Below are 228,923 nucleotides of genomic sequence, written 5' to 3'. Positions count from 1 at the left end.
ATGGACCCATCCACACTGATGCCCTGATTATGGATAATTTACCCCTACTGTGGCAGCATGGGACTCTACCCACGCTCCCATTCTCTCTCTTTCTTTCTCTCTTTCCTTCTCTTACGTCTTGTCTGATATCAAAGAGAGATGGAAAGAAAGGTTGTCACCGATTCTTTCGATTCCGCTACCATGCCAGTCGTTTCTAGGGTAATGCGGAAACTCATAAAGCCACTGTTGAACTGAATATCTGCAGTCTAATATTCCTTGACAGACCCATGAGGTTTTTCTCTATCCTTCCACCCTTATGACTCGGAATAGCGAATAACCGTAAATGACGATAGTCAAATCTCTCTGGTTTACTAGATGGCACAGGCCCTTTTCTTTCGCCTTTTCTGCATCTAATATATAGCATCCAGAGTACGTCTATAAATTACATTGTGTGTGTAATATATAATCTAGCCTAAGTGTGTAAGAAATGGCCTGCAGATCAAGCACAGAATGTAGCGCTTCACATTAAATCATTTATGGAGTCTGCATTCAAACAGGCCGTGTGGAGGAAACCGGCTCCAAGTGCATACATCATTTAGCGAAGCTTCGCGCACACGGTGTAGCGACATCTCCTTTATATGTGCGTTTGAACACATCTTGAACTCAATTCAAATATAACGTATAGTATTTTGCCGGGAAAGGCCAATGAGTACGCCCACGTCGTCTTGTGTGTTACTCGCACGGGAACGATCCGCCCACAGTGACACATGCTGCCGTTAGTGTGTGGTCGAATGCAAGGACACAGATTTCTGCCATATGGACTGTGAGGCTTAAGCTACAACTGGGTTAAAGATGATTCTTGATGTCCTGGAAGAAATGACTGACAAAACAATACCACTCGTATGACGAAAAGACCAGTTTAAACCGGAATTAATTCCCAATGCTGGACATCAGGACACCAGCATCAAAAATGCCAGCAGTGATGGTCTCTTTCTTTTCTCTCCCTTCAGCATTCCCTTTATCTTTTTATCTCTCCCCCGAGCGCTCCCAGCGTCATTCAATAAAATTTGTCAGTCCTGCATTCTCCCAGATGCAATAAGTCTTTGATACTGCAACCATTCCTTTCCATTAGAGTGAATTTCTCTTTATCAATACTGCATTTAAATGCTGCAATCAATAAACAAATTATTCACCGAGTGTGGCATCTCTTCCCTGCTGTCTCACGCCGAATAGTTCATTAGTCCATGCCAATGCACTCTGTGGTGTGGAAATATTCATACACGCACGCACACACAGTATTGACTAAACATGAGGCCAAAAGCGCACTGCTAGTTTTGACGTTAGTGCTGTATGCAATAATTGCGAACATAGTTAAAAAGTATTTCATCACTCTACAACTCAATACTATCAGTGTTCACAAAGCAGCATGTGGCGGGCATGCAAGAGTGATGACAGGATCTCTCTTATTTAAATACCGTTGTAAGATTTGACTGTACCAGCCATGTCAACAAGTTGATTTATGTATGTAATTAGTGTGTGTGTATATATATATATATATATATATATATATATATATATATACATATATGTATGTGCATATTTACTAAATAATAATTAGTTGAAACAGTTTGACATTTTTACAGTGTATATTACATTATATTATAATATAATATTTTATAAATATTGTGTGTTTATAATTATATAATAATGGAATTTTATGTTCTTTCTTTTGTCAGGAAATTTTGAAAAAGTCACGATTTGCATGGTTATTTATTAATGTAGATTTTACATTTCAGATCATTTGATCTTGGACAAGTTTGATGAGAAATGTTTGAATGAATTTTGAAGTCTTGCAGACTTTGGTATCCTGGCACATCTGAGTGCAGCTTGAGATGCGGTTGAGCTCTCTAGAGGAGACATGTGATATTACCCGGGTCTTTTTACCCAGCAGAAGAATCTGAGAGGCAGAAGACCTCTGAAAATCTCCATTTGCTCTCCATTTAATCTCACAGCTGTTTAAACAAACGAGAAGTTAAATTGATCCCATTTGTGAGATTTCTTTCCTACAGAAAGCTGCTTCTTCACATATTGTAGGTAGATTTGGTCTGGATACAGAACAGTTATTATATGAAATGGAAACTATATCCATATCCTGGCAGTACAAAATGTCCTCAATATGCTAAACGGCTGAAATGCTCACCATGCTGTAAAATAGAGTGACAGTATGGTACAGTTATGTATTCCCAGGTGATGCTGCTCACTTGCCTGCACAGATTTTACATACCCAACAGCTCAGCAGAACCCGGGAAGAGCATGACTCAGAGAAGCGCTCATACTGCCAAATGAGGATGAAAGAGACACTGGTTTAATCCACCCAGTAGATATAAGGAGGGGTTGAGAAAGAGAGAGAGAGGTAAGTCCTCACAAACTGTGTCCTATTCTCCCTTGAAAAGCTGCAGGGTAATTCACTCTTCTGAATAGTGAACTGTCCACTCAAATAACTCAAGACTCATAGTGATGTACCGAGATCCTCTCTCTGGAGGATTAGGGGCAATATGATGTGCATTTTTATGTGAAGGTGGATTTGTGCGTTTGTGCGTGTGTGTGTAGGTGCGTTGCTCTGTGTTTAAACGTGTGTGCATAGCAGATCTGGTCTTAGTCTTGAGGCGAGCCGAGTGTGACCCACTTTCCCTCTGAGCTTCTCTGCTAGAGATGCACTCAGGCAGGCAGGCAGGCACACACTCACACACTCACACACACACGCTAAACGCCAACATCAGAAGACAGAGAGGAGGGGAGATAGAGAGAGGGAAGGAGCAGGGAGATGATGATACATAGCCGCTGCTGCACTCTTCAATTCAAAAATCAATCCCTGTTCCAAACCCGCCCCTCCAGCACTTTGTCATGTGCAAAAACACTGCGCCCATTTTGCTGGGGGATTTTCATCCAACAAGTAAGCACAGCTGCACCCCTGTGTGTGTACTTGTCTGTGGGTGTGCATACATTGCATATGCATACGCAGGGAGTTGTCAACCTCGGCTATGTGCCAGTGTGCGAATCCTTCATATAAAATGGCCTATACGTTAATAGTTCATCTAATATTAATGAGTCCCAAGTGTAATTGTATCACTGGGAAGACCTGCATGGAGATTACCCATCGAACTTTAACCGCAGAGCACTGTGAGCTGCTAATGTGTATTTATTATCAGGTCAGCACTCATAATGTTGCACGCTATTAATGTGTGTTTCACAAATGCACTTAACAACAGCACTGTTAAGATGATGGTATACAAGGGTAATAAAACATCTAATTTCATCAAATTTAAAGTGGCTGTGAAATCAAAACAGACAATTCTTTTTTTTTATGGAATATTGCAGTATTCATTATAAATGATTTATCCATGCACATGATTATTATTATTTTTTTAATTCATGTGCACTTGTAATTGTTAATCAAAAACATTAACATTAGTGGTAACACTTTACTCTAAGGTCTCATTTCCTAACATCAGTTATACCATGGGGCTGTTGAATGCTGGATTCTGATTGGTTGATGAACATTCTAAGGTGTGCAATTATTTAGTAAAAGCATAGCTACAAAATGAAGTAGTTGGTCTCTCAACTGCATTATAGTTCCACATTACTTTGCCAAATTATGTTATTTTAAAGATCCTTACAGTGTATAAAGGCAAATAAACCGAAACCCACAAAAGACTCTGATCAAGCAAACACATGATTAACAATTCAGGAATTACAATTTACGTGTTATTCCAATTAAATTTCCTTTTATTATTGTTATTTTCATTTCTAATTAGCAAGGTGGTAACATCGCTGTTTTTGAATCAGTTAAACTTACAGTTTCGCTATTAGTAGATACGCTGTTGCCGAACACTGGCTGAGAGATGCAAAGAAGCAGTTAATTCTCAAACGCTTCATCTCTCCTTCTCTCTGTCTCTCTCTCCCAATAACTGCATTAGTCTGCATATCAATGGCTCAAGCCTCCATATAGCTCTAAAATGACGTTTTGTAATTAGCACCGGAGAATTGGGATGAGATGGGAAAGAAATTAGTTCTACACACAAGAGTGTTTGAAGGACAAAATTCTGACAAATGTATTGTTTTAAAACATCTGAACAGCGTCTTGAGGTGTTGTGTCCATTGTATAAGAGGAATAATTGAATTCCATTACTCTCAGAAAAAAAAAAAAAAATACAGAGAAAATACACATTTTAAGATATTTTGGATGAAAACAGGGAGGACTGCGTACACTGTTCTGTGTAAGCCGCACCACACGGATACATTTTCTACATGTATTTACGCTTTGATTTGAAAGAAAACAGCGTGTCCGTGTGGTGCGGCTGATACAGAACAGCATATGCAGTTTGCATCCAGCAGATACTCTCCAAAATGGCACTACGAGGACGCAAAGGAGACACAGAGGAGATGAATTGTTGAATAAAGTCTTTATTTTTGTTTTCGTTGCGTACAAAAAGTATTCTCGTCGCTTCATAACATTCAGATTGAACCACTGATGGCAGATGGACTATTTTGACAATGTCTTTCATACTTTTCTGGGCCTTGACAGTGTTATTTACTTGGCAGTCAATGGGACAGACACAAGCCTCCCGATTTTCATTCAAAATATCTTAAATTGTGTTCCGAAGACGAACAAAGCTTGTCTTTGAAACGACATGGAGGTAAGTGATTAATGATCAAATTTTCATTTTGGGGTGCAGTAACCCTTTAAGGTTAGTAATATGTACTCTTAAAGTACTAATACTGTTAAGGTACTAATATGTACTGTTTAGGGTTAAATAAGGTGCAAATATGTACTATTTAGATATTGTACTTTAGGGTATTGCCCCATTGACTTTTTTTTCTGACAGCAATTGAATTATTTAAGAAAAATGCACACTGTCGTCAGTTATTTCTAACTTTATGCATTAGCTAACATGAACTGACAATGTGCAATATATTTTTATAGCATTTATTAACCTTTGTTCATGTTAGTTAATAAAAATACAATTGTTTTTTTGTTCATGTTCACAGTGCATTAACTAATGTTAAAAGATACAACTTTTGATTGTTAGTTCATGTCAACTAATGTTGTTAACTATAATGCTAACAAATGAAACCTTGTAAAATGTTATTAACCTCTGTCATCCACTTTCTGGAATTGTAAAAATGGACCATGAAATTGGTACATATGACTTGTGCACTATATTCCAAGTTTTCTGAAGCCATACAAAACCATTGTGAAAGGAAGGTAATGGAATTTCAGTAAATATTCACTGAAAAAAATCTCTAATTTTATTTACACGTTATTATTGAAAATAGCAACATGAACATTCTAACTAACATCATCTTTTGTGTTCTTTACAGGTAAATGATGACAGAAATCAAATTTTTGGGTGGACTGTCCCTTTAATTTATGTCAACAACTGTCTCATCCTGTGGTGTAGGTATGATATCAGAACCTAGAAGACTAATTTGCAGTTGGTTCCTTTTCTCGTGGGGTTTTATAAAGGTTTTTTTTATTTATAAGTAAAACAAAGCCTTTGGTAAACATAACTTGATGATACTTTGATGTTTTATTCCACAAAGTAAACTGCACACACCCATACTGAAAATTCCAATTTTGAAGCATTTTTTTTTTTGCAAAAACACTCTGAAAAGTTTCTAATAAGTAACTAGATAAGACCGTTTGGGGTGTGAGTGTGTGTTGTAGAACAAAACATCAAAGTATTGTCAAGTGTATATATATATATATATATATATATATATATATAACTTCTGAGCAATAAAATGTTCCTCTATGCCTTTACAAGAGAACCCTCTTCAATATATATATATATATATATATATATATATATGAAGAGTCCAGATGCAAAAGCCTCTAAATGCCATCTAAAATGTTCTTCTAAAATGAGCATTTTTATCAGGCTGCTATGTTTAGGTTCAGTAATTTTTCTCTAATAGCAATGTATAGGTGCTTTTCTATGCAATTAAAGTGAAATAACTAAACATAAATATAGGAGCCTGATAAAATGCTAATTTTAGAAGAAAATTTCAGACGGCAATTAGAGGCTTTTGCATCTGAACTCTTCATATATATATATATATATATATAGTCAGTCCTGCAGATTTGGAACAGTTGAGTAAATGAGTAAATCTTGAGTAAATCTTTCTTTTTTTAAGTTAACTTATTGAGCAGGTATCATCTAATGTTTTTTGTATTTTGCAGACACTGTCACATTTTGTTATATCGTGTTAGAACAGCACTGTCAGTGGCAGTGGTTCAATATTGTCCATGTATTTGCAGTATTTCTAATTCTGACAGTATAGAACCACACGTACAAGCTACAAGTGTAAAAGACTTTAAACCAGTGATTCTTTGAATGAAACATCAGTGAAATCCAGAAAGTGACAAAGTGTTTTGGCACTGCGATATACAGTAGATGATTATACATTATTGAAAATTACTACTTGTAAATATGGGTTGGTTAAAAAAGAACCACATGAAACCTATCATTTAAAGTGGCAGTGGTAAGTGTTATCAGTTTTCCATGTGAATGTATTTTGGTTTGCATATGAAAAGCAATTCTGAAAGTTATGAGTCTAGCTTCAACAGTATCATCTCATAAAGTATTTGGACACTGAAGCCACACTTAAAAATGCATGAATGTCATTGCATTAAGTGAAATATGAAACCAAGTGGCATTTATTCAAAAGAATGATTGCAGAAGCACACTTTTCAAGCAAAACATTTCACGAAATGGAATTGTAAATTTATATTTATGTTTGAAGATTTCACTAGGTTTGTTATGTTGCTATCTACAGCAAGTGGCATTCATATATTTTTCAAGTGTGGCTTAAGTATCAAAATACCATTACTTTCTGTACTTCTCAAGAAAGACAAGGTAGTCAAAATCCCACTAAAGAAAATAATTAGCCTGGCACGATCAACTCTTTTTATGTACTCGTCTTGTGATTAGCTTTCAGATGCAGGTCTTAGCGAGTGCCACCTTAACGTAAACACAGCTAATTGGCGGAAAGGCAGATGTGCGCTTGTGAATAAAAAAAAAGTCAGAAATGAGCAACTCATTGTGCGGCGTCAACTCATGTCAGTGAATATAGAGAGAGAACAGGAAGCAGTCTCTAAGCTCTTTTTGGAGCGCATTAGCAGTACTTGATGAGTGGTAAAATGCTGCATTTGTCATTGTGACACACTCCTGGCCCCCACAGAGACAGACTGCAGTTAAAACTCAGCCCTGATAGATTACAGAGACGACTACATTCATAACCCAGCTGTGTACCTCTATGCTGAGACATCGCACATGTTCGTCCTGCCTGCGGATGTTCAGGTGTTTATTGATGGATGCCTTTGGATCTGCATGGAAATGGCCTGTTATTGCTTTGTTTGCTTATTTATTGTGTCTGTCCTTTTGACAGCAATCCATCTTGGTCGTACACCAGGGTCACTGTGTGTGTGTGTGTGTGTGTGTGTGTGGCAAGGGAGGAGAAAGAGAAATCGCGTGTCTTTCAAAGTGTAGTTCATCTTGTCACCAAGGAACAGATTTATCATAATGATGTGTCACTGTACACAAAGCATCGTAACAAAAGCATAATGTCTGTAATGCAGGTCAAACTAAACAAAAGGCTATGCATACACACACAAACATGGCCTTTAATGCATTTGGCTAAGCAAAGACCATCAATAACAGTGATCTCAGCTTCTATTGCAGTCATAAACAAGCTCTTTATTCCTCTCTCTGTCTGTCTGTCTCTCTCTCTCTCGGTAGTATCAATATGCCTAATGAAGAAGATTACAGGACATGCATACTAGATGTCCCAAATGATCTACTGAAATTTCCATTTCCATAAGAAACCCCAAAGCGGTGAAAAATACTCAGTGCCGACATGTGCAGATATTGTTTACCAATATGTGAAGCCTGTGTTGTGATTCTGTGAGTAGTAATACATGCAGCTTAGCTCTAGTTCAAGTCATTTTTATATTGCAGTGTTCTGCCCTGATTATGGAAGTCACTGCGCTTCAGTAATAAGGGATCATATATTCATGTTCTGTGCATTTAATACGCATTTAATAAAAACGTCTACCCTGACTGTGCTTAGATGTTGCTCTTTCATATCTCAGGAGATTTAATGGAGTTCTGTTTTATTTAAGCATCAACTCGGTCTCAGATCGTTCTTCTTTTCTATTTGTCCTTTGGAATGGAGAAAAAATGATATAGCTGTTGGTACAAGAATATAGAGTAATTCAATGAATAATACTGTAAATATTGAATTATTATTATTGAACCATTACAATTATTGAATAATAATTCAAAAGTGTTGTTTAAACAATTAATAAATACTTTTAGATAATTTGTAAATAGTTGATCATTATTAGTTATTAATAATTATTAATGTATAATTTAGTCTAGCTTTAAAAATAGAAAATAAATGGAAATAATGTGATGCAACTCACCATTTGATCATGCATGCATTAGGATTTTTAAAATGAGAAGAAACCCTTATATTTTTTGTTGAGGTCAAAGGTCGTGCAGAAATAGGTTAGGCAGATGTCAGCATGAACACGTTGCTTAACATCCACTCATCCTTGAAAACCACAACCAAAACTCTGACCCAGACAAAATTAATAGAGTTTCACTTGCAGCATGGATAAATGAGGCTTGTGCTGACCACAATTTGTTTTGTGCTATGATTTATTGGCTGCCAAAAGCATGAAAACAATGAAATTCAAGAGAAATTTAGAAAGCAAAACTGACAATTTTCTAGTTCGACCTATGTCTTGTCTATGTAGTTGATGATAATAATAATTATATTATAATTCATTTGAATGTTTACGTTTAAAGTAATCATGGTCATTTAAATGCTACTTCTATTTATTATCATTTATATTAGTAATATTAATAACATTCATTTCAATGTTTGATTTTAGGGCTAATTTGGATCATTTTTCATACCGAGTTGGGTTGTCACTTAATGTCCAATGGAAAATCTGCATCCCAAAGCAAAAGGAGTTGAGAGCCTGGAGTCTTTCCCTCAGGGGGAAAATCCGAGAAGCAGGAGACTTAAGCAAACGTCTCCATTCACTCTCCCATTAATTTCATTGCTGTCTAGCAGAAACGCCTGAGATCTCATTTGTGACTTTCTTTCCTATGGGATCTAACGTCCGCATGAGGGGATTTTTGCTTAAGTGCTGTGCTGAATCTGTCCCGTGGAACGAGATGAGGTTTGCCTGCGAACATCTTGGGATGTCAGTGCCTATCTGGACTGAGCACTTCTTGAGGTCATAAAATGTTGACGTTGAATGTGTATTTTCGTCCGCTGCCATCATCCCACATTCAGGGCATCCATTTTTAGAACAAAAGCCATGATTTCATATCCCAAAATAACAGCGACTGTACACAGGAGGAAGCTGTCTTCTGCATACACATCACAAAGTCGCTCAACCAAAGAAATGCAGGTTACAACAAACTGCTTCATCATTATCGCTCGGTCTCTTTTTCACTTTCTTGTTGTTTCGCTCTCTTTCTGTCTCCTCACTCTCTCCATCCATCCCTCCCTCCCTTTTTCTCTGTCAAGGAGTGGGCTTTGATTAAAATATATCTCTTTTTGTCCGTGAAACCTGACTCGGTACGCTCGCACTGTACCAGCTCACATCATTATGCGACGAGCACCAAACAAAATCTGCTCCTCTTTGTCTTATTCTCGTCTGTGACTCATTCATTACCATGTGAAAGATCAAACTCGAGAACTATAGCTCTCACAAAAGAGAAGCATGCTAAAGCGAGTTTTCCAAGCCAGATTTAAACAAACAAACAAACAAGCAAACAAGCAAGCGAACGAGCAAACAAACCACCCTGCGCCGCAACGCATCACGTCCTCGTTTAACTCTACGGCGTCTTTGATTCGCGCTGCAGGGTCCTCGCAAGTTGCCTTATGAAACCGAGTAGCTTATCTAGAGCATCTTGAGAAAAAGCTGGAGGAAATATTGTTATTATTTCATTTATTTTTTTCAAAAACGAGTTGAGCCAATATACCCAGGCAGGCCTAGTCCTCTCCAGATGGATTCCAGGCAGCCTCATCTTCTTCATCCATTATTGATGAGTGGGGCAAAGAGAAATAGGTCAGAAGAGAATGAACTACATTCTCTTTGTTCACTCGGCTTGTTACATAAATGATTGAGATTTATTGCTTCCACTGTCATATTTAGTCACTGGCCTCTGATCGCCTTACAAGACTGCCCTCGGATGATTGTTTGCAATATTAATATGTACACTGCCCTGCTTAGCCTTGTTCCCAGGTGTAAATAAGTCATTATTTTCATGTACATGATAGGCAGAAGTGGAGGAAAATATAGATGCTGACTTAAGTGTGAACTCAATACAATACCAGTTGGCCTCCAGTTGATGGCAAAGATGGATGGATTATGCCCCAGGCCAATAGGGCCAGTGTTTTGGGACCTGTGACGGTCAGAGTGCTCCCACCTGAAATAAGGCACTCTGAATGTAAAATTGATATAGACCAATGAAAAGCACTGGAATATATGCCAAAGACGTGATTTAAATGAACAAGTGGGTAAGTAAGTTACTGAGGTTTTGGAGCTGTACATTGGTCTACATTAGTGTTGCTGCTGAAATTAGATGAGGGGTACAACTGTAATTGCACCTTAAGTTCTCAGAATTGCTACTTCTTTGTATTTGGACGATGCATCTCCCAGTTTCGATATTCATTAATTTTTTATTTTACTGCAGGCTAAATATTTCTGTTTTGAAACTTTGAAACTGGCAATGAATATAATGTCAACAAATTATCATCTAACTATAAATGCAGTATGTGTTCTCCACAGACCACAGAAGTATGAACTGAGTACCAGGGTTGTGCATATCTATCTATCTATCTATCTATCTATCGATAGATAGAGAGACAGACAGACATAGAGAACAGGGGTCGTCTTATACTGTAAAAAGCCCTGCGTGCCTTATCCGTCAGATCTTTGATTGCAGTATTGAGCTGTCCAGAGGCTGAGATCGTCAGACCCAAATAATTATAACAGGTGACGTGATTAAGAATTGTTCCACCGATTGTGAACTCATATTTTTTGTCAGCAAGACGAGGCTTTTTCTGAAAGATCATGATTTTTGACTTCTCCATGTTTATCGGTAAGGCCCAATCTCTCTATCTATCTATCTATCTATCTATCTATCTATCTATCTATCTATCTATCTATCTATCTATCTATCTATCTATCTATCTATCTATCTATCTATCTACCTATCTATCTATCTATCTATCTATCTATCTATCTATCTATCTATCTATCTATCTATCTATCTATCTGTCTGTCTGTCTGTCTGTCTGTCTGTCTCTTTCTATCTCTCTCTCTGTGTCTGTCTGTCTCTCTCTCTCTCTCTGTCTCTCTCTCTCTCTCTCTCTCTCTATCTATCATCTGTCTGTCTATTGTTCTATCTATCTATCTATCTATCTATCTATCTATCTATCTATCTATCTATCTATCTATCTATCTATCTATCTATCTATCTATCTATCAATCATCTGTCTGTCTGTCTATTGTTCTGTCATTCTATCTATCTATCTATCTATCTATCTATCTATCTATCTATCTATCTATCTATCTATCTATCTATCTATCTATCTATCTATCTATCATCTGTCTGTCTGTCTATTGTTCTATCTATCTATCTATCTATCTATCTATCTATCTATCTATCTATCTATCTATCTATCTATCTATCTATCTATCTATCTATCTATCTATCTATCTATCTATCTATCTATCTATCTATCTGTCTGTCTGTCTCTTTCTCTCTCTCTCTCTGTCTGTCTGTCTGTCTCTCTCTCTCTCTCTCTCTCTCTCTATCTATCATCTGTCTGTCTATTGTTCTATCTATCTATCTATCTATCTATCTATCTATCTATCTATCTATCTATCTATCTATCTATCTATCTATCTATCTATCTATCTATCTATCTATCTATATCAATCATCTGTCTGTCTGTCTATTGTTCTGTCATTCTATCTATCTATCTATCTATCTATCTATCTATCTATCTATCTATCTATCTATCTATCTATCTATCTATCTATCTATCTATCTATCTATCTATCTATCTATCTATCTATCTATTTATCTATCTATCTATCTATCTATCTATCTATCTATCATCTATCTATCTATCTATCTGTCTGTCTATCTATCATCTATCTGTCTATTGTTCTGTCATTCTATCTATCTATCTATCTATCTATCTATCTATCTATCTATCTATCTATCTATCTATCTATCTATCTATCTATCTATCTGTCTGTCTGTCTGTCTGTCTGTCTGTCTGTCTGTCTGTCTGTCTCTCTCTATCTATCTATCTGTCTGTCTATTGTTCTATCTTTCTATCTATCTATCTGTCTATCTATCTATCTATCTATCTATCTATCTATCTATCTATCTATCTATCTATCTATCTATCTATATCAATCATCTGTCTGTCTGTCTATTGTTCTATCTATCTATCTATCTATCTATCTATCTATCTATCTCTATCTATCTATCTATCTATCTATCTATCTATCTATCTATCTATCTATCTATCTATCTATCTATCTATCTATATCAATCATCTGTCTGTCTGTCTATTGTTCTGTCATTCTATCTATCTATCCATCTATCTATCTATCTATCTATCTATCTATCTATCTATCTATCTATCTATCTATCTATCTATCTATCTATCTATCTATCTATCTATCTATCTATCTATCTATCTATCTATCTATCTATCTATCGTCTGTCTGTTGTTCTGTCATTCTATCCATTGATCCATCCATCATTCCATCTTTCCATCTATCCATCCTACAAACCTTCAAACTTGCAACTTTTAAACAAGATGTCGTCTATCCAACATTCAAAGTTTGTCCTTACAGTTATAAATTTTAATACTACTACCTTACATTCAAATTGTAATTCTGCATCCTGTTTTTTTAACTAAATCAAATTCAAATTCAGGAATTGTATTGGTCAGACCTACAAATAATCAAACTCACCAACCATCTAAACCATCTTTGCCCATCTAACAGGCAACTTCAATCACCTAACCATCTGAAACCAGATAAAAATCAGTTTTTATTTGGATTTTTCAGTATGTCACAGACATAAAGGGCTGGACTGTGCTATCAGAGACCATAGAAAGATATCTCTTCAACGCCGGTCAACAAGACAGCGCACTACAGGTCAACAAAAGAGTGTCAGTGTGTGTAATTGTTTGGAGAGCTTCTACATGACTGTGTGTTTGCACATCTATGCCCTGAACCTTTTAGATATCATGCCAATTTTAGTATGTTATTGTCAGTATGAGAAATGGGTTATTGTTCTGTATTCTGGAACAAAGTGCAATAATTCATTACAATGCTAATTCTGCTGATGACCTTTCTGCGGGTACGCTTGCCCATTTACACACGAACACACACGCATTAATCTTCCTCCCTAAATTAACCTTTATTAGAACAGTGTTGGTGTTCAGAGGGCTAAGACATCAATAAATTAATTAGAATAAATGTAATTAGGAGTTGGTGATTATGATTAAAGGTTTGTTAGAAAAGTCTGTCAGAGTGTTTGGTTTTGCACATTGTGTCGTGAAGCATGCCTAGAGAATGCTCGCAGCTAGAGAGAAACTAAATGATGACTTGATTTCCTATGAAAACCACTATCACAATGCCATCTGAACCCTAGGCATTTGCTCTTAGGCTAAAAACAAAACTTGTCAAACTAAATTTGAAAAACGGCTGCAGAGTCATTGTTTATAAGCACCTGATCTGCACTGTGACAGCTACAGAAAACATAGAGCATGCACTGTTAAAAAACAGAGAAAATGAGCCTTGACTTGCAGATTGAGATACACACTATTAATATAACTTTTTAAATAGTGTTTATTGAAAAATAATATGGATTCTTCCTCCAAGAATTGTTTATTTGTGTATGACTATTTTTGTAGCCAGTAATGATATGTGCAAAGGTATGAGTAGAATTGTGTGATTTGAGTAGTTGTGGCAGAAATGTCACAGAAAGTGATATAATCCCTCAGATAAGTTGTGGCAGAAGCACCTGCAGCAAATTCTTCCATTTTGCTGAATCTGTTATCAATCATATTTCATATCTAATATATCTTATATTGTGACAATACCGAACTGATTATTAAAAAACCCACCAATTATTTAAAATGCTCTCTAGCAGAACGTTTATATTTTGTGCATTATTTACTTTGATTTTGATTTGATTTGGTAAGCAACAGCCATAATTGCCCAGCTTTTTCATTATTAATTCAGTTTTTAAGTTTTTGACATAAATGGACAGTATGCAGAATTATTCATATCGTTAACATAAAAATCATTTCCATAAATAATGCTCTTTAGTAAAAGAGTTAATTTGTACCATTTGACACATGCATTCTCACTGCACTCTACATGCATTAACCTGAATCTGTTCAGCCCTTATGCACCTGAGCAGCTTTAATCAGGGCAAAGGTCAAAGCATATGGTCAGGGGTCAAACTCAGGATCACTGAAGTCAGGAGTGTTAACCCATGAGGTTTATTCTGACAGGCATTCTCCTGCTATTTCTGCCCCAGTGATTCATGGGCCATTTAATGCAATCTGTCACACTCCAGCATCATCCTGAACTCTACACTAGCTGACACTTCAGAGACAGCTCTGATAAATGGGGCTGTAGTCTCTAAGGAGGCCATTTTGGATTCGAGTCATGGCTAATCTCAAAGCAAACATTGCAATAATTATGTCTAAATGATCTCAGTTTAGCTGCCATGTCATGTATAGATTTGCTTGTTTTATCAAGTGACAGTTTGTCCACCAACTTCAGTGATATCTTATTAAATGAAATTTAATTTTTTTTTAACTAAGTAAACATATAAAAAGAAAGAAAACCCTGTGATTTCTTTAATAGTTCTACACAATTGTAAAATAATATAAATAGTGGTACACCAAGCATAAACAACAACAAATAGCATCTTGTTTTCACAGCAGTGGGTGGAGTTTGTGAAAATAGCATTTGTTAACAAGCTTGGTCTTTTTCACTCAGTGTAAATAGAAACTGCCTATCATGGGTTCTTGAATGGTTCTTCTTTGTAGAACCTTTCAGCAAATCACCCTCTTGAGCTGTCTGAATGGTCCTTTGGAGATTAAAAAAAAAAAAAAAGAAGCTCTTGTGCTATTCTTTAGATCAATGTATTAGTTTCATATGTTTTCTTTTAAAGTTGTGTAATCAAAATGAAAGTCATTATCATTTAATATATAATATTTGATTAGTCGTTTGGGGCATCTGGAAGGAGATTTAAGATTTTAATTAACGCTGCTTAAAATCAAACAGAGCTGATTCTTATTGTGTAAACAGAGAGTGAATGAAAACAATTATAGTAATAAAAATAATTGACTCATAAGCAAATAAAAAGCAGCTAATAAGCATCTGATCGCTTGCTTAACGCACACTATGAGTTTGTAGAGCTCTGTTCGTTCGTGTGCCTGACATTTTAATCCTCTTTGAGCCTAAGAGAGCTGTAGTCATGCAACTAATGTCTGCTGGATCACAGTCTTGGGTTTCAAACGCTTAGCAAAGAAAGGGGACTACATTCATGATATGTATATCCCAGAAGGCATCACTTTAATGAGGTCTCCGCCCCTTTTTCAGGGTCGCAGCCTACGTACTTCAAATATACGTCGATATTCATTTTAGTATAAGCTTATACGGGATGTTCTCAGGGATTTGAATGAAATGGCTGTTTCTGGAGCTAATGTATATGCAAGTGAGCTGCACTGTCCCAACCCTGCAGTGATGAGAGGGGAAAGAGGTGAGAGGACAGGCACATATCCTGGGATGTAGCGCCGATGTGTTCAGACTCGCCGGGGCTTTGGTGCATTATATGAAAAGCCAGAGTTAATTTAATTTCTATATTAATCTCACTCAAAGAAAAGTCACCTGCTCTCATATCACCTGTATAAAGATGTTCAAAGGCAAGAGGTCCAGGAGGACACCCACTCATTTCTACGAGAAAAAGGAAGAGCATGCCCTTCAGCTGAGTTATTTTAGAATCATCCACCTGGACTTTCTTCGAGGAACAGGAGAGGACAGATGAGAGAGATCGGGCCTCCCAGTGCAGTTTCTGGGACAGTTCCCCTGACCACAGACGGCTGAGAAAAGAATGACATGCGTGAAGGAAGAATGAAGGCAGAGGTAAAGGAAAAGCGGCAGGATGGAAGAGCAGTCAGCCATGGTGTCTCGTGGGGCTGAATCTTTTGGAGAGGATTTGCGAGTGTGGTTTTTGTAAGGACAGAGATTATTGAGATGAAGTTAGATGCCCTTTTCAACATGCCACCCACCGTAATCCTGCAGCGTGCAGCGATAGCACAGTCGCCGCTGACTTTGTAAGGACGCTGTGACACTATCAGAATTCCGCAGACACAATGACATCGCCACCCGTTCGCAGGCTGCATGACATCATCAAAACCCTCCCAGGCATGATGTCATCACTGGCAGTTACACCGCTGACCAAAAACTATATATGGGACTATGAGAAATATTATATAATTCAACATTACTGTATTAAATAAGAATGTGGTTATGCCTATTTTCGGAAAATACAGTGAATTAAACATGAAATGGAGCCCATTTCATTTGATTGTATTCTCTTTTTTTCTTTGGAACTTAATAGAAGCAAACCAAATTATAGGTTAAAGTGATTCAGTGTCAACAAAGGTTTTAACAACACACATAAATGATATAGTGACAGATACTTGGCAGGCAAAACATCCATAGAACGGCGGCATATAACACAATTTACGTCTGTTTTAAGCCATGAAAAGAAAAACAAAACAAAGATATGTGAACAAACTGCAAGTTTGGGCACCATGATCCATATACACAACTCAGGCTTAATGTACTAAGCAAGTCAAATTTTTCAGTAGTTCCATATCCTATTGGTGATGCATACCCTAGTAAAAAAGTAATATATTTAAAATACATTTATTTCATATAGTTCAGATCTATTAACATTTTTACTGACATATTGCTCGAGACTTACTGATATAAAAATTATAATTAAACTGTATTTGGAGGGCAGAGTGTTACATGAAGCTTGTCAGAGAAATTGTAATGTAATTGAGCCTGATATAGAAAATTTCATTAATCACTAATAAGTGTATAAGTAAGCTTACCAACAAAACAAAGGTTTCTGAACAATATTTTGACATGCCCTTTCAAATAAAAAAAAGTTTAATTTATAAAAGAAACTTTGATTTTTGTGAAAAAGATCATTTTAGGTAGAAATGGCTGGATAAGCTAAAATGGGCCACAATTTTCAGCTAAAATGGGCTGCATACACACACACACACACACACACACACACACTTTTAGACAGAAATTGAGGGTGAAAATAGGTTTATAGGCCTAGATGTGTATCCATACAAAATCTTAACAGTCTTTTAAAAAAAATTGCATTGCAGACAGTATGGCAGGAGGACAAGCAAAGAAAGGAAACAGAGAGACGAGAAGAGAACGGAAAATAAAGGAAGATGTCAGTAAAATGGGCTGCATATTATTACACACACACACTTTTACACAGAAATTGAGGGTGAAAATAGGTTTATAGGCCTACTGTAGATATGTATCTATACAAAATCTTAACAGTCTTAAAAAAAATACAAGTATACACACATACATGCACACAAAAGACACCAATGCACAGAAACACACACCTATCAGTTCATTTTTAATTGCATTGTTTAATTAAATATTCATTCCAACTTTCTATTTAATGAAATACATTTATGGTGTTGCTATGGCACACTAAAGACAATAGTGTCAATTTACTGTTAAAAATAAAATGATTTGAGCTGAAATTACCTGTGTTGCTCTCTTTTTATATTGGCCCATTTTACCTGAATGTTGTGCCGTGGCTCAAGAAGGTAATATTAAGAAGGTAATATTATGCTGATACTCTAACTCTCATAATTTTAAAACTTTTATACTTTTTCATATTTAAAAAATATAAATATATTTAAGAGACCCATGCTAATTTATAAGAATATCATTAGATCTCATGCATAGCTTATTTGATGGTATTATAAGTCATTTACCAAAACGTGGCCCATTTTAGCAGACTTCACCCTATATCTTATTTGGACTTCAGCACTACTTTTGCACAATTAAAGTGCAGTAAGCACAAAATTAAATGTTCCAATTTAGCAGACTTTAAGTAGGCTATTAGGCCTACCTGTTTAGTACCAAAAGTACAATTGCAGCATTTTTTTTTATTAAGTACATAAATATGTACATGCATTTGTAGAATACTTAGCATGAAATAAATGTATTTCAAATACATTTGATTTATTTTTCACTAGGGTAGCCTACTACAGGCAATCAGATACATGTAGTATGACGGCAAAGTGTTAAATTGCACATAAGTGTTTTCTATATTTGGTTTTCTATATGAAAACACTTAACATGAAACTTTGTGCTTTGCGTTTGTATTTTGTGTACACGTGCTTGCCAAATAATTTCAAATCTCTATTTAACGGTTGACGCACAAAACCGCTCACCAGAGTGTCTATTGGACGGACTAACCTCGAAGCTTTTCAGGATATCTCCGAATGTTTTGGAGGCACATGGGTAAAGGAAATAAATAAACTTTGACTCACAGTTAGTCACAGTTCAAAAGTTTGGAAAATAACATTGTTTGGAAATATTAATTTATTAGTGCGTTTCCCGCAGCGGCGTCCTCGCACACCGCCGCACGGTTGACTCACCGGCGACAGCTTCACGGAATCGCGCCCGCCCCTCAGCGGAAATGAACTACGTTACGGGTGAGTGTTTTCAAACGGCTTTCTGTGCTTAATAACTTTGCTATACTTTTTAACTTCTTCTGCTATTTGTTTGTCTGCTCATGGAAAAAGGTCTGTTCATCTGTTAAAAGCTTATTTTTATTTACTGACTTAAAGTCGACTTGTAGGCCTTTTGCCATATGTGGTGTTGATATTTGTATGATAAATAGTTTATAGTTGATTATCTATTTTGGATAATTGTAATTTAGTTTTTATTTATTGAGTTTATTTTAGCTAGCGTTGCACAACCAGCACCTTAGACACTTTTCTGTCAGATGAGTGGGAGTAGGCTAAACATTGTTTAGCATTACATTATTATTACATTGAAAACCTGATATAGGCCTAAATATAGCAATAGCCTACCCACACACTTTTTCATGTAAAAGTAATGCAACTATGATTTATGAGCTTCTTTTTTTAAATAAAAATTATAACATAATAATGAAACATAGATGAATTACTTTTTACAAGGAGTAACACAATACTGTAACCCATTACTTTCTAACAGTGGTCTCCATTGATAAAATGAAATCTCACAGATGCAGTGACATCTCAGGGTTTCCATGGTGACGCTGTCACAGCCACATCATTAACTGCCCACTTTCACAACGACAGTAACAACCCTCTGTTATGACCTCACTGTAGCTCAACAGGCACAAAATCAGCATCTTTTGATGGTTGGATAACCAAAACACTATCATAAAATCATCCCATCGGACAGGATGACATGGTGTCCTTTTTTATCTTTTAAATAAGCAAGTGACTTCAAACGCATGAAGTGTTATGCATTTCAAATGGAATATGCTATCGTGAACTTACATCAGTGAAGTACATCACCTCTTATCTTGCATGCTGCAGTGTGGCGCAGTTCTAAAGTGTATATAGTTGTGCAAATCTTGATATATGCATGCTTTCCAGTATTTCTTCCTTATTAAGATAGCTTACATGTTTGTGAATTGGATATTGCAGTGGGTCTGTAAAGGATCTGTCATTTTAACATTTCACAAAGTCAATATTCTAGTATTCACACTGTGAAACAGAAACTGAGCCCATTCCATCACTGTGAATCTGACAGCTGCTGTTCAGCTGACGGACCCCACTTGTAACTGGGTTATTCACTGGACTTCATAAATGTGATGAATGCATTTTGATCTATTATTTAGTTTGCTGTAACATGAGCATTATTTGAATGTTAAATGGGCACCATCTCACTCTCTGATTGGGGTTATCAAAGCTTCTGGAACAATCTGTGGAAATGAGTTTGAGAGCAACAGCTGATTTGTCACACCTCTTCCCATGTCCCCCCTCAGTAAATCACGCCAATTAAACCCTCATGTGTCAATTATTGTGTTTATCTGGAGTTGGTTGCTGATGAATTATGGGTATATTTGTGTGAAAGTAACCTCAGCTGATGCATAGTAATAGACAGAGTAACAAAAAATGCACTTCTGCATAAAACAGATTCTCCCTAATACATTGTTAATGGTTTTATCTGAATATTCCCTTTCTATCCATAAAGATCTCATTGAAATTTGGATTAAAAATGTATGCAAGTTAAGTGTTTTCAAGTCTGCAGTAAACTAGTCCAGCAGCCAACGAGTGCCTTCACACTTCACATTGTTAGAAGAAAGATTAAATGCATACTTTGATTTTCTGAGCAAGTTAATTGAAGTTATGATAAAATATTTTGCGTGTAGGCCTGTTAACTTTTTAAACTCTGTAGAATCCAAAGGGAGAAGTAGCTCCTCTAGCTAAACAGATGCTGGATTGTTAATATTCAAGCAATGGAAAGAGTAACTGTTCGGCACTTTGTAGAAGTACAAGCTATGTTTAAAAATTTACCAAATATTCAAAATGCAGCAGGTTCTTTTGTAAGTCGCACGGTTTCGTGCTTACAGTGAGCACTGTTTTTTTTTTTCTCAGTACTTTTTTGGAAAATGCCACTCTGACAGAATGTTCCAACTAACCAGGTTTATTTATTTATTTATTTGTTTTAAATATATTTCCCATCATGAATGTAAATGTCACGTTAAAGTAAATTTGGCTAGTCATATAACAGCATTCCTCTCATTAAGCTGACCTTTGTCATCAGGTTCTGTATTAAACTCCGTATGATTCTCTACAGATTCGACCATTCTAGCAGAAAATTAAATTAACATAAAATCAATTAATACATTAATTAGTCTGGTTTAATCACATCATTCCAAGTCTACTTGGAGACTAATTATTTATTTCATAATTAATGGAGGGTGATTAATTGTGAGGTTTAGAATGAGTATACGCCTTATGTCAGTCCAGCACAAAAGGTTTAGATAAATGCAGAGCAGGTGCTGCTGTTTTACATTTTATTATTGAGTTGTCACCTTTAGATCTGTGCTAATGTAGTATGAATTGAGAATAGTCTATATATATACCATGTGATCAGGAAACAAAGAAGTTGTTATGTGACTTACACAACACTGCCATGCAGGTGATAGCTTTTTTTAATGGTACACTTATTACAGGAACAATCCCACTGGAATAACCTGAAGTTATCAAGGACACAGTGGTGATGGTTCAGTGGAAAGAAATAACTGTTTAATTTCTTTGATATCTCCATCATTTCTCCTACACGACAATGGGTTTAAATGGAGAGCAAATAGATTCTCAGATTTCTCTCTTGCGAAAAAGACCCCGTAATCTCATATGTGTCTTTTCTGGAGTCAGAAGAGATCAAAATAATGACTCGATTTGTGCTCAGATTTGCCAAGATATCAAAGTCTGCAATCAAAAGTCAGAGATTTTCATGCAAATACAAACATTTTTCATCAAATTCTTCAAAGAAAAAATATCTGAGCTATGCTGTAAAAATTAAAAGACACTTGATACTTGAGGTTCCTCGGATCACATGGTCTTTTAATATTCACAGTGTGAGTACCCTTACATTTACATTTATTCGTTAGCAGAGGCTTTTATCCAAAGCGAATTACAAATGAGGAATACAACATAAGTGAGGCAGTGACATAAGAAGTGCTGCAATATGAAGTTCCAGCAAAGTATAACAGAGATGACACTGAGAAAAGTATAAGTTTAAGAGGTTTTTTTACACTAAGTGCATTAACAGGATTCAGTCAAATGCTTACTGAACAGATGTGTCTCTTCTCAAGGTGCCTCAAATATTCTACAGTATACTCAAGAAAATCCAATATAGGGACACGGGCTCCCATCAAAAAAGTGTTCCCAATGTTTTGATATATATTTTTTAATCCTGTTATGGACTTATAAATTGTCTATACCTGCAGCACGGAGTCGTTCATAAGTCACACAAAATAAATATCTGCTCTATTGCTGAAAATAATTAGAAGTTTTGATTTCTGAAGTGGATTAGAAGTGCACCTCATCAGGCACTCTTTTTGTTTTCTGTCTTAAAGTATCCCGTTGCGATTTCTATTTGAGAAACTGCTACAAACATCAAAAAGAGTGATAAAATTGTGAATCTGGCATTCTTAACAGCTGATAGAAAAAACATGACATGACTCATGCCCCAGTAAAAAGGGTCTTGTGACACCGCTGGTCTACGAGCATTTCCCTTATGATGTTGTACTGCTGTTAATAGTCATTAGGGTTTCGAGTTTTTGCAGGAGCTTCTGGCTTATGTTTTGTTAGTAATGGTGCAATCCTTCAATTTTTATGGTAACGCTAGTCCCACTAATTTTATAGCTATGTGCTCTTTGTCAACATGTTTCATTTTGTGTCCTTTTTATTTCCCCAAAGGACCTTTAGAAGAAACATCTCAGTTTCATTAAAGTTTTGTTGAAATAGAAATAGTGATGGACCTTTTCTTCTGTATTGTGAAGTACATCCGAGTGAAATGTTTTATTGATAAAGAATAAAAGTGGGAATTGGTGGTTAATCGGATGGAGTCAGGTCTGAATGCGAGCTTTTAGGAGGCTTATAATGAAGAAAGTCACCAGAAGATCCAGTTATGACATTTTGATTAAAACATTTTTAATTTCATGTTGATTTTAAATGTCACAAATGTAACACAAAAAGAGCTTCACTAAATATCCTGAGCTGAGGGTTTTCACACTGCAGCCTGAAGACCTGCAGAGAGTTTCAAGAGGGTGCTAGAGGGTCTGTGGAAAAAGAGAGAGAATTGATTTATATTTATTTGTTTGTATTTACACAATGTATTTTTTAGCCCATATGTGATTAACAAAGTGATTTCTGAAATAAATGAACCAAATTTGATATTAATACTGCTTAATTTTTATTTCTCAGTTTGAAAATCAAGAGATTAATCGTTTTTTATAATCTAATTACAAGCTCTAGTTTAAGCTAAATGTGTCCTAACATTCCAATGCACAATGTTATATAATTTGCCGCGATACACTGTGGGACAAATGTCCTGTTCTCTGGGCTCATATCACTTCTACATCCTAACGAGACTCCCATCAGATGGCTTCTAGCAGTCAGACACCTGCTAGCTGAGTGTGTGTGTGTGTTCAGGGTGAACTTCCTCCTAATTAGCTGTCATTTGCTCTGTGCCCATATCAGGGGGTCATGTTATCATTGGGGCTGATGTATTCTCTGTAAAACCACACCACTCCTCCAAAGGGTACGTTTGAGGGGGTGGAGGGAGGTGACGTGAACTTGGAGAGTTAATGAGGAATCAGACATAATTTAAATGCAGATGCGTGTCATTAATCTTGGTGTCCTCCCTCACTCTTACGGCGTTTTATTCACTCGCTCTCCGAGTCTTCTGGAATGGAGCTAGTCTGATGTAATTTGGGGATAAAAGAATATTACACAATACATGATGCGTTTACGATGCCTCTCTGACCACCGGGGATCTCTGCTGAAACGCAGCGTGTGTAACCTTACCGCTACTTCCTGTTTAGCTCCTGTGCAAACTTTTCGTCAGTTCTGTTTCTCGTCCAAGCTTGCGAACTTCTCTGAGCCCACCTACACAAGCCTGTATGGCTCACAGATGAGAGTCGAGATAAATGTGCAGTCAGTTGGGCTCACATCCCAGAATAGACCGGTAACTACGGCGACTGTACGTTGGAGCGAGTGTACAGGAGTTAATGTAACCACCCCTCCTGCGCTCCACTCTCTCTTTCATGCTCTCTCAGAGTAATTGCGCGTAATTGGCAGTCCGCTGAGACGGCCCTTCCACTGCGTGTCCGTCCCTTGTCTTTCTTTGATTGTGAAGTGGATTGCTCAGGTTGTGTCACTGATAAGGCATGTGTTTAATCGATGTTGAGAGGTAGCCGTGGTGATGACATGACCCTCTCGACGGCGTACCGTAATTATGCCCACCCCCGGCATGCGGCGCTTGATCGCAAACAATGTTTGATTTTTTTTCCCCCACCTCTTAATTATTTTTTAATTAGCAGCCTCTACACAAGAGAGAGTTGGAAATGCTAAGCACCGGAGATCATTCCGTAGTTAATTACCACACACACACACACACACCCACATGATATGGATTTTCCACGTATTGTGTTAAATATCAATATGATATGCATTACTTTGCATATGTCATCTTGTTTGTCAGTTGCAATAACACAAGCGTTCCCTTATCGGAGTGAATCGACGCACATATTTTCGGTCTTTAATCAGGCATTTGAAAATCAGAGAGCAAGAAATGAAAGGAATAACAGAGAGGCTTGTCTGCAGAAGATTGTATCTTATGATTCTAGATCTCCATAATCACACTCTTTATGAGGCACTGGTTGGGTGATTGTTATAGTGTCTGTCCTTCTGTAGGTGTTTGTGTGGTGATTAAGATCACCATGACAACAACGAGCAGCTGGGCCAGTGCTCAGAGCCTGCAACACATTACCTGTTTCATATTGAAACTCATTTCAAGAGAAATAGATGTGCAATTATTCTGATTTTCTGAGTTACCTAATAGCAAACAACGGGTGTATACCATGTATGATGTAAGAGCAAACATCATTAAATATCATGATTGTTAATATATCAATAATGCATTTGTCATTTGTAGCACAGTTTTATTTATTATTTCTTTTTTGTTCACAGTTTTTTTTTTTTTTTTTCTAATCCAGACTAATTGGAAAAGGGTGCCTGGGTTAACATTTCTGCAAAATGATATTACATTGCTTCTGAAATGTCTGATGAGTGGTGTTAAAAGTATGTTATCCAAAACAGATGAACGTGAATCTGACAAAATTTTATTATGTTGGTTGTTGTATGTGTTGCAGCAGTTTGTAACTGAAATATCCGTTGAGTGGCTCTCTCTGATGCGTTTGAAAATAATGTATCACCTACACTAAACTTTTCCCTATACTTAACTGACAGTGTTTAACTGAATTGTTTTTCACTCCTTATTGCACTTAATACATTTATTTAACATCATGCACGTCCCAAATTCGTGATTGCAGGCTGTCTGAAAGAGGCGCTTTCTGAGTGTGTGTGTGTGTGTGTGTGTGTCAGTCAGTGCAAGCACTGCATTGAGTTCTTTTGCTACTTGCACTTCATAACTCTATCAAGTGCGTCCCATTCGTTTTCTCATTCATGCATGTTTCCTTATCACTCAAAGGTGTATGTAACTTTTAGGCAGTACTATGTTACGCAGATACTGCGGAAATACACGATATGTGACCCTGGACCACAAAACCAGTCTTAAGTCGCTGGGGTATATTTGTAGCGATAGCCAAAAATACATTGTATGGGTCAAAATTATCCATTTTTCTTTTATGCCAAAAATCATAAGGATATTAAGTAAAGATCAAGTTCCATGAAGATATTTTGTAAATTTCTTACCGTAAATGTATCAAAACTTAATTTTTGATTAGTAATATGCATTGCTTGGAGCTTCATTTGGACAACTTTAAAGGCGATTTTCTCAATATTTAGATTTTTTTGCACCCTCAGATTTCAGATTTTCAAATAGTTGTATCTCGGCCAAATATTGTCCTACCCTAACAAACCACACATCAATGGAAAGATTATTTATTCAGCTTTCAGATGATGTATAAATCTCAATTTCGCAAAAATTGACACTTAAGACTGGTTTTGTCATCCAGGGTCACATATAGCAAAATCTCTAACAATAGATACTTATTCTGCGGTAACGATATATACCACCCAGCCCTATTTTATCTATTTTAAAGGCACAATATGTACGTTTTCACCGCTAGAGGTCGCATTTTCAAAACAATAACAAAGGTTAACGGATGAGGTAATTAATTATTTTTTTATTACCTGTACCTTCTTCCACAGTTATTTAAACAGCAAATAAATTATACAGAGAAAGCAAGCAAAGAACATTTACATTGTCAAAGAACATTATGACTGACTTCGGTCTAGCGCAAGTTTAAGCACTCCCCTTATAATCAGTAAAGCCGTCTATACATGGATTTATGAATGAATCTCTTACATCATATGTACATCTGCACTTTATTGTTCATGATAAGAGAATTCGCGTAAGAGCAGAATTCAGAGTCAGTGAAGGTGTGCAGTGAAGAAAAAAACTCATCTGAACACCTCTGATTGGCCATTGCATTCATAAGCTCAACAGACTCGTACGTGATTGTTATAATGCGCTACACTGTAAAATCGCGTTAAAAAAAATCATGGCGCAACATTGAGCAGATATAATTTAATGGTCAACACTTTTCATTTTCATTTTATTCGCGATAGCTGTAATGGATTTAATTTAACTGTACTGTAGCATTTGTGTCCATGTGTTGCCATAGTTTCTACAAGCAGAAACTGGGGATATGCTGATATTACGTCATTGATAGGCAACAATGACCAGGGACGAGTCATTATTTAATGGCTGCACCCGAAAACTGAAAAAATGCTGCCTTCGGAGGAAACATTCCAAGGTAGGCAGGCATCAAGTATGGAGTGAAAACAGTATCAAAACCTCCTACAAATGCACACGAGAGATCCACATGCGCGCACACGAATCCACAATGCACGCGAGAGATCAACATGCGCGTACACAAATCCACAAATGCACGCGCAGGAGATCCATACACACGGCGATCCACAAACACACACACACGAATCCACACATGCGCGCGAGAGATCCATACACACACACACGAATCCACACATGCGCGCGAGAGATCCATACACACACACGAATCCACACATGCGCGCGAGAGATCCATACATACGGCGATCCACACACACGAATCCACACATGCGCGTGAGAGATCCATACACACACACGAATCCACACATGCGCGCGAGAGATCCATACATATGGCGATCCACACACACGAATCCACGAATGCGCCGCGAGAGATCCATACACACAGCGATCCACACACGCGCGCGAGATCCATCCATACACACACACACACACGAATCCATACATGTGCGCCAGAGATCCATAGACACAGCAATCCACACATGCGCGCGAGAGATCCATTCACACACATACGAATCCACACATGCGCGCGAGAGATCCATACACACACACATACACACACGAATCCACACATGCACGCGAGAGATCCATACACACAGCAATCCACTGTGAGCATATATCAGCGTGATAACAACTACCTTGTATTTGTTGTGTATACTGTGAGCAAAGAAGCAATGCACATATTGCCTTTGTCTGGATTGCCCTGTGTGGATTTTGCGTACATTTGTGGATTCATGTGCGTGTGTGTGTGTGTGTGTGGGTGGATCGCTGTGTGTATGGATCTCTTGCGCGCATGTGTGGATTCGTGTGTGTGTGTGTGTGTGTATGGATCTCTCGCACGCATGTGTGGATTCGTATGTGTGTGTATGGATCTCTCGCGTGCGTGTGTGTGGATCGCTGTGTGTATGGATTTCTCGCACTCATGTGTGGATTTGTGTGTGTGTGTGTGTATGGATCTCTCGCGCGCATGTGTGGATTCGTATGTGTACGTATGTGGATCTCTCGTGCGCGTGTGTGTGGATCGCTGTGTGTATGGATCTCTGGCGCGCATGTGTGGATTCGTGTGTGTGTATGGATCGCTGTGTGTATGGATCTCTGGCGTGCATTTGTGGATTCGTGTGCACGCGTGTGGATCTCTCGTGTGCATTTGTAGGAGGTTTTGATACTGTTTTCACTCCATAATCAAGGCACGTCCGAATCCAAAGTTAGCTTCACTTCCTGTCTCATGAGATACCTTCATCTGATCGATTTTTGAAGGCAGCAAGATGTATCCTTCGCTGCCTTTGATATCCATTCCATGACGGTTGAGCTAAAAAATAAAGATGGCGTCTGAAAGTTGCATTTGGTGGTTAGTTTGTGTGTAAATGTATATTTCTGATTAACTTTTTGCACTTTTGATGTTATTTTTAGCGAGAAATTAGTATTACATTAATTAAATATTTTTTTTTAATTATCACCAAAACTCATTCTATTTTGTTGTAGATTATTAAACCGTTACGCTGTCTCAGAAGCCTGTCTGAAATCAGTTTCGTGAGGTGCCTTTTTGCGAAAACGCTGCCTGAAAAGTCATTGCCTCATAAGGCAGCGAAGCAGCAAGTCAGCTGCCTAAGTTTTTGGATGCAGCCCATATTGGTATTTCTATGGATTTACAAATCCTTGGGAACTTTTGGGATAAAGTAAGTACACAACTGCATGAAATATATCACAATATGCAAGTAGTTTTTGGATATTTTATTACGAAAATCTTGCATATTGTGCCTTTAACTATGGTAAAATAGTTTTGATGTCATAATGTATTGTGCAAGGAACCACACAAAAAACATTAATGACTTTAATGTCTTTATTAATCAGTCATCTGCTTTTGTAATCATAATCTGTCTGAACAGGAATAGAATTGTAAATGTTTTACTGCCACTAAATTTCAGCTGGAAATTGCAGAAAATTGTTTTGCAGAACTGTCGCCACAGGCAAGTTTTTCCAGTGAGCCTGCAGTAGTTTTTTTTTTTCTCAGATATGTTCAGAATGGTATTACCACACTTTTTAAACTATATTGCAGAACGCAGTACATATACTGCACACTAGGCACATTTTCTGTATACATGGTATACTCAGATGCCAAAATATTGTACCTCACATTGCTGCGTGCTCGACCTTCCTTCTCCATGACAAATCAACCCTGATTTTTTTGACACTTTTCATTCCAAACAGAATAAATAGGAGTGGGGAAAAAATGTCCAAACAAGCAATGAATGCTGGAGGAATAAAAGAAACCAAGATGAACTGGAGCTCTCAGACTGAGGACAAAGCCTGAATAACAGCACAGATTCAAATTTTGAGTTGACTGAATTAAAAAAAAAGAAGCATGTTTTAAAGTATTTTTAACAGTGTAATGTTAAAAAATTACAAATAAAATTGGCACTAATATTATTATAGCTAATATTTTTTGCTGAATGAAATATGCCACATATATCTATTGTTTATCCGTATAAATTGAAGCATCTTGTTTTTTCGGGGGTTCCGCTTAGGCAGTGTAAATCTCGGTTTGGTCCCATTGTAACTCACCTCCTCTCCACATGGAGGGATGTTGAAAGACGTTCACAACTAGTTACAATATGGCATAGGCATTCGCCTATTTTCCACAATAATAATCTTTTGTCAGGCAGTACTCCATTTCGTTGTCCGCAATAGACTCATAATAAAGTAAACACTCTGGGAGATATCTATGATGATAGTGGTTTAAAATCCTTCCAGAATCTCAAAACTCAATATAATCTGCCAGGCACCTCCTTCTTTATGTATTTGTGCATTAGATCGACCCTACGGGTGTATGGGGTGCCTTGGATCTCTCAACTGCCTGTTCACCCTTTACAAACTAATCCTTCCTTCTGAGGAATCTCCTCCTCTGCTTCAGTCATCTATCTCTTTCTTCTTGAGCATTCATACAAACCTTTATCTATTACAACTGTTTGGGCTAAGGATCTTAATGAGGATGTGCAAGTTTTATTTTCGGATCAGGTATGGGGTATGTTTAAATTGTCTTCTAAAACCCTAATCAACAAACGATTCATTGGAAATTGCTGCATAGGGTTTACTTGACTCCAATGAAACGTTTTTATGAATCTGTCGTCTTCTCCTAAGTGTAATCTCTGCTCCCAAGGAGTTTTAAGCACGTTTTTCATTTTTTTGGGAGTGCCTCTCTCTCTGGCACCTTTTTGGACCCTATCATATTTGTTGGGTACTGAGATATGTTTGACTCCACGGCATTTTTTCATGAATGACTCAAGGACTTTATCTTGTCCGTCCAACAAAGAAGTTTACTGTTAGCTGCTCTCACAGCAGCAAAACAATTGCTGGTCAACCATTGGAATCCTCCTCACACAATGGACTGACGAACCTGGACTGTGTATTTGTTGGACATCATCTCGATGGAACTCTCAACTTCTCGTATACATGGATCTAATGTGAAAACTGTAAATTCATGGTATTCAGCTTTTAATGTTGTCATCTTTTCTTTTTTTTTTTTAATCTTTGTAAAAATGATTTTATTGTTATTTATCTATTCATATTAATTAATTTATTTTTATTTGTTTATTTATTTATTTATTTTAAGTCTACCAGAGGGTGGGATGGGTTCTAAATTTGTAAAGCTGCTTTTTGTTTTATACTAATGTTCCCTGAAGAAAATTCAATTAACCAGTTGTTAACAAAAAAATATGCCACATAGCAACGACATGTGACAACAGTGTCGCATATTAATGTCTGAAATATTTATGCCAGCATAATGCACAGTACGTATTATAAGTATGCAAGTATTTCATTTTGAACATAGGCTTTATTTGCTAGATTTAAGTCTGCGATCTGCGGTGTTTGTGCAGTTATCTTCCTGTTGTTTTCCTCTTCAGGATCTGTTTTTCTTTGGAGCAGCTGTTGAATTCATTGTTTTAGCATTCACATATTCAAGTACATGAGCCAGGCCATATGGTGGCAAATCACTGAGCCAGGACTGGAGAGATAGATAAAGATAGAGAAAAGCACACAAAAAATTCTTTACTTGCCCTCTCGCTTTCTTTTTCGTCTTATCATTAGCACTGCTATTAGTCATACTGTTGTTACGGTTGTTTAAAGTGAAGGTTGATTGCTTTCGAAGCGTATTTATGCCCCACAGTGCCGAGAGTGTAGGCAGGATTGAGTGTGTGCGGACAGGCACATTTTTCACCTGTTCACCTCCTCTTATCCAGGCTGCTGTTCAAGGTCTCGGGTCCTTACAATGGCCCAGACACAAATGCAGCCACCCAAAGAGTGAAATGACACGGCAATTTCAACATCCATCTCGCTGCATATATTGACTATGCACAAGAGAAGTGCTCCCACTAGAAAGCTATTTGTGCGCTTTGAAATCCAGAAAGGCTAACAATGGCCTTATTTGTACTGCAAAAAGTCTGTTTGAGGGATGATATAGGCAGCTGTGAACCCTTAGTTCCGTCAAAAAAATAGAAACATGAATCGATAGGTGTGTGTTTATCTGTTTACATGTATTTGTGTGTGTTTATACTGATTTTATTTGTGTTAAATAACAATACACTTCCATCTTTGATAGCAGCAAGAGTGGCATACTTTGACAAAAGAGTAACTATAGCAACCTTCCTCCTTTGCTTTATTGACAGAGTGACGGTTTTAATGTTTCTGAATGAAATGTGGCCAATGAACTTTCTGAATAAGTCTGGATGCCAGTTATGAGCCAAATCTGGGCTCGGGGAAGGAGTTATGCAGCCGTAACCAAGGGCATGGATCAGAGGGGTCATCTATCTCCGGTACCTGTTTTCCGAGGCAGACGGGCCCTTGCCTCCAGTGTGTTTATTATAGCCTGTATATTATCAGACACTGTGGATTCCACCGGTAGTCCCTGAAAAACTTTATGAGTTCCCTTTATAGAATACATAGAGAAATTCATTGCATAGCATTGTCTAAACCTCAGAGCCAAAAAAAGCAATCCAACAGTGTTTAACTGCTACCAGCAGTAATATAACTGTTAATATAGTAACATTAAGTTAACTAGTTTTAATAAAGACAAAGAGTTTAATTAATATGATTAAATTGATTATTTAATTAATTAAGTAATTGTTTATTCTAAATCATTAAAAAATTTAAGGTAGGGCCAGTACAAAGTTATTCTTAGATGAAACTGGAAGCCTGTAAAACCTGTATTATGGAATTATAACACATGCTAATTTGTTTTTCAGGTCCCTAGAAAGCCTTTTTTTGAGGAACATGAAATTACCACTTTTTACAACTGGGTTTCATTTGTGAAAGTTATGATATCATTATATTTGACAAGCATATTTGCAATAATCTGACTAGATTTCCCCACATGTGGTTTGGCTGTTTAATACAAGAAAAGCTCTACAGGAAGAGGTCTGTTCAGCCAAATGTATGAGAGTTATATAGTTTTGGACTGTATGAGAATTGAAAAAATGAAATGATAAAATCTAACTAGCGTCTGCCTATTTTTATTAAGTGGTTGAAAGCAGGACCCCATTAGGAGTCTCTATGGTTTGTCTCTCCCCCTCCCTCTCTCCTCTCTTTCTGTGTGAAGTGCTTATTATAAATGTTCCATATGTTCTACATTAGAGCTAAGCTCAAGTGTAGTGTAGATAGATGCTAATATAATCAACTAGCCCCACTTACAAATACACTCCCTCAGGACTACAACCAGCCCCCGCCCCCCACACATTATATATATATTATCTCCTGCCTAGTCGTTAATCAGATATTCTACAAACTGTTTTAGCTGGTTTGAGAGGCACTTTGCTGTGTTTAGACAATATTGCATCAGGATTTCAATCGGTCAGAATGGTCATAATGAAAATACAGCTCTTGTGAAACTGGTGTAACTTGCAGATCATTTTTTGTTTAGTTTATTTAATAGCTTATTTAATATAAAAAATAAAAAAAATTTGTGAGGGTTGGGGTTATACTCTAAACTTACAATTTTCTCATAATAATATCCAAAGGAGTTATTTACACAAGGCCTTCTGCCAATCTCCTCTTCAGATGTCGCTGTATGCCGTAGCATTGAGATTCATCCTCGCTAGAGTTGCTGCTTAGCTGTTAATAGTTAATTAGCAGCAACTGTCCACATACATTTGGCCATTTGTGTTTGGTTTCCCTCTGTATATTTCTTGTCAGCAGTACTTGTGTAGGTATAAATGCCGTGTGTCATCGGGGCAGGTAGTATTATGGATTGTTGAGTGATTGATTCCACTCTTTTCCTGAGAGATTTCTTGTAATGCTGATTTTAAAATAGCTCACCTTTCCATATTGGCTTTTTATGCCGATTCTGAGGATGCAACAGTCGAGTGTTACACTTATCTTCCCCCGACTGAAACGCATAATGTATCGTTTTTATGGATTGCTATGACAGCGCTCGTAAGAGAGCAACGACAGAGTCGGCATTCATTAGTACCTTGAGGATGTGACAATCGAAATTAGATCCCTGTGATGCACCGGTCCATATTTCATCTCAAACCTGGAGGCCTTTCGCTGCTTACATCCCGCGTTAGGTAACCCATGCTTCATGCAAAATGCCGCTGTCAGAGTGTTCTAGCTTGGATTAATGTGATATTCTGCACATTCGATTTGTGCTTCTGCTGTTTTCTTGGCTTTTTCCCAGGCTTTTACCTCACCCTTTCCCTGCTCTCCGTTCTGGGTCAGCGAGTGTGTGTCAGTGTGAAAGGACGGCTTGTTCATTTGGTGTCACCCTGCTGTTAACCAGATACAGTTACTGAGGTTAAACCTCGTCATCTACCACTGCCACGATCTAACTGAGCCAAGCCTGTGGTTTGTGCACAGGAGTGCTGTTAAACTAAAGGACATGCCAAAAGCGGCACACACAAGCGCACACACTGGGCATCGATGGTAAAGACTCATCTGGAAGAAAAACAGACTGTGAGTGTAGCCAAGCGAGTCTGCACCAGCTGATCAGTGTGTGTTTGTGTGTGTGTGTACTTGGAGAAAAAGCAAAGAAACATAGTCAATTTACTCATCAAGCCAAAATGTCGAAACTTCAAATCCTTTGTCCACTAATGTGACTCAAATCAATAAACTACCCGTGATGTCGATAGGCCGAGTGCTCCTTCTGAAACTCATCCCACAGCTTGCAGCTTCATTTCTAAATGCACAGCTTTAAGCGGCCAATATTAAGACACCCGGCATGCATTTTTCTACACAGTAGTAGTTATACATACATACGGCTGTCTAAACACCATCTGCGATGTTCAGAGAAGTCGTAAATGCTGCAGAAATCCAAAACAAATCTATACATTTCTTAGATTTCATTTTTCTTGCATTGATTCACTATCAAAAATATAGACGGCCAATGTTTAAACATTCACAAACTTATTTCCAAACTATGAATTTTGAACTATGACGATTACATAGCCTACTTGCATTAAAAGTCATCAGTCTTGTCTGTACTATTAATTTGACTTTTGAAGACAGATTAGTTCTCCACATTTACCATTATTTAGCTTGTCATTTCTTTCTTGTCATTCGCTTTCTTCTATGGGACACAAAAGCAGATGTTTGGCAGAATGATCTTTTCTATACAATGAAAGTAAATAGGGACTAAAACTTCAATAATGGAAAAATGGGCTTGTCAATTGAATTTCATTTATTCCAATTATTGAGCCATGCTAATTACAATTAGTCACATTATATCAATATTTGTTTAGAGCAGCCCCAAGAAGAAGATGATTCAAGCACATTGTTGAGGCAGATGAGTGAAGTTAATATATAGTTTTATTTTCTCATAACTTCACAGCAGTCCACATTGCAATCAAGTTGTCAGTCTGAGGTAGATTTAGAGACTATTCGCACAGAAAGTATTATGTCTGTGCTATTTCTTAAATTTTGGTCTGTGTATACATGCAGATTTTGTATACACAGAGTTTTGGTCGTTGTGTTGCATCTTATGGTTTTCAGCATCTCATGCCGTGTTTTTAAGTTGCATTGTCAAGTTCAATTTTAAAAAGCGTGTTTCAAGACCCTTGTGTTTAGTACCATTCCGTTCTGCTCCAGCTGTTTTTTTTAACAGAAAAATGTATGCGGCTTCTCTGTTTCTGTGCCATCTGATAGTTTGGTGAGACTTGCAAAAATATGCTGATATTATAACATACAGCTTGGATTGCTCTGATGGTAGGAAAAATTCATTAAGGAATTTATGTAAGGGGACATGATAATTGTGTTCATTTGAGATTTATTTATAATTAATGATTAAATGCACTTTTTTAAATCAGTTTGTACATTTTAATTGTATTTTTTATAGTTCATCATGCTAAACTAACAGAAAGATTAATTGTGTAAATTTTTGAATGCATTGAGAAATGGTATAATTGGTTAAATGTTTTTTACAATTAACGATTGTGTTAATTTTTTTAAAACATTTTTATCCTTTTTTTTTTTTTTTTTTTTAGTAGTTAACCATACTAAGTGAACTGTTCCTTTAAAAGGCTCTTCTTTGACACACACATAATTACATTAACACTGTGCCGTTCTATCCCTGGCACACTGAAAGTTCTGGAATCCAACGGACACTCAACTCAAGTTTGGCAAGAGCTGAGGGGTTTTATATAGACTCACATTAATCTTGTGGCCTTCAGAAAAAAAAAGCCTTATTAACCCACATAACCAGAATAAGATAATTACCTTTGTTACTCCTCTTCTGTGTTTAATTCTCGGCGGGGGTTGTGATGTGTGTGTGTGTGTGTGCATGTGTATAGGAGGGATACTATAATCTATGAATTATTAATACATTATTATCTCTTAATTAAGACTTATCATTTTTCTGACATTTTAATATTGCAGATGCCTAGGAACTGTTGTTTTTTTTTCCTTCTTTTTTAAGCCCGCGGGGTGTCATGTCAGCAAAAACATAATATAGTCACAATATGGGCGAGAAACCGTTCAACTGCAAGCTGCACATGAGGAATACAAAGATGTGTTAAAGGAAATCCCAAAATATGAACCTCTGTATATTAAGCTTGCTGTTCAAAACAGGGTTGAAGAGAACAGTCTCCTTCACTACAAATAAAGGAAATGCAAAGTAGGATGCGCTGAGACTCAGCCAATCAATGCAGATTACAGCAGTGAAGGGATGGACTCAAACGATGACATGTATTCCACTTCGAGAGCCACGTGCGAACACGTAATACACATCAAAGTGACTTTGATCACTGCAAACACAAACACACTGTTGCAGGTAAACAGGGCAGAGAAGGAGAATAGCTCTTTAGAATGGAATACTAACATAGGCTGTTGCTTACTGCATATTTTACAGTATATGATGTAAACTGACCACTGTTTTGTGTGAAACTGTATGCAATATGCAATGAGAAACGTCTCAAATGGCAGTATGCAACTTGCTATGTTCACCCAAAACTGAAAATTTGCTAAACTCACCCTCAGGCCATCCAATATGTAGATGAGTTTGTTCCTTCATCAGAACAAATTGTTTTTAAGAAGAAGTTTAGCGTTACATCACTTGCTCACCAATGGATCCTTTGTAACAGTTTAAAGTTAATAATGTCTTGATGAATTTGTTAATTACAAACTTGCAGCTTTTTGCTTCCAAAGATGTTAATTGACGGAGTGATTGAAGTTGTATGGATTATCATGTGGATTATTATGTTTTTATCAACTGTTTGACTTCTTCTTCTGACGGCACCCATTCACTGCAGAGGATCCATTGGTGAGCAAGTGATGTAATTTCTCCAAATCTGTTCGGATGAAGAAACAAACTCATACTTGGATGGCCTGAGGGTGAGTACATTTTTGCAAATTTTCATTTTTGGGAGAACTACTCCTTTAATTTAGCAAGTGCAGTCTATTTATCTCAGAAATAAATGTGGTTATTTAAATCCAGGTTTGAGTAAAAAATGTCACATAATTGTAGCAGCTCAAAATATGTTTCTTAGGAACTGAGTGCCTGAGAGCAAAGATGGCAGGTTGCAGGTTGTGTATTTCAGAGGCTGAATACTCCAGCTGAGCATCTGCTATTGAGATGAATGGGAATGCTATCGTGCTCTCCAGGTATTTAGACCTCCTTGGGTGTAACTTATGTGTTGAGCATCAGGGTCGAAATCACATTTAAATGTCAAATTTCATTATGGTGTTCACTGTATCTTATCCCCATGGACAAACATGAGCACAATTGCATTAAAGTGATTGGCACCAGTCAAACATTATCAAATCAAAACATGCAAATCTGTCACTGGTGTTGTATCCTTTCAAAAGATACTAACATGTACCATTTAGGCACTAATATGTACATTTAAGGTGCTAATATGCACCCCTTAGGGGTCTTTTGAAAGGGTACCAGCCCAGCGTCAGCTTTTGTATCTTTTTTCCTGAGAGTGTATTTTAGTGCTGAAATCTGCTACTATGCTGTACCTTCAGTCGATTTTCAGTCACATTATGTGTTTGGATATAGTTATAGCATTTGAAATAGTAACAAAAACCACACAATTCTTCCTCTGTTGTGAGTTTCAGCACAGACCATAAAAAATGCCACTTAAAATAAAATAAACATAAAATAAACATTATTACTGAAATAAAATAAAATATAAAAAGCATTTTACATATTTAATTTACATATTTCAGCTACTTGCTGCAGCAACGTTTTTTTTTTTAGTTTAGTTTAGATTAAATTGTGGAAATAAAATAGCATAAAAATAATAATAATAAAAAAATAATTAAATAAATGAATAAACTAAAAGTAGTATATAAAAATTAATAAATACTATATGTAGACAAAACAAAAACTAAAAAATTACAAACAACAAAATTATTAAAACTAAGTATAATTAAAGTGAAAACAGAAAATATAAAAATATTATAGTATAGATGTATATCAATGACACTAAAATAATACACGTTCAACAACATTAGGTTGTGCACCTATCAGCTTAAAGGTCATTTGAACTAATAAGGCTAATATTTTTATTGAAGTCATAAAATCATCTTCTATGCAGTTACAGGATTTACATATAGTAATAGTGTTTTATCTTAATTTATAATGTTTTGTTTTAATTTTATTCTTATGTCTATCCCAGCATATGAATCTTTTATCTCGGCTTATTATGCAGAAACAAATATAAGTATCCAATTCCTATGATTTCCCTAAATGGCATAAGTTTGTGGGAGGGACTATCTGTTTGCTGACCAATGACAGATGACTGTTTTGAAACCTGTTTGAAAACAATCATTATTTATGCAATTCCAGTTGGTTGTACAGTGGCACAGGAATGTTGCTATTCAATTTTGTTTTCCTATAGATTTTTGTTATTTTTGTCTTGTATTTTTTTTTCTTTCTTTAAAAAATCTTCCACTGCAAAACATTGAAGATATTGCAGACATGTTCTCATTTATGCTATTTGAACCTGTTCTGCATTGTGTCTGTCCTTACCTCTTCACTTCCTGCATTTATTCAACTACAAACCTGATGAAATGACAAAAGACCTTTTAAGAGTCCTGAAAAAATCACCTACTGTATGAAAAATGAATACTCTCTGTTGGGGGAAGGCTTAAAATAGCTTCTAAAACCTCTTGTGACATTTTCCTTTCCGTTCTAATTTCCGTTAAAATTATATTAGACCCAGACACTATGACAGACAGATGGAAACACAAAGAGGCAGACAGATAAACAGATCAGCGGACTAACTACAAGGCCATGGAAAGAGACCTTTTTGTTGTTTATTCTAACGTATGCTACAGTGTATGTTTTTAACATAATTTAGAGAGTCATTTAATCACAGGGAGGTTGTTTAAACATCCACTAAAATGATTTTGAAACTGCTGGTTAAAAGTAATTGTAAAATCCTTCAAAAAATTCAGAGAAAATATCTAGCACTATGTTTGCAGATTAAAATATTTTTATACAGTATGTAAAAATCAGGTTTAAAATACTTTTTCAGGCTACTGTATTGGATTTTGTAACAACACTGTAAAAAATGACCGTGAATTTAATGGTAAAAGACTGTAAAAATGCTACAGTAAAAACCTGTTAAATGGTTAACGGTAAGTTCCCCTACTACAGGTGCATCTCAATAAATTAGAATGTCGTGGAAAAGTTCATTTATTTCAGTAATTCAACTCAGATTGTGAAACTCGTGTATTAAATAAATTCAATGCACTGAAGTAGTTTAAGTCTTTGGTTCTTTTAATTGTGATGATTTTGACAAAAACAAATCTCAACAAATTAGAATATGGTGACATGCCAATCAGCTAATCAACTCAAAACACCTGCAAAGATTTCCTGAGCCTTCAAAATGGTCTCTCAGTTTGGGTCACTAGGCTACACAATCATGTGGAAGACTGCTGATCTGACAGTTGTCCAGAAGACAATCATTGACACCCTTCACAAGGAGGGTAAGCCACAAACATTCATTGCCAAAGAAGCTGTTAATAAGAAGCTGTAAGGAATAATAAGAAGCTGGAAGGAAAAAGTGTGGAAGAAAAAGATGCACAACTAACCCGAGAGAACCGCAGCCTTATGAGGATTGTCAAGCAAAATCAATTCAAGAATTTGGGTGAACTTCACAAGGAATGGACTGAGGCTGGGGTCAAGGCATCAAGAGCCACCACACACAGACGTGTCAAGGAATTTGGCTACAGTTGTCGTATTCCTCTTATTAATCCACTCCTGAACCACAGACAACGTCAGAGGCGTCTTACCTGGGCTAAGGAGAAGAAGAACTGGACTGTTGCCCAGTGGTCCAAAGTCCTCTTTTCAGATGAGAGCAAGTTTTGTATTTCATTTGGAAACCAAGGTCCTAGAGTCTGGAGGAAGGGTGGAGAAGCTCATAGCCCAAGTAGCTTGAAGTCCAGTGTTAAGTTTCCACAGTCTGTGATGATTTGGCGTGCAATGTCATCTGCTGGTGTTGGTACATTGTGTTTTTTGAAAACCAAAGTCACTGCACCCGTTTACCAAGAAATTTTGGAGCACTTCATGTTTCCTTCTGCTGACCAGCTTTTTGAAGATGTTGATTTAATTTTCCAGCAGGATTTGGCACCTGCCCACACTGCCAAAAGCACCAAAAGTTGGTTAAATGACCATGGTGTTGGTGTGCTTGACTGGCCAGCAAACTCACCAGACCTGAACCCTATAGAGAATCTATGGGGTATTGTCAAGAGGAAAATGAGAAACAAGAGACCAAAAAATGCAGATGAGCTGAAGGCCACTGTCAAAGAAACAACCTGTCCTCCAACCAATACGCCCGTATAGGTCGTTTGAACAAATCCCTGAAATACGACCCATCAGAGCGTATACTACAATTGCGCCCCTATCGGCAACAAGACATTTTCATATTAATGTTTTGTACTCTTTTATCTGCATTATAGTTTAGGGGTAGGGTTAGGTGTGGTCATTCATACGAATTAGCCACCTAGTAAAATATGTACGAATACTGTGAGATCGGTGTAAAAAGTCCACACATTTAAATAAACACGCATTTTGATTGGTAATGACAGTCATACGTCATTTCATGACGACAGATGCAACACGAGACTGTCATTATTTTTACGCGCACTAGAGGGCGCTTAACTTTAAAACGTAAATATAGGTCGTAATAAGGGCTTGCATAAACCTATAGGGTCGTTTTTTGTTGGAGGACAGCCTCCAAAGAAACCTGGGCTTCCATACCACCTCAGCAGTGCCACAAACTGATCACCTCCATGCCACGCCGAATTGAGGCAGTAATTAAAGCAAAAGGAGCCCCTACCAAGTATTGAGTACATATACAGTAAATTAACATACTTTCCAGAAGGCCAACAATTCACTAAAAATATTTTTTTTTTATTGGTCTTATGAAGAATTCTAATTTGTTGAGATGTGAGCCAAAATCATCACAATTAAAAGAACCAAAGACTTAAATTACTTCAGTCTGTGTGCATTGAATTTATTTAATACACGAGTTTCACAATTTGAGTTGAATTACTGAAATAAATGAACTTTTCCACGACATTCTAATTTATTGAGATGCACCTGTACAGTGAAAAACTGCATTGGACATTACATGTAATTGTACGGTAGTATACCGTTTTTGGAAGTAGAAAAAGAATGTATTTAGTGAATAACAGTAAATTGACATTCCCAGAATTCCCTGCGTTACATTTCAAATTTGATGTTTTTTTTGTTTGTTTTTGTTTTTTTAAATAGCTATGTTTCTTCTTAGTTTTTTTCTGATCAGTTTTGTACATTAGGGCTGTATGTTGCATCTAATGTTGTTAAATTAATGTTTATTGCATCATTTCAGTTTCATGTGTGTTACCATGATGGTGTTTAGTGTTTGTGTGAATGACACTGTTCACCTTTTATATATGTTAATTAGGTGTGTAATGATACACGTATTCGCATTGAACCGTTCGGTACACATTATAAACCGAACATTTCGTTGCACTAATCCTATTACATTTGGAAAATAAAAGAGCTTAAAATGTTTGAAATATAATGTACTGCTACGCTCAACAAGACAGCCCAAACGACGTAATAGGCAACTGTACTGTATGCATACAGTGCTGTATGCCCCGCAATAACCTCCCCATGCTGGGGTGCGTCGAAAGACGATGATCTTGTATCGACGATAGCTAGAGATATTGTCAAAAACATAAATTATTGGCACTATTAAGAGGTATATGCCTGTTACATTCTTATTTTTATTAGGCCTATTATTAAGTTACTTTTATTAAATTATTAAATTAAAATTACAATTAATTTGCCCCGCAGTAATTACCACATAACTGACGTGCTGCGAGGATAACAAAAGATTAGGCTATTTACTATTAGGCTATTAGGGGGGAATTATTGAAACCTTTTGCATTTGTGTTTCATGGTCGACCAGACTCAAAGCGAAACGGTGTAAGTTTCCAGTCTCTGGATCCAGGTTTTCGAGTGCAGTGTGTGGAGAGAGATTACTGTAGATGTGCAGTTCAGAATCGGCCTTACAAGAGATTGAGCTGTATGACATCAGCGGAGTGGGCAGCAGATACTGGAAGTTATAAAAACACGTGGACAGTAACTGCAGGAGAGAACACTCTCCCTTGGGCAGGAGGAATATACAGAGCGAAATGTGTGTGGTTTTATGGATGAGAGAGGGAGAGAGAGGTAAAGAAACAGGCAAAACCAGAGAAAGAGTGTGTGTTTGTGTGTGTTTGTGTTCTGAGTGGGCTTTTCTTCTGCTGTGAACCTCCTCATTGTTATGCAACTCACAGAGCGAGAGACTCACCCTGGACAGGACAGCAAAGTGTTTTGGAAAAGACTCTCTCCCTCTCTCTCTCCCACTCACACACACACACACACGCACATACATACACACCAGTGCACACACCTGGGTCTCAAGGCTGTCTCTTTTCAGAACGCGTGGATAAAATGCACACACATACGCACACTCTCTATAAGTTTAAAGAAATAGTTCACCTAAAAATTATTTTGTCGTCATTCACTCACCTTCCTGTTGTTCCAAACCTGACTTTCATTCTTCTTGGAACATAAAAATAATTGTTCCATAATGTCCTGGTTTGCTGGTTAAAATGCAATGATGTGATTTGAGTCAGTTGTAAATAAATGATGATTTATTTAATGTAGATTTATTGTTATAATGTACCATTTTCTACTCTACTTTTTCTCTTTTTTTGACAGCTTGTGCCATACATGTATATGGTCATTGTTAATATGTAAAAACAAAACAAAACAAACAAATATATATATTATTATATATATATTATTAAAAATAATATATATATATATATATATATATATATATATATATATATACACACACACACACACATACTTTTATGTATCTTTTATCAATTGATTTTATATATCTTTTTATCAACCGAAGTTTTCAGAAGTCATGCAATAACTTTTCAGACTGAAATTGAATTTGTTATTCACCGAACAGCTTTCCTTCTGCAGTAGCTGTCAAATCTCATTTGCATTCACGTGCATTCAGATATGACCAGTGGCTATGTTTACATGTACACCAATGTAATCAGAGAGCAAAAAAAAAAAAAAAAAGAGTACATGTCTACATCTTCAATGCCATTTACCCCTACCCAAAACACAAAATGTTCATTTAAAAATGTAAAAAAATAGTAGGTCTGTTTGTTGCAGCTATTTATTATTTGCCTGCTTCAGTTGCAGAATCCTTTGTATTTGGAAGGGATTCTTTTATTTAGTGTTTTTTTACCCTACATATATCCCATGTCTTCATTTTTAGTGTTTTCTTACCATCGGTAAAACACATGTCCATGTCACATAAAGCTGTAAAAATAAACTTTTTATTGTTGTCCCCAAAAGAGTGGCTTCTCATAGCTGTCACTGAAATTCACAGGGCTTCAGGCAACATTTTTATTAGTGGACCCCTTTTCCTTAGGCCAGATGAGTAGGCTATACCATAAAGGACCCAAGTGGGGCCCCCTGATCACATGGCCTTGGACAGCATTCTCAGTTGCTGGCGGCCATGTGGTTTTTTCTATTCTGCTATGATTTCAAACCTGTTCATGAGTGAAAAACTGCAACACTAGTACATGGTGGAATAAATGCAATTAAAGCATAAACATGCTTGTGTACTGCACATTTTACTGTGATTATGGTTACTCTAATTATAAGCATAATCACATTAGCATAATTACAGTATTCCCTTTCCATGAGGTCCAGCTTAACCACAGTATTGCTTTAAAGGAATACTAAATGAAAATGTGCTCAGCCTCAGGCCATCCGAGATGTAGATGAGTTTGTTTCTTTAGAAGAACAGATTTGGAGAAATGCAGCATTACCTCACTTGCTGACCGATCTGCAGTGAATGGGTGCCATCAAATTGAGAGTCCAAACAGCTAATCCACTTTAAAGCACACAAGTCCAGTCCATCAGTTAATATCTTGTGAAGCTGCGTGTTTGTAATTAAACTGCCATTAACTTGAAATGTCGCTTCTGGCCAAAATATGAGTCAATAATTCATGATAACATTTTCTCCAGTGAAAAAGTCCATGTTTTCCTTTCACATCAAAATCCTCTGACATATTTGTTTTGGACTGTTTTTTCTTGTAAACTGTGCTTGATCCATATATGTTTCACTCCTCAAGAAAGCAATATTAGGGATAGACCACTCATATTTAGCTGGAAGCAAGGTTTTGAGTTTAAAATGTCTCAATGATAGATTTATTACAGACACTCAGCTTTTCACTCCACAAGATGTTAATCGATGGACTGGAGACTTGATGATTACTTGGATGGCCTTGAATTTTCATTTTGGGTGAAATATTCCTTTAATGACATTTAGAAGGTGTAAGATTTTCAGTGAATTACAGAATAAATCTTCTTAGCACAAAACTGTAATTTCACTTCAGTTGCTTTTTGGCGCCTGAAATCGACTGGTCACATATAGTCACATGCTTTAATTGTATGAGGGGGAAAAAAAGCAATAACCATTCTGCCTTTTGCAGAAGAAAGAAAGTAAAGTTCTGGAGCGACGTGAGGGTGAGTAAATGATGACAGAATGTTTATTTTTGGGGGGTGAGCTATTCCTTTAACTGAAGATGTGCCTAAATACATGCAGCCCACCACAGTATTTACGCGCGCGCGCACGCAGGCTTGGCTTTTGGGGCGGACTTTAGGACCACGGAGAGTTCTCCCACAGCAGCGAGCGCACACAGCCCGTCTTGAAGAGGAAACCCCCACAGGAGCTCTAGCTGCCGGATACCTGAGACATCTCAAATCATCCCTCTGACCGACGAGCGCACGGCGCGCCACGGAATGCGCAGGAGCGACCGACTGTCCGCTGGACGAGGGCGCACGGTCAAGCCATGGGTCCTTCTTCAGCAGCTTTGAGTTCTTAATGCATTATGATGTCCTAAAGTCATAGAGACCCCTGGAAATCCTTTGAATTCTCCTTAAGGCAGCGTCTGTATTGGAATAAACTATCAGCTGATCAATTTTTCTGTTCGGATGGATGATTTGGACAGATTCCTCATTCATCGTGATGCGCGTTCATTCCGTTTCCAAGTGTCTTATTGACTGACCGCGGATCAATTTTTGGACGTGGGCTGACGGTAAGCTCGCGCTCTGTTTTAGTTACCCATGCGAAGTTTGAAGTGTGTGTTTTTGGAGAGGTTTCATGGTGATGCGGGGGCGGCGAGTTGATTTGCTTCGGCTCGTGAAGATGCCTATGTACTCTAACCTTTACACAATATCGAAATCGTGTAAATGTGTAGTTTGATGCTTAAATAATGACAACTCATTTTCATCAAGGCAGAATTGCAGCGTGAGACCTGTCAACAACATGTCCGGATCAAATTTCACCTAAATTTAATAAAATAAATAGGCAATTATGTTTTGTGAAAGAAGACAATGAGCCAGATATTTTGTATCAGTAAGATCTGATTGTTTTGTGACATTATTTTCATGACTATTTCACGACTATTCAAACCCCCTTAATATTATTAATGCGAAAACATTATTATATATTGCTATAGATGTAGGCTAATTATATAAAAGTAAAGTGTGGTCTTTTGCTGTCCTACTTATATGCTACATATTTTTCAAAATCAAGGTGTCTGGGCAGGATGTTTCTCATTAGGCTACTGTATTACAGTAATGCGACTCCAATAAGAATCTTCATTGATATTTATGAGAATTTTAAACAAACTAATAAGTAAAACATTCGATATGAGGGCGAACATATGCTTCACTGACATAAAAAAAAATAATGGCACGATATAGAAACGTCTTAATGGTTCTACAAGTACGCAAATATCTATAGTTTTTTTTTTTTTCAATTCATGGTACAATATAACACGTACATTTGTTCTTCGGATTTACCCACACCTAAAAGCAGCATTTCAGGTGGGAATCAGTTAAGATCTCAGTGAGAGCCGCGGACTTTGCATACGCGCAAAAACAAGACAAGGTCTTAATCGTGGTGTTTTTATTACTGACAAAACGAAGGATTTAACATTTTATTCCAGTTGTGCGATCTATTGGCAAACCACTGTTATATATAATCTCGTTTTGGTTTTGTTTGACTCCAAATAAATTTAGAAAACGCGACGTGATGTGAGGCAGCGTTTGAGATGGCTTGTTTAAAGGCGGTGTTTGCGGGAGTATTGCACCCTCCTGCGATGGTACGGACAGAACACACGCACACACACACACACACTCACTCTCTCTCACACACACACTGCAGTGGCGTCTGATCACAGTCTGCAAGAGAGTGAGCGAGAGAGAGTGCGCAGGAGAAACTGTGCCGACACCGGCTGGTACACATTAGACCTCTCGTGGGCTTTTCACACTTGAAATTGTAAACCCAGGGTCATTTTTATTCCAGGGTTAACTGAATCCCTCCTGGGTTATCTTGTTCACTGTTTCCCACTGCCTGTTCACTGCCTTGGGTTAGTCATTAGTCTCAGGTTACGAAATTTCACTCTTCACATTTTGTGAACAGCGGGTTATCGTTCTTATTTGCATATTTATGAGGTCAGTAACATTGATTGGACAAATACTGCACGCGTCCTGTCATGTATGGACTTTTCGGACCAGTGTTGTAAAAAAACCGGTCTCTTCCTCACTTTTGTGCAGTCACTGCACAACCTTTTAAATATTTTCAACATTTTTCCCCTCAGACGCTAAAATTAAGTGTGTGCAAGTTTATGTTTCATTAATATTTCATGAGGAAGGCGATTGCTTAGTTTATGATTGGTTGACTTATGTTATTAAACAATTTACCGGAGCATTTTAATATCGCATTATTGGGCTTTCCATGCTTGAAATTGTGAACCCAGGGTCATTCCTAATATTGGCTAAACGTTAAACTGGGTTATTTCACTGTACGTTTTTAAACGATGAGTCGACGTAGTTATTTGCATATTTATGAGGTTAGTAGCATTGATTGGACAACTACAGTGCGTGTAGTGTAAATGTCGCCATGCAGATCCATTCTGGTTGTTTAAAGCCTTATAAAGCATACAGCAAAACAATACTTAAATACTTTCTTATGATCACCGGTTAATACATTTGTGTTGCGGTTCTATATTTCCCCCTCAGTTTCCCCTCTGGAGACTAAACATAGCATGAAAGTTTATGCAACATACAAAGCTCATGAATATTTAATGAGGTAAGATCTGTTCTTTTTATAATTGGTTCTCTGTTGCTAAACAACTCACTGTAATATTTCAGCACAACATCATTTCTCACTGCATACCAGTTCATTAAATGTTAGCACTGCAAAGCCTAAAGCAGGGCTTCATAACCCAGGGTTAAAAGCCTTACTAACACTATTTCGAAATAAGTGTGAAAGTTGCTTAACCCAGGGTTAAAATTGGCCTTAACCCAGTTAAGCGTAGCGTGAAAAGCCTTTTGGCTAGCCTAGTGTTGCTGTTACAATCCAAGGCTCATGTGAGAACACACCCAAGGCATGAGGATTACGCTCGTCATGGATGCAGATTCATAAATTCACATTGCCCTCTTTTACCTCGTGCCACCTGCAAAAATTCTCATCCGAACGCATAGACTTCCTCCATTTGATGCATTATCAGTATAAACAAGCCAATCTCCTAATGCTAATGATTACTTTAGCTTATTCCCTCAAATGTGTGCCTAGAATACACAGATGAAACGTTGGCGAAAATTGTCTCTGACAGCGCCATTGACTCCTCTTAAAGGGACTGTCACTCAGGTTTGAATGTGGTATGGGGCACAGCCTGGGTTTATTGTGTCGTTGTGTGTGCAGTTATAAAGAATGCATCGAGTCCCATGGTGGGGCTCCTATTGCCTAAGGTGAGTTTGAAGATGGACCCACACACACTTCCCTACTTAAGTTTCCAAAGAGATCTGGCTATAGCGCATGCCATTACCGGCAGCGTTTGGATGGCCTATTAATAAACAAGGCATGTTCTGTCATGGGCTTTACTGAATGGCCAGGGGCATCGGTTAGCCACTTGTCGATAAAATCTGTGAAGTAGAATCTGCACAAGAACCAATACATGTTAAAATGCACTTTGATGTGATGTGGCTATTTGACTGTGAGTGGTGCTGAAAGAACAGCTCCTTTTTTCAATGAACTACAACACATCTGTCAGAACCTTCTCTAGCTTGATATATCAGCAGGTCAACTCCCGTATCACTAAAATGACAAAACCGCTATGACTGATGCCCCTGATCTGTGGGAAGCTAAAAGTCACGTCTCTGGAATTCTGATAAAAGCATGCAAGTGTAATTTAAGGCCTGCGTCGCAGAATCCACATTCAAATTGGACTCCGTATTGCAGTGGAGTTCTGAGTCTGTTGCGCTTTTGAATTTGAGTGGAATTTGTGCATGTCGCAGAGTCAGTTGTTGCTGTTAAATGGCTCAAAATCTTGGATGGGGTTAACTGTGGAAGTTTCCTGAGTGTTTACATGTATGAAATATAGTTGTATTGTTTTCCGGGCGAATAAAACACACTCATGAGACCCCTCCCGGTTTCTTAGGGACCACTTTACTGGGCACAATATCAATAAGAAGCTTGTCGCTATCTGTGTGTATGTGTGTGTTTGTGTGCATAATGAGGAGAGTGTGCTGTGGGAAAGCCCTCATTATAAAACAGTTTGAGCTCTCAGGCCATTAAAGTCAAGTACAGCGAGTCAGGAAGCGAGAAGAGGATGCTCAGGTGGATTGCTAGATGATTGAAACAATAAGCTCATTCTCTATTGTCTTGTGCCAACGTTTGATGGCTACTATTGGAATCCGTTGGGTTGAGGGCTCTTGTCAGCTCCTGGTGATGGTTGTGACCTGCGGTCCAAGCTGATTGACTGGGTCTCGAAAGAATAGTGATCGATTAGTAATAAGAGAAGATAATTCATTGATTTGGGTTGGTGAGAAGTTGTTGGTCTTTTGGGGAAGTCCACCGTGGTTTCCTGACCTTGATGGTGCGTTTTATGTTTGGAGTGCACCTGTGGTGAGGTGAAGCGTCACGCAACAGAGATCTAGCATCCCATATTTTCATAACACGTAGGGAATTTCAGTTTGAAGGACGTACAAACAACACATGCACGCAAATAAATAAATGCAATGAGTTAATTTATTCGTATATTTGTGTGGGTAGAATATGCAAGTCGAGTTGCATTGATGCATGCACGTAAACTCATTTACTGTTGGTTTTCCTGTTGCTGATGAAGTCTGACATGCAATCTTTCCTTGTTTTTTTTTCTCTAGCTCTCTCCTTCTCTATTACTGTCACTTTCTCTCTCCCTTAAGACTGTCAAACTGTCAGAATCCTCACTGATTCTCACCGAATAGTACTGAAACCTGCAGTGTGTGAATCTGTATGAGTGTGTGTTTGTGTAGACCCAATTTAGTCTCGTATATAACAGGGCGTTTGCAGTGCAACTAGAGTTTTCCGTTTTTATAGTTTTAGTCTTCCTAGACTGATTTTACTCATAACACTGCTCTGAATGTTTCTGAAACACCAAAGTTCGGTCATTTATTCATTATTGATTTCAGGCAGATGGTAAAATTCAACACCTGATCTCTGTTCATGGCCTCAAAGTTTCTTGATTTTATTCATTTGGCTTATAGTGGCCGCAGTTTGAGAGAAGCCTCATTTTGATTCTCTTTCACCGTTTAACCTTGGAGTATAAGCTCATGACAAACGCAATGGATTCTTGGGCAGACAACCTTTGATGGAATTGGGAATCTGCTTCAATTTTCAGCCCTCTCCTTGTAAATGAGATGGTGCAGTCATTTACATTAGCGAAACTACGTCAGGAACCTAGACATCGGTTAGAAAAGTAGTCCCATAATGACAATCACAGTAATTCTGAAAGCATTGGTCAGGATGAAGATTTGAAGTGAGCTAGAATACTAATTTCCCAGAGGAAAACACAGGGAAAAAGACAGATTTAAACACACTGTACAGTGGGGTTCTCAGTCAGACCACTAGCGAAAATTCAATGCAGTACTTTTCACTTCAAATTATAGTAGAATAGCATTTTGAGGGGAAAATTTAATTGGAAAATTAATGACATGCAGAATGTCTCAGTATTTGGTTTGTTCTCCTTTAATGACAGCAGCACTTGAGCTGACATGAACTCCACAAGAAAAAAAGCTGATGATCAGCATGATTCGAGAATATTCCAAAGAACATCTTGTGCTTAAATGCAAGAACATTTTTACCTTTTGTACACAGATATTCACATTCACATTTGCTCAGTGGTGACCTAGACCTCTTAAATATTTATCATTCATTTTTTGTTTAAAAAAGATTTCCGATGTGGTCTCAGACTACACAGTATATAATCATTTTTTAATGAATCAATTACAGTCTTTAAATAGCCTAGTGATAGCTATAATTGCAGTGATTTTTGAACTTTTGAAGGAAGCAATTGTTTCACATGACAAACTAAACGCATTAGCTCAACCACAGTGTTCATTAAAATTAGCCAAAGAATATGAACATGTCAGACCTTTTGGCTGTGAGATTCCAGTATGTCCTTCTGGAGCTGAAATTATTGCTGTACTTTGATACCTACTTCAAAACACGGGCAGAGGGTATTGCTAGGATTTAACTGGAAGTTAGGGGTGTTAAAAATTAGGGGTGTAACGATTTATCGATATGGATCGATGCATCGTTACAATGTCTGACGATACGATGCATCAATGCCACGCGTAAAATATCTATATCTATAGTATAATTAATTAGGCACCTTTATTTTGGTACTGTCCACATTTTCACATAATGTCCGTCTGTGCATTACCACCAACGCGTGCATTCTCGTTCAAACTCACGTATCAGGACTCGATATAAGGACTCTCCGAAGGCACAAGGCGAGCATAAAAAACGCTCGGGATTGTTTGCGGAACAGTCGAGCGCTGTGTGGGAAGTTTTCTGCGCACGCACACAGACAGCTGCGTCTACACCTAGTAAACACAGTCGCATGTATATCAGTAGCCTGTATTAAATCCGTGCTTTCGTTCTTAAAGTGAAAGAAAACGCTTTCAAAGAAAAATACAAGTGCTCACTGCTCCTGACTAAATAACCATTGTAACATCAAAAATGATTAATCTATATTTAATTTATACTGTGAAGACTATGCAGTCTTACATTTCTGTAGCATACCTGAAAATGTATTTTAGACTGAGCAGAAAAACCTGAAAAGCACTGTTTATTGAACTTATTTATTTTCTGCTATTGCTGCTTGTAATTTGGTTATCTGTAGAAATTAGCACTGAGCCCATAGCAGCCAGAATTGTTTTTCCAATTGTTTATTTTCCTTATTATAAAAATAAAAAAAAATGTATAGGCCTATTTTTTTGTTGTGAAATGTCCCAATTGAGGTACAAGATGTGAAAATTTCTGATAAATGGTTGCATTTGTGAGTTAATAAAAATGTAGATGGTTGTTTAAAATAGGTATATAATATCATAATATCGAAAAATCGATCGATACACTCCTGTATCGAATCGAATCGTAATGGTATCGTAGAATTTTTTGAGGTATCGCAAATATCGTATCGCTGGGTATGAGAATCGATATCGTATCGTGACGAACCATCCGATTTACACGCCTATTAAAAATGTAACATGCTGTTATAGGTTTTTTTGGAATTAGGTTGGTTGGGACACTGGAGTATTGCAGTATTTGCTGAGTAATGGTATTGATAATGCTGTGTACTGCTAGACATTATTGGACTTTTTGTCTTTGTGAGGTTTTTCCCTTAATGATACCCTAAATGTTCACAGAAGTTATTGAGTCTTCTTTTCTCTCTTCAATTTCATTGTATTCACATGAGGTAAATTCAAATGAGGCTTTATGACCATAAAATGTTACTATTCAGAAGCAGTTTTTTATAACTCTTCAAACTTAATGGAGTTTTCAGTTATTTTTCATTTAATCTTAAATTTCATCTTAGATGTTTCTTAAAATGTGTTAGGGAAAATAAGACCCAGACTAATAAGACAATTGTTCACATATACAATAATAATACAGAGCTATAGTATTAATATGAATGACAAGGCTCGGATAATTTGGCAAGAATTAAATGAGAAAATTTGAGTTCATATTGAAATCTCTGACATTTCATTGCAGTAACTAAGCAAATCGTGCTGTTTGAGAAGCCGTTGAGAGCCTCTTCTGAAACTCAAGAGGGAATACTTGTGAGATTACTGGGGTCTTTTCAGCAGACAAGTCTGAGAGACTGAAACAGCTCAGCCAACAATAGTATTCTCAATTGTATATTAACTCAAACAGTAAACTAGAATGTATTGATTGAAAAATGATAATTAACATACAAATTGCTATGGCCCCACGACTCACTTCTTAAGCAATTGTGCTCGACAGAAAATTTCAGTTACAAAAAAGTCAACTTGTCTCAGCCTTTTTTATGTATGTGCACCAGTGATTAGAAACGGTCTTAGAAGGAATTAAAATGTAAACAAATCTATGAAACATCAGTCATAGTTTTTGCAAATGTATCAAAAGTAGACCTATACATAATTGAATACGCAAATAAAATGTTAGGTCACAACAGCATCTGTTTCTGAATAAATTCATAGCTCAGTCTACTCTACTAGAATGGTAACATTCTTTTATATCATTCTAATCAAGACCGTGGATCGCTGGAGTCAGAATGTAAAAATACTATTCAGGAATTAAAAACATTATGCTGGCTTGTACACATTGTATATTTGTTCTATCATCATCTATGCAGTTAACTAGTATAAATTCATACATATCTGTAATTTTTCGTGCATTGGAGGATAGTTTGGTTTTGCATAAATAGCTCATTTGACTAATTTATCCATTCATGATGTGCCAGTGGCAGGTTTCTCACTCATGAAAAACCAGAGAATTATAAAATGGTGGTTTCCAGGCTTGTAAAAGTCATGGAAGTCAATTAAATCTCAAAAGTCATTGAAGGTTCTATAGTGAGCATAAAAATCATTCTATAAATATCATTATCCCCTTCTGTGAGAGTAGCGGCCTTCAAATCTCACAGACGAGAATACGTCGAATCAGCAATGTTTTTCAAGCTTCAAAAACAACTGCAGTAGTCAGTAGGAGTGGGAGCCCTGCAGATATATACACCTTTCATCATATAAAGTCATGTCAGACGTAATTTCAATTGAAAACCTTAAGTTTCCTGCACATAGCTCTTTTCTTCTCTCCCATTATCTTTGCTAGCCCTTTGACCACCTATTATCTTGTCTTTTTTTTGACTCCTGACTGAGAATGAGTGTGTCTGGTGAGGGGATTAGTGGTGCTGTGTCTGGAGGTGGTGTAGGAGAGCAGTAATACTCAATAATTAATCACCATCAGCAGCGCAGAGCATGGAAGAGTACTCAGGGGTCCCTTGTTAGCTGGGGCCGATCAGTGAAGTGTGAACAGTCTGCAAGCCTCTTAAACCACATACACACCTGATCAATATTCTGAATTTCAATTCATGCTAAGGGCATGGAAAGACCGTTACATGAGTGTTCTCTGACTTTTTCATGGCTGTGATGTATGGTGAGGGTAGAGCACCTGTAGTCAAGGTTACATGTGCACTAACAAGTCAGTGTCATAAAAAAATCTTTCAGGAGTCCATATTTGAGTCTATATTTATTGTTTCTCATTTCCTGCTTTCGCACTCAGTCACGCACACACACTCTTTATGCCCCTGAGCGTGTTCGACTTCTACTCTGATATTTGGCTGGCACGAGAAAGCTGGAACTGCCACAATAAATAATGGAGTCCACAAAGACTGGCGTGGTCTTTATCTTTTCCCCCCTCGTTCTTTTACAAATACAAGCCCACACCTACAATAACACAAACACACACACATGCACACACGTCTATTTGGCTCTCTTGTGAACCGTCATATATGTACTGTCTGAATATAGATGTGGCTCAGGTTGTCCTTGAGTAATTCGTTCTGCTGTCTCGTAAGTGTGTGTGTGTGTGTGTGTGTGTGTGTGGGTTTTTAACAGTGTGTGTATCTCTGTTCATAACGCAGCACTCTTCCTCCAGGGGCACTGTTATATTTACCGCATGGTAAATGTGTTGACAGTCAGGCCTGGAGATGTGGAGAGTTTAAATTGGATTAAATCATAAAATCACCACATCAATCATTCACAGCTGGGCCCGCCGCCACACGCCTGTCCGTGTGCATGTGTGTGAGCGACCGTACATGTGTATGTGGATATTAGCTGCAATGAGAAATGAGGAAGACCTTCTGTGTATGCCTCTAACTGGACGGTGATTGAATTGCCAATTGTGAGTGGGGAAAAAAAGCAGCGCTCATTTGGACTGATTTGATCTTAAAAGTGTTCAGTCTGGCAGATGATTAGGTGACTGTGTGATTTAACAGGTGAGTGAATGATTGGGGATGATTAGTGTTATTTGCTAAGTCAAGCATCTCTAGCATCACTTTTAAAAAAGCGTTAACCCTAAGGCTTGAAATATGGCACATAACTCATCCCACATTGTTTGTTTGTACTACCTTGAATCATGCGGCTAGTTGAGGAGAGGCGTGTTTGTTACTTTTCTAAGCAACCGAACTTGAGAATATATGTATATGCAAAACAGCAAATTACATAAAATTTAACAAATAGAATTCTATATTTTATATAATGCATTATATATGTATAATTTACCTTTTTTTTCTTTTTTTTCTCTTATTTGCTCTTTTTTTTGTGCTAAAATGGGATGAAAAATCTTGTTGAAGCTATATATCTAGATTAAGGGATAGTGTTCTGAGTTACCGCATAGCAACACCCTGGCAACCACCCACTACAGTCTAGTATCATTGCAGCAAGTTTTGCATGGGAAGGCACTACTTAATAATCAACAATATCTCATGGCAGTTCTTAACTGTTTTACATTTTGCTGAACTGTTTGCAAATTCATATGAATTTGTATGATCTTGTTACTATGTTTTCGTACGATCTGCTTACTGAATCTGATTCAATATTACTTGCCATGTGCAGTAATGTTGAATATTGAGGATGCAACAAATCGTGATGCATCGTGATATCGAATTTAATCGGATCATTGACATGATCATTGTAATCACATCGAATTGAGAAACCTGTCAAGATTCACACCCCTACTAAAAATGTTCATTTTCAGATGATTCACATTGTACAATTTCATCCGAAATCAACATACTAACATTTTTCTGTGAAATCTGGTTGGCCATAATTAATTTTATGTAGTAATTTAAAGGAGTAGCTTGTTATTTATGTACTCTTATGACATAGCAAGCTTGTAAGACTTTAGTTGTTTCTTGCACTGGTTGCTGTTCCCTTTCGATACTTCACTCGTACTGCGTCGCTGGACGCTAATGAGGAAAACTCCTTTTTCTCAGAGGACTGAAGACTTTTTCAATCTCGCAGTGTAACTGCATGGCCATTGATTCGTGCAGTGTATTAAAAACAAACCAATGGCTTGGCAGCGGTGCGGGGCCATCTGGCTATATAAGCGGGCATTTCACCATAGGATCTCATATCAATTCTCCTTCAGCGACGACGATCTCCCTTCGCTGACACTCGGAACTGAAGACGCTCGCTGTGGAAACGCCTCGCTGCGGATACGCCTCGCTGCGGATAGAAACTACCTTTTCTTTTGCGACCTCTCGCTGCTTCCGCTTGCTCTCGAGCTCGCTTCAGTGATCTCCGCAGATACCAGCTCATCCCCTGCTGCCATCCAGTGAGCCTAAAAGCAAATTTCTCTAAAAGAGCAGCAGCTAAAAGAGCAGGATTGCCCTGCATGATGGTGGCAGCCACTCAGAGTGCGTTTCCTGCCTGGGTAAATCCCACGCAGATGCCGCTCTGAGCGAGATGGATTGTTCACACTGCGTGAACATGAGTCTCGCCACTCTGCGCGCTCGGTCGCTTTCTTTTTAGAGACGGAATCCTCCACTCGCGCCCTCCCGTTTTCTTCCTCTCAGGAACCTGCCTCGCACCCGCCAAGCAGAGTGATTTCTCCCATTCTCTTTGAGCGCGAAGACCAGCGTCCCTCTGCTGATGCGAGTGACATGGTCTCGTTCGGTGCCGTCGAGGACAAGCTATTAGATGACAGCATGTCTCTAATAGCATCAGACACAGAGGATATTTCGGGCTCTACTGCTGACCCTGCCCCCTCTCCGTCTGCTGAGCCCAGCGACTCCAAGCCAGGGATGGATGCCGAACTTTTCCGCATCCTCTCTAAGGCAGTCGAAGAGCTGGGATTGGAGTGGTCCATGCCGGAGGAGCCCACTTGTAGCCGTCTGGATGAATGGTTCCTGCCAGGGTGCCGTCAGGCCCCTCGTCAGCGAGCCTCTCCGTTTTTTCAGGAGGTCCACGATGAGCTTACGAAGTCGTGGCACGCTCCCTACTCGGCCCACCTTCGCTCTAACTCTTCTTCTGCTCTCTCCTCAGTGGACGGCGCTGAAGAAAAGGGTTACGAGAGGATGCCTCCTCTCGACGAAGCAGTGGCTGCAGACCTCTGCCCGCCCACTGCCATTGGATGGAAGGCTAAGGTCGCTCACCCCTCCAAGCCATGCAGAATGACCTCTGCCCTCGCTGGACGAGCGTACTCCTCCGCCTCCACCTCATCTCTGCACTCCATGGCCGTGCTACAGGTCTTCCAGGCTAAACTCCTCCAGGCTATGGATGAGTCAGGACCCGATGCCTCAGCTTTTAAGGAGCTGCGCAGCACTACAGACCTGGCTCTAAGGGCCACCAAGGCCACGGCACTGGCTATAGGGAGGTCAATGGTCAGTGGCTGGAGCGCCACTTATGGCTAAACCTCACAGAGATTAAGGAGGCTGACAAGGTCCCCAACCTTCACTGGATCTCAGAGCTGTCTCAGCTGCTTATAGCAGCCCCATGGCCAATTCCCCTGAGGCGGGATCTCCTCTTTCAGGTGAACAAAACTATTTGGCACCCTCAGCCCGAACTGTGGGCTCTACATGTGTGGGCTCTCGACGGGAATCGGTCGATCTCCCCGAGAATGTCCTAAATACGATCTCACAGGCTAGAGCTTCGTCCATGAGACGAAGTACACTGCCTGGTGTACAACCCGTGGCGAGGACCCCGTATCATGTGACATATCGTTGATATTGTCCTACTTGCAGGAGCTGTTGGATAAGGGCCGTTCCCCCTCCATGCTGAAGATGTATGTGGCAGTTATACCAGCTTCTCACGCACCTATAGCCGGACAGTCGGTGGGCCGAAACAACCTAGTTGTTCGTTCCCTGAGAGGATCCAGGAGGCTACATCCGCCCCGACCTCTCACGGTCCCTACATGGGATCTGCCCACGGTCCTGAGAGCCCTCAAGGGCTCCCCCTTTGAGCCACTTCAGTCTGCAACCTTAAAAGCGCTTTCGCTGAAGACCGTGCTGCTACTAGCACTAGCATTGGTTAAGCGAGTGGGCGACTTGCAGGCTCTTTTGATAAACCCTGCATGTCTTGACTTTGGACCTAACAACTCCAAGGTCATCCTAAAGCCAAGACAAGGGTATGTCCCTAAGGTGCTCTACACCCAGTTTAGAGCTGAGGTTATTACTCTCTCTGCGCTCCCTCCTTCTGAGGAGGACCAGGAGTTTAACCTTCTCTGCCCAGTCAGGGCACTGAGAATTTACATCGAGCTTTCTGCCCCTTTCAGGCAGTCGGAACAACTCTTCGTTTTCTTTGGTGGGCGCACCAAGGGGTCTCAGGTCACAAAACAGAGTATCTCTCGATGGTTGGTAGACGCTATCGCACTAGCCTACTCCTCCCTGGGTCTTCAGAGCCCTGTGGGAGTGAGAGCCCATTCCACTCAAGGCGTTGCCTCTTCTTGGGCGTGGTCTAGGGGTGTGTACATAGCAGACATCTGTGCGGCGGCCGGCTGGGCCTCGCCGTCCACCTTTGCCAGGTTCTATAGCTTGGATGTTCCGGCCTTACAGGCCCAGATTTTATCTGCTTAAACGCCTATCTAGGTGGTCTGACTCTCAGGCTTTGCCTGTTTCTTCAAGAACGCTCTTGGCCCTAATAATAGTGCTGAGGCTGTACATTAGACCCTTGGAACGATTATCCAAAGCTGGGCTGACCTCTATGAGTTCATCCCTCTTGCTTCCCGCAGGGCTCACCCTGCATATAATTGGTCCCTCTGAGTCCTTATCGCTCAAGGCCAGTTTATATCAGTCGTTCTTTCATGGCACGGCGGGATTGAATTGGTTCCCCATTACGAGTGAAGTATCAAAAGGGAACGCACTCGGTTACTTACGTAACCTCGGTTCCCTGAGATATGGGAACGAGTACTGCGTACATTGCCGTGCCATGACGCTGCACGACTCAGTGTTGTCGTTTCAATCGAATTTACCTGAGATCCTATGGCGAAATGCCCGCTTATATAGCCAGATTGCCCCGCCCATTCTGGCGGGCTCTGGCGGGCTTCACCGCCATAGGCTCGTGCAGCACTGCTGCCGAGCCATTGGTTTGTTTTTAATACACTGCACGAAACAATGGCCGTGCAGTTACACTGCGTGATTGAAAAAGTCTTCCGTCCTCTGAGACAAAGGAGTTTTCCCCACTAGCGTCTAGCGACGCAGTACGCATATCTCAGGGAACTGAGGTTACGTAAGTAACTGAATACGTTTTCAATGCAATTATAATGAATGTGGCCTGGAACTTTTATTTATTTATTTATTTTTTTAAGTTTGTGTGAGGAACAGATTGAAGTAATTTTACACTGATAATTTTACCCTCCATGTTATTTGTTGTGATTCATTGAGAGAGCTGAACTGACCATATCAGTCAGATTTGTGAACGAATCATTCACATTTTGTGAACTGGATTAACAATTCATTGAAGAGATCTGACTTGGAAAATGATCAATTCACAATTTAGACATTGCTGCTTCCTGGATGAAAATATCAGAGGGCGGATATCAAGATTTTCAGTTAATAATTGCCTAAATGGGTCTGTTCCAGAACAGTCCTATAAAATGTACCTTTTATGTTTCACAGAGGAAAGAAAGTTGGTTGGGTTTGAAACAGCATGAGGATGAGTAAATGTTGACAGAATTTTCATTTTTGGGTGAACTATCCCTTTAATTAAAGCCGTAATAAGTGATCTCATACGCATTAACTGGTGGCTGTGAAAATGTGAAATCTTTATATTCTACCTTTTCTCATTTTTTTTCTCTCTGTCTCTCTCTCCTCTCTCATAACCCTGAGATTATGTGTGGGAGAGGGATGATAAGCCCTTTAAAGAGATCACAGGAGCACTCTCTCTCTTTCGCCCCTTTGCCTTTTTAACGCACACACACACGGACACACAAACACTCCCACACACACACAAAATAAAGTCTATTAACCTCTCAAATGCTACTGTTCCTGATGGGATTTAGGCCTTCCAGTGTCTGAATTTGGCATGCAGTTCATCATCAGTAGAATGTTATTGTAAGATAATTACGGATGAAGAGGAAGGGTTTGCACACACTTATTAAGTTTACATTAATTATTTGAAAAAAGATGGGAAGCGGGGAATATAGGTGTTATTTGATTAGATATAACAAGTCTTGGAGGGAATTCCAAGAATACCGTATAGCTCCAGGGCGTAATTTAGAGGTCTGCGTTAAAGTGACAGAAGCAGTGCATCATGGGGGAGTCATGTGACAGGACTGTGAAATGAATTATGAACCTGAAATGATGTTAAGGTGCTTTATCAGCTGGAGACTTCAAATAAAACCGTAAACAGAGGTGATTATGGGTGGTTGACGTATATGTAGTACTTGTGTTTTGAGAAATATATTTTTCACACTGTATTTAGAGATATTTATATTAACTGCAAAAAGTTAAACATTTGTTAAAAATGGTGAAAAACAGTTACAGCAATTAAAATTTACCCTTTGCCTTTACTTTAATGTATTATTTACCTAAAATCTTGAAAAATGTTCATGTTCCTTGTTAACCATCCATATATATTTGCCTTTGAATCCAGTTACCAAACTCTGTTCCTCTTTATTAATGAATATTTCAGTCAAATTTGGGTTCAATAGACTTCAGAGGCTTGCGCATATAGCATTCAGATATCTAGTTGGCCTCTCTGATCGCTCTCATCATTTGTTCTTACACTTTAAAGGGAGATGATGCACTTAATCATTACTGCATATCTTTTTTTCTGACCTCTTTGTTAACGAGTTTGTTAATTAATTCTCTTAAAATGTTACACACCCAGAGTTCTTTAATAATCGTGGGTGTCCTACATTACTCAAACATTTAAGAAACACCCATTCAAGGAGTGAGGACAAAGAAATCAGTGTGTGCTTATTCTGCAATGGAAATGGGTTGGATTCCCTCTGAAAACAGGCTTCTATAACCTCTCAGATGGGAGAATTGTGTGGACGTTGTGCACAGACAGCAAACGGAGATTAAAATAGATTTCAAATATGAATACAGAACGCAGGTGATTGAGTGGCTTCGTGGGAAGGCAGAGAAATCAGATAAAATATGAAGAAGTCATACTTTAATATGATTTGACCAAGAAAGAAATGCTTAAAGATTATATCTCTCTTAGCTTTGTATCACACATATACATATATATGGAGAAAGTAAGAAAGCAAAAATGTCTGAATTCCAGAGAAATTAAATTTTGCAGACTTTACACATTATTGCTGTATCTTTGTACATAGAGTAAGTATAAGGAGAGCAGAAAGTTATTATAAATACATATGTTTGGGGGCCATTTGCCATTTCTATTATGAAAAATTATGTATTGCTCTGATTAGTATATTCAGATATGATTTAATTATTCATAGATACATTCATGAAATATTTTTAATTTTTATTTTACAATGCAGTTGTATTATATTAGTGAAGATTATGATGATGATTATTATTATTATTGTTATTGATATTATTACTATATAATCCCCATCAGAGCTCCTCAGACATGATGTGAAGAATCTGAGGCAACGGAGTTTCAGTTGACTAGAAAATAATCAAAATTAAATTAACTTGGATACTGTTCAAATTATATGGCCTTAATGTGGTGATTTTTCCCCCCATGGTATAAAAAATTGTCAAATATCAAGTTAGACATTTTAGTTTCGTAACAAGTCGTTATGAACAACTACAGTAGATTTGTATGTTTCTGCTTCTTGAAGGTTTATACTACCTCTAAATACAAAAATGGAATTTGTATCATTTTCATAACAAATGTCAGAACTAGGCAAAATGGTAAATAATTAGTAGTGTCATTTGTCAATATAAACATCTTGTCATGTGTGTGTTCCTGTTTGCCCTTATTTGGTTTTTCCTGTTTCCTGTCCTCGTTTAGTTTTATTTGATTCCAGGTGTGTCCCTTTAGTCCCCTCGTTATGTTTATTATAAAAGCCTTGGTTTTCCCCATGTCTGAGGTGTGGTATTGTTTGTCTTTCCCTTGTGCTCCATGTTTCCCTGTGATTGTGCGGCATTAAAAGAAGGTTTGATTGTGCTCCTTGACTCCTGCATTCTCCTTGCGCCAGCGTAGCTTGTGACACATCTTTTGAATGTTTACTGAATGCGAGTTGTTAAGGTGTTCTGGGTAATTTTAGTGTGTTGAAATCATATTTACCTATTCAATCATATTATTAAAGGTTGCTTTGTTGCAACTAAGGTATTCTAAGCAACGTTTACTCTTGAGTGTTGCTATGTGGCCAGCATGACCAACTAGATTTGTACATTTCTGAATAAATTGTGAGTGGGTGGTTTTTGATTGTTTTTTTAATATGTTGCTATGTGGTTGCTAAGGTATACTGAGGGGCGTTTTAAAGCAACAAGCCTCAAGAATCCATGGTTTACAGTGATTTTTATAACAGCTAAGGGATGTTGTTATACCTGGCAAGGTCTCATAAAATAAACGCAAAGCAACAAAAATGTATTAATTTATTGGTAACAAATAACCATTTTTCCACCAAGTTCTTCAGCAGTGTCTAGCAGCAACACACAGACACAGCAACGAAGTAATACTGATGTAATGACACAAGTGTTTGTTTATAGAGTATTTTACAATGTCTGTGAATGCGGCTCAGCCAATCATAATCAAGAATCGGAATTATCCATTTTACATACTATATTAAAAATCATATTTAAAGATTGGTAATCGGATGTTAATGTATACTGAGTGTTTTTAGCATGTTGCTTTGGTGTTCTGGGTGGTTGCTTACTAGCCCACATCAAAATAGCCGAGTAAATCTCTATAGAATTCTAAGTCTATGGGGTTTTTCCAGTCTGTGGGGTATTATCACTCAAATACTGTTCAGTCATTTAAAAAAATATACTGTAAACCAGTAGGGGACTGCAATAATAATGATGTTTTCGAATAGATTTCTCAAACACGCTCTTCTATTGTTCCAGTAAAGTAGTCCTGCCCCAAATTCACGCCATTGGTTGAGTCAGAAGTTAAAATGTCGGGCCGCTCAAACAAATAGAGCAGTGTTTGACAGAGTCACCGTGTTTACCCACTTCACGAAGTCAGCCTACTGGGTTTTAACATCGACAAAATTACACACTTCACCTTTAAATCTTGTGTTTGGCGGAAAAGCAAATGCAGGTCTGGACGTGGGAAGCTTGTGCTTGTATGTTGCCAGTATGACATGTGAGGTTTCTCTCTGTGTCTCCGTCAGGCTGGAGAGGAAGATGACAGCTCTCAACCCAGTGCTGTTCCTGCTCTGCGGTGTCTCTGTGTCTCTGACTCTGAAGGTGGTGTCAAAGAGAGGCTCAGGTATGTCCAATTTCTGTCTCTCTCTCTCTCTCTCTTTCTCATTACTCACAGAGGGCTTGCTCTTCACATTAAAGTGTAACATCAAATATTATTTCATGGCGTAATGAAAGCTGCTATGCTAAACCGCTCTCACCGGCCATGTGACTGTACATATTAAAGCTTAATTTAATGCAGCATTGATTGTGAAGGTCATTCTTGTGTGCTGAGACAGTGAGTGTGTATGTGTGCTTTCCTTTACGCACAAGTAGGCAAGTACATAATCACCAAACTGCACACACACACAAATGGGAACACGTGTAAATACACACATACATTTTGCAACAGAGAACAGGTTGGGAAGAGAGCAGTGCCAGCCCATCTGTCAGAGGTGATACTCTAATGTGTGTGAGGGAGGGTGTGTGTGTGTGGGGGTGTGGGTGTTTAAGGGAGCGAGAAAATGTGTGTGTGTATGGCTGACTGGGAAAAAGAGCATAGAATGTGAGCCAAGACCACCATGTACTCCAGATAATTAGGTGCAGAGAGGTGTTATGAGTTAAGCTGTAGTTTGATGTTCCTCAGGCCCAAAATTTGTATTTCCTGATACTTCCGTTTTCTCCTGTAGCATAATGACAACACAAAAAAAGAGTTACTCAATTACTGAAACTCAAGGCGTTCACTGAAAATGATCTAAAAATATGAACCCTATTTCAGCGTTGGCTGAAGAAACAGTTATTATGTACAGTCTGATGGAAACTGGTGGGAGTCTTTTGAGGACAACTTCAGTATCTTGCCTTAAAGTCAGCATGAAATGGCATTCGCAACCCATTATACTTCCATAAGTAGCCATATTTCCGATTGAAACAGGATATTCAAGTGGGAAAAAAAATTTAGAATAGGAGTTGATTTTTATCTGTAAGCACTTGATTGGATTGTGAAAAGTGGTCATTATGTACCAGAATAGAGCCAGATCTGCATGGGTGTTTGCTAAAACAGTTCTTAAATTGCTATTTGGTTTTCGGTTATCCAATTCAATCCAAAATCAAGCAACAAGGAAAGTCAATTCATAGATGAAATGATGATGAAAATGATGATGATTTTTTTGGAATGACATTCTTTTTCTTTTCTTTTTGACCCATTAGAATGCCATAACTTGATCTTCTTCACTGGTGTGTGGACTTCCAATCATTTAGTCCACTTAAACCTCTATCCATTTTTGCAATCGACTGCAAGCTTACATTCAGATCTGCTATTTTAAGAAACTAGCACTAGTTTATGTTGCACTGGTTGTCTTAGACTAAAATTGGCCCATAGTGGCATAAATAAGTTTTGATTCCATTGTTGAAATGTGCTATTCACAGCCAGCCACCATTGATATATTGCATGTACAAAGGTTATCTGATAAGAAAAGGGTTGCCAAGATAATGATATCTGGTTGGTCATGTGCCCTCAACTTATAGTGACCACCATATGTAGAATAAAACAGCTTTTATAAGGCAAATGATATCTCATGTTAGTGTCCATGATTTTAAACTGCTCACTAAAGAAGTAATATTCTTTTCTGCTGGGGTAAAACTGTTAATGTTAAGAATGTGCAATGTTAAGAAAGTAAATAGAGTCCATTTTGATTTCATGGTGACTTTAAAAAGCATGTTTCAAAGCACAGACATTTTATGAGAACGCACTTCAATGCAGCCTTGAAAAGACACTTGAAATCCACATGTTTGAGATCACTTAAAGCACAGCCTTACAGAGACTTTTGACCATGGGGGTGTTGAAGGCACACTACTTTAAAGGTTTTTTGAAGGCACTCTAAAATTACAGTGGTGCAGGACTGTCACCGACCGCTGTGTGATGAAAGCATGCCGGATGTAATGTCTAGTACAAAGATGTACTCAGATTTGTACATGCTGGCTTTCCTCTTATAGGAATGTCTGAGGACAATGTCTGTTGCTTGCTGTTGATTACCAAATATAATATTTTTGATGCACGAATGGGAATTTAGTTTACAGTAATACACTGACTATAGCAACCATTGCAGAGGGTTTTCTCCTTAAAAGTGCAGTGTATCAAAGACAGTCTCAAAATGTGGTTTAAAATCACCCCTGTTCCCTACACTGTAAAACAAATTCAGTAAAATTTACGGTAAAAAATACGGAAACAACATTTTAGGTTTTAACTTAAATTTACAGTTAAATACCGTAATTTCATTAACTGATATACTAATATATTAACTGATTTTGTACCTTTGAAATACACTGATAACCACCAAATGCAGGTGGTGATGAGAAAGTCACATGATGAACCAAAGCCCATCACAAGCAGCTTTTAAATAATAAAATATATAGAATGTGCACAGTGTCATTCACACAAACACTAAACACCATCATGGTGAGACTCATTAAACTGAAATATGCAATAAACATTAATTTAACAACATTAGATGTAACATACAAACCTAATAAACATAACTGAGAAGAAAAAACTGAGAAGCAATATAGTTATTTTAAAGAAAAAACATCAAATTCAAACTAAATTTGAAATGCAACGCAGGGAATTCTGGGAATGTCAATTTACGTTTTTTTTCCCTGTAAATTTTACAGGAACTTACCGTCAACCATTTAACAGGTTTTTACTGTAGCATTTTCACAGTTTCTTTACCGTTAAAATCACGGCCATTTTTTACAGTGTACCGTCACGAACATGTAACCAATCTTGTCAACTTGCAGGCTGGAGCTTTTCATATAATTTCCTGTCTGGGATGGCAAACGGGAACATGATTTGTGTAACTTTAGCAACACATTATTAGCTGTTTGATAAGGTAGTCAAGCCAAAGGCTAATGATATCAATTTTCTTTACGTGTTGTAGAGAGCTATACATAAAATGCATTACCATTCTTATACTTGCAGATGACCCTGTATGATTTGCTCTTCATTTTCTTTGGAATAAGTTTCTGGTTCTAACATATATAGCTGAATGAAGCTAATATTGCCACTTGTCATTGTTTACCATTTACTACTTCAGTTAACCAAGTGAAATAAAAAATTTAAGAAATTACTTTTACATTTAAACATTTAAATATGTCATTTTGATTATCAAAGATGAGTTTTAAGGGATAAAATTACTGACTTTAAAATAAACATGTTTACTTTTGCTTGGTATCATACAATGCAGCCTTCTCAACTTGACCTTCCATGCCAGATTCACACATTTTTTTACTCAACGGTTTGTTAAAAGTGTTAATTAATCCACTCGCTGAAGTTGACATGCAACGTAATAATGTCATGTGACACTGTTGCATACAGCATTCTGTTGCAGATACTTAAAAAGATCAGTGTGCAGTATACAGTACATACTATGCAGTATGCAATACACTAGTTTTCCATTCCAAGTAACTGTTAGGAACTGCACTCACAGAAGTTTCATCACTTATGCATGACCAGAAGTTCGTCCATCCGGAAAAGTAGTCCCACCTCCACGGGACGATTCAGACAATTTCACAACTCAGGTAACACAGAATTCTTATAACAGCTTAAGGAAAAACACAAGCTTTATATTTTCCAAATTCTTATATGTGGCAATTGACACGTTGTTCTCCAAGACCGAAAGTAGTCTGTAATATCCCTTTAATGAAATGGGGTAGTGTGTTGAAACCAGCAAGAGAGTTTTATTGGACAGTTCGTATACTCTGCACTGTTCAGCTCAGTGACGCTTCTGACTGTATTGCGGCAGAATCAAAGATTCAAAGACACTATTAAATGTTAGACACATCAACATCACTCTCTATGCTGAAAATGAAATAATAACTCTTTCCCTTTCCATCTGATCATCTCAGCAGAGGCCCAAGGCATGGCCCAGACATCAGTATGTGTGCGTGAATATGACTTTTCGGTATTCATGACTTTGAGCGACACAAACACACATCTCATCAGCTCAGCATGCATTCCTCTTGATGTGTTTTAAAGGACTTCACAGCTGTAATTGAACAAGGACACGTTCTGATTGGTTATGAAATATCAAGCTCTAATTGTCTTTTGTATTATGGATTATGAAGATGCTGAAATTTGAATGCAGATTCATGAAAAGAGATTTGAGAAATGAGAGGAAAAATGTCATCCTTAGAGACGAAGAGGGACGGTTCTTTTCTAAAGAAATGATTTAAGTTGATTTGAAGCTGATTCATTGGTGCATTTTACAAGATTTTTGCTGATGATATTCGTATTAGGCTTGTAAAAAAAAACATTTGGTGATTTCAAGGAAGGGCAAGACCTCATAAAACAAAAATAGCTTGCAAATGGACTAGTCAAGGTAGACACCATGTTTAATTTGACGTGAACGAAACCAAGGCTGCAAGGAGCAGACATGCAGTTAATTTAATGGATTGTACAGTCTTAGGTGAAGTCAAATTTTCACAATCCAACCCATAAGCCAATATTTTTTGGATTTTTTTTGTACTCCAGAATTTTTTGATAAGCCATATTTCATTGACTAACAGCAATTGCACAGACTGTAAATGTATCCCTTACAGCCTCTTTTTGATTTAAGTCAAATAAATATAGCATCTGTCTTGACTAGATCCCTTCTCACCAATGACTTATTATTTGTTATCTTTGAAATTCAAGAAAATTAAATGATTTGTTCAAGTCCTCCTGGGAAGTTTTTTTTTTTTTTTTTTATGTGTTGGGATGTCATCATTACAACATTAGGTGCCTTCAAATCAGTTTGGCTGGAGCAAGATGCTGATGTACTTTTTATACTTTTTTTAAAAAAAAATGTGTGATGGTGCTGTAAACAGAATTATCTTGCATTACATTACATTGTAAATATTATTGTATTTTGTACGTGCAATTTAGCTAATTTTATAATATTTATAGATATATTTGATATATTCTGTCAAGAATAAAAATAATGATTTCAAACATTTCAGCAAATTTACTGTCAACTACAGCTGTATCCATTGCATCCACCATGTTTTCGTAAACTCAGAATCTCAAGGCTCAAAGAAAATCCACGATTTCCCACTTGCAATTACAACATTGTGGTGGCAATGCATATGCATTCAACTTGTTACACAGTCTTTCCAACATGACTTGAATGCAACCAAAAGATTATTTTCATGATTTTGATGCATCTTTTATGTTGCACTTTTTATACTGACACCTAGTGGTGTGGATGGAACATAACGCAAACTGCAAATGTTGTCAGGTATTAATGTGAGTGTGTAAATCAGCCTTCAAAATCAGCCTTCATTCATTTATTCAGCAATGAAAAATGTCCAGTATTATGGAGATTACCTAGATGAAGTTAGTAGAATTCAGCTGGTCATGTGATCTCATTATGACAAGCCCCCATGAGGCGACCCGTTTCATGTAGAATAAAACTGCTTTTATTAAGCTACTGATATTACTTGATATGCAAGAAATATATGTCAAAAGCACTTTTTCTTTACATATGAGGGAATCTTAATGAGGGAAACTTGTGTGTGAGCTAGAGATGTTTGTATCTGAATATCCAATGATGGAAATCTGTGTTTATACAGTGAATGTGAAAATTTGACTTTGTAAATGACAGAAACTCCAATTAAAACAAGCCAACACAACTCCGACACGCACAAACACACACACACACACGCTCAAAGTGTCAGTTCATCCTGTCTCATTAAGCACACTATAGTTCCCTCGCTCTCTCTCAATCTATGTCTGTTTTTTTAAATGCTAATGATGGATTAGCCCGTGCTCTGGCCTCAGGATTTTCTCTCTTTATTCCCATGTTTGTTTCAGTTCTCCCTCTCAGGTCTTTCTCTTTTCTCTCGCTGTCATGTTACCGTGACCCGCGGACCCTCTCTCTTTATGCGAGCCAATGAAAGGCCTCCAACGACAGAAAAGACTTCAATCCCTCTTTTCTCCATTTTAGTCGACTAAAGGAATTTTTCCATTATTCCTCTCAGCGCTGTGAGAAAATCGCTCTCTCCCATTGGTTAACAGGCCACCTGCTCGCCCGGCGAACCTGCTCGACCTCCGTCACCATGGCGAGTCAGAGGCGGAGGTGAGCGGATGAGAGGTATGGGAAAAGATCAGGGACGAATAGTCGCACTATTGTCCGACAGAGACCTGCTTGAGGTTGGCGGAAACTCGAAAAGGTCAGCGCGCGGTCGAGGAAAGGTCAAAACGAGGGGCGGGGAGGAAGACGCTCGTTCGGCACAGCGTGTCGTCATGGAAATGTCCTCAATCTGCTCGATGCGTTCTGACTAAGACAAATTAGAGGCGAACAAAGCGATTTTTGCGATCGCTGATCCGAGAGACTCCATGGGAACAGTAAATAAGAGCAGCAGTGCATTGTGGGAGATTAAAATCACTTGTTTGGCCCAAAACACATCAGCTTAGAAATATGGGGTACATAATGAGTTTATATGAATATACCTACTCAAAACAGCTATAACCATAAAGCACGGAGAAGCAAAGGAGCCCCGTTCCACCTCTTCCTCTCGCTCTCTCTCTTTCTATCTCTACAGAGAGCAGTAGGAAATGGAAATGCACACTTTATGGGTCTGGGTGATTGGATTTGCATGGCGTCAAGCCAGCGCAAACACACACACGCAAACACACACACACACTAAGACACAAAGTGTCTGAGAGAGCAGTGGTAACTCAAAGTCAACATGACAGTTTTACTGGGGTGCAGTTGCTCTCAGTGTCTAAAGCAAACAGCCATTTACTGTTGCACTAAATACCGACTAGCATTTGCCCTCAATATCAGAGAGAGAAATTACCGGCTCAAATTCAAGCAGGGAATGGAAAATTAGAAACCAGCGTTCGAGTTTCCTCTTAAAAGAATGGCCGTTAATGCGTGGGTGCGTCGAAAGAGCCAATCGAGATTGTCAAAATGAATTTTCGATTCCTCCGAGCATGATTATATACCGTATCTCTCAATTACAAATAACTGCTTCATCTTTGAAACTCTCGTTCTCTCGTTTAATGGAAAATAGGACTTGCAGTCCGCTTAGTTTTTCCGTCCAGACTCTTGTATTTATTCCTGAATGCAGTGAATTGATCATAATTATGGCTGAAAAGCCAGTTTTAGTCTCTCGTGTTCAGAAGTGCTTGCTTTGTTTAAACTGCAACACTTCAAATTGGCTTTAGATGCATTTCAGGTTTCTTTTCATTGTGAGTAAAAGCTTCTGGAAAGCGTCTCGAGTCTGTCGCTAGCCCACCTGTGGCAGGATGACAGCGTGTGGCATACTTCTGCTTATTGCGTTTGATCAGAGGCCTTTGCCAAGACTTATTAAGATGTTCCAGTTTAAGTAAGTGCAAGATATACTCTATATCCTTAAATGGCTCTTTGTTAACGCAGAACATTTGAATTAAATGAGATACAATGGTTAATTTAATATTACTGTAATTGACTCTAGTGGTCGGGCATTCCACGGTAATATCACAGAGGAGGACTGCCTTCTGGTTGAAAGAGAGCGAGAGAGACGGGAGGAGAGAGTAAGAGTGACAAAGACAGAGAGTGAATGTTAGGAGACCTCGAGGGATGAGGTGACCTACAATTAGTGACAGTAACATGATAACTCAAGGCCAACAGCAGTCCATTAGCATATTTCATAATTGATTACAGAATATCTTCGGAGGACGAATATTTATTCAGACCTAGTTAGGGCCAATTTAAGGGTGAATTAATGAGGAAACGAGGCTTAAAACGAGACCTGTGCTTTCTCTTTCTTCCCTTTTCCGTTAGATGTTGAATTATGCAATTATGTAAATTCAAGGTTGATGGCTGCAGAGGAAAACAAATTCCATAACAAATATTCATCCCATGTGACCATGATGGAGATCTGTTCAGTCCAGTTCCATGATTGTTCTTGTTCTTAACTGTTATGGAAAAAAAAAAAAACTTGTCATGTGTCTTGTATGTCCATCTCTCTACATTTTCGAATTCTTGTTAGCCTGTGATTCTGACATTTCAAATAGATTTGTGCAAATTCTGTTCTATAAAAGAATAGATCTCAGAAGAACTCAGAAGCTGTTGTTGTTTTGTGGAACACAAGGAATTCTGCAGAATGCCCATACTCTTGTAGACAGTTACCAGGGGGAGCAATAAACATTTTTTTGTATTTTCCTCACACATAACATAAAAATGTTCTTCATGTGGTAACATCTGATTTCATTTTATATAATCAAAGTAAAAAAAAAAAAAGAATTATTTATTTAAATAAAATTATGTAACCTTTAAATTAACCTAAATATTATGTTTCACCAACAAAACTAAATGTAAGGTTTAGATCAGGTGGAACAGTACATAGGACTATCACATTTACTTCAGAAGATGTGAAATATAGCTTCATTGTGCTTTTTTCTCGTTTTAGAATTTCTTGAATTTTCTAGAATTTTACTTGGAAAGCAGCAGCATGAATATCCTAAACGTCTCTATGTGCTGTTGCAATGAAGAAAACAATCAATCAGGTTTGGAACAACATGATGGTGACAGAATTATTCTTTTTACATGAAAATATGCGTTTAAGAATTCACTGAAAAAAATGATACTACATTTTTTTTAAGGTAAGTGGTTGCAAACAATTTATTTTAGCTACATTTAAATAAAAAAAATATTGAAAGTTAGTCAAATACATTTTTTTATTTAAATGTAGCTAAAATAAATTGATTGCAACCATCACTTACCTTAAAAAGATTTAGTAAATTCGATTAATCATTTTTTTCAGTGCATTTTGTTGTATTCTTTTTTTCTTTTTTCTACATGTAGCCATTTTATTCTAGGGAGCGAAACGCCAATATGATGTGTTAATCATGACCTCGCTGCTTGGAAATGTGTCTGTAGTTATGGAAACTCTGTAGTGAAGCATTTTAACAAGGTTCTTATCTAAGCAACAGAAGCCCACTTAAACTAATTCTCCACCTCCATCCACCCAACCACACACACACACACACACACACACAGAGCTCCCTTGAAGATGAGTGATTCCCTCAAACTTAAGAAACAAGAACACAGAGAGAAGATTGCATGATTATCAAGGAAGATTATCTCTCTTTATTTACTCCTATATTTAATTTTTAAAGCATTTAATTAAAAAAAAAATCAATTAGTAATAGCAATAATAGTAACAAAACTCTCCATTCATTTTGTGAGCATCTCTATAGTATTCTGGTATCTAGATATGACTCAGCACCCTCCTTCATTGTAAATCTGTGGGATTTTTTTTTCCATGTTTATTTATAATCATGAAGTTTAGTTGCTTAGAAAATATAATCTGCACAATTTCTGCTGCGCAAATGGTTCAGGATGAGTTACGTACCAAAGTTTAATACTTTGTTTAGTAGTAACAAAGTTAAATCGTTTAGAACGGAGGCATAGTGCCCTAAGTTATATTAATAGTGATTCGGGCTTTAGACATTGAAAGCTATTCAGCATGATCAGTAACGGCAACATCAACATGTTTTTTTTCTTCACATTTGTTGTCCTCTTCCCTCTTTAATCCTTCCTCACAGGTAAAGGCAGTCATGTATTGTTGTGACCAGGGAATACCACTGTCATTTGGTTCTATATGCGCTTTCATTTGTGTGTGTTCATTGTATTTCCCATGAGGACTGTAGAGGGGAGAGAAGGAGAGGGAGTTGTTTGATCTTTAACAGGATTATTCATCCTCTTTCCCTTTTATTTATTTAATATCCTTCCTTTATGCGGAGAGCATCTGGGCAGCATTTAAAACATTAAACCACACACATCTCACTAGAGGACCATTTTGTATGTTGTGTGTTTGTGGTGTGTGTGGAGGCGGAATTCCTTGACCTGATAGTCCTGTAGCATGATCGATACTGCGTTGAATTACACACGAGTCTGCAAGGCACACATTTGCAAATCCTCCTCTTCCTTTAAAATCTCTCGCTCGCCTTTGGACACACATAAACGTATATGCACAGGTCAGCCCTATAACTGCAGTTTGAATTGACAGCGGTACAAGATGTTTGCACTGTACATACTGTACGTCATCATGATTTAATTAATTTAAATGTCAGCAGTTCATTTTCTTTGTTAAAAGGCAAAGGAAATCTTACAGATTCAATAGAAGTTAAGCGCTATTGACAGAATCTGTGAGATGCAGTTGGATACCACAGGAATTAATTTAGACTCGTATCTTGGTCCTCAAAACCAAAAAAAAAAAAACTGCAGTAATGCAGTTCTATGAAGAAAGAGATTTTAAAAGGTTTTACAATCCAATTGTGAATGTTGAAGTGGTTTTATTATTTTTTTCCATACGATAATGTTTGTTGTTACTGTATTTTCAGACCAAACATATAATATTAATATGAAGCAATATTAATTTGAATATATCTTTATATGTGTGTTTATAATTATTAGTGTGCATTCATAATTGTTAAAATATAAAAATATGTTTAATATGAATCATATAATTAATAGTACCTAAATTAATTTATAATTATATCTGTGTGTATATGTATGTAAATCTAAGTATATGCAGATTGATTCACATGAAAGTGACTCATATCAGAAGTGTTTTTGTTTTGTTTTTATATTTCTGTACAATGTTGTTTGTTAATTTTTGCATTAAAATAGTTCCTGTATTGACAAATCTCTGAGAGTTTAGCATGGTAATATATATGGCAATATTAATGTGTTTGGACTTGGCAGAATAGATAATTAATAATTCATATACTGTACATTTATATAGCGCTTTTCTGGGTGCTCAAAGCGCTTCTTTGCTACGCTGATCTACGCTGCTGCTGCGACAGAGCAAGTACTGAGACTTGCTACTTCCAATATATTCACAGACATGCTGCTGTGAGCATGGAGGAAATACTGCTCCTGCACATATAACATTTGTGAAATAACCCCCATATATAACATACATGAAATCACTCTATAGCAGATCTATACAGGTGGAGCTGGGGAAGGTGGAGGGTTTCTGAATCGCGCTGCAACAGGGGTTATGCGCAACAGACTTCTGTATTCTGCTAACCAGGTCTCGTTGCTTCAGGTTCACGCATTTTTATTTTTATTTTTAAAAATGTATTTTTATTCTTTTCACTAACATTTATATATATATAAGTCGAATAAAATGTCAACAATAAAAACAGATAGCTAATTTAACTGATTACCTTAAAAGTCCATTGATATCGCCATTATTTAATACTGCTATTAATACATTCTCCGACAAGCAGAAGCGATGAGATCTGTTTTCCGGGTTTGGTCAGGTGACGTTCGACATATACCCTACTGCTACAGCAAGCACTAGCTGAGTATTTGAATGTTGAACAGCAAGCTCATTGGCTGTTGATGCAAAAGAAACCAATCAGCTGAGCCATGTGAACCTATCGGCATGCGCCATCTAGAGTTTCATGACTGAAGTTTGCATTTTAAATCCGTCTTTTTACCCTGTTTTAGAGTATGAATTTGTGGTTATAAGCTGCTTATAAAAGGCCTTTGGGTGGATTTTTCTATATACTGTATATGCAAACAGTCTCTTTATTGTATCGTCAGATGTATGTTAATATGTTTAACGTTTAATTACCGTGCTGTTCTTTACCGCTTTTTTAATGTTTTCTTCTGGTGTAGTGCTTTGCATCGTAGACTTCCATTGTTGTATGGTTGCACATGTTGTAATGCCCTATGTGTGAAAACCTCTATATTTGCCAATGTGTAAGCATTCAAGGGTCTTGTGCAGAGCGAGGTGATTGTTGTTGGTGTGTATGCATTGAGAGGTTATGCATAGAGAGGTTATTGTTGGTGTGTGTGTCGAGGCGTTGGATCATGGTGGATTAGCAGTAATCTTGGCCAGTGACACTCCCCGGTGGTCGGATCACTAAGCACGCAGCCTCTCAGTCTTTCTGCTCAACACATCTCACACAGAAAGAAGCCAAACAACCTTTTTGCGGCAGCTACAAGCTTTAAACTCATTGAGGTTTGGGTGATTGACTCACATTTGCGTGCACACAGACATGGGATTGCTCAAGACAGTTGGCGTCTTAAACTGTCAAGTGATCATTAGTACCTTACTTAGGGGACACACACAAACAAATAAAAACCTCTTAGAGTAAGCACACAGTGAGGGAACACTAATCTCTTTGTATTCAGTTTCATTTTAATAAACCAAGCATTTTAATGTGAAAATTCCTCATCAGAAATGGCTCATTTTTACTAATGACCCTTCAGAGGAACAAAACCTCAACTGGACTAAAAATCTAATATCTGTCTCAAGGCCAGAGCCGTGATTCAACCTCCCTAAAATGTTTTCACGGTTTCAAAGCAACACTTTACTTTTACTGCCATTAAAGACTGCATGAAATGGTTTAAGAAACACAATTTTCTTTCTTGTTTTGACATATTTCCTGTTGAAACGGCTAGCTGGGGCAGAACAAATCGAAAGGCTTATGCTTTTTCAAATAGCCAACTGCTTTTAAGTAGTACATCACAGCCTGGCAAAACCATGATTTACTACTTGCTATAGCTAGTTGGTGACAGGTGGTATTAGAGAAAGGAGACATCAATCTAGAGGGAATTTTATTGTACAAACAATTGGAAATGCTCCTGCAAGCAATATCCTTTGGTCATTAAAATTATTATGACTAAATTTTATTGTAAAAATAATAGTATTAATAATAATAATATATGTCAAAAATGTGTAATACTTAGGCTTTAAGTCTCTTAGGTTTACCAAGGCAGCATTTATTTGATCGAAAATATGCAGTAAAAAAAAAAAAAAAACTAAATATATACACTGCCGTTCAAAGGTTTGTGATCAGATTTCTATTTTGAATAAATGCTGTTCTTTTTTACTTTTTTTTTTTTTTTTTTAATCAAAGAATCCTGAAAAAGGGTTCCAAAAAATTAAAAATATTAAGCAGCAACTGTTTTCAACAATAAAAATAAATCGGCATATTAGAATGATGTCTGAAGGATCATGTGACACTGAAGAATGGAGTTATGGCTGATGAAAATTCAGCTTTGCATCACAGGAATAAATATTTTAAAGTATATTAAAATAGAAAACCATTGTGTGTGTGTGTGTGTGTGTGTGTGTATGTATTACAGATGATTCCCCCATATGATAGTGGCCCAGATCCGAATTAAACATGTAATCTTCAGATTTTTGTTTACACTGTCATTGAAAAAAACAAAACACAGATCTGTGTCACATGCGAAAGGAGAAATCATATTTGGGCCACATTCAGCTGCAATGTGAACGCAGCCCTGTCACACGGAGCTTGAGAGAGATGAAAGGGCACCGCTACAGAGACCTGAGATAGGATTGTGTGCGTGTGCGTGGAGGGATTCAGATGTAATTTGCATGAAATGCATCCAAAATCTTAATGATTTGCAAGCTGGTTGTTTTATCTTACACAATGGGAAGGAAGGGGAATGCAGAGAGAGAAAGAGAGGGAGTGTTCAATCAACTTCTCGTTCGTTTTCTCAAGCTCCTGTTTTTCCCTGACTATTTTAGTGCAGTAGGTTGTGCAGGATTGAGAACATGTGAATGTTTTATAGGCTTACATAAGGGACCTCACCCCAGAGACAACCGACCTCGTTATCGTTCATTTAGCAGTGAAAAACAAGATAGATAGATGGGGTGGGGGTAGATGAGAGGATGAAAAGAGAATGGGGAATGCAGAGGGAGAGGGGAGAGAAAAGCATGTACATGCAGAGGAACCGAGCATGATGGGATACATTTGTGAAGTGAATGTAGGAGAAAGAGGCATTGGGGGAAAGAAGCAGGCTTCAGGTGTGCAAGTGATCCGAGCGTTCCAAGAGAGAGAAAGGGTGGAAGGGAGAAAATAATGCAGTTGATTCCAGTTTGATTCCATTTCGTTTCTTTTATCTGTTACCCAGAGTGCCTCAGGGAAGCTTGGCTTGTTAGCATCGCTCGGGCAAAGAAATACAGGGTTCTTAGCTGGAGATACAGATGAAACATCTCTCTTTCTCCTTCTTTCTCTTGCTTTCCCCCTTTTGCTTGCATAAAAAGGTCAGAGTTTCCTATAGCGGTGGGGAGCCATTTAAAGCGCACCTGATATTAAAGTGGAAGCTTGTCTCTATATATCTGGAACACACACTGGAAATCTGGAAATCATTGCGTAACGTGCAGCCGACCAAAGCTAACTGTGTGTTTGCATGTGTGCATTTGAGAGCCACAGGCCTGTAGTATATAGGCACATACCTCCTAGTTTATTGGGTCAGTGCGTTCAGGTTTAATATGACCATGTAATTGCCTCATCTCTTTTTCACTGTGTTATTAGCGTGATGCGACTCAAAGACCCTTTAAGATTTAAACCTCTTGTTCTGTTTGGAGTCTCAGAGACCTCACGATCATGAAAAATATACTATAATAATATTTTAATGGCTTGAAAAAAAACACTTTAATTCAACATGAAACGAAGATGGAGCCTGTTTACTTTTTAAATGCAAGTTCCTGGTCTTATTGTGAACAATTCATCAGTGCACGGTATTTCAAAGGGGGAAAAAAGTGTTATTTGTGTTTTGTAATTTTTCCTAATATTTTCTTCTCACTTTACTTATGCTGCATGTATTAATGAGTATTGTTAACCAAAAGTCAGATACTTATTTTAGCAAATTTGTATTCGGTCTGGTTACATTCCGGTAACCAGAAGCTTGCTTTTTTGCTTTTTTATTTAGTTAAAATAGCTGAAGCCATTACTCTTGTTACTCTATGATCCTTCAGAAATCATTCTAATATGCTGATTTTGTGTGTGCTCAAGAAACATTTTTATCATTCGAAATGTTGAAAACAGTTGTGTTACCTAATATTTTTGTGGAAATGTGATATATTTTTTTTAATATATAGAAATAGAAATAGAAAGTTCAAAAGAATAGCATTTATTTGAAAAACTTAAGCAACATTATAAATGTCACATTTGATCAATTCAAGTTTCATATGCTGGACTATGATGATTAGTTTCTAGATTGGTGTACACACTGTAATTGTTGTATTGTTTAGTGTACAAAACAGTATATAAAATGCATGCATTTTTGCCTGATTAGATTACAAACTGTACCAATTCAATTGCAGTTGTTTCTGCAGGGAACTGACCGTAAACCCAAACAGTGTTACAAAACTGGATAGGCACTTTTCTAAACTGCATGTATGCATTGTGGTAAAACAGAGAGATGAAGCCTTAGTAATATGTTTCTGTTGGGATTTGATTAAGATCTGATGAACTGATTTAATTAATTTCAAGTAAAAATAAGATGTTAATATTAAAATTGCTTTTACACAAACATCATTCAAATCTCTTTGACCACAAACATAAAAAGGTAAAGCTGATCTCAATAGGACATGAAAATAAAATGAAACAGTTGGACTTCAGCACCATGGACAGTGGCAGAACTGGGACTAATGGAGAGCAGGGTATGATGACACCTGAAGAGGTTAACAGGGTTTAGTAGAGTCATTTCACACTGTACAGTTACAGCATACTGATGCAAGACAGATGTAAGACAAAACAGAAAGAAAACAGTGAGAGATGGAGAAAGAAGGAGAGTGGAGTGGGAGAGAAGGGTGATGTAATTGTCATATTAAATGTAATTGATTTGGCAGAATGCGCATGTCATCAAATAATTTTTTTTTATTCGCTCTGGTATTCCTTTAAAAGATTCAGCAAACTGCCATCTATTGCCTCAGCATTTTCATAAGTGACGAGCGCCTGGGTTCGGCATGAAGGAAAACGTCTTGAGGGGTGCATATTGTACATGAGCTGTATGTCACTAAGCATTTCCGCACAGTTTATGCTGTTTATTTTCATACCTTTTAGCATCGACGGAAAGCGAAATAATGAGTGGATGTTCTGTCCTCCGCATCGGGGAGAAAATGTTCTGTAATGGGTTTCACTTAATTTGAACACAATTGGGAAGTTATTACAGAGACGGATTTAGCCATTTGTGAATTTGGTCAAGGGCAATGCAGTCAACCAGGAACACAGAGGACTGTGCTCAATGACAAGAGCTTTGCTTTTCTGGAATAGAATCGTAATTTATGGGATGTAAGGCTGTTTAATATGCCTTTGTGTTTTTAATGCTCTCACAACAAGTAAAAGGAGTGTGTTTTGAAGAGCCTGTGATGTACGTAATCACACAAAGCTTTTGTTGCATGATTCTCATGAAAACTGAAAAATATCGTGGTCATATTTTTCCCCAACATCAAAACTAAAACAAAATTAAGTGCATAAAATTAAGCCTATTTTACAGACTATTAATATTGTTTGCATTGTGAGAGTATTTTTATATTATATATATTTTTATAGTACTGAATTTATTTGGCTTATTAAAAAAATTATTACGGAATTTTCATTTTTGGATGAAGTATCCCTTTAATAGTCATAGAAATAGGCTTTATTTTCTTAAACTTTTTTTTATTTTTTGGTTAAAAATGATCTAAAATCAATTTTTTGAGAATTTTTTAATCCAGTACAAAACCAGCCAGTGTTCAAAACTATCTCCTTACTTTACAATGATAAGCTTATAATAATGTTTTCTAATTTGAGTGGTACGGGTAGGTTTTCACGGGAAATTCAAGCATACCACCGTATCATTACGTCACGTCTGTAAACATAAAGAAGACATAGAAGAACAGATAGCCTATGTGGGATTACACAAGTTTTGTATTTTAAAGAGAACCATTTCTAAGGAAGAATAATTTGCTTTTTGGGTTAAAATAATTTCTTTATATGAAATTCGAATGGTGTGAGAAGAGATTAGACTGTACAGAAATTTAGAACACTAATACACACTGCATACATATAGTCACGCAATGTTGATGTTGTTAACATCAACAATTTGAGAACAAAGTATAACAATAATAATAATTTGCACAGTTTGATGTGATATGAGCTAACTTTGCGATCGTTGGATTTAATCACCATTGGTAGCGCGATTTATTGTAATGCTTTTTTCCTCAGTTGGTCAGAACAAAAGTGGCAGTCTTGTTACTTGTTCAGATGACAATATCCAGTGAAAATTCTTATTTGGGTCATACTTCCAAGATGAAGGCTAGAATCTTTGATTCCGAAGTACAATATCCACACCAGTGAGGTGACTGACAGCCACACATCAAAACATTAGATTCATCCGTGCTGAGGAGCCATGCCGGTGCACAACCCACAAATAATTGTAATTGCGGGTTTCAAACAGAGATGGCGACAAAGAGTCGAAACTTACGGACTACAGCTTTAAAGGGATAGTTCACCCAAAAATGAAAATTTTAAATTGATCTGTTTACCCCAAGGGCATCCAAGATGTAGGTGACTTTGTTTCTTCAGTAGCACACAAACGAAGATTTTTAACTCAAACCGTTGCAGTCTGTCAATCATACACTGTCAGTCAATGGTACCCACGGCTTTGAGAGAGAAAAAAAACATACACAGACAAAACCAAATTAAACCCTGCGGCTCGTGACGATACATTGAGGTCTTTAGACACGAAACGATCGGTCTGTGCAAGAAACTGAACAGTATTTATATTGTTTTTTACCTCAGATCCGCCACCCGGTCCAACTGTCCTGAGTTCGTTCACACAACAGCTGGCGCGTGACGCGTCTTCTTCTTCTTCTTGCTTTACAGCAGATCGCAGACTTATAAGTGCATTACCGCCACCTATTTCTCAAATGGACCATTGACACTCTTATCTACAATCTCATTTAGGAGTGTTTGTGTCTGAGTCTGCGATCCGTAAAGAAAGATGAAGAAGAAGATGAGTTACGCACTGGCTGTGCAACGATTTGAGTTCAAAATCTTCGTTTGCGTTCTACTGAAGAAACAAAGTCACCTACATCTTGTATGCCCTTGGGGTAAGCAGATAAACATCAAATTTTCATTTTTGGTGAACTATCCCTTTAATGAAAGTGTTTTATTTTGGCTATTTTAATTTATGGTGAAATATGACCTACAAAACACTGGTAAAAATTATGTGTTGGATTTACTTAAAATATACATTTTGGCATCACACTTTTTAAATATATCCAACTTGATGCTATTTTATGTAAAACTAACAAAAACACATAAATATATGAGTTCACTCAAAATATATAACACCAATAAAATCTACAAAGTAATTGCAAGTTGTGTTAATTTAACATTTAGGCTCAATTACATTAAAAAGGTAAATAATTGAGCTGAACCAACATAAAAATTTTATTTATTTTAGATTATGAGCTACTGAATAAAACTGGTCTACCTACTGCCCTAGAACATTCAAAAACATTCCAATCCATGTACAAAATAAAGCATTTTACTTTGGATTTTTTTACTGCATTTCAACAACAGGATTTCAGACAATTAGTACAAAAATAAAGCTTTTTTGACATTGCAGTACTACTCTGAAACAAACAAACAAACCAACAAAAACGACAAAAACAGTCTGAAATCATGAATACAGTACTGTTGAAAAAATGTGACAAAAGGAAGTTCTAGTTCCTAAAGGTTCATCTGTGGTTCCAGTTCCTCAAGGTCACCATGACTATCCGTAAAGAAAAGCATAGCAAATGTGTATTTACTTACTTGGAATGTTTCAGATTTACAGTGACTAAAATATAATGCATTTAAATAACACAACATGAGACATAATGAGTTACACCAATAAAAGCTATTTTTAAGGATCTGGTCTGGTGAGGTAACTGTACTTTTAAGGCAAGGTACGCTTCTGTTTTACAATTTGGTGATTCCCCTGCATGGTTTTTATTGTTGAATTATTAATTAATCTCAAAACAAATATACTGCTTGAAATATTTAGTACTCATATACTCAATATATAAAAATATACAATATGTAAAACATGTATTGCTGCTGAACTGCTTTTTATTTTTGGCTTTGTACTTGGAAAGAAAATCACACAGAGTCACATCAGTCATCACTGTTCGAGGTCACCAGTACCTCAGTATCTCAAATGATGTAAGAAACATAAATATAATGCTGGTTTTGTTGGGGGCACTTTGCACAATCACATTATGTAAAATATGGGGCCTATTTAGGTTTTCGTTTTTTTTATATCTTGGTTATAAAGGCTACAGTAGATTATTTGACTGTCCTATCAGATTTTAATAGCTCTATATTCTTCATCTCCAGAGTTTCAAAAAGCAATTAACTGCTTTTATTACAAGCTCATGCCATCTCCTGTGTACACACACACATGCGCACAGCGATTTCCCCCAACACACACACTTACTTGCATATGCAAACATTATAAAACACAGCAGTTAATTACAACAATGGAACATAATTAGTTAGTGTATAATTAGCTGCACGGGTTAACTTCTCTATAGCAACCAAGCTTTAAAACGAACTCTGACTCATATTGACTTAACATCGCAATAATTATGAGATTTTTTGACAAAAAAAAATGTGCCTTTTAACAGCTCAAAATTTATCTTTTGTCACAGTGGCATGTGTGCCTGTTTGTATCTAAAGCTTTATCTGCAAAAATTAATGAGTTTTTTTTAACCTACAGGGTCTGATGTGTGTTTATGGATTCAATAATTGAAAAATAATGTAACTAAAAGAGATACTGCACCTGAAAAAGACAGTTCTGTCATTATCTTTTTTTATTTTAAGTTTATTTAATGTTTTATAGGATGGCCAAATGGTCGATTAATAAAGACACTTTGCAAATTTCTAAAGATGTAAGACTAATATCTCTGTCCTCCTGTCTTTCTGCAGTGGACGGCTGCACTGATTGGTCCGTGGACTATCTGAAGTACCGGGTGTTACACGGAGAGCCGGTGAGGATAAAGTGTGCTCTGTTTTACGGTTATATCAGAGCCAACTACACCCAGGCACAGAGCATTGGACTTAGTCTGATGTGGTACCGAAGTTCTGGGTTGGGACATGGCGACTTCGAGGAACCCATCTCCTTTGATGGGGTACGCATGAGCAAAGAGGAAGACGCCATCTGGTTTCGGCCTGCCGAGCTGCAGGACGCCGGTCTGTACTCCTGCGTTCTGAGGTGAGAGAGATGGACACGTGCACATGTGTATGTGTGAACACTCATATGCTTAGATATGCAAATCCACAAGGAGGCACACACTCTGCCTTTCGGACATTAGCCGGATCGGAGAACATGCTTAAGTTCTTCCTTTGATGTTTTTTGATTGTCTTTCAAAGCCTTCAAGAAAAGCGCCATGCTGAGAAAATTAGCGTGTGTGTATTAGTGTCTGTATGTGTTGTGTGTGTGTGTGTGTGTGTGTGTGTGTGTGTGTGTGTGTGTGAGAGAGGGTGGTGTGTCTGTATCCAAAGCTTCTCAGGGACAGAAAAACTGGAAGTGAAATAAGTGAGCGACGGCAGAGGACAGTGAGACGTTCTGTCATCCATCAATCAAACACTGACACTCCAGCACTCTCCCATAATGCCGCAGGCCACTGTCACACATATTAAACAGTCAGGCAATTCTCCAGGGTCCTCATTTGCTCAGGTTCCGACCGACTTGAGGTCAAAGCACATAATCTACTCATCATACTCACTTTTGCATCACAGAATGTCACACTTATTGTATATGCATGTGTGCTTGTGTGTGTGTACTGAAAACAGACAGACAGAAACAGGAAAAGAGTGAATTTTAAATACTGTGCTTCCTTAATTTCAAGCATTCCTGTAGGACATATAAAATATTTCAGAGTATAGTAATTATTTTTTACCTGCTAGAAAACACTTAAAGGAATCCTATGCTTCCAATGTGAAGGTGCTTTTAAAAGGCACCTTATTTCTAAGGCAGCATCAAATGTATTCTTTCCAAAGAAAACAATCCCAACAGAATGCATCAGAGAAAATAATCATCCAAGCTGGCAAACGAGTCGCAAGACGTTTTAAAGGGATAGTTCTTCTAAACTTGTGTGATTTTCTTTCTTCTGCGGAACACAAAAGAAGAAATTGTGAAAAATATTGGACTCAAACAACACTGGAGTCCAATTTATGAAAATATTGTCTTTTATGTTCCACGGAAGAAAAAAAGGTCATAGAGTTGAGTTAATGACATAATTGTCATTTTTGAGTAAGCTATAACTTTAAATTAAATAATATTGCCAATTTTTGAATCATTCATCAGCAAAAAAAAATAAAAAAAATAAAAAATTGAAAGTGAGTCCAACAGATATTGTTCTTTTGTGTTGTTATTGTTATAATGTTGACTTGATTTAGCTCAAAATTTTAACTTTTTCACATCAGTGTAATATGATGAAGTTCTGAGGATTTATATGTTTTTTGCAAAAGCAATAAGATTTAGTCAGTATGCTCAATTCATTTTGAATGGCCGGCAGTGGAGTAAACAACCATTTTTGTCAGCATGTTGTTGAGATTACAGCATTTATCAGCAGTGGATAAAAGCCTAAATTAACTAGCCAAACACTGATCCCCTGGAACCAATTAATGACTGCTAGTTGTAAAATCAGTCGCTTATGAGATTCCAGTTCAGTTAGGATGCTGCCTAAGAAGGAAGCTGTCTATGTAGCCAGCTCACTAGGTTTAAAACGGAGCTGCAGAGTTTTGTTTATTAAGAACCCAGTTAGCAACAGGAAATAGGATTTGTTGTTGTTGTTCTGTTTCCTCTGAGACTGGCTTTGAGCTGATTAAACCATAAACAATAGTTTTCAGCAACACACCGACAGGAGAGAGAAGATATTTTAGTATTCTTTTTAGGTTTATAGGGTGATAAAACGAGACTGTGCTGACATATGCGGGTGTCTGAAAATAGTGAGAGTGTAAAAATAGTCTTTGCTATACAGTTAATAGGGCAGAGAGAAAGAGAGCTTATAGTTTTTTTCGCTAAATTTGTTTATGCATTTTACAAGAGACAAGTGCTTTGCAGGTTGCCGCCCCAAGCACTCTGTAACCACGGTAACCCGGTAGGAGGTGTGAGGTCATTACACCGAAAAGGTCAAATTTCAACAAATCTTATCAGCAGCTATTAAAGTCAAAGCCCTTGGACAATGTAAACACTAATGCACTTTTAATGGAGACACACTCATCAATGTAGAGAAGTGTGTGTTGACATGCAATGCTTCTGAGTTACAGAGCGTGTGAATATGCGTTTTGCAGTTGTATAATTTTCTTTGACTCACTATAATGCAAACAAAAAACAGGATCATATCATGAGAAATCTCGTTTTTTTTTTTTAAGTAAATAAATAAAAAAATGCTCGTGATAATTTGAAAACATACTGTACTGAACTGCAAAAACATTTCATTCCATACTTTCACATCTTTCATAGACATCTTAAAGGCACAGCAGCAAAAAAAAACAAACATCCAATTTAATTAAGGGTCATAGAGAGTGTAGGATACTAAATTTTACATGTTTTTCTGCTGAAAAACATTCACTTACGTTATAAGTGGACCTCGGGGAAAATGGAAAGTGATAAAAAATGTATGAAATGACCCTTTAAAACCTTTGAGAGAACATCTCATTCTGTTCATTGCTACTCGTATTCCATCAGCAAAACACTAATTATTTGTAGCCCTACATGAAAATTGGTGACAAATTCTGCTCCATCGTTGTCAAATTACATCTATCATGGTTGAATTACAAATAAAATCATGTTTTATTCTCGTATAATTTGTTTAGTGTATAGGCTCTGTGAGATGATAACCAATTTACGATCAGTGATGTCTCTGGGTGCGTATGTGTTAATCTGATTACAGATAGCACAGTTTATATACTCTGTGTGTGTGTGTGTGTGTGTTACAGGAATTCCACTTTTTGTATGAAGGTGTCTATGACTCTGTTGGTTGCTGATAATGACACAGCAGGATGTTATAACTCAAAACTGCGCTACACTGAGAAAGGAGAACTGGGCAAGAGTAAAGACATCTCCTGTCCTGATATCCAGGATTACGTTCAGCCTGGAGAAAAACCGCAGATAACGTGGTACAAGGTACAGTGGGAGATACTCCGAGGTGAATTCACTAAACAGTTGCGCCGTTCAGTGAACAAACCAGCATCTTATTCACAAACCACCTGCGATCCAGCGTCACGGCACTTGCCCCCTGAGAATTTAAATGAAGTCATTGTCGTTCTTTTCAGTGCAAACACACCTCCTTTTTATGTAAATTAGGGTTATTATACTTTATGCCAGTAAGTCAGTGCTATTTGCCGAGGGCAATTAACATTGTGCAAACCATAAACAGAAAATTATTTAAAATAGACCGTTTATGTACATTTTCAATCGATCATGGCAGTGGTAATTTATCAAATGATGATTATAAAGTGTTTTAAAATACATTTGAGAGCACATTCTGCATTTTAAAGAGCCGATTCAGTTGTCTGGATTGCAGCAGTGACCCACAAGATCAGGAACTCCAGTCTGCAAATTGTGTTTAGCACTGATTTTTCTGGGCCATGTTTGTGCCGTTGCTTGAGTTGCATGCTGTCAGCAAGCGCAATTTATTCTTATTGAATTCCCCTCTGAGTTTTTTCATTGTGACTGTATATACAAATGTATGTGGTGCAGTTTTGTCTCTTTGTTTCTATATTTTTTTCTCTTTTTCTCTTTGCCTGTGGGTGTGCAGGAGTGTAACGTGCAGCAGTGGAGGAGCAGCGTGCTGCAGACCGCAGACATGCTCTCCATACAGGAAGTGAAGGAGGATGACATCGGCAACTACACCTGTGAGCTGGTTTTTGGAGGCTTCCTGGTGCGGAGGACGACCTATCTGAGCGTGACAGGTAGTACAGTGTGATGTCTCTTCGGTGTGCATCTGTGTGTGAGAGCACTTGCTGTGATACCCGCTTGTTTTTTGAAGCGTGAGGTATTAGTCCTCCTTTTGCTTCTTATTTGGTTTCAGTTGCATTCACTGTGCCGTGCTTTTGTTAACAGAGACTTTCCTGCGTGTGTCGTTAATGCACAAGTTTTTCAGTGAATAACAACTTTTCAGTCTGTTCCTCATAAAAAGCTTTCATAGGATTTCAGAAGATTCAAAATATAGTGCATGAGTCATATGGACTACTTTGTGAGGTTTTCGGAGCTTAATAGTCACAGTCATCATCCATCATTTGAATCGTTTTGTGTTCCAGGGATGAAAAAAATAATCATACGATTTAGAATGAGAGTCTTGTCTCTTTCATTCATTTTTTTGATTTTTTAAAGAAATTTTCTGATCTAAAATCAAAAAATTAATAAAGTTTTTGCAACACAGAATGTATACAGAAAATTATTGAATAATGTAGAATAGTGGCAAAAAGTTTTTTATATCATTAGTTTTAATTAGGGTAACTATTTCTTATTCAGCGAAAAAAGTGAATACAATGAAACCACAAACACTAAGGAAACACCGTCCTGCATTGTGAGTTAAGGCCTGTTCAAATCAAGGACGATAACGATAAAGATATAGTTCGAAAAAAATCAATATTAAAGAATAGCAGAGTCCACACCACAGCTATAACGATAAAGGCACAGAGAAACGATATCGTTGGAATCACTTCCAGAACGTTTTTTTCCAGCTGATGAACGATACAAACACTGACGCCCAATCAGAATCCATCCTGCTATAATGAGCTCGTTATAGCAGGATGGATTCTGATTGGGTGTCAATGTTTGTATCGTTCATCAGCTGGAAAAAATCATTCTGAAAGTTGTTATCGTTTATCATTATCTTTATAGTTATCCTTTAAGTCCTGTTCACACTAAGAACGATAACTATAAAGATAAGGATATTAGCATCCACACCAGCAGACGATACCGTCTGTTTATTCTTAGCACACGCTCGTCTGCCACTTTAAATTCTCAAGCTCGTTATAGCAGGATGGATTCTGATTGGGTGTCAATGTTTTTGTCGTTCATCAGCTGGAAAAAAATCGTTCAGAAAGCAATTCCAATGATATCGTTTCTCTGTGCCTTTATCGTTATAGCTGTGGTGTGGACTCTGTTATTCTTTGATATTGAGAAAGATTTTTAGAACTATATCTTTATCGTTATCTTTATAGTTATCGTCCTTGGTGTTAATGGGCCTTTACACTTTAAAACATATCCTGTAAATAAGGTTGAATTTGAAATTCATTACTGTGACAATTTTCAGGTATTACAGGATGGCATGTTAGTTGCCTTCTGAAATGTCTTTTTTCTGTTTTTCATCGTAAATTGTATGGTAAATCATAGTTTTTACATGCAAAAAGCATTCATTTGACTAAATCTTTTTACTTGTCACAGTATCTTTTTGACAGTTTATGGGTCTTTTTTTTTACAGTGTATGGATAAAATATGCAATGAATGTTTTGCCCAGACTGGCACCATGCACATTTTCTTCTTCCACAGAAATTACACACTGAAGCTTTAAATACAGTCATTTTAATGATAGATGTGGTGGTGAAGTGGTTAATGTTAACACAGCTGTTTTTTTAAATATTATTCATAAGCTTTTGGCCTTTAGGATAGTCGAGAGAGACAATGAGGGGGATTGAGATCGAATTATAACATAAGGCCAGACCTGTGTTCAACTGCTCATATGTGTTGTGAGCATGTGCACTACCCACTACACACATTTGACCTCTATTACTGCTCTACTCGCACAATAACATACATAGAGAGAGAGATAGAAAATGACATTTATACACACACAACACTAAGACGGCAGCGGAAAGGACATTTTCGTCTATATTTTTATGTTTAAACGTCTCTGTCTATGATTAAACAGATTCTTATTGGTCTCTTGCGAATTCGGTCCTTTCTGCCACCATAGCAGGTCAATAAAACGGCACGTACAGGTGAAAAGAGGTCAGACGTTATTCTCTCTCCCTTTCTAAGCCCTCATTCAGTTGAAACCTATTAAAACACTGCGCCTCTCCTCCCGTACTCATTTAAAGCCTATTTTAGGACGGCATTAGACTCTCAGGGACGATTTCCTGGATGGAACTTATAGTCCAGGATGGCAAATGATTCTCAATGGAAAAGCCACCATTAACAGTAAAATTTAGTCCGTAGCTCGATTTAACCCTCGTCACGGAGGCAGAGTTTTGATGTTAGGAGTCGTGGAGCTGTTACGGCAGAATCATAGCACTATAGCTCAATTTGTTTTGAGCTGGTTACAGCAGTACGTCTCTATAATTGCTACAGAAAGTTGCCTCGATGGTACATCTCTGCAGCGGGTTATCTGGTGGAGCTGCCTGTGCGCCTGAGGGAGGAAGTTAGCGGAAGAACACGGAATCATTTTCTTGTTTTTGAGTGCTTACAGACAGTCTATTACTGCGGACATGCTTTTCGACAACAAAGATTGGAGCGGTGGGTTTTTTGTGCCTTTTTGCGCGCATGCATGTCTGAAAATTTGAAGCGTGAAACTGACCTACAAAAATACACGGCCGATGATGTGAATCAGTGCTATTGTACATCCTCTCTCGAGGCAGAGGGCCAAAAATGTGTGTTTAAACAGTTAATCATGCGCATTGCACACACCCGCACACACAAACAGTGAAGAAATGACTTCCTGGGTGAACGTGATTGTGTGTAGTTGGGTGTAAACTCTAGATATCAGTCACAGAAGCTGATTATTATAGTAATGGGACAGAGAAATAGTTTAAGCTGGTTTTTAACAGTGAATAAGTGGCCTTTCAGTACAGTACTGTGTGCTGTTATATATCTACAGGACACAGGAGCATCATGCTCTTGTAGAGTCTGAAGCCTGGACGTTGACCTGGCCAGTCTGCTGCCCTCTCTCTCACCCAGTGATTCATCATGCTTTGCCTGTAGTCGAAGAAAAAAAGATATCGTTTTAAAAAGACAGAAAAAATGTAGCTGGATATGTTTTTTTTTTTTTTTAAATTAGATAAATGGCAACAGAGAATATAAAATCATTAGAAATGGTTGAGGTGCTCAGTAATGAATACAAGCATCAGATTTTTTTTCACAGTGAGGAACATTTAATGGGACAAATCATGTTTTTTGATATCACTTCATTATATTCATTATAAAAGGCTATCAAATAATGTGTCTGAAACCAGCAGTTCGAGAGGGAAATTTTATTTATGTAGGTGTTTTCCCTCATAGTTCACTAGTTATATATAATATAATATAATATGGTAACACTTAGGTATAGGGACCATTCTCACTATTAACTAGTTGTTTATTAGCATGCCTATTAATAAAATATTGGCTTTTTATTAATACTTATAAAGCACATATTCTGCATGAACAATACCTAAATTTAACAACTACCTTACTAACTATTAATAAGCAGCAAATTATTTATTAATGGTTTGTTAATAGCAAGAACTGGACCTTAAAATAAAGTGTGACCTATAATATAATATAATATAATATAAAATTTTATTATAACACATTTTTTTCAGCTAAAGAAGAGTAACTTTAGAATGTCAGAGACTTCCTAACACATTTTATTTTCTAGCACCCTTCAGTTTATCAAAACTATCATGTAATTGAATTATTCATTATTCTGGTTATTCATTATTATTTTATTTTACTTCAGGCCTTTGCTTTGAGCATGCCTTGGTAACCACAGGCTAAATAAATTCTCTTTTTACATATTAAAGTTGGTTTCATGTCTCAATAAAATTCAAATTTTCAAATGAATAAGAATGTCCTTGAAACTACAGTAATTTCACCTATTTAAAAAAAAATAAAAAATTCACAAATTGTCCTAGTCAGCAATGCGATTAAAATAGAGACCAAATGGAGACTTTTAATCTAGCTAACCTGCTTCTGAGAAAAAAAGACCCCTATAATCTCCCATTTGTCACTTTTTTTTTTTTTTTTTTTCTGCTTAGGAATTTTAGAAGACTTTTAGAAGAGGCGTCAGCTTCCGGATGCAGTGCTGTGTGTGCGATCTGGATGAAGTAGCGCTTGCAGAAAAACAGTTTCCAAAAGTAGCTTGCATTTCCTATTGCTATTTTAGTTCAGACAATGTGGTTTCCATGGACACTTGCGTGGTGTCCATGCCAACGGCAGGTTTGGAGCAGTGTAAGCGTGTAAGCGCATGTGCCCGGGAGGGACTTGTGGTGGAGCAATCCAGGGACAATGCCAACCTTTCTTTACCTCTCCCACCTGTACCAACCTGTGCCCTTCCCACTGAATCTCCATGGAAACGGTCAGGCAAGGGTAGTCGCCCAGATTCGATCCAGTCACCCATAGACGACAGAAGGGTTTATGGGTACTGTAGATGGCTAGGGAAGCACTGTTGAGTGGAAGGGTAGGTATTAAGTGGTTACAAGATGATACACGGGTAAGAGTGCGTTTTGTTTGTTTATCCATTGATCTCCGTGTTGATTGGAGCCCCCATTGTCTTAAAATCCCCTATAGTGTGCTGGGGCTGCCGTAGCACGTTCTTTACACATGCTCCCAACACCTTGCATCTGTCAAGTCTAATCAGGACAAGATAAGTGTGTGTGTGTTTTGTGTGTGTGTGTGTGTGCACATGTGCCCGTAATCAGCAGAGAGTTATGTAATCATATTTAATTAAGGATTAATTACAGATGCCGCTAAGTGAGAGTGCGACAACTTAACTCTCTCTTAGTCACTCAATAACACACACACGTTTATTTTCCGTTATGTTGAGGGCATCTGTTGACTGCTATTGTTTTTATTATTATTATTATTATAATTGTGTTTATATTCAGGGCCATAGCTAGCGGGCGACCCGAATCCTGTTTATTTTCGTATCCTAATATAAACATACTTACATATATTTTTAAATTTAGGTAGCATGACCATAGATTGAAATGCACAATTTGTGTAATAATTATTTTATGACATATTTTGATACATATTTTTAATAGATACGATTAATTATACCGGATTTTACTCCAATTTCTATTATAATAATAATAATATGAATTTATAATACAAAATGTAATATTTTTCATTTAGATTTAGGGCACCAAGTTATGCTTTAATTATTTTTACTCATTTGTATGTAAAATACGTTTAATTAATTATACAGGATTCTGCATCATTTATATTATATTAATAATATTAAAATAAATTACAAAATTGGATATTTTTTAGTTAGGTGGAAGGGACCACGGACTGAAACGCATGAACACATGTTTTATGATGTATTTTAATAAACATTTTTTATACAGGATCGGTTTTTATAATAGTATGAATATATTATGAAATGTTATGTCTTTTATTTAGATAGGGGGACTGATTTGTTTTTCATTATTGTGAAATATGTGGATGTAAAATACAAATGAATTATCCAGAATTCTAAATCAATTTGTATTATATTAATAATATTAAAATAGAATACAAAATATAATTTTTTCATTTAGGTGAAATGCACAATTATTTTATTACATATTTTGATATTTTGGATTTTAATGGATTTTACATGCATTTTTATTATATTAGTAATATATACTACAAAATGTAAAATAGGCCTATCTCATTTAGGTTTAGGCGATCACATATTAAACAACCTGAATGACTGCCTAAAATTGGTTAAAGAGTTATTTTTGCTTTCTTCCTATCTTTTTAAAAAAAAAAAAATTTTTTTGGACATATTTTGATGTAAAATATATTCAAATAATTATACCAGATGCTACATCAATCCTGTCTCAATTGTTATGGGCCCCTCTGGACTTTTTAGTTCCCAAGAATCATTCCCACCTTTCACCCCATTAGCTACGGCCCTGCACACACACGGCAGTAATACACATTCCACCTTTTTTACATTCCACTCCAGTAGTTCTTCCCCTCAGAGCTTCCTTTTATCTCACAGTTTATTTCTCAAGGACATCTGAACAGGAATAATGCACAGCATGAAAATCTCTGTCATCACTGAAAATAGAGTCAGATATTCTGAATGCTCTACAAAAGTGAATCGTATCCAGCGCAGTGTGCTGCAGTGATCGCAATGAATACATTCTCGTGTCCTCCCAAGCATCAAATCTGCCCTAGTTTCACCAGCGAACCGTGTGCTCTGGCTAATGCTAGGACACTTTTACAGGCTAAAGATCACACAGGGTTTATCTTGTAGTTTAAGCTGCTGCTAAGTAAGGCCGCAAGGTGTGCATTACATCTGTGTTCCACAAAGGTTCTCGGGCCGTTTAAGGTGCATGATTTTGATTAGCCATTCCCTTGTTTTGGGTTTATCTGTAATGGAAAAATAGTGTTACGGTAGTCAGAGGGCCATGTGAATTATTTAACCTGCACTGCACGTCTGAGGAGGCAACATTTGAAAATAAAAAATACATACCACAAAATAATTATTTTTAAATACTGGCTGAATCGAATGTGTTCCAATCAAACTAGAGGAAATGGACAGACGGACTAATTACAAACTCTCCCACTCAGATATCACTTTCTGTCAGGTTCAAATCAAAATAAAATTGATTTGAAAATGAAAATTGAAATGAAAATCTATGAATGAGACGGTTTAAATTAAATTGTGTGAAATTAAAGCTGCACCTCTGTGTCTGCTATCATCCTGACGACATGACATTTGTTGACTGATGATCCAAAAAGATGTCTGTTAATAAAAAATAGCCAAACAACAATTAACAAATTGAAATTAAAGTATTCTTTTACTGTATAATTGTAGTTATTATTTCTGAAGCAATGTAAAGCTTTTTTTTGTGAAAAAAGAAATCTGAAATTAATGACGATTAATCGCAATTAATTTCACCTAACATTAAAGGGATAGCTCACCCAAAAATGAAAATTCTGTCATTAATTACCCGCAAGACCTTCGTTCACGCATCGTTTTAGGATCCTACCATGGTCAAGGCTCAGAAACGTAGCAAGGTATTTAATATACCTTTTTTATGACTGAAGGCGAGTATCACTGATCCCAGTACTACTGTCTCTATTACTATACCCATTCAACATTACAGTATAATTGAGAGCTATCAAATTTAACAATTATTATTAGATTTTAAAAAATAACAACTCTTAATTTAAGTCAACTTCACATAAACCCATTATAATAAATGTCATATTTACCTGTGCCCCTCAGCAAGTAGGAAATATACAGAAACAAAACTGACAACATAACTATGATATTGCAAGCTCGTAGTTTCTCTTATGAATTAAGTATATGAAGTAGAAGAATATTATATTATATACAGTGCTCCACCGCATTTGTGTGTTCAATTGAAGAGCACGTGCTACACACAGTATAACGGCGAACATGACAGGAAAATTATTTTTTTACTGACATATGGCCTGTCAACATTTCATCTGACTGTAGTTCACTGTTGCTCTACTGAAGCTCCCTTGTTACCTGTACCCTTTCTGGGCTCTTTCAATATTAAAAATAATATCTAAAAATATATTAGCAATTTATTTATTATTAGTCCAATAATCTGCAATTTAAGTGTGTGTGTGTGTGTGTGTACAGTGGCTGCCAAAAACTATTTAGCCACACTAAACAATTTATGAATGTAATTGCATTAGCAATTTCTAACATATTTTACTATCACTTTTAACCAACTGATTCCATGGTTATTTTAATGGAAGTAGAGTCAGTTCCCCCCCGATTTCACACAGGTGCCTCTAGCGATTCTGTGTCCCATTCAACTCAGAAAATCAGAATGTGCAACTTCCTGCCTGGAAAAGTGCAACAGAGCACCACTCAAATTCAGACTTCCAACTTGGAAATGTGTACAGTTATCTAATGCATAGAGCTGTATACAATTTTAAGCATGCCCAGTTACTTTTTCGGGCCATATACATTTATGTGTGTTTGTGGCCATGTGTATATGTATCTGTGTAGGTGTGTGTGTGTGTGTGTGTGTGTGTGTGTGTCTGTGTGTTAGAGAAGAAGAGTTGTGAACCTCAGAGGGAGCCTGTGCTATCACACCTCTCCTACTCGCAGTCTGTCAATATATCAGTCTCAAACTCCGTGAACTCATCTCACACACAGAAACTACTCTATGAGTGTGTGTCAGAGAGAACGATAACACACACAGAGCATGGAGGAATTTAAAAGCGGACCGATTCTTGTAGTTTTTTTCTGGGTTGTAGCTTCCCTCCTGCTGAGTGTAACCAGTCTCCCCACCGCGCTGGCCCGAGTGTTTTTATTTCTCTCCTCTTCTGCATCACGCCATCCTTCCGTCACACTCATCCCTTGCTTCAGAGCCAACCCACATTTCCACTCTATCTCTGTCTTTTCATCTCCCTCTATATTCCTCTCTCTCAGGGACAAATTCACTAAACAGTCGTGCCATTTTTGCATCCGGTTTTTCAAGGCAAAAAACAGCTTCTGACGAATCGCAATATAACCATTTTGATTCTTTTCTGCGCAAACACCTCCTTTCTATCGAAATTCAGAACCGATTTGGTGATCGGTGGGCGCTAAAACAACGCAGACAGTGTTCGCAAATAAATGGTGCTGTCAGTAGGCGCAGTTCAATCTTAGTGAATTCTCCTCTCTGTCTCGCTCTTTCTCTTTTTACTTTTAGACATAGAGACGATAGCATCTTCATTTTGAGGGTGTTTGTCATGGTTGTGGGTTCGAGTCGTGGTGACACTACATTGCTCATTGCTTAGATTAGCTGTGTAATTGTTCTACCAGACAGCAAGCAATTTGTATGGTGACTCATCCTCTCTCTCTCGCTTTCTCTCTTTTTTCTCGTCCTCTCAATCTCCACGCGTCCTCAAGCTGCGTTTAAAGCATGTTATGATAGTTACAGTCTTGAAGGGCTCATTAAAGACCCTCAAAAATCTTTTAAAGGAATAGTTCACCCTAACATTGCAAATTATTTTTCATCATTTGCTCACCCCGTGTTATTTCAAACCCGTCTTTCGTGGTACACAAAAGGATTATTCTGAAGGCTGTGCTGGCTGCATTTTCCATGCAATTACAATGAATGAGGACTTAAGTAAAGGTGTGCTGTATTACAACTATCCGAAGTCATTGATGCGCTCTGTGAAGAAGAACCAGGCCAAAATTAATGTTATTATTCACTTCTTGTTTATCACGTGGACCTAGGGTATTTTTGTAATGGGTTTTTTTAACACTGCCATGTGCTGTATGGTAATTGTTGTGCCTCACAATAATGTGCATGTATTTTAAAATGAGATTTTATTTCTTTTATTTCCTCCACCATTAATAAATTGTCTTATTTCTGAGGAGCCTTGCAAATTTATTTTTACAGTCATCCCCATGAGAAACAATTACAGTTTGAATAGGGCTGTAAGTTTCAAGAATCATATTCAGTCCAGTTTGTAACGAATCAGTTTTGTGAACTGGATCAGCTGATTTATTGAAGATCAATATCCAACTCAACTTAAATTTCTGTCTTAAACAAAACAATTTCTTAAAACTATCATATGACTTCAGAGTTTGTGCCTGGTGTCCTTTTTGAAGCTTCAGTCTGAAAAACTGTTTTGAAAAAATATTGTTTTGTTTTCCACTGAACTGAGTGGGTAAATAATGACCAAATTAAAATTTTTGGTTAAATTACCATATTTTACAGAAAACAGGGTCGCACATGGGAATTGCATTGTTGCAAAGAAAAAAAAACACAGATAAGTTACATAAGTGTATAAGTTACATTTTATTGTTACATTCAATAATGTAAAAGTAGCAAACATTAATAAACACTATAAACATTGTAATTCCCCTTACTCCACTACAAACAGAACAGGAATGAAAAATATAGTGGGATATAGTGGCATTAATTATAAACAACATTTATTATAAACGTCAAGCCCAAAACAAATTTATTTAAAATAAAACTGAAACTACCGGGCTGATATATGGTACTGTAAATGCACCATTAAAAATGCTCAGGTACCTCTTTCATTCGGCACAAAAGTTTTGCGTGCTTGATGTTAATTGCTTTAATTTAAATCACTTTAGAATATAAATCGCAGTGCTTTTCAGATGATAAAAACGCAATTAATATTCCATAAAATAGGGTATTCCTTTAAAACAAGTTATGTTATTTATTGTTGAATTTCAGTCATACAGCTACATTGTGATATATACCGTTACCGTGATATTGGTTTTCTTACACAGTGATTTTACGATTTTAGTCATACCGTCCACTTCTAGTGAAATAATGTGTCCATTTCCCTTACAACTTTAACAGGGAAATGCGCAGCATGGGTCAGCAGCGAGATGTGTATATTCCGGAAGCGTAATTCATTAATTTGCTGTTTGCTATCCGTCAGTCACCCGGAATAATCCGTCGGGAGGGGCCAGTGCGCTTTCCTCCGCCGAGTGAAAATTGGATTTTGGATGAGCGATCGCGCGGCTTAAACTTCCACCAGCTCGCTGTCTATTAAGTGCACCCCCCACGTCACGCGCACACACACACACACACACACTCAACCCAAAACCAATCTAGAGCTGCGACAAACACACATAAATATACATCCTCGAGTTTTAAGAGTTACATGAAGCCGAATGCAAACACACACGTATGCAGCCACAGTGACATGGTGCGTGTAGTATTACCTACAGCGATCCTGTGCTTGAGAAAAGCCGACTGAACAAACACAGTCAGCATAATCACCAGAGAGAAAGACACGTACACACCTCTGACTCGAAGGAAATGAGCTGGAATTTGGAGCATCGTGCCCACATGGGGAGAGGAAGATCTGGAGAGAGAGGGATGTGGGGAGGATTGATGGATAGGGAAAAAAAGTCAAGAAGAACAGAAACGAGAGCACTGGGGAGACCAAGACAATTCTCGCTGAGATGTTGATGGCGAGATGCTGGAGTTTACTCATCCAATCACGAACGTGTGGGCAGAGAGAGGGAGAGAGTGTGTGCTTCATCAGAGGTGCTTGATGTCACTTAGTAAAAATAACTAAGCTCTCTGTGTGTGTGTGTGTGTGTGTGTGTGTGTGTGTTTCAGCTCCTCTGACTGAAGAGCCCCCCAGGATTCTCTTTCCCTCTGAAAACAAGCTCCTCACCATGGACGTGCAGCTCGGTAAGAACAGCTTCTGCTTGTGTACATGTGCGTGTGTTGGGAGGAGGAGGAGAATGGGGTGGGGGTTGTTCGCAATGCCGTGTACTATTTTTGAAAGAACGTAGTATGTAATATGCTGTGCGCAGTATGCAAATTTTCTGAATGCATGGATTACCCGGATGACCTGCTACGTTTGTTGAAATGTTCAGTGTAGAACCAGAGCACACTGTGTGGAATATTGTATCCCATGATGCACTGCACTCGACTTGACCTTCTATTTCCAGGGTGACAAAAGAACCGGAGGCGATATCAATCATGGTTTTTCACGATTTGTCTGGTTGACTCATTTTTGAAGGGTCTGCCAAAATGTTTGCACAAACCTGGATTACAAAGTGGAAATAAAAATAATGCTCGCTAAATTAAAGATTCAAACAGTTACACCATTTTAGCGTAAGTGTTTCTGAATGAAATCCACTTTCTTGTCATATCACGCGCATCTTAAATAACCAAAGTCTCTTATGCTACCCAAAGCATATAATTTATCACAATATGTGCAATATGTTTTCTCATTTAATATATTAAAAAAAATTTATTTTCAGCAGCCAGCAGTATTTAAAAATACTGATATTGTCTGTTATTGTCAATGCTGAAAACAGCTTTGCTGCTTGATATTTTTGTAGAAACTGATAGTTTTTTTTTTAATACCTTGATGAAAAGAAAGGTTAAAAGAGCAGTATTTATTTAAAATTGAAATCTTCTGTAACAGTCTTGCTGTCATTTTTATCAATTTAATGCATCGTTGATATGTAAAAGTTTCTTTCACAAAAAATAAATAAATAAATCTTACCCTTAATTTTTGAAAGGCACTGTGTATTATGCATAGTTTAATGTACCATTTATACAAAAGTCAGTGCTATTTGATGCAATTAAAGTTTGCATCAAATAGCGCTGACAATGATGTTTTGTTTGGCATACTGCTTATGGAAAGCTGGCAGTAAATTGAATACTACTTTAAAGAGATGTTTGTGAACAGTTTTTATTGATCATGGCAGTAATTAATTCATCAAATAATCATAAAATTATGTAGAAGAGCGTTATAACCGGGCATATATCCAGGTGTTTGGTGCAGCGGAATGCACTTTTGGCATTTTAAAGAGCCAATTGCTCTACAGTCCCAGCAAAAAAAAAAAATCCCCAGTCGTAGTATAGCAACAAAAGAAAGCGCATGCAAATAATGGGCACAATTCATTTTTAATCCAATAATTTTCCTCTTATTACAGTGAAACACTGTGTGCTGTCTTTTTGAAATACTGTAATAGGCAGTATGCGGTATACTGCAGAGTAAGCAGTACAGTAGTATTCTATTCGATGTGGTTCATGCATTTGAATTGTGTTTGTGCAAGAAATTTGTAAGTAAACAGAGAGTCATCGTAATGGATTTTCTCACAAAAACACAAGCAAAACAGTTTCAAAAATGTGTGAACTGTTTTTGTTATTGAAAAGACGTCAAACTGTTACTAAAAGAGACTCATCGAGAATGTTTAAACTCATGCCATGCAGTTATGCGCTAACTCGGCAGCAGCAGCATTTGCATATGTGTGTGTTTGTGTGTGTGTGTGTGTGTGTGTTAATGCCTGAGAAAGGAGTTCCCCTGCTAGACAGATAGCTGCTATAGTCAGCATTATGATGCTATGTTGTTTACGCTCTGAATGGAAGTCGTTCTCATAAATGCAAATCCTCTATGCTAATTATCTGCTGTTGTCTCCCAACAATAGCCGCTCCATATGGTGCCGAAACATTCAGTGGGCCTTCTTTTGGATTTCGCTGTGTGTGTGTGTGTGTGTGTGTTGATCCGAGCTCCTTGTGCATGTTAACACACGCATACCGTCCACTTTAATATATGTAATTGACTGAGATGTGCTTGTTCGCGCATGTGCACTAGTCTGTTAGCGTGTGCATTGAACTGAACCATGTGTGTGTGTGTGTGTGTGTATGTGGTGGATGGAGCCGCGTCTGTTTGTTTGGCGGAGACTCTGGATCCAGGCATGTTGGAAACAGGAGCAGATTGGAGCATATTGTGGCGGCTCTGACCATGTTCTGCCTTTAGAATGAGCAGAGAGAGAGCAGGACACCACTCATCGACTAGAGACACACTGACCACATGATGAGTAATTTTTAGGATTAGACGGCGTGTGCGTTGTGGGCTGCTTAGCTGAATTAGTATAATAGAACCCAATGGAGTTGAACTTTGTTGCGTTGTGATCAGTTTCATCTCTCTTTCTCAATTCAGTTGAAAACTACATTTTTGTATTTCTAAATACTTTGCAGAATCATGAGAACCTAGATAGAATTTTGATTTAAATGAAGTTACTATTGTAGTGAAGAAGTGATATCAAAATCTTTTCTCAGTAAATTATGCCGTCTTAGACTTATAATGACACCTGGTGGCAAGGATGTAGCATCATTTAAAGATTTTCAGTCAGTTGTTCTTATTCGACTAATTCTGTGAGTACAAGTATATGATAATTGTACGGTGGCCAAGAGAGCTCAACGTGCTGCAACTTCAGAAAACAAATGCCAATAGAAAAAGCACCAGCAAATTAAGAAAATATCTTCATCAGTTTGACAGCGCATGTGCTGCAAATGCTCACAACACAAACAAAGAAACGCACAACTAGCACAGACCATATTAAAATGACCTCAGCAAAACGAAAATTAACCATGTTTTTTATGGATTAACATTTGTACAAATACCATGGTTAGTGTAGTAAATCCATGGTTCATTTGTGTATGGTTACCATCGTTTAACTATAGTAATCATTTTTTGTTTTTATTCATTTTTTATATAATGTTTTAATTACTTAATTTTAATAGTAAAACCATAGGCTATTTTTTATAAGGAAAGTTGGTAAGTTAGCCAGCTTACTACATTCACAGTTACAGTAATTGTGTATTTCGTCAGCTTATTTAGGCTAATAATATCAAAAAATAAAAATTAAAAATTAAGAGATTAGGTATAGTATATTATTAGTAGTATATTAGGATGTTAAAATAAAGAAAAATCTCACCTTTCAGCCATGTTCGTCACTTTGTGGTTCCCTTAAACATTCGAGGTGGTCTCTGCCTATTTGCAATGCGTTTCTGTTTTTCAGTGCGTTTATTTATTTGTTTGTGTTGTGAGCATTTGCAGCACGCGTGTTGTCAAATTGATGAAGGTGTTTTCTTAAATTGCAGGTGTTTTTTCATTAGCAGTGCGTTAAGCTCTCTAGGCCACCGTATTATTGGGATAAAACAAGCATTTTCCTGCTGATCATGTGATTCAACAAAAAAAGAATCCAAGAAAAAAAATGTTTGGTCACGACTCTCAAATGTGTTTAATGAACTTAAATGGCAAAATTTGATTTATTTATTTATGAAACTACTAATTTTGTAGGGAAAAATGATTTCAAATATAAAAATATTTAAAAATTAACTAAATATATATATATATACAGTAAATGAAGTGTATCAATAATTTTGACCAAAAAATTTAATCAAATTAAGCTAACATATTAAATGAACAAATCATTAAAATTATAAATATACCACTAATTTTCAGTTCAGTGACTTTGACAAATCAAGTGCAGGTCCTCGAAATCTCAAATGTGTGGCATACAGGTGTGGTTTTCAGGTGACATCTAATGAAAGAACTTCAGTGGAAACGAGAGAGCGATTTTGAAGGAAAGGAGAGCATTAAGGAACATGCAAGGAGGTTCTGAGAGATGAAGACAGAATTCTGAGCTGGTGGAAGAATATTTAATGCTTTTAGAATGTTTCAGGAGGGAATCGCTCCTCGCTGAGCACTTCCTGCAGAAATCTTATTGGACACGCACAGATACAGACACACACACACACACACATGCAAACTTAAACACATACAGTTTTATAAGTATATAGCAGGTAAGAGGATATTGCTGGACTAATACTAGTTATTTCCAGCATTTGTTGATGCTACTGTGTAATACTATGTGATATGTATGATGTATATGGCCATTACTTTGCTATAAACATGCTTATTATGAGAGATGAGCTATCGAAATCATTTTTCATGCTCCCTGCCATAGACGCGGAACAGATGATGATGTGAGAGGATGGGATGATGGGATGATGAGTGAAGGATAGAGAGAGACGGATAGAGTGTGCTGTGTGTGAACCCATCACATCCAGACATTATTAATGACAACAGGGGCACTCACACACACCTATGTGTGTGCGCACACACACACACACACACACACAAGCACAACACAAATATCGCAGACAAACAAAGAAAAGGAAAAAAAAAACGAGACAGAAAGAAACTGGGCTGACTTGCATTCAACATGGAAAAAGGGAAAAAAGGTGACCTCTATGCAGTCGCCAGCCAAGATGAACAGATAGAAAGGAACAATGCAGGAAAGACTTGACTATCTATCTGTATTATACATATTGAATTGGACTGATGAGAGTTCATCTTAACCTTCATGTTCTGTTTAGGCTCTTAGAGCCCCCGAGGGCTCGGAAATATACCAATAAACATTGAAATATCTGGTTGAAACTCCATTGCTTGTTCTAATCTTATGTGATCTGATTATAAACAAAATTTCAGCTTGATAACATGCATCAACCGTCCTTTATGAAAAATTGCTTCATTACTTTTGTTTGGAGTCTCAGAGAACTCGGATACAAAGCATTAATAAATGCAATGAATTTTCACATGCTAACTTTTTGTATGTGTACACCCCTGTCAGTTATTTATTTTAATTTCTTTTATTGTATTTTTCAAAAATGTTTTTTGGAGGGGTCCAGTCGACACAGAACAGAAGCCAAGTTACTGAAATGAATGCTAGTTAGATTTCTGAAAAGAGAGGGGAAAAGACTTCAGTGTACCTACCTACTGGATTGTGATTGGCTCAGATGAACTTATAAAATTATTATTGAACTGCTGTTATTATTTGTAATTTATGTGAGTCATTGGGGCTTCTGAGTCATAAAAACAACAAAAAAGTAAAGTCGATCTCAAATGAACATGAGGGTTAACTAAACATAATCTAACTTAATTGAAATGTATTCACTGTGTGTCTGCTTTGCTTCCTCACAGATGGCACTAAACGCACACACAGAAACACACACTTACGTTAACGCAGAAGTGGGGAGGATTTGTGCAGAGGTATTCAGAGAACACTTCTTAATATTAATCACCCTTGCCCAAAATAATATAGTTGTTGCTAAGCAACCATCGGGAGATGAGGGCATTTCTCTAAATAAACATCTCAATTTATTATTGGGTAAGATTGGACACTGATATCCTTAAAGGAACAGCACAAAAGCAGTGGATATGTGCAAAAGCTGTGTTTCTGCTCTTAGGATATTGAGCTAAATATCCTGGAACCAGATATTTGGGGTTTACAAGCCCATTTTCAGCTATCTGGCCACAGCTGTGGATTAAATGATGAATTAAATGATTATTTTTTATGCCATTTCTTGTTAATTCAAATCTAATCTTTGTTTAATAAACATTTGTATGTAATGCGCAGTAAGCAAATGAGGGATTGTAACAGCCAATGAGCAGCAACTTAGTTATCCGCTTCACATTTTTGAGCACACACATTTTCAGCTTAATTTGAGAAAGAGCGAGAGCTCAAAAGAGGAACGACTAGACGGAGAGGTCGCTTTATCTCTATTCTGAAGTGTTCACTCCAATCCAGAGTCCTTTGTCCCACATTTTGGGTCCACAAGGCCACGGTTTCTAATCATGCATATGACCCTGTTAGAGCTGCCACGACCTTTCATGTGCTGGCAGTTTTTGGCATGCCCTTTAAAAGGAAAGTTCACCCAAAATTCTGTGATCATTTACTCACCCTCATGCCATTCCAGACCCGTTTGACTTTGATTCAGAGAGATTTGGCAGAATGTCTGAGCTGCATTTTTCCATACAATTAAAGAGTTTCTGAGGCTCAAAGCATTGGATCCTGTATGTTTCACTTTTTAAGATTTATTCAGACAAACAAAATGAATGCTGGATTGTCGCATATTTCATCCAGACAATATCTTTCTGTCTAAGTTAGCTGCCAGAATAACAGAAAAATGGACACAGATTTTATGCATAATCAAAAGTCTTTCATGTAGATGTGGAGATAAATGGCATATGTAACCAATTACCTGTTCTTGCATAGAGACACAACAAATAAAGTGTCATTTCACTCTCTACTTGAATCCGTCTTTGTACCGCTCTTTGATGCTTAACCCTTGACTCTATATTCCCCTGCATCTATCTAAATTGTTTGATCTCTGTCCTTTCTGTCCTTCACTTTAGTAAGAAGAAATCCTTTCATCTGACATTCCACAACACCCGTCCTTCCTTCTGCTGAGGTTTAGTTTCAGGCGTAGCTTAAACCATACATAAACCACCTGTCAGTCTGTTAACAGACTCATACTCACCTGCATTCAGAGAAGAGGAGTATTAAACACACACTCACACACACTCACTCGTGTCAAACACAGAGCGTTTCACAGTCAATCATGTACAAACTGTTGGGAGTTACACATACTTGAACAAACTGCCATTTTTATTTCTTTTCCTAGCCTGAGCTTCAAGAATAATCAGATCAAATCAGATTTGCAGCCCAAAAACACCTCATTTGTGTCCATCCTGGCCGTTTGTCAGATATCCAGAGTTTATTATCTTTCCTTTGGGGATTTGAACGCACAGTCCTCGTCGCTGGCTCTAAGAAGCTGAAGGAAACTGAAGAGAATGTGATAGTAAACTATTCACTCTCACCCTCATGTCCTTCCAAACCCCGTATCTTTTTAGTATATGGTAATACATATATAAACTTCCAATCAAAAAGGTGTTTTTAAAGAAATTAATACTTTTATTAATACGTTTATTCAGCAAGTGTGCATCAAATAGAAGAAAAATGACAGTAAAAACATTTATAATGTTACAAAAATTCTCAACAAATACTGAAAATGTATCACATTTTAAGCAACACAACTGTATTAACAATGGTGATAATAATAATAAATGTTTCTTGAGCATCAAATTAGCATTTCAATGATTTCTGAAGGATATTTTTTAATAAATATATATTAAAATAGAATTTTCAATTGTAATATTTCACTATATTACTGTTTTAGTGTATTTTTGATCAACTAAATGAATGAGCATAAGACACTTATTTCTAAAACATGAAAAATATTAGCACTACACTACACTACACTTTTGAACCATGTATGTGTATAATACATGAATTTTATATGTTGCTCGCCAGTTTCCTGTCAGAATACACAGCTAGGTTTGCTAATCAGCCATAGCAGGAAAACTGCGTTGCTTCTCACATTTGAATGAACTGAACTGACTGTCCTATTGACTCCTCGGTCCATCCTAATGTAATTTAATCTCCAAAACTGCCTGCCGCAGTTAATCAGCCTCGTACTATAGTCACGTACCAACAGGAAGTCATGTGATGTGTGCGATTTCCACACATGATCTCCCAGGGGTCTGACGGAGTTTGATCCCGCTGTCAGCGGAAGAAAGCTGTACCGAGAGAGAGAGAATGCTGAGAGAGAAGAATAGAAGCAGTGGGTTGAATACGTAAGGGCCTGCTGACGCGCTGATATATCTGGATTTGGATTTATTTTGGAGATTGAAACAGATCCTCTGGAGAAATGCCGCCTGTGTGAGGGGGAGGGGACACATATGTGTCAGTATGTGTATGTGTGCTTTTGTATTGAGAGAACGTTTTAATACCTCTAGAATAGTTCCCTCTGAAATCGAATGTGTGTGTGTGTGTGTGAGTCTGTGTTTTATAATAGAAAACTTTCTCTTTGTTCACGAATCTCCCTTTACAATTCAAATGTGCTCAGAGCTCTAAAAAACGGATTAAACTGTACTAATTGTCTTTTCTCTCTCATTTGCACACTCTTTCAGTGTCAGAAACACACGCTGTAACATCGGTGAGAGAGGTGCTGAGGCAGGGTCTCTATTATGACATCAGAAAGAAAGGATGAGGGGAGGACAGGGAGTATGAAAGGATCTGCGGAGGAGTACCTGTTCACAAAGCCCTATTCTATACAGATAATTAAAGTCTTACACGTCCCCGTTGGGTTGCACTGCTGAGGAACAAATCAGGTGAAGAATTGGAGGAGGGGAGAAAAAAGATGGATACAAAGAAATGTGTGCATTCAGTCTGTTAAAGCAGCGGCACTGGGAAACTCCTTCTTTAAGTGAAGTCAGTTCTGAGTGAAGGTCAAAATGTTAACATAGGTCTCTGTTCGTGAGTTGTCTTCAGACCTGTATGTTTTTGTGTGTGTGTGTTTTTACAGGAATGCTTGGTCAGTGTTTCGACTCTGTTGGTAAATGGAGCGAAACACCACAAGCAAACAGCTCAGTACACTTGCCTTTCATTCAAACGCATTGAAAAACACACTTCAAACAGAAAAATGGCCCTGGATAGAGCTTAGAGCTCTCTCTGGTGGCAGACCATATTAAACATCTGGGTTTTTTTCTAGTTGCTTCCTAAATGATGTATTGAAATTGCTAAATTATTCCATATCTGCTTTATCCTCTGATTAGGAGGCAGACGAGATTGTGATGATAACAGAGGAGACAACAACTAGATTTGCATTCTCTAAAGGAAATGTCAGTGCTTTCAAGGCAGCAAACGAATAGTGTTGGAGTTTTAAGCTTGGATATGTGGATATGCCGTTTGATGTCATCATGGCAATCAGCACACATCTGATTTTCTGCCAGCAATGCATAAAAATAAACAAGCAATGCAACACTGCTGTGATTATATAGGCATGGCAGGAAAGACTAATCTGAATTCCGTATGCAAATAGATGATAGAAAGAAAAATTTTCAGAATGTTATTATGCCAATGTCACAGTTGCATTTTAAATTCTTCGATTTCTTAAAACGTAAACAGCATAGATAGCAGACCTAAAGCTGAAATCATATACACAAAAATGACAGTGTTTCAAATAAATGATGTTTTTTTTAACCTTGTATTCAGCAATGAATCCAGAAAAAAAGTTTAGCAAGTTTCCGCAAAAATATTAAGCAGCACAAATGCCAGCACTGATGATAATAAAAAATGTTTCTTAAGCACTAAATCAGATTGATTTATGAAGGATCATGTGACACTGAAGACTGAAGTAATGGCTGCTAAAAATCAACTTTGTCACCACAGGAATACATTTTAGTATTAAAATGGAAACAGTCATTTTTAAATTATGAAAATATTTCATAATATTAATGTTTTTACTGCATTTTTGATCGAATAAATGCAGCCTTGGTGAGCATTGTGAACATAACAGTTTGGGCTGAAATTGATTACAAGATTTTATAAACAAAAAGAAGAAGAACAACAACAACAAATACAATGTTTAAAGAATTTCAAAGGAATATCTGTACTGCCTTGCAAGCAATGTAATATCTAGTAAAGCAAACTTTGAAAGATGGCTTGACAAAGCTTTGCCTGAATGTTAAAAAAAAAAAAAAAAAAAGCTTATAACAGTCTTGAAATTTGAAGCTTATACAACGTTAAGCATTTATACTGCATTAAGAATTTGGGATTCAGAAAGTTTCAATGGAAGTCTATGCCATTTTTCAGTGTCTTCTATGAAAAAACATAACTCTGATCAGTTAGAACAGATCAGACAGATACTGATTTGAATGACAGAATGACTGATTTGAGTCATTCAAAACCAAAAAAAAACTAGCTCAGGTTTGTAGAATAACAGTATGTTGGTTCCGCTAGGCTATACAGATGCTAAAATGTTCTGAATGGTTGTTAGTTTGTTGTAAGTGGCTGCTAGGGTGTTCTAATGTGTATCTGTTCCTGATCCAGGATCTTGTCATCTCAAGACTGGACTACTGCAATGCTGTATTGGCCAGCCTTCAAACTAGCTCAATTAAACCTGGCACAAGAACGCCAGTGTATTTGGTCTTTAACCGACCGGTGACGGCCCACGGTTCACCCCTCTCAGTCTTGCTCCACTGACATCCTAATCAAATTCAAATTCAAATCTCTCTTTTCTACTTCTGCGGTCGCACTTCTGCTCTAGCTTTTGTTTACTCTTGGAATTCAGTATTGCGGCGCTGCTAATGTCGCTGGCTCCTGTATGATAAATAGCTTGTGTTTTGCCTTATTTGAAAGTCGCTTTGGATAAAAGTGTCTGCTAAATGATTAAATGTAAATGTAATTGGTTTAAAGGTCTCAAACTGTGAATGTCTGAACATTAACATTCCATAAATGTAATTTGTGTTTATTATTATGTCAACAATACATCAAACCCCAGTATCAGTTAAATTTCTGTGACTTGATGTCATTTACAGTATGCATGTATGGTGCTGTTTTACAGACTCATGGTCTCAGTATCTCTTTGATCAGATGCTCCACATGTACTTCACATCCTGGTGAGAGACAGACGCTATTTTTGGTTTGTTTGGGGGCCCGGAGCAAGATCTTCCCCGGTGCTGGGCTTTATTCGTTGCTAGTCTAAAGACATGCCTAATTAACGTCAAACAACCGACAAACATCACAACATTAAGGCAGAAATACCACCTCAACCGCAAAGAAAGCAGCACTTCAAACCACTGAGGATAAACATGTTCATACACTGAAATAAACCCACTGTTGTTAGGGGTTGTAGTTCTCAGTTTTGCATTTGTATTTTTAATGCAATTTTTCATTGATTTTTTTTTTTTTTTTTTTTTGAGATCAAACAATAATTGCCCGATCCCTTAGGGTCTGTAGACCCCCCGTTGAAGACCCTTGCTTTAGAAGTATAGATCTCACTGATCTTGATGCTTTGAGAGTGATTAAAAGTAATCTTTAAGAAATTCAATTCAGAGTAAAGGGGAATAACTATTTTCATGTGTTGTATAGATGAAATGGTGTACATCTATCATCTGTACACCATATAAACAATTTAAAATAGGACACTTTTTTCAGACCATTTTTTCAGTTTATATTTCAGTTCTGACTTTCTTTCTCAGAACTGCAATTACCTTTTTTACTTTTTATTCCAAGGCCAGAAAAGGCTTCCATATTTAGTGTAAAAATAGAGAGAGAGCAGGAACCCACTTTTACATATTGTATTTAAGTGAGTGTAGCTTTTTATACTGGCTCATAATGACTTTTTTTCTCCACTTTTTTCACAAAAATCTGTGCAATCAAACAATAATTGGCATACTCCGAGGGTTCAGAGACCCCCTGTTGAAGACCCTTGCTTTTAGAAGAATAGATCTAACTGATTTTAATGCTTTATTAAGGGTGTTTCAAATACATTTTAAAGAAATACGGTTCAAAGAACTGAGAACGAATTGCATTTTACACATTATTGTATTGTCAAGAAATAGCTCCCTGATTATGATTCTGCTTTCGAGCACACTGGTGAGTCTCATTAACCTACAGAACACCATTGTGAGCTTGTCAGCTGCCATTGATTACAGTGAGACCCCCTCGTGGCCAGTATCTCTGGCTACACAAACACAGCATGGGCCCAACGTATTCTTATAGAGGGCAACAAGCCCTGCAGAGGAACTATTGGATCAAAACAGAAGGAAGTTGTCAATGTGTAATCACAAACCTCCTTTACCCCTGCAGGAAGCATGCTGAACCTGACATGCCGAGCCTTCTTTGGGTACAGTGGGGACATCAGTCCGCTTGTTTACTGGATGAAAGGAGAGAAGTTCATTGAGGACATGGACCAGAGTCGGATTCGAGAGAGTGAAATCAAGTAAGAAGGAACACAGTGGAGGCGAGAGTAAACATTTTATGACACAAGCTCAAAACAACTCCCTCCCCATACAATCTTTCAAAAAAAGCCCATGTTCTGAATTAAGGATATCATACTGAAAAACATGCAAAAATTAGAATTGCATGCAAATTACACAGCAGATGTATAATAACAGCTTAGACCATCATGGATGGATGGATAACATATATATATATATATATATATATATATATATATATATATGTAGTTGTTTTTTTTTACTTATTGTATTTACAGGCAAATAGTTTTCCTTCCATACAGCCTTCCTGTACCATGGCAAATAGCATTTTGGCCATACTTTGGAGTTGAGTGTAAATACCTTAGTAAATGAATAAGGTTATCTTTCAGTACCATGATAATATATCAAAGTTCGATGGTATTACTGTCACTGTACCACCATAGTGTTGTTGTAATGGTATACAAGAAACAGTTGCTTTTAAAACTAGCTTCCACTGTGAAATCGCTTATTCAATACGATAGATAGTGCACGGTAAAGCACACTTTAAATGTTCACTGAGATGTCGACAGTACATTTTCAATTACTGATATCACAAGCTTGTATATGAGCCTATTTATATCTAGCAGGGGTGGTCGCTGTGATGACACACTATTATTAATTCCCCTGTCTGAAAGAGAGCTGGATCTGAGCAAGTGCTGAATACATCCTAATAACACAGCGAAATGTATCTCGCACCATGCGCCGAATGCATTTGCATTTACATGCAGTTAAGGAGCAGCAATGTCAGCATCTTTTAAATGAAATTTCAGTTTCAAATGATTCAGCCAGGACAAACAAGAGAGTGAAAATGCGGTGTTATAATTAAATGAGAGCCCCATTTGTTGAACGCCAACCAAACCCGAAACCCTTCCTCCCAAAATTTCTAATCTCTACAAGCTGCTCAGTCTAAAATGTATCCCCCAAATCCTCTATCAAACGGGGCTAATTAAAAAACTTTTATTCCACAGCCTTTGGTGAACAATGGCTCATTGTTTTTTTATTCTCTCCGCCAGGACGGTCAGAGAACACCTGGGTGAACAGGAAGTGTCCATTACTCTGACCATAGATTCACTGGAGGAGGTAGATCTGGGTAATTATTCCTGTTATGCGGAAAACGGCAACGGGAGAAGACAAGCCAATGTACAGATTGGGAAACGAGGTAACACATTCAGCCGTAACACACATGAACTCAACCGACTGAGTCATACCAGCTGCTTCTCATTTAAAGGAACAGTTCACACAAAAATGAAAAATCTGTCATTTGTTTGTTTGTATGACTTTCTTTTATGAAAAAACGAGATGTTTTGAAGAATTTTAAGGCTGTTCTTTTTTTAGACAGTGAAAGCGCAGACGGTGCTTCAAATAAAAAAAAATCACCATAAAAAAAAAAAAAATGAAAGTGCAATCAAATGAGTTCGTATAATAGAAATTTATAATACATACAGTGTCTTTATATGATGAACAGATGGCAATATAAGTCACTCACTGTCAGTGTTGGGCAGTAACTAGTTACTTGTAACTTAATATTACTTTTTGCAGTAACTAGTAGTGTAACTAATTACTGTTGCCAGAAAGCAATAAGTAAAGTAACAATATTACTTTTGAAAGGAGTAACTAGTAATGAGTAATATATTACACTCTTTGAGTAACTAGCCCAACACTGCTCACTGACAATCTTTTTTTTCCAGTATACATTACTCTGCTCAAAAAGTTTGTGGTCAGTACAGTTTTGTAATGTTTTTGAAAGTCCTTTATGTTTGGCAAGGCATTTATTTGATTAAAAATACTGTAATATTGTGAAATATTATTACGATCTGAAATAACTGTCTTCTATTTAAAGATATTTTAAAATGTCATTTATTCCTGACAAAGCTGAATGTTCAGCACCATTACTCCAGTCTTCAGTGTCACGTGATCCTTCAGAAGTCATTCTAATATTCCAATTTGCTGCTCAAGAAACATTATTATCATATTAATCATTTTATGTTAAAATTCTTTTGTGATGCTTAATATTTTGACAGCCCCTAGTCACCTACTGTATACTTTTGCTGTATGAAAAAAGCAGCTCGGACATTCTTCAAAGCTGCTCCTTTTTTGTCCCACAAAAGAAAGTAAGTCATACAGGTTTGGAACAGAATTTTCATTTTTTGGATAAACTATCCCTTTAATGTGCTGTGGGGTTTCTTTACATAAACAGCACAGCATGTTCCTGTGTCTCCCTCCTCTTCTCTGGCTCTTTCTTTCTCTCCTTTCGGGAAATGCATCAGCATCTAAAATTCACTCTCTTTTAGAGAGAGCTGCTTTGAAGGCATCCTATCTTCTCTTTTAATGGCAGTTCAGAGGAGGAGACGGCTTCAGCAGTTCAGACACATTCTCTCCCTCTCAGCCCAACTCAAAACTCATTCAACTGTTCTCTCACACACACACAAATGAATAAACGTCTTAGCCATGCACACATATTTCTGCAGATAATCTCAAAGCCACATACTCACAAACACACACACAAACCAAATCTCTCATATGCACCCCCTCCCCCCACCTCTCTCTCCTTCAGCTCATTGCTGAGCTCACAAACACACATGCTTTCACAATCTTTCAGCTTCTCTGAAGCATCTGAGTGTATCCTGCGTGTTTCCCTCCATTAGCTGTAGCGCAGAGGAGCTTTGAACAATATGAACATCATTAGCGCTTAATCATTCTGAATTCATTTTGCATTTCTCACCCTTTGTGTATGTTCTTAGCGCAGCATGAATTTCCATGCTGGTCCAGGCTGGTTTGGTGCTGATCTGGCTGGTAGATTTGCTAGTGAAGCTAACTGACAAAGGAAGTCTTGCCGGTTTAGCTATGATAGGAGTCTTAAATTAAAATCTGACAAAAATTCAGTCTTCAAACTAAAATCGCCATGGTTACAAACTAATGAAATAGTATTCTAGGCTTAGAAAGTTTTTGTAATGAAATGCAACTGTCGGGTGCTGGAAGTAAAAATCCTATTTGTTTTCTCCAAGAGGGAATTGATTTTGAACTTATACACCTTCAAAGACAGACCTACTGTGAGCTTCAAGTTTGTTGATTCATAGTGTAATTCAATTTATTTTTAAAATAATCATGTTAAACAGTGTAATTCCTAGTGAAAAAATACATTACCAATGATTCAGAAGAGAAACCTCCACCAATAAGAGAATCTCAACTAGCAAAAAGAGCTCCCATTTCCATGAAGCACTGTAAATAACAAAGAGTCAAAGGAAATACTTAAGTAATTGTATGTGTAATATGCATATTTGGCAATAAATGTAAAATATGTTGTTTTATATAGTACAAAATAATTTTTAATTTGATTGTCATTCGCAATGCTGCATAGGATTGCAGTTCTTCCCTCACAAATGTAGTACGAATGTATGCTATGTTATTCCAGGAGTATTATGTTTGTAATATGTTCTTTCTCTTTCCATTTTGTCTCTCTCAGTGGAGCTGATGTACACCGTGGAGTTGGCTGGTGGACTGGGTGCGATTCTTCTGCTGTTGGCTTTGTTATTGTCTGTGTATAAGTGCTACAGGATCGAGCTGCTGCTCTGCTACAGGCATCACTTTGGTGGGGAGGACACAGACGGAGGTAAACGCCACACACACTCCCCCTACAGGAACTAATGAGCACGACACTGCAGCAATTACATATTTGATTCTAATTGTTACATTATATGGAATTGTTTTGAATCTTTTTTTCATCAGAAGTATTGTAATATTTCTAAAATATATTGTTAAACATTTCTTTCTTTTCCCCTCAGAAAATAAAGAGTATGATGCATACCTGTCCTACAGTAAGGTTGAGCTGGATCAGTGGGGTCAGGAATTACAGGAAGAGGAGCGCTTTGCTCTGGAGATTCTCCCTGACGTCCTGGAGAAACATTACGGATACAAACTCTTCATCCCTGACCGAGATCTCATTCCTACCAGCAGTATGTGCCGAATGTGTGTTTTGTGTGAATGTATGTCTTTGTTAGCGTGTTTGTAAATGTTGTCTTAAATGTTTAAAACATTTTCATTAGCACATGACGTTCACAGAAATGTCATGAATAGTCAGAGAAATGAATTCTTGTGAGGTTTTAGGACTAGGAGTGTATTCAGAGACCCACAACAATCACAAAAGAAAGTTGTGCAGAGATTTGACAAACGGCACTAATTGTACAGAACTAATAAAAACACCTCGATCATTCATAATGAAGTGTGACGTTTTCAGCTCATAAACATGAAAGCAGCACTGGATTTATCTTGCTTCCTAATACTGCAAAGTAATGTAATCATTTGTAATTAAATCTAATTAAACTCCCTCATCAGCATTAATATGACCAGAAAGCCATATGTTGACTAGAAAATAGCTTAGTTAAATAAGAAAATAAGTATTTAGTCTTAAAACTTTCTGTAGAACAAAACAATCATTTTAAAACGTGGGCAATAATACTACCACCATTTTTTTCCCCATTGCAAGCCATCAGAGTCAGTTTATGTGACACGGTGTTGTTTGTTTGCATCATATGTCAGGTGTTTTTGCCCTGTATGTGTGCTGTGTCTGAAAGCTGAATGTTTATGTCCAGGTATGAGCGGTCAACATTACCAGGATGACACACATCTTCTTAGAGGTACAAATTTGTTTGAATGCAAAAACACGCGTGCACACATGTACGGTGCGCACAACATGCATACATTGTGCATGCAGATTGTTCTTCATGAATGACTGTGGTTGTTCTGTCCTAAATGTGCGTTTGTCTTCAGCTGTGCATTATTTTTAGTCCTCATGTTCAGTCGACCTGTTATTTTGGTATTACAGTTTCTTCCTTTGTCTGTGGTGTTTATCTCCTGTAGCGTACATAGAGGACGTGTCCCGCTGCGTAGACATGAGTAAACGCCTGATCATCGTGCTGACCCCGAGCTACGTGCTGCGTCGCGGGTGGAGTATATTTGAGCTGGAGTCCCGTCTGCGCAACTCTCTGGTTTCAGGGGACATTAAAGTGATCTTAATCGAGTGTGCCGATCTGCGAGGAGTCATTAACTACCAGGAGGTGGAGGAGTTAAAACAATCCATTAAATGCCTGAGCGTGGTGCACTGGAACGGCCCGCAGAGCAACAAGCCCGGCTCGCGCTTCTGGAAGCAGCTCCGCTACACCATGCCGTACCGCCGCCCCCAGCAAACCCTCACCAATCATGCGCTGGACGCCAGCGAGCCTGGGCCCTTCGCCGACCTGCAGACCGTCTCGGCCATCTCCATGGCTACGGCCACGTCCGCCGCCTTGGCGCCGGCTCACCCTGAGCTGCGCCCGTCCCTGCGGAGCTCGTACCGCTCGCACTCTCTGGCACGGCAGAAACACTCGCACTACCGCAGCTACGACTACGAGCTGCCCTTCACGGCCGGAGGAACGCTGCCGCCCCAGCACACCTACTGCAACCTGCCCCTCACCCTCCTGAACGGCCAGCGGCCCGTCAACAACAAGACCATGCGCCAGCACAGCCTGGATGAGCACCACGGCAACAATGCCATGCTCCCGCTGCTGCCCAGAGAGACGAGCATCTCCAGCGTCATCTGGTAAACACAGAGAATCCGAAACGCGCATGGTTTGGGCCATCTGGCACACGGGGGACTAAATAAGCTGGCATACAGCACAGGACACGATGAGGTTAGTGGCTTCCTGTGAGCGGAATGATCGTTCTGTCCATGCTAAGTGGGTCTGAGGATGTGCGTCTTCTTTTGGGCATTGATCCGGCGGCGAGGGACGTCGTAGTGCCGTATCTGTAGGCGTGAACTGAGCATATAAAGTCACACCACATGGAGGTATACAGGGTCTCGTGTAGATGTTAGCGTTATATTTGTAGCACCGCTGTCTTCCTGTCTCCATGTTGGGTTTGATCACGCCATCTATTTTTACTCGTTAACGCTTGATGCTTTTCGTTTTGTCCCTTCCTCTTTTTTTAGGTTTGACATGGACATTTGATTGAAATTTTTTGCTTTTTCTTCCTTCTTTTGAAATGAACTGAAATATTCCTCGTTTGATTTTAGCTACTGTCGTTTTTCCTCGGAAGCTACTGCGTTTTGTTCCGTCCTTCTTTCTGTTGTCCGATGTAAGGTATGTATTTATGGTTTTAATTGCAAAATTTTCAAGAAGGAAATATATTACAAATTATGCAAAATATACGAAAGCCTAAAGGGGTCGACAGAGGTGATCAGAGAGCGGTGCTGTCTTCTTTTACAAGAGGAACAGCACCATTTCTCAAATATTAAGGGGATTTTAAATGATGAGAAATCTATTTTTATATCTGAAGAGTGCTGATTCTCTCTAATACCACAGGGTCAATGGGACAATGGGACTGGAGACTCTCTTATTTGTGAATTTGGGTATTTTATACAGTTTGCTACGTTGTTCTCATCTGTGGAGAAAAGGAAATGTTTTATGTTAACTTCTGAAACAATAATCAACTGCATTTTTGTTTGTATTTTTTTATTTATGTTCATAGTTTAGGACTTTTGTTTCACAGGCAGACCTTTTCACCTTCTTTCACATTTCTAATATGTTTAACTCTCAGTCTGACGTCTTAACACACTGGTTACATGCTTGTCTTTTTCTCCTCTAGCTGCTGTGTGACTCAGATACATGCTGGCATGTTTCACAGAGGAACACAGGCCTGTATACTCGCATTCTAGTATAGAGTGTCAAATAACTCTGCTTGATAACACACCATATGATTTAATAAATGCCCAAAGTCAACATGTATTTGTTGTATCTTGTCTAGAGGTTTTCCTAATCTAGGGGTTTTCACTTATGGCAGCATGTACTGACTCTAAGGGGGAAAAACACAAAGCTAGAATCAGAACCAAGAGGTTTGACAGTAAAAAGAGGTCTAACTGTATGAAAAAAGAAAAAAGAAAATCAGAAACGATTCCTGTAATTTCTTTTCTCCTATTTTTCTTTGTTCTTTTTTTTATTTTTTTCAAAATTCAGTTGCAAAAAAAAATTGTTTATAAAAATAATTAGAATTATGTATGAATGTTTACCTCTTGAGTATGCATAGAGACTAGTTGTGTATCCTGATTTGAATATTTACTGTATTATGAACAACAGCTATCACAGAGAGATGTGTGATCTCTCTAGAGGCACAATCATTTTTCTTTTTATATTGTTTCTCACTGTGTACAGTAAAGTCACAAACCACTATAAGCTGGTCGGTGAAATTTTGTGCACGTGTGTGTGTGTGTGTGTGTGTGTGTGTGTGGAGTGCACTGGTTTGGGTGGTTTTACGGGGACACAAATTTGTATAATGTATAATTACAATGTGAAGGTGGTTTATGAGGACACTGCCTATATATCCCCGTAATTCAAAAGGCTAAGAAACATGAATTGTGTATTTTGAAAATCTACAGACGCACAAAGTTTTCTGTTAGGTGTAGGGTTGGTGTAGCTCGATAGAATATACAGTTTGTACAATATAAAAACCATTACACCTATGGAGAGTCCCCGTAATCCACCAATACCAGCATGACTGTGTGTGAGAGGTGTGTCAGGCCTGATGTGAATTCTCTCACAGCGGGTTGTCTGTAAGACACTTATTTGAGAAACAAACACAAAGTTTTAGGTTCTAGGTGAGTTGCTAAAACTGAATATTTCAATTATGCTTTTGAACAAAATGCTACATACTGGATACTACAGTTGAATAAGCAAAAAAATCATTTCATATCATAAGCATATGAATGCACCTCTTTAAATAAAAGAGAAACACAACATCTAATGTGCACTTATTTCTGTATTACTACAGACTGTGACATCTAAAAAGATTCTATTTTATGCTTTATAATTCTTTGGATTTGTTGTACAATGGAAATGTGTCTTTGAAAATAGCATGTAGACAGATAACATTAATAAATATTTTACATAAAAAGAATTTATGTAATTATTGAACATAAATAGACATATGGGCATAATTAAAAACAATACTTAAAATAGTAAAATGATATCACAATAACTTGAGGATAATCACTGCCAATGCAACACTTTACAGTAAATTTTATTTATTAACTTTAGTTAATGTACTGGGTATCATGAACTAACAATGAACAATACTTCTACAGCAATTAGGTTTCCCGTGGGTCCTTAAAAATTCTTAAATTGTACAAGAAAGTCTTAATTATGATTTCAAGAGGTCTTAAATTTGGGTACAGACCAGAATCGCGATACAGCTTAATGTGACGATTAAACTTCAAAAAGCTATAAATAATTATGAGCGCTGCAGGTTTCAAAGTCTGGTGCTGTGCTGCTTTGTGTTCTGCCGCTACCGGGGAAACCGTTCGAAAGCGCCTCCTGCTGGCAGAGAATAAATGTGCATGTTCTATAAGAATGTGCATGTTCATGTTCTCCTAACACTAAACATACCCGTTGGTAACCCTCTTCAAATATTTAACCTAATTTATTTCAATATATTCTGGTTTAAAATTCAGTTTTCTTGGAAAGAAGACTTGTGTCTATGCGAGACTTCAGTTAATTATCCGCAGTGCTTCACGTCTGATGTGCTGTTTGTTTGCATCTGTTTGTTTGTTTGAATCAGGTCTCCTCTGTTGGAATAGATGGTGCTGTCCCAGTCCTAGAACTGCAGCCTCCAGTATTGCAGGAACATTGGGTTGTTTTTGTTCAGACCAATGCAAAAATCGACCCATGTGTTTATCCTGCAAACACGCAGAGCTGTAATGTGAACTGGTGGATCGATAAGGAGATAATTCATTATAAAAATCTAAACAGTAAAATATGTGTGTATGTTATCTAATTAATATAATAATGTATTAATAATTGTTTAAATTAATATAATAATTAATACATTTGACTCATCCATCCATTAACAAAAATGGTTTAAAGGCTGAAATGTGAAGTGTATAATTTTATAAAACTTATTGTTTTTGTGAAAACTTCTATCTGAACTGTAAATCATGCCTTTTACAGTCATTTTACAGTTTACCATAGACATTGCCCTACCCTGCTCATATGGTATTCATTTTATTTGTGCAGGTCTTAAAAAGTCTTAAATTTGAGCTTAAAAATCCAGCAGCAACCCTGATTATCTAATGAAATGAAAATTTACTAAAACTTTTCTCACCCCCGGACCATTCAAGATGTAGATGAGTTTGTTTATTCTTCAGAATAGATTTGGAGAAATTTAACATTGCATCACTTGCTCATCAATGGATCCTCTGTAGTGAATGGGTGCCATCAGAATGAGAGTCCAAACATTATGGAATTATTCTAAAAGCATTAGAAAAATTCAGATGACTAGTTAATCAATGAACGTCTTGTGAAAAGCTGTATTTGTAAGAAACAAATACATCAAGGTGTTTTAACAACAATGCAAAAAACACAATTTCACTTGTGCTTGATCTGTACTTATTTCTCTCCTGATTCAGTCAAGACAAGCTTTTCACTGGAGACAGCAATATTAGAGAACTTGTATTTTAGCCGGAAGCAAAACATATTGATGGATTTTTTCCTAAAAACATGCAGCTTTTCACTTCTTTAGATATTAATTGTTGGACAGCAAGTCATTTGGATTACTTCTGGATCATTGTGATGTTTTTATCAGCTGTTTAGACTCTCATTCTGATGGCACCCATTCACTGCAGAGGACCCATTCGTGAGCGAGTGACATAATGCTAAATTTCTCCAAATCTGTTCCAGTGAAGAAACAAACTCATCATATCTTAGATGGCCTTAAAGTGAGCAAATTTTTAGCAATTTTTTTTTTTGGGGTGGACTGTTCCTTTAATGTTCATTTATAAAAATGCTATTGTTCACTGTTAATTCACATTGCTTCATGATATATGTTAATTTAATATTTATTCAATTTATATACATAAACTTGAAATAGTACAAATGTATTTATATATATATATATATATATATATATATATATATATATTAGTGCTGTCAATCAATAAAAAATTTTTACTAATTAATCACATTTTTCTGAAATTAATCGCGATTAATCCCACCTCACAGTAAAGTTTTTAAATATACTTTTATATTGCAATAATTTCACATTAAATCTTCAAATTAATGTACAAACAACATAAAGACAAAATATTTTTAATATTTGTTTAATGGCATTTTTATTTTTATGACTGAAGGCCAGTATCACTGATACCAATTAATCCTGATTTCCCTATAAAGATGTTTCCCCCTAATATTTAACCATTGACTATAGCCATTAAACATTACATTATAATTGAGAGCTATCAATTTTAACATTTATTACACTTTAAAAATAACTTCTAATTTAAGTGAACTTAAAACAATCTTCACATAAACCCATTATAATAAATGTCATATTTATCTACCTGTGCCCCTCAGCAGAAATATACAGAAATTGAATAAAGTTATCAAACACTAAATTCTAAACTAAATACAGATGAATCCTTAAAACTATAAAAGTTATTGATTTCCTCTTTTTTCTTTTGTTCTTGATGAACAGACATCACAGCAGCTGGTTATTAGGTTGTTTTTGGCTGCTATTTCTTTAAGAGATGTCGCTGCTGAACGGGACGCGGATCTGACACGCATCGTATTTTCTCTCAACTCTCATCACCTTTTCTGACCCATTTCTGTCTCTTCTAATGAGCTGACGGGTTGAATCGGGTGTGTTAGATGAGGAAGACAGTGCTAGGATGCTCCAGGACAGTTTTGAAAACCATTTCAGAGACATGTTCTTAATGTAGGCTACACTCTTAAGAAAAATGGTTATAAACAGTACCAGAAAAGGGTTCTTCGGCTTGTAACAATAGCAGAACCCTTTTTAGTGCTAAATAGAACCTTTTTTATAGGGTTCCATATAGAACCATGCTTTGAAAATGCTATATAGTGTTATAAATAATGGTGTTATAAATAACCTTTTTAATTATAGTTTTTCATTAATATTAGTATGTTAATATCATTAATATTAGTATTATTTGTATATATTATTTATTAATATTGTTTTTTACCCTTCGGTCTGCCTGGTCTTATAATATCTTGAAGTGTCTAGGGTTTTACATAAAATCAACAACAACAACGTGTCAGTTAGGTACTTTTATTTTTTTAAATGACGTGAAATTGTAGAAAAAATGACAGTGTTCTAATTACAGTTAATAGCAGAATACATTAATGAATGACAATGGACATTGAACATAAATAAATGCTTAAAGAAGTAAAACAAAATAGAACATAAAATAGTGTATTGAAGACCAAGCTGCAGTGAAATATCTTCACAATCCTCTACGATGCCTCTAAGTTAATCATTATCTGTATTTTGGTGTGAATGAATGGCAGTTTCTCTCTGCAGATGATGAGGTTGTAGGATGTGACAGCATCTGAAATGCACAATTGAGTTTAGATCTATACAGTTTGTTATGTGAAAACAATTGTTTATGAAGGCCAAAAGTAGTATGTGAGCACTTCACAGTGTTAAAAGGAAAAAGTAATATAAAGTCATGGGATAGCTGGGTATGTTTATATATAAACCCTAGTAATAAAAAATATCTAACAAAATGGACCATTGTTACTTACTTAGTGAAGAAGAGGAGAGTATCCTTAACTGAATAGAGCTGGTCACACTTACATGTTCTCTTAAACTAAAAAGAGAAAAGACAGAAAAAACAATTAGCATTTGAAAGTTATAATTTATAGACATTTTAAGAAAGAAATTATTTACCTGTTGAGAGTGTGTTGACAGTCTGTGTAGTTGGATGGCTGAGCTCCAGAAAATCAGTAATGAGGCATCTTAAGAGTGTAGCCTCGGTTAGGGTTTTACAGTAAAACAACAACAACAGCAGCATGTTGTGTGAATTATGTTTTTATTGACATGCAAAATTGTCAGTGCTCTTAACAACAGTTATTAGTTGAATACATTAATGAATGACAATTGACATTGAACATGAATAAATAAATAAGGAAGTAAAATGCAAAATAAGAACAAAAAATTGATTTTTTGAAGACCCAAGTTTCAGTGAAACAATCACAATCCAATCAATATGATGCCTTTAAGTCCATCATTTTGGTGTGATTAAGTGGCGATTTTTCTCTGCAGATGATGAGGTTGTAGGATGTCATCTGAAATACACAATTGAGTTTAGAGTTACAGTGTGTTTATGTAAAAACAATTATGTTTATGAAGGCCAAAAGCAAAAATGGACAGTATGTTTTCTTAAAAGAAAAAAAGTGATATAAAGTCATGGGATAGTTTTAATATTTTTTGTGACTGGGTATGTTTATACATAAACCCAAGTAATAATTTAAAAAATCTAACAATATGAATTATAAATTCATTGACTCTTTTACTTAGTGGAGAAGAGGAGAGAGGTTTCCACAGCAGAGCTGCACACACTTATATGTGACCAAAAACAAAACAAAAAAAGATAAGAACATGTTTGTTTGGAAACCAGTTACAATTTTAAAGTTAAATTTGTATTTAAATTTAAGAATGAAATCATTTACCTGTTGAGAGTGTGTTGACAGTCTGTGTAGTTGGATCACTGAACTCCAGAAAATCAGTAATGAGGTGCTTTGACAGTTACAGGTTTGAAAAACAAAAGGGCGGGAATAAAGAACCCTAAACTCTGACACAAAGAACCATTTCAGCATAAAAGGGTTCTTCAGAATGCTATGGTTCTAAATAAAACCATTACTGCATGTAAAGAACCTTTAAAGAACCATCTTTTTTTAAGAGTGTAACTCATATATAACATATTACATGCACACACAGTTTTATGACAGCTTTAATCGCTTTTTAATATATGTATAAATTAACATTGGCTGTTAGTTTCTGATATATAATGATTATATATTATATATAATGATAACAATGTGATCCTTTTATAGTAGCCTAGAGTTTTGCTAGGATTTATATAATTTTGTTGTCCAGTGGAATTTTCCAGCATAAACTTTTTTTTTTTTTTTTTTGCCTTGACGTCTTGTGGATGTAGTCAGTGTTGCTGTGAAAGCTACTGTCTATTATAGAGCTGAGATATTTAAAGCTGGCGACCTTCTTCACATCCTGTGCTGCCAGCTCGAGCATAACTTTCTAATCATGGCTCCTTCGTCTTGGTGATATTAATGTGTAGGGAGCTGTTATCAAACCTGTAGACACGGCTGTCAGCATACTGGAAATAGACTATTTACATCCTTCTAGCAAGCAACCAAAGCTGTATCATCAGCACACTTGAAAGGAGCAGGTCACTGTTGTTACACTGCACTTGACTGCTATATATTAACATGATATAACAGGGGAGATGCAGCAGCACACATCCCTGAGGAGCGCCGGTCGGATGAGGTGCTGTTCATACGGACTTGCTGAAGCAGCACTTTGATGCAAAGGACTATGCTGTTCACATTTACATCATGTAGTAGGTACTTTGGGGTTGGACTGTATTAAAGGCAGAAGAGATATTTTTGTTCAAATGCTGTCGGACGTTATCCAGCATAGGTTAGCTTGATAAGCAAAATGCACGGCGTCCATAAATTCGCCTTTTTCAGATTAAAATACTTTACATATACTGTAGAGGCCCCATGCGTTTAAGGAGAACTGATGTAAGACCAATGGGTCAAATGACATTCAAAGATTTTGTACATGGAGTTCTGGGTACAGGGATGTAAGAGATGTCCTTCCAGGCCAGGGTTATAACGTTTCTAAAACATTAGAGTAAACACAGATCCCTGCTGTGCAGCACTCCTTTAAAACCTTACTCTTCAGCACATCTCGATCCTATAACCTTCAAATCTAAGCTTTTAAAACTACTTTAAACCTCAGGCAAGGTCTGTCAAACCAATATTCAAAGTTTGCCTTGGTGGACTTAACTTTTTCCAGTTTAATAACTTGAATATCAGAAATGTCAGGAAAAATAAATGTTTCCTTATTTTATTTTTATTTATGTATTTTATTACAACTTGAATGCACATCAGAAATGTCCAGGAAAAAAATAAATGTTTCCTAAATATTGTTTTGTTTTATTTTATTTATTTATTTACATTTTTTATTGTTATTCAATGCCACAAGAGCCAGGGGTATTACATTATTAACCATACCAGACAAAAAAGTTAATACATCTCGGTGCTTTTTGATTTTTAGTTTGTTCCAAGAGGTTTATGTTTAAGGCATTTATGAAATTGAAGAAATTTGTTTTCTTAGGCTAGAATTTTCACTTTTTCGTATGTATATGGAATTTTCCTAATAAAATTAATAATTGCATTGTGTTGTTCTTTATAGGCTATCCTAAAATGTCATTCTGGAAATGAAAAAGTCCAACAAGTAGCCTACACACACTTCTGTTTAGTCACTAAATCCTTGAGTAAATGAAGTGATGAAACAAATGCAAATTGGTTTCTTTTCATTTCCAATTTGGATAAATATCCAGGCACGTTTTAATGGATGGATGCACTTTATTGGACTTCTTTTGGACTGTTGAAAAAAAACACCCACCCACTGCCAGTATAAAGCTTAGAAGCGCCAGGACCATTTTTAATATAACTCCGATTGGATTTTTCTGACAGAAGAAAGTCATATGCACCTAGGATGCCTTGAGGGTGAGTAAAACATGGGTTAATTTAAATTTTGGGGTTAATTAACCCTTGAAGATTTGAGATTTGAATGCGGCTTAAAGCGCCCCCTTGAGGACCACGTGTGAGATTCATAAGGTGTACAGTAGGCGGCGATAATACTCCACTTCAGTAACAACAAAGAAGAAGAGTAGGCAGGCAGACCAGTTCAAATCACGGCACAAGAGTCTCAGCCAAATGTACAGACAACAACCATTAAAACAGCAGCAAATGTGTATAGACTCTGTGATCACAGTTTCAAACCATCCAGATGTAATAAATAAAGACTGTTTCATGGACATAAGCTTGCGGACAAAGCGGAGTATGCGGTCGTGTTGGAGGAATTTGCTGGCAAACTTCAGGACACGACTCTGGCCGTCTGCGGCTCATGTAAAACTCCGTTATTGAGGTACGATCGCGTGTCCAAAGACGCAGAACGAATTATAATACTCATTCATTCAGGGTATGTGGAAGAAGACCAGAGAGAAACGGTGTGCGACTTCAATTCCCACACTAGAGGTGAAGAGAAGAGACGACGAGAAGTGATGGACACAGCAGCAAAATGATGATGATAAAAACACTGTATCCAGCTCCCTACAGTTCACTGACAGCGCTGCAGCTCATCAGACAATACTGTACCAAAGTCGTTGTCAACATTGCTTAGTGCATGTGGAGGATAATAGTACACGGTAAACTGTTGACTATTTCTTGCAAAATTCTTGCCAGAAGCCAAATTTATGCAGGCAAACATGAATAAATTGTGATATATCTGTTTTGCTTTGTTCAGAATAAAATAGGCCTACTTGCTTAAACATTACCTGTCTGCAATGTTTTAAATAGTAAATAAACATCAGGCATTACTACCGGATAAATGTTTCAAAAGTAGTATGCTACACTTTTGTCACATGATTAGATGTTTATAATGAGCTGTTAATTTCTTCCAGGAGAAACTCAAAACTGCATCAAAACCTTTACTGGAGAAACTAAAAACATTTGAGGAGTTTCAACAGACTTTGCATAGTACAGCAAAACATATTAAGGTCAGAATTAAACTGTTACTCTACTAAAGTCAAGTCAAGTCACCTTTATTTATAGGCTAAAGCGCTTTTAACAATACAGATTGTGTCAAAGCAACTTTCCAATATCAAAATAGGAAAATAGTGTCAATTATGTAAAATGACGAGATTAAACACTCAATTTTCAGTTTAAGGCATTTCATTATTGAATTCAATGATGTCATCGTCCAGCTCAGTTCAGTTTAAATAGTATCTGTGCAATCAAGTAGATGATATCGCTGGAAATTAAGTGTCCCCAACTAAGCAAGCCAGAGGCGACAGCGGCAAGGAACCAAAACTCCATCGGTGACAGAATGGAGAAAAAAACCTTGGGAGAAACCAGGCTCAGTCGAGGGGCCAGTTCTCCTCTGACCAGACGAACCAACAGTTCAATTCCAACCGCAGCAAAGTCAGATTGTGTAAAGGACTCATCTGGTTCCCGAGGTCTTGTCCCGATGGCCGTCTAGGTGACAAGGTCCTCACTGGATCTGTCTCTGGGACTCAACTAGGTGTCCTGACCTCCGCTGACGTTCAGGGCTGTAGAGGTCATCTCTAGGTGCTGATCCACCATCTGATCTGGATATGGACTGGATACTTACCCCCCTAGTATTATTAGGTTTAGGGGGTAGGTGTGGGGGAGGGGTTAGGATTAGGGGTGGGGTTAGGATTAGGCAATCAGGTGGCGATTTCAACGAGAGGGGGTAATAATTTGGCAGGGGTCGAAAATGGGCACAACCGGTTCTGGTTGATCTAATTAATGCAGTCAAACAATCCTTTAATGGATTTGAATATTAGAAGTGTATTACTGTATTATGTGTAAACCAGGTTGAAGAGATGGGTCTTTAATCTAGATTTAAATTGACAGAGTGTGTCTGCCTCCTTAACAGTGTTAGATAGATTGTTCCAGAGTTTTGGCGCTAAATCGGAAGTACTGAGGAGCTAAACCATTCAGGGCTTTATAAGTAATTAACAAAGATTTTAAAATCTTTCTTATCTTTAATAGGGAATCAGTGCAGTGTTAACAGAACCGGGCTAATGTGGTCATACTTCCTGGTTCTAGTAAGAACTCTAGCTGCTGCATTTTGGACCATCTGTAGTTTGTTTATTAAGCGTGCAGAACAACCACCCAATAAAGCATTACAATAGTCTAACCTTGAGGTCATAAATGCATGAATTAACATCTGCATTTGACTTTGAGAGCATAGGTCTCAATTTAGATATATTTTTAAGATAAAAAAAAATGCAGTTTTACAAATGCTAGAAACGTGGCTGTCAAAGGAAAGATTGCTATCAAACAGCACACCTAGGTTCCTAACTGATGACGAAGAATTTACAGAGCAGCCATCAAGTGTTAGACAGTGTTCTAGGTTATTACATGTGGGGTTTTAGGTCCGATAATTAACACCTCTGTTTTTTCAGAATTTAGCAGTAAGAAATTACTCGTCATCCAGTTTTTTATATCGACTATGCATTCCGTTAGTTTCTCAATTTGGTGTGTTTCGCCGGGCCGCGAAGAAATATAGATCTGAGTATCATCAGCATAACAGTGAAAGCTAACACCGTGTTTCCTGATGATATTTCCTAAGGGTAACATGTAAAGCGTGAAAAGTAACGGCCCTAGTACTGAGCCTTGAGGTACTCCATACTGCACTTGTGATCGATATGATACTTCTTCATTCACTGCTACAAACTGATGGCAGTCAGATAAGTAATTTGAACCATGCCAATGCTCTTCCACTAATGCCAACAAAGTTTTCTAGTCTATTCAAAAGAATGTTGTGGTCGATAGTGTCGAACGCAGTGCTAAGATCCAGTAGCAATAATAGAGAGATACAACCACGATCAGATGATAAGAGCCGGTCATTTGTAACTCTAATGAGAGCAGTCTCAGTACTATAAAACAGTCTAAATCCTGACTGGAAATCCTCACAGATACCATTTTTCTCTAAGAAGGAATATAATTGTGAGGATATTTTCAATATAAAGTGAAAATGTTTATGTATCTATTCAACTTATTTCTCAAGGCGGAAGTAGCCATTTCCTGTGAATGTGCTATAGATAAATAACTAAATGGTCTGTCATTCCTTTTTCATTTATATTTTGTTACAATTGTATGTTTTAAAATGGGGAAATTAATTTGACTGCTCAGTAATTTGCAAAAAAAAATTAAATAAAAATACTTACAAACAAATGTGACATAAAATGTGATAAAATTGTAGATAGAGATCCTACATGAAAAAAAATCAATATGATATTTTTTCCATATTGCCGACCCCTAAATAAATAGAAGTTTTATTTGCACCTCAAACCAATGTGTTTATGATTATGATAATAAATTAATATGGTATGAAATAGTTTGCAGCAGCAGATGAACTGTTTTTGTACAGTTAAAATAACTGGAAGCATTCATTCAAGTTAAAAATGGCTGCAGACACACTTGCATTAAAAAATAATGTACTGTAGTGTTACCATTATAAATTTGTCTAAAATGCATTTTGTATCAGTTTCAGGCCCAGCACATAGAGAGGCAGATTAAGGAAGAGTTTGAGAAACTTCACCAGTTTCTACGTGTTGAAGAGTCAGTAAGGATAACTAAACTGAGGAAGGAAGAACACCATTAGAGTCAGACAGTGAATGAGAATATTAAGAAAATGAACACAGAGATTTCCTCTCTTTCAGACACTACCAGAGCTATAGAGGACAAGATGAAAGCTGAAGATGCTTTATTCCTACAAGCATGTCCGTTTACGTACAGCAGATTCAATATACTGGAGACAAATGCGAAGTTGTTTTTGAAAATGTGTTGTTCTATAATCTGTCATTTTTACAGACTAATGCCGCTTTGAAAAGGTTTGTATCGTTTCTCTTTGTTGTTCTGAACTCAAACCCACAGCATCACTGAATACTGGTTGTTTTTCCAGAGTTTCCCAGTGTAAAGCACCGGATCCGGAGGACATTTCTGGAGTTCTGATCAATGTGCCAAAACACCTGAGCAACCTGAAGTTTACTGTGTTACAGAAGATGCAGAAAACTGTTGATTACAGTGAGTAAAGCACACAATGAATTCAGCTCCATCATAAGAGTCATTTATTTTATTTCATGTTCATGTGTATCTCTCTTCAGCTCCTGTGACCTTTGACCCCAACACTGCTCACTGTAATCTCATCCTGTCTGAGGATCTGACCAGTGTGAGATACAGCGATGAGGAACAGATTCTTCCTGATAATCCAGAGAGATTCGACATGTTTGCGTGTGTTCTGGGCTCAGAGGGCTTTGACTCTGGCTCTCACTGCTGGACTGGGACAGTGGAAAGCTGTTGTTCTCTGACCCTCTTACTGAGACACACATACACTCTTTAACATACACGTTCTCTGAAAGATTATTTCCATTTTTTGGTGTTGGCTGTGACATTTCTCCCTTGGTTATCTTACCATTAAGGTCAGTTTGCTAAAATCTTGCAGTCTTCTGTCAGCTCCTATTCTGGTGTTCCTCATATAGGAGTCACACTTGTGATCTTCTGTGGTCAACTTAGAAGACAATAAGCGTTAAAATTTTTAATGAAAGAAATGTGCTATACTTTGTTTCTATCATATTTATTCTTAAATATTGTGTATTTTGAGAGAATTTTCATGGTACTAAACAATATTTACCTCTGAATTACCATTTATTTCTATATAAAATAATACAAATGCTACAACATATATTTCATGTTATTTTAAATTAATAGTGTTTAAGAAGAAAAAAAATAATAAAACTGAATGAACGTCAGGCAGATTGGTGCCCCCTAGTGGAATAAAGAAAATCATATGCCTGTATAGCTCTAGAGCTGTGTATTCCCTGGTTTTCAGATGTAATGACTTGTATAAGGTTTCCATTTGGACATATATTTAGACATAACAGATACTACTTTATCATGGCTGATTTGTAGATTGTGTCTCAAAAAATCACTATTTATTTTCATATTTCTAATATTTTCCATGCCTTTCTAATGGCGAACATTTTTGATTGCGAAGATCACAAATGTGACTTTTTTTAAGACCATTTAGCCTTTTTTAATCATGTCCACACTTTGTGTGTTCATATAGCAAGTGCCATAAAAGTCATCAACTTCCGTACCATTCTGAAGTAAAAGAAAAAAAAAAACAATTTAAATGTAAAGTACAAAGAACAGAAGAGAAGAGGATGTGCCAGTTAAACTACTGCCAAAGACCATATCTGCTATACTCTCTGATACTGGTTTGTAATATACTGATTTTGGATGCAGTTCATTATACGTTTTAGGGCTTAAATGGAAAAATACATTATAAGCATTATAAGCCTCCTGAATGAAAACTGTGCAACCCAGTGTCCCAAAAATACTTGTATATATGTATTATAGTTGAATTTTGAAGTAAGAAGTGTTGGATTATTTCGATCATGATTTTTCTCTTTTTTTTTCTAAATAAAAGACAGAAAAATGATTCCGTTTTTTTTTTTTTTTTGTCTATTTAAATTCTGTTTACAAACTCAAAACACAAGATTAATGGTGAAGAACTGTACTTCTTTGAAAGCCATTTGTTTTCTGAAAAAAATGACACCTTGCACTTGAAAATAGCACATTCTTTTAGAATTTTACAGTCAAATAAACAAAATGTGTGAAAATGACCTATTTTACCCTTAGGTTTTAAAGGGTTAAGTAGGATCACTGTTGATTACATTATTACATTTTATTCTTGAAATGTCTTAAACAATAAATTTGTATGTATGATTAGTTCATGGACACTATTAAAATGATACCGTAAACTTTTAGACGATCATTTATGGCTGTATTTAGAGCAGAACCATCATCCTGCGCTTTGCTGTTGTTTCTTTGGACGACCTTCCAAGCACCGCCCACTGTGCATCAGATTAACAAGTGACCAACCACAGCTGGTCTTTTTTTATTATTATTTTACGCGATCTGATGATGTTTCAAACAGTGGCCGCGCCATTTTGGTAGGCAAAGCAGAGCTCAGAGATTTTATAGTACAATGGTAATAACTTGTGCTGTGAGGGGTTGTCGTAGTCGCTCGTCAAATGGTGTGAAAGTGGGCTTTTTTAGAATACCGCGGGTGAGAACACGCGAAGGAGAGGAAACTAGAGCACTTTGTGAAAGAAGACGGGCTACATGGCTAGCCAGAATAAACAGGAGTAACGTGAAGATCTCAGACGGCTGCAGAGTGTGTTCGGATCACTTCGTCCAAGGTAAACAAATACAGCACGTGGAAAGTAGTTTTTCTTATTATGCATGCGTAAAAATAATTTAGCTTAGGTTTATGTCAGCTGCAGATTGTATTGTTTTTGTTCGTGTTCTTCTGTACATTATTTGTATCGTTAGCATGAATTCTTGCTGTCATAAAATGCTTGGATAGTCTAGCCCTTTTTTATTACAAAATATATGTAAGGATTGTCACAGTCTACGTATTACGTTTATTTTAGGTAGACCAAGTTACCTTCATGATGAAAAAAATCCTGACTGGTCACCGTCACTTAAGTTGGAAGTAAAGGATGCTCACAGCCAATCAAACTTAAGCAGATATCAGAGAGCCAAAAAAAGACCAGCTTTAAGAAATAGGAGAAAAGATGAAAAACTTGTAGTAGACACCCTTCTTGAGGCAGCTGCAGTGAATGAAGGCACTGAACAGCCATGTATTAGCACAGAGGAGAGTGAGATGGAGGCAAGAGCTACGTTTGATTCAGTGTCCTGCAAGAGCTTGAAAAGTGAATTCCAGACAGCAACATGTGAAGCCAGCACTGATGCAGCATCATTAATATCTACAGACAGCACTGAAACTAAGGTGAGTTCATTCATTATCTGATCTGGTCAGGAGGTGTTATCCCCAGTAATACATGACATTAAATTAGTTAAAAGAAAAGTTTATATCTAGTGTTTATGTTAAGCTGATTTCTTTCAGGAGAGCCTCAAAGCTCAACTAAAACCTTTACGGGAGAAGTTGAGAATTTTACAGAAGTTTCAACAAACCTTGCATCACACTGCAGAACGCATTCAGGTTAGAATTAAATCATGTGGTTTTAGGCCTTACAACTATACTACTTTGAAAATATATATTGATATATCCACCTTATTTTATTATTTATTTTTTTTAAAGGCAGAAATAAACTATTTCCTGTGAATGTGTGAAACTTCAGGTTCATTAGCCACTATGGGTAAATAACTAGAAGGATAACAAAATGCAGTAACTGATAAAACTATTTGATCAGTGAATTTATGATTATGATAATAAATTAAAAATAATCAAACATCAAGCAAAGTAACAGACTATTTTTGTACAGCTTAAATGACTGAAAGCGACTGACGCAGGAAGCCTTGCACGTTTTAATTCAAAATGACCGTGCACAAACTTGTTATAAATAACGTGAATAGATCATAGTCTTCCCATTTTGTCTTTCTTGGAAACGTTTTTGATTCCAGATTCAGACTAAATGCACAGAGAAGCAGATTAAGGAGAATTTTGTCAAAATTTACCAGTTTTTATCTAATGAAGAGGCAGCGAGGATAAAAGCGCTGAGAGAGGAAGAAGAGCAAAAGAGCCAGATACTGAGGAAGAAGATTGAGAAGATGAGAAAAGAGATGTCATCTCTTTCTGCCACAATTGCAGCTGTGGAGGAGGAGATGAAAGCTGAAGATGCTTTACTCCAAGTATGAAGCATGTGTTTTTTATAGAAATTACAACATCTTCATTGTAATGGAGATTAATGCAAATGTCATTTTCAAAAATTCTCCTACATTTCTTCTTGTTTTACAGAACTATAATGCCGCTTTGAAAAGGTTTGTATCGTTTCTCTTTGTTGTTCTGAACTCAAACCCACAGCATCACTGAATACTGGTTGTTTTTCCAGAGTTTCCCAGTGTAAAGCACCGGATCCGGAGGACATTTCTGGAGTTCTGATCAATGTGCCAAAACACCTGAGCAACCTGAAGTTTACTGTGTTACAGAAGATGCAGAAAACTGTTGATTACAGTGAGTAAAGCACACAATGAATTCAGCTCCATCATAAGAGTCATTTATTTTATTTCATGTTCATGTGTATCTCTCTTCAGCTCCTGTGACCTTTGACCTAACACTGCTCACTGTAATCTCATCCTGTCTGAGGATCTGACCAGTGTGAGATACAGCGATGAGGAACAGATTCTTCCTGATAATCCAGAGAGATTCGACAGGTTTGCGTGTGTTCTGGGCTCAGAGGGCTTTGACTCTGGCTCTCACTGCTGGGACGTTGAGGTCGGAGACAGTACAGGCTGGTTCCTCGGAGTAATGACCGAATCTGCTCAGAGGAGGAATAAAATATTCTCAAGGAGTGGGATCTGGCTGGTGGGTCATTTCTGTGGTGAATATAAAGCACATGAACCACCACAATCACCAACTCTCCTCCCAGTGAAAGAGAAACTGCAGAGGATCGGAGTTCAGCTGGACTGGGACAGTGGAAAGCTGTCGTTCTCTGACCCTCTTACTGACACACACATACACTCTTTTACACACACCTTCACTGAAAGATTATTTCCATTTTTCGGTGTTGGCTGTAACATTTCTCCTCTGCTCATCCTACCTGTAAAAATGACTGTAATGGAGTCAAGTTAATGGTGAAATTGTTTGTCTATTAAGTTTATGAATTGATGTACATTTCCACTTTCAATAACTTAAAATAAAAACTGTTTGCAGTTATTTCCTAATTTTAACTTGATTTAAAACCTTTTTTTCATTCAAGTGGCAAAGGTGTGAGAATGGTCTATATGTGCAGTGAATACATGAATACATGAAATTTCAATATTCATCTTTTTGCTGAGAAAAACATGTATGTATGTAGTTTCATATTAACATTCTAAGATAAATATCCACATTATCACCATTGCATGACAGTAACATTAATATCTTTACATAATCCAGATAAACTAGTCAGTTTTAAGAGAGTGTAATTTTTAAATGTCCAAAACCATGAAAAAGTTTTTTCTCGAAATAAACTATAAAAACTTTTTATTTCAAATAGTTGCCAAAGAAACATTTCTCATTTTTATCTTGATGTACTAAAATAACTAAAACGGAACTGTGTGTATATATATTTAAAATAAACTACTACAAATGCCAAAAAGCAACACAAAGGAAGTTACTAAAATTATGAAATGACAACAGAAAATATAAAAATAAAAGCTTTTAAAATATTAATAAAATCGAATAGTAACTCAAATGATAACGCTGGGACAAAGCTTTGTCGTTTATTTAGTTGGTTATTGTGTTTAAATATATATGTGTGTGTGTGTATGTGTATATATATATATATATATATATATATATATACACATATACATATAAAACTAAACTTAAATTCCTATAGCAATTTCAGTAAGCATTTTGAATGCAAAAGGATATATTTTCGCGGAGGGACAGAAAGGTATCGCATGCGCACTGTTCTCATACTGGCCAAGAACCGCCCACACTTAGACCGGAAGAAATCACGTGACTGACATGTAATGTGACCAATCACAGTTCGCTGTTGAAACTACAATTCGTTTTTAGGGGCGGGTAAATCTGAAATCGATGATGATAATAATGGCTCAGGAGTCTCCGCGAAACGTTGTACAGACCAAGCCGAAGAAAGTGGAAAATGACTGTTTGCTCTGTGGTAGGGAATTCTATCCATCTAAATGTAACAAGCACCGACTGTTTCACGGACACAAGTCTGAAAACAAAGCGGAGTATGCGGTCGTGCTGGAGGAATTAGTTGGCAAACTTCAGGACACGACTCTGGCCGTCTGCGGCATATGCAGAACTCTGTTGCTGAGGTACGATCGCGTGTCCAAAGACGCAGAACGAATAAAATGGCTTATTAAAGATACCTGGAGGAAGATGAGAGAGAAACGATGTGCGGAGTCAACGCCTTCAATGGAGGTGAAGAGAAGACGAGAAGTGATGGACACAGCAGCAAATGATGATGATAAAAACACTACATCCAGCTCCCTACAGTTCACTGACAGCGCTGCAGCTAAGGCTAGTCAGCTCTTTATTTGAGATCCCAATCAGCGTTTAGAGGGAATCTTTTATTTAAGCGGCTGAGCAGAATGTAATTTACCTCAGTAACCAGGTGGAAGAAATGTTAAGAAAGCGTGATGGAATACATACTAAATGTAGTACAACTGTTTTAAAACGTGCAAAAAAAGTCATCTGAAAGAAGTACTTTTAATTTATCAGATGTACAGGAGCTGGTAACAGGTAATTTTATGTTTACCCATTCTGTTGATTTATTCCAGGAGAAACTCAAAACTGCATTGAAACCATTGCAGGTGAAGTTGAGAATATTTCAGGAGTTTCAAAAGACTTCGCTTCAAACTGCAGAGCATATTAAGGTAAGGATTTATTAAAGTTTAAAAGCAGTGAAGCACACTTGCATTGTAAAATGTGTGTGTATACTGTATGTTTATGTGTATATAGAATATAGACATACATTAGTTTTCAGTTTCAGGCTCAATACACCGAGGAACGGATCAAGGAGGAGTTTGTGAAGCTTCGCAAAAGTTTGTGTAATGAAGAAGCAGCCAGGAAAAAAGCGCTGAGAGAGGAAGAAGAGCAAAAGAGCCAGATACTGAGGAAGAAGATTGAGAAAATGAGCAAAGAGATGTCATCTCTTTCTGCTACAATTGCAGCTGTAGAGGAGGAGATGAAAGCTGAAGATGCTTTTTTCCTACAGGTATGAAGTATTTTTTGTTTTGTTTTTCTTTTTTTAATATATAGAAATTACAACATTTTCATTATAATAGAGTTTAATTAAAATTTATCATTTTCAAACATTCTAATTTTGTCTTCTTGCATAACCTACATTTCTTCTTGTTTTACAGAACTATAATGCCGCTTTGAAAAGGTTTGTATCGTTTCTCTTCTGTTGTTCTGAACTCAAACCCACAGCATCACTGAATACTGGTTGTTTTTCCAGAGTTTCCCAGTGTAAAGCACCGGATCCGGAGGACATTTCTGGAGTTCTGATCAATGTGCCAAAACACCTGAGCAACCTGAAGTTTACTGTGTTACAGAAGATGCAGAAAACTGTTGATTACAGTGAGTAAAGCACACAATGAATTCAGCTCCATCATAAGAGTCATTTATTTTATTTCATGTTCATGTGTATCTCTCTTCAGCTCCTGTGACCTTTGACCCCAACACTGCTCACTGTAATCTCATCCTGTCTGAGGATCTGACCAGTGTGAGATACAGCGATGAGGAACAGATTCTTCCTGATAATCCAGAGAGATTCGACAGGTTTGCGTGTGTTCTGGGCTCAGAGGGCTTTGACTCTGGCTCTCACTGCTGGGACGTTGAGGTCGGAGACAGTACAGGCTGGTTCCTCGGAGTAATGACCGAATCTGCTCAGAGGAGGAATAAAATATTCTCAAGGAGTGGGATCTGGCTGGTGGGTCATTTCTGTGGTGAATATAAAGCACATGAACCACCACAATCACCAACTCTCCTCCCAGTGAAAGAGAAACTGCAGAGGATCGGAGTTCAGCTGGACTGGGACAGTGGAAAGCTGTCGTTCTCTGACCCTCTTACTGACACACACATACACTCTTTTACACACACCTTCACTGAAAGATTATTTCCATTTTTCGGTGTTGGCTGTAACATTTCTCCTCTGCGCATCTTACCTGTAAATTCCTCAGTAAAAAAAGATTCACTGTAGATCAAGTTATTAATCTTGACTTGAAAGTTGTCTTCATTTAATAATCATTAACTCTGCTGCTGTTTTGACATACAGTATCTCACAGAAGTGAGTACACCCCTCACATTTTTGTAAATATTTTATTATATCTTTTCATGTGACAACAATGAAGAAATGACACTTTGCTACAATGTAAAGTAGTGAGTGTACAGCTTGTATAACAGTGTAAATTTGCTGTCCCCTCAAAATAACTCAACACACAGCCATTAATGTCTAAACCGCTGACCACAAAAGTGAGTACACCCCTAAGTGAAAATGTCCAAATTGGGCCCAATTAGTCATTTTATCTTTCTTATGTGACTCTTTAGTGTTACAAGGTTACAAGGTGAATGGGGAGCAGGTGTGTTAAATTTGTTGTTATCGCTCTCACTCTCTCATACTGGTCACTGGAAGTTCAACATGGCAAAGAACTCTACATAATTGTTAAGAATTGTTGCTCTACATAAAGATGGCGTAGGCTATAAGAAGATTGCCAAGACCCTGAAACTGAGCTGCAACACTGTGGCCAAGACCATACAGCGGTTTAACAGGACAGGTTCCACTCAGAACAGGCCTCGCCATGGTCGACCAAAGAAGTTGAGTGCACGTGCTCAGCATCATATCGAGAGGTTGTGTTTGGGAAATAGACGTGTGAGTGCTGCCAGCATTGCTGCAGAGGTTGAAGGGGTGGGGGGTCAGCCTGTCACTGCTCAGACCATACCCCACACACTGCATCAAATTGGTCTGCATGGCTGTCGTTCCAGAAGGAAGCCTCTTCTAAAGATGATGCACAAGAGAGCCCGCAAACAGTTTGCTGAAGACAAGCAGACTAAGGACGTGGATTACAGGAACCATGTCCTGTGGTCTGATGAGACCAAGATAAGCATATGTGGTTCAGATGGTGTCAAGTCTGTGTGGCGGCAACCAGGTGAGGAGTACAAAGACAAGTGTGTCTTGCCTACAGTCAAGCATGGTGGTGAGAGTGTCAAGGTCTGGGGCTGCATGAGTGCTGCCGGCACTGGGGAGCTACAGTTCATTGAGGGAACCATGAATGCCAACATGTACTGTGACATACTGAAGCAGAGAATGATCCCCTCCCTTCGGAGACTGGGCTACAGGGCAGTATTCCAACATGATAACGACCCCACAACCTTGCTAAAGAAGCTGAGGGTAAAGGGGAATGGACTGGCCAAGCATGTCTCCAGACCTAAACCCTACTGAGCATCTGTGGGGCATCCTCAAACGGAAGGTGGAGGAGCGCAAGGTCTCTAACATCCACCAGCTCCGTGATGTCATCATGGAGGAGTGGAAGAGGACTCCAGTGGCAACCTGTGAAGCTCTGGTGAACTCCATGCCCAAGAGGGTTAAGGCAGTGCTGGAAAATATTGGTGGCCACACAAAATATTGACACTTTGGGCCCAATTTGGACATTTTCACTTAGGGGTGTACTCACTTTTGTGGCCAGCGGTTTAGACATTAATGGCTGTGTGTTGAGTTATTTTGAGGGGACAGCAAATTTACACTGTTATACAAGCTGTACACTCACTACTTTACATTGTAGCAAAGTGTCATTTCTTCAGTGTTGTCACATGAAAAGATATAATAAAATATTTACAAAAATGTGAGGGGTGTACTCACTTCTGTGAGATACTGTACAAAATAAATAAATAAATGTGCTTATTGACCTCATAATGCCTAGTCTATTAAACCGCATGTACATATTTAAAGGAATAAATACCTAAAAATCATTTTCTCACCCTCAAATTGTTCCAAACCTGTAAGAATTTCTTTCTTCTGCTGAACACAAAAGAAAATATTTTGAAGAATGTGGATAACCAAACAGCTGCTAGTCTCTATTGATTTGCATAGTCCACAGAGATTATTTATCTAAAGTCTTCATTTGTTTATATGAAGGAAGAAAATCACATTGTGTATAAGCTGTATGTCCCGTTCAGGTTAAGCGATTCAAATTTTACCTCTGATTATTTAATGACAAGTTTTTTATTCAATTGCTCTCACAGCAGTGTTGTTATTGGCAACATTTTATTTTTTTAAAAAATTAGAAATGTGGTCTTGGCAGATAATTAAAATATGTTCTTAAATTAAAATCAGTGCTGTCAAACGATAAATCGCGATTAATCACATCTAAAATAAAAGTTTTTGTTTACATAATATATGTGTGTATACTGTGTATTGTAAATTTATTATGTATATATAAATACTTACACATATTTTGAAATTATTTCCATGTATATATTTATATTAATATAATTGATATTATATATAAATATTTTAAATGTATAAACATAACATATTTTTCTTGAATATATACATGCATGTTTGTGTATTTATATATACATAATAAATATACACAGTACACACGATTAATCGTTTGACAGCACCAATTAAAATATATACTTAAATTTCTAAAACAGAAATAATAAATTAAGGGTATATAGAAATGTTAAAAAACTAATAATTATAACACAAGAACTTAAAATTACTCAAATTAAATGAAAACTGAACATGCAAAAATGCTATAATTATACATTAAATAACATTGATATACATAGTGTTTTTTAGGTAAAACAATCAGACCTTTTAAAACTTAGCAAATTATTTTATGTTCATTTTATTCATTTATTCATCCAGACTTTAAATGATTGTGGCAACCCAAATAATCAACACCATTTGAATTACAGATAGTATTTAATTTGCATTTTCAGAATTACTATTACTTTACCATTTCCATAATCACTGATTAACATGCTAGTTTCAAACTATTACATGTTACACATTACACATGAAAGTCCATCTCTTTGGTCTCGCTGCCACAAAGTTTTTTTCTCCTCTGTCTTTTCATCTCTACCCACTATCAAACTCACTTTGTCTCAGTGGAGATCTGCAGTAGAGGAGTGCTGATCTCGCTGGACTGGTAACTGCTGGTGACTCTCAGCAGGCAGCTGAGCAGCATGTCTTTGGCCCGAGTAGTCTCCATGTTCTGCTCACGGCTCAACTGGAGAGTCATCTGGTCCAGGCTGGTCTGCAGAAGCTCAGAGGCCATGACGGGCCTGGTCACCACCGTTCCCTCGGTCAGGTACTGCGTGTACAGCTCCAAAAGCTTCTGTTCCAGGTAGCCGTTGAGCTGTGAGTTAGAGAGAGGCCGGCCGAATTGCAGAAGAGAGGGACGCTCGCGCCCGCTTTCTTCCCTCCAGCGCCTCGAATTTCTGTACTCGTGGACCAGAGGAGGCAGGAGGGAGGGGGAGGGAACATCCCCAGACAGGAGGAAGGGCCCAGGCTGGGGGTCCTGAATGAGATTGCCCTGTACATCCCCTGCGCTGGGGCTGAGTGGCAGCACCTGGCCACCAGCAATGTGTAAATCGCTGTAATGCTGGCAGATGCTGTGGCAGCTTGAGGGCACCAAAAAGGCCTCTGTTTCTGTGGCGTCCGCATGCCTGGGGATATCCACACCTATGGCGAATTGCCGTCCTGCTGCAGGGTCCGTGGGGGAAGGATGGGCATCGCTCCGCTGGGTCTTGGTCGGGTTGTATTCTCTAGGGATGAGTGGACAGGGCTTTGTGCTGAGAGGAGGTGACTCGGTGGAGACGATGATGGTGCTGTGACCGTGCAGCACGTAGGAGGATTTACACACTCTGGATCAGCTTCAAACACCAAACTCCACAGCTTACCTTCACACAACATCTGCAGTATACAAAGACAGAAGTTAAATCGGTTCATGCTGAGCGGTTTAAAAAGGAGTCTCAAACTCAAAAGACCAAGCATTCAAAAGTTTATTTCAGAGTTTTAAGTGTTTACAAGTTTGTTTTTTTATAAAGAAAGAAAGAAGGAAAAACTTTGAGCAAGGGTGCATTATATTCATCAAAAGTGACAGTAAAGATATTTAGAACATGACAGAAATTTCAATCAGATATTTCAAATAAATGCTGTTCTTTAGAATCCTGAAAAAAATGCATCACGTTTTCCACATGAAAAAATTTGCAGTAAGAAATCTTCCTTCAGCATCAAAGATTTCTGAATGATGATTATGGTACTGAAGACTGGAGTGATGTATGCATGTTGAAAATTCAGCATTGCCATCACGGGAATTAAAATAAATATTAATATACATTAAAAATAAAAAAAACAGTTATTATAAATTGTAATAGTATTTTACAATATTACTATTAATGTTATATTAGACTTCTTTACAAAACATTAAAACTTTTCAAATGTAATGTATATTAAAAAATTAATGATAATAAATAAAAAACGAATATATATATAAACTATATCTAAAGATAAACTACACACAATGGGCCATATGAAGTCCCAAGGCCGGCCCATGGGCAAAAATATAACATCATTGCTCAGTCTGTCTCACATTACCCCAATATAAAGGAATCTTGGACATATTTGCATCACCATCTTCCACAATTTACTGTGATTGTCATTACCCAAAACTTCAGACCAACTAACAAGACTAGAATCCAGCTAGAATACGGGTGACAAAAGGAGAATTACCATAGATAGATATATAAAGTTTCCTATAAGCTTACCTTTTTTCTACTGAAGAATTTTTGATTGTTGATCTGCGGTGGTTCTGTGCAGTTCTGTCTCTTTCTCTGAGTCTCTGCTGTTTTATGCACTGCTGTAATGGTTTTTATTTCACTGTAAGTGAAAGTTATGCTATAGTTGTTCAGTTTTATGCTCCACTGAGGGAGGAAGTGAAAGTATGTCGAGATTCTGTTTTCCATGTAAATTTGGAATCACATTTATGTGCATTTATGCATGCCTGTTCTCATGATGCAAGCTCATTATATTCATTATAATAGACTTCAATGAGCTGTGCAATTTGTGTAATATGCTATAGCCATCAACAGTTTAAGAGTATTTCCACACACCTCAGACAAGTGCACCCCACTCCCTTTGCTGTGTTTCCCCTAGACTTCCTGTCTTTTAAGAGGGGGTCATTGGTAATTTCCATAATTGAGAGTATATTAACTTTAGTGAATTAAAGGACTGTCTGTGCTAATAGGTGATGGACCATGGTCCTATTCTGGGTATTTATTGGCACATTGTTGTAATCTGTAATTCTTTTTCTCTTAAACTCTCTCACACTACTTCATGCAGCTGTTATATTTTGCAGTTTCATTAGAATGAAAAAATGTCCCTATAGACCACATATTTCCCCTAAAACCAACATTTGCACCTGCAGCTTTTTGGATTGTTGTGTAACAGTGAGTCTTCATTTCCCCAATACCAATGTAATTCAAACCACAGTTGTACATGTAGATTGAACACCCGTCCACATAGTGGTGGTTAATCGGCTAAATGGTCGGTGACAAAATGCTGCATCACCTACATTCATTATTCATGTAATGATCTGTCTATCTTATATAAAAAGAAAGATTACCTGATGAACCAACAAGTGAACAAGCACATTATAGGCTTTCTCGCAATGTTCTCCCAGCAATAGACTAGATTTGCACAAGCGGAACACTGTTTTCAGAATAATGTCTGTTAAAATAATTAGTACTTATTTAGACAGATAAAAATTCAGATCACAAAGTTGATAAAATGTTCTTACATTTTAAGGTGTACAACAACCTGCACAGAGTGTCATGCCATTTTTATTATTTTTGTTAGATTTTTTTTCATGCCGGTTCATTATTGTGCTTTAATCTATTTCCCACACAAAAAAAAGCATTTAATGCCAGACCCTGTCAGAAAATACCTGTTTTGTCTGGTAACAGAACAACTAGTCAGCAAAGTTGTCAATTTTTTTTTTTTTTTTTTGTACAAACAAGGCAAGGTTGACACAGACAGGAACACCAAGGAATAACAAGTAGACCAGACAAAAACTAACTGAACAGGCATGAACTAAATACACTTGATAATTACTGATAATAAGACAAACACAGCTGGACAAGACTTAACTAATAATCACACTGAACAAGGACAGGAACATGACCAAATAAGGACACAAGAGGCGGGAACACAAGACACACAGGACAGAGGACTGACACACACAGCTCCCAGAGTCCACCCAATACCCCATCAGAAACTTTAGCCGTCCTGCCGTAGTGACTCTAGCTCAAGTGTCTAAAGCATTTGTTTAATATGAATGGATCTGTACTCATCTTTGCATTTATCTTCCTGAGACCCAGCAATTCATTATTTTAAAATAAGTTCTAATAATATATATGAGACACATCTCACTCAGATATATCCACTGATAATTTAGCAAAAAAATAAAAAAGTATGGTCATTTTAACACGATAATATTTATTTATTTACAGTAACAGGAAAAACAAAGTTATTTTGTAATATGTTTCTAACATACCATCAAGTCAAACCTAAAAGCATCACAGAACATCAGTTAATTTCAATATATTTAAATGTATTAATTTATGATGGTTTTAAATTAGTATCAACTATTGTCTAATTGTCATGTTGTTTTCACATTTAGCTTGCTATTTTCATATTTAAATAAATTTGTATTAAGTTGTTAATGTATGTGGGTTAAACACAAATGCAGTTTTCCTTTTCCATCTTTTATATATATATTCAGTTACATATAGTAAATGTTAAATAACGTTCTGAATTATAAGCTTATTTAGTTTCTTCAAGATATCTATAGAAAGTTTTTCATTCAGAATATTTAAATGCAGTTCAAAAACATGAAAGAAACAGTCAATTCTTTATCGGAAAAATAATTAAAAATATATTTGTCTGAACTAAAGGGTTAGGAAAATTTAGCTTTCATTTTCCATCTATCTATAGTCAGTTACATATATATAAATGTTACATTTTTTTTTTTTCTGAATTATAAGCTATATTTAGAAAGAAAAGTAAATAAATAACTATTATTAAGGAGATCCTGTATCCGGGGTTATTTATGGTTTACCTGAAGCATCCTGAAATTGTGTGCACACACATCTACATTCTGATTAAATAATGTTTATGCATACGAAAATGCATGTTATGTAACATATGCATCATAGGGCTAACTGTGATAGCCAGCACATGTGTGTAGCCTAATATGTCTATCGCTGGTTAATTATTCATATGTTAGTTTAGAGTTACAAGCTCACCGTCTCCATGGCTGCGTTAGAAACCTACCACGACTTCTTTCATACGGTAAGAAATGATCATCGCTTGCAATATGTCCTTAACGCGTTTGGATCAAAAACAGCACTTCAGCACCATGGACAAGATCGACCAACAAATCTCCGTCTTGGCTCTGAATGTTTTCAAGATATAAAGAAGGTTTATATCTTTATATCGGAAAGGGACATGGAGAAGCAGAACAGGCTGACTATCACCAATAAAAGTAATTTTATAGATTTAAAGGTTACTAAACAAGCAAGCTAAGTACATTTTTGACGTGTTTTACGCTTTTCAAGTGATTTACGCTATAAAGTGTTTTGATCAAGGGCACAATGGTGATAGAACCCTCTTGGGATTTGAACCGACATCCTTTCTCATATCAGCCCAGATATTTAACCACTAAACTGCAGCACCCAGACCCCGACTGTGATGTTTAAGAAAATCAACGCAGTTTTCCGTCCGAACCACCTTGGACCTCGCTCACGGGACCGGTTCAGGCCCAGTGAGGACTACCACAGCGCGTGCACCGTCAAACTGGTCCGGAGCACATCGATGCTCGTGGTGGGGGAGAGCAGTCGCGCGCAGCATGACTCCACACTGAAGCGGAGCGTGAGCGCCGTGAGTGTCGAGGCCAGCACGGCCCTGTACTACTACCAGAGCCGAGAGGACCGAGTATGGCTCTACTCCCAGGACCAGAACTGCTTAGAGTACTTACAGGAACTGGTCGCACTCAGGCGGCAGTACACCAAGAGCATCAACGACCTCAAGAACAGCGAGCGCAAAGAGACCGCGTCCCGCAAGAAGAACCCCGCACCCCGGCCACCGCAAAACAGAGCTGCGCAGGTGAGAGGAAACAGGACATGGTTTACATGTTTAAACATAAAATAATTTTTGAACATTGTTAGGGCAAGTTATGCCAATTTGTCTGCTATCAACCGAAATCTGTATTAGCCTATATCTGAGAATTCGGTGTTAAAAAATATAAACATATATGACTCACGAAAAAAAGTTCAGTCTTATTCTGCATATTATTTAGTTTCTTAAAGATAGCCTATTTATAATCTAGTGGTGAGCTGTTTAGTAAGAATATTCCAATGCAGATGTTTGGCTGTTGTAAGTTCTTTAGTTTTGTGGGGGTTCTAATAATTTTCTTTGAAAAGTAGGATTGCTTGACCAGTCTGTTCATTTTTTAAGAGGTGCAACAGTTTTAGTTTTGTGCTTTATCAGTTCTAACACAGCCGACATATAGTGCTGTTGTACTACAAGCGTCCCGAGTTCGAATCCCGGCTCGAGGACCCGCCCCCTCTCTCTCCGACTTCCTTTCCTGTAAACTTTAAACTGTCTCTAAACTCTAAAATGTATTGTCATAAAGTCAAAAATGCCAAAAAAAATAATAATTAAAAGGAACCTGTGCTAATTACATTAGTTTAAATAAGCAATGCAACTAAGCATTTACAATATATATCATCTTATTTCAAAGACTTCAAGGCCTGAACCTTCTGCTCCACCAATCCCAAATGAGGAAGACACACTCCAGTTCTTTGATGCAGTCATTGCAAGCTGTGACCCAGAGCCCAGTCGAAAACCACATGTGGACAATGGGCATGCAGACGTAGACTTCATAGGTGAGTGTGGAGCTTATTACTTATTACTCAATCTCTAGTGTACTCTAAAGGCAGCATGGAAGATGCAATTGTGGGATGAAGTATTTTATTTTTTCCCCTTCATGGTTCAGTCCTCAGTTTTTTTAATTGTTTGTTATGTCTGTTTCTCTCCATACTCCCATTTTAATGTTTCTATAGTGGCAACCAGTACCAGCGAGCATGACCTTCACTCTAACTGGGTGCTTCGGGATCCTCGTCGAATCTCCATGACAGAGTCACAGCCCAAAAATTCAGAGATCAGTCACGGGCAGGCAGCCCAGCGGAAGGGGGACATGGGAAGCACAGGCAGCAGGAGATGTCTGCAACGAAACCCAATCCACCTGCCAAAAGTGGTGGAGAGTGCCTTTCAGACTCTGCGATTCAAACCCAAGCTCAAAAAGAAAGACTAGCTGCTTAAGCTGTTCTACTGTTTGTGCCCAGAGGACAACTAAAACTTCACAGCTGTGCGATCAGGAAGTTGGACCTGGAAGAAAGAATAAGGAATAATCTGACTCACCACAGAAGATGTGAGCTCTGTGACGTAATGTCAGTGCTTACTCACTGCCAGAGCTTCATAAATTATCCACAGCAGATCAGAATCTCTTTTTCAGTAGCTCACGATAGCAAACACTTAAGGCCATTAACAGAGCGTAACCACTGAACAATCACCCTGTGCACTGATTCCAGACAGAGCAACTGGAATTTCCTTATCACAATAACACAGATCTGAGGATCACCTATCTGATGAACCAGTCAGATAATTAGACAGGGATCAGACATATGAGTGATGCAAAACGCATCAAGGCCAAGGGGCTATCTATTAACTGCCTAGTTATGATAGCTGAGTCTTAATTAACCAAATGCAAAACTAACACCTCTACTTTGCATTTAAGTCAAGTCTAATCTAATACAGTAAAACTTTGGGGATCCTTACTATAGCATTTCTTTATATAAATCCCTCAAACTGGTACTAGGTGCCTTAGTGTGTAGGTTTGTACAATCTTTTTTATGTTTATAATGTCTATGATGATTTGTGGTTAAGTAAGGTAAGCAGCAAAAGAGTGCTCAATTGTGTGTTTACTACTTCAGCTACTGTTCAAGTGATGTATTTCTACTAGCGAGACTGTTTTTTTTAAAAAAAGCATTAAAGCCTATAAAGAGGAACTAGATGCATGTGTTTGAATCCAGAGCTAAAAATGTCTGGTTTCTTTTTTTTGAAAAAAGGAAGCAGGAATTGGGTATTACCCTTTCGTACTATAAAAACTAAGATCTCAATAACAACAGGTGCTACGAGTCTTTATCACCAAATAATAGCTTCAATATGTAGTAGTAGTTCATTTCCTTCAACTTTATTCACTATCTCAAATCATGGACCAATGAAGAATGTATTTCATACAGTAGTGTTTAAATTTTGGGGTCAGTGACTTTTTTTGTTTTTTGAAGAAATTAATACTTTTATTCCACAAAGATGCATTAAATTCAACAAAAGCGAAAGATTTTAAAAAATAAATAAATGTAAAAAAATTTAGTACAGCTTTGCATTAAGCAAAGCACATAATGAGTGGCAAACAACCAAACAATGGAGCAGAAATTATTTTCTAATAACTTTATTAGCAAAATGTTTTGACACTCACACAAACACTCACTCAGTTCTTCTCTTGTTTGACTTTGGGGCTGAAGAACGCTGACAAGCTCTTCATGCCAGTTTTGTCTACTTTGGCAAGACTCTTCTGAGCTGCAGTCATCTTCTTCTGTGGCTGAGATAACATAGAACATATTTTAAATACTAGATTTATCAAAACTGTAGCACAGTATCTAAAATTAAGCAGGAAAAATGCATTTACGGCCAATTTGAAGCATGAACTGCTGAATGATTTTTTTAGGCATAGACAGAGAGAAAAAGACAGTTCTGCTGTAGCATGTAAAGCCATTTCTTTCAATGCTTGTATCATCAATCCCATCACCACTGTATTTGCAATTCTAACTCACTTTTCGTGCAAAATCAGCACTGTTGAACTTGGTGTAGTCTTCCCCAGCCTCTACTGGTTTATCGGACAGTTTCCGTTTCTATCGAATGCAAGACAGCAGTCAGAAAAAAACAAGTCCACCAAATGATCTTTTGGATCTAACTGAACTGCTACACCATTCCCCTAACTACATTCAGAAACAAAGCATTTATGATGCTGCATTAAACAATGAAAAGCTGAGTTTAAGAAGAAATAGGAATCAGAAAGCAAATGATTAACAAGGCATTAATTCAAGTAAAGCAAGACCAGACATAATTCAACTATTAACATTCAAGCATGGCAGTAACATGCAAATAGTGAAACAACACACTGGTATTTCAAGCAAAAAGATGTACCTTAGAAGGCGGCTCGGTCTCTTTAGGGCTGGATATCTCTGGCAACCTTGTAACATAAGAGACAAAAAATGTTATAACTACATAAGCATAACTATATGAAATGTCCTGCATGTTTCAGAGTAGTGGTCAGCTGATATGGACTTTTTTTCTTTTTTTTTATGGCCGATGCAAAAGAGAGCAGGGTGGCCAAGGCCATCAAGATGATATCACACTGTTTCATGATACATGCATAACAATTGTTTAAATTAAATTAATATTTATTTTACATAACATTTACAAATTGTACAATGGAGGCCAAAATTATTAGCTAAACCAGCTAAAAAGTGCTTTTAAGTCAGTTATTTCTATCTTTTGCTGTAATGTGTCAGTAGGAAATATCAGTTTACATTTCTAAACATTCATTTTGCCATTAATTGTTATAAGCCAATGAGATTTTTGTTTGCACAAGGAGTCTGACAACAGCCAGTGCAGAGATCTGATCTGATCATCATCCAGTCTGTCTGGAATGACATGAATAAATTGAACAAACTGAGACAGACAAAATCCAGAAGAACTGTGGCAACGTCTCCAAGATGCTTTAAGAAACCTATCTGCAAAGCTACAGTACTGATAAAAGTTTTAGGCACTAGTGTAAAAATGCTTTAAAATGAGGATGCTGTCAAAAAGAAATAATGTCATAAATAGATTTCCTTTATCAATCAACTTCTATTAACTAAATTAAATCAACATTTGGTGTGACCATCCTTTGCTTTTAAAACAGCTTTTGCTCTAGGTGCACTTGCACATAGTTTTTGAGGTAGCTTTCTTGAAGCATCTCGGAGATGTTGCCACAGTTCTTCTGGATTTAATCTTTCTCAGCTTGTTCTGTTTCTACATGCCATTCCTTGTGCAAACAAAAATCTCACTGGATTATTACAATTAATGGAAAGAGGAGTGTTTGAAAATGTAAACTGTTATTTTCTACTGACACACTACAGCAAAAGATAGAAATAACGGACTTAAAACCATTTTTTAGCTGGTGAAAATACTAGCACTCTAATCATTTTGGCCACCACTGCATAATTTGAAAATAAATAAATAATTTGCATGGATGGACAATTAACGTGTGTTTATGCATGTGTTTATGCAGTCTACAAATGCACATTTTTAGAGGATTTCTGAATCTGACAAAGTTTGTAATTTTAGTGAAATTAAAAAGATATCAATACAAAAAGACTTGTTTAAATGAAATGCTTATTTGCTGAATACTGATGGTAGATGAGAAACTATTATAACTATTATGCTTTTTTATTGCTAATAATAAAGCAACGCTGTAATACATTTTTTGTGTACCTGAAGTTCTGTTTAATAATTTATTAATCAGAACTGTTAAACAGAGATATTAAACTGACAAAGACAGAGAACGGGAGCGTTGTGCATTTAGGTGCTGGTCAGAATAAAAGTCCCACTTCTGGTATATCACCAAACAGAAAAAAAAAAAAATTACTGGCTGATGCCAATAATTTAAAAAAATTCCTAATATCAGCCGATATAATGGCCTTGGCAATATATATCGGTCAACCACTATTTGTGAGGTGATGTGAACGATCAGTGTAGGTGTACATACTGCAGATGCTTGAGGAGAGCTTTGCTCAGGTCTTCACTGATGTACTCTGATATGAGACCATGTGCATAACGCAAGTAGTCCTCTAAAAGAATAACAAATACACTAACATTAGAAAATAACCCATACAAACACAATCCAACCACATTTATTTATCCTTTTACCTTCAGTAGCATCTTCATGTTTCACTCTGACGAACATGCTGGATTTCACTCCTCCGCCCACAGATATGTTGCTCTTTTTGAGTGTTATTACTGTGCGTTGGACCTGAGAGACATTTTTTTTTTTTTATTTAAATGCAACTTAAATACTCATTATTGATATAATTTATGAATCTTATACAAGTTAAACATTTTATAAACCTTTTTCTTGAGCCACTCTAAGGTCTTCTCCTGGTTATATCTGTGAAACTTTAAACCGCCTACCTCTGAAAAAGAGGATTTCATTTTTTTTTTATATTCAACACAAAATTTGGACATCACATTGTATCTGTAACTAATTTGGCCTATAGATCCAAACACACACCTTTCTCATCAGCCACATGATGAAGGGAATCCAGTCCCTGTTTGCAATGCAGAAGTCTTGTGCATCCAGGGTAATCCTCATCCATAATCATCTGCTTCGCCGGCTGGAACTTTCCCTATAGGAAGAGTGCTGTCATTACAGATGAAGCTCATGTAAATGGCTTTTATTGTAACATTTGCATCTTAATTAACCGTTAACCTCGGTGGCAGTACTGCTAATGTATGGCAACAGCAGAAATAAAGGATCAATGGGAGTCACATACAGCAGTCTACCATCTGAGGACACAAGTGTGAACAATTAGTTCATTTAAATGTCATCAACAGATTACTAAACGTTGAGCATGTAAATCAATGATCCATAATCACATGTTGAATGGATAGCTCATGTTCTGTAAGGAAAGCTTACCTCTTTGCACTGTCTGTCCAATGAACCAAGACCGAAAGTCTTCAGAAAAGGCTTTTACTTCATAAACACTGACATCGCCACAGCCAAACAGGTACAGTGAAGAACTGCCTGCACTCACAAACAAAGGCAAAACTGTCAGTCAGCTGCAGTTTATTTAGATAAACCTCTGATAGACATCACCACTACATACTACTAAACTGCAAGTTGCTGTTAATGTAATTGATATAGTAATACCTGTAGCAGGATTCTTTAGTTTGATGAAGGACGGATCACCCTCTTCAGACCTGCCTGTGTCCAGTGCTGAATCTGAAAGTGAAGGGTGAAAAAAAATATTTAAATTAAATTATATTTATTAAAAGAAAACAGAATAGCATGGAGATTTAGGTGGACTTAAAAGTATACTGACCCTAAAGTTTGCATACTTACTAATGCAACATTTGTCATTATTGCAAAGCCTCAGTAAAATTAGTTGACAGTGTATACAATGTTTCTGCAAGAACACGTGTTTAACATGCAACACAATAAACTTGAAAACGTAAGGTACCTGGAGCAATGACAACCCAGCTGTCGCTGTCGGTGTTCGCAGAACGTTTCTTTTTAGTAGTCATTTCAGGGACTGACTTAAAACGTTAAACTGTGTCAACTGGTTGTGTGATGATAATAATGTAAGAACGCAAGACCTGTTAGCAGAGGTTCTGCCTCCAGAAAAATGGCGGCAAATATTTGTGTTCAGTACAGATAGGGTGTGAACCTCGAAGTAACGTTTTATTCTGATACAACTTTACGTCTGGCTATGCATGTATACTAACTTTTTTCAATAGCACGTGTAAATAAATAAATCTTATCCAAAATCTTTAATTAATGTGAAAAGAGAACAGCGCCTAATTTGAAATCGCGTCAACAACCACCCCTCTCTCAAAATGGTACAGTCGCCCAGCATTTCTTAAAGACATAGTAGCGCATTTATTTTTGGCACCATTAAAAGTACAGTTGTAAGATCTTTCTCAATATTCTTGGCATTGTTTCGTAATTATTTTGCGTGACATGATATTTGTTTAAAAGTCAACACATCTGACTGTGGCATATTTACCTATTTACAATTTATGTAATCTGTTGGTCGCCTATTTAAATGGCAGTAATATATGAGCATAAGTTTGCCGTTACACTGGGACAAAACAAAAAAACAATATTTTGTGAATCAAAAAAAAAAAAAAAAAAAATTAATTCTGGATTAATCTGTTTACCTTTTAAAAATGAGAGGCAGAACCCAAAGATAAACAAATCAGCTTTATCTTCACAGAATGGTGATTTTGCGAAATATGTTATAATTATATAGCATAATAAATATTGAGAAAACTGAAATAATGGCTGAAAGGTGAGTGATAGTATAATTGACCAAATCAAATCAAATGGTATGCTACATTTCTGATAAGAACAATTTCAATGTGGAAATTATGTGAAAATATTTTATATACATTATTTAAACGCAGGTTAAGTTATGGGACATGTTTTATACCATGTCTCAACAATTTGTGACCAACAGACAATACGTTTAATATAATGAACGAATTTCAGCACAAAAATATCACAGTGACCTCAAGATGGCGCCAGTGTCTTGAAAATGCATAAAGGACTGTCCTTCGACAGAATTGACTGCGGATTAATTGTTAATTTATTACATGCATGAAAGTTCTTGACATGCTCTAAACCGTCATAATGATCTCATATCATATCTTAGCTATATCAATCAGAAAGAAGCTTTTTTGCCACAACAGATTAGCTTACAATAATCAAAGCATTCAAACATTATAGCCTACAATAAACCTATATGACACGGGAAATAGCCTAAATAAAATTGGTAAAAATAAGACAAAGTACAATAAAAAATAACAACTGCTATATATTTTTAAAAAATGGCATGAACAGAAATATGGCTTATAAAGCAAAGCAGTAGCCTATATGTTGAGCAGTATGTGATGTAGAATCTATAGATGCGTTAGTTGCTCTTTTTCTTTTTCTCTTTTCAGGATCTCACAACAACTACACTGTTGTCACTGAGTCTGTAGGCTACTTCGTCAGACTGTATCTCAGCTTAATATGTCTGACGACTCCCTCTGTCTTTATCACTCACTTTATCTCTCATATTATGTGAGAGGGAAAATGTGTCTTTTTGCACTTGTGTCACTCATTAAAACAGCTAACCAAGACATGTCCTGACACAGTCTATGCGTGTGCATTCATGTGTTGCTGATTAAGAATCAGGGACCCCCTGTTCTGCTATAAGTCTGAGGTATTCAGGTCAGCCAAGGTCTGCTGAGCAAGGACATGGTGGAGGGAGAGGAGGGGCTCCAGGACATCCCAGCTGTACAAGAAATTACCATCAAAGAGAAGTTATATAGCCTACATACTGCATATATTCAGTTGTCAGATGCCATCATTTTCTAAACAAAAAGTCCACCACAGTTTAGATTTTTAATCTATTTTAAATCTTATTTAATATCACATGAATTCTCAACATTTTAAAATATTATTCAGATTAACATGTCTTTACCATCACTCATGTTTATAAAAAAACTAACTATTAGTTACGAGGTTCATTGCACCCTCTCTTCTTTTTCTCACTTTCACAGAGATATGACACAGACACCAATATTGAGTAACTCCATTATTGTCGTAAGAGAAATCTGGTTGGAAAAAAGAGCGTGGCACAACTTCAAGGCACACAGTGACATTTTCAGCTCAAGCTTATTATACACATCTGACTTGTTGCTCTGTTTTATAAACTGGTTGATGGAACAGATCAGAATAACGATTCTTATTTTGCATCTGAGCCTTACCTCCTCCCACACACATGCAAAATTAGGCAAACACATCTTGCACATTAACATGCTCCCATAACATTGCTGTAAAGAAAATAGTGGCATTTTACAGGTTTTTTTTTTTTTTTTTACTTTTGCACACACACTAACACACTCCCAGTAGCGAAGTATAGCCCACACAATGTTTTCCAACTCTTGCACACTGGTCCACAAACAGGGTTGACATCGTGTAATCTTACTAGGCTATCACTCATCTGATTGAAGTCACGCGCTAACTTGTTATAATGTGTGCATTATTTATACTGTCAGATGTCCATCTCAGTGTTTTAGTAGGAGGGGCAACCTACAGAGATGCATTGCATAAAATGACCACAGTTCGTCGGTTTTCGTTTTCGGCGAACAGGTTGGGAATGTCATGTTTTGACATTACAGGTCTGTCACTAGAGGTCTGATGAGTCAAACTGAGCGTGATCTATTGGATCTATCATATGACTCGTAGCAACAGGAAATTTGTTCTGACTAATTGGTAAAAACGAAAAATGTAATATAAAAATGTTGCTATTATAATACGAGCTAGGCTTTTACTTTCAGTAAAACTAGTAGGCTATAGTATATCGCAAGCTTGATGAAACATTTGGAGGCGTCCATTTATTTTGCGTTGTCTTGCCAAAATCAAAATCTTATTGTGTGATAGATAGCAAACTGATTGTTTCAAAACTGTTATACTACATAAACGTGTGCCAATTTACAAAATGGAGCCTACTGCGTGTTTAATTAAGCAGCTTTACATGGATGTGATGATGAATTTATGTATTTGCATACACGGGAACTGTTTGTGAAAATTGTTAATTTTCATATTTGGATACAACAACAGGAAATGAAAGGATACAAACTTATTCGTTAGTCATTCGAGCAGGCAACGTGTTTAGTTAATAAATTCATTAGTTGAAAGAGTGAATTCGTTACTCTACAGTTTCATTTGTTCTGCAGCAGCTTGAAATCCGACGGTTATGCATTATTATGTAGCAGAATGACTATATTATTGCTTTAAACTTTTCTTTTGTAATTGCTCCTATTTACTAACGCAACAAATCGTTGTAAAATACCAGCAGATTGATTGATTTTGTCTGGAATTACTCAAGATGATTTGATTTATCACTAAGAGAATGACAATCTTAACGAAAACAGGCAAATGCCTGACTGTTTCACTAGTAAAACGGCATAAATATTAAGTGTATTACCCTAAATTGCTTAGATCATTTTAATTTGATTAGATTATAGGCTATTTTGCTGGATTCCTATTTATATATTTACTTAATCCTAAAATCACCTACAGCCACGTAGTGATAATCGTTCGCCTGTATTTGCTCGTTTGAGAGTGAGTAGAGGAAGGTTGGAAAATGCTGAAAACCTCACCTCAGCTGTGTCAACAGGCCGTGTGTTTTTGCCTGTTATAAATAGCCCAACTTTCAAATTAACTTCCTAAACGCCACGTGCCATCCAAAATAAAACTATTCAAATAAAATGTTCATATAGGCAACATTTAGCATAAATCAGTTGTACGAATCCCTTGTTAATTAACTAGCAGCCGGATCGTCGAAAGTCACTGTTTTGCATACCCATAAAGGCTGTTTTATAAGTGCTTTTTGACATACGAAAATTAGAAAATAAAAAATACTCAAAGGTGAAAAGTGCTTCTTTGCCTTAGGGAACTGAGTGCAAAAAAAAAAAAAAAAAACCCCCAAAAACCTGTAAACCTTAATATGAACCATGTTAAACTTTTATGCCATTATAGGTTTAAAGACGAAATTGTTGAAACAGAAAACACATGCGCTTAAGCAGTTTTTCTTACTGTTGAACGTTCGTGCCACGCATCCTAACCAAAGTGAGGTTTAGCATATGATGATATTTGACAGGCTTTAGTTCTCTCTAATGCAGTTGAACACACCAAACACCAGCCAAGCAGAAGTCAGCTGTTTCAAATCACAGTGAGTTCTTTCTTTATAGGCTACTTTTTTCATAAAACACAAATATACTCTCAAATATGCTTATGCAGGTGTACGGCAAAGGAAAGAGAAAAAAAAGACATTCAAATCAACTTCAAGCTTTGAAATCAAACAATGCTTTTTTTGTTTTTCTTTTTTTTATTTGACATGCACCGAGAAAACGTTTTTTTGTTATCACGGATCAGTTATCAAGTATTAAACCTGTTCACGATGAAACTTTCTTACCTCTATCATAACTTCAACAAAATATCTCACATTGGAAGGAGACTTAACAATACACAAGATGAGTCACTTGTGAACGTGCACTTGAGCGGATCATAGTAAAGCACTTGGCATCTCTCGCGCAGCTAAAGGTAAAGCCTGGTTCTCGCGCCATGCTGTGGAAACACCGGTCTTATGTCGTCGAGATCAGAGAGTTGTGTGCAGTTATGACACCCGACTCGGTCGCTGCTCTGTAGCACGTGACCTAATCTGATCCAGTGTGGGTCGTAGGGTTTGAGTCTTGAGTATCTAAGGTCGAGCGCTGGCGCTTGGTCTTTTTTTTTTTTCCTCTCGCGCAGCTCTACCGCTCCGCCTCCTCAACGCGCAACTTTGACGCTGAGCATAAATACTGGAACAAAAGAAGAACTTCCTCGATACCTTGTGAAACGGCAGTAAATAAGATGAAACTGTTATGCGAACTGAAATTAACCCGTAAACGTGCTAGAGAAGGCACTTATTAAGAACACCCCCTTGAGTCAAATGATGTCTTCATACACATCCTCAATTTTCCCCTCAGCGCTTTGGGTAAGTGCCATTCATATTGACTTTGAGGTAGCTGCTGATCAGTCTCTTCACACTGTAAATGAGCATAACTGTTGTAATGTTTGAGCATTTTGTGAGGTATTAGAATTCCAGTGGCAGAGCAAGAATAAATGAGGAAATTGAAATGTGTTTTGTTGGAACAATGAAACAACGCAGGAGTGGCAACAGTCGACAGCGGACTATCGGCGTCGAACTATTGTCGAAAAGTTTTTGACTCTTAACCGAATCGCTGTCTTAACATCATGTTGTTAATGTTCTAAAAAGTTGTTACATTCTAGAGTTCCGTGAATCAAGGAAGTTGCTGTAATTTGAACAACGCTGTATTAAAACTAAAAAACGCGCTGCTTGTCAAATCTTCAGCAACATTTGCTATGCATAAGTTACCGGCTGTCTTCGAGATACGTCGTGTTATTTTAAAGTGTCTAACAGGTTTGATTTAGAACCGTATTAAACTACTCAGTTTTTATTTGTGCTGTCCATGATGAACGATTGCAGGATGTCCATAACGTGTACAAAGAGTTTTCGTGAGTAGTCTTTTGTCGTGTTGATCTTCTCATGCAGTGAACAAAGAAGCGCGTAGCAAAGGCTCGGGACCCGAGAGCCCGTGGAAAGTAAGCACCCTGTTTACAATAATAACACCAGCTTCATGACGTGGCAAGACTGACAGAGCGCTGCGCCAATGGCGTGCCACGGTTGCTTCGGCAACACGCTATATTTGGAAAGAGTTACATCATCGGAGGACTGCCTTTGAGGGGCGGGACATCCGTGAGGATTGACGCTCTTGTCTGGACTTGCCTGCAGTGCGCTTTGTTATTACTTTCCTCGCTGATAAAATATAAAAAACTGTCACGGATCAAAACACGAAGCATGTTCTTTCAGCATTTTAAAAGCATAGAGAAACTAATAGACTATTTCTTTACGATGAAAGGTTAATGAATTATCTGTCGTGGTTATTACATGTAAAGTTGGTCACTTTAACAATTGAGGGGAGGGAGAAAAGGCGACATGATTTTAGTAAATACAACAGGCTACTAAGCGATTTAATTAATAAGTGTAGAGGTGGATGCATGAAAAGAAAGGAGAAGACAGAGTCTTAACTTGACTTTGATGTGAATTTGAATGCTGTGGGTGGTGATACTGTTCAGTTGTTTGGTCTCCTATTGTGATGGTGCGAAAGAATAGAGTTATAGTAGCTTATGACATGTTATAACTTATACACTGAGGTTTTGTTGCAGTTCGAAGTGGCCTTGACTGGAAGTAATATGGAAGGCCTAAATTTGTGTATGCATACATTTTCAATAGACTGAACTAATACAAGGGATTTGTTAGGCTATATGACAAAGCCTAACAAAATAGATTAGAATAGATTACCACAATAATTATAGCCGGTCAAGTTTAGTATATCCAGTATTAAAGTCAAGATCCAGAAATGTTCAGATAAAGTTCAACTTACAAGTGACATGCAAAGAGTATAGGAACAAAAATGTTCCATAAAGCATTTCACTTTAAAAGAAGTTCATTAGGTGTACACCTATTCAGTGCAGAGTTGTAGCATTCTGCCTAGTCATCCATGGTGGATAAGAAGAGAACAGGCTAAGTTCTTTTCTTTTACTATAGACACACTTCCTGTTCTGTACTTTATCTTCAAATAAAATGAGTCAGTTCCTTTTCCCACTGTGCACATCCACTTATGCCACCATAAGCTTAAACACAAAAACACCCGTTTTGTGGTGTTGACTGAGTAGGAACACTCACTCAGATATTTTGTGTTTATTTATGTCAGCAGTGTCATGCCAGTTTATGTGGGTGTGTCTAAAAATAAGAAATATGCATGATGCAATGATGCCACCCAATTATTGTTTTAGCTAAAAGGTGGGTAGTTTATGACTGTAGAATAAAGCCATTCTTGGCAAAAACAGCAGATAGCCTTTGTCTTGGTTTGTACAGTTGCAGTTAATGCTGACAAATTAGGGCTGAGGTTTCGAAAGAATTTAGTCACATAGCCACCAGATACTCTTAAATGCATCATCAGGGGTTGCTGGTCAAATAGTCACAAAGCGGTGCCAAATTTTGAAAGTCATTATCCGAATGATGCAGTCGGCAGTAATCAGAAAGGGGCGGATTTGACAGATGGAGCGCAGTTTCTTTCTTCTCCCAATCAACCTTCACGCTGCTGGTGGTGTGAGTGACGCAGCTCGCAGTTGCTCTCGCGGTCTGCTGCTGTAGTAAAGCGCAGGCTCTGTTGTCAAGCTACTTGCTTCGTCTTCACGGAAAACATCGACTAACGTTCCGTTCATTTCATGTATTCATCCTTGTCGATGTATTCACGCGCACTTTCAAAGTCGGTCATAGAGAAAGAAAGCATGACCGCTAATACCCTGTGGTTTATTTCCCTCTTAAATTCACGAATGATGAAAAATAAACCTCGCTCGCTTTGTGATACACGCACCAGAAAAGCAGATACTCCAGCAGAAGATACATGTTCATTTTAGCGTTAAATCAACCACAGTTTTAGCGTTGAAAGGTATGTTTTTTAAGCAACTAAATATTGTATGTAAGCACATACGTTCGCCTGAGACGATCAATAGTGTGAGGGCGATATGGTAACGATCGTTATTTCAAACACCGACTGGCAGAGCTACAGTTAAACCGTGCTCTGTTGGCCGTGTAAGGATTTTGTGCGTGGGTTCTGGGTTGCTAGCCGGTTTGAGGGTGCATTTTGTCTCGACCAATCCTGCGCGGTGCTCTAGGTCCCGGCATGCCCAATGCGGGCAGGGGGAGGCTCCGGCCAATTTGAATGAAGACTGGAGCTTTCGGCGCCATTTTCGAGTGAGCAGCTACAGCAACAACAGCTGCCTAGAGAGGCTCCGCACTCTAGTCCAGTAATTTCAGTGAGGGGACACTTTTTCTTTTTGTTTCCAGAAAACAAAGAGAGGTTTTTTTTTTTTTTTTTTCTGAATTCGACCACAAATTTGAGACGACTGTTTCCCGGTGGATAAATGCGACGGACACAAAAGACGCTGTGTAGTGACAACAAATAGTGAAGTGAAGACTGAAGTGAGCTAGGAAGCTAATCCGGCTAGCATCTCCAGCCGAGAAGGGGCGTCCGACTGGAGCCGCGCTGTGGAAACGATATAATTTTGTATTATTTTTTCGAAAAATCTAACAAATACGCGGATGTCTTGAAAATTCTATAAAAAATTCGGAAAATTCTCGCAGGCGACGACGAATAGATTGGTGTGGGTAGTTTGGTGGAGCGAGGTGGTTTTGTGCATTTTTTAAACGTTAAGTTTGAGCGGGATTGGTGATGTGAGCGAGACGGCCGGCGAGCCCGACAGCCTATCAGCGAGCGATACACCGGGATGCCACACCGACCAACACTGTCCTATTCTTTACTACAGTTTTCCTTCCTCTTTCAGTAGGAAAACAACGATGACCAGAGTGCCTTTTTATTTTTTCCGTTTTTTTGCACGAACTGTTTGTAATGAGTGCGCCGTCAGAATTTTTAACTGAAAACTTTTTTTGTGGATTTACAAATATGTTCAGGTGTTTTAGGTAAGTGTAATATTTTACATAAAATGTGTTTTGGTTTAGTAACTCTGAAAATAAAGATTTATGTTTTGTGTGTGTGTGTGTGGGGGATGGTAAATGTATTGAAATAAATATTTTCCATCTAAAGTGTAAAAAGCACGAACTGTTTGACCAAAAAAAAAAAAAAAAAAAAAGTAAATGGGAGTTGGAGATGGAGACGAAGAAGATGAGATGAAAGAGAGTTTGGCTTTTTTATTGAACGAGATCATCTCTCGATCGAACAAACACGTCATAATGTGTTGATCTACTGTACCACGCTACTGCAACTTCACTCAGTTACATTTCCCTCCTGCAATTTGAACCCCTTGTAAATCACACTAAGTGTTATGGACACGTATTCGTACTTTTATACGAGCGGGCCTGTAAATTGAAATTACATAACCAGGTTTCATTGTCGGATAATTTAAGGCCTAGTTGTATAATTGTGAAGTGCGATTATTCGTCATATTGATTGTTTTAGGTGTTAGTGGAAAATTTACTTTTATGTATTGCAACGAGAGCGAGAGCTCATCATCTTTCAGAGTGATCTTAGGTCGGCAGCCGCTGATTATGCCGGCCTTTTTTTGTCAGCGTGTGCACCTCAGTTCTTAGACTAGCGCCGTATTTTTTCAGCCTGTTCTTAAAGTAATTTTGATGATGTTTTTCTTGTATTGATCTCGACTCCATAACAAACCCTCTATGCCTTAAGGAAAGTAGCTCTTCGGGTACTTTTGTTCTCCCTAATGTAGAGGTCGCATGCAGAAAGGTCATGAAGTCATTACCATGATGCTTTGACCTCCTAATTGTGTTGATTGATGTAAAGGCCTGTCCATGTAATGGAGGTTAACCCAGCAGAGACCCTGGGTCACTTTGAGCCCAAACAGGGCAAGGGAGTTCAGAGAATCCAGTTTTCGAATCTTTTTTTATAGAAGTTATCGACCTAACCTTAGTGTTATGCACTGCTTGTGTCACTTTTGTTTTATTTTTGCAATATTTCACAATATTTATGGATTTTAGCTTGCTAAAATGATACTTTGTACACTTGTATATAAATGTGGCCTAATATAGAATGTTAAAAATATGGTTAATATTTTAGTCCCATGTCCCACAAATCTAAATGCTCTCTAGATTTGCCTAAATAACATGGTTTGAGTTATTTTGGAGTTAGTTGTTTAATAGACGTTCACAAAAAAAAGTGACACAAGTTACACCATATACCAGCATAAGCCCTATGATGGAAACCTTACATTATGACAAAAGACCCATTGGAGCATTGAATGACTAGGCACAAAATGTCAGTCTAAATGTTACTGTCACAGAGAATTTACATTTGAGGTGCAATCATAATTTATTATATTGCACATTAGAATTGCACATTCACTTGGCCAGAAAAAAAAAAATAAAATCAGCACAGTGGTCAGTGTAAGTCAAAATGATTCTCAGCCTGCCTCTTCCTGAAATATGCATGCAGTTCCCATTTTAGTCAGGTTATTTTATTTTTTAAAATCACTAATGTTTTTGTATTAATGTAGTTGGCTTAGAACAGCCCAATACCAAATATTATTTGTCTGTGTGTCTTTTTACATTAGTTCCTAAGTGTTGTGTTTTTTTTTTTTTTTTTTTTATTTCCTGGCAGTTTTTCTTCCCATGAGTTGATCCTGCCTGGGACCGTAGGGAAACCCCCACAACTAAACCACAACGATCTCTTTATCATGTTCGTAACATTGCAGTTTAATCAACAGATTAAATATAATATAATATATATATATATATTTTTTTTTTTTGCCTAGTTTTTACAGTGCACACACATTTTAGTCATAACTAGGCTATTTTAATCATATTTCAAGAATATCACCTACAGTAGGCATTTTATACTAATTAGTAGTATAACAGTATTACTTTGTATTATCTGGATTTTCAAAGAAGTTCACTGTTGGAAACACTTTAACAGCTTAATCCTACACAAAGTTCAAATTAATGCACTCTATAGGACTGATAGAGTACCTATGATCTATTGCCATCAAAATATGTAATCAGTTAACTTACAGGTTATTTTAGGCAGATTACTCTTTACACTTGAAGTTGATATACATCTATTATCTATACCAGTATTATTTAGAGGTATCTATTTTGTACACCTATTTTTGCTCATTTAGGGAAAAAAATTGCAATTTTCCACCCACCGGCTCTTTTTTTTAAAAACTTATGTCCCTGTTCACTTGTAATCTTTGTTTGCATGCTTAGAGGAAAGAATACAATTGTTAAAAAAAAAAAAGTAATGCATTTACATATTTTTTTTAGTGTCGATAATATAATGATACAGATGACACAATTTTAGTGTGGGCAGTTGAACTTAAAATATGTTGCATGTTAAGACATTGTGACATTTTGCTGGTGTGTCCAGGGCTGAATTTTGGGAGAAGCTGAGTTTTTATGCTGCCAGCTTTACTGAGTTTTTAAAAGTAAAAGTCACCAGACTAGAGAAGTTAAATTGTGGTGTGTACAGAATTAAACAACTAGTTAGAAAAAAACAAGAATACATGAAGTCAGTCATGCTTTGTGTGCTTACGAGTGAGAGAGAGTGTAAACGTGAACTTGCAGGAAATGAAGTCTTACACTTCAGATCTCCTGACCAGAGGCTGTAATATACACACTCTGTTTTAATATGGGGCTTATTTATCAGTTAATTGTGCGGGTAATTTTATGAGATACACCATGTTAATTTTATCATACACCATGCCAGCATTTTCTGAGTTTGCCATTAACAGTAATAGTAGTAGTGATGCGACAAGTTAAACTGATTTTTTTTTTTTTTTTAAACGAGTAGAAACTCCAGTGTTGTTCTTGTTTTAGCCTATTGTGATGTGCAGGAGCAAATGTGCGGTCACAGGCACACAGAATGTCTCTGTGACATCACCCACACTCTTTTAATGATTACAGGGAAAGTTGTATGTGTATGTGAGAGCTGCATTTTTTTTTGTGTGTGTTATTTTTATTTATTTTTTTCTTGTATAAAGCAGGCCAGTCCTAATTCTGAGACTTACAGCTCTGATATTGACTGTTTAGAGCATCTCTCTAACTAATGATTGGGTTTAAGTTTGGGTTGGATGCAAGTTGTTGTGGATACAGGCTGTTGCAGTGTTGCAGAGCTTTCTTTGATCAATGCATGTGTGTAACAGTGAGAGGTTGCAGTCAGGGCACAGGTGTGTATTGCTGTGTGTAGTTTCAGCCGTACTCAGGTGCAGCAGTGCCGTACAGGTGTGCAGGCTTGCCTGCTGTCATTCTTTCTTTGACTAAATATTTACACAGTCTGAGTTTTTTTTTTTTTTTTTTTTTTAGATTGCAGAAAATGTGTTTGAGAGACACACACACACACACACATAGAGTTTTCATAACTACAAATGCAGAAGTGTAGTTATATTACAGGGTTTGAATATGAATGCTGCATGTATATTACTTGCACACGACAGAAGTAATTAAGTATTCATGATTTTATTTATTTTTTAACGTTTTATGTTTTTTCTGCAAAGTTAGTTGCTTCCTACTTCAGTGATCTAAAGTTAAATGTGTGAAATAAAACGTGTCATTTTGCTAAATTTTCTTTTGACCATTTAACTGACAAAATAATTACATGGGCGGGTTTCCTGCATAAGGCCGAGTCTCGGAGTGTGCGAGCGTGTCACATGCTGATGTTGATGGAGGAGTGGAAGGTGATACCCTTTGACCCTGAGGTCATGTGAGCTCAGTAAAATACAAGCAGAGAGAGGTTAAATGTTATACATTCATTCACACCCCCTCTCACTCAGACAGACTCGTTTAGGGGCTCTGACGGTCCTCCTCGCACACACACATATGCACATGACCACTTTCTAGGTTATCAAAGAGTTGTGTGCTCAAGTACTGCTTTGTATTTAATCAAATTATATAATTACAGCATGATTTAAAATTATAGCGTAATATGGTGCACTTAATGTGCACTTATCTTGTGGGATTACAATGTTGCTAGTGCACAAGATTAAACACCAAAATGGAGGCTTGGTCAGCTACACACATTATAGAGTTGAAAGAACTTTTAATATCCCTTTGATGGTAACACTTTTTACAAAAAATATTTATAAGCATAAAAATAACCTCACATATTTTTTGAAATTGTTTGATTTATGGAGTTTGAGTTGTCTAACCAGGCTGTATTTTGTTTGACCTGCTCTGTTACTCGAATCGTTCTAAATGTTTGTTTTTCCTATGTCTCCTTTTCAGCTCTGATAGTTGTCTGATAACTTTGGTGTGACTGAGTCTTTTTTTTTCTTCTCCATGATAAAAATTCATGTGGTCAGATGCTTCCTGTGAAGATACTCATTTATAATATCTTAGCATAAGGCTTACTCTGTGTGTGTGTGTGTGTGTGTGTGTGTGAGAGAGAGAGAGAGAAAGGGAAAAGAGACATGTGGGGAGTTGGTGAAAGGAGGGGGAAAAACGTTTTCTCGTCAGTCTCTGTTTTTGTTCTACACGTGCATCTCTGGTTCACATCTGAAAGAAATGCATAATTTGTTTTTAATTTTTCTAAAAAATTTCTAGTGGATTTGAAGGAGCTTTTTGAGACAAACTTACATGAGGTATTAGATGTACATTTCAGAAATGCTTTCGGTCTTATAATCCATGTCCTTCCATAGGCCAATAATAGTTTAGATCATTCTTATTATTATTTGTATCTTTGAAGGGAATGTATTTTTATGGGTGTATTTAAGATTGATGTATATTTTATAATCTACATATTATAATAATATTTTACACCTCACACACTATCAGAGAACACACATAGTCCACAGCAACTTTCTCTCATACACACACACACTGTAGCACCAACTATAAGTGTATCCTTTTTTTTTTTTTTTTTCAAAGTATAGGTGTATTTAATTATTATTTTTTAAACCTATATATGTGCTGCTGTCTGTTACACCAGATTCTTAAAATTGCAGCTGTAAATCTGTATTTTGATGACCTTTCTTCTTTTTTCCAGAATTTGCCTGCATGGTTGTGACATCAGAATCTAGAAAACAATTCAAGGTAATAACATCTCTATGCAATTTATTTTATATGTTGTTTTAATTGTTTTAAGAGAGGAGCTAAAACACATTTTTACAGCAACTAGGCAGTTCAGGTGCTATATACCCAGTAAATGACACTTTCAGCATTTGGCATCTGGCAAGCCATCATGGTATTAAGGCTTTAAAATCCCCTTCAAGCAATGAAATGTCTGCTTTAGATCGACACACTGCTTGTTTGCACAAGTGAAGTGTAAAACAAATTTATTTTCAAATTTAAATGTACTTAAATTTGCCTATCATGATTTTGAATCCCTTTTTTTCAGGCAGTGGTGGCTTGGCCCTAGCTTCTGTGAAAGTGTAAATTCACTGTAATGTCTGTAGTGGTTTTATTTGTATTTCTTGCCTTTGAGGTGTGTTAGCTCAAGTAAATGCTGGAAGAAAAAAAATTTCAGATGCCAACTCTTGTTTAGAAGCAATTACGAGTTTGTTGTCATTATCAAGTGCAGGCCACTGCCTCTTAAAACTACTCTAGCATTGACTATATTGTGTGTGAGAGGTTCTAGTTGTCTTCCTGTCAATCTCATAGATCACAACTAGGCATTAGGTTTTGTTGGGGTGACAGTACTAAATGGCTGATTTTGGAAAATTCATCTACTCTTGTTTGCTGTTTTTACAAGAGAAAAAATATTTTACTGTCGGTGACTATATCAGGAGCTAAACAGTATATAAATATTGTTGCATTGTCACAATGGCCAGTTTCTTGGCCGTGAGTACATGTTGCATCACTGACCCAAATTAATAGTTATGTTAGTCAGGTCGTAACCTTGGAGTCAATGTTACACCTTAGTGATCATATTGAACAGATGCTTGAAACTTGTCATTAATTAATATTTTATTATAATTCATATATTTTAGTATACTATATAAAGATATATATATAATTTGCATATAAAGATACAAACTGTTACATTTCAAGAAAATGATTTAATCGGTTCATCACAAGTGGTGTTGTTAGCTGTAAAATGCTGTGTTATTTAGTACACTCACTGCAGATCTCACCTTTCTGCTGTTTCGCTTTATTCTATTAAAAAGCAGGCATGGAAGTGGACTTGAAATATTATTTAATGCTACAATTCTCCAAAATCAAATATAATTCAACACAATTAAATTACATTTTAAGATCTAGCTAAATTCTAAATCTTTAGGAAGCTGATGTGTCAAAGAAAATACTTTGTTAATGAGATTCCGTGTTTGCCAATCTATTGTTGGGTGTATAAATATATCAAATATTACTATCAGTACTTCAGTTTAAAAAAAATAAAAAATTATTAGGTCTTTATTATGTTGATGATGTCTCACGTCAACTCTGACTTGGTAAACATTAACATGAGCTTTTTTGTCGTAACTGTACATAAAGCACAGAGCACAGGGATTGATTCACAAAGAAAAGATATCTTATTTAGCATAGTGTGGGAATCAGAGATGTCTTCAGTTGTGGGGTAGCACTTTGAGCTGGTGGCAGGTCTGTTCCTGCTGTTGAAGATGACTATGAGGCTGGATGTTGTCAGTGCTGAATCACCATCTTGGAGGTTAAATCCAGCCTGGTCTAGAAGACAATAGTGCTAGTTTCTTGTTTTCTTTAATGTCATTATTTCTGATGGAGTTGTCAGAAGACAGGTTTCAGTATAATGCTTGAAAGTTGCTGAGAGGTGTGTCTGCAGAAAATCCAGCCTGTGGAAAATAAGAACGGAGGGTAATGTACCACTGGGGATGATGATGTAAAAATAAAATTTTGATTACTATTTAAAACCCTTGTAATGCCTCATTTTTGTCATCTCTTGTGTCCTGTTTTAAAATATAACAAAATGTAAATATGCCAAAAGAGTATAGGTCCCCACTGGGAATGATGGATCTTTTAAATCGTCGCATAGCGTTAGCCTTTTTACTGAAGTGTAAAATATTATGTGATTCAGTATGCAATCAGAAGTAGTAATAAGTGTACATTTTACTTATGTATGCTAACATTCTAAAGTTTTGATTTTTAATCAGACGTCAATAAAATAGATTTAGAAATGTACATTATAAGCATGCAAAATTAAGAAATGAAAAATATCAACTCAATATGTATATTCAGAACACTTAATTGTACATTAGCAGGTCCTGTACACAAATGTAGAATTTTTTTCTTTTTTTCTTTTTGGATGCAAATGGTTTGCAGGCAAACACAGCAGTAGACACTGAAGTATTTTACTGCAAACTGACAGCATCACGTCCAGCTGCTGTGTGTATGTTCTCACTCAAGCGTCGTCCTCTCTTCTGTGTTTCAGATAGAGTCCTGGAATGCCTCAATCCCTGCTGAGAGAAAGAGAGAGAGGGAGGAGAGGAGTCGCTCGCTCTGAGATTCTGGCAGTGCTTGGTCATGTTGCCGAGGGTGTGAGTGTGTGATTGAGAGAGAGGGACCCTCTCTAGGTGATGGTGTAGCAGCACAGAATGGTTTGTGGTGATACAGAGATGCAGGCCGTGATGTGCTGCAGCATCAATTCCTGGGACCTACGCAGTCGAGAGAGAGAGAGAACAGAAAAATTGTGTGTGTGTGTGTGTGAATGCGTGTGTTGTCTTGCTTTAGCAGCATGTAAATATTGGAGTTACTCCTTGGCCAATGCCTCCAATATTGCTCGTGCTGCTGAAGCAAGAAGTCACCAAGCAGCACATGCACGTCATCTTTTTATCTCAGCTACCAGGGCCCAGCCGGTGCAGGTAGTGGCTGACTCACTGGTACTGAAATACCTTCATGGACTGAATCATCAAACCAACATAGAGAAGCCAGGAGGACCCTCGGCCTCACCGGAACGAACTGAGTGGTCAAAGGTAAAGATAGGTGCAGTGTTTCGTTTTGTTTGTGAAGTCAGGTAGCTTTTGTTAAATTAATGTTTTTTTCTTCTTGTTTATAGGAGAAGTTTAAAAAAAAAAAATACTGTTTGTTTTCTTAAGTATGTAAAAATATAATTCTACCCTTGTATCCTTTTTTTTAAATTTATTTTAGTTTCAATGGGTATTTTTTTTTTTTTTTTAATGAAATATTCCAAATGAAATCACTGTTTTCCTAAACATGCTGTTGCATTTTTGTGTTAATGCAAGTAAATAATAAAACTGAAAAAAAAAAGGAAAATCTTGTCTGACCTGTCGCATACTCATTTGAACCTCGTTAGCGCACCTATTGTCATGTATCTGTTCAGCACTTTCCACTGGGAACGCAATTATCTCTTTTATTTTGGAGATCTCATCTTTGTGGTCGCTTTTCTTCTCTACTGTATATGAATATTGTTGTAGAAATGTTTTATTTTTCTGTTGATGAACCAGTATAACGTGAAGTTTTGTCTCTTTTTTTCAAGTTTTCCTAATTTCCGGTGAGTACACTGAGAGCACAAAACTGACTCCAAATAGACTTTTTCCGATAATAACAAATAAGCAAGGTTTTTAGATATTTATATGGAGATTATTCCGCTGGTTAAAATGGACGGCATATTAATATTAGAGGCAAATGTCTCCATGTTCTAGCTGGAGAGGTTACTGAACGGCGCATGCGTACCACAGGCCTATCATTCTTATATAACATCAGCATTAAATCGCTTATCACCCAGCGACTTTCTGCAAATTATTTTTCGGGTTTCCCGGTAGTTGTAAATGACATGTCATTTCATGTTAACAGTACAAGTCACTTATTATGTAACCTTACGTGACAGTGATTATGTGAAATAATACACAATTTTTGTGAAATTTCACACAAAGTTCTGTCGGCCTAAAGAAGAAAAAAAGACTTACTATAACGCAGTGCAGGAGTCAAATGGCCTACTATTTAAATAATTTCCGCCATTTTATGAAAACAAATTAGAAAGACATTTATGAGCAGGCTAAATCATCTTAGCTATATAACCACGATTTGGACTCGTTCTTGCCATGTCTTCGTGTTCTGAGAAATTGTAATTATTTTATTTTGTTTTTGTGATTTATCGGGGTCAAATAATTTAGGGTAACTTTGAGGGGTTTTATAAGGGACCCATTTAGACGCAGAAATGCGTGTGTGTTTAGTGTCTGAATGCTGCGTTTGCCTGATTTTATCACATTTTGTATCTTTGACCATAAAGAAAAGACGTTTTGTTATTATTATTATTTATTTTGCTTGTTTAATTGACCAGCACTTAAAACCGTTGTTGCCTTTAGCTCGTAACACGATCACTTCTGACACGGGTCGATTTAATCTTCTGACGCTTCATTTTAGTCATATGATGCTTGATCATGATCTAAAGATGGTCAGCGCAGCTGAGATAATGTAGCAACAGTGCACAGTTTCATAGAGCTGATTTTAATCTATTATTTGGTAATGGCAAAACATACACATTTTAATAATTGAATGGAAAAGTTTTTCAAGATGAGATGGTTCATTGTCCAGTACGCTCATAGGACGTACAATTTGTCTTGAGATTTTTTTTTTTTTTTTTTAGCAAATAGATAACTTGATATGAGGACGGATTTTTAAGCGCCTCTTTTAATTATTAAATACGTTTTATCAGAACCTAAATTTATTTTCCCGCGCACACTTATTTTTCTGTGTGTGATGCATTGAGAAGTTCTCTTAACATGACATTTTACACGACTGTGAAAAATATATAGGCTATTTAATTTAGATGCTTACTCTTAGGCAGACATTTAAATAAAATACATGTTTTTCGCTTAATTTAATTGTAAATAGACTGAATTGTACAACTGATTGCAGTAACTGGTCATCGGGGGTGGGGGTGGGTCCGCCTTTTTTTTAAAGTGTGTGAGTGTGTTTATGTCGGGGAAACTTAGGTATGTCCAAATAAATTCACCCTTATATATTACAGCTCTCCAAACTTTATCTGCATACAGCTGCTGATTTACAAGCTCTTCTTTTAATTCAATTGACAAAATGAGATTGAAGTCTCAAATTCTTACGGCTCTCTGCTGAGTGACTTAAATGTTAGATGCAGGACAGTCTATATGTCAAAGGTTAACAAATGTAATTTTAATTAAAAAAAATAAAATAAAATAGGCTACAATGTGTATTTTATTAATTTATTTTGTTATCTCGACAACCATATTTTGTCCGGGAGTTTTGAAACATTTGCAACTACAGCCTAAGGCTAATTGCTGATGTTCCTTTTTGCTGCATCATTTATCAGAATGCAAGGTTGTGTTGCTATTTCATGATGCGCCGCATGATACACTTTAATTTATGCGGCTTGTAATTGAAATTTAAACGGTGCTCATATTATTTCGTGTGTCTGGTGTTTTGTGTAGGCTATCCGGATATATAATGGGCAAATGCTTGTTTACTTTACTGTCTGCAAAAAAAAGTAACAAAACTAATGCATTTTGCAATTGACACAGACGCTAAAGGTTTTTTTTTTTTTTGGCGGCTTCACAAGTCATTGTCGACGTATGCATGTACTTCATTTGACAAATTTAAAAAAGAATTAAGCATAATGCCAGAACTTGAATATATAGCATATGAAGGGAAATTTATTTGGAGTATCATCCCTATAGCAAATTTCAACTGTAAAAATAAAAACAGGAGAAAATGGCAACATTGAAGTAGCCACTTCAAGAGACGAGTATTGACAAAACCAATTATTAAAACAATTAAATCATTAGTCATTAGAAACATGAAACACAAAGACAAAACATTTAAAGCAAAAAGAAGTAGCCTACACATGTGTTGACATGACTGCCTTTTTTCCTTAAAAAGGTATACTGGTGTAAGATAGATATGTGGTAGAGTGAAGATGTCGTTATTTTAAAGACACAATGTTACATTTGTTTAAAAAGAGAGAAAATCGAAGAATTGGAATTACATAACACATGGCGCCATTTCAGAGTGAGCTTCTTATTTGTCGGCAATGTGTTCTGCAGGCTTCAGAAAAAAAATTCTATTTATTAATAAATTCGATGTTATTCAATTTACTCCAAGTTATGTAAGGTTTTATTTTGTAAAGTAGGTTAAAGTAGGTAATTTCACTTTTCATCCCCCAGTTCGCCTGGCAACAGTCGGCTAAATATATGTTCGGTGACGTGCGCAGGGCTCCGGTGGTGACGTCATGTCAGAGCAGAGTCGTCCGAGAATCTCTCAGGATTCCTGTTTAAACAGTGCATGGCAAAAACGGGGATACCTTCCCTCTCTTTTTTTTTTCTTTTCTTTTTCTCTAAAAAGTCCTGACTTTGTGTTTAATGGTGCACATCTCATGCCTCTCCTGGGTGAAATTGTAAACATTACCAAGACATTGATGAGGTCTGATTTTTTTTTTTTTTTGTAGCCTATAGGCTATAAAAATATAAAATAATTTCCCCTAAAAACACGAATCTATTACATTAGCCAATAATGTTCAGATAAAGTTTTGTTACGGCACTAATAATTTCAAAACTTTCTCTTAATGGCAAATGCTATGCGACATTTAAGCTATATTATCGCAATATGAATTAAATCAACAACAAAACAAACAGCAGAATGCAAGTTCATTATGAGTGAAAAATAATAATAACAATACTGAAGAACTGAACTTGCTGTCCTGGTACGAGACTGACATTGTTACGTAACGTTTAACCTTGAGTCTCCTGATAACTTGCACAGAGTAGATAAACGATATCAATGCACATCGGAATGTGTTCCTCTTCTTTAGTTTTATTATTTATTTATTTTTTCTCCAGTTAATTTCCAATAGGCTACTGGTGTTTCCAAAACTGCAATAAAGCATAATATATTAAAAAGTGAAAACTTGTATTCGAGAGGAACGTTTGGAGATTAAGTATAGGCTTCAGCTCTATGTAACTTAAGTGAACAAGGCATTTTATTAAATGTAAGATTTGGGAATGTTATCCCACACTTGATTTTCCATTTAAAATCAACAGACAAAATCAGTGCAATTTACTAGCACGCAAATGCTGACTGTATATATGAATCAGCCATTCTTGTTACACATTCAAAAACAGACACAAACTAAATTTTCCCAATACTACAAATCTACTGGATTTTCTAGGTTGGCACATTGTAGGACATAAAAAAGTACCTAATGAATGGAGTTATAAAATCAGCTGAGGAAATCTGATGTTGTGTTTATCAGGTCCAAAATACAGTTCCGACACAGCTCGGTTAGTAGCGTGCAGATCGCTTCCGCTTCTTTCCAGCAGAACCCAAGCCAGCGCACAATCTCTCCTGGACCGGGCAGAGAAAAGCCACTGAGTGCGACCACCTTATCCTGGAAGCTCAGCGCGAGACAGTCCGACGGGAGAAAGTTCAGCGCTGGGAGACACGCACATACAACCAGAACAACTCTCCACAGCACGCGGGAGTAGCGCGGAGCGGCAGCAGGGGGCAGCGAAGCCAGGTAGGTGCTGCTCTCGTAGGGGGCGCACAGCTTTTCCACTTCTCCGATACGTACCCGGTCCCATTCCTTCACATCGAAGCTCTGCAGGCCAAGCAACCCCACGTCCACGTCAGTCCGCGACGGCAGCGGCGTTCCCCGAATGACGCGCAGCTTTTCCCTGAAGTCTTGCATCTGCTGGAGGAAAGTGAGCGGGTCCGAGAGCGAACGGAAGGAATCGGCGATGCCGAGCGCGCGCTGTTGCTCCTCGAGCGCCGAGCGGAGCTGGTTGATCTCGGGGTCAAAGGTCTGCATAACCGCGAGCTTCAGAGTCTCCAAGTCCGAGAGGATCTCGCTCCGTTTGTGCTCCAGCGTGCGCAAAAGTTTGTCAAAGTACTCTGAGACTCGATCCGCGTCCCGCGAGACCCTCTCCAGCGCTTTCCTCTTCGCTCCTTCTAACGATTCCAGGCACGAATGTACCTCCGCGCCCCTCCAGCCCTCCACGACACGAAACAACTCCTCAAACGCGAGCTTCTCGCGTTCGTACGCCTCCTCCAGCGCGCAAAACTTGTGTCCTTTATGATCGCCTGTCGTGGCGCAAAAGCCACAGATGAGCTTCAGGTCCGTGGCGCAGAAGATGTTGAGCGGCTGTCCGCTGTGAACTCGGCAGAGAGACATCCTCGGCATCACTCGAATCCTGTTGTACTTCTCCACGATGCCACGCAGTGAATAATTGACTTGTAAGCTCGCGATGCCGTTGTGCACGGTCTCCTTTCGACAGGTCGGACATTTGAACGGCGGTCTCCAAGCAGGGCTCCGGTTACCGTCTAGGATGCCCTCCAGACACTTCTTGCAGAAGCTATGAGAACATGGCAGAACGCGCGGGTCCTCGAAAAGACAGCAGCATATTGGGCATGTGAGGTCCTCCTCCAAGAGCTCCATCGTATCCTAAAGTGGAAAAAGACATCAATATGAAAGCTTGTCGGGGGCATGACACATCAATGCAACTTTCATCATCTTGGCAAGCGTCTTTCTCGTGCATCCCACACCGACTGTGAAGTCTAGAGCACTCAGTGCTGTCCTGTGTCATTTTGTACATCATCTACATTACGCGCAATAAACCAAATATTTGTTTGCTTTTGCGAGAATGAGTTACGAGTCTACAGTGAATAGCTTAGCTACATAATAGAACCAAATTGGCTGAGAATGAGAAAACTGTATCCATGAAGCTTAGCGTGCAGATTTTTTTTTTTAAAGAATCAACATAATCTGCATCGATCGGACGATATTTTTCAATGCATAGCAAGCGATTATGTGGAAGACGCACGACAGGTTAACCAAATATAGTAGGTCAGATTGCCTGATGATGAAGATTCCTGAGTGCACCAGTACTTCATTTTTAATTGCCGCGTGAGAACTTTCGTGCAGGAATATCCGAGGACCTGTCCAACAAACTTCAAGGCATTGATTTAGAAAAAAGATTCCCCGCCGTCGAGTTGTCAAAAATGTTTCTCGGTTCGCTCGGGTCCGGTTGTCAAGGTATTATTACGGTTGTGGCAGATTTTGCAGGCGGAAAGCATCAGCAATTGGACCAGAAGCGCACTAGATGCTTAGGCAGTGTGCAACGCAATCGTGGCTCTTGTTGCTGTGCAGACTTCGCCCTTTCCAATTGGGAAATTTTAACTAGTTCAGGTCAAGTCAGTATGGCCAGACAGTTAAAAAGAGTGCGCACAAACAGCTAATGAATAGTGCATCTACAGACAAACATTTCAACGCCACATTCAGCGTAATATCCGCGTAGCGAAGTGTATTTGCAGACTCGAGCGCTGAAATACACGTTTTGCGCGGTGAGAAAGAAATGCAGAGGATCCCTTCATTCTTGGATGGGGTTGTTGCGGGGGAGCACTCACTCTCTCCTAGATCAGCGTTTCTTTACAGATTACGTCAATACTGGCGTTACCCATCATCTACCCACATAAACGCCTAATTCACCTATTCACTGAGCTACAATAACGAAGTGATTTTCGTTTACAACTAGTCATGGGTTACAGACACAGACAACCGAAAAGCACGTAGGGGTTTTCTGCCATAAAGATGATCCTTCATCACGCCACTTTGGTCGCATATGCCCGTGCCATGTGTCAGGGTCTTGACGCATCGATAACCAATCGCTACCGAGTCACGTGTCAAAATATTTTGACCTCGATTTTTCTTCCCCTGTTTCCATGCCATCAGGAAGAGAAGGGCTTCCGAGGCGCCGCGCTCATTGGTCGAGTCAGGGATGAAAGCGCATGCAGTGACGTAATTGGCCACGAGAGGGCTCAGCGAACCGGTTTGTCATAGAAATGGGATAAGCGCTTTTTATGATTGTTTGGTTTTAGTGTATGTTATTTCGATAATAACACAAACCAAAATTCACAAGGGGGACGCATACATTCAAAAACATGCAATTTTTTCCCTGTCCAATTCAACACTATGGTAGCTATATGGTATGTTTTATTGGTGATTTTCTGTTTAAGTAACAAAGGCTGTTTGGGCTTTGAACTTTAAACACCTTGCGTTATGCGTGTCATATGTTTACCTGTAATAAAATAATGTACAAATATATGTGACCCTCTCTGTGAAATCCAGGCTAAAGTCTCAAAATCTAATTATGAGATAACAAGCATCAAAGTTTGATTTCAACCATTAATTTCACACTTTGACATGGCCTTACTCAGTCAATATTAAAGATATAAAGGTTACATTTCACAGAATGTTCTTTACCTTATGAAGGATGGTTTTATGTAGTAAACAGTAAAAAAATGACTTTAGCTGGGTTTTCACAGCCAGGGTCACATATTGACTCTTGGTGAGGTGAAAGTGGCCGGTTTAAACTGTTGCAATTGCCTCGTCACTGTGTATTTTCAATTCAATGGCTATTAAAGTTTCTCAGAGTGATTATACGGATGCACATTTTTATCCAGAGCGCTGATGGGGTGTCACGCACACGGCTTTTGTCACCAGCTATCTGTAATTTTTCTCTAAGCTTGTCAGGTTAGACCATTTGCATTTGTTTGTGATTACAGGATTTGTAAAAACTATATTTTTATAGAGATTGCAGGTGGAGTTCCATTCAAAAATCAGGTATGAATCACAGATACAAGAATGTAAAAAACGTAAAAACGTTTTCTATAATAAAAAAAAAAAAGTTTTGAATGCGGCCCAAAGAAGTATTCGACTTTCTGAACTGCTTGATAAGAAAAGACTGTCTGAAATTAGAACTAATTTTCTTACATTTCCTGTCAACCCTAAATGTAAAGAGGTGCACTTTAAAATTATGAATCACATTTACCCTGCAAAATAATTTTTAAGAGTAAGATTTAATATTGGGGACTCAAATATATGCCAGTTATGCAAATTGGACATAGAAACAGTTGAACACTTGTTTTTTTCAGTGTAATTTGGTACAAACATTCTGGAATGATGCATTCAGCTGGATACAACAAAGAATACCTGTAAGACTGATCCTCTCATGGGAAATTAAGTTTGGTTTGTTAAGGATAAAAATATCTTATGTAATAAATAATTTGTTGCTTTTGCTGAAATTTTAAAATAAAAAATGTAAATTTTTCAAAACTTCTCCACGATTAGTGGTTTTTAAAAAGGAATTTGTAATATATTTGGAGACGTTAAGTGGGATGAAAAGTCCCAAAGCAAGGTATTTGTATACTTTATTAGAGGATTTTGGTTTCATAAAGTGAGAGCCTCCTACTCCCCTACTGTTTCCTTTGTTTTATATTTATATATATATATATATATATATTATTTATATTTTATTTTTTCCCTCTCCAATATTTTTTATTTTATTTCACCTTAGATCTATTTTGTGATATGGTGTACAGAGTGTGAATGGAAATTGAGTGTAATCTCAGTCGTGATATGTAAATCTCCCAGTTATGGATGCCTTTCTGTGTTGTTGTTCAAAGCATTGAATAAAAAAAAACTTTCTGAGCCAGTAAGCGCCCCCTTGAGGTGGACATCTGTGTGTGTCAAAACAGCACCAGTAGTCAACAATGATTTTTCCAAGTTATCCATTCTATCCTGGAAGCGTTGTGCGCTCTTGAGTTTGACGCGTGTAATTGCACTTCCGGTGATCTCGACGCTAGAATGGCTGCAGTGTTTACGTGTTGTTTGGGCTGCTGCGGGGATGGCGGAGCGGGCCATGCTCCCCTCAAAGAAATGCCCACCGTGCAGCTAGACACGCACCACATGGGTAAGAGTCGTTTGCACTGTTCAGCGAGCTCACAAGAAGTCACCTATTTACATTTAAAGCGAGAAGACGTGTCAAACTAGCAATGATGCTAAATCTCTCAAAAAAACGCTTGAACACAAATTAGCTAATGAATAGGTTCGCCATCACTTTTTTTAAATAAACAATGTGCATTCGTTCCTAATAGTGTATAATTAATTAATCAGGACAAGTAGTCCTTACTACTCTGGATCACATGCTAGTTGCTAGTATACAGCTGACAGATCCAGTGTCTATTTAATCTCTCGTGAATCAGGTAGTGGGTGTCATTTCAGCCTCGTTTTTCTGCAGTTATCTCTGAAAACATTATGAAATGCATACCTGTATTTCGGTGCTGTAGCAGTGTAGTCATGAGAGTTTGCTTGGCCTTTTTTCCCAGGGACGGATGTGGTCATAGTGAAAAGTGGGAGGCGGATCTGTGGAACTGGAGCCTGTCTTGCCAACGCCCCTCTACACCAGAACAAGAGCTATTTTGAGTTCAAGATCCAGTCCACGGGTGAGTGCCTCCATGATAGTTGTTACTGTTTCGCTTTGGCTGTTTTTAATATTTTTCTAATGCCTGTTTAAACACTGTAGCACTGTGTAGCTGTCAGATAGATTGATTTGTTTTGTCAAAGAGGAATGTTGAGTGTGTAGCTGATGTAAAATAGATTCTGACATAAGTAAATCAATAAATAAAATAAGCTTTGAGAACACAACTCCAGTTAAGCGATTGAATCAATTGCAATAACCAGTAATAAAGCATTAGGCATAAAGGAATGCCATGCTCGGTGTTTTCATAACTTGGGTAAAGTTGGTTCTATATTCTCACATTCACAACATTCACACATTTCTGCGTTCTATAACTTTCTAATTATATGTGCAATAAAGTTATATTTTGCAAATTCTAATCAGCGACGTCATTGTCAACCTACTACATTTTTTTTTCACAATCGATCAAAATGGACAAGTATTGTTTTAATGTCATATTTACTTGCGAATGTCCGCTGAATGTCCAATGTAGTGTGCTTAACAAAGTAATTGAATCCAGAAGTCCGAATGTGCCAATATAAAACCAACTTTACCCAAGTGTGTTCATATACATGTATAGCGGTTTTTACAATACAAATCGTTGCAAAGCAACTTCACAGGAAATTAAGTTTCTACAATATACTGTATATTGTAGAAACTTAATATATTTAACTTATGGCAAAATTTGGTAATTCTGTATGTCGTCTGAGGGTTGGCATCATCTCTTCTCAGGTGTTTGGTCATCTCAGATCATTTAAGGGTTGGATCCAGATTGAAGTTTGTGTAATTCCTAGTTACCAGGGGATGTCAATTCCGTGGCAGAAACAGAGAAACAAATAGAGACATAATTAGCGTAGTTGCTGTTCCATCCAAGCAAAAATGATTTGTTCAACCCAAGCTAAAGAATAATAATGTGCGTTTGATTAGATATAACTGCAGTACAAGATTATGAGATGCATTATGTGAATGCTTGGCTAAAGAGATGTCTTGTAATCTAGATTTAAACAGAGAGAGTGTGTCTGAACCCTGATCGTTATAAGGAAGGCTATTCCAGAGTTTGGGAGCCAAATTTGAAAAAGCTCTACCTCCTTTAGTGGACTTTGCTATCCTAATGTACTACCAAAAGTCCAGAGTTTTGCGACCTTAGTTAGCGTGATGGATTGTAGCGAGATAGAAGACTAGTTAGGTACGCAGGAGCTAAACCATTAAGGGCCTTATAGGTAAGTAATAATATTTTGGAACTGATACGGAACTTAATATGTAGCCAGTGCAAGAGACTGTAAAATTGGGGTAATATGATCATATTTTCTTGACCTGGTAAGGACTCTAACCTGTAGCTTGTTTATTGAAGATGCAGGACAACCAGCTAGCAGTGCATTACAATAGTCCAGTCTAGAGGTCAGGAATGCATGAATTAGCTTTTCTGCATCGGAATCAGGTAACATATTTCGTAGCTTGGCAATGTTTCTAAGATGGAAGAATGCAGTTTTTGTAACATTGGAAATATGATTTTCAAAAGACAAGTTGCTGTCTAATATTACACCCAGATTTCTGACTGTAGAGGAAGTAACAGTACATCCGTCTAGTTGAAAATTGTAATCCAAGAGATTCTGAGTACTGTTTTTTGGTCCAATAAGTAATATCTCTGTCTTATCTGAATTTAATAGGAGAAAATTACCGGTCATCCAATCTTTTACATTTTTAACACACTCTGTTAGCTTAGATAATTTAGAAGTTTCATCTGGTCTTGTTGAGATATATAGTTGAGTATCAGCATAACAATGGAAACTAATCCCGTATTTTCTAATAATATTACCAAGGGGCAACATGTATATTGAAAATAGCAGAGGACCTAGGACAGATCCTTGTGGTACTCCATATACTTTAGTGGTGATAATTGAGATGACTCCCAATTTAAATAAACAAAGTGGTAGCGATCTGACAGGTAGGATCTAAACCATCTTAAAGCCTGCCCTTTGTAATCGATCTATGAGTATGTCATGATCTATAGTGTCGAATGCAGCACTAAGATCAAGTAAAACAAGCAATGAGATGCAGTCTTGGTCTGACGCAATGCAAAGAAGCAAGTCATTTGTAATTTTAACAAGTGCAGTTTCTGTGCTGTGGTGGGGCCTGAAACTTGACTGAAATTCTTCACAGAGATTGTTTTTTTTTTTGGTTTTTTTGCAAGGAGCACAATTGAGCAGACACAACTTTTTCTAAACTTTTAGACATAAATGGAAGATTTGAAATGGGTCTGTAATTTGCCAGTTCACTAAGATCTAGTTGTGGTTTCTTAATAAGAGGCTTAATAACCACCAGCTTGAATGGTTTTGGGACGTGACCTAAAGATAAAGATGAGTTAATAATATTGAGAAGCGGTTCTTCTGCTACAGGTAACAACTCTTTCAGTAGTTTAGTGGGTACAGGATCTAATAGGCATGTTGTTGGTTTAGATGCAGTGATAAGTTTATTTAGCACTTCCTGTCCTATAGTTGTAAAGCACTGCAGTTTTTCTTTGGGTGCGATGAATGATGCTGAAGTACTAGACGCTGTAGAATCTATATTTGTTATTGTATTTCTGATTTTATGTATTTTATCAGTGAAGAAATTCATAATGTCATTACTATTAAACTGTGAGGGAATATTTAGATCGGGTGGCGTCTGGTTATTTTTTAATCTAGTCACTGTGCTAAATAAAAACCTTGGATTGTTTTGGTTATTTTCTGTGAGTTTGCGGATATGCTCAGTCCTGGCAGCTTTTAGAGCCTGTTTATAGCTGGGCATACTATTTTTCCACGCAATTCTAAAAACTTCCAAGTTAGTTTTTCTCCATTTGCGCTCAAGATTACGAGTTTCTTTCTTGAGAGAATAGGTATAACTGTTGTACCATGGTACAGTATGTTTTTCTCTAACCTTTTTCAATTTGATGGGGGCAACAGCTTCTAATGTATTAGAGAAGATAGTGCCCATGTTGCTAGTCATTTCGTCTAGTTCATGTGTATTCATGGGTACACAGAGCAGTTGAGAGAAATCAGGCAGGTTATTTGTGAATCTGTCTTTAGTTGCTGGAACAATAGTTCTGTCTGGACGAAAATGTGGAGCCATATAGTTGATAGTAATACGCAGCATGCACGATACAAGGAAATGGTCAGTAACGTCATCACTTTGAGGTACGATATCTATATCAGTAAGATCAATTCCATGTGATATAATTAAATCTAGTGTATAATTAAAACGATGAGTGGGCCAGGTGACGTTTTGCTTGACTCCAAAAGAGTTTATTAGGTCAGTAAAAGCAAGTCCTAACGCATCATTTATATTATCAACGTGAATGTTAAAATCTCCGACAATTAGCGCTTTATCAACATTAACCAGAGGAAATCTGCTAATTCTTTTAGAAAATCTGTATATGGCCCTGGCGGTCTATACACAGTTGCCAGAGAAAGAGATAAGAAAGATTTCTTTTGCATATCTGACAGTGTAATATTGAGTAGAAGTATTTCAAATGAGTTAAACCTGTATCCTGTTTTCTGAGTAACATTGAGAATATCACCAAATATTGTTGCAACACCACCGACCAATATGACTGGGCTCATGCTTATAACAGTAGCTTGGTGGAGTAGACTGTCCATGACTCATTTAGACCAATATAATCATTTGGTTTAAGCCAGGTTTCAGTCAAGCAGAGTACATCAAAACTATTATCTGTGATCATTTCATTTACAATAACTACTTTGGGTGTGAGTGACCTAATGTTTAGTAGCCCAAGCTTTAAAAATAGTTTTTGTTAATTCATTTATTTTGCATTTTTCTGGTTTAATCACGATCAGATTTTTTCTAGATCCTGCATATATCCTTTTCATATGGTTAAGGAATATTGTCCCTTAATATAAAAGTGAATTTGTGACAGTAAATTAATAACTCATGATATTTCATGTTTCTCAGCAAATTCAAATGACAAAATTATCTAAATGCAGATTTGTGTTTTAGTGCCATTTAAAGTAAAAAAAAAAAAAAACTAAGATTATGAGATTTAAGTCATAATACTTTGAGAATAGTTAAAGCAACATGAGATTATTCTCAAAATATTACGACTTTAAAGTCATATTACTACTTTATTCTCGTAATTTTGAGTTTACTCCCAAAATATTAAAGCTTTAATCACATAATTTTAGATTTATTTTACGTACCACTAAAATGCCAAATTAAAAAACATTATATATATATATATATATATATATTTTTTTTTTTTTTTTTAATATAAACATACAAGTAAGGTAACTTATTATTGGGACCCTTAGAATATTTTCTGCATTGTGACATTTTTGCTACAATCACATTTTACCTCCTGAATCTCTGTAATGTTTTTCAGCTGTCTCATGAAGGTGTGTTGCTGTTTGTGTTTGTGGTGCAGGTGTTTGGGGGATCGGTGTGGCCACTCAGAAGGTGAATTTGAACCAGGTGCCGCTGGGTCGTGACAGTCACAGTTTGGTGCTTCGGCACGATGGCTCCATATACCACAACAACGAGGAGAAGAACCGATTACCTGCCAACAGCCTGCCTCAGGAGGGAGATATAGTGGTATGTTTTTTACTTTTGGAAATCAAATTGTGGAATACACAGCAAGTACATAATGTATAAGACATTGCTTCTGTTCGTAAATGTGTGCTTTTGTTTTAAGGGGGTGACCTATGATCATGTTGAACTGAACCTGTACTTAAATGGAAAGAACATGCACTGTCCAGCCTCAGGTATTCGAGGGACTGTGTTCCCCATAGTTTATGGTGAGTTGTATTTCAGTAATATTATATATCATCATAATATATAATACTGAATCAGAAAAAAATTATATACAGTCATGGCCTAAAATTTCGCACCCTTGCTATTTTGTCAGAAAATGCAACACTTCTCTCAGAACATTGTTCCAATTGCAAATGTTTTGGTATTCACATGCTTATTGTTTTTGGAAAGTCAAAACGTCAAAGTCTTAGAGAAGAAAAGTCAAACTTGATAAAATTTCACACAGAACTAAAAAATGGACTAGACAAAATTATTGGCACCTTGTCAAAATTGTAAGAAATAATTGCTTTTCAAGCATGTGATGCTCCTGTAATTTGTATTTAGCAGTGTTGGGCTAGTTACCCAAAGAATGTAATATATTACTCATTACTAGTTACTCCTTTCAAAAGTAATATTGTTACTTTACTTATTACTTTCTGGCAACAGTAATTAGTTACACTACTAGTTACATTACTTTTTCTTCACGCCCCACAGAAGTTGTAACTGTGTATCTTCCACATAAAATTCTTCTAGAATGTTACTAACAACATATTTCTGCCTCATCATTTGACCAAAATCCACATTGAATCGCAGTCAGAAGTTATTACAAACACTCATTAGTGATTGATGGCGACATTCAAGTGTTGTATTCATCTCATTAATTGTCATGTGTAGCTTGAAGTAATTTTTTCATTACCCATATGCAATTAAATTTTGTTATGTATTTTATCAAATCGCATGAGTTTGTAAGAAACGGTTTAATTGTCCAACAATATTTTTAATTATATTAATATAATGTACCACATGCTGATCAGAGAGATGTAATGCCAGAGTAAAGTAAAGCCACAACTTACACAACAGATCTTTTTTTCCTGACAAAATCAATAATGCAATATTTCTATCTGCTGAATGTAAGCTTTTCCATATTCCAAGCTTGCCTGCTGCACTGGGGACATCACATGTGTGTGCGAGTCATGAAAATTATGAAAATAAATCTAGGAATTATTTGATTGTTAGATTTTAAATCAGCGGGGTTGAGGCATCAAAAGTAACTAAGCTGTTTTATGGAAAGTAACTGTAATATTATTACTGAAATCTTATTAGTAATTAGTTAAACTACTAGTTACTGCAAAAAGTAATATTATTACAGTAACTAAGTTACTAGTAACTAGTTACTGCCCAACACTGGTATTTAGACACACCTGTGGCAAGTAACAGGTGTGGGCAATATAGTAATCACACTTGCAACCAGTTAAAATGGTGAAAAGTTGACTCAATCTTTGTGTTGTGTGTCACACTGAGCATGGAGAAAAGAAAGACGTGTAAAGAGTTGTCTGTGGATTTGAGAGAAAAAATTGTAGAAAAACATAGACAGTCTCAAGGCTACAAGTTTACAGCCCATGGCACTGTAGCTAACCTCCCTGGAAGAGCAAAATTAATGAAAAATTACAATGAAGGATTGTTCGAATGGTGGATAAAGAACCCCGATTAACTTCCAAACAAATTGAAGCTGATCTGCAGACACAGGGTACAACAGTGTCAGCTCGCACTATCTCTCGCCATCTGAATGAAAAGGGATGCTATGGTAGGAGACCCAGGAGGACACCACTGCTGACACAAAGGCATAAAAAAGCAAGACTGGAGTTTGCCAAAACTTATATGACAAATCCACAATCCTTCTGGGAGAACGTACCGTGGACAGATGAGATAAAAGTAGAGCTTTTTGGTAAAGGACATCATGGCACTGTTTGCAGAAAAAGAAAAGAACACAGTCCCTACAGTCAAACATGGTGGAGGTTCAAAGATGTTTTGGGGTTGCTTTGCTGCTTCTGGCACTGGATTCCTTGATTGTGTGAACGGTATCATGAATTCTGATGATTACCAAAGAATTTTGGGCCCAGCGTAGTGGCCAGTGTCAGAAAGCGGCGTCTCCACCAGAGGTCATGGGTCTTCCAGCAGGACAATGACCCAAAACACGCTTCAAAAAGCACTCAGAAATGGTTACAAACAAAGTGCTGGAGAGTTATGAAATGGCAGCAATGAGTCCAGATCTGAATCCCATAGAACACCTGTGGAGAGATCTCAAAACAGGGAGAAGGCATCCTTCAAATCTGAATGATCTGTAGCAGTTCGCAAAAGAAGAATGGTCCAAAATTCCAGTAGAGAGGTATAAGACACTCATTAATGGTTACAGGAAGCGATTGATTTCAGTTATTTTTTTCCAAAGGGGGTTCTACCAAATATTAAGTTAAGGGTGCCAATAATTTTGTCCAGTGCATTTTTTGGGTTCTGTGTGGAATTGTATCAGATTTGACTTTTCTTCTCTATTTTTTTGTATTGTTTCAATGCAAACAAAAAATAAACAAACATGTGAGTACCAAAACATTTGCAACTGCAACAATTTTCAGAAAATTTCTCAAAATTGTGAATATGAATGGGAATATACTTCAGAGATATTTTACTCATAAGAATTTCTAGGGGTGCCAATAATTGTGTCTGTGTATTTGAGAAAAACCTTTATTTCATAATATTTCCCCCCATTTTAAATTGTTATTATCCAATGAAAGGTTAGATTTTTGTGATTTTTTTAATTTTTTTATATTTATTTTTTTAAATAAAAGATCAAAAGGATTAAAAATGATGACAAATTTTCACAGACTACTTTGATCATATTTACCAAGGGTGCCGATATATTTGGCCATGACTGTGTATGTGTGTGTGTATGTATATATATATATATATATATATATATATACACACACACACACACACACACAGTATATATGCATAAAATGACAGTATTGATGTCATTTTTAATTTTTTTTAGCTTCAGTCATGCTAATGTTTTTAGGCTAGTAAAAATCTTTTCCAAAAAATTAATTAGCTCTTTCAATTGAAAACTGGGACTTTTGTTTCTTACAGCCACTGTTTAAGTGTTACAGGCCTTTTTTAATTATCAAATTATCATCATTTACTCATGTCTTTCTAGACCTATATGACTTTCTTTTTACTGTCAAAAACAAATAAATATTTTGAGAAATGTCATACAATGGAAGTCAGTGTTAATGCAGTCATTGACTCCAAAGTTGTTTGGTTCCCAACGTTTTCAGCATATCATCTTTCATGTTCTGCAGAGCAAATAAAGTCATACAGGTTTGTAACAGAATGAGGGCAAGCAAATGATGACAGATTTTTCATTTTTGGGTGGACTGTCCCTTCAAGTTAAAAACAAAAGCTTTAAAATAACAGTTAAGAATGCGCAAGTTGCGGAAGGGAACATATAAAGCAATAATTTTAATTTAATTTGCTGTATCTTTAACAAAAAGTTAAAATACAAGTTTTTAAAAAGACAGAGAAAAATAGATTTGTCATGACCTATATAGCCACAGCCATATCACCCTGCAGCCCAAGACTGGTTGCCAACTGAAGCAGGCTTGAGCCTGGTTAGTTCCTGGATGGGAGACCTCCTGGGAAAAACTAGGTTGCTGTTGGAAGAAGTGTTATTGAGGCCCGCAGTGCTCACCCTGTAGTCTGTGTGGGTCCTAATGCTCCAGTATAGTGACGGGAACGTTAAACCGAGGTCCTGACTCTCTGTGGTCATTAAAAATCCCATGGCACTTCTCGTAAAGAGTAGGGGTGTAACCCCGGTGTCCTGGCCAGATTCCCTTATCTAACATGGCCTCCTAATAACCCCCATCCACTTGATTGGCTCTATGACTCTCTCTCCTCTCCACCTGTAGCTGGTGTGCGGTGGCACAAGTGGATGCTGTACACTGGTGGTGGTTGAGGAGAGACCCCCACATGATTGTAAAGTGCTTTAGGTGTACAGCAATACACAATAAAGCGCTATGTAAATGCAGCATCATCATTCATTCATCATCCTATATTGCAGTGACGAAATGAGTTTTTGCCATTCATATGATGAACTAATATATTGATGTTTATCTCCTCTCTCATTCTCTCAGTGGACGACAGTGCCATCATAGACTGCCAGTTCAGTGATTTCTACCATACTCCACCTGAAGGCTTTGAAAAGATTCTGTTTGAACAGCAGATCTTTTGAATTGTCATCTGTGTGCAGACACACACATAGTGTGGAGTTGAACCATGTGTGGCAGCACGTGTTTACGATCTCTTTCAATGTTGCTTCTGCCTTTGCTGTTACTACTGCTGCTCTTGTCCATTTGGAAGACAAACCAGGCTTTATTTGTGTGTGTGTGTGTGTGTGTGTGTGTGTTTGGATGCACACAAATGAGAGAGAGAATTCAAGCCAGAAAACACTTTACATAAGCACTGAAGACACTTACTGATATCTATTTTCTGTAGTGGGTGATATTGATAAACTGAGCTTATCTTTTTATTTAACGACAGTGTACAATGATCAGCAACTGATCAGCTTTGTTTTTGATTTAAGTAGAAATGATTGATGTATCGCTGACTTTATATATCTATACAAATATCAACTTTCTTGAATGAACAATTGTATTTGCACTAGTTTCATGTTGAGAATCAAACCAAACCTCTTATTCTGTTGATTTTTGATGAGTCTGTTACTGTCGTTTGCCTTTCATCTGAACTAGGCATATTTATAAATTGCTAACAATAGCAGTTTACTGTATTTTCCACAGTGTATTTGAACATTTTACCTCTGTGATCTCTATTGCACATAATATTAAACAAGTGACTTTGGCTGACTGAGAGATTGACTGATTTCAGAGTGTCAAATAGACGCTGAAATGTTTCAGACATGCACAAATGTTAGACTGAAGGTAAACTTTTTTTTTTTCTTCAGATGTGTTTTGCTTCACTGATGTCTTGGATCTGAAATAATTCACATCTACACAGTAACTTTAATTATAACTATGAACCTAATGTTATTGGTTACTGCAGAAATGTTGTGTACTCTTAACACTAAAACCACTCATGCATTAATTTTATTCACACAGTTGAATACATAACCAATTCTTAAGTTTTATTGTTAACAGCATGGCAATGTGCTTTTCAGAAAAAGTGCTCTGAAAGAGTTTTGTCCTGTAAGATTTGTCAAATCTGATTTTCAGTCCCCAAAAAAAGCTTGAATTCTCTCTGTACACTGTGTCTTACGGTACATTCCACAAGTGCTGTATTTAATAAACCTAAGTATTCTGTCTCTGTCAAAGAGCTGTGTTATAGTGTGAAATGATAATGACTTCTAACCAAATAAAATATAGACAACAATCAAGCACCTCTACAAAAAAAATAGTTATATTTAGTTAAAATTGTAAATGTGTCCCTAGATCTTTGGTTGTTAATTGGATGAATAATGTGGGTTAGCAATAGTACTAATTCCATATATAGCCTATGTTTATTGTATAAAGAGAGAGAGACATAAATAGATTTATTAGTAATAAATCTGTTGAATTTTGATGTTTTCTACTCATATGCCACAGAACCATTCAGCATCAGCCAGTAATATTATTCGAAACATGGATGGGTGAGTAACTCTTTGTAAACCCCCCGATGCAGACTGTTATTGTTCCTATTGTCTTGATTTCTCAGCAGGTCTAGACATTAGTAATGACAGATAGTAGGGGCTTCAGCGAACATTTTGAAAAAGCCTTTAAAAAAGGCTCCTTCTAAGACCTTGCATCCTATTATTTCCAAGTCTTCATTGCTTTGATGGTTCTAAAATGAGAGAAAAAACAAAAAACACTGAATAAAAGGTAAAGGCACCCTTTTGTAATAACGGTCATAAATAACATACCATTATATTTATTATCTAACAGAGGTAGTTAAAATACATTCAAATAAGAGTCATAAAACTATTTAATACATTTTTATGTTTATATCTGAATGTTGATGAACTGATCTAGGCTACTTGCGTGGGTCTTATTAAAGCATGTTATTTGTTTTAATATTTATTTGAAAGTATTATTATAATATTTATACATCAATTCACTGAAAACGGTTTAGACCAAGTTTAGACTTCATTGCCAAAGCGCAGTTGAAAGGACAATGACACCTCACAGGTCTGAAAGATGACGGAAATGTTTTGGTGAGTCTCTTGAAGCTGTTAATGTGTGTCTGCTGCCACCTAGTATCCATATTGGGAATAGACTGGTTTTTCTCTCTCTCTTATGAAGTAGTAAAAGCTTCGTTTTACGTTTGTAGACCTGAAGCCTCATTAGAGGCTGTTTTGTCAGTTGTTGCTGTGTGCTGATTGGCTGTTCAGTCTCCTGCTCTGAACTGTTTACAGATGAGCAAACGCAGGTGATGTGAGTCTCACTTTCTCAGTCAACAGAAAAATATACACAGCAATTCTGTGTACAACAGACACATACTGCACACTCAAACTCCCTTTATAAGGGTCAAAAGCTATGTTTTAAAATACAATCCAAGATACTAAGAACGACATTCTGTAAAGAATGTTTCGTACAGTTGCAACCGTTTTATTTAGAAACTGAGAACAGAAGAATGATCATATCAAAATGGCATATGCAGACATATTTCATGATATTTCTGTCACCGACATACTGTAAACCTCCATTAAAAAAACATATGCAAACTGCAGAAATGTTCTGGACTTAAAAAAAATAAACGTTTAAAAAAAGAATCATTGCTAAAAATAATAAAACATATAAATTCTGTTAGATTGTTAATATTAAACATCTAGTACAGCTTTGGCATCCCTCAGCGCTGCTTTTTTCTTCTGCAAATCCTGTTCCTGTTTCTCCAGGTCTGGAAACACAAAGAACAAAGTCATTCTCATGAAACACTGCCATTTAAGTCCCCATAACAATTCTACTTTCTAATATGTGATTCATCACAAGGCACAAAAATGTACTAATTTATCCATTCAAATGATAAGTATATAAATTCAAAACTTACTGTTAAAGGGTTGAAATAACATAACGCTTTAGATTTAGGTGGTTACAATCAATTACTGTACCTTGTTGCAGCTGAGTAATAATGCAAGGCAGCCGTCCAGATGCCCCCAATACTTTGAGAGCAACATCATAGTCTGTGGAATAATTCATAGCCTTTCAGTCGTATAAACAAAAACCCAGTATTTTATTGAGGGTTAAAGAACATGCAGGGATATTTCAGGTTCAATACAAGTCAAGATCAGCTGATAGTGTTTGTGACAATATAACAGTATAATGACTATAGATCAGTGATCAACACATACACAAAAGATGACTCGTTCCTCTTTTTACTTAAAAAAGGCAAATATCAAGGTTAAAGTGAGAAACGGTATTTTAACGTTTGTGGATTGGCCTCTGTCACTTCCATCTTAAGTTACTCACTGCAACTCAGATTGTTTTTTCTTTTTTCAAAATTAAGTCAAAATTAATGTTTTTTGATAGCAGGATTATGCCACAAATGCTGTTGATTGAGCTTAAAGGTGAAGTTTAAAATATTTTTGGTTAAAACATCTCTCAACCCATTTTATTGTTCAATGACTATTATAAATATTCCATTCATGGGTTTATCTCCCAAAAAAGGGTATACATTGAGCCTCCCAGGCACCAAAAAACATTTAGTGTGGTCCACTCAGATTCGTCAGTGTCTTTCCAGGTCAACCTATAGCAAGAGTTTGGACTGTAGCTACTTTAGCAGACAAAGCAAGAGGCTTTATAGCCAGTGTGTGGGACCATCGCTGGCACGTTACATGGGAAAATAAATTTAGATTGGTAAATCTAAATTTACCAGCAAGCCAAAATTTTAAAAGACTTGCCTAAATACACAGAAACGGACAACCAGGGGCCTGTACCATGATGGTAGCTGAACAAACTCAGGGTTACAGGATTAGTTTTGAGTCAACAAAACCAAACCACTCCAATCTGGGTTAGCTGGTTCCATGATGCTGATCATCAACTTTCTTTTTCAACTCAGGCTTTGATCCTGAGTTTGTGGTGCGTGTGCACATGAAAGTGTGACATCAGTGGCAACAACCAATCACATGCCTTGCAACACAGAGCAAGTGCAATTCACTTTTCGCGAGAGGTTCAGCGAAATTACTTAAGTTACTTTAATATATAGTGATAGAGACTCAAACTTGTAAGGTCACATAAAGTGATTTTTAAATGGTTATCTATTGTTCTACAGCTTATTAATTTATTCAATAGGATCTGTATAAATATTAATTTAAAACAAATTCTTTATAATAATAATAATAATAGTTAAACTAATGGATTAATAATAATATAAACATTTTATAAGATTTATGTATGATTTATAAGTAATTGTCATTAAAGCCAGACAATTTTGTTGTAATTTTTTTTTTTTTTTGGTACTATATAGTGACCTTTAATTTGGAGAAAGAAAAACTGGGGAACTCTTTTTTTTTTTGCGTCGGACATCACTTTGATTGGTCCAATTTCAGTTTGAGATCTCTTACCCAGAACATAACCTGCCCCGGAGCAGATTAGCTGTGGAGCATAAGTTACTATGGCAATGAACGCGCCAAAAAGCCAAGCCACTTTCATGGAATCTAAAACCCAGGATTAATGCAAACTAAACTGAAACTTACCTGGCCTTATAGGCCAATGGTAAGAGGAGGGTAAACATTGGTAATGCTTTTACAAGATGGAGGAATTTGATTCAGTGTTTGGGTTTCAATCGAGACATTGAACTTGCTGAAGTTTCTAAACTCCAGTTTTTGCCACTTTACTGTCAAGTCCCAGATAAAATAAGTTCTGTCATGACAACTCTGAGAGTTTAGCATGGTAATGTACACGACAATGCATTTACTACAGCAAATAAATCCACAAACATAGCAGATCTATACAGGTGGAGCTGGGGAAGGTGGAGGTTTCTGAAGCGCATTGCAGCTGCTACAGCAAACACTAGCCAAGTATTTGAATGTTGAGCAGCGAGCTCATTGGCTGCTGATGCAAAAAGATAATGATGTCATTATGCGCCATCTAGAGTTTCATGACAGAACTTTGGATATGTTGCTATGATATGAATAATTGTAAGGGTTTGAGGTTGTTTAAAAACATGCCTTATTTTTGTAATTCCACTATGTGACACTAGTAGCGCAGAAGCCGCTTCACCTTTAACTTGTACTGAACCCAGAATATTTCACAAAACTGGTTTGAATCAAGGCTGTTCTCACCTTGGTGGCTGGCTTTCTGTGACTGCACTCTTTCTCCTAGACTGCTCAGCTGAGACACAAGCTCTGAGAAGATTTCTTTAGTCCACCCGGCCTCATTACATCTGGTCCAAAATATGGTGGCACTGGACTTGGAACTCACTGTGGTACCCACACCAGAAGCATCTGCTGCAGTGGGACGACCAGGTGATGAAGAAACCCCCGCCGGAGGAGTTACTGGTAGCTGCTCAGATTTGAAGCGAGATGCTGAGATTGTTTGTACTGAGGATATTAGCAGTTCTGGAACGTCTACAGTGGGGCTTGAATGCTGAGGTGACCCAGCCTGACCTGAGGGATCACAGGTGAAATAGTCCAGGGTAGACAGGGTGTGAATTATACAGTGACCATATGGAGTATTTTTTATACTTTAAATCGGGCTATCAAGAGATTAATAAAATAAAAAAAAATCTAATTAATTACATAATGTGCTGATTAATTAATCAAATTAATCTCAAATTAGTGAGATTAATTAATTAACATGCACATCATGTGCCAAATTCATGTACCTTTAATTAATTAAAGGTAGTTATTATTAAAGAAAATAGATATCATTGTTAATTTAGAAAAAACACTGAATAGACATTACAAAAAAGTAGCTTTACAAAAAAAAATTATAAGTAGCTTTAGAAAGAAATATTTTAATTCAACAAACAAAAAAACAAATAAATAGTGAAATATGAAATTATTTAAAAAAAGAAACGATACTCTAAATATAAAACTAAAAGCGGCAGTAGGTGGTGGCAAATTCCTGTCTTAATAAGAGAGTCATTCAATCATTCATTCAGCTGATTCATTCAGAAATGGAGACTGCCTTTATGAATGGCTCACTGAATCATTGATTCACTAGATTCATTTAAAAATGTGGATTCATTCATGAAACCCCTCTGTGTGTTGATCAGAGATTCACAACAGTTTTCTAGGGCTTTATTTTCATTGGCGAAATTACTGACAATGTGTCTAAAATGTAATTATTCATACCTTTATCTTATCCTCATATTTTAGGTAAAAACTTTTATGTAATCTATTTTTGTCTTTCTACCAGTCAATGATAATTCTGAAAGAAAACACGCAGTGTTTGTTATAGTAACACATGCAACTTTCACGCGCATGACAGAACAGCGCGCTTGTATTTCAGCGTTGCTGTTAATGTTATGGTTATTTTAGCGATTAGTTTGCTCCGTAAATTCAGTTCAACAGCATTACGCTGAAGAGGATAAACTTTATCACTCGACTGAATCTACACATGCATTTTAGGTGTTCTTGCTCCATCCAAGCATACATTCACATCTTTGATAGAGCGCTGTAGTGTATTCTTCAACCGCTCAGGTAATATAAATACAATCCATTTCAGGGGTTGCCAATACAATCCCCTGTTATTCACACCCTGGGCATAGAGTAAATGGTACCTGGTGAGACAGGCTCAGTACTTGGAGCTGTGGGCGATGGAGAAGTTCTGTTTGTGGATGGCGTTTCCTTATGTTCAGGGGCAGTGACAGACCCAGATGAGGTAGACACAGCCGCTGGGGCTGCACCGACAGGTGAAGAAGGTTCTAGACTGTGCTCTGAAACACAGATATACTGTTTAAAAAAAATACTTTTTTCCACAGATTTAAGCCTTATTGAATTGACAGCAGCAGGACAATAGAAGAGAGATGAACACACCTGATTCTGCTGAGGGTCCAGAGTCCAAAATAACGCTACAGGGAATAGTGATACAGTACGGTTTTGATGGTAACAAACTCTGAGACTCTTCCTGAGACAGAGAGAGAGAACAATGTAAGCAAGTACACTGCTAGCTGCAGGCGAGCTATAAGAGAGACTGAATATAGTGGTGAGTATAATACACCATTCAAAAGTTTGGGTCAGAAAGGTTTTTTTTTTTTAAGAAATTAATTCTTTTATTCAGCAAGGATGCATCAGATTGAACAAAAAAGCAAACATTTATAATGTCACAAAAGATTTCTATTTCAAATAAATGCTGAATACTGGAGTAATGGCTGCTGAAAATTCAACTTTGCCCTCAGAAGAATAAATTACATTATAAGATCTATTACAATAGCAAACAGTTATCTTAAATTGTAATAATATTTCACAAGTTTCTGCAGGATTTTTTTTTTTTTGTTATCAACATTTTTATTTTTCATACATAACATCCAAAAAAATAAAAAATAAATAAAAAATACAAAATAATAATAAAAACAACAACAACAGACACATACTCAATATCTCAAAGTCCAGTCAAAGGGAGGGAGAGAGGGAAGGACAAGAAAAACATAAAAGAAGTTTCTGCAGGATTTTTAAGCTCAAATTTAAGACCTTTTTAAGATCTTTTTAAGACTTGCACAAATAAAATTAATACCATATGAGAGAAGTAAGGCAATGTCTATAGTACCATATTAAACTGTAAAATTACTGTAAAACGCATAATTTACAGTTCAGATACAAGTTTTCACAAAAACAAAAAGTTTTATAAAATGATAAACTTTACATTTCAGGTTTCAAACCATTTTTAAGAAAAGTCAAAAGTATTATTAATCAAGTATTAATTTTAAACAATTATTATCAATAAATTATTATATCAATTAAATAACAAATTAGGGGTGTGTGATATTGATATCTTGATAATTTTCTGGGATTTTATTGATAGTGATAATTAGACAATATTTTGCTGAGTGTTATTGTGCTGATATCTTATCTCTAATTGTGCTGACAGTGGACTCCTGAATTTTTCTATGTTATTCATATTCTGTGTGGTCAGTTCACAGCAGTGATAGAAATTAATCATTTCCAACAAGTTTTATGGGCATTTTTACCTTTATGCCATTTTTTCTAAAAGTGTGCACCATCTTTTGAGTCAAATTCTTGCATTTGGAGTGTTTCCAAGCAAATTAAATCAGTATCAACAAAACTGATCTTTGCAATGCAAAGAAAACACAGAAGATGCATTAGACGTGGCATTTAGATGTATTTAAACACTGTTTAATGCAGCTCTGAGGGACATGGATAACCAGAACGATAACCAGTTGCTTCTTATTCATGTTTGAACATAAGAGCGCAATACAGGACTGATTACTTTCAATCTTATCCACTGTTCTATTAGCGCATACACCGGACCGGAAAAGAGTTTTCCCTACTCCGTTACGTTGTGAAATAGGCCTATTGAACATGTAAATTGGCAAATTAATCTGCGAATCACATTCTGAATGGTGGGGTCTGGACCTGGTACGTATATCACGGATCGTCCCGGGTTACTTGACTGTAACCCTGTTCCCCGAAAAAGCGGGAACGAGATGCTGCGCTGAAAGCGCTATGGGAACATTCTTTGTTCGACCGGTTGTTGAAGCACGTGTGCCAAACACGCCAAACTTGGCTTAAATAACCTCGGTTAGGTGACGTCACTCGATTACGAACACCTGGAGGTTATAAATAGATGTGACGCGGAAACATCCTCAGGTCAAAATTTTGTCTGAAAGGGCGTCCAGTCACGCTTACAGTGCGGCATTGAGGCGCAGCATCTCGTTCCGCTGGGGAACAGGGTTACAGTCAAGTAACCCGGACGTTCCCCTATCAAAAGCTACTCGATGCTGCGCTGAAAGCGCTATGGGAACGAGAATACCAACGCCGCCGCACTGGAAGTGTCTGGACCCCCAATGTTGTGTAGTGTGTGCGCACAAACATGAAAGAGGTCTCAGACATGACTCTGGGATGTCGACTCAAGGACATGCGAGCCCGGAGTAACATGAACATCCAAACTATAGAATCTAACAAATGTGTGCGGAGAGGACCAACCTGCCGCATCACAAACTTGCTGCAAGGGGACACCTCTTGCCAAAGCCATGGAAGATGCAATCCCCCTGGTTGAATGGGCCCTTACACCTAGAGGCGAAGCTTGACCACGCGCCTCATAGGCTAGGGCAATAGCATCCCTCACCCAATGTGACATAGTCTGTCGAGTGGCAGCCGCCCCCCGGTTGCGCCTCCAAAACATACGAAAAGCTGCTCCGACTTACGCCACTGGCTAGTGCGGTGGACGTAAATCTGGAGAGCACGTACTGGACAAAGTAAGTGAAGTTTCTCCTGCTCCGGTGTCGTGAACGGCGGAGGGCAGAAGGCCTCGAGAACGACCGGATTTATGGTCGAGAATGGAACCTTCGGAAGATAACTAGGGTGAGGATGCAAAATAGCTTTGACCAGCCCAGGGGCAAAATCTAGGCAGGATGACGAGACTGACAGAGCCTGCAAATCCCCAATTCTCTTCAGAGAAGTAATAGCTGTTAGAAAAACCATCTTTAGGGTCAGAAGCCTGACAGGCGCTGACTCTAGTGGTTCGAAAGGGGTGTCCACTAAGCCCTCAAGCACTATAGCTAGGTCCCATGAAGGAACTGTCGCTCTAGTGGGCGGCCTCAACCGCTTAGCTCCTCGAATGAAGCGGGCAACTAGAGGGTGTTTCCCCACCGAAACCCCATCAATCAGAGCATGGCAAGCCGAGATGGCGGCCACGTAAGTTCTGAGTATTAGGACATGTTCCTGAGGACAGTTTCTCTTGCAGAAACTCCAGTACTGAAACAATCTGGCAGTGAGCTGGGTCTGCATGGTGTGTCGTACACCAACTTTCAAAACGCGCCATTTACTGGCATAAGTTCTTCTAGTGGAGGAGCCTAGCGCTCAGAATAGTCTCTATTACATCGGCTGGAAGGCCAGCATGTCTCAGTTGGTCCCCCTCAGGGGCCAGACATGAAGGTTCCAGAGCTCGGGCCGGGGATGAAATATTGTCCCCTGTGCCTGAGAGAGAAGGTCCCTCCTCACCGGAATCGCCAACGGCGAGCCGTCGAGGAGAGATATTAGATCTGAGAACCATATTCTGGTCGGCCAACGGGGCGCTATCAGTAGGCGAGACCCCTCTTGACGGACCTTGGCCAGGACTCCTGGGAGCAGAGCGACCGGGAAATGCGTAAAGACGCAGTCTGGGCCACACATGGGCCATCGCGTCCAGACCCAGGGAGCTGGATGAGTCAGAGAGAAGTAGAGGGGACATTGTGCTGTCTCCTGTGAAGCAAAGAGGTCCACCTCTGCTTCGTAAAACCTTTCCCAGATTTGACTGACTACTTCGGGGTGGAGTTTCCATTCCCCGTGTATCACAGCTTGTCTGGACAGCAAGTCTGCTCCCACATTCATATGTCCGGGGATGTAAATCGCCCTGAGGGACAGGAACTTTTCCTGTGCCCAAAGCAGAACTTGGTGCGCTAGCTCGTTCAAGCGGCGCGACCGCAGTCCACCCTGACGATTTATGTAAGAGACTACCGCCGTGTTGTCCACCCGCACTAGGACATGGTAGCCTCTTAACTGCTGGAGGAAGTATTTCAGGGCCAGAAATACAGCCTTCATTTCGAGGCAATTGATGTGCCATTCGAGAAGATGACCTCTCCAGATCCCTTGGGCTGGACGGCCATCTAAGACCGCTCCCCAGCCCGTGAGGGATGCGTCTGTCGTTAGCATCTTGCGACGACAGCACGGACCTAGAGTGGGACCCAAAGTCAGAAACCGGGGTCTGAACCACATAGAAAGGGTACAAGCCCTGGCGCGTAACCCTTATTTGCCTCTGGGGATTGGCCCTTGGATGAAATCCCCTGGCTCTGAGCCACAACTGAAACGATCTCATGTGCAGGAGACCCAAGGGTATCACCGTGGATGCAGCTGCCATGAGACCTAGAACCCTCTGAAGGTAATGAACAGTAATCTTCTGGCCTAGCTTGATGTTCTTTAGGGCGTTTAGAATGGATTCGACGCGTGCAGGAGACAGATGTGCCCGCATCGTGATCGAATCCCATACGACCCCCAAATACGTTGTCCTCTGAGCAGGAGAGAGAACGCTTTTCTTGGCGTTGAGTCTCAACCCCAGAGATTCGAGATGAGCTAGGACGACATCCCGATGTCGAAGCGCTAGCTCCTGAGACTGAGCCAGAATCAGCCAGTCGTCTATGTAGTTTAAAATGCGGATGCCCTGGAGTCGTAGAGGAGCCAGAGCTGCATCCATGCATTTGGTGTAAGTGCGGGGTGACAAGGCTAGGCCGAACGGAAGAACCCGATACTGGTAGGCTTCACCAAAGCGAACCTCAGGAACTTCCTGTGTTGTGGCAATATTTCTATATGAAAATAAGCGTCCTTTAGATCGATAGTCACAAACCAATCCTCTGATTGGATGTAAGAAACAATCATCTTGATTGTCAGCATTTTGAACTTGTATGTTCTGAGGTAGCGGTTCAACCCGCGAAGATCTAAAATCGACGCAACCCCCGTCTTTCTTGGGAACAAGAAAATACCGGCTGTAATAGCCTGACTGTCTGTCTGGCAGGGGAACACGTTCTATGGCCCCTTTGTCCAGCAGAGTTTGCAACTCCTGTGTCAACAAAGCGCTCGTTCGGTTTCACGGAAGTGGAGACCACGCCGTTGAAACGCGGAGGCCGGCACGTAAACTGAACCCTGTAGCCTCTCTCTACAGTCCTTTGTACCCACGGAGAGATATTTGGCAGAAGCTTCCACGCTGCCAGCTTCTCTGAAAGGGCACTAGTTTTGACACTTCGCTTTGATGGGGGATGTTAGATGTCTGGCATCCTGAAACGTGGCAGGAGAAAAACGAACACCTAACATTTCGCTGGAGACCGCTGGTCCCGAACGCCAGTGGCGGCGGAGATTGGACAGCGGCCCCTGAGGGTGCCAGGAAGGAGCCTCTACTCTGTTGGAACTGTACGCCTCCCTGGGGACACACCCCACGGTCCTGGGCGCACCAGCCTCAGGACTTCTTTTTGGCGGAGATGATGCTCCGCAGGTCCGGTCTCCTGGGCGGGATTGATGCGCGCGAGCTGCACCCCAGTCTCTACGAGGGGTGCTCGCTCGCCACACTCTCTTTCTGCGCTTCACGCCTCAAAGGAACCGGACCTGGTCGGGACCGGTGGTCGACGGTCCCGACTCTTGAGCACGGCAGGGAAGAAACCTCACAAACGCTTCCTCATAGCGCTTCGCCTCCCGAAACCTAGTGACGACGGTGTTGACGGCGTCGCCAAATAGGCCGGAAGGCAAGATGGGGGCATCAAGGAGGAAAGCACGGTCTTTGTCCTTGATGCCCGTGAGGTTGAGCCACAGATGTCTCTCCGTGGAAACCATTGCAGCCATAGAACGGCCGATGGCACGGGCCGCCTGCTTGGTCGCACGGAGAGACAAATCTGTGGCCCGGCGGTTCTAAAACGCCTCGCCAGTTGACCCGCCAGTGCTCAAGTCTTTCAGCAGGTCAGCCTGATATGCCTGCAAGACCGCCATAGTGTGCAAAGCAGTACCAGCCTGACCCGCTGCCTGAAAGGCTTTCCCCACCAATGAAGATGTTACTCTGCATGGCTTGGTGGGGAGAGTTGCTTTCTCCAGTGATGATGAGGTCCCAGGAGAGAGATAGCCCGCGAGCGTCTCTTCAATCTGGGGCATCATCATATAGCCCCGTGCCTTTCCATCAACGATAGTTGAGTAGATCGACGTCGAAGGCACAAAAACACGGGACAAATATGGCTTGTTCCATGAACGAGTTAACTCGTCATGGAGGTCACCGAGAAAGGGGAGAGACCGTCGCTGAGGCCCCTCCCCCCGACCACCCGACAGATATCTGTCGTCTAACTTTGAGCGCTTGGGGAACTCTTGCTCCTGCGGCCAGTCTAGGTGTAACCAATCGACTGCCCGAGTAACCACCTCGAGTAACTCCTCATATGCTTTCTCATCACGAGAGGAGTGCTCTGAGGTGGCACTCTCCACCTCCCCAGAAGCAAGAGATGAAGTCTCCTCGGGCCGTTCAGAAGAAGCTTTTTTTCTCACACACACACGCACACAACAATGCGGTCCTTGAAGACAAAAGACCTGAGGATGTTTCCGCGTCACATCTATTTATAACCTCCAGGTGTTCGTAATCGAGTGACGTCACCTAACCGAGGTTATTTAAGCCAAGTTTGGCGTGTTTGGCACACGTGCTTCAACAACCGGTCGAACAAAGAATGTTCCCATAGCGCTTTCAGCGCAGCATCGAGAGTAGCTTTTGATAGGGGAACAACTGTGATCCGTTTAAGCCCTAATAGCCATGACAGATCAGAGCAATCAGTTATTTGCTAATTTAACATGAAATCGTCAAATTGCTACTCGATATCAATCGCATACAACGAAAATACAGAATAATTAGAAAAAAAAATTTACGCACAATAAATAACAGTGCGTCATATCTATACACATTTTCCCCAGAACTTTCTTGCGACCCGGTAGGAATTCTTCCACGGCCCAGTGGAAGTTGGGGACCGGTCCGGTGGTTGGGGACCTCTGCTCTAGACAGTTCAGACTCTCGGAGCAGCTATTTGTATGTTTTGGTGGACGTACAAAAGGTCTGCCTGTGTCCAAGCAAAGGCTGTCACACTGGATCGTCAACGCAATTGCTTTGGCTTATAGCTCTAAGGGCGTGGGAATGTCCTATAGGAGTCCCAGCACACTCAACCCACGGACTTGCATCCTCGTGGGCCTGGGCAAATGGCATATCTATTCAGGACATTTGTATGGCAGCAGGCTGGTCATCAACCCAGCACTTTCACAAAGTTTTATAACCTAGATGTGTCGCTTGCCTCACATGTGCTGTCAGTGTGAGCAGTGCACGTGCCTACTCAGCCTCAGTTATGATCTGAGATGTGTATCAGTGGTTTCGACTAGGTCGTATACACCCTGTATTGACGCACCACCAATTCAATGCTGTCCCTATCAGTTTATCACAGTGTTATGATATAGTTCACCATGTCTTTTAGGACTTGATCACCATCATACTCTGCTTATTGAGCACCAGTACGACCGTTGCATCATAACACAAGATTTCACTGAAATGAAACAGTTTCAACTAATCTATATGTGAAAGCGCCAAATCATTAGTCTAGTCAGGCTCCATCGCTGTGACATGGTGGGATTTTATACGTTCCCATAGCAATGTAGAGTGACCGAATCGATAGGGAACGCTCATTTGGTAGAAATATAACATATAACTGTTTCCCAGAACAGAATGGCAGAACAAGCAACACCGGACTTTGAACATAAAACTGGTTTTTCCGTCCCCAAATTTAAGACCTCTTGAAATCATAATTACTTATTACTTTTTAAGGCCTTAAATTTGATACAACTTTGCCATAGAATGGAAAACTGTATTAACTTTGGCATGGTTGAATAATAAGAGTTCTGTACATGGAAATTATATACCGTGAGCCTCAAACACCATTGTTTCCTCCTTCTTATGTAAATCTTGTGAATAAAAAAGACAGCTGAAAAATAGGCGAATCAGAACATAACACCGACTGTGACAGTTGGGATCACTAATAGTTGCGCCCCCAACATTTGCATGTTCTAGGCCAGCCGCCAGCCGAACCATCAGAAGAGTCTGCAGGTATTGTGAAGAAACAAGCAAGGACAACAGCGAAAAAGCAGATCATGGAAATAAATGGCTGTGCAGGGGATGTGACGTGCAGGGATGGGTTGGTGTCTGTATTCAGAAAGGCACGGAAAGCAAATAACGCCTTCTAATAAAACAATGCGAGCCACTAAAGGGACATGGTTAGCTCCTTGCTAGTAGGGCTGGGCGATATATCAAACAAGATATTCATGCGCATCTCGTCGCAATATCGTGTTCATTATCGAAGGCGATTCATCTGCGATAATGAACGCAATATTGCGTAGCTTGTCAGTGAACTACGGCTTTGTGTATTAAATGGCGTTCTATTTGAAAACAGGTGATGGAGATTTAGCGCTAATCACAGAACCGGCTTTACTGACCAGATGCGCATGAATATCGTGTTCGATATATCGCCCAGCCCTACTTGCTAGCGGGAGCCTGTTACATTGCAGTACATAAGATTTCACTTACCACATAAACAGAGTAAGATCTGTTTGATTTACTGATCCTGAGAACCACTGACAAGCATCTGATATTGTAAAATGTGTGGTAAGTACTGCCGCTCCATAGTATAAGCAGAGTGTGCGATCGCGAATCTCGAAAGCGAAAGTGAAACTAAAAAGCGATCGCGCATTTGAAAGCAGTTTCAGTGCCCCGCATATTAACAGCAGCTCCCTGATGCCCGCATTTATTTACAGTATAATTACCTAACGATATAACTGCGAGAGAAAGTATTGAAATATATATATATTTCCCCTGTGTTTCCTTCCTGTGAGCTACTTAAATGAGCTGCACTGTGAAGCAAAGCTCAACATTATTATTCATGACCCTTCCAAATAAGCCAATAACAGACCATTTCATTCTAGGGAGAAATCCTAGGGTTGTAAATGCACATGTAAAACAGTTTCTGGAGAATTTTTGCCCTTACTTAAGCCACATACCTTCTATGTAGGTATCAGAGGACAATTTAAAATATTGTATCAATGCATTCTATGGCACCTTTAAGAGTTTATTAAGACCCTGATAACAGACTTCTTTTAGAAACATTAAAAATTATTTTGAACAGAAGTGTAACTGTACTAGATGGTGATTAACCTTATTGTACTAAACAGTTAATGTTTAAAAAAACATTATGGTGCAAGATATTGATAATATTTTTTTTCTTTTTTTTTTACTTTTAGTGTCAATTTTGCCCAAGAGGCCTGTTTAATTTGTTCCTCTGCATTTAATGTTGCTGGCTTGACAGTTTGTTACAATTCCTAGCTATGGAAAAGTTTTACAAAAAGGTATGGGGGAGCTTTGATTCATTTATAGATCATCCTCAAGCCTTGGATCTTTTCTAGCCATGTATCAGACTGATATGTATGTAGCAAACAATACCTTTGTTCCGAAGTGCCATTGGCCTTGTGTTGTGTTTTTGTTGTCATTTTTGACACGGAAATATCAGTAAATACATCTGCTTGTTTATGGTGTGACATGAGTGTGATGTGTTGTGTACAGAGAGACTCACTGAATCAATGTCGGTGTCATCGTCAGCTTCTGAAAATAATGAGATTGTTGATAGGAATGATAAATGATACTTCTTGTTAATGTTTTTTTTTTGTTAAATACAAACATTCATACCTGTGGTTGATGGATTGAGTTTTTTACACAGCCTGCAGACAAAGCAAAACACAAAAAGTTTCTTTACATAACTTTACTATTGTAAGTTTTTGCCAAAACAGATTATGGTATTTTTGTATTTGTATTGCTTTCAAAATGGTTCTAAACCCTAAACATACCTTGTTTTTTTAGGCACAGGAGTGGACCACTATTAAAAGTGAAGAGAGAAACACTTCATTGCTACAATTTTACTACCAAATGTTTTTAAGATTCATTTAAAATCTGTAAGGGTTAATTCACCAAAAAATGCCTCTTTTTTTTGCATTCTCTCACCCTCATGTCTTTCTAAACCTGTACGACTGACTTTCTTCAGTGGAACTAAATAAAACAATTTGAAAAAATGTCTCAGATATTTTGTCTATATTAAAGGTCAATAGGGTCCAGTCTTGCTTTGAATTCTGACAAGATCATATCTGTTTATTGATACAGTGTAATTTGTTCTATAGCATAATACAAGTAAAATGATCATCTGTGAATACAATTCTGTAGCCACTCATTTCTGAGATGAGACCCAATAAAAAATGACACATTCATTTTAATTTTTTTAATTAAGTTACATTAATTAGCTATTCAAAAGTTAAACCAAGTTAAAATTCATGTTACGAAGTCATATTTAGTGATAATAGTACAGAGCAATTTTACTCTATTTTCTAGATGGTGATGATGACTGTACGGAGGAAAACATCAAGTGTCTTAATGTAGAGGAAAGCTGAAGTGTGTGTGTGTGTGTGTGTGTGTGTGAGATGCATCATGATAACTCACATTGTTCTGATTTGGAGGTGTACAATACTCTATATTTGACTGTACTGGAGCATACATAGATTCAATTTCATCATCTATGATAAAATTATAATAGTGTTATTAATGTTTTACACATTACATTATCTGTCATCAACATGCCAAAAACAATGACCCTGTCAGGCCTTTTCATGGTAGGCCTTCGACCGTCTGGCAAACCTTGTAAACAAAAACACCAACAGAAAATTTGACAATAATTCTCACATTGACATTTCACATTTTCACACAAGTTGCTTACAAATTTGCATCACTAAAACAAATACAATTATAGATATAAAAAAATTAAAATCGAAACACTTACTTATTTTTTGGATTCTGGATCATGTAATTCACAGAACACTCTAAAAGGAAATTCATTTGGTTAATTTCACTACACCTAAATCATACCATAAAACATAAATTGATAAAAGATTATTTTATCTTACTTATAACTGCCTTTAGTACTGTCTTCAAGGGCTCTGCCACGATCCTCTATGGCACAGGGATAATGGTACGATCGCTTACAACGTTTTACATCACATCCTGCTGTTGCACCATTTTGTTTACAGTGTAATTGCGCCTCCCCAGTCAGAGTCGAGCCCGCCAATTTATAATATTCAATTCATAATGGATAGGCAGCATCAGCGTAGCAGTTGGGCTAAATGTAAATTAAAAATGAGAAAATATCAGGGCACATAGCCAGGGCTCTACAATGCGACTGAAAAGTACTGCATGCAACTATCAAAACATACCCGATCAGCATTTGTGTTTGCGCTCAGGGAGCTTCAAAGATTTCTACTTGCGTGTTCGCAGCGGTGAGTAATGTGTCGCAGACATTAATTTCTTGAATGCAATGTTAATCAGAATCCACTCACTGCTCAAAATACTTTTGTTCATTGCTGAGTTATGCAAGCTCACAAATCCTCTCGTTATAACAAACAAAGTGTAGACAGGGTGTAAATAAGAGATTCGTTGTGCAGTGTAGAGCGCTTCATTGATTATTATGGAGCTTTGTGAGATTGCGATGAACTATGATAGCTTTTAAAGATTATAGGGGAGTTTGCAAATGTGATATCAAATTAATACAACAGTTCAACAAACAATAAGTTATATAAAGTGATGTACATTGTATGAATTTAACAATATTTCCCGATTTTGCTCTATTTCGTAAAGGAAAATAGTTTCAAACAGTCACAGCTGAGCCGCTGCGCATCTCCATTCAAATACAGCGTTGTTTCGTTTATGAATGAACCTGCGTTTTTAAATGAATCTAGAGTCAGTGATTCAATTATCCATTCATAAAGACAGTGCCTGCGTCCCAATGTGCATACTATCCATCCTAAATTCTATGTGATAGTAGTCATTTTCAATACTATTTAGGGCAGATAGGGTGGATAGTATGCACATTGGGACGCAGGGAGTCACTTGCTTCGTTTCTGAATGAATCAGCCGTTCAAACAAATCAGTTAAATGAATGATTCAGTGATAAAAATCAGTGACTTGCTGCCACCTGCTGGCAGTTTTATTTTTAAAGTGTCATAGTTACTTAAATCATTTCAATCAAACAATAGTTCTATATTCAAAATTTTATATTTAAAACATTAATCTCACAACATTGTTATGAATTTAAAACATCCATCCCACCTCTGAGCCTTTGTAAATGTCTGTAAATTTACCTTCATGCCACTTTTGTGTTCTGTGCCACCTTTGTAGTGGAAACTGATTTTGTTAATATTGATTTATTTTGATTGGTAACTTATTCTTATTATTCTACCTGTTCTTATTCTATTTTTTTTATTAGACATTTTGGAAAAGCTTATAAATATGGACTTTTGAATTTGACATAATGACATACTTTTAATAAAATTAGAGAAAAAAAAATTGCATTGCAAAAAATACCAGAAAATGCCCCTGTAAATCACTTTAAGGAGTCAAATATCACCTTCTAATGGGAAAGCTAATTTTGTTATTGATCAGAAGGTGCTCCTGAATTTTGAGGGAGGAGGGGGCACTTCAAATGTGCTCACCCTAGGGCACTACACTGTGTTAATCCGGGCCTGTGTACGACTGACTTTCTTCAGTGGAACTAAATAAAACAATTTGAAAAAATGTCTCAGATATTTTGTCTATATTAAAGGTCAATAGGGTCCAGTCTTGCTTTGAATTCTGACAAGATCATATCTGTTTATTGATACAGTGTAATTTGTTCTATAGCATAATACAAGTAAAATGATCATCTGTGAATACAATTCTGTAGCCACTCATCTCTGAGATGAGACCCAATAAAAAATGACACATTCATTTTTATTTTTTTAATTAAGTTACATTAATTAGCTATTCAAAAGTTAAACCAAGTTAAAATTCATGTTACGAAGTCATATTTAGTGATAATAGTACAGAGCAATTTTACTCTATTTTCTAGATGGTGATGATGACTGTACGGAGGAAAACATCAAGTGTCTTAATGTAGAGGAAAGCTGAAGTGTGTGTGTGTGTGTGTGTGTGTGTGTGTGTGTGAGATGCATCATGATAACTCACATTGTTCTGATTTGGAGGTGTACAGTCCTCTATATCTGACTGTACTGGAGCATACATAGATTCAATTTCATCATCTATGATAAAATTATAATAGTGTTATTAATGTTTTACACATTACATTATCTGTCATCAACATGCCAAAAACAATGACCCTGTCAGGCCTTTTCATGGTAGGCCTTCGACCGTCTGGCAAACCTTGTAAACAAAAACACCAACAGAAAATTTGACAATAATTCTCACATTGACATTTCACATTTTCACACAAGTTGCTTACAAATTTGCATCACTAAAACAAATACAATTATAGATATAAAAAAAAATTAAAATCGAAACACTTACTTATTTTTTTGGATTCTGGATCATGTAATTCACAGAACACTCTAAAAGGAAATTCATTTGGTTAATTTCACTACACCTAAATCATACCATAAAACATAAATTGATAAAAGATTATTTTATCTTACTTATAACTGCCTTTAGTACTGTCTTCAAGGGCTCTGCCACGATCCTCTATGGCACAGGGATAATGGTACGATCGCTTACAACGTTTTACATCACATCCTGCTGTTGCACCATTTTGTTTACAGTGGTGGCAAAGCTAGAAATAAACACACAGCAGTTATGCATCCACTGAGAAACAAGACTAGAATATGATGACTGTTTGGTTACAGTTTACATTTAATGTACAGAAGTATTCATGTTAAAGTATAATGCTGTACTATGCTGAACAATACAAATTACCATTGCAATGAAAATTATTCAAATTTTGATAATGTGGTAAAAGTGATAATGTCAATATACAGTACAATGTAATGTTTTTGAGTTAAAGGATTTTTTGGAGTATAGCTGTCATATATATTCTGTTTTCAACTCATATTTGTATGGTATGGTACAAAATTGTGTTAAAAAACAATTAAGCTTTGGAAACTTTTAAAACAAAGCTGAATTACCTTGAGCTGTTACACACATATATACATTTAGTCCATGCATGTGTTGAAGTTGAGTAGCAATGGACGGCCAGATCAAAAGAGCTCTCAAAAAAGCTACAGAGAAGAAATTATTCTATTACATTAGAAAGTCTATGGCTACAAGAAGATCTCAGAGACACAGCTTATTCATAAGTTTAAAATGCGTTGTACCAGAAAACCTTTGAAGATGTTGAAGAAAAAGCACAATATCATCAAGGGGAATAAAAGGTTTGATCAGAGCAACTGAGAAAAACCCTTAATTTACTAACGAAGGCTTTTTGATGAAAGTAGTGGCAGTGTAAAACAAAAAATCATCAGTGATCTGGAAGCTTTTTCAAACAAAGAATGGGCCAAGATTCCAGTAGAGATGTGACAGAAGCGTCTAAGCACTTACAGGCAGCATTTAATGGAGGTTATAAAGAATAAAAGATTCTGCACAAAATTTGACTTGGCGATTGAATAATTTTGTACATGAATGTGTAGAGCCAATTAGAATTTTTTCATTTTCAACTTTACGTTCTCACAACAATCATTCAAATGTGTATTAATAAACTTCCTATAATAGCTTACCAATGCCTTTGTTGAATTGGTTTCATACTATTTTGTTCTCGGCAGCAAAATGCCTTGCAGGTCAAGGGGCTTGAATAATTTTGATTGCAACTTTACATGTATTGTACAGAATGTATACCTGTAGAACATGCCACATAAAATACCCCTAATACACTTATTTACACTTAAGCTGCAGTTTATTAATATGTATTGTAGTTCATCATTAAAGTATCGTGTATGGACACTGTTATGTAAAGTATTACACAATATTTTGAGAAAAATATTAACCAGATAAAATTAATTAACGTTTTAGAGGCAGTTAATGTGTGTTGTGCATATGCTTTTGCAATATTTACTAGTCTTTTTCCTCTCTTCAGCTCTTTCTTTACATCATCTACATCAAAACCAAACAGGTCGTCGTAGGTGGGCGAATTCTTGCAGTAGATCCCTGATGCAAACAACTGAGGACACAATAAAATAAGATAAGCTTTAAAAGTTATATATAGAAATTACATTTACATGTATTCATTTAACACACTGAAAAAAAGGAAAGGCAGTTTTACTGAATTCACTTAAACAATACACTTACAGTCTACTTAATAAATTTATGTTTGAGATGCAAACATAATTTTATTGTGTAAAGTCTAAATGAAATTCAACACAGTCATCAAAACATGATATAATCACTTTGCAGGAAAACGTTCAAATTGATTCAGATATCCAACAAATGGTGTTCACGTAAAATGATTTTTTTATGCTGTTTGATTTACTTAATTAAAATTAGCTCATGTCACACGATTACTTTACATTTTCTTCTCAACTTAATTCCATTGCGTACAATTAATGTAATTCAGTTTTGTGAAGTTCTCTTATCATTTACGCGGGAGCAACGTGCGCGAGACAATCCGCGCATGCGCTTTGAAAACCAGGACCGTTGGTCTGGGAAAGGACACTTGAGAGGATTGACTGACTTGTTGTTTCCAAAGCTCGTTAAAAGGTAAGAATTTCATTTTAAAAAATCGTATGATAATTCTAAAAATGCAGTCATTGTCAGATTAAATGCAACAATAGTGTTTTAAATTAGCTCCACACACTTTTAAATCATGTCGACGGCATATTTCGTCGAGTGTCATCGCAGAATTGTTTTTTGAGGTAACGTTAATATTACTCGTAGTTTACCAAACTGCAATTAAATCACTCACAAATGGATAATAAGTTTTCATCAGGCGATTAATAGGCTAATGCCTGTCAACATTGGCTAAAAAGTGTTAATTTCACAACGTTTAGAGTTAACTTAGATTTTCAGAATCAGTGATTATAAATATTTAACGGCATTTTGTGCTGAGGGTTGATAGGAAAGAATGCGTACGTATAACAAGGGGAAACCTACTTATTAATGCTTCAAAAGAGCAAGGTTTAATACCTTATGACAATGAATAATTATCCAAGTCTAACGTTAACTATCCAGATGAAGATTAACGTTGAACGTGTTTGCACTTTAGGTGGAACGTAAATCGGTTAAAAAATGTTTTAAAAATGTCAACGTTGTTGTGCTTTTTTATCCATAAAACCCGCTGCTTCCAAGTTCACTGATATGTGTTTTTAGGATCAGATTCGACAATCTGTGCTAAATGAGCTACCCTCTGACTTTAGGTTTGGATTTAGGTGGGGGAGGAGTTCGTCGTCGTTGTGGTATCACAGCAATGGACAAAAACGCTCAATGCTCCTTCATGTAGACAAGCGACAGACCGGAAGTCATTCATTTCCAATGGACAGTAGTGCGGGCGCTGCGTGGAGTTCCAATCATATGCGTACGGGGGAAATTCGGATCCGATTTGAGCTTCGGGTGCGCTAAAATATTTGAACTTCTTCGGCTAGACCTTATGCGATGTATTCTATTAAAAATTATGAGCGTAAGGTTAGAATTACAAATATTTTGTTCTCTTTAACATTATTCTTTAAACACTATTTCTGTAAAATGGTGCTTTAGAATAATTATGGCAGAAATAATTATTCTATAATTATTAAATCACTATTTACGTTGATTAGCCCCTTAAAATCTACTATGTTTTTATTTTGGGGATCATGATTTGTGACGATGCATTCATACATTAATTATATTCATTAAAATTATTCATTTTACCATTGGTTAATATGCCGAGGTGACAGTTGCTGCACGACCAGTTTGCAAGTTCTGCGCCACTGCCACTAGTTGTAAGTCATTTACAAGTGATTAGTTAATGATGAACTAATCATTTACAAAACATGACTATTGTTCACAAATGATTATTTACTAATATCCTAACGATTTACAAATCTGTCGTAAGTTATCTTAAAAAATAGCATCATGAAATAATCAAACAGATCCTTAGTAAATGTTTAATAGTCACTAGTTAAGTTACTCGTTAATATATTATTAATCACTTATAAATCATTGAAATGTCAACATTGTACTATTATCTCAATAAACATTTGTTAATCATGGAAAACAATTATGATTAAACCATTAGTAAATGATCAGTATATAATTCATGTATGTTTCTTTAAAGTTGTAAGCTGGTCTGTTAAAAAGCACAAAAATGCAATTATGCTAAAACTTTTTTTTTTTTTAAGAATAATAAATTATTTGCTGTCAAGTGAATAAAAAACTTAGATATAAATATTAACATCACTTACTAATCATTTATGAACACATAATCATGATTTGTAAAAAAATTTGTTAATCATTAACTAATCACTTGTAAATGACTTACAACTGAAAGTTATTATAAAGTGTTACCCATCTTATAATTAGCATTGTCTTTAATTTGGAAGAGTACAGTAAATTGTTACTTATATTTAGGCCTGCACGATAAATCGCATGCAATATTTAATGCACATCTTGTGAGTAAAGCCGGTTCTGTAATCAGCTGTAAATCTCCATCACTTGTGTGCTTTCAGATGGAACAGCATTTACTACACAGACGCGCGATTATGAATGTGGTTTTGCGCAGCTTGTCAGTGAACAACTGCTCTGTGTTGTAAATGCTGCTCCATGTGAAAGCACACACATGATGGAGATTTACCACTGATTACAGAACCGGCTTTACTGAAACGATGCCCATGAAATATCGCATGCGATTTATCATGCAACTACTTATAATAGTTAAAATCATTAATTGTTGTTGTTATTTATGACTAATTTCTGCTCTTTCTCTCTTTTCAGTGACATTTGCTGTACATGTGGAGTTTCAAAGCCTGTTCAGTTGTTGTTGTCTCTGTCAAGGCCCAAAATTTCAAATCTAAACTCCACCAGTGAGATGGACCGCTTTTTGAATGACTACAGAGACTATAAATGATAAACCCCAGAACAATTCCAACAGCCTTCATGCAAGACACCACTGCAGAGCGCAAACTGTGATCTCATCATTGTTTAGACTGTTCCTCTATGTCAACATTATTTTTACATACATTTCAGTTATTAAAACATTAATTATATTGGTGCACTGTTATGCATACAACAGTGGTTGTCTTTGTTTTTATACTAGTCTCATTAAAACTAATATGTAGTTTAATTACATTTAATCATCAGAGAAGTTATTCATGCTAAGTTTTTGAAAGCAAAATGTTGTTTAGACATGTCATTTAAATGACACTTTGTTCAAACGATTAAATAAAGGCTTTACAGAAGATTTTTGTGTTATTGAAAATGAAATGAAACAACAAACCATTTAAATTTGTATTAAAATGTAATTTTAGTGAAGTTATCAAAATTATGTTAAGGTAACTTAATTTAATTGCACCGAATTAACATGATCGAAGCATATATCTAAAATAAATTAATAATGTTAAGCTAACATAACTGAATTATGTTAGGATAACTTAAAAAGACTATGTACACATTACTTTTTGAAAACACATCTGATTAACACAAAAGTATTATAATGAAACCACATAAAGGATACTGTAAATTCAAACTAAATGTGTGGAACCAATGTCCATAATTCAATTGAGTAAATCCAACAAATCTTTTTTATCCAAAGCGACTTACAATTGGGGAATACATCAAGCAACTCATCTTAAAGAGTCAAACAGACACAGGAAATGCTCGTAATACCAAGTTTCAAGCAGAAGCATTGTTCAAATAAGTAGGCTACAAGCTAGACAGGGGAAGATTAAAGAAAAGTCAAAACAAAGCTGTTTTTTTTTTTTTTTCATTTAAAATTCTTCATTGACCCCTTTAGTTTAAGGTGAAACACATAACCTAACCCAAACAAAACTATGAGTAACAGTCAGCGAACAGCATTAATAACTACAGTACATTTTAGTAACGCATGCAATAAGAAAACATACCAAACAGTTTTGATGTGCGGAGATGTTGCCTTTCGAAGAGAGAGGCCCCGTGATTTCAGTTTCGTCTGATTTCTCGCAAAGTGCACAAATAATTTTATTCTGAAATTGAAATGGATCCGATCCCATATTGAGCTCTGCTTGATGACATTCAACGACGATTCACGTTTTCATTGCAATGTTTTTTTTTTCAGTGGCATTAAGTTTCGTTTTCATTTTATTGCGTAGAAAGGCGGGTCATTTAGTGACGTTCGGTTCTTGAACGATTCGTTCTTTTGAGCCGGTTCTCAGGAAGTAACCGGGAGAGCCGGGGGAACTCGATTTGTCATGACACCGGTTCACAAATCGAACTAAATCAAACTTTAGTTCCGGGTTGATGACGCAGGACGCACAGCCGAAGTGGCACGTCCAACTCAAAAAGAACCGAATAAGCCGGTTCAACCAACTGTCGAAGTTTGCCGAGGATTACCGAGGACTCAACAAGAACCGAATGAGCTGTGGCGAAGTTTGCCGAGGATTACCGAGGACTCAACAAGAACCGAATGAGCTGTGGCGAAGTTTGCCGAGGATTACCGAGGACTCAACAAGAGCCGAATGAGCTGTGGTGAAGTTTGCAGAGGATTACCGAAGATTCTGATGAGTGAGTTGACGATACTGTTATATGGAGGACGAGAAATGACTTAAAGGTGCTGTATGTTCCGAATTCGCAAGTTCGACTAGGGAGAGTGAACTACCGGGGACGGGAGGACGCAAGTCCAGTGTTCCGGGGAATGACAACAATCACATATCTCGCACAGAGATCGCGCTGTCCTAGTGTTTGGAAATATTCATGCATAATTTAAATACATAATCGCATGAAATCAGATAAAAAATACAACCCGAATTCCAGAAATGTTGAGACGGTTTTTTTAAAATTTGAATAAAATGAAAACTAAAAGAATTTCAAATCACATGAGCCAATATTTTACTCACAATAGAACATAGACAACATAATGTTTAAACTGAGAAATATTAAAATTGTATGCACAAAATGAGCTCATTTCAAATTTGATGCCTTCTACAGGTCTCAAAATAGTTGGGACTGGGGCATGTTTACCATGGTGTAGCATCTCCTCTTCTTTTCACAACAGTTTGAAGACATCTGGGCATCGAGGTTATGAGTTTCTGGAGTTTTGGTGTTGGAATTTGGTCCCATTCTTGCCTGATATAGGTTTCCAGCTGCTGAAGACTTCGTGGTCATGTTTGACGTTTAATGATGCGCCAAATGTTCTCTGTAGGTGAAAGATCTGGCAGGCAGGCCAATTCAGCACCCAGACTCTTCTACTACGAAGCTGTGTCTCAGTATAGGTATCTCGGAATTTTAATTGATGACCCTCTCTCATTTGGTCCTCATGTCCAGCAACTAGTGGGAAGATTGAAAGTGAACTTGGGCTTCTATTTTAGAATTAAATCCTGCCTTTCCTTTGAGTCAAAAAAGAAGCTTGTTGCTGCCACTTTTATTTCTGTACTAGACTATAGTGATGTTATATGCATGCATCTTCTCAGAATTTACAAGCTATAGTCACTGTTTATCATGGTGCACTGAGGTTTATAACAAATCTTAAGACCCTCACTCATCATTGTGAGTTGTATGCCCGGGTTGGATATGCTTTGTCATCCGTAGGTTAAAACACTGGCATGTTTTTATTTATAAATCTATCCTGGGTTTACTTCTCTCATATCTTAATACAAGTATCAAGTTTACATCTGTAAAAAATCTGTTCGTAGCTATAGCCTTCGGTCTCAGGAATTTTTCTTATTGTCTGTTCCAGTGGTACATACTGAATTAGGGAAAAAGTCATTTAAATTTGCTGCTCCCTTTGCCTGGATTAATTTGCAAATTAAATTACAGCTCAAGGAGCTGGTTTCACTGGACGTTTTTAAAGTGATCTTAAATAACTTGGAGATTGAAACATTGGGCTGTAGATGTTTTGACTAGTTATGTCCATTTTGTATGTATGTATGTATGACGCTCTTGTAAAAGAGATTTTTAATCTCAATGTGCTTCTTTTCCTGGTAAAATAAAGGTTATTATAAAATAGACGTCATCTGGAGGGGAGCATATGTTGCTCTAAAACCTTTAAATACCTTTCAGCATTCATAGTGCCTTCCAAAACATGCAAGCTGCCCAACCGTATGCACTTATGCAACCCATACCATCAGAGATGCTGGCTTTTGAACTGAACGCTGATAACATGCTGGAAGGTCTCTCCTTCCTTTTTTTGGACACGGCGTTCATAATTTCCAACAAGAATGTCAAATTTGGACCATAGAACACTTTTCCACTTTGAAACAATCCATTTTAAATGAGCCTTGGCCCACAGGAAACAACGGCGCTTCTGGACCATGATCTGGCTTCCTTTTTGCATGATAGAGCTTTAGTTGGCACAGTGCCGCATTAAGCCTTTGCGGGGCCCTGGGCTAACGCAGCTTTGGGGGCTCCCTTAACCCCTCCCCCCCTTCCGTTACATGCCAATCAAAATCAAAAATGCGATCTGTATAAAGACACGCACTACAGGTGCTGGTCATATAATTAGAATATCATCAAAAAGTTGATTTATTTCACTAATTCCATTCAAAAAGTGAAACTTGTATATTATATTCATTCATTACACACAGACTGATATATTTCAAATGTTTATTTCTTTTAATTTTGATGATTAGAGCTTACAGCTCATGAAAGTCAAAAATCAGTATCTCAAAATATTAGAATATTACTTAAGACCAATACAAAGAAAGGATTTTTAGAAATCTTGGCCAACTGAAAAGTATGAAAATGAAAAGTATGAGCATGTACAGCACTCAATACTTAGTTGGGGCTCCTTTTGCCTGAATTACTGCAGCAATGCGGCGTGGCATGGAGTCGATCAGTCTGTGGCACTGCTCAGGTGTTATGAGAGCCCAGGTTGCTCTGATAGTGGCCTTCAGCTCATCTGCATTGTTGGGTCTGGTGTCTCTCATCTTCCTCTTGACAATACCCCATAGATTCTCTATAGGGTTCAGGTCAGGCGAGTTTGCTGGCCAATCAAGCACAGTAACACTATGGTCATTGAACCAGCTTTTGGTACCTTTGGCAGTGTGGGCAGGTGCCAAGTCCTGCTGGAAAATGAAATCAGCATCTCCATAAAGCTTGTCGACAGAAGGAAGCATGAAGTGCTCTAAAATCTCCTGGTAGATGGCTGTGTTGACTGTGGACATCAGAAAACACAGTGGACCAACACCAGCAGATGACATGGCAGCCCAAATCATCACAGACTGTGGAAACTTCACACTGGACTTCAAGCAACATGGATTCTGTGCCTCTCTTTTCCTTCAGACTCTGGGACCTTGATTTCCAATGAAATGTAAAATTTACTTTCATCTGAAAAGAGGACTTTGGACCACTGAGAAACAGTCTAGTTCTTTTTCTCCACAGCCCAGGTAAGACGCTTCTGACGTTGTCTCTGGTTCAGAAGTGGCTTGTTAGCCCTATTCCTGAAGACGTCTGAGTGTGGTGACTCTTGATGCACTGACTCCAGCTTCAGTTCTCTCCTTGAGAAGCTCTCACAAGTGTTTGAATCGGCTTTGCTTGACTGTATTCTCAAGCTTGCGGTCATCCCTGTTGCTTGTGCACCTTTTCCTACCCAAATTCTTCCTTCCAGTCAACTTTGCATTTAATATGCTTTGATACAGCACTCTGTAAACAGCCACACCTTTCAGTAATGACCTTCTGTGATTTACCCTCTTTGTGGAGGGTGTCAATGTTCGTCTTCTGGATCATTGCCAAGTCAGCAGTCTTCCCCATTATTGTGGTTTCAAAGAACAAGAGATACCCAGAATTTATACTGTAGGGATGGTCATTTATTCAAACTCAAATGTAAATATTCTAATATTTTGAGATACTGATTTTTGACTTTCATGAGCTGTAAGCTTTAATCATCAAAATTAAAAGAAATAAACATTTGAAATATATCAGTCTGTGTGTAATGAATGAATATAATATACAAGTTTCACTTTTTGAATTGAATTAGTGAAATAAATCAACTTTTTGATGATATTCTAATTATATGACCAGCACCTGTATATAGGCTACTTGTGAAATAAAAAATAAACAAACACAATGCGCACGCCATAATCCCATAGGATGGAAAAAAATATGTATATAAATTAAACAATATTATCGAGTAATAATCTTAAAAATCAGCAACAGCCAAGCAAATACAATTAAATATCACTCACCACTAAAAGGGATTTTTCGTGCTCTTCTTATAATGCTCCAGAAGTTAAAAATTGAGGCTATAATTTTGTTTCTCTATTTAACAACATTAACTTACAATAGTGAAAACATCTTCCCTCAGTTATTTGTATTTGTATTTATTAAGCACCAATAAACACAACAGCAGTTGACCATAGTGCTGTACAAATAAAATAAAAACCAGTAAAAAGAATAACATCAGTACACTCAAAAGATAATTTAACAAAGTTGAATAAGGTAAGAAAATAAGATTTCAGTGTAGTTTTAAACTCATAGATGGAATTTGAATCTTTCACAGATAAAGGGGCCTAGTGTTCAGGGCCCTGGGCTGCAGCCCATGTTGCCCATTAGGATAACGCGGCTCTGCTAACCTACAGAGATTTCTCCAATTTCTCTGAATATTTTGATGATGTTATGCACTGTAGACGATGAGATTTGCAAAGCCTTTGCAATTTGACATTGAGGAATGTTGTTTTCAAAGTATTCCACAATCTTTTTACGCACTCTTTCGCAGATTGGAGAGCCTCTGCCCACCTTTACTTCTGAGACCTCTCTAAGACATCCCTTTTAGAGCTAATCATGTTACAGACCTGATGTCAATTAACTTAATTAGTTGCTAGATGTTCTCCCAGCTGAATCTTTTCAAAATTTCTTGCTTTTTCAGCCCTGTGTTGCCCACGTGCCAACTTTTTTGAGACCTGTAGCAGGCATCAAATTTGAAATGAGCTCATTTAGTGCATAAAAGTGTAAAATTTTTCTGTTTAAATATTTGTTATGTTCTCTAAGTTATACTGTGAAAAAATGGCTCATGTCATTTGAAAGTTTTAATTTTATTCAAATTTTAAAAATGTCCCAACATTTCTGGAATTCGGGTTGTAAAACATTTTAGAAGAGAACACAGCATCACGGTTGTCTGAACCAATGAGCATTAAGCTGTGTCGTCAGTCAGTCGTTTCCCATCATGCTTTTGGTCAGCACAGTCGGTGGTGAAGGAGTGGAATCCTGGAGTCATCGCAACCTTCATAAAATATATATTTGTTTCCTCTTGAATAATTATTAATCAAAGTTACATTTATGCATGTTAGAAAATAAGTTGAATATGGCTTTAGTCTGCCTTTTTACTCTATAAGAAGCTGCTCTCATTGTGTGTGTAGTTAAATTTGATAAGATTTAGGGCAGAGCCTGGCAACCTTGAAGTACAGATAAGTGTTCTCTGCGTATATGTGTGTGAATGTCTATCTTTGCAGCTAGATGCAGAGAGAGCCCTAGGAGGAAACCATCATTTGCCGTCACCCTGATGTCCAGGGTATCCGATATACGTCTCTAGAGAGACCTATTGCGTCTGACCTCTGATCACTTTTCACTAAATTAATCACTAGAAGATATGCTTCAAGTTTTACATCCGTGTGTGGAGATTTTCTTAGTTTATCCATGTTTCGATCAGCCAGAATCTTGCTTGCCTATGTATTGACGTAATTAGTGACCTCTGTTAGAGTATAACTGGTGTCTTGAACATGTATGCAGAGTGGCCTACGAACTCCATCGCGAGTATTGAAGCTGACCTCTGCTGATGAAACTATTTTCTTCAGTAAAATTTTCTTTAATTGATTGCATCTCTGACTCCTGGTCTTTGTTCATTATACCTGGTCCTTGGATTTTAACTGTAAATTCCCCTACAGTGGAGAGCAACTGCGCTCGACTGTACAATCCGACACAGCCGCCTCGCCATTTTGAGAGTTTTTTTGGCACACGTCAGCATGACATCAGAGCAAGGCGGACGTAACTTGGACACTTTTCTAACCGGCATGCATCTCGCGGTGATCACCTGTGATTGGTTCTGTGCAGATTTTGCTCATCTCAAACAAGCCTAGTCTCTCAGAGCACGGCTCGAGAGGGGCGGGGTGAGCAGAGCTCATTAGCATTTAAAGCAACATGCAAAAAACGGGTTGATTTCTGCAGAGCTGATTTTGACAAGGTAAAAAGAGTGTTTTTTACACTGCCATTGAGAAATTTTAACCAAAAGTATGTTACAGACTTTCCATTAAGACCCCAAAAAATCATATCAGCTTGTGGAAAATGGGCATCCAATGACCCCTTTAAATTAGTCTTCCCATTAACACAATTATAATATTCTTTCAGACTACTGATTCGCAAACGTGGAACACACATGAACACAAGAGGCAGAATTTATCACATGAACCAATTAAAGCCGAAGATAACCAGTCATATCGTGATGTGACTTTCTCACGTGACTTTCCCCCATTCATTACCCCCCTAAACCAAGGGGTCTCTCTTTTAAGATAATGCAGTGAAGGGAGGCAAGCCTCCGCTGTAACTTTACCTGCGGGTGTCGCTGTTGGACAGTGGTACATTATAAAAACAAGTGACTTTTATACTTTTAATGTCATATTTGTTTGTTTTATTTGTTGTTTGTTCGTTGTTTTATTTCTGTAATATAAATCATTTTCTCATTCAATTTTTTGAGGAGACACTGCCTCCCTTGCCTTCTCAGAGGAAATGCCCGATAATATAAGTAAAAATATACAAAACAAACTTGTTTCAAGTGTTTTTTATTGAGGGTGGGGGGTCCTCCAACATTTGTCTACCTCCTAGTCTTGCATAGCCAGACCTTCAGACTGACGGACTGACCGTTTGGCCAACGGTCCGTGGGCGTGACGTCTGAGGCTGAGACTAAGGACCTCCTAATATCTAGAACTGGCCCTGCACATAGGTCCTAGTTTCCTGCATTGTACAGTACATAATGATATGTCACATGCTTTCACATTGGAGATCACAGGAATTGACAATAGACATGCCATATCCCAATATGGACATCATTACTGTGACAGAAATAACTACTAAGTTTTAAGGGATATGAAACATGTATCACAGCATACTATGAGACAGTGTGTAAAGAGATGTCTCTGTAAAACACATTATATTGGTGCATTCTAAATGTGGTATAATTATAGTATACAGTATATACATATATATATATATATATATATATATATATATATATATATAATGGTCAGGGTTGGGCAGTAACTAGTAACTTAGTTACTGTAATAATATTACTTTTTGCAGTAACTAGTAGTGTAACTAATTACTAATAAGATTTCAGTAATAATATTACAGTTACTATCCATAAAACAGCTTAGTTACTTTTGATGCCTCAACCCCGCTGATTTAAAATGCAACAATCAAATAATTCCTAGATTTATTTTCATAATTTTCATGACTCGCATATGCATGTGATGTCCCCAGTGCAGCAGGCAAGCTTGGAATATGGAAAAGCTTACATTCAGCAGATGGAAATATTGCATTATATTGATTTTGTCAGGAAAAAAGATGATCTGAACACTGTTGTGTAAGTTGTGGCTTTATTGTACTCTGGCATCCCACCCACATCCCTCTGATCAGCATGTGGTACATTATATTACTATAATAAAAAATATGTTTGGAAAATTAAACAGTTTCTTACAAACTTATGTGATTTGATAAAATACATAATGAAATATAATCGTATATGGGTATCGGAGAAATTACAATTAGCTTCAAGCTACACGTGACAATTAATGAGATGAATACAACACTTGAATGCCACTATCAGTCACTAATGAGTGTTAGTAATAACTTCTGACTGCGATCCGATGTGGATTTTGGTCAAATGATGAGGCAGAAATATGTTGTTAGTAACATTCTAGAAGAATTTTATGTGGAAGATACACAGTTACAACTTCTGTGGGGCGTGAAGAAAAAGTAATGTAACTAGTAGTGTAACTAATAAGAAAGTAATAAGTGAAGTAACAATATTACTTTTGAAAGGACTAACTAGTAATGAGTAATATATTACATTCATTGAGTAACTAGCCCAACACTGATAATGGTATAATGTGGTATAAACAGGCACGTGCACACATAGACATAAAAGGGGGCTTGAGCACCTGCCCTTTTTCGTCCTCGAGAGAAAGTGCCCTTTTTCTGGGGAGTTTTTATTTTGTATTTTTTTATGAATATATGTGTGCGTGTGTGTTTCTGTTCGCGCACAGCTTTCCCTGTCAAACAAATAAAAAATCAAAATATCAGGTCGGGTCAGGAAATGAGATTGTCGCGTTCCGATGCCTTTCTCCCCTCCACGTCTCGGCATTGCGGTCAAGCCAGCCGCCACTCCGAAATGCATGGTCAATCTAGCCGCTGCGCTGTTTTTCCGCTGGCGCATATACAGTGCATTACGGCGATCTTCCGCTGGTCTTTCGCCTGCGTTCACTCAGACATTTTTTTTTTCTTTCTTTTTTACTGCTTAACTTCTACATACAAACAAGAACAGGGAAATAAGAGTAAGGGTAATATATATTAAGAAAATGAACTATACTAATTAATAAAGTAATATCAGATTAACTGTCTGTAATATTATTATAATAATCTCTAAAAAAAATTGTATTTTAAATAAGCCTTATAAAATTAAATTGTCTAAAAGTATTAAGTAACAGCCTAATAATTAGGGTTCAAACTAAGTGATATCAAAATAACTGATGTTGAATTACAAAATAAAAGCCTCATATAAGGGGTGTTTTACTTGGCATTTCAGATAGCTCTAAAAAGGAAAGTCCCTGTTACCACAGTTTAACTTCAGATTGATAGTAGACTTTCTCAGGTTGTCACTCACCCAAAGTCAGGTAAGTCTGATGTTGCATTACAAAATAAAAGCCCTCCAAAAACTCATATATGACCAGTATTGTCTTTGATTTTGGACGGCTCTAAAAAATAAACTCTCTGGCTTCACAGACCAGTTTCAATTCAGATTAACAGTTCACTGCCCCAGGGTATCTCTCAACCAGTTTCAAGACGATCTGATGTTGCATTACAAAATAAAAGCCCTCCAAAAACTCATATATGATCAGTTTTGTCTTTGATTTTGGATAGCTCTAAAAAATAAACTCTTGTTTCAAAAAAGAAAAAAAAATGTCTGAGTGAACGCAGGCGAAAGACCAGCGGAAGATCGCCGTAATGCACTGTATATGCGCGCACGACAAAACAGCGCGGCGGTTAGATTGACCATGCATTTCGGAGAGGAGAAGGCTGGCTTGACCGCAGTGTCTCGGCGCAGGCGCGCGCAGCACAGCAGTGTAGCACACATTATTGATCGGCACATGCACATCACAGACAGTCAGGCAGAGAACCGCAGACCGCAGAAGTGAAGCCCTCCCTCCCTCTCCAGTTGTGTTTGTCTTAGTGTGGAGGTGAGTGGTGATAAACAAAAGACTAAGCTACCTGTGCCTCGAATTTACAGCTAATTATCCAGAAGGCAAATATAGTTAATTTGTCTTGCTAACATCCATGACTCACGAGAGAGCTACCATGTAGCTGAAGTTTAGCTAAGGCAATAGGAAGTCTAGTAGGTTGGACCAGTGCGCGTTCTTTCACTGCATGATTCAGTTTATTAAAATGCATTTAGATTAAGAATGATCACAAAATTCAAGATATGGGGGCAGAAATGTATATATTTATTCAATTTCACATAGTTTATCAGTATCACGCCAAGACTGACGTTTTGTTTTTCCACCAAAAAGCAACATGATTACAAATGTGATATTGATTTTATACAGCAGTTCAACAAACAAGAATTTAATATTAACACACTTACGTTTTAGACACAGTATTAACTGTTTTTGCTCTATTTCGCCAACAATTATATTTTCAATTTGCGTCTCTGAGCAACAGCTGTTTTGTTCCTGAATGAATCAACCGTTTAAATGATTCGGTTCAGTCGCAATGACTCACTTAACAGTGACTTGCTGCCACCTACTGGCAGTTTTAATTTCACATTTAAAATAATTTTTTTTTTTTTACAATTTCAAATATCAGTGTTAAACGTTTTATGTTTAAAATATCAAAACAGTATTAATGCATTTGTAACTGCAGGTTAAATGCATTCATGTCCTGCATTAAACAGTGTGTAAATGCATCTAAATGCCACTTCTAATGCAGCTTCTGTGTTTTCTCTGCAGTGCAAAGATTAATTTTGTCAATACTGATTTCATTTGCTTGGTAACAGCTTAAATGACTTATTCTAATTGACTGATTCAACTGAAGAATTTGACTGAAAATATGATGTACACTCATGCAGGGCTTTATAAAGGTAAAAATGCCCATAAAAGGTAAAAAATCTATTACACAATGTAATTTTCGGCAATCGAGATCTGGCTGCAACAGCGCATTTTTCCGCTTGGGCGAGCGCTTCGCGGACAGCTTACCTTGCGCATGAAATCAGCCGCATACCAGCTAAACACTGAGAACCGCTACAATCCTGACAAGTCATAGCCACAGAGCGGAGGCGCCAAAGCTGCAGAGAATCCGCTTACCCGGAAGCTTCCGTCACTGACGCAGATTTACAGAAAAATGACCATTGTTTTCAAATAAATAATTTTACATACTTATTCCCAACACTTTATTAAGCTTTAAGTCACATCTCAAATGACAAGGGATCAACTTATAATCATGTTTATATTAATTAGCCCGTGAACTCATTCTCTCAGACGGCCTGGGTATGCGGCGCATTCGCAGCTTATATGGATGGAACGCCACTGCTTCCTACTTGTGATGGAGTTTCTGCTGTGTTAGCCTGAAGCAGCTCATAAATAGGTTTAGCTAACCTAGCAAAATCTTGAATGTAACTTCTGTAGTAACTGAGGAAGCCTACAAGACGGCGAACTTCTCCAACGTTCTGAGGTGTTTTGTCACAGAGTACCCTCACAGCCACCAGGGCCCGTATTCATGAAAAATCTTAGTGCTAAGAGTTGCTCCTAGTAACAAAATTCCAAGAAAATTCTTAGAAATGTGGGTGTTTCCCCTTAAAATTAAAGAAAAGATCCTAGTAAAGAAAAAAGTAATTCAGAAATAATCTTAACCCTTAAAAGAGGTCTTAAGGTCCAAAATTGTTAGGAGTACGGACGAGGACTTTTAAGAGGCTTAAGAGTTTCTTTAGCAGTGGAGAAAATGGACGAAATATGAAGAAGGAGAAGAAATGTGTTGCACACAATGCATGACAGTGAGTTATTAAGACGCTACACATTAGATCGTGCAGGGATCATGTTTGTGACCGATCTTATTAAAGACACGCTAACATCTCCGACACCGCGCAGAAATGCCATAGCGCCAGAAATGGACGTAATCACTACATTAACTACATTAACATATTTGGCAACTGGAAAAATGCAACTATGCAGCAGCAATGATTTGGGTCTGTACCTGACAGCACTTTCAGAACCTCATTGTATCGCTGTTCATTTCCTATAAAGTATGACAGCATAGTAAATAAAAAAATAAAGAATATAATTACATATGTAATGTGTGTGTGTGTGTGTGTGTGTGTGTGTGAGTGAGAGAGAGAGAGAGAGAGAGAGAGAGTATGGTAAAACAGGAAAAAATTACACCTGTAATTTCAAAGTGAAAGCTTAAAATAAACCCTACTCTTAAAAGCGCTCTTTTATTTCCTTCTTAAACAACCAACCAATCACAGTCTTCAAAAGACTGTGTCATAGCCAGCAACAGGGTCAGCCCCGCCTCCTCACTAAGATAAAAGTTTTTGTCTTTTCCTCGCTCAGAGTTGCTCTCAGATTGGTCCTGAATCACTTTTAAGCTAAGAATCCTAGTTAGACATTTTTAAGCTAAATTAAGAGCTCTCTGAGAGGATTCTTAGAATCTTTAAGAATACGGGCCCAGATCTTTTGGATCCACTCTTACTCCATCTGCCAACACAAGACGACCCAGGTACCGTACCTCTTGCTTAAACAACTCACACTTTGCTGGATGCAGCTTGACTCCATGCTGCCGAAGGACTCTGAACACAACGCGCAATTTCTCTACATGCTTTTCAAAGGATTTGGCAAAGCACAGAACATCATCCAGGTAGGACAGGCAACACTCATCACGGATGGACTCATTTCTTCCATACTCCGCTGAAAAGCGGCGGGAGCATTTGATAGGCCAAAGGGTTCCCTTACCCATTCAAATAGGCCCCAAGGGGTCACAAACGCTGTCAAGTGCCTCGACCCTTCGGCCATAAACCCCTGGTGATAAGCCTTTCCCTGGTCGAGTATGGAGAACCAGCGGTAACCACCCAAGGTGTTCATGAGATCCTTGATTCTTGGTAGAGGATGACGATCGGGAAAAGTCTTCCTGTTAAGCTGTCAGTAGTCTATACATAGTCGTAGTGTGCCATCTTTTTTCCAGACGCACACTACTGGCGCAGCATAAGGTGAACAAGATTAGCAAGCAAGTCCTGAACATACTCTCTTACTTCTTTTAAGAGTGGCTTAGGTATAGAAGTGTCGGCCTTCTGCACAGGGATATCATCCTTTAAACTCAGCGTCATCTGTAGGCTGGGGATGTTCCCAATGTCATTTTCGTTACGAGCAAACACAGCCGACTCTTCATAAAGTAGTTGTCTCCCAACTGTTTGATCACTTGATTTCAGGTGACTCAGATCTACAGGAGGATGCCACAGTGTGCCGCCGTCCTCCGGCTCTGCTGGCTGGGATGAAGTAGTCTCCTGTGGGTTGTTCGATTCAACTTGGTCCGTCTGGATAATCTTAGCAATGGCTGCTATTTCCGCAAGTATAGTTATTTTTGGAATGGTCACATCATGTTTGGTGTGATTCCCAACTGGGACTCTTATATATGACTGCCCCCTTTTGTGAACCTCAATCAGTCCTTCTCCAAGGTCAAGATGTGCTAGAGGTGAATTTTTTTTTACAATAAATTACAGGATATCAGAGCTTCTATTAAGCCATCAATATTTGATCCTCCATTGAGCTGTTCACCTACAGAGTTGTTAACCTGTTTTCACCCCATTTCCTCTGTACAGCTAGCTGGTATTGTTTCTAAGGTTAAATTGTCCACCTGTGAGTCTGATGTCATTCCAGCTCGTCTACTTAAGGAAGTGTTTGCAACCTTGAGTCCAGCTGTAACAGCTATCATTAATAACTCTTTGTAAAGTGGAGTTGTACCTGCTAGTTTTAAACATGCTATAGTTCATCCTCCGCTAAAGAAACCTCATCTTGACCATTCTATTTTCAGTAATTTCAGGCCTATTTCCAAATTACCTTTTATCTCAAAAACTGTTAAAGAGAGTTGTCTACAGTCAGTTGGATTCCTACATTAGTATGTCCAATGTTCTGGACACTTTCCAGTCGGGTTTTAGATCACTACACAGCACTGAAACTGCATTGTTGAAAGTCAGCAATGACCTTCTGCAAGTTATTGACACTGGTTCTTATGCGGTACTTGTTTTGTTGGATCTTAGTGCGGCATTCAACACAATTGATCATAGTATTCTGTTACAGCGGCTGGAAAAGTTGAGTATTCAGGGTGTCGCTCTGCAGTGGTTGGCCTCTTATCTTAAAGATAGAACCTCAGTGAGTATTGGGAAGTTTTCTTCTTCATTGGCTCCTTTGTCATGTGGCGTGCCCCAAGGTTCCATCTTAGGCCCTCTTCTTTTTTCACTATACATGCTTCCTTTGGGTGCCATTTTTAAGAAATATAAGATTTCCTACCACTGTTATGCTGACGATACACAGTTTTATCTTCCAGCAAAAACTGAGGGCGGTGGCTCTTTGGATGTGCTGTACGATTGTCTTGAGGAGAGAAAAGGTTGGATGGCTGACAATTTTCTACAGTTAAACGAAAGCAAAAGTGAAATTTTGATTTTAGGTCACTCTAGAACAGGGGTTTTCAAAGTCTAAGACAGTGGGCCTCCCTTTTGACGCAACTTACCGAATGGCGGATAAATTCGCACAAATACGTTGAAACGAATGGTAAAAGTTTCCTCAGTGCTCTTTCTGTGAGTTCAGGAAATTCATTTTGAACAGAGAGCCAGAAATGTCCAATGGAAGTGTGTGTAATCATTTGCTCCAGTTCATGATTACTAGTCAGATCAATCAAAGCCCCTTCATCTTGCATAGACAGTGCGTCACTTTCTGCTGGCTTGAACTTAAATGGACTATTTTTCCAACGAGACAACCCAGGATGAGTGGATTCACAGTGTGTGAATTGCTGACACAGACCCCTTAGGGGTTCAGCGACCGAAGGCTGAATAGGAACCACTGTCGGCCCTGCCTCTTGCATGAAGTCAGCCAGCGTAGGAAACATGTCCAAGCATCCTTTCTCCACACGAGTGGCCCATAGATCCAGATTTCTCCGGAACGAGGACACTTGCTCAAATGCCGAAAACACATTGCTGTCTCTGCCCTGCAATGATGTATTAAGCGTGTTGAGGCGTTCGAATATGTCCGACAAATAAGCCAATTTTGCGATCCAGCTCGAATCACTCATGTGCTGTGCCAGTGGGGATTGAACAGAAAAAGTAGTACTTCCTCACACAAATCAAAAAGTTGTGATAGAACTCTGCCCCGAGACAGCCAGCGGACTTCGGTGTGCAGAAGCAGCTGTTTGTAATGTGCTCCCAATTCATCCCATAAAATATGGAAAAGGCGAGCATTTAGAGGTCGTGCTTTTATCAGGTTGATGATTTTCACAGCTTCGTCGAGGACACTCCGAAGATCATTTGGCATCTTCTTGGCAGCTAAGGCTTGTCTATGGATTGTGCAGTGGGTCCACACGGCTCTCGGAGCTACCTCTTTAACCCTCGATATCAATGTGGCGGCCCGTCATTGATTTTGCCCCATCACTGCATATGCCACAGCAGCGTTCCCAGACTATATCGTTCTTTCTCACAAATTCGTTCAATTTGTTGAAAATGTGTTCACCCGTTGTGTGGGTGGGCAAAGGACTACTAAATAGAAACTCTTCTTGAATGTCCATGTTTTTCACGTACCGCACATATGTTAACAGCTGAGCGCAGCTGGCCACATCGGTGGATTCGTCGATCTGAAGTGCAAAAAATGGGCTGTGTCTGACGCTGTCTAACACTTGCTCCTTCACATCCTGTGCCATGTCTGAGATGCGCCAACTTATTGTCAGAGAGTGTTGTCAGGGAGTGGAACAGAATCAATCTTAGAAGCTGCTGCCTCTCCTAGCATCACGGAACACAGGTCTTTTGCTGATGGGAGAATTAACGTCTCTCCAGTGGTATGTGCTTTTCCTGCCTTGGCAATACGCAATGCAACGTGATATGAAGCTTCAGTGGCCTTTCCATTTAATTTGACAAAATCTTCCACAATTTTTTTCTGACCTTGAAAGCTTTGAAGTTTTCCTGCTACCTCAAAATGCTTGGTTTCAAGGTGTCGCCGAAGTTTTGTGGGTCTCATGCTGTCATTAGCCAAAATATCTTGACAGACCACACATAAAGGTCGTGGTTCATCAGCTGGTCCTGTCCATGTAAATCCTAAACTTAAATAGCTTGAATCTTTCTGCCAAGCTCCTCGTAAATCTTTAACATCTGTTGATATTCAATGTCTACTGTGTATGTATGGGTATGACTAGTAGTTGTGTTTGTGTCAGGTGTTGTGAGATCAAGATGACCCTGAGCTTGCCCTGTACTCTTGTCATGTGTTTTATCTTTTTGTGCTGCTATGTGCTGGGACTGAGTAATTTGTGAAATTTTATCTCTTAGATCAAGTAACACAGACATCCCCTCATCTTCCCTTCCCATCAGGCTCTTACAGCACAAAAACCCACTTACAAAGTCAAAACATCCCTCTTCATCCCCCAGTTCTACTTGTGATTCTTCCCTCTCGTCGATTTGTTCAATGTTTTTAGCGATAAGGAAGAGTTCATCAGCAGGCAATTCACAGAGTGCTTTCCTGATCTTTCTCACCAGATTTCTTCTCTCGTTTGCCATTGTACCGACCACCGAGCCACCATTAACGACAATCAAACAACAGCAAGGATTCCATGCAGGGATCCACGGCAAGCTGGTCTTCGGATTCTTTCGGATGAGCTCCACTCCTCCAGCAGGTGGCACTGATCACGGACGAGCCCCCAAGAACTGTAGCGGGTACAGGACTTCTGCATCAGCTGACAGTTGTTTTCCCAACAATCTGTGGAATGGTGGAGTAAAGACAGGACAAAAACGTGCGTGTGATCAGCTCTCGTCTTGCTGGGTTATATATTTTTCAAAGATGTTTCACCTTCAGCAACCACTATCACAGGCCACACATCTCCTCCAATCGCGGGTTAACATCGCGATTTCAATTAATGATTAAACATGCAAAACTTTATCAAAACAAATCAATTTAAAGCACTTGATATGCACTAACGTTCTTTCAACATCCATAAAGATTGACACATTAAACAGTCGACTAACCTGTGGAATGGTGGAATAAAGACAGGACAAAAACGTGCGTGTGATCAGCTCTTATCTTGCTGGGTTATGACCAACAGCCCAGTAGACGCCTTGCAACACACTGCACTCTCATAGCGCCCTCTATTGGTCTAGTGGAACCACCATTCCCTTAATGCATTTACACATGCAGAAACAATATTAGTGTCATCAATTGTGAAGAACCAATAACGGGGGCAACACAAATACGGGCCCTGAACAAGAGCTATTTTGAGTTCAAGATCCAGTCCACGGGTGAGTGCCTCCATGATAGTTGTTACCAGTGTTGGGTAAATTTCTAAAAAAAAGGTAATCCACTACAAATTACTAATTACTTCTTTAAAATTGTAATTTGATTACATTACTGATTACTGCATTTAAAAAGTAATCATATTACTACTTTACTTTCAAGTTACTTTCAAGTTTACTTTACTTTTCAAGTTATCAAACCTAAAAAATACACTACAAAGAGAAACTCATAGTTCTTTCATTAATTTCATATTGACTGAAAAAAAAATACATAAGTAGGCCGATTATTTGTATACCCTGATTCACTCCCAATATCAACAAAACTTTTCTTTTCTTTTTTTTTTTTTTTTTTGGTTTTGTAAAATAAAGAAAACAAATAGGGTGCGCTTTCCGCATTCTCAGTCTCTGTGAATATCTTCCTGAAACGAGTCACTAGAATGAACGAAAATGACATGAGAAATACAGTATATCTAAAGAAAGCTTGAAGTTTCTATTATTAAATGAAGTAAGTCATGTCGAAAACAATTATTCTCTGATAAAATAATCCATATGAAACGCTCTCGGTTACTTGCATAACCTCGGTTCCCTGAGATGAGGGAACGAGACATTGCTATGGGAAATACCCTTTCCCTACTACTGAAGCCTTATTGAATCACGCCAGTGAAACTGTTCAAGCGAATCCCACTCTATATATGAGGTTACATAAGTAACTGAGAGCGTTCCCTTTCGATTCGGTCACTCTACATTGCTATGGGAACGTATAAAATCCCGCCACGTCGCAGCGATGGAGCCTGGCTTAACTAAGTATGTCAAGTTTCACATTCGGAGCCGTAATGAGAGCGGCAATGATACTGGCGCTTTTGGTAAACACAGCTCAGGTCTACAGGACCTAGTCAAAACCATCAAGGGAGTCAAGGGAGGCCCGGCTGATACAGAAGAGTGTGCGCATTTTGCGTCCAGGGGATAATCTCCAAAATGGCGCTACACTGACGCAGAGGAGACGTTACAGTGCCTAATTGTTGAATAAAGTCTTTACTTTTTTATACGAAAAAAAAAAAAAAATTCTCGTCGCTTTATAACATTATGATTGAACCACTGATGGCAGATGGAGTATGCTGGCGATGCTTTTCATACTTTTCTGGACCTTGACAGTGTAATTTACTTGGCAGTCAATGGGACAGTCACAAGCCTCCCGGTTTTCATCCAAAATATCTTAAATTGTTTTCCGAAGACTAACAAAGCTTTTATGGTTTTGGAACGACATGGGGGGGGGGGTAAGTGAAAATGACAAAATTTTCATTTTAGGGTGGAGTATCCCTTTAACTCCAGTGAAACAGAGAATGTGAAATGGCGGTGGCTTCGGCGCTTTCACATATAGATTATTTGAAACTTGTTTAATTTCAATGAAATGATTTGTTATGATGCAACGGCCGTACGGTGCTCAATAAGTAGAGTATGATAGTGATCAAGTCCTAAAAGACGTGATGAACTATATCATAACAATGTGATAAACTGATAGGGACAGCATTGAGTTGGTGGTGTGTCAATACATGAGCGTGTACGACCTAGTCGAAATCACTGAGGCACACACCTCCGATTAGGCGCGTGCTCTGCTCGCACTGACAGCACATTTGAGCCCATCGATGACATATCTAGGTTAAAAAACCTCGCGAAAGTGCTGGGTGATGACCAGCCTGCCGCCATACAAATGCTGAATAGATATGCCATTTGCCCAGGCCCATGAGGACGGGGCGGAAAGAAGATAGTGTTATGACTTGCGCTTTAAATGGAGTTGAAAGCACTTTAGGCACATAACCTTTTCTAGGCTTCAAGGCGAGTCTGCAATCACCTGGCCCAAATTCAATACACGAGTCATCAATTGAAAGTGCCTGCAGGTTGCCAACTCGCTTAACAGAGGCCAGCACGAGCAGGAGCGCTGTCTTGAGAGAGAGCGCTCGCAAGCTCGCTGATTGTATGGGCTCGAACGGGGGTCCCGTGAGAGCATCAAGCACAAGCGCCAAGTCCCAAGTGGGTAGAGCGGAGGGGTGAGGAGGATTCAGCCTTCTTGCTCCTTTTAAAATCGTATGATCAGGTCATTTCTGCCGATTGCGCGATTTTCGACGAGCGCATGAAAGGCTGTTATAGCGCCACATACACTTTCAATGTGGATGGCATACGACCACTATCAAATCGCTCTTGAAGGAAGGCAAGAATTATTGGTATTGGGCAGTTGAATGGGTCTTCGCCCGCGATATGCACCAACTTGTAAAACTCTCCATTTATGTGCATAAAGATGCCTCGTGGAAGGAGCTCTAGCCTCAGAGAGAGTGTTAAACACGCGCTGAGGAA

General features: G+C 37.6%; 10 protein-coding genes and 1 long non-coding RNA gene across 24 annotated transcripts; 7 read left to right on the top strand and 4 right to left on the bottom strand.

Annotated features, from left to right (window-relative positions):
* The first annotated feature begins 18,628 nt into the window (after positions 1-18,628).
* Positions 18,629-118,284, top strand: il1rapl1a (interleukin 1 receptor accessory protein-like 1a). 5 transcript variants are annotated; one of them, XM_058788011.1, is made up of 14 exons: positions 18,629-18,694; positions 18,797-18,888; positions 36,532-36,613; positions 62,431-62,528; positions 82,197-82,482; positions 85,215-85,401; positions 86,036-86,189; positions 97,281-97,355; positions 108,968-109,100; positions 110,151-110,296; positions 112,601-112,747; positions 112,920-113,090; positions 113,727-113,771; positions 113,995-118,283. In XM_058788011.1, the coding sequence occupies exons 4-14, from the start codon at positions 62,444-62,446 to the stop codon at positions 114,714-114,716; spliced, it is 2,151 nt and encodes a 716-aa protein (XP_058643994.1). In that variant the 5' UTR covers positions 18,629-18,694; positions 18,797-18,888; positions 36,532-36,613; positions 62,431-62,443; the 3' UTR covers positions 114,717-118,283. The 5 variants fall into 5 exon arrangements, 4 of the variants coding, with proteins under 4 accessions (XP_058643994.1, XP_058643995.1, XP_058643993.1 ...); XM_058788012.1 differs by lacking the exon at positions 36,532-36,613; XR_009272935.1 differs by lacking the exons at positions 18,629-18,694; positions 18,797-18,888; positions 36,532-36,613 and adding an exon at positions 44,552-44,902 and having other exon boundaries at positions 113,995-115,250; positions 115,756-118,284.
* A 5,494-nt stretch (positions 118,285-123,778) lies between these two features.
* Positions 123,779-129,162, top strand: LOC131547586 (zinc-binding protein A33-like). 6 transcript variants are annotated; one of them, XR_009272966.1, is made up of 6 exons: positions 123,779-124,134; positions 124,243-124,414; positions 124,670-124,765; positions 127,285-127,630; positions 127,702-127,823; positions 127,904-129,162. XR_009272966.1 is itself a non-coding variant. In XM_058788262.1 (5 exons), the coding sequence occupies exons 3-5, from the start codon at positions 127,518-127,520 to the stop codon at positions 128,137-128,139; spliced, it is 471 nt and encodes a 156-aa protein (XP_058644245.1). In that variant the 5' UTR covers positions 123,804-124,414; positions 124,670-124,765; positions 127,285-127,517; the 3' UTR covers positions 128,140-129,158. The 6 variants fall into 6 exon arrangements, 2 of the variants coding, with proteins under 2 accessions (XP_058644246.1, XP_058644245.1); XR_009272963.1 differs by having other exon boundaries at positions 123,792-124,414; positions 127,285-127,358; positions 127,460-127,630; positions 127,904-129,160; XM_058788262.1 differs by having other exon boundaries at positions 123,804-124,414; positions 127,904-129,158.
* A 539-nt stretch (positions 129,163-129,701) lies between these two features.
* On the top strand, positions 129,702-132,721 carry LOC131547585 (uncharacterized). Of its 2 annotated transcripts, none has more exons than XM_058788261.1 (7): positions 129,702-130,003; positions 130,238-130,596; positions 130,714-130,809; positions 131,289-131,459; positions 131,566-131,588; positions 131,660-131,781; positions 131,862-132,721. In XM_058788261.1, the coding sequence occupies exons 1-7, from the start codon at positions 129,790-129,792 to the stop codon at positions 131,918-131,920; spliced, it is 1,044 nt and encodes a 347-aa protein (XP_058644244.1). In that variant the 5' UTR covers positions 129,702-129,789; the 3' UTR covers positions 131,921-132,721. The 2 variants fall into 2 exon arrangements, with proteins under 2 accessions (XP_058644244.1, XP_058644243.1); XM_058788260.1 differs by having other exon boundaries at positions 131,232-131,459; positions 131,862-132,720.
* A 603-nt stretch (positions 132,722-133,324) lies between these two features.
* Positions 133,325-135,591, top strand: LOC131547103 (E3 ubiquitin-protein ligase TRIM39-like). Its single transcript, XM_058787402.1, has 6 exons — positions 133,325-133,803; positions 134,064-134,159; positions 134,270-134,500; positions 134,649-134,671; positions 134,744-134,865; positions 134,946-135,591. The coding sequence occupies exons 1-6, from the start codon at positions 133,354-133,356 to the stop codon at positions 135,485-135,487; spliced, it is 1,464 nt and encodes a 487-aa protein (XP_058643385.1). The 5' UTR covers positions 133,325-133,353; the 3' UTR covers positions 135,488-135,591.
* Positions 135,592-137,901: 2,310 nt separating this feature from the next.
* On the bottom strand, positions 137,902-140,878 carry LOC131547560 (TLR adapter interacting with SLC15A4 on the lysosome). The gene is given in 3 exon segments (XM_058788222.1): positions 137,902-139,045; positions 139,048-139,207; positions 140,062-140,878. Coding segments are annotated over 3 exon segments (1,017 nt in total). The 5' UTR covers positions 140,260-140,878; the 3' UTR covers positions 137,902-138,386.
* A 182-nt stretch (positions 140,879-141,060) lies between these two features.
* Positions 141,061-145,868, top strand: LOC131547562 (uncharacterized protein C13orf42). The gene is made up of 3 exons (XM_058788225.1): positions 141,061-143,458; positions 144,096-144,240; positions 144,418-145,868. The coding sequence occupies exons 1-3, from the start codon at positions 143,045-143,047 to the stop codon at positions 144,666-144,668; spliced, it is 810 nt and encodes a 269-aa protein (XP_058644208.1). The 5' UTR covers positions 141,061-143,044; the 3' UTR covers positions 144,669-145,868.
* On the bottom strand, positions 145,846-150,043 carry rnaseh2b (ribonuclease H2, subunit B). The gene is made up of 11 exons (XM_058788223.1): positions 149,698-150,043; positions 149,388-149,459; positions 149,154-149,261; positions 148,947-149,023; positions 148,749-148,863; positions 148,586-148,650; positions 148,388-148,490; positions 148,227-148,308; positions 146,621-146,666; positions 146,248-146,325; positions 145,846-146,015 (listed from the first exon to the last, which is right to left on the bottom strand). The coding sequence occupies exons 1-11, from the start codon at positions 149,759-149,761 to the stop codon at positions 145,905-145,907; spliced, it is 921 nt and encodes a 306-aa protein (XP_058644206.1). The 5' UTR covers positions 149,762-150,043; the 3' UTR covers positions 145,846-145,904.
* Positions 150,044-156,664: 6,621 nt separating this feature from the next.
* Positions 156,665-165,852, top strand: LOC131546973 (uncharacterized). Its single transcript, XR_009272818.1, has 3 exons — positions 156,665-158,337; positions 163,370-163,416; positions 165,725-165,852. It is a non-coding gene; the product is annotated as an uncharacterized LOC131546973 (long non-coding RNA).
* trim13 (tripartite motif containing 13) lies at positions 165,813-175,513 on the bottom strand. 3 transcript variants are annotated; one of them, XM_058787145.1, is made up of 2 exons: positions 170,483-172,679; positions 165,813-165,947 (listed from the first exon to the last, which is right to left on the bottom strand). In XM_058787145.1, exon 1 carries the CDS (start codon positions 171,716-171,718, stop codon positions 170,504-170,506), a length of 1,215 nt encoding a protein of 404 aa, XP_058643128.1. In that variant the 5' UTR covers positions 171,719-172,679; the 3' UTR covers positions 165,813-165,947; positions 170,483-170,503. The 3 variants fall into 3 exon arrangements, with proteins under 3 accessions (XP_058643128.1, XP_058643125.1, XP_058643126.1); XM_058787142.1 differs by lacking the exon at positions 165,813-165,947 and adding an exon at positions 175,389-175,513 and having other exon boundaries at positions 170,242-171,724; XM_058787143.1 differs by lacking the exon at positions 165,813-165,947 and adding an exon at positions 172,687-174,480 and having other exon boundaries at positions 170,242-171,724.
* On the top strand, positions 174,709-185,606 carry spryd7b (SPRY domain containing 7b). Its single transcript, XM_058787146.1, has 5 exons — positions 174,709-175,031; positions 175,447-175,563; positions 179,995-180,161; positions 180,262-180,364; positions 184,325-185,606. The coding sequence occupies exons 1-5, from the start codon at positions 174,926-174,928 to the stop codon at positions 184,420-184,422; spliced, it is 591 nt and encodes a 196-aa protein (XP_058643129.1). The 5' UTR covers positions 174,709-174,925; the 3' UTR covers positions 184,423-185,606.
* Positions 185,607-186,781: 1,175 nt separating this feature from the next.
* LOC131546721 (uncharacterized) lies at positions 186,782-210,132 on the bottom strand. 2 transcript variants are annotated; one of them, XM_058786563.1, is made up of 13 exons: positions 209,773-210,132; positions 205,797-205,901; positions 204,388-204,521; positions 204,263-204,303; positions 203,924-203,997; positions 200,728-200,756; positions 200,570-200,601; positions 200,457-200,482; positions 191,158-191,248; positions 190,902-191,057; positions 189,460-189,783; positions 187,288-187,359; positions 186,782-187,076 (listed from the first exon to the last, which is right to left on the bottom strand). In XM_058786563.1, the coding sequence occupies exons 1-13, from the start codon at positions 209,896-209,898 to the stop codon at positions 187,000-187,002; spliced, it is 1,287 nt and encodes a 428-aa protein (XP_058642546.1). In that variant the 5' UTR covers positions 209,899-210,132; the 3' UTR covers positions 186,782-186,999. The 2 variants fall into 2 exon arrangements, with proteins under 2 accessions (XP_058642546.1, XP_058642545.1); XM_058786562.1 differs by having other exon boundaries at positions 200,457-200,485; positions 209,773-210,131.
* Between the last annotated feature and the right edge of the window lie 18,791 nt (positions 210,133-228,923).

This window comes from Onychostoma macrolepis, chromosome 09 (genome assembly GCF_012432095.1).
Source record: "Onychostoma macrolepis isolate SWU-2019 chromosome 09, ASM1243209v1, whole genome shotgun sequence".
NCBI lineage: Eukaryota > Metazoa > Chordata > Actinopteri > Cypriniformes > Cyprinidae > Onychostoma > Onychostoma macrolepis.
This window is presented reverse-complemented; position numbering and strand designations above follow the sequence as displayed.

What these genes read in the sequence shown, in the direction of transcription:
- il1rapl1a (XM_058788012.1), top strand. Translation starts at nt 62,444, where the DNA reads ATGACAGCTCTCAACCCAGTGCTGTTCCTGCTCTGCGGTGTCTCTGTG. An exon ending in CTGTACTCCTGCGTTCTGAG is followed by an intron (nt 82,483 to 85,214) that starts GTGAGAGAGATG and finishes TGTGTGTTACAG; the next exon opens with GAATTCCACTTTTTGTATGA. An exon ending in GACCTATCTGAGCGTGACAG is followed by an intron (nt 86,190 to 97,280) that starts GTAGTACAGTGT and finishes TGTGTGTTTCAG; the next exon opens with CTCCTCTGACTGAAGAGCCC.
- LOC131547586 (XM_058788263.1), top strand. Translation starts at nt 127,518, where the DNA reads ATGTCCGTTTACGTACAGCAGATTCAATATACTGGAGACAAATGCGAA. An exon ending in ACTAATGCCGCTTTGAAAAG is followed by an intron (nt 127,631 to 127,701) that starts GTTTGTATCGTT and finishes TTGTTTTTCCAG; the next exon opens with AGTTTCCCAGTGTAAAGCAC. An exon ending in GCAGAAAACTGTTGATTACA is followed by an intron (nt 127,824 to 127,903) that starts GTGAGTAAAGCA and finishes ATCTCTCTTCAG; the next exon opens with CTCCTGTGACCTTTGACCCC.
- LOC131547585 (XM_058788260.1), top strand. Translation starts at nt 129,790, where the DNA reads ATGGTAATAACTTGTGCTGTGAGGGGTTGTCGTAGTCGCTCGTCAAAT. An exon ending in TTCGGATCACTTCGTCCAAG is followed by an intron (nt 130,004 to 130,237) that starts GTAAACAAATAC and finishes CGTTTATTTTAG; the next exon opens with GTAGACCAAGTTACCTTCAT. An exon ending in GCAGAAAACTGTTGATTACA is followed by an intron (nt 131,782 to 131,861) that starts GTGAGTAAAGCA and finishes ATCTCTCTTCAG; the next exon opens with CTCCTGTGACCTTTGACCTA.
- LOC131547103 (XM_058787402.1), top strand. Translation starts at nt 133,354, where the DNA reads ATGATGATAATAATGGCTCAGGAGTCTCCGCGAAACGTTGTACAGACC. An exon ending in AAACTGCAGAGCATATTAAG is followed by an intron (nt 134,160 to 134,269) that starts GTAAGGATTTAT and finishes ATTAGTTTTCAG; the next exon opens with TTTCAGGCTCAATACACCGA. An exon ending in GCAGAAAACTGTTGATTACA is followed by an intron (nt 134,866 to 134,945) that starts GTGAGTAAAGCA and finishes ATCTCTCTTCAG; the next exon opens with CTCCTGTGACCTTTGACCCC.
- LOC131547562 (XM_058788225.1), top strand. Translation starts at nt 143,045, where the DNA reads ATGTTTAAGAAAATCAACGCAGTTTTCCGTCCGAACCACCTTGGACCT. An exon ending in CGCAAAACAGAGCTGCGCAG is followed by an intron (nt 143,459 to 144,095) that starts GTGAGAGGAAAC and finishes CTTATTTCAAAG; the next exon opens with ACTTCAAGGCCTGAACCTTC. An exon ending in TGCAGACGTAGACTTCATAG is followed by an intron (nt 144,241 to 144,417) that starts GTGAGTGTGGAG and finishes ATGTTTCTATAG; the next exon opens with TGGCAACCAGTACCAGCGAG.
- rnaseh2b (XM_058788223.1), bottom strand. Translation starts at nt 149,761, where the DNA reads ATGACTACTAAAAAGAAACGTTCTGCGAACACCGACAGCGACAGCTGG. An exon ending in TGGACAGACAGTGCAAAGAG is followed by an intron (nt 149,024 to 149,153) that starts GTAAGCTTTCCT and finishes TTGTGTCCTCAG; the next exon opens with ATGGTAGACTGCTGTATGTG. An exon ending in TTAGCAGTACTGCCACCGAG is followed by an intron (nt 148,864 to 148,946) that starts GTTAACGGTTAA and finishes CTCTTCCTATAG; the next exon opens with GGAAAGTTCCAGCCGGCGAA.
- trim13 (XM_058787142.1), bottom strand. Translation starts at nt 171,718, where the DNA reads ATGGAGCTCTTGGAGGAGGACCTCACATGCCCAATATGCTGCTGTCTT.
- spryd7b (XM_058787146.1), top strand. Translation starts at nt 174,926, where the DNA reads ATGGCTGCAGTGTTTACGTGTTGTTTGGGCTGCTGCGGGGATGGCGGA. An exon ending in GCTAGACACGCACCACATGG is followed by an intron (nt 175,032 to 175,446) that starts GTAAGAGTCGTT and finishes CTTTTTTCCCAG; the next exon opens with GGACGGATGTGGTCATAGTG. An exon ending in TGTGTTCCCCATAGTTTATG is followed by an intron (nt 180,365 to 184,324) that starts GTGAGTTGTATT and finishes TCATTCTCTCAG; the next exon opens with TGGACGACAGTGCCATCATA.
- LOC131546721 (XM_058786562.1), bottom strand. Translation starts at nt 209,898, where the DNA reads ATGGGATCGGATCCATTTCAATTTCAGAATAAAATTATTTGTGCACTT. An exon ending in ATGACACCGACATTGATTCA is followed by an intron (nt 191,249 to 200,456) that starts GTGAGTCTCTCT and finishes TCTCTGTCTCAG; the next exon opens with GAAGAGTCTCAGAGTTTGTT. An exon ending in TACTGAGCCTGTCTCACCAG is followed by an intron (nt 189,784 to 190,901) that starts GTACCATTTACT and finishes GTGATCCCTCAG; the next exon opens with GTCAGGCTGGGTCACCTCAG.